Raw genomic sequence first — 264,384 nt, forward strand, 5'->3', positions numbered from 1 at the left:
TGATTGCTGAGGCTTGGACTTCAAATACTATGTTAAATAACAGTGGTGAGAGTGGACACCTCTGTCTTGTTCCTGACTAGAGAGGAAAAGCTCAGTTTTCCCCCATTGAGGATGATATTGGCTGTGGGTTTTTCATATATGGCCTTTATGATGTGGAGGTATTTTCCATCTATCCCTACTTTGTTGAGGGTTTTTATCAAGAATGGATGCTGTAGCGGTGCCTGGGTGGCTCAGTGGGTTAAAGCCTCTGCCTTCAGCTCAGGTCATGATCTCAGGGTCCTGGAATTGAGCCCCGCATCGGGCTCTCTGCTCAGCAGGGAGCCTCCTTCCCCCCTTCTCTCTGCCTGCCTCTCTGCCTACTTGTGATCTCTCTCTCTGTCAAATAAGTAAATAAAATCTTAAAAAAAAAAAAAAAAAGAATGGATGCTGTATTTTGTTAAATGTTTTTTCTGCATCTTCTGATAAGATCTTATGGTTCTTATCTTTTATTAATGGGGTGTATCACATTGATTGATTTGTGGATATTAAACCACCCCTGCAGCCCAGAAATAAATCCCACTTGGTTGTGGTGAATAATTCTTTTAATGTACTGTTGGATTCAGTTTGTTAGTATCTTATTGAGAATTTTTACATCCATGTTCATCAGGAATATTGGACTGTAATTCTCCTTTTTAGTAGGATCTTTGGTTTTGGAATCAAGATAATGCTAGCTTCATAGAATGAGTTTGGAAGTTTTCCTTCCATTTCTGTTCTTTTGGAACAGTTTGAGAAGAATAGGTATCAACTCTCCTTTAAATGTCTGGCTTGAGAAACCCAGGAAACATGGATAGCTGGGTTATCACCTCAGCGTTATAGGAAGTGGTTACTGGAGGCAAATAGGCGAAGGCCGTTTGACCACACAGGAAAACACCCTAGGCAGAATACATTATCCAGTCCAGAGCTGTGTGTGTGTGTGTGTGTGTGTGCGCGCGCGCGCGCGTGCACTGTGCGTGCACACAGTAGTTAAGGCCAATATTCATAGTTACAGGGCTTGAATAAGGCCTAACCAAGATCTATAGGATCACTCCTAAGACTTTTCCAATGACCAAGAATTCTGTGTCATCCTAGGAAGTAGAGGAAGAGCTAGACATTGGACCTAAGATTCTGTTATGGATAGTTTTATAGGCAGGTAGTGGGTAATGTGATTCAGTGGAGTAGGATAGGAAACTCATAGGAGGTAAATGTTAGAAAGCACTCGAGTGCTTCCAGCCCTCCCTTGCTGAATCTGGCAAATGACGACTGATCCAGCACTGTGACAGATTAGCAAAGGACCCACTGTCATTAAGAGATGCCCAGAAGAATGGGATAGGCTGGGTGATGGTTCTCTTGAAGGGATCCAAGTATAGGATAGGATGTACTTCCTCCAAATGTCTCCCATGGTTTTGGATATTCCCTTATTTCTGGCGAGAGGCTTCTTCTGAAAATGTCTATAACATCTGACCCAGCACAATTAACTTAACAGGAACCCAGGAGTAGCTCCATCCCCAAACTCCTTCCTCCATGGTTCCACAGTACTTGCACCACATTTGCTTATACCCAACGGTGAGGACACCTTGCACAGTGCTCACGTGGCAGTTACACAATTGCACAAATGCAGGATAAAGGTATCAGTGTGACTTCAGTTGAATTGGTCACCACTAACCAGCCTCCTGGCTCCAGCTGTGCCTTCAGGTTGGTATCTGCCTGCTCTTGACACAGTGTATTGTTCAGACTTCCCAACTGCCAAAGAGAATCAGGACAGGAGGAAAAATATGGAGGTATGGAAAAGAATACCTGGGTATTCTATGCAGGTCTGCACTACAGTTATACGACTCGAGTTATTTCCCATCCCCTAATTCAAGTGTCCTGAACAGATGGCTGAGAGCAGATAGCCCCTTCCAGGATATGCTGGGCAGAACTCTAAGATGATCCCTGCTATGACCTGAATGTATCCCCCCACTTTAAATTCATATGTTGAAATCCTAGTGCTCAAAGTGATGGTACAAATGGGGGGGTGGTGCTTTGTAGGGTGGAGCCTTCATGAGTGGGATTAGTGCTCTCAGAAAAGAGAGCCCATAGAGCTCCGTAATCCCTTCTGCCATGTGAGGACACAGCAAGAAGTTAACCATCTGCAACCTGGAAGAGGGCCTTCAGCAGGACCTGACCATACTGACACCATGACTTTGGACACCGCAGCCTCTAGAACCGTGGGAAATAAATTTCTTTGTTTATAAGCCACCTAGTCTATGGTGTTTTGTTATAGGAGCCCAAATGGGTTGAGTCCTCCAAGATGCCCAGCCTTTGGTGTACATAACTTCTCCGTTTTCCAATCAAACAGTAATCTAAGTACTGTGGTGAAGGGGTTTTGCAGATGTAATTAAGTTCCCAAATTAGCTGACCTTGAGATAAGTTGATTATCTAAATAAGCCTGACCTAATCGCAGGAGCCCTTCAAAAGCAGTTTCCTCTACCTGGTTGCCAAAGTGAAAGAGAGATGTGCTCTGGCTTAATCTAGAATAAAGCAAAGGTTTGTTTTGTGAATTGCCCATGAGGGCCAGGGGTGGGGGTGGGCAGAAAACTGTTGGCAGCGTCTAATTGCTGAGAGTAGTCCTTGGCTGACAGCTGGAAAGAAAATGAGGACCTCAGTCCTACAACCACAAGGAAATGAATTCTGCCAACAACCAGTAAGCCTGAAAGAGGACTTCAAGACCCTGACCAATACCTTGATTTCAACCTCATGAGACTCTGAGCAGAATATCCACCCATGCCATGCTCAGACATGTGACCTATAGAAACTGCGAGACAATTTGTATTGCATTAAGCCACATTTGTGGTAATTTGTTATGTAGCAATAGAAAACTAACATACAGGATAGATGTGTATAGTACTCAGAGAATTATGTAAGCAGCAATTGTCTATGAGTAGAGAGTTTCAGAGTTCTCTTGCCTCCACACCGGGCAGACAATAAAAGGCATGGGGCATGCTGTGTTAAGCTGGCTGGCCAGGAATAATGTTCCATTATCTGAGTGGATGTCTGGATATCCCAGTAGTAAACAGTCATCCCTATAATGCTTAAACAGAGTGTTGGAATGTTCACAGGACAGGCAATGCTACTTTTTCGATGCCCAACTATCAGACAACTCCAAGATTCTAAGATTCCAGAGGGACAGTCAGCTAAGCATTCCTCAGGCCTCATCAGACTAACCACTGCAATCTAAAGTGAGGAGGTGGGGGCGCCTGGGTGGCTCAGTCGTTAAGCATCTGCCTTCAGCTCAGGTCATAATCCCAGTGTCCTGGGATTGAGCCCCACATCTGGCTCCCGGCTCGGTGGGAAGCCTGCTTCTCCCTCTCCCACTCCCCCTGCTTGTGTTCCTGCTCTGTCTCTCTGTCAAATAAACAAATAAAATCTTTTAAAAAAAAAAATTTAAAATGTGAGGAGGTACAACACTCCTGTTTTCTGATGGGCTGTACCATCATCTGACATTCCTTTGTGTTACATATAAGCAATTGAATTGTCCTTGTCCTTTCAGTAAATGCATGCAAGATCTCCTGTACCTTTGTATTTTTTTTCCCATAAAACAACACTGGGGGTCACCAACCTTTTCACTTTTGTCCCCTTGATCTAAAGGTGGTAACCACATAGCACTGTAAAAGGTGTCAGCTCACTTGGTCCTAGCTGGAGTTATCTCCTTTACCTGGAGGTAGGGATGGAGTGTGTGATGGTTAACTTTCTGTGTCGGTTTCACTGGACCACGGGATGCCCAGTATCTGGTTAAACATTATTTCTGGGTGTGTTTTTGTGTGGGGTGTTTCCAGAGGAGATTAGCATATGAATTGGTGGACAGAGTAAAGCAGATGACCTTGCTTGGGAGGGCATTACCAAATTAATTGGAGGCCTGAATAGAACAAAAAGGTGGAGTGCCTTGCTGGGACATCAATTTTCTCCTGCCCCAGGGTGTTCTGGTTCTCAAACATCAGACTATAATTGGCATCTATACAACCAATGGCTCTCTGGCTCTCAGGCCTTTGAACTGCACCCCCGGCCCTCACCGGCCTCCAACCTGCAGGTGTAGATCACGGAGCTTCTCAGTTTCCATACTCGCCTGAGCCAATACCTTATAATATAAATATAATATATAAGTATAATATATATAGTATATATTATAAAATAAATATAAATATAAATATTTTAAGTCCTTTTCTCTTTGTTTATAATTAAGAGTGTTAAGAAAAAGAATATGCATTGAAGTACACAGTGGTAAAGGGGCATCTTACTGCAGCTTAATCTCAAATCTTTCGGGAAGAAAATATATTTTCTGGTAGTATCTACCTACAACTTAAAGTTTTCTTAAGTCTGAAATTATTTCAAAATGAAACATTAGAAAAGAAAGGTGAAAAGGAAAAGAAGAAAGGCATACTCCAAGTAGAATATTTTCATCTCCTTTTATTGAAGGAAATAAAACTTGTGCTGCAAGAGGCAGTGGTACCTCAGAGCATGACAAGGTAGCCAATGGGACTGACGTGACAAGCCACAATGCTGGCCAGGGGTCCTATCATAGTGGGAGGACCAAAACCACAAAGATAGCAGGAGGTAGCAAACATCCCCAACACCCAGTGCAAGCATTTCCATTTGCAGAGAGCTCGGCCATGCATTGTAAAAACAGGGTCCCCTCACAGCTGGCAGAGTATCTTATCAGGTTGCCAAATCCATTCAAAGCTAACACGTAGTTTCAGAGTTGGGAGATCCTTCCCTCTGACCAGAAGACTCAGGCCATCAGAAGATCTTTCAGCTCCTTACTCCAGATGGAAAAAGAGGCGGAATTCTTGAAACAACACATAGGTACAGCTGGACAGATGCTGATACCCAACTTTGTTCTAAAAGCAGCTAAATTTTTTCCCTGACTTCTCACACTGCTCTCACCCAGCATGTGCCCTAGGAAACCTCTCAAAGTTCTAAACAAAGACAGAATTGGGGCAGCAGCCTAGGGGATGTAGGGAGTCAAAAGCTGCTACATAGCCAAGACCATTTCACAAGAAATAGCATGGGGAACACTACTGGGTGAAGATCCCCCCAGATAGCAGCTAGAAGCACACACGAAGAAAAAACATAGTAGCTTTCTCTCCCATATCGAGATCAGCTGCGCCAAAGCCATGGTCCAGGAAGATGAGCCATTTCATGTCCCTGGTAAGTTATCAACCCTCACAGCACCCCTCACACTGTTCCAATTTTCAAGTACAATAGGAGTTTGGGCAGTTCAGCCTCGGAAAAGCAAGCACTAAAGAAATTTCAACTGATTACAAATCAATAATGTTATAAAGCCAAAAATTTATAGAGTTAAGAACTGACTGGCAGGTGTGAGATTGAGGTGGGGGGAGATTTTGCTGTATAGAAATAGGAGTCCAAGGGTTTATTCATGTAAGCCCTTGATCACAAACCACCCTCACAACCACAAATTGGGAGGAAATTCCTTATTTAGAAATGGCCATCATCTGATTAGTCAGTTGCAGTTCTCATCAATGCTGGACACATGGTTTTTAAGGATCAAAGTTATGAGAGCGCTAGACCAGGAAATGGGAGGAGCAAGGCAAGGAATAGAGGGCATCAGGGGTTGGGATTTCTAAAATGAGCATTTATTTCACAGAAGTCTTGGCACAATGAGGCTGGGGTAAGCGTGGTTTTAGTGATTGTTCTTGGTTGCCTCCTTTGCTGCAGCAATCAGTGGAGTGAGGCTGGAGAGGGGCTTGGCAATCTTCAGGAACTGATGCTAGAAAGGAAGAAAAGAGCAAAGACACGTGACTATTTACCATTCTTCCTCAGTAATCATCATAAGACATTAAGGCATCCATATTTGCACAAGGTGCTGCCTGGAAAGCTTCAGATCATCCCCAAGTTGAAGAATATCTTTAAAAGATAACAAACCAAATAAATAAATAAAATCTTAAAAAAAAAAAAAGATAACAAACCATTTTGGAAAGCTGTTTGGCAGTATCTACCTACAACTTAAACACACTTCTATGCTACATCCCAGCATTTCCACTCATAGGTATATTTCCAAGAGAACTAAGTTTGTGCATCCACCAAAAGACACACACAAGAATGTTCATAGCAGCTTTACTTACAATAGTCATAACTAAAAAGAACCCCAAAAAAAGAGAATGGAAGAATGAATAATGTTCTATTTTATAATACTATACAGAAAATTACACAGCAATTAAAAGAATGAATGATTGATATGGTGACAACAGAATGAATCCCACAGACATTATGCTGAGTCACAGAAGCCAGACACAAGAGATTTCATGTTGTATGATTCCATTTTATATTAGGTAAGACTAAACTATGGTGATAATCAGAATAATAATTATCTCTGGGGTAAAGTATTGACTGATCATGACCCAATGGTATATGGCAATACCGCATTTCAGGAGCACTGATCTAGGAACTTATTTTTCTATCTTTGAATCCAGTAAAACCTTCAATAGCTTGGTCCTTTCCCAAATCACTTTCACTGGGCTGTACTTTGGGTCACACCATAACTATTAAAGAAGACCATTCTGTAGAAAACACTGTAGGAAAACTGCATCTACATTTTCACCAAAACTGTTATGGAAAACAATTCTTTATGTAACTCAGAGCCTTTTCACTAAAAATGATTTTTTTTACATTTAGTAGTAAAAAGGCTTTCTGTCACGAGGATGTGACATTTTTCCATTTGATAAGAAATATAGAAACTATCACATTTCCTTTTCTGTCCTGGCCACCAGAAAACTGAGAACCAGATCTGATGTTTAGACAAAACTAACTCAGATGATTAGCATAGTTGATCCTTCTGCCATCCTTATAAGTCTTTTTATCAATCATATTGTATATTGTACAGGCACATATACATATAGGAATATATATATACACATATTTGTTGCTGGAAGTTGCCTTGTCTTCTTTTTGGACAGATATAGGATATAAAAAGGCACTGAAAACAAGTAGTTACTATGAAAGAAATAAAAGATATTGGTTAAATCATGAAGATACAAATTCCAACATATGTAATTTCATCCATATATGTGTTCTCACAGGAGAAACACATGTGAAGCTTTTGTGATTTAAGATACCAAACAGACATAGGATAAAACTCGGGGTCCACCACATATTAGCTATATAATCATGGAAACATTACTAAACACTTGAAACTTACTCACTCACCTATAAAAATGGTAATACTATAACCTATAAATCACAGGGTTGTTATGAAGAATAGATGAAAAGAACATATAAGTCACTTAGTAACTACAGTGTGGTAAAGATTCAATATAATGCATTTATTATTACTTATAGTATCAGGAAGAAAACTCTAGAGGGCACTAATCTTTCAATAATTATAATTTGGTACCTAATAAACAATATCTTCACCAATCACAGCCTTAAAGTAGAATTTGAACATTTTTCCATGTCTAGGGTTTCCAGAGCAAATCTCATATGAAAGGCAAAGAGATCCTATATGGTACTGCCTGTTACAAGGGGTTTTCAGTCCCAAAGGATCTGACAGACTAATGGGATACATTTGGCAGAGCCCAAATCTCGTATCTAACAGACCAGGGCTCTGTAAATCCATAACCCTGGTTACAAAGAGATACTAAATATGTTCCAGAGGGTAACATTTCAATGAAGGTAAATACTTTAAGCAATTTCATTCAATTCAATAAAGTTTCTGAATACCCTTTCTAAGTCAGGTCCTAGGTATAAGAGGAGACCCAGAAATTAAGAAGATAGATGTTATAAATAATCTAGTGGGAAAGACAGGGTTGCTCATAACTACCTTTAATGCAGTAGGTCTGCCCTGCCTTGCTTGGTTGCTCTCGGTCCTCATAATAAAGAAGTAACTAACTGTGCATGCCTACAGATTATTCACCACCATCAAGTTTAATGTGATACTTAGGTGGTAGCTTGCTAAAAGCAGTTTTTGCAACCATATGAAATAATTATGTAATTTCAGGATTAAGCAGATGGAAGTCTAAAAAGCTTGGCAAACCCCCGACTCCAGGTTTCCCCACAACCTGGCAGAATCTCACTCTAATTCAAGCAAAACAAAAGAAGTACTGATGAAAGGTACAGGCAACGTTCAGCAGGAGCTCAGAAAGAAGATTTTTAAGCTGAGCCTGTGAATGTGTGCAGAGTTTTAATATACTGAGGAAGAGCTTCAGGGAATAACACAAACAAAGGCCCAGAGATGAAGGAGGTTAAGGAACTAGGAATATAAATGGAGTGTGGGAAGTTGTAGGTGAGGAGCCAGTAGTGCCTCACAGACAAAAATGAAGCAAAAAAGGCTGGTTTAGTGATACCTTGAATTTGGAGCTTCCCTGCATAGGGAAAATTACCTGTAGCAGCTCTTTAGCTGAACCTCTCTTCTCCACATCCATCTCGAGACAGCGGTTCAGAAAGTCCCGGAAGAAAGCTGACAGCTTCTCTGGGTTCTGAAGCTCTGGGGTCCCATTGGTGGCAATGAGGTACAAGGCCTGGCAATACAAATGAAGAATCACCTTAGGCTCTCACTACAGTTCTCGCTTAGTGCCCAGATCTGCTCTCTAAAATGTGGTCAGCTGCGTTATGCCTCTAGGACACAAAGAGGCAGCTTTGGTATACTGGGAAGAATATGACCTAAGGATCAGATTTAATATTTGAAGGCCATGTGATCACATGCAAGCCAGTGAACTCCTAAATTCCTCATCTGGAAAATAGGGATGACAACAGTGTCTATCACACATGTCTGTAAAAATAAGACAGTATATTGGGAAGCACTTTATAAACTTATGAAGTGTGTTCCAGACCCATGGGTTTATTATTATTCTTGATTGTAAATCTAAAGGGTTTATTATTCACTTAGCCTGATGATGAGTTAAATATCTATCTGCCCATTTGCTGGAGGAAATTACTCCTGATGCCTTCAACTTAGTTACCTAAGAACTGATTTCTTCTAGCAGGAGAGGAATAGAAAAAGCAAGTGTTTTGTAAAGCAACAATCTGTTTCCTTGTTGCCTCCCCTGGTCCCCTAACATGGACCATCTTATGGGACAGGTTAAAAAAAAAGTCCTTTCAAGCACTCAGCACTTTAATTCACAAAGTATTTACACAAACACCATCTCATTTAATGACCACAATAAATCTGGATAATAGACTAGGCAAGAATCATCATCCCCATTTCATAGATAAAGTCCAGAAACATATGTCTGGGATCAAGCTATTCATGTGAGTTTATGTCCTCTGATTCTAATCCCAGTATTATTTCCATCCACACCCTACTGATCATCATCTTCAAGGCTACTGTAAGACGGGGGAAGATGTGTGGAATGTGGAATGAGGGCAAAGCTGGGATGTCTGGGCAGTTTCAGTTTGGTACACCGAATCACTTTCCAGTAATCAGCTATCCAAGAGGTAACCAGTTAAGATGAGATGACCACCTATCAATAACAACACATACATAATTTCCGCACTGGATGGGAGGTTGAGAAATGAGGAAATAAAAGCAATCACAATAATTATCTTATTTGCCTATGACCAAAATTACCAACCTACTTGCACTTGTATTCATTTACTCTGCTTTCCCTCTCTCATTACAATGGACAAATTGTCCATATTCTAATCTAATACTCTTTCCTTCAATACTTGATCCAACTCCTCTCATCTACTTCAGGACATCACTCCTACAGATGTCACTTCTCTCTTGCTCATGACCACATTCTTTCTTTCTACTATATCATTCCTATCAGCACACAAACATGCTAAAATAATATCATCTTAAAAAAAATAAAAAAACCAAAAAACCTCAAAACCCTCCCTCAATTCCACTTCAGGTTCCTGCTCCATTTTCCTGTTCCCTTAAGAGCAAAACTTCTTAAAGAACAACAATTGCTTTCACATGCCATTTCAACTTCTTCTCCCATTCTGGTAGATTTACTCTTATCATTCATTTCATTACCATCACTCCACTGATATTGATCATCAAGCTCATCACTAACCTCCATATTGGCAAATCTAATGTTTATTTCTCAGTCTTATCTTATATGATCTATTAGTGACATTTGACACAATGGTACATCCTCCTCCAAACATTTTGTTGTCTTGGCCTCCAGGACACACTTCTCTCAGTTCTCCTCCAACTAGGAAGGTCACTCCTTGGTCTACTTTGCTAGTTCCTCCAACCTGTAAGCATGAGAGAACCCAAGGGCTCAGTACCCAAACCTTACTCTCCAGGTGAGTTACCGCATCAATCATCTAGTTCCAATGCTTTAAATAAGCCAACTATATACTACCTCCTCATAAATTTATATTTATAGCCCTGACCTCTCACCCTTGAAATCCAGACTCATATGCCCAACTCTACTCAATATCTCCACTTGGATGTCTAATAAACATTTCAAATCGCCACATTCAAAACCAGCTCTATTATCCCATTTTACCTGCTCTTCAACCTTCTCAGCAAATGGCAAACGAACTCTTTCAGCAATTAGGGCTCAAAATCTTATAGGCATTGTTGATTCCTCTTTCTCTGATATCCATTTCATCGTGTCAGCTATATGTTCAAGGTATTTTCTGAGTCTAACCACTCTTCATTACTACTGCCACCAATATAGTCCACACCACCACTCTTACCCGATTTTAACAGTATTTCAGTCTGTTTTATTTCTTCCAGAAAAACAGTCAAAATGGTCAATTTATTCCGTAAATTAAGTCAAACTACTCCTCAGCTCAAAATCCTCCCATGGCTTCAAATCTCTTACAGAATAAAAGCCAAGTTCTCACAAAGGTCACTAGGTCTTACCTGATTCAGCTCCCTGCTAGTTCTCTGACCTTATCAGCTCATCTGCAAACTGCTCACTCACTTAGGGACACTGGCCTCTTCGGTTTTCTCCAGGATACGAGTATGTTCTCAAATCAAGTCCTTTATATACTTGATACCCGGGAAACTCTTGCATCGGATTAATCTCATGGCTTGCTCCTTTCTTCAGATTTCTGCTCAAATAACTTAAAAGACAGGACTTCCTTCTCTACTCTCAATAAAATAGCACACTTCTCCTTCCTTCTCTGTTACTCTCTTAAGCTCCTTACTCAGCTTTTCCTCACATCACTTACTTCTGTTACTATATATTATTTTTTTCATCACCATTAGAAGTTTCTTTTACATTATCGGAACTCAAAAAATTGTTGAATGAATGAGTGACTATTAATATCTCTTTCCTTTGAGCATTTATACTTTAAACCCAACAGTGCCAAGTTTCATCCAGAAAAGAAAGATCCAGGTTGAAAACTGTAGGGAATAGGCCGAGTCCCATTTCCTGGGACTAAAGACCAACAGCCCAAACATCTTGAAATGGGACTAGTAACACTCACTCTCAGAGGATTTTCATTGAGGTATGGGGGTTCCCCTTCAATCATTTCGATGGCCATGATGCCCAGGGACCAGATGTCAACCTTGGGTCCATAGGCCTTCCGCGTCACAACCTCTGGTGCCATCCAGTATGGAGTTCCCACCATGGTGCTCCGTTTGCTCTGCTCTGGGGTGATCTGGGCACAGAACCCGAAATCGGCTAGAGAAAAAAGAAAAAGAAAAGAAGGAATGGACCTATATTTAGGGTATTCCTTCCCAAGTATTGGCTATGTGCCTATCCCTAGAAGTCAAGCTGTGCCTGGGTCTCAGACACTGCAATACCTTGTCTCTCTAGAGCTGGAATTACATGACTGCTACCTTCAAGACTGGCTCTTACCCTGTCTTCTGTTTAACCTTGAAAAGAAGTAGGAGGAACAAAAACATCTCTGGCCCCTTACTGCTCCTCAAACCAGAAGAACTAGGCATTAAAGTCCAAAGCTTCCCATTTTGGCCTTGATTACTTGTCCCATTTCTGCTTTCTTCTTAAAAACCATTCCCATGCCTCAGAATCTGGCAGTCTAGGTCCTTGCTTTATTTCCTGGGCATGAGTCCCTTACTTAAACTCTAATCACCAATCTTCCCATAGCAGCCTGTCCACCTGTAACATACCTGTTGGTCTGGACTACTGGTCCTTACACTTTTGAACAAAATGTTCTGCTTATAGTTCATTCACATTAAATTGCAATTATATGTTTATTTAAATTATGAGGCCTTTGACAGGAAGGACTATGTCTTCTTACTCATTTTCTTTAATCCCAGGAGGCCCAAGTATAACAGACATTTGATAAAAGTTTGCTGAATGAATGAACCAAGGAAATTACACTAAACTCTATTTTCTAGTTATGTATTTTATGACTCCAGTGCTAGACTGAGAGCTACTTGAGGACTAGCAAAAGTATCTTTGTGTCCATCATAGTACATAGGAGGCATTCAGTAAATTTTTTTTGGTTAAACATATAACTGAATGGACAAAAAAGAAATGACACCCTGTCTAGTGCTGAGTAATATAAAAAGCCTGCATATCCCAAGAAAGACAGAGATACCTACTTTTATTACACTCTGCTTTATTACGCATCACAGATACTATGATTTTTACAAATTGAAGGTTTGTGGCAACTCTGTGATGAGCAAGTCTGTCCGTGCCATTTTTCCAACAGCATTTACTCACTTCATGTCTCTGTGTTACATTTTGGTCATTCTCATAATATTTCTAACTTTTTCATTATTATTAATATATTCATAATGGTGGTCTGTGACCAGTGATCTTTGATGTTACTAATGTTAATTGTTTTGGGACACCATGAACTGTACACATAGAGGATGGCAAACTTAAATTGGTAAATGTGTATGTTCTGACTGCAGACATGGTGAAAACAGCACGAGAACTAGAATTACAAGTGGAGCCTGAAGATGGGACTGAACTGCTGTAATCTCATGATAAAACTTGAACAGATGAGGAATGGCTTCTCATGGATGAGCACGGAAAGTGGTTTCTTGAGAAGGAATCTACTCCTGGTGAAGATGCTGTCAAGACTGTTGAAATGACACAAAGGATTTAAAATATTACATAAACTTAGTTGATAAGGCAGTAGCAGGGTTTGAGAGGACTGACTCCCATTCTGAAAGCAGTTCTCCTGTGGGTAAAGTACAATCCAATAGCATTGCATGCTACAGAGAAATCATTTGTGAAATGGAAGACAGTTGATGCAGCAAACCTCATTACTGTTTTAAGAAATTACCACAGCTGCCCCAGTCTCCAGCAACCACTGCCTGATGAGTCAGCAGCCATCAACACTGAGGCAAGACCCTCCACCAACACAAAGATTATGATTTACTGCAAGCTCAGACAATGGTTAGCATTTTTTAGCGATAAAGTATTTTTTAATTAAGATATGTACTTTTTAGCCATAATGCGATTACACACTTAATCAACTATAGTACAGTGTAAACATAACTTTTATATGCACTGGGAAAAATTAATTTGATTTGCTTTATCACCATGTTCGTTTTACTGCAGTGGCCTGGAACGGAACCTGCAATATCTCCAAGGTGCGACTGTAAGATCCTGTGCTGAGTCTTGTAGCTACTATCATATGATTACCCTCCCCCAGTATACTGGGTCCCATCAGGAAGAGAAGTATCATCACTCCTACTCACTTAGCTTGACAGAGCCATCCATTCCCAACAGGATGTTGTCACTCTTGATGTCTCTGTGAATGACCTGGTTGGAATGCAGAAACTCCAAAGCCTGTAGGCACTATTGAAGTGGATGGGCAAAGAGAGAGAGAAAACACTTATAATATGAAGACTTACAGAATATCAACTAATCCAACCTCCTTATTTTGTGACAAAGAAAGTGAGATCCCAGTGACTGAAAGAACTGGTTCCAAATCTGTGGCGGAGGCAGGTCTACTGCCTAGTCTCCTATCTCCTGGCTAAGCATTCTTCTAACTTGGTCCTGCTTTACGCCTTTCTTATGATATACCTTATTATAATACACCTTACTGTAGTTTTCTTACAGGAGTTCCTCCGCTGTATTTTGGAGTTTTTTGTTTTGTTTTACCAAATATTAGATCCTTAACAAAGAAACTGAGGCCCAAGCAAAACTACTGAGGAAAAATGAAATGATTTTATAAAGATAAAACTGGAGGAAAGTGACAAAAAAAGAGTCATATCTGAGACACATGGAAGTGGTATTAGAAAAAGTAAAGTTAGGAGAAATATTTTTGGTGAGGAGATAATTTGTACTATTTTGGGTATGTTCAATTTTATATACCTATGAAGTACTGGCAGATAAATGTTCAGTAGACAATGGAACATACGAGTCTTAAGTTCTACAGAGATTTGGACTTGAGGTAAGCATTTGAGTCATTTTTCACCAAGTGATTTTCTTTAAGTTAAAGGAATGGTTGGAGCTGGCAAATATAGAAGAGGAGAAAGAAAAGAACCTTGGAAAACATCTATAATTAGCAGGCAGAATGAGTAACAGAGACTGAATAGAACAATGAAGATGTTTGGTTCTTCCACTACCTGACTAACAACATCATTCTAAACAAAGCACTTATGCTTTCTAGGCTACGGTTTTCCCATCTGAAAAATGTGGGGATTAGAAAAGATAATCTCAGGTTTGTTACTAAATCTACTAGTTTAAGTCCATAACCCAAAGTTAAAATTTTAGAAGCTTCTACCAACTGAAAAATACAAAAGATGCAGACCAACTGCAAAACAGTATTTAAATGTTCTCAAATCAATACTTCACTTTTTAAGAACATTCCAATGGCTAAATTAAGAACAAACTAATATTCAGAAGCAGGTTTTCCCTGAAAAAATAAGAGTTGCTTTCCTTAGGAAGCTGGAGAGATCCTGGCCTCTGGATGTCACAAAATATGATTTAAAAAAAAAAAAAAAGATTTTGAGAAATTAGAACCCTCATACATTGTTTGTGTGAATATAAAATTGTACAGCCACTTTGTAAAATAGTTTGGCCATTTCTCAAACAAGCACAGAGTTGCTATATGACTAGAAGTTCTACTCCTAGGTATATACCCAAGAGAAATGAAAACAGATATCCAACTAAAAATTTGTACAAGTACATAGCATTGTTTATAATAACCAAAAAGTAGAAATGACCCAAATGCCCATCAGCTGATGAATGATAAATAAATGCAATCTTATTTGTTAATAAAAAGAATGAAGTACTAATGTACACTATAACATGGATGAACTTTCAAAACATTATTCTAGGGGCGCCTGGGTGGCTCAGTGGATTAAAGCCTCTGCCTTCAGCTCAGGTCATGATCCCAGGGTCCTAGGATCGAGCCCCGCATCGGGCTCTCTGCTCAGCGGGGAGCCTGCTTCCCTCCCCGCCCCCCGCCTGCCTCTCTGCCTCTCTGCCTACTTGTGATCTCTGTCTATCAAATAAATAAATAAAATCTTAAAAAAAAAATTATACTAAGGAAAAGAAGCCAGTCACAAACATGCATATATTGTAGGATTCCATTTATAGGAAATGTCCAGAGCAAGTAAATCTATAGAGACAGAAATAGATTAGTGGTTGCACAGGAATGAGAAGGCTGAAAAGTGAGGTGTGTGGGGCAGTGCTTGCTAATGGGTAAGGAGTTTTTTTGGGAGTGATGAAAATGTTCTAAACTGGATTATGGTGATGGTTGTACAACTCAATATTCCAAAAACCATTAAATTATATACTTTAAATGGGTGAATTACATGGTATATAAATTGTATCTCAATAAAACTATGTTTTTAAGGGGGTGATCTCTTTTAGAATATAGCATGAATTCCTATTTTTAAAGATAAATAAGTTGGGGCAAATTGATTTCCCTAAGTACACATATGCAAGCAACCTCAATCAGTGAAAATCAGATTGTGGAGTGAGTGAAAAATATTTTAGACAGTACTGTGGTTTGTGGCTTTCCAAAGGGTTACAGTACAAAAAGAAAAGAGATATGCAGTATATCTATAGTATTAATACTTCACAGGGGAAATGTGGTCAGGAAAAATGTGTTAAAGGGCTGCTTAGGGGAGAGATAATTTTTTTAAAAAGTTGAGAAACACTGCATTAGCAGTACAGCAAAGAAAAGCACCCATAGCTCCTAAGAGTCCCAGGCCCGGGTTAATTCCATTTAACCTATGTGTGTATGTTCTAGATCCCAGGATTTTTAAAGTAAAGGTGATCATATTTTCTAGGATGAAATTGAGTTCATATTTTCTTTTTTAAAGATTTTATTTATTTATTTGACAGATATCACAAGTAGGCAGAGAGGCAGGCAGAGACAGAGAGAGGGGGAAGCAGGCTCCCTGCCAAGCAGAGAGCCAGATGCGGGGCTCGATCCCAGGACCCTGGGATCATGACCTGAGCCGAAGGCAGAGGCTTCAACCCACTGAGCCACCCAGGTGCCCCATATTTTATTTTTTCTAATATTGATTAAATATACAACTATACTACTTCATCTGAATGTCTCCAAATCTTACATCATCAAACCCCAATCATATTATCAAACTTAACCCCATAATACTCCAAACCAAATCTTCTACTCCTTCCCTAACACCCAAACTTTTCTATTATTGGGCTATTGGAAAGTTCCAGTCTCTTATCAGCATAACACCCAATATCCTCAACTTCTGTGAATATTCCCTTCATCTTCTTGGTCTAATAAAAATATGGCTGGGGTGCCTGGGTGGCTCAGTTGGTTGAGCATCTGACTCTGGATCTCTGCTCAGGTTTTGATCTCAGAATCCTGCTGGGTATGGAACCTACTTTAAAAAAAAAATGGCTATACACAGCAGTCAGATAACAAAAAGAAATAAAAGGCATCCAAATCAGCAAGGAAGAATTCAAATTTTCACTATTTGCAGATGACATGATACTCTATAGAGAAAACCCAAAAGATCCCATCAAAAGTTGCTATAACTCATACAAGGATTCAGTAAAGCTGTTGGATACAAAATCAACATATAAAAATTTGTTGCATATCTATATATCAATAATGAAGAAGCAGAAAGAGAAAATAAGGAATCCCATTTACAACTGCACCAAAATCCCTAAGATACCTAGGAATAAACTTAACCAAGAGGTGAAAGATCTGTACTCTGAAAACTATAATACACTGATGAAAGAAAGTGAAGATGACTCAAAGAAGTAGAAAGATATTCCATGCTCATGGATTGGAATCACAAATACTGATAAAACGCCTGTACTACCCAAAGCAATCTACACATTCAATGCAATCCCTATCAAAACATCAACAGCATTTTTCACAGGGCTAGAACAAACAACCCTAAAATTTATATGGAACCAAAAAAGATTCCAAATAGCCAAAGCAACCTTGAAAAAGAAAAGAAAAGCTGAAGGCATCACAATCCTGGGTTTCAAGTTATATTACAAACCCACAGTAATCAAAACAGTATGGTACTGGCACAAAAACCAGACACACAGATCATGGAACAGAATAGAAAATCCAGAAACGAACCCACAACTATATGGTCAATTAATCATCAATAAAGCAGGAAATAATATTGAATGGAAAAAAGACAGTCTCTTCAAAAAATGGTGTTGGGAAAACTGGACAACATGCAGATGAATGAAACTGGAGAACTTTCTTATACCATACATAATAAATTCAAAATGGATGAAAGACCTAAATGTGACACATGAAGCCATAAAAATCCTAGAGGAGAACACAGGCAGTAACCTCTTTGGTATCAGCCATAGCAACTTCTTACTAGACATGTCTCCTGAGGCAAGGGAAACAAAAACAAAAATAAACTACTGGGTCTTCATCAAAATCAGAAGCTATGCACAGCAAAGGAAACAATCAACAAAACTAAAAGAGAACCTATGAAATGGGAGAAGATATTTGCAAATGACGTATCTGATAGTATCCAAAATATATAAAGAACTTATAAAACACAACAGCCAAAAAACAATCCAATTAAAACATGGACAGAAGACATGAATACACATTTTTCCCAAGAAGATATACAGATGGCCAACAGACACATGAAAAGATGTTCAACATCACTGATCATAAAGGAAATACACATCAAAACTACAATGAGATATCACTCGCCCCTCTCAGAATGGCTAAAATCAACAACACAAGAAACAACAGGTATTGACGAGGATGCAGAGAAAGGGGAACCCTCTTGCACTGTTGGTGAGAATGCAAACTGGTCTGGCTATTCTGGAAAACAGTATGGAGGTTCCTCAAAAAGTTAAAAATAGAACTACCCTATGATCTAGCAATTGCACTACTAGATATTTACCCAAAGAATACAAAAATACTAATTCAAAGGGATACATGCACCCTGATGTTTTTAGCAGCATTATCTACGACAGCCAAATTATGGAAAGAGCCCAAGTGTCCTCCACCACCTAATGGATGGGTAGAGAAGAGGTGATGTGTGTGTGTGTGTGTGTGTGTGTGTGTGTGTGTGTGATGGATATTACTCAGCTATAAAAAAGAATGAAACTTTGCCATTTGTAATGATGTGGATTGAACTAGACAGTATTATGCTAAGTGAAATAAATCAGAGAAAGACAAATACCATATGATTTCACCCATATGTAGAATTTAAGAAATGAAACAATTAAGAGGAAAAAAAAGAGAGAGGCAAACCAAAAAAGAGAGGCAAACCATGAAATAGACTCTTAACTATAGAGAATGAACTGATGGTTCCCAGAGGGGAGGTGGATGGGAGAATGGGTTAAACAGGGGATGTGGATTAAGGAATGCACTTGCTGAGATGAGCACTGGATGACGTATGGAAATACTGAATCACTATATTGAACACCTGAAACTAATATTACACTGTACGTTAACTGAATGAAATTTAATTGAAAACTTTTTAAAAATGTGGCTATCCCCTGAGGACAATGCCTCTCAAAGAGGTTTTGTAAAGAGTTTTTTTTTTTTTTCCCATTACACCAGCATATTACAGACCTTAGACATTCAACAGCAATGTAAAGAAAAGAAAATACCTACTTGTGTTTCATTTTCTATTTCTTTTGCTTGAAAGTATTTTACCCTAGATTTTTCCATGGCTTGCTTTTTTGTATATTCAGATCTTTATTCAAATCTATGGCAAAACCGTCCCTGACTACTCTAAAATAGTACCTCCTCTGTCACTACTTTCTTACTCTGTTTTTATTTCCTTCAGAGCACATGAAGAAAATAGGAAAGTAAGATAAAATTATAATTAAAATATATATCCATATAAAGAGGAAAATATTACAAACCATTTACAGCAGTTACCTTTAAGATTGAAATTGAGTGACTTTACATATACATGTAATATCTGATTTTTCTACAATGGGTATATACTTTTATCATCAGAATAAAGTTATCTTGTTTTTAATTTTATTTTTTTTCAGTGTTCCAAAATTCATTGTTTATGCAACACACCCAGTGCTAGAATAAAGTTATCTTTAAAGAACAGGTCAGAGTGATAGAAATTTCAAAACAGATAAACAGAAGAATAATTTCTCCCACCTCCAGTGCCCAGGCTGAGATCCCATCAGGTGCAGAACTTTGACAGACATTGATATGAAGGCCACTTCGTGCTCAAGGCTGGTTGGCCACTGACCTTACCTCACGGCAGACAGCTGCAATCTGGCCTTCATCCATGCAAGTTTCTGTCACCACATCTGTCAAAGAACCTCCAGCCAAGTATTCCATGACAACCCACAGCTCATCTCCCACGAGGTAACTGTAGGAGTACAGATAAAGCGTAAGAAGGAACAGAGTACATTGAGCCATAGCCCTGGGTTTCAAAGGCTAAGCATATATACAGAGTGAACCTGCATCTCCAACAGCTTTGGAAAGGTCTAGGGTTCTTTATCCTGGGGAGAAGCAATCTGGGGGACAGAAATACTAACTTGATTATCTCTTAAGGATTCTCCTGGAGAAAACAAAGCAGACTGTTCTGTGAAGCCCCAAATGGCAGAACTAAGATCACTAGGTTGAAGATATAATACAATTATATTTCATCACAACACAAAGTAATGTTTCTCAAAATTAGGCACAATTCTCACACCTCTAGAAGCATCAAGGCAGAGAGCACCCAAACATCTGACAAAGATGGGAATCCGTGTTTCCAACATCAGGGAAAGTCCCTAAATGTCCTTGAGAGTTCTACTAAATCTGATCTCCATGAGAGCAAATACTGGGTCTTGTTCAAGACTATCCCCAGAGTCTAACACTATAGATGCCAATATTTACTGAGTAAAGCAATGAGCAAAATAAAAGATAATTGATTGTAAATATTAAATGAAACAAGGGCTGTAAAAGCCATTTAAAAGCTATAAAGTATTATACACAAAGTCATTATGCTGGCAATGATCTCCATTTTGAGCATCTCTGATTCTAGGAATGAAATGAATTCAAGCTGCAGAGCCAAAGCCCCTTCTGGTAAGCCAAGGGCTGCCATTTAGTACTGTCCCCTACAGAGTTTATGGAGACATGAGTTAGAACCACTAGTCTCACTCAGGGACTAGATCACTTAGCACTACTGTGTGAAAAATTTAAAAAAAAAATCACTTAGCCTCTCTAGTCAGTTTCTTTAGTGGCAGGGTAAGACAAATGAAAAGAAGAATAGCCCAGAGCCCTACACACTCTTCTGCTAGCTTCAGACAAAGGAGCTACAATGGACTGGCTTAAACTGTGCGGTATGGCATCTTATTGTCATCCTGATATTGGGACTACTGCTGGGCAGATGGAGAGCTGTTAAAAAAAAAAAAAAATGGCCTCCAGCAAAGGGTAAGATTTGAATCCTATTCTCTTGACTCTGAACCTAGTACTCTTTCTGTAGATTCTATATTCTTTGTAACTAAAAGTCTTGTTTTTTTTTTTTTACTTTCCAGGAAGAATATATATGACAGATTAGGGTGTTCTTTAACAATCTCTTCTGAGAGAGATTATAAGGACTTGGACCAAAAGATAATTTAGGACTGGGTAAAAGGCCCTCCACTGGCATGAGCCTATTTCTTCCCTGACAAAGAATGCCCATTATGTCCTCTTACCCAATTTCTTTAAAGCACATCAAGGAGACATCCGTCAGCTTGGACTGATTGGAGGAAGAAATATGAGGGTCCAAGAGACCTCTGGACACTGACAAAGAAGAGCCTCTTTTTTTTTTTTTTTAAAGATTTTATTTATTTATTTGACAGACAGAGATCACAAGTAGGCAGAGAGGCAGGCAGAGAGAGAGGAGGAAGCAGTCTCCCCGCAGAGCAGAGATCCCGATGCGGGGCTTGATCCCAGCACCCTGGGATCATGACCTGAGCAGAAGGCAGAGGCCTTAACCCACTGAGCCACCCAGATGCCCCCAAAGAAGGGCCTTTTTACCTGGGCCTAACATGTCACTGTCAAAGCTAAGACAATATATAACCAGATTCAGATTGTCCCAAAAACTCTGTGGCTCTACACTGTGCCAAGGTACCTTCAAAAACCATCTCTCAAGGTAAAGCCTCAGAGCATCACATATTTGGAGAAGAACAAATATGGTTGGCATTCTCTTCTGAGACAACTCAAAAAACCAAAGATTTTCCACTGCAATACCTTCACTTAATGCTCAGGGTAAGGATACCCACTTCTGTCCCCCAACAGGAGCTCCTAGGTATTTTCTTTTTCCTCACACCAGACTAGGAGTTATTTGAGGGCATGGATTTACTTTTATTTTCATAGTACACGCCTCTGGAAACACCAACAAAGGCTCAACTGATAAATTTATAAATCTTCTAATCTTATTCCCAGAACACAAATCCTTCAACAACATGGTCATGCATTTTATTGTTTAGAAACCTCCAGAGATAGGAGACTCATTTTTTTTAATGCCCATATCCTTATTAGGAGCTTTCATTTTTCCTTATCCTGAGCCAAAATCTGGTAGCCTTATAGCCTTCAGTAGTTTGTCCAAGCTATATTCTTTATGTAATATGTTTTTCAAAGAGATGGGAGGGTGAATAATAACTTCCAGAGGATTTTTCAGAGTCAGTTGTGATCCCCATCATGGAGAGACAATCGTCCCCCAGAAAGGAAGAAGGCTTTATTCGCTATACTTATCAACATAATGTGTTGGGAAGGTCAAAGTCCAACTCCTTTCCTCTCTAAAGAAACTGAGGCTTACCAATATTTTAGATGCAAAACAAGAAATCTGGCAGAATCTGGCAGAAATGAAATATAGATGGCAATGCAACATAGATAATAAAGGAATTAGACTCCAAGACTTAGTCCAGTATCACCTCCACTGGTGATGTCTCTGAAATAGGCAAGAAGCTCACTTTCTTTTTCATATACAGGAGAAAAGAACATGATATGATGGAAAGGGCATGGATGTTGGTGCTAGGAATATTCAAATCCCAAACCCTCATTTGCTACTTACTGGCTTACTGGCCTTGGACAAGTTATAAACTTCTATGAACCTCAGTTTCTTCGCCAGTAAAATACAGATAATAAACTCCACCTCACATGTGTTCATCAAAGTGTCTGGTGCAAAGTAAAGCATAACAGAAATGTTAGCTGTAACCACTATTATTATGTTGAAGACCAGAATTCTCATGAGCTGGAATAATGGATGGAAATAATCAAAATGGGATTTAATGATGGTTACTAAAGTTCTACATTACCAGTTTAATGCAAAAAAAGGGCAGGGGATCAGAAATTTTAACTGACTGTAAACTCACAATGGGTCAACAATGAAACAAAGCTTCCTAAAAATAAAACAATGAATGAAATCATTAGGTGATGTAGAGTTTAGAACAAAAGAGAGGTCTTACTCTTTCCATACTGGTCAAATCTCAAATGAAACTACTGACTGTCAAATTTTAAGAGCTAAGACAAACTGGAAGTTTTTCAGGAGGGCGAGCAGGATAAGGAAAGATCTAGGATGTAAAATGATTTAAAGACCTACATGTCTGACGCTGGCAGATGTGCTGAAGGGCCTCTCTGAGGCAGAATAGACAGTTCTAGGATCAGGTGTTAGAAGCTACAGGGTGGCAGGGTTCATCTAACCCAGAAGGACTACACAGCAATCAGAAGTGTCCAGCAGGATACAAGGTTGGAGGCAGACAGCCAAGCATCATAGAAGGTTCTCAAATGGAGGCAGTTCAGAGTGCTGGTTGTGCCTCCTCCTCTAGCTCCACCATCCATCAGTTCCAAAGGCCGATCTCTATGACAGGAACTATCAGTCCATACCTGTCCAAGTAGTTCACAATATTTGGGTTCTTGTTTTCCCTCATGACCAGGATCTCATTAATAATCAGCTCTTTCTTCGGCTGCTGCTGAAGGTTCATCTGCTTAATGGCCACCTGAAATCAGAGTACATTCAATGTGCAACCAGTCACTCTTTATTTACTGAGCAACAACTTAGTACAAGACCTTAAACATGAAGGAGACAGAGATGAATAAAATACAGTCTTAGCCCTTGCAGCATTTGCATAAGCCAGTATAGTCAATATGAGGTTTCCAGACCAGCAGCATCAATATCATTTAGCAACTTGCTGGAAATAAAAAAATTTAGGTCCCATTTTAATAAACACTTCACGTGATTCTGATATGCAACAAAGTTTGACAATCAAACTCTCTACTAATACAATATTTGTATGAGAAAAATACTTATAAAAGATCACAATATAAAACAGGTATGCTGGGGGGCACCTGGGTGGCTCAGTCTGTTAAGTGTCTGACTCTGGATTTCGGCTCAGGTCATGATCTCAGGGTTGTGAGATCAAGCCCTGCATCAGGTCCGCACTGAGTGTGGAGCCTGCTTAAGATTCTCTCCCTCTCTCTCTCTGCCCCTCTGCTCCCCTGCTAGTGTTCTCTCTCTTTCTCTCTCTCTCTGAGAAAGAAAGAAAGAAAGGAAAAAAGAAAGAAAGAGAGAGAGAGGGAGTGAGGGAGAAAGAGAAAAAGAAAAAGAAAAAAAAGCAGTATGCTATAACAAAAGTCCATACAAAGCACTATAGAAACACAAAACAGAGCAAGAACTCCTTCTATCTGGCAATGATAGAGAGGCTTCATAAAGGGGGAGAGTAATTTCTGAGCTTGCTGTGGAAAGATGAGTCAGAACTGACATTGAGAGAGAAAAGGGGAATGAGATCACTAATATTTATGTATCACAAAGAACTTCATAGGCTTTTTATCTATAGAAATAAATGAATTCCCAAAGCACTTTTGCATCCATTTCTTCTATGTGTCAAGTACTAGGTAAGGTATTCTCAGGTTTACTTTATTTAATCCTCAGAGATACCCTATGGAATAACTATTACTATGGATTCCTTTTGACAGATAAGGAGATCATGATTCCGAGAGGATATGTGACTTGCATACACAGCTATTTAGTAGCAAAGTCATGATTAGAACCCTTGAGAGTGATGCCAATTTATTGTGTACACATGGCCAGATTAATCTTCCCCACAGTACACATTTGATAACATTCTCCCCTGCTCAAAAATCATAAATGGCTTCTGTTTGCCTGGAAATGCTCCTCAGCCCAACATTCAAAGTTCTCAAGATCTTTCCTCCCACTGCATTCCTTGACATACTCTGTGATCTGATCTTCTCTCCACCTGGAGTACTTGCATGTTTTTCACATGTTCAAAAGCTATTTATCTTCTGTGTCGGGCCAAAAGAAACCTTATTCTCTAAGCCAGATAGGCTTTTTCTCTTCTTTAAAGCCTCATAAGATCATATTTATACCTCTCTAAGGGAACTTACCACATAAACTACCTTCCGGATGATTAGCTGGAGTGTGTATCTCTAGAAGCTATAAGCCAGAGAGCTCATCTGAAAACTTGGTACCAAGCGCAGGACCTGACACACAGTAACTGTTTGTGGAAATGTTTGTGGAAATGAAGACAGAAAGAGAGAATTCAGTGGGTTGATAAGTACTTTGTTTTTAAACCATAAATAGTTCCAGCGATAGGCTACTCTATTCCATAGGAGAACTTACACTATTTGCTAAATGTTTATTCCCTAGAGATATTTTCTGTTTCCTGCTTAACAGAAAAGAACATGAACACCTAAAAGAACAAGTAAATCAGTCTTTCCAGAAGCAGCAAGAAGTGTAAAAAAAAAAAAAAGAATAATACTTATTTTTATGGGGGGAAAAAAAACCCTGCCTCTTATTTCTTAAGCATAAGCTGTCTTCTGCAGAAATCCAGTTCATCAGGAAGAACAGAAATGATTCTTTTAAACACTTTGACTACTTCCATCACTTAGCCCAAGTGAGAAGAATTTGCTTTGGAGTGGAGTCTCCTATCAGGTTAGGCTTCTGGTCTGGCTGTAGCTTTCTAAAATGTTTGATTATTAGCTTTTTCTAATGTCTGAAGAGTAACACATTGATGTAAAGATATATTACATGAACTATAGTGAGCCCTTAAAACATATATTAAGATCTGGAGGCAAAGGAGTGCCTTTAGAGTTCATCTGGTCATCCTAGAGGATTGGAAAGGGCTTATGAACCTCAGAGAGGTCACTGCTGGAAGCAGCAAGAGAGATGACTGGCAGGCAAAGGATAACATAGAGGTGGTGGCAAGATACCAGGGGTCCTTTTCAATATTCACTAACTATGGGCTAGGCTAAATGTCCTTCACCCATTCAGTCCCTTTTAGGCTAGCACAGAGCATTCTTATAACAGAAAAAGAACTGGGTCTGAGTGCTGAGGACCTAAGCTCTGGGTCTATCATTTACTGACCTTGACCAATCACAAGCTCTCTGTGCCTCAGTCTCTCCATCAATACACCGAGGATAATAACACCAATCCTGGTTCCCCTCTTTGCAGGATTGTTTTGACAACTAAATAGGAGATAGCAGCCAGTGTGTTACTCAAATATAAGTAAAAATTTTAAATAATAAAGGAAGACAACAATGCAAATGCAAACTGCAGTAACAACTGCATTTGGGGAATATCTGGTACTGAGCAGCAAGAATGACAACATCAACAGGAACAACAACAAAAACCAGCCACCTTCCCGCCAATACTGTTTATGCAATGCTTACTTATGTGCTAGGGGCTATGTCGGGTACTCTAGTAACGTTACTTCAGCAATAGCTAACAACAACCCTCCAAGTAAAAATCATTATCTGACTTTTCAGGAAAGGGAATGGAAACTGAGGCGTACAAGAAAATTGCCCAACATCATAATCAATGCCCTCAGGTCCATTTGACTCCAAAGTCTCTTCCAGTCTATTCTTTCTATTAAACACACTCCCTCTAAAAATGGGCTTGCAAAATAATTGTGTAACTGGGAGACTTCCTGGCACTAACATGCTAAGCTTCCTAGACGTGACAGACAATACTTCTGCTCTTCCCCGGTGGATAACCCCCAATGAGCACTCACAAAGACTTGAGAGCATCTCGCCAACTTCACTAAAGATTTATACTCCCTGGGGCAGCAAATGAGGCCTTCTTGACCGCACTGCATTAGCCACGCTAATGGACTTGCTTCCATTCATAGTTTTGTAACCACAGGCAGGCATATGGTAAAGTCAAATTTCTGTTTCCTGTGGCCAACTTCTCATACACGCAGGCTCCAGGCCTCCAGCAACTGCCCATCACTGTCTTCCATCAAGAGCTGTAGGGTCCCAGAGGCCAGAAACATGACAAAGGGACCTAGAACCTACTCTCAGTTCTGCTGTGGCTTTGCAGTCCAGAAAGCAAGGTTTAGGCTTTAAAATCAGGATTCTAACCCCATCCTTGCTAACTGCTTGTAGCATAAACCTGCAAAAGTTATTTAAACTCCCTCAGCCTCAAATTTCTAATCAGTAAGAAGGAAATAATATTATCTACCTCACAGGGTTCTTCTTAGGATCAGTATAACCACCTCTTTTCTATCTCTGCCTCCAATTCACCATGTTTAAAACTGGCACAATGATACCATCCTTCCTTACTCATCGTTACTTTAATGCAGGCTCCCATCCTCCAATCTGTTCTCCATACTATAAGACTTCCACACGTATCCAATGGAAAGTGCGGCCTCTAACACTTATATATGATTTTAATGTCTGTGTACCTGCACAGGACTCAATATTCCACATGGTTCTTAGCACAAAGTGTGGCATAAGGCTCATCTTCAGCAATTGCTTTAAGGAACATATAAAAACTAATAAATATGTAATTTTTCTGTATGTGATAAATATGTAACTTTAATACTTAAAGTTTATGATGTATTTTCATATGCACTGCTTTAATGAATTCTTTCAACACTTTTGGAAGGTATATGTTATCATGCACATTTTGTAAATAAATAAAATTCAGGCTTAGGGAAGTCAAATGACCTGCCCAAAATTACATAAGTAACAGTAAACATCTAGGTTGTTGAATTTTCATCTCAACGAACAATGAATAAATCCTTAATCATAATAATTACCTTCAACAGAGCCTCAATATTTGGTCTAGATGCTTATAAATGACTCACAAGAGCACGGTGAAATATGTGCTAATCCTATTAAACTTGCTTTTTACAGTATACCAGGGGGTTTCAATTACCAAACATATACAAACAGATCCTAGTAGCCTCGCTCCAATGAGCCCAACTCTGTGACCAGAACAGGAGGTCTCTCTCACAACCTCTGAGTCCTGGCATTCTATGAACTAAGGACTTCCTTGGGCCGCTCCCACCCACAGCACATCTGCCAACACTCCTGCCCTGCAACCAAAGAGTAGAGTGCAAGAAAACCTCCAGTACTCTATATTCCCTTCATGGTTTCCTTCTGCTACAGCTCTTGGGTCACCAGGTCTTAGCAATAAAGTCAGAGCTCTCCCAACATAATGAAATGAAGGAGACAAAGAGGTGCCTCCAAATGAGGACTTAATGTCCATGGGAATCCTGGGCACAGAGTAAAGGAAGGATTATGAGTCAAGAGACATGTTTAAATCTCTTCCACACCAGGAGCACCTGGTTGGCTCAGTCGATTGAACATCCAACTCTTGATTTCGGCTCAGGTCATGATCTCAGGGTTGTGGGATTGAGCCCTGCACAGGGCTCCATGCTTGGCATGGAGTCTGCTTGGGATTCTCTCTCTTCCTCTCCCTCCACCCCTCCCCACTGTCACTTGCTCACTCTAAACAAATAAATACATAAATAAATCTTTAAAGAAAAAAAAAGTTAAATTTCTTCCACATCAGATTCCTCTACCAAACACCAAACTTATATATACAATAGTCCACTAGGCAATTCCACAAGAGGGTCTCTCAGGCAGTATCCAACTTCTTTAACCATATACCTCTACCTTTTTACTTTCTCCTTGACCAGGATCACTCAGTTGTGAGTCATCCTCACATTCAGTCACTCGCCAAATTCTGTCAAATCCACCTAAGTACCTCTCAAATCCAGCCACTTCCCTCCATTCATACTATGCTACCACCTTAGTCCAAACCATCATCTCTCACCTAGAATTACACAATAACCGCCTGACTCATCTGCTCCAAGCTTATCTCCTCTAATCTGTTCCCCACACTATAGCCGTAGAGACTTTTTCCAAAATCTATAAGTTTCATCATGTTACTACTCTGTTTAGTTCTAGTCTGCCATAGTAAGAAAACAGAAGTATCCCTATTGAGCTAAGAAGGACTAAAAATTAGCCAAAATAATAATAATAATAATAATTAATAATAACAACAACCCAGTAGAACTGAAGGAGCAATAGTTGGTGGTTAATACTCACCTCCTGTCCTGTGGCCACATCCATTGCAGTGTACACAGTGCCTGAAGCACTGAACGACAGGTGAGAGAGAGAGAAAAAAAAAACATAGGGATTAAATGAAGTGACATCTGTCAAATACATCTCTATATACAATCTGGCAATGCAAGTGTTAATAATAATAGCAGCAAAAATAATCCTCCCCAACACCCCTTCCCCCTACTCTATTCTCAAATGTGAGAGACAGTATAAGGTAGAAAGAGAATACAGGCTCTAGTGGCCAAAAGACCTAAGTTTCATTCTGAAGCGTCTACCTAGTAACTGCTAGCTATATGACCTTGAGCAAGTTAATTTCTCTGAGCTTTACTTTCCTCATTGGTAAAGATAAGAGATAAGAGAATTTGAATCAATTAGTTCATAAAGCACTTAGCCAAGTGCCTAGAATTATAAAATAGGTCTTCAATATAGGCTAGTTTCCTGCTCTTACTTCTTCTCCTCTTCTCCATCATCCTTGATGGATGATTGATCCTCTTCTCTCATCATCCTCTCCTTTAACCCCCTTTGGCCTCAAACTCTTCATCTGTATATCTCGGTAAGATGAGATCTATAATTTTCAACCAGGGGTGAGGAGTGAGAAGAAAGTGGCCCAAGGGAAATTTTCAGAATGAAGTTGGAGGATGGCTTATATTTTAAGCAAGAAGGGGTATAGACTTCTGGGGTAACACTAATGATCTGTTTCTTAATGTAGGTACTGGTTACATGGGTGTGTTTGTTTTTTTAAAATTCATTGAGTTGTACACTTACATGTGTATTATTCAATTATAATTCATATTAAAAAAACTATAACAACTAAAAGACTAGAAAAATAATCTCATGGTGCCTTTCCAGCTTTTACATTATGAACTTTTAGAACAGTGTTTTCAATCATTTATCATAGAAAAGGATATGAGTTTTATTTTGCAGTTTATATTGTAAAATAGGTTTTCACTTTTTCAAACATGAAATATTAAATGTTTTTTCAAACGCATATGCTCCTAGAAAATATGATCTAATTCTTACCCCATCTCCAAGGTAAAAATAATCTCACTATACATACACATGCATATAATGTACATACATACACAAACATATACACACTCACACATACAAACAGAAAGAAAGAGAGTAGGAGGAAGGGAGGCAGAGAAATACTATGAATAATGCTAGGAAAGCAATCATGTCCATTCTACATTTCCGAGAACTTCACTTTGTGCCTATAATCATGAGCCCTGTATATTTGTAGATGAGTGATATATAACAATATTCTAACTATACAATCCATACATCAGATTTATTTTTTATGTATTAATAAAATGCATTCCAGGCAAGCCCTGAGATTATACTATCCAGGGAAGTCAGGTCAATTTAGGGAGAAAAGTCAATTCTAAGTATGCCTTGCAGCTAGGAATTATGGTCACCAGCTTCCACACCACCTTTAGTTGGAAGCTTACCTACATGCCAGGAAATTGTGATCCTAAGATATGGGCTATAAGAATTGGATTACTCGTATTGGCAGTTACCTTCCCATTGCCTTATCATTCTATCTTCAGCCATTTTCTGTCATAAAGCTGGTATCTATCATCCTACACCCATCCTCCCCATCCTACCAGAAGCATCATTCTTAAAGGGCAAATATGCCCAGGCCCCAGGGGACTGGACATTCTGGGACTATGTCTCCATGATTACAGAGGTCTAGAAGTCAGGCCCACTGGTTATTTCTACCTGAAAAGACATATGAATTCCAGGTCAAAAAAAAAAAAAAAAAACCTTCAGGTCTTAAAGGGAAAAAACAAGCAAAAAATATAATAGTACCAATCCATCATATTTGTGTAGCCTGTATTTCTTTTGACTTTTTTTAAGTAGGCTCCACGCCCAACATGGGCTTGAACTCATCTCCCTGAGATCAAGACTCGCATGCTCTACTGACTGAGACAGCCAGGCATCCCGGCATTTATATTTTAAAAACATGGAATAGGTGCTTAATAAATATTTCATTCCTCCCCTAGCACTAACAGAACTGTCAAGTAAGCAACAGAAAAAACATTTTGCAGATGTTGCCTATTTATGGGCCTCATACATCTGAATGAAAAAAAGGTCAGAAGTTCTGGAGGTGAAAGACTCTGAGTCCACAATCTCTCCCTTAAATTTATGGACAAAGAAACTGAAGCCCATAAATGGGACCTAACTTGCTCACATTTGTCTGTGTATCTTTCTGCTAAGATATTCTTAATATCTCAATGTAATAACTACAGGAAATGCCATCCCAGATTATTTTGAGGCAAGGAAAATAATTTCTCTTCAAGGTTAACTACCTTCTACCAGTTCAGACTCACAAAAGCATGTCTAGTAGGAAAAGGGCTGGACCAGGAAAAGATAAAATCCAGGGTGATTTCAAGGATTAAATTAAATAACAGATGCAAATAAGAGATGTAAGCTGAAGAATGCTGTACAGATATGTCATTATATAATGCAATATTTTATCTTATTTTCAAATGTTCTTACATGCACAAGAAAGAAAACTGAAACAAAACTTCAAAGACTTCATTAGCAACAATGCTTTCATGAAATCAACACTCTTGAGTTTTCTACAAATCAGATACTTTTTTTTCTAATTTCTTTTTAATTTTAGCTATTTGGGTAGGCCTGTTGAAATCTCATTATTTTGCTTTTTTATACCAAGGTATAAAGTAATCTGCACAAATCTTAAGTGTACAACTTGATGATTTTTCAATATCTAAAAACCCATGTGTTCACCACAAAGATCATCCCCAAAAGCTCCTTATGCTCCTTCCCAATGCACATGCCCTTCCCAGACACAACCATTATTCTGACTTCTATTAGCATAAATTAGTTCTGCCTGTTCTTGAACTTCATGTAAACAAAATCATACAGTTTCTGGTCTTTTATATCTGGCTTCTTTTGCTCAAAACAATGGTAAAACAATTTTAAGACTTATCATAGTATATTATAATTTTGTGTTCGACAGTCTCTTTCCATAAACATGGTCTTTGAAGACAGAGTCTGTGTCTGATTCATAGCTGTATTCATACTGTCTAGCACATAAACAGGAACTCAGGTAAGATCTGCTGAGTTCAGTACACTGAGGGCAGCATGCAAGATGCAGAGAAGAAATCAGAGAGCAGCCATGAATCCTGGCATCCACCTAGAAAAACAGGTCCCTTTACACTAGCAGAGGGGTCTGCAGTTCTGAGCCTCCCATTTCATATTAGTGCTGTTAAGTCTCAGTGCCAGGTAAACCAGGTTAATCTGAAAAAGCAGAGCTGTAATCTGGGAAGCAGGTTTTGTGCTATCAAAGTAAATGGTTTTTGCTTTCTCACTGAATGATTATTTTTAGCAACATGGTCAGCTAATGGCACATCTCTCAAACTAAGCATAATTCTGCCAAACCTGAAGTCAGCCTAACATAACACCTCCAGATGGGTCAGGGACGAGGTAGAGAAAGAACAAGGTTTATGAGAGGCAAAACAAAAGCAAAATCATATATACCAGCATACACAATTTTTAAGTCATTTCTCTAGGGAAAGAAAATGCCCCTACTAACCCTTGTCCAATCTTCTCAAACCGTGTATATTTCTTCTTAGGATCGCCCACACTCACTATGCTCCCTTTGAAAGAAACAGAGACCATGAATCATTTTTTTCCCAGATCAAGATACAAAACGGGCCCCATATTCCCCCAAACCCTGCAGCTGGAAGGATTAAAGAACTACCTCCAATGCCCAAAGCCATACTAAGCAGGTCCTTAGATTTTACCTGTAAGTTCCAACCAAAAGTTTCATCTCCTTACTGTTTTTATTCACAGTATTCGTTCATTTTTAAATTCATTCATTCAATAAACACTTACTCATTTAATATGCTCACTTACTATGTACCAAACCCTATGTTGAATACCAAGAATAAAGGGATAGATAAGGCACAGTTAAAACAGTCCTTCCTCTCAAGAAGCTCAGTCTCATGTAAGCATAAAGTTCCATGAAAATACAATTGTTGCAATACAGAAAGAGGCATAAAATACAGACTGGAAAGGCTTCAGAAAGTAAGTGATATCTGGACTGATTTTTATAGGATAAGCAGGAGTTAGCCAGGGAGAGAAAGTTGGGAGAGGTTACAGCACACAGTAATTCAAGTGCAAAGACAGAAAAGTGTGAGAGAGGTTGGGTTTCAAAACTTGTACTCCAGAGATGGTGAAACTGAGTCCCACAGAAGGGAAGATACTTCCCCCAAGGTCACACAGCAAACTGGTGTCAGAGCTAAGATTAGGAGTTTGGTTTTTGGTCTCCCAGTCCAGTGTGCTCTCCCTAACACCAATTACTAAGATTTGATATTTTCACATATATTATTTCATCTGCTTTACAAATAAGAGAGGTATTAACATCCCTATTTAAAAGATGAGCTAAAGGAGGCCCAGAAGACAATAGGAAATTGCCTAAGACCCAAGTCAGTGGCAGGGCTAGGGCTTCAACCCAAGTGCCCTTAACTCTCAGGCCAGTCTGCTTTTCACAATTCGAAGTTCTAAGTATGACAAATCTGGTTCAGAGAAAAACACTATATATAGGAGTAAACAGATGGTTAGGTAAGTAGCTTTTCTTACTTTATCATTTCATAAGGGCTCTGGGCAAGGGCAACTTTAAAAGAGTGAAATTTTTTAAAAAATCAAACAAGAATCATCAGGAAGAAATTGAGAGCTGCTAAGCTAAAGAACCAGAAACCTAGGCTTTAGAGAGCAGTGCTAGTTTGTGCAGTTGGCCAAAACAGTCACATCAAATCCCCTTTAGAAGTAAGTAGGTACAAAGGATAAATGAAAGGTCTCATAAATGATTTTTCCAAGCCCAAAGGTCAACCTTGTCCCTCTTTCTAATATGAATTGTCTTGTAGTTTACTGAGACACAGAAACAAGCTACTCTAATATACCCCATTTCTGGCTACTAAAGAAAACAAAATGGAAGTTTCCACCTGAGAGCAAGAGGCAGCATGCTCTAATTACAGGAGCACAAGCTGGGCTCTGACCCCAGCTCTGTTACCTTCTGGCTGTGTGACCTTGGACAGAGTATTTAGCATCCCTGAGCATCAAATACCTTAACTGTAAAAAATGAAGATTATAATGTCTGCCCTCCCAGGGTTAATCTGAGCAATAAAGGGACCAAAAAAGTGAAGAAAATACCTTGCTTGTCATTTGGTACACAGTATAGGCTTGCAAAATGTTAGTTTCCCTTCCCTCTTTTCCCACAACCAGGATGGCAGACCAGTCTTTTCCTAAGCCAATGGTAAGCACCAATAATCACAGCAATCTTTCCTACCAGGTATGGGCAAGGCCTCAGTCTTTCTCAACACAACATTCCAGACTATTTACTACATAAAAGCTATTTTTTATAAAAAAATAAAATATATATTTTTATATCAAAATAAAATTTTATTTTATTTTTAAGGTTGAGAGATGCCTAGCCCTTGAAGTGAGCTATCCACTCTCTCCTCAATTCCCATCCTATGTGATATCCAATTGCGGCTGCTGAGACAGAGGAGGTGGGTGCAGGAGTAAGGTGAGAAGTACACTTTATGTGGCTAAGATATCAAGCATAGCCAGGCAGTCACACAGACCAAGCATAGGATTGGGATCCGTTTAGCAATATTTTTCCATCTTTGTGCTCATTCAGTCACATACAGAAGGAAAGTTTAGAAAAGTGCTTACGTAATTTCTCCAAGATCTCCTCATCAGACATTTTAGGCTTCTTCTTCTGCTTCTCAGTATTTCGGGTCAGAGCATCTGGTGGAGTGGTATTATTCTCAGTAGGTGAAATGGGAGATGTAGCCACATCCCGAGTTGGAGTAACAGGAATTGGTTCTATCACAGACCGTGTATATACCTGCGTTGTTGGTATAAGAATTTGCCAAGGCCAGTTTTTGTTAGCACAGGGGACACTTGGGAACCACTTTTACATGTATGTGTTAGAAGATCCACAAAAGAACAAATCCCAATAAACTCATCCCTTTTCCTAGGACAAAATCTATGTTCTTCCTCCTCTGTGTCCAGGCCCATCCTCTGTGGGTGGAATGGCCTTCCTTGTTCTCACTACACACAACAGAAATTAGGAAATAACAATGTCTTTTTAGAAAGGAATGCTTAGGAAGATCAAATTTATTAATTCATTTGTCACTCACTATTTACCACCTTTCTAATACCTGCCAAGAGCTATGCTAAGCACTACCAATTCATTTATGTTTCCTCTATTTTTGAGAATTTCATGGTTTAGTGGGAACATTTTTTAAATGAACAAGCTTGCAAACTGAAAAACACCATATCAATATGAGGTATCTTGACAACTCTCCAATTTTGAAGCTCATTATTGTTCAGGTGATTTGTGACCTATAGAAAGGGTGATTCCATAGATACTGTTTGTAAGTTCTCATCCTAAAAGGTTATCTAAACCCCTTGAATTCGTCCACACCATCTCCCATAGCCAGTCAACCAACTTCTGCTTGAAAACCTCCCTGAATGTTCTACTCCAAAGGCAGCCTTTTTTTGTATTATCAAAGAGTTTAAGCCCCAGATCATTCTTTCATTATAAAGCTCTCATCATATAAAAAGTCCAAACAAAGAAACATTAATAGAGTATCATCTGATGACAGGTCAGTGCTCAGTGATACTAAATCAAGTAAAAGGCATGGGAACCAGATTGTGCAAAGTGAGGGCAGAGGGACTGTGGCTATTCTGAGATGCAAAAACCTCAGAGGAAGTTAAATAAAAATCATTGCCAATATCCGGCATCAAAATGCACTCCTGATGTCCAGCATATTAATAGCACTAATGTATTTATAAATTCCTTTGGGTCTTTCAGTATCATCAATGATGTTCTAAGAGGTAGAATGCTACACATTTAGCAGGGAAGAAAAGATCTGCAGCAGGCTAATTTGTTGCTTCCCAGGAGACTAGAATAATTTATGTTAGCCCTGCACTAAGTAACATTAATTCTGTGTATCTTCCTGTCTTTGGAGGACAGGCTAAGTAAACTAGGGCTGAGTTAGCATAAACACCAATTATCTAGGACACTTCAGGACTATCTGTAAACCAGTAACAAATAAATATACCATTTCTTGTCTTTAATCATACAGAAAGTACTTTTCAGTCAAGGTGGTTCTGTGATTTCACCAGCTCCAAAATCCAAGAACCCCTACCAGAGTATTAAACCTCTAGGCCTCAGCACCAACCCATCCCACCCCTGCAAGCTCTAATAAATCTGAAAGCTGTTCACATCCCCACAGACTCACAGATTTTGTGTGCTCTGGGCGTGGAGCAATCACTGGAGGTGGGGTAGCATCATCATCATCATCTTCGTCTTCTGAAACTGGTGGCACTGCAGGGGTCTCAGACACCGTCTTCACATTCTGGACAGCAGAAAAAAGCCACTTTCATCAGGTCCAGTTTGACATGACGCTTAAGCTACCAGGATCACCAATCCCCAGAAGAAATCTCATTCTGACACCCCTTCTCAAACCCACAGCAGCCTCCACACTCTCCACCTTTGTGTAGCCAGTCCCAGGAACTCAGTCAGCTTCCCTCTCTTCTTTTAGCCATTACTCTCCTCTCAGTCCCTTGGGAGTTCCTTCTCCTACCCAAAGCCTAGTTGTAGATTGGGAAGCCAGCTTACAGATTCTCTATTTGCCTTCCCTAGTCCAAATTCTAAAGACAAGCTCACAGTTCTTTTTCCATGAATTTCACTCTCCACGCTGAACAGGTAATAAAATACAAAACGTGGGAAAGGGATCAAAAGCCTGAATTTTTATGACGTTTATCATTATAATTCCTTATTTCTTTCTGATATGGTAAATGGGAGTCCAGACAGACTTTTGCCTCTCCTTTTCCTTTCCTTACTAAAACCTACTAGACACATTATCGCATCAGGTACCCTTGCCTCAACCTGAAGATACAGAGTATCAGGAGCCCCTTGCCTCAAGAGCACTGTGAGCTCCTCCCCAGACTGGATGCTATCCATTTCACTAATCTTTTGCCCTATCCAAGAATGAACCTTACCAGCACTGCTAATTGAATCTGCTATAATCTCAGCAACTTGATTTTTCCATGCAAACTATAACAAACCTGGGCCAAGAGCAGCAGGTTTTAGGGCAGGTCCAGGCAAAAAATACCATACCATTTCTGTTTATTCAAGAGAGAGAGTAGCTCCAAAACATGAGTTTTCTGATAGAGATTAAATGATGACAGCATAGGACCAGAGAGGCAATAGGGATCTTTTAATATATATTGGCCTAACTCAACTGTTTGAGATATTTTCAGAGCACCCATTCTGTACTCAGTAAAATAGCATGATGGATACTGTTGACACAGAGGTACAAAGATGGAAAAGACGGTCCATGTCCTAAAGCAGCTCATAGTCTGGTATGGGAGACAGGGAGAGGGTGAACCCCCCTCCTGCCTGCCATTTGGGGCCTCTGGAAAGAGGAACGCCAGGGGTTGGAATGACAGGAGCTAAATGAAGGAACTTACCTAGTGGAATACTAGACAAGAACTCCTATGTGGAAGACTGGTATTTACCACATTTGACACACTAAGAAAAGGAAAACTGGCAATCTCATCGATCCTAACAGGACCACTGGTGCAGGGCATAACTTAAAAATTGACAGCCCAGCTGTATGTAAGCAGCTAGTTTTGGTGACCACAGTGAAAGAATTTATCCTCTTGGTCTCAAGTTTCATCATTTGAGGAATGTGGAGGGAAAGGAGTGATATAATTTGAGGGGTGACCTTAAGTCACTTCCAGTTCTAAAATCCAATAGAGATCTTTCCCTAAGTACATATTTTGGTATTTTTCTGCTCTAATTTCTTTTCTCCCCACTATTCTACCCAACAAAATTTAAGTAGAAACCCAAAATGGGAACAAAGTTACTCAGCAGCCTCTTCATCAGGTGGCCCCAATGTATACTATAAACACAGTTTAACAGGTGTGTTTGCTTCCTAAAACTCTGCAGAAAAGGGGATCTCATCACTTTCCCTTGCAATACCTTTTATTTCCACAGGTAATGGCTTTGAGTGGTAATGTTAACAATACTAGAATCAAGAGATACAGGATTTTATCCCAGATTTTTACTTCTTCTCCCTGTGTCCTTAGGCAAAGCTGTGCCACCCTAAGTCACAAGTTTCTTATCTATAAGATAGGGATAATGACACTTCAAAGGGCCATTGGAGGATGAAATGAAGTGATGTGGGCATAAAAACACTTTGTAAATAAGTGCTAAGGAGCTAGAAAGATGCAAGGAATCAATTAAGTTATCATTATGTCTAATAACCACAAACCTCTTTTTAAAACGCCAATGACTTCAACTCATGTATTCATTCACTGTGTACCAGGCTCTATTCTAGGTTCTGAGGCTATGAAAGGACAAAATAGATACAGTCCCTGGTCCTGTGCTTGCATTGTAGAAGAAAATATAGTTGAAATAAATTACCAAAGTGCCAGGCAGTAATAAGATTTACACATGAGAGTAGTAATTGGTTAGGTGTGGGGAAGTATTACTTTAAACAGAGTAGTCATGGAAAAGGGCTCTCTAATGAGAAGTCAAATAAGCAGTGGCCTGAATGAATTGAGACAGCAAGCCATGGACTCTCTGGGAGAAGAATATTCATGGCAGGTGGAAGAAGTACAAAGATCCGGAGATGCAAACATGCGTGGTATGTCCCAATACTTCTGCGAGGCCTATTTATGTTGCTAAGAAACACTCACGATATAAAAACTGCTGAACTCCAGATAAAAGCAGTAAGAACCTCTGATGTTCTGGCTCAGAGCTGCTTCCATCCATCCCACCCCAGCTCTGTTAGAGTGGGGGTTTTTCCAGGATGAGGCAGGCTATAATGACATCACCCAAGCGGACTCACTTTCATCTGGAGCAGTGGACAATGCCCAGGTCTAGTGGTGCTGTTAATGGACGTGACTTCCCAGAGGGGTTAGCAAAAGAGGCCAACTGCTCAGATCTGCTAGCCTGAGATTGTAGTCCTGCATAGGGCAAACAAATTTCTAGCTGGGGCTGCTCAAAGGCATAGCAGACACAAGAGAGGCCTCACACTAGCCTTACAAGCTTAGCTGTGAGCATATAATTAAAAATTCAAAAGAGCCAAGCAGAAAGTAAAAGCTGAAACAGACCTCAAAGAGATCTCAATAATTAAGAGAACAAGAATAAATATTAGCCAAATTATTGGGGCCCCTGGGTGGCTCAATGGGTTAAAGCCTCTGCCTTCCGCTCAGGTCATGATCCCAGGATCCTGGGATCGAGCCCCGCATCGGGCTCTCTGCTCAGCAGGGAGCCTGCTTCCACCTCTCTCTCTCTCTCTCTGCCCACCTCTCTGCCTACTTGTGATCTCTTCCTGTCAAATAAATAAATAAAATCTTTTAAAAAAGATTAAAAATTAACCAAGTTATAGAAAACTTGAATAATACTATCAATCAATTCAATCTAACTGACATATACAGGACATTCTACCCAAGATCTGCAGAAGACACATTCTTTTTTTTTTTTTTTAAAGATTTTATTTATTTATTTGACAGAGAGAGATAGATCACAAGTAGGCAGAGAGGCAGGCAGAGGGAGAGGAGGAAGCAGGCTTCCCGCTGAGCAGAGAGCCCAATGTGGGGCTCGATCCCAGGACCCTGGGATCATGACCTGAGCCGAAAGCAGAGGATTTAACCCACTGAGCCACCCAGGCGCCCCGAAGACACATTCTTTTTAACCACATATAGGTCATTCTTCAGGACAGACCATATGCAAGGCCACAAAACACATCACTAAATTTAAAAGGATTAAAAACACATAATATGTATTCTTTGACACCATGGAATTAAATTAGAGATCAACAACAGGAAAGACATTTCTCCAAAGAGATAAACAAATGGCCAATAAACACATGAAAAGATGCTCAACATCATTACCCACTGAGAAATGTAAATCAAAACCCAGTGAGATACCATTTCACGCCCATTAAGATGGCTATAATAAAAAACCAGAATAACAGATGTGGGGGAAGATATAGAGAAATTGGAACCCTCCAAACTGCTTGTAGGAGTGTAAAATGGTGCAGCCACTGTGGAAAACAGCCTGGCAGTTCCTCAAAAGGTTAAATGCAGAGTTATCATATGACTTAGCAATCCCACTCCTGGGTATATACCCAAGAGAAGTGAAAATATACAGCCACACAAAATTCATACATGAATGAGCATTACTGATAGCCAAAAAGTAGAAACAACCCAAATGCCCATCAACTGATGAATGGATTAAAAACGTAGTATATCAGGGGTGCCTGGGTGACTCAGATGGTTAAGCATCTGACTTCGGCTCAGGTCATGACCCTGGGGTCCTGGGACTGAGCCCCATGCTAGGCTCTCTGCTTAGCAGGGAGTCTGCTTCTCCCTCTCCCTCTAACTACACCCACCCCACTCATGTTCTTGCTTTCTCTCTCTCTCTCTCAAATGAATAAATTAAAACTCTTTTTAAAAAACGTAGTATATCAATACAATAGAACATTATTAGGACATAAAAAGGAATGAAGTACTGATACATGTTACAACATGGATGAACCCTGTAAACCTTATGCTAAGCAAAAAACTAGACACATGTTGCATGAACAAAAAACCAGGACAGAGGGGCATATGCAACCAAGTGTTTATAGCAGCACTGTCCACAATAGCCAAACTATGGAAAGAACCTAGATGTCCATCAACAGATGAATGGATAAAAAGATGTGGTGTATATATACAACGGAATACTATGCAGCCATCAAAGAAATGAAATCTTGCCATTTGCAACAAGGTGGATGGAACTAGAGGGTATTATGCTGAGCGAAATAAGTCAATCAGAGAAAGACAACTATCATATGATCTCTCTGATATGAGGAATTTGAGAGGCAGGGCAGGGATGTTGTGGGGGGTAGAGAAGGGAAAAATGAAACAAGATGGGATTGGGAGGGAGATAAACCATAAGAGACTCTCAATCTCACAAAACAAACTGAGGGTGTCTGGGGGGTAGGGGGTCGGGATAGGGTGGCTGGGTTATGGACATTGGGGAGGGTATGTGCTATGGTGAGTGCTGTGAAATGTCTAAGCCTCATGATTTACAGACCTGTACCCCTGGGACAAATAATACATTATATGTTAATTTAAAAAATCAGGACAAAAATCAAGGCAAGAGAAATAGAGAAAATATAATTAAAATGGGGAAGTCTGTCCAGGAGGTCCAAAATCTAAACAGGAGAGTTCCAGAAAGAAGAAACAAAGAAACCAGAAGAGATCATCAAAGAATTAAGTCAAGCAAATTTCCTAGAACTGAAGGCATGAATTTCCAAGGTTTAAAGAGTCCACAAAGCCCCTTGCAAAATAAATAGATGAATATAAGGATATAAATATGAAATTTCAAACCAATGTTGACAAAGAAGATGCCACAAGCTTTTCAAGGGAAAAAAAAAAAAAATAGGCCAGACACGAAGAAGCAGGAATAAAATGACTTCAGACTTCATTCAATAGCCAATGCTGGATGCTATGTGACAAAAGTGCAATATTTTCCAAATATTGATGGAAAATTATTCTCAATCTAGAACTCCAGACTCAGCCAAAGTATCAATCAAATCTGGGGGCAGAATAGGCATGCTCCATTTCAAGACTTGGAAGGCACTAAAATATTTACTTCCCATTTACTTTCTCAAAGCAACTGGAAGATGAGCTCTACTAAACTGCAAAAGTAAACCAAAAATGAAGAAGGAACAACACAAAGAAAACAGCAAAGGGATTTCCAGGACAATGGTTACAAGAGATCCCAGAAAAACAACTACTAATTACAAAGATTCTAATCCTATTTGACGTTTTCATCTAATACTTGGGTAAAAATAATTTTTTTTGGTAAAAATTTTTAAGGAAATATTCTTAATCATCATCAACTGAGCTAACAGATAATTACTGCTATTATCTGTTAGCCTGTCAGATTATCTGTGGGTGGTTAAACTATATCTTCATGTCTTTATTTTGACCTCATGCATACTTTTTTTTTTTTAAGATTTTATTTATTTATTTATTTATTCATTTACATATTATCTCTGCTTAGCAGACAGCCCAATGTGGGCTCGATCCCAGGACCCTGAAACCATGACCTGAGCTGAAGGCAGAGGCTTAGCCCACTGAGCCACCCAGGCGCCCCTGACCTCATGCATTCTTAAATGCTAGTTTGATTAGGTACAGAATTCTTGGTTCTAAGTAATTTTTTTCATACCTCTGAAGATACTGCTCCTCTGCCCCCTATTGCTAATGAGGAACATCAGGTGTATATTCTCTTTGAAATGTCTGAAGCTCTTTCTCTTTATCCTTGGGTCTCTGCAGTTACATGATCTGATAACTGGTTTGCCCTTTCATCTGAAGGGTTGTGCTTTTCTTTAACTGAGGGAGTTTCTTCTATTATTCCTTTGATTATTTTTTCCATGTTAGTGCCCCAGTTCTCTAATTCTTCTTGAATCTCCGTAAGTAAATCCCTGGTGTCCCTGATTCCCCCAATTTTCCACTGTTTTTATATTTTGTGTCGTGTTATTCATTCTTACATGCATTTTTTAATCCTTCTGAATTTATTCCCTTAATCACATTTTTCATTTTTAAGAACTCTTTTTTATCCTCTGGTCTAATAGCAGTATGTTTTTTTGGCTGCAACATCTATAAAGTCTCTGTATAATATGTTATATAATATATGTAATTATATATATAACATGTTCATATTATATATATTTTTTAAATTCTTTGAATTATCTATTTCCTCTGGGTCCAATTTTACTTTCTTTATCTGATCCTTCTCTTTAATGCTTTCCTTCCTTCCAGTATCTAGAGATCCTGGGCTATCCATTCATACTTCTAAGTGAAGAACTAGGTTGATTAGTGCATGTAAGCAGCATGGGTTTCTTCCGCAGTTGTGTCTGTTTCTCCACTGTCTCCTGAATGGGAGGTCTGATGTAATCTACATGTGAGTTAGAGAGTCTGCATGTGGTTGTTGGCAGGCATCACTTTAGAGTATGTTGGCATAGAAGAACATGTAGGGTTGAGATTCCTCTCCTTCCAATTATCCAAAATATGAAAAATTTACTCTTGGGATGGAGAATTTAATGTATTTTCTTCCACTGCAGACCTATTCTTCCTTTTCCCCTTCTTCATACCTGTTGCAGAGATCTGTAGTTAACTCAGGTTCTGCTCTGCTTCTCTCTCAAGCACCTATACCTACAGCACAAGTTCTCTTCAAGTAGGCAGTTTCTTTTCTTTAGAAAATTATCTGGCTTGGGGCGCCTGGGAGGCTCAGTTGTTAAACGTCTGCCTTCAGCTCAGGTCATGACCCCAGAGAGTCCTGGGATCCAGCATCAGGCTCCCTGCTTGGCAGGAAGCCTGCTTCTCCCTCTCTCCCTCCCCTTGCTTGTGTTCTCTCTCTCACTGTGTCTCTCTGTGTCAAATAAATAAATAAATTCTTAAAAAAAAAAAAAAAAAGAAAGAAAGAAAGAAATTACCTGGCTTAAGCTTAGAGTCAAAATTCTGCTACCTTTCGCTCTCTGTAAGATGAAGACTGCCCTTGCTGTTTCAAATGCAGAATTTTAAATAATTTACCCTTGAAGATGATCCAGGACTCCTTCCTGCTTCTTCTTGTATTGTATACTCTTATCAGCTACTCTTGTCTTCCCAGGAGTTTTCTCTTCCACATACTTTAAGTTATGGCTTCTTCTATTTTCATCAATCTGATCTTTGCTTTCTATCCTCTGTGAATTTCTGACAATGGCTTATTTATGTTCTATTTTTATTTTGGAGCACTGCTTTGTTTTTTTTTTTTAATAGATCTTTTCTGAAATTAAGAAATTTGGCATAGCAAGAGAGACAGATATATGAATTCATTCTAATACCATGAGCCAATTTCCAGAGGAATCTTTCTAAAATGTGAGTTTAGACTAAAATGTGTGAATCTGTTTCTCCACTGTCCCCTCTCCTTCTCCTAAGCTGTAGCAATCTCCTATATAGAAGATCTCCTTAGCTCCAGCACACAGTTCTAGGTCTTTGGCTTGAAAGGATAGATCCTTAACTTGGCTTTTGTTCATGCTACCTCACACCAGAAAGAATTTCCCTTTTATCTGCCTGGTATCATTACCTGTGTTTACCTGACAAGGTATTATGAATCCCTGTTTACATGTTCTGATTCCTCACTAAATTGTGAAATCAAGAGCAAAGACCTTACCAGTCCTTGACTCCCCAATACCCAAAGAACCTATCACATAACAGCTGTTTGTTTTATAAATGAAAATTCAGGAATTAAAATGCTATAGAATCTGAGAGCCAGACCTCAAACCAATAAGCCACAAGTAACAGAATTTTCGTGCTAGAAGGAATCTTAAAGATCATGGTTTTTAAATGAACAAATCATTAGGCCCAACAACTCTGAAAACTTCCCTGCACTACCAGGCAGAATAAATCAGTTTATCAAATGTGATCCCCATCACACATTACTCATACCTATCTTGCAGCCCTCATCCCTCTCATGTGCTGTTAAATTTTCCCTCAAGGACTAAGATAGTGCATACTCATTTTTGTGTCACCAACACCTGGACACAAAGAAGGTGCTAACTAAATATTTATAGTATGAATGAATAAATGAATGCTCAGGAAAATGGAATTTTGTACTGGTTTCTCCTACTAATTTATTCAAGGGTAGAGAGCAAGTCACTTAATCTCTGAATCTCAATTTCTTAACCTGTGTTATAGGAATAACAATCCCATCCAATTATTTCACAAATCAAGTGGAATGATCTGTATGAAACCAATATGGAAAATAATGATACGCTATCACAATGCAAACCATAATCCCTCAGGTAAAACTAGTAAGGAAATATAGAATACTGAACCACAGGGAAAAAATGTTAAGAATTGGGGGATAAAATGTCCTTGACAACCTGAGTGGTTTTAATTGTAGATACTAAACAAGGTTTTTACCAAGCAGGTGTTATTCTCTCTGCCATATGGCATGAGCCCCAGGGCTCCTCCTCCTCATGAAAGGACAACATAGCTATGGCTTTACTGTAGTCTCCTTTATAAGACCTCTCTGACATCATTCTCAGTCCTCTGCCACAGTGAAAAGTATCCTGGACTGGGACTCACCCTAGTTCTAATCTGGTTCTACACCACCACTAATTATGAGTCTTCAAGCAAGTCTGTTTTCCACCTGTGAAATGGGGATGGGTAATGCCTTCTTCACAAGGTATCTGTGAAGACTAACCATACCAACCATAAATAGTTATTAGCATGGTGCCTGGCACACATTGGCCCCTCAATAAATGATAGTTGTCACTCTTGTAAAAGCATAAACACATCTGAACCACAAAGCACAGCTCAGCTTTGTTTAGACCCCTTCTTCAATAATTTACTGTTCAATAATAGGGAGAAACTCCCAAATATCTTAACACTTACAAATTCTTTCCCTTTCTTTAATTACATCTCTTCCATTTGATGAAAGAATGAACCAGGGGAAAGCAATGCAGACTGGAATCAGATACCTGTTGCCGTTAAACCTTCCCAATTTCAGTGTTAGCTTCTATAAAACAAGGATAATAACCCACCTAATTAAACTCCGGGGAGGATTAAAAGACATAGTGAATAAGAAAGGAACCAGTATGTTACAAAGGTCCTGGACATGTGAACATTTTTATGATTGATAGGAATGTAAATGACTCAAAGTAAACCAGTCCCTAATGCTAGAAGCATGGATTAAAGTATTTTGATGGTGACTCAGTATTGTGTTAGAATTTACCATTCCCCTGCTTAAAATTCTTTAATAGCTTCTCATTACCTTCAAGATAAAGATAAAACTTCTACATGATCTGACCTGCCACCATTCCTCCTCATCACCAGCCTCTCGTCCATTCACACTTCACATTCCAATCATAACAAGTCACTTGCAGTTCCCTATAAAAGCATACCTTGTGAACCTCCTTGTCTTTGACATGCTATTTATTTTCCCTTTGTCTGGAATATCCTGATGTCTCCTTAATTCTTGCCCTAGATAATGAACTCCTCAACTCAGACTCTACCATCAAGAAGTTTTCTCTTACACATCCAACCTTTTATTCAGTAAGTGGTTACTTGCCAGATGCCATGGATACAGCAATAACAAGCCAGACATAGCCCCTGGCTTCATGAGGTTTTAGCATGCTGTACTGTAACTGCTTGTGCCTTCATGCTGCTCATAAGACTGGGAGATTCTTAGGTGTTAGGACAATGTCTGATTCATTTCCATATTGTCATTTCTCCATACAGGACCTGGCATATAGTGGGGGTTCTATAAATATTTAATAAATCAATATGACAAAACCACCTTTATACAAGTGAAAGCATCAGGTGTGAGGAATTACAGTATTCTCTTATACATATCAGAGCCTACTATTTATAAGACCCTTTCAAACAACAGCCCACTTTATCCGCTCTGAAAAATGGAATTTGTAAGTTGAGAGAGGCAGAAACCTTTGTGGTCATCTAGGCTTTTTTTTTTTCTTTTTTTTTTTAAATTCCAGTTTAGGTAACATGCAGTGTTCTATTAGCTCTAGGTGTACAATATAGTGATGGAGCAACTCCATGCATCACACAGTGCTATCATAACAAGTGCCCTTCTTAATCTCCATTACCTACTTCATCCATCCCTGAGCCACCTCCCCTCTGGTAAACATCTATTTGTTCTCTATAGTTAAAAGTCTTGGTTTCTCTCTTTTTTTTCCTTTGTTCATTTGGTTTTTTTCTTAAATTCCACATGTAAGTGAAATCATATGGTATTCGTCTTTGTAGGACTTATTTCACTTAGTATGATACTCTCTAGCACCACCCATGTTGTGGCAAGTGGCAAGATTTTATTCTTTTTTTGGCTGAATAATATTCCATTATATATAAAAATATATAAATAGATAGATAGATAGATAGATACACACACAGAGATACACACACACCCACACACAAACACACACCATTTCTCCTTTATCTATTCACCTATCAATGGACACTTGGGCAGCCTCCATAACTTAGCTATTGTAAATAATGCTGCTATAAACACAGGGGTACATACATCCTTCTGAATTCCTGTTCTGGTATTCTTTGGGTAAATACCCAGTAGTAGAATTACAGGATCGCAGAGTAGTTCTATTTTTAAAGTTTTGAGGATGAGGTCACCTAGCTTTACTTTCCAGCCAATTCATCAGTGATTCCTATAATACACCTTCAAGGGACAGGGCTTCACTATACAGTGTCAGAGAACAGAATGGATGACCTTAAATGAACGGAATCTGCTCCCTCCAAAAACTAGTCCTAATCCGGTTTTGTAGACCCTACCAACAAAAAAGAAGGAATTCTCTTCTAAATTCAGGTATTTGAAGACATGTCCAGGTAAAGGAAAGTGTATCATCTTCATTTTATTGATGAAAAAACTGAAGTTCAGAAAGGCAAATTGGCTTTCCTAAGGTTTCAAACTACAAATGAAAAATTGAGTCTAGATATCAGTTCTGGCTAAGATTTCTGGAACACTAAAAAATAAAATCTAGAAGAGATACCTACTGTTTATTCAGTCCAATTCCTTTATTGTATAGATAAGAACTATGAGGGCTGGCAAGTGGGGGACAGGAAGTGACCAAGATGAGTGTCTCCCAGTCCAGGCTCTGCATCTACCACATTATCTTGATCCCTAACCACCAGGCCTGCCCATATCAGAATAAAGAAAATAAAAACTTACCAATGTGTTAGAAGAATTATAATCCTCAGCTGATTTATCTGCAAAAGGAAAAAGACAAGGGACCCAGTCAGTAAATAATCACAATTAATCCATTCTTGAGAGCTAAGGAAGACTATCCAATCAAGCACTTGCCAGACTCGGAGAATAATAATAATAATATTATGGTACTATGGGCCTGACACCATACTAAAGCACATTATACACATTACTTCCTTTAATCCTCACTACAGCTCTGAGTACAATTATTATGCCTACTTTTATAGATTTGGAAACTGAGATTCAGAGAAGTTAAGTAATTTGCCCAGGGTACACACAGGTTAAACAGGAGTCAACATTTGTATCCTGGTCTAATTCTAAATACTATGATAGAACTATATCCACATCACCAACTCTAACATCATCAGGTCTCAAAGGTCAAGGAAATTTCCTGCACTCTAGAAAGAGAAAGAATTCATGTCCTGAGCTACCCATTACAAATCATGACCAGCTTATGGCTTCAGCTTTTAAAAAGGATTTTTCTACATCCATGTCTATTTCCTACAGGGAAAGAAAAATTAAAGTTTAGAAAAAGAGAAGCATTAATCATGTCAAGTCTAACTTAAGGCAGGGTCTTACTTCTAAGAATAGATTCAAGCTTCCTCAATGAGGCAATTATCACATTTCATTGATTTTGAAATGTAAATGTTTTACACTAACATCTCTGAAAGAGAGATGTGCCCTACAATCAAAGGCATTTCACGGTTTAATTGGCAACTTTTTCTTCTTTAGTGGTATATAAAATAATGGTGCGGCTTACAATTAATGATATTTTATATTTAATAAAACATGAAACACAGACTCAATGGAGATCTTAGCAAGAAATTAAGTTTAAAAGCCAAATATCATGTTTGGTTTTATACTTTAATTCTTACAGACCTAAGAAGAAACTGACTTAGCCAGTTCAACACCAATGGAATTAAGGAGGAGAAATATTCTACCAAATCCAACATATTCCTCACCAAGAACCAAGTCCAGAGAATGTCCAAGATCCCAATTCCATCATATAAGAAAGTGTCAGGTACAGCTTCTTTGATCCTACGACAAATCATGAACCCACAAGCTGTGACAATATATTCTTCAAAAAACCCTGGGAATAGCCAGGTGTACCCTGGAGAAATTAATTCAGGATATACTTTAAACATAATTCCCTAACATATCAGTTGATTCACCCTGAGTAAGTCACTCAGTTTCTCTAAGCCTAATTAATTTCTCCAAGTCTGTGAAATGGGGATAATAGTCCTTGCCATACCAACCCCTCAAGGCCGTCATGAGGATCAATGAAATTAATTTATGTGCAAGCATACAAACTGAGGTAGTATTCTCAGAATCAACAGGATGAGAAGAAGGGAAATAGGAAGAGGAGAGAGATGGCATTAAAAATAAACTGTGCCAGGGGTGCTTGGGTGGCTCAGTTGGTTAAGCAATCTGCCTTCAGTTCAGGTCATGATACCAGGGTCCTGGGCAAGAGCCCCACATCAGAAGACTCCCTGCCATGGCAGGGCGGGGGGGTGGGGGGGGGTGGGGGGGGTAGTCTGCTTCTTGCTATCCCTCTGCCTCCCTCTCCCTCTGCCTGCAGCTCCTCCTGCTTGTGACACACTTTCTCTGTCCAATAACATCTTTTTAAAAAATAAATTAAATAAAAATAAAATGTTGCTAAATATACAATTTTGCCCAGAACTGGCCCTGGACTTCAACCTCTAAAAAACAAAAATTCTGTACTTGCGTATGCGCGTGCACACACACACACACACACACACATGTGAACAAATTTATACACATGGAAGGAGTTGTATGAACACATATCTGTACATTCTAGACATATACAGTGTTATTCATATGTGCATGCACAGGTGATCATATATACACATTTATCTTAATGTGTGTATCTATACACAGGTTAATTCACAAATACTTAAATGGACTTTAATTCCAAAGATATGAAAACCCACAGAGCTATGCTTCCATACACATATCTGGTCCTTGTACACAGCTACACACACGTACACATAAACAGAGATTCTTCCAAAGACTTCGCTGCTGAGGCTTTCAAAGTCGGCTTCTAATCTGACGTTCATGACAAATGCCTTAAAACACAAGCTCTAACATCCTGACTAGAAAACTCTCCCACCCAGCACCCCTCAACCCCAATTCCTCCTTGGAATGACTCAGTCCCTCAATGGGAAAAGTGAGACAGAGCCAGCGGGGCCAGACGTGAGGAAGGAAATACTGCTGGGAACATGCATGACCCTCTCCTGGGTACCATCATGGCAGCATGAGCTAAGCTGCAGTTTGTCCTCCTCACCATCTGTGCCCTTTGATACAGGCCAGATACTTGCTGGGGAAAGCATCCTTCAAAATTAGCTCGTTCATCCTGGTTCTCACTTTCTCCAACAATACTGCTCTTTGAAAGAGACAGCATGAACACTGGAAATAACACCAGACTTGGAGTTAAGAGATCAGTTCTGCCACCAATTTAGCCACATTAGAAAGGACTTTTTTGGCCTTAATGTCTGCAAAACAAGGGGGAACTGGGAGCAGTATATACTGAGGATACGTCTTGCTCTAACATTCTAAGATGACATTATAAAAGGCAAGTTTCTAGAAACGTAGACCTTCTGGTTACTTATCTTGGAAAAGAAAAATCTCTCTGCTATGGAAAGCGGTGTTCCAAATAGAATTACTAGAGGCAAGTAGCAAACTCAAAAGATGCTAGTCTTAGAATTAGAAGACCTGGATTCTAATCCAAATTCTGTCATTAAAAGCACTCTGAAAAACACAGTCGATTACAGAGAGGCTACATCTAAAGTACATTTATTATTAGTGGCCTGTTTTACATTTGACCGATAACAATTAATTCCTTGAGGAAGAAATTGGGCTTACCTACTTAAAAAATACACGTCACATGTGTTATTAAATGACTTAATGATATTAAATTTAATAATGTTAATGACAGCTACACCTCCATGGTGCTGTTTTACAACCTAAAAAGAAATTTCATATCAACGAGCTCATTTATTCTTCACTACAATCTCTTGAGACAAGAATTATTATTCCCATTTTGAAGCTAAATATGTATGTGTCATGTTACTTTTTAAAAATGTGCAGTCTCAGAGCAAAGACCCATCACTTTGGCTCTCAAATTCCAAAATCCCACCTTAGAGTACCATCCCCACTCTTTCCAATACTTTCTTCCCTTACCCCACACCGAAAGGCATGTGGAACTTTTCCACCCAGATGAAAACCCTTTTTTTTTCCTAGACTACTCTGGATTCAAGCCCCATACCTGTAAAGCTCATGTACTTCTGGCTGTTGGAAGTCTTCTTTGAGTTATAAAATTCCAATACATCCAGAACAGCCTGCGGGTTTTTCTTCTGCTCTGACTTGGTGATATTTGATGTCTGAAGGAGGCGAGCCCATTGCTCTGGCATCCCCTACAAGAGAGACATACAACATTATCAGGAAGGCATAGTCAAAGGAGCACCTGAAGGAGAAACTCTGATACCTGCTGGCAGTTAAAGACAGGTTTAGCCATTCTTTCTATACCCTTAGAGAGTGAGACAAGCCTTTTTTATAGTACCCATCTCATTGTATTAGTCGTTTCTTGAGGTGTTTGCTCTTTCACTAGGCTATTCCACCTTCAGAACAGGAACCATGTATGATTTGTCTTTATATTATCAGTGCCCCATGCAAAGCCTGCTGCCAAGAACCCACTTAACAGAGGGCTAGTTAAGGAATGGAGATACAAAGCCTTCTCAGGTACAGTTCTGGAGGTGAAGAAAATGTCCCTCTTACAAATGTAAGAAGATAGTAATGAGGGTCTCAGGCAAAGACAGAGGCATCAGAAATACTAAGGGGAAAAAGAAATGAATCTAACAGTGCATAGTCAGAACTCTCAAAGACCAAAGGCCTTTCTGTGACCCAGGACTTACTGTAAACTCCCCTGTGACAGCATCAAAACCAACGTGAATTGTGTGCTCAAAATCTGAAGGAAGAGAAATCTCCGGCCGTTCCTTCTCCTTCTTTTTATTTGCTGCAAGAGAAACAGGGGAAAGGAAATAAAAAACAAGGATATTACATTTTTGGGCTTATTTAACTCTTTGTTGAGTTGTGGGCTCCTTTGAAGGCTAAGGGCTGTCTACTTTACACAAGTACTGACAGAGCCAGATGCCAGACTTAGATTAGAAGAGGTATTCAAAGCATGATTAAAGAACTTAATTTTTTGTGGAACTAAAGTAAGGGAGGGAAAGAAAGGCTATTTTTCAGAGTCTAAAGTCCTGGCTCTACCACTAATGAGCCATTTGCACTTGATCTTAGCGTAAAGGCCGAGAAGTGATTAGTAATGAGCCATTTGATTTGGGGCAAGTCACTTCCTTTTTCTGAACCCTGGTTTCTCCATCTGTCAAAAAGAGAAGGCTCACCAAAGATCCTTCCAGCTCTGACATCCTACATTATATGAGCTCCTATGGCCTGCATCCTACTGGTTTGGTATTTGATTATGGACTGCTTTAAGGTTCTCTCAATTTAGAGAATTTAAATCTGAATGTTATTTTCATAATATAAATCACTAATATTTTATCAGATGCTTACCAGACAATGGTTCTAGTTCTTCACATGTATGAATTCACTTTAGCCTCATGGCAGCCCTGTCAGGTTAGATACTGTCTTCCTTATTTTGCAGGTAAGGAAACGGAAGCACAGAGATTAAGTTACTTGCTTAAGATCACATGGTTAGTAATTGGCAGCATCCAGATACAAACCCAGGCAGTCTGGCCCAGAGCTTAAACTCAAAACCACTATGGTACACTGCCTCCCCAAGCTAGGACCTTAAAGGATTATTGAGACCAAATATTTGTAGTCATCCCTCTCCCATCAAGGGTCATAAGTAAAATAGATGTTCACTAAGGTCCTGCTGACCTGGTAGAAAAGGCTTCAACATTTAAGGAATTTTAGTGCTGAAGTAAAGTACCCTTGTCAGGGGTTCAATTATGTCCCACAAAATTCATATGTTCTAACTCCAACTAGCTCAGAATGTCACCTTATTTGGAAATAGGTCCAAATGTAATTAGTTAAGTTATGTTTAGGTCATACTGGATCAGGGTGGACCCCTAATCCAGTTAAGACTGGTATTCTTATAAAAATAAGAAATTTGGAGACAGATGCACGTAAGAATACCATATGAAGATGAAGAAAGATGTCAGAGTGATGCTTCTTCAAGTCTAGAAACACACAAACCACCAGAAGCTAAGGAAGAGGCATGGAACAGATTTTTCTTCACAGCCTTTGAAAGGAAATAACCTGGGTGCCTGGGTGACTCAATTGGTTAAGCGACTGCCTTCGGCTCAGGTCATGATCCTGGAGTCCTGGGATTGAGTCCCGCATCAAGCTCTCTGCTCAGCAGGGAGTCTGCTTCTACCTCTGACCCTCCCCTTCTCGTGCTCTCTCTCTCAAATAAATAAACAAAATCTTTTTTTTTTAAAAAAGGAAACAACCCTGCAGACAACTTGATCTTGGAATTCTAGCCTCCAGAACTGAAACAATAAGTTTCTATTGTTTAAGCCCCTAGTTTATGGTACTTAGTTACAGAAGTTCTATAAACAACCCTCTTCCAGCTAAAAGGAGTTTCAAGGTCTTGGTATCAAGCTAGACCTCAGCTGGCATCTGCAAATGCAATCCCACTGAAACAGGCTTAAATACCTTCCAAGTCTCAGCCAGATAATCTTTCTTCCTAAATGGGGACCTACAGAGCCCAGATTTTATTTTATTTTATTTTATTTTTTTAAATACAGAGCCCAGATTTTAAATATCTGCAGAAACCCTCCTTATTTCTCCAGCCAAGGCTCCTCCTCCTTCAATTGTTCTAGGGAGGAGGCCATCTGGTCTAAACTCCCATGGAACTCCTACATATACCTGGGGGAACTGGGTTCAGAGGCTAACTGCAAAAGCTACTATTTACTGAGCTCTTACCATGTGCCAAGCATGTGTTAAGAATTTTATATGCACCATGTCACCAAATACTCATACAGCACTATAAAATAGATATTAACATCTGCACTTTATAGGTAAGGAAATATAAGTGCTTCTTTTTAATAATTTGCTTGATCATTGCTGAGTTTCAGTGACAAGTCTATCCTAAAAATATTAGACACTGGCCATTTAAGCTCACAGGCCTGAGAGGCAAAACCAGAATATCCCCTCTTTATTTATTTATTTTTATTGTGTTATGTTAGTCACCATACAATACATCATTAGTTTTTGATGCAGTGTTCCAAGATTCATTGTTTATGCACCACACCCAGTGCTGCATGCAATATGTGCCCTCCTTAATACCCATCACCAGGCTCACCCAACCCCCCACCCCTTCCCTTCCAAAACCCTCAGATTGTTTCTTCCCCCTCTGATTTGCCCCAATTCATTTTTCCTTTCCTTCTCCTAATGTCCTCCATGTTATTCCTTATGCTCCATGAGTGAAACAATATAATTGACTCTCTGCTTGACTTATTTCACTCAGCATAATCTCCTCCAGTCTGATCCATGTTGCAGAATAACCCCTCTGTAAGGCAAATTAGCAATGAAAGCCCAGGACCCCTAAGTCTCTGGTCTTCCCCACTACCAATCTCTTGATGAAACTACCAGTTTTCTCCTTATGGAAGTCATGTTCCACATTGTCAAGTCAAGGCCCCAAATCCTTGGCTCCACGACAAGACATTTTCCCTCCCAGAAATGCCCAGGATCATATACCAGCAAGACTCCGAAAAAACCCTGTAAGCCCATAATTCACATCTAAGAGAAATCACCACAGGGGAACCTGGGTGGCTCAGTCAGTTAAGTGTCCAGCTCTTGGTTTTGGCTCAGGTCATGATCTTAGGATCCTGAGATAAAGCCCTGTGTTGGACTCCGTGCTCAGCACAGAGTCTGCTTCTCTCCCTTTCTCTCTCCCTCTGACCCTCATCCTGCTCATGTGCTCACTAGCATGCTCTCTCCCTCTCCCTCTTAAATGAATAACTAAGTAAAATCTTTAAAAAACTAAAAATGAAATAAAAGAATTCACTGTAGTACCTAAGAACTTGGCTGGGGTAAGACAAGGCTGAATGCCAGGCTTCTCTGAGCCTATCCTTAGAGATCAGATTAAAAGTATAGGCTGAGACAAACCATAAAAGACTCAATCTCAAAAAACAGACTGAGGGTTGCTGGGGGGAGGGGGGACGGGAGAGGGTGGTGGGGAAATGGACATTGGGGAGGGTATGTGCTATGATGAGTGCTGTGAAATGTGTAAACCTGGCGATTCACATACCTGTATCCCTGGGGATAAAAATACATTATATGTTTATTAAAATTAAAAAAATTAAAAAATATAAAAATAAAAAAAATAAAAGTATAGGCTGAATTGTATTAATCAAAACAGTAAGGTAGTGGCACGAAAACAGACACATAGGTTAATAGAACAGAACAGAGAGCCTGGAAATAAACGCATACGTACATAGTCAATTAATCGATGACAAAGGAGGCAAGAATAAAGAATGGGGAAAAGACAGTCTCTTTAATAAATGGTGCTGGGAAGACCGGACAGCTACATTCTTTCATAAAAGAATGAAACTGCACCACTTCTAACACCATACATAAAAATCCTAGAAGAGAGCACAGGCAGCAATTTCTCTGACACTGGCCATAGCAACATTTTTCTAACATTTTCCCTTGTCTCCTAAGGCAAGGGAAACAAAAGCAAAAATAAACTATTAGGATTACATCAAAATAAAAAGCTTTTGTGTGCAAAGAAAACCATCAACAAAAAGGTAACCTACTGAATAGGAGAAGATATTTACAAATGATATATCCAATAAGGGGTTTAAATCTAAAACATACAAGAACTTACACAACTCAATTCCAAAAAATGCCAATCTGATTTAAAAAATGGGCAGAGGATGCAAATAGGCATTTTTCCAAAGAAGACATCCAGATGGCTAAAAGACATGAAAAAATGCTCAACATCACTAATCATCAGGGAAATGCAAGTCAAAACCACAATGGGATATTACCTCACACCTATCAGAATGGCTAAAATCAAAAACACAAGAAATAACAAGTGTTGCTAGAGATCTGGAGGAGAAGGAATATTGTACACAGTTGGTAGGAATGTAAATTGGTACAATTTACAACTGTGGATTGTACAAACAGCAATGTGGAAAACAGTAAAGAGGTTCCTTAAAAAGTTAAAAATAGAATTATCATATCATCTAATAATCCCACTACTGGGTATTTACCCAAAGAAAACAAAAACACTAATCTGCATAGATACATGCACCCCTATACTTATTAGCATTATTACAATAGCCAAGTTATGGAAGTAACCTAAGTGTCCACTGATAGACAAATAGATAAGAAAGATAGAAACACACACACATACAAACACACACAAGGAATACTTCACAGCCATAAAAATGGGATGAGATAGTACCATTTGTGGTAACACGGATGGATTGGAGGATAGTATGCTAAGTAAAATAAGCCAGTCTGGGAAAGACAGATACCATATGATTCCACTAATATGTCAAATCTAAAAAAATGAATACACAAACAAACAAAAAGCAGAACGAAACCTATAATTACAAAGAACAAACTGATGGTTGCCTGGTGGCGGGGTGGGGAACAGGCAAGATGGGTGAAGGGGAGTGGGAGACACAGGCTTCTGGTTATGGAATGAATAAGTCACAGCATAAGGAATATAGTCAATGGTATCGTAATAGCACCATATGGTGACAGATGATAGCTATACTTGTGGTGAACACAGCATAACGTATAAACTTGTTGAATCACTGTGTCATACACCTAAAACTAAAGTAATTTGTGTCAACTATGCTCAAATAAAAAAATAAAATTTTTTTCAAATACAGCTGTGGACTAAAATAGACCCCTAAATCCATAGTTAAGGCCCCAGTGCTCAAGAAGAGCTGGACTGCAAATATATGATCCACTTGTATTGTCTTTCCCAGTCGACTTGTCTGAGCCTCACTACCAGACTGCATATCCCTATAGGGCAAAGAAAGTATCAATATAGCTTACAGTACTTTAAAACAGATTTACATTTCATAATAATCACCTTCATTTGAGTCATATTCTAATGCTTACAAAGCACTCTCACATATATTACTTCACTTGAGCCTCAAAACAACCGTGAGATGAGCAGGGCAGTGGTTATGGTGCCTGTTTGAGAGATGAAGAAACAGGGGTTCCAAGAAGTTAAGTAACTTGCACGAGGTCACGAGCAAGTTAGAAGCAGATCTGCAATCAGAACTGAAGTCTCCAGGCTCCCAGTCCCAAGGCCATCCTATTCTGTTGCACTGCCTCTTAATGGACTACTGCTGCTCATGATTACGTGCTCTTTTCTCTCTCTCCCCATTGCTCTTCCATTCAGTCCCCAGGTTACTAATTTCCTGTTCTATATAGTGATCAAATTTATCCACTTCTCCATTTTCACTGCCACTACCCTATTTCAGGCATTGTTATCTATGGCCTTGGATCATTCTAACAATAACCAGTCACCTGCATTCCAGTCCCCTTCAATCAGACAGCAGCCAGGGTGATCTATAACCTTGCTATTCAAACCAGTATCAGTAAAACTTGGGAGACCATTAGAAATGTAGGATCTCAAGCTCCAGCCCAGACCTACTGAATTAGAATCTGAATTTTAATGAGATCCCAAATGATAAACGTGCATACAAAAGTTTGAGAATCAAGAGAATGAGAAGACAAACCACAAGTAAAAAGAAAATATTTGCAAAAGATATATCTGATAAAGGATTATTATCCAAAACATATGAAGAACTCTCAAAACTCAACAATAAGAGATAAACAATCTGATTAATAAAATGCACCACCATGGTATATGATGTTAATAGTGGCAAAGTTGTACATATGTGGGGGCAGGAGGTATACAGTTATACAAGGTATACTGGGTACCTTCCCCTCAATTTTGCTGTGAACCTAAAACTGCTCTATTTTTTTTTAAGTTTCTGAAGCTCTGTCCTACAAACCTGTACCTCTTCTTACCTCCCGCTTATTTACGTTTCATATGCTCTATACCAGCTACACTGAACCAGTTATGTCACCAAACGTAATGAGCTCTTTCAAACCTCTTCCCATTTTTTCAAGCTACACCCTTTGCTTACAAATCCTGCCTTGCCTTTCCCTTCACTTGTTACCTCAGCCTTTAATTCACCCTTTTCGGGTGTCAGCTTAAAGGTCATCTCTTCTCTGAAGTCCTCCCTGATCTCAAGGTTGGGCAGTCCTTCACCCTCTCTTCTGTTTACACAGCACCATTATAGTAACTGCCTATTTTATAGGTTTACCTTCCAACCGGACTGAGTCCCAAGTGCAGCAGTCATGTCCAATTCATCATGGATCCCCAAAAGCTAGCATACATCTGGCACAAAACAGCAAACGAAGAAAGGAACAAATGACCAAATACCTAACTTGACCTGGCAAGAGTCTTAAGGAATCTTGTTGAAGACAGGCAAATTCCCTCCAGGACAGGAATAAATGTCTCATTTTTACAAGGTCTGACCTGACTTTTCACAATCCTTGTTACCCAGCTACCTCAGTCCTGTCTGAAAACCCTGCTCTGTAGGAGCTCAGCACACTGGCCAAAAGAAATTCTGAAGTCCCAATGCCTCCAAAGACCCACAATAATCCTGATGAAAGGCAGCAAAATGGGTGTGGGGTGTGGGAGAGGATGAGGGGAGGAACGAGAAGGTCTAGAGTCCAGGCCAGTTTTGCCCCCTACACACCACATAGTCCAGGTTCTCAGCTTTCTCATCTGAAAACGGAGAGAATGGACTAGATGATTATAAGGACCCTTTCAGCTCCTACATTCCATGAGTCTATGAAAACAGAAAGATGAATACTCTCAAAGCTCTGTAGCTAGATTCTTCCTGACATGGCACCTCACAGTTTTTAATAGGTACTCCAATCACATCATCTCATATAAACACCACAATCCTGAGAGACAAGTTTTATTTGTAGATAAGGAAATTAAAGCACAGACTTGCCTACAGTTATTGGAGTGACTGAAATTCAGAAGGTGTGGCTTCAAAGCCAAGGCCCTTTACATTCTACTATTTTACCTCCCATAAAGAATTTCAAATTGAATTAAGAAAACATATTTTGGTAAAATAAGGAAAGAAAACAACACTGATTAAGAACTTACCATATATAAGATACCATAACACACATTATTTTCCTTAATTCTTAAAATCCTATGAGATAGATTATTACTACTATCATTTTACAGATAAGGAAACTAAGTAATAATAATAATAATAATTTGCTCAAGCTCACATTGCTAGTAAGAACTGAGATTTGAACTCAAGTCTGATTACAAAGTTTCTTTCCTCAGCGTCTTACTGAGAACTATTTGCCTACATGCCAACTGCTAGGGTTTAAGCTATTTATGCACTTGGCAATTTCCCTTCCAGAAGCAGCTGCTTTTAGAAAGGGAAGGCCAAGAGTTTACCAGGGCCCAAATTAAGCAGTCATTTATGACATAAGTCCATCTGTCTTATTCATAGCTAGAATGCATGGGACATGGTACATGACTTTGGATTGCTTACTGTTCCTAAATTTCCTCTGATCTAGTCCCTTAAAAGATTGTGTGATGGAGAGGAGAAGTGAGTTGGGGGAAATTGGAGTGGGAGACAAACCATGAGAGACTGTGGACTCTGAGAAACAAATTGAGGGTTTTAGAGGGGAGAGGGTGGGGGGTTGGGTGAGCCTGGTGGTAGGTATTAAGGAGGGCACGTATTGCATGGAGCACTGGTTGTGCTACATAAACAATGAATTTTGGAACACTGAAAAAAAATAAAATGAAAAAAAATTGTACGGAAGAACAATTATGTTATTTTTATGTTTTATTTAGATTTTTATTTTACACTTACATATCTTCTATTTTTATATATTATTTCTAATTTATATTATTAATATACTATAAAATATACCATCATAGGCATGGGATGTCAATACAAAAGAAACTCCAGTAATGGAGACACAGAAAGAGAATCGCTCAGAGGATGAGTAGTCTATAGAAAAGAGCCCCAAGGAAATGAAATCAATTAACACATGAAAAAACAGGGTAATGCTGAAGCTGGCTTCCACAGGATACTTTTTGCCCCATAACCTTTGCATATACCTGCCATATTCCCACCTCCAAGTTTTTGCTCACTTTTTGTTCTCCTTGCTTTAGAATGCTCTTCCTCCCAATCTCCCTGTCAAATTCTCAGTCATCTTTTAAAGACTGGTTTAAGTCCTACTTCTCTTCCTGACCTTTCCTCCTTCTGTTAATTCCCAAGACAATAAATCTTGCCACACCACCATGCATTTAGTCCTTTCCTATCTTGTATGGTTCCTTGCTATTTTAAAGACTTACCCCTTTCCTTAAAATGTAAGCTTCTTAAGAAGCATCATCATGGCTTGTAATTATGATTGTTCAACTTCCGAATCTTCCACTGAGGATCCAACACAGAATAAGTTGTTCCAGAACACACCAAAAGTGTTAGGAAGTAACCTTAGAGACCGTCATTCTACTCCCTGAAAAAAGAGCCTTGAGAAGTAAACTGACTCGATCTAAAGAGCTGCTTTAGAGAGCAGCACATGGAGGTAAGACTCAGTTCACCTAATCAAATCTTCTACCTTTGTGATACCCCTGATCCCTACTGACTGATTTGACTGGAAGCAACTACTGAATGAAGTAACAGTTTAACATAGAGCAGAACTGGACTATAAGAAGAGGAAGGGCTTGGCTGAAGTGAGAGAAGAGGGAAGTACAGGGGTGAAAAACAAAACAAAACAAAAAACACTAGCGGCAGGATTTGTCCCGAGTGCTGTGCAATTTAGGCTGAGTATTCACTGGCTGGGGACCACCAGCAGAAAACAGGATACCTGAGGCAGGAAAGCAGGATGGAACTGGAGAAGTCATGTAGTCACAGAGCCAGCTGGCACTCAGCAAACCCCTTCCTGGAAGTAACAATCACCTCCCTCACATGTGTACAGCCCTTCACGTTCACTGCCTCACTGGCTCCTTACAAAAACTCCAAGAACCAGACAGCATGGATTATCCCCATTTCGTTGCTGAGAAGATTGAAGTCAGGGAATTTAAAAAAATCTGTTTTGGACTAGGAGTCAGAGGAAGATGGATCCAGTCTTCTCTTTGCCATTAACTAACTTTATGGCCCCGGAAAAGTCTCTTTCTTCTTCTGAGGTCAAGTCTTCAATCTGTAAATAGGTCACTGATCCATGTTCAGGTACTGAGAAAGGTGGGTAAAGAAAATCACCTTTCTGGAGAAGGTAATACCAAAAAGATCTCATGAAGGATAAGCAGGAGTTGGTCAGGCAGAGATGGGGAAGGACATTCCAGAGGGAAACAGAATAAACAAAGGCTCAGAAAACAGTGATCTTTGTCCCAGCTTTCCACCTGCCCAGCAAGTCAACCAAATTTAATAACTCTCATTAGAGATGTACAACAAGCTTGGGACTGCAGAGAGAGACCATGGAGAAAATAAAGCAAACTTGGGATTCTGGTAGGCCAATATCTCAAGGCCACAAACTCCAGGCTGTCTGGGACGACTGCTGCTGCTAGCACATTTTTTTACGGTGGCCAGCAAATATGAGTCTAGAGGAATCTGATGAAGACCTATGACTGCACAAGAACTTGTAAGTGAATGTTCATAGCAACATTATTCAAAATAGTCAAAAAGCAAAGTCCCTCAACCGACGAACAGATGAATAAAAGAAATAAAAATATGGTATATCCATACAACAAAATGTTTTCAGCTATAAAAAGAAATGAAGTCCTGATCCAAGCTACAGTATGGATGAACTTTAAAAACATTATGCTGAATGAAAGAAGCCAGTCCCATGGGGTGCCTGGGTGGCTCAGGTCATGATCCCAGGGTCCTGGGATCAAGCCCCACATCGGGCTCTCTGCTCAGCAGGGAGGCTGCTTCCCTCTCTCTATGCCTGCCTCTCTGCCTACTTGTGATCCTTCTCTCTCTCTCTCTGTCAAATAAATAAATAAATAAATCTTTTAAAAAAGAAAGAAAGAAGCCAGTCCCAAAAGGTCACATATTATGTGACTCCATTTATATAAAATATCCAGAAAAGTCAAATCCATAGACAGAAAGTAGATCAGTGGTTGCCAGGGGCTCAGGGAAGAAGGAAATATGGTAAAGTACAGGGTTTCTTTTTAGAGCTATGAAAATGTACTGGAATTAGAGCAGTGTGATAATTATACAATCTTGTGACTATAGTAAAGACCACTGAACTGTACACTTTGGATGGTGAACTGTATGTGAATTATATCTCAATTTTTTAACCAAGTAAATGTAATTTACCATATTAAAATAAAGGAGAAAATGTATAGAATTCAATTAATGCAGAAAAAGCATTTGCTAAAATTTTATATCCAATTGTGATTAAAACCTCCTAGCAAACTAGGATTACAAGGGAATTTCCTTAATCCAATAAAAGCTAATTACCAAAAAACACTAGAGCCAACATCATACTTAATGGTGAAATGTTGAGAGGTTTTCCTCTGAGATTACAAGTAAGATAAAGATGTCACTTCTATTTATCATAATCCTGAAGGATTAGCCAGTGAAACTAGGAAAGAAAAAGAAGCACAGGGAGAAGGATTAGAAAGGAAGAAACATAACTACCACAATTTACAGATAATATGATCGTGTATACAAACACAGAAAAATTCTAATAGGAGAAAAATCTTCATAACTTAGAACAGGTGAAGAGTCCAAAAACAGAACAGAAAGCATTAGAAAGGAAATAATAAATCTGACTATATTAAATTCTATCAAAAATACCATTAAGTGCATAAATGAAGATATCTGCAATATATATAACTGGCAAAAGGCTTGCATCTAAATAAGAACTCCTACAAATCAATATTTTTTTTTTCTTAAATGGGCAAAAGGCTTGACCAGGCACTTCACAAAAAAGTATACCCAAATGGCCAATTAATAGAAAAGCTGCTTAACCTCATTAAAGACTGATAATACTAAGTGGTGACAAAAAAAGTAAAGCAAGTGCAACTCTTATGCACCACTGGTGGGAATATATATTGAACAACTATGTGTTTGAACTTTGAATTTTTGGTATTTATCAAGCAAAGTTTAACACAAGTAGCTGCGTGATTCAGCAATTTCACTATGTACACGCACCCAATAGAAATGTGTGAACATATGTATAAAGACATGCACTAGAATGGTCAGAAAACATTCCTAACAGTCTATTGCTGAAACGGCTTATGTTCATCAACAGTACAATGGAAAATATTCCTATAAGAGAATATTATACAGCAATGAAAATGAGCTAACCCACATATAAAAATTCAGATAAATCTTATTTAAAAATGTTAAACAAAGGCAAATATATGCTGTATGATTCTATATACAGCAAGTTAAAAAACAGACAGACTCATTTAAGAGTTAATCTTTGGGAAGGAGAGATATGTTAGTGCCTGAAAGGGAGAACATACGGAGCTTCTAGGTGGCTAGCTATATCCTTTATTTTTTTGGTCATGTTAGTGGCCACATAGGTGCAGTCAATGTATCACTGACTTGCACACTTCAGAAATGTGCATTTTTCTATATAAAGATGTAAAAGTGCAATGGTGGAATCTACAAGAACCATGGCTCATCAAAAGGTAAGACTTCAACAAACACTAAATACTAAGTTATATTCAAATAATTCTTTATAACATTTGAAAAAAACTTTAAACAAGTCCCAAAAAGTTCATGCAGTAGCACCAGTAAATGCCTAGCAATCAATTCCATAGCTCTTCGTTGCAAAGTTACTTTTTGTCTTGATGATACAAATATACAGGAGTGATCTATCATATCAATTCTACATTTTAGGACTTATTATGAAAACCACTTTTGGACTAATTAAAAGAGTCATCCCCTTTTCACAATTAACAGTTAACTTTTAATGAATTTACAATTGTGTCTACCTATTTCTTTAAAAAAAATTACTTTTTTGCATTGTTATGTTAGTACATCATTAGTTTTTGATGTAGTATTCCAAGATTCATTGTTTATGTACCACACCCAGTGCTCCATGCAATATATGCCCTCCTTAATACCCACCATCAGGCTCACCCATCCTCCCAACCCCCTCCCCTCTAAAACCCTCAGTTTGTTTCTCAGAGACCTTTATATAAATAAAATAAGTATATGTGTTTATTGCGTGCCTTCATTTATTAAACCCTAATTATTTTAGTTGTTGGTAATCCATATCAAATAATTGTATATTTTGTAGGCAGATCATCAATTTAATACTTTTATTTTAAGGATTAAACCCTTGCTAAGGAGGTATAATATGTACACATTCATTTTAGGTTCAGGGAAGGTTATAGTGGTTAGTTCTCTACTGGGTTTTAGTTGTCAATAGCCAATAAATTTTAAGTTTAAAACTTGTAATTTTTTAAACTTCTGTTGAAACATTTAACTTTCAGGTTAAAAATTTTCTGTTATTTGGAGGCAGCTGGGTTGCTCAGTCATTAGAGCCTTGATCTCAGGTCTTGGTCTCAGGTCTTGATCTCAGGGCTGTGAGTTTAAGCCCCATGTTGGGTGTAGAATCCACTTAAACAAAATTTTTTTTCTGTGAAATGAAAAATTTGTGTTTTAAATTAAAAATTTAGAATTTAATCACACACACACACACACACACACACACACAGAAATCTGGCTCATGAGCCACATATGATTTTACAGAGTATTTAGTCCAATTTTTTCATTTTAAAGATGAGAAAACCCAGAGAAGTTCAGGGAGTTGCTCAAGGCCACATTAACAAATATCTGAGAACACTGCAATAGGAACCAAACCCCAAACAGAATATTTTACAATGTTACTTCCTTAGAAAACCTTGAACACATAGTTGGTTCCCAAGCCCAACTCCTAATATCATATGTGTATCAATGCTTCACTATGTAAGTGAATTAGATAACACAGGGGAAGAGAAGCAGGGAAAAGGGAGAGGATTAGAGTAAGAAAGAAATGAAGAGTATCTAAGAGATCTGGAGTTTTAAGAGGCTTACTTTTTTGGCCTCCGTTTCAAATATATTACTTGTTCCAGAAATCCAGGCCCATATCCAGAGCTTAGAACCCTGCTTCTGACAGATATCACAGAGAACTCTTGGAGACTTCTTGGGAAACCTGCTTAGTCTCAGTGCACAGAATAACTTAATCTGCTCTTCCCATTATCCCTATCTAAACCAACAGGAAATACAAGCCTATACGTAGGAAGAGAAAGGTAGTTTACGCCAGAATCATTCTTTAATTCTACTTTGGAAGAACCCTGTTAAGAGTTGCTATTTTGGGGGCGCCTGCGTGGCTCAGTGGGTTAAAGCCTCTGCCTTCGGCTCAGGTCATGATCTCAGGGTCCTGGGATCGAGCCCCGCATCGAGCCCCGCATCGAGCCCCGCATCGGGCTCTCTGCTCAGCAGGGAGCCTGCTTCCTCCTCTCTCTCTGCCTGCCTCTCTGCCTACTTGTAATCTCTGTCTGTCAAATAAATAAATAAATAATCTTAAAAAAAAAAGTTGCTATTTTGTAAATATCATAACAACTCAACCAAGACTGCAAGTTACAATAGCCACCAAAATTTCTACCAACTCTAAAAAAGGCTGCAGTTTGCATAGCATTTTTCACATCTTTAGTCTTCCAGCAATTCTATGAGATAAGTATTACTGTGTACCCACACTACAGATAAGAGAACTAAAGCCAAGAAAGGTAAAGCAACTTAACCAAAAGTCACAAAGTCAGGGAGGGGCAATGGTGATAATTTTAAGGGCTTGAACTCCAACATGGCTTCTTTTGAATGTACTGTGCCTTCCCCATATTGCAGACTACATGAATATGCCAGTGAGTGATAAAATGGATGTTATTAAATGCAAATCAGTTTTAATGTTAAAAGAAACAACCAAATCAATTATACTAAAGCCATCAGTCTGAACTGATGGGAGCCCTCAAACACTATATGGTGTCTGAGGACTTAGAAGAATGAGAGAGTACAGTCCAGAAGCAAGAGACAATTATTCAAATTCAGGCTCCATGCACTACAACTATGCAGATGTGACCCTGGGCAAGTTGTTGACCTACTAAGCCTGAGTATCAGTGTTGTTCAGTGGAATCAGAGTGTCAGTCCCCTACTCAGCCACTCCCTAACTAGATGACCTTGGGAAAGTTACTTAATCTCCATGAACCTCAGTTTGCTGTCTACTAAGTGAAATATTTATGCACCTGCAAGGGCTGGTATATTTCACAAACATCAAAGCTCTTAATATATTGTGTGGTAATTAATAGGCATTCAACAAATAGTAGCTGGTTATTGCTATTACTATTTTACGGTTATCACTATTATGTAATTACTATTTGTTATTATTACTATTTTTATTATAGTTTTTAATTTGAAGACCATCTAAGGTAAAGAAAAGGTACATGTTTTATAAGCTAAAAGCTTTACAAACATGAGTTATCATTAATATAAGAAAGTTTCAGACTAAGATTTCCGGACCCACTCACTAAGACAGAGAAACTGTGGCTAAGAAGAAAGAAGAAAGAATTATTCTGATGTCATGTAACTAGAGACCACAAGCTTGAAGAAACAAAGTGGAAAAAGAAGGTTAAAACCTCACCCATCCTAATTTTAACCCCATTTTGGCCTACTCCATTTGGCTTTCTGATAGCATGGGAATTGAGGCTGACACTGCCAAATCCTATGGTGCAGTACAGTCATCCGGGTTTCAGCACAAATCATTGGCCTTACTTATTTTTTTAAAAGATTTATTTTTAAAAAGCACCTCTCATTGGTTCAGCTGAGCTAATCTGAGCTCAAGGCAGTAAAATGCTCCAAACTTGGGAGAGATAAACACTGACGTAGTCCAGTTTTAAAATTAACTTTGCTAAACTCTTCCCAAGCCTGGAGAATTCCACTTTGGTTGTGAAAATTCAGCCAGAAGAAGATTCCAAACTAAATACTGCGTGACTTAATAGAATAAACCAAAGGCTCCAGATCCTAACCACAGGTACCAGGCTTTCCCACATAGAATTCTGCAACCCAGCACCACATACTCCAGGCCTTCAGCTACAGCTTCTTTGATTTATTTATGCATTCCCCCAGGCACACACTGAAGCCGTGCTGGAGGTCAGCATTAGGTAATGCCCACAGACATTCTAACCATTGCCAGCTCAAATCTCAGCCACTACCGCAGGCCACAAAGACTCTTCTTTCTTGTTTCCCAAATCTCTTTAGAGACCTAAAACTACCCCTTTGGTAATTTTGGCTCCAAAAGTCTGGGTATGACCTAGGCATCTGTTATTCTTTAAAAGCACCATGAGTGAATCAGATATGTAATCTGGGTTGAGAACAACGAACAGAGATAGTCAGGTATGCTGTAACAGATACTACAGGAAGACTGAGTTCCACACTCATCCCTGCCACTTTCCAGCCGTGATCTCAAGCAATTTAATTTTCTTTAAACCTCAGCCTCCTCAACTGAAAATGACTTGCGGGCATCAGATTAAAACAAGAAGTGAGTTTCCCATTTAAAAAAAAAAAAAAAAAAACCTCATATTTTTAGTGTTTTACACTTTAGAAAATGGTTTTATATTCACTATGTGAAATGGCAAAAGCCTACTAATGGTAAGGGTGACGGGAATTACAATTATTCCTACTTCACAGATGAGATTAAATACTAAGATTAAAATAAATTGGTAAGAGGAAAAGAAATCACAAAATAAATGTCAGAGATAGGACTCAATCTTGGTTCTCTAAGTCGAGTTCTAGACTATTTCTAGGCCAAATACTTTAGTAAGGCCATACCACTTCAAAGACTGCCAACTCTACTTTGAATCATGCTAGGACTAAGTGAGGCACAAAGCAAAGGTCAACAAATGTTTATTGGTTGAAAGATAATATCAACAAGCATAAAATTAAGCTGAACAAAGGCTTCAAACAAAAGGGGGGGGGAACTTCACTTATCTCATTTTGATGCATGCATTAATTACAGCCATCTTTAAAGCAAACGGGTGAAACCTCTGTGCTCAGGGCATGCACAGAAAATCTATAACTAAGGGATGAAAGAGACAACTAGATTATTTCACAAGAACTTTTTAAAACTCTATGCTTTCTGTATCTATACTTTGGATTTACAGAGAAACTGGTTTGAGATCTTGAGCTATGAGATTTATTTTCAGAATAGATTTGGCCTAGGATCACTCAGTGAAGGGTGTTCAAGAAGAAGAATCTCTGGGTCTACACACAGATTTATTATTAATTAAAGTACTTTACAATGGCCCAGCTTCTTTTCACCTACACATGCAACCCAATCCAACTTCATCTTTAAAATCTCATTTATTTAATTATAGGGTTTCAAAACTATGAGAGACCTTATATGTCTACTGGTTTGACTCTAGTTTTTTGGATGAAGGCACTAAAGTCTACAGAGAAATAACTGACCCAAACTGTCAGCCAATTTATGACAGAACTAAGACTACAACCCAGATATTCAGACACCCACCTCCCATTCAGTATGTAAGATCATCCCTTTAGTTCTCAATGATGTCTAAGTGTTATGCTTCCACCTGCTATTTTAGACAGGAATCATCTTTTAAATAAAAAAACAAACACACACACACAAGTTTTACTGAGATATAATTCATCCATATAGTGCACAATTCAGTGACTTTTTATATATTCACAGAGCTGGGCAACCAACCCCATAATCAATTTTAGAACATTTTCTTTTTTTTTTTTTTTAAGTTTTCTTTCTTCTCTTTTTTAATTATGTTCAGTTAGCCAGCATATAGTACATCATTAGTTTTTGATGTAGTGTTCAATGACTCATTAGTTGTGTATAACACCCAGTGCTCATCTCGATACACGTCCGTGTTAATACCCATCACCCTGTTACCCTATCCCCCTGACCCCCCTCCCTTCTGTAACACTCAGTTTGGTTTCCAGAGTCCAGAGTCTCTCATGATTTGTCTCCCTCTCTGATTTCTTCCCATCCAGTTTTCCCTCCCTTCCCCTGTGGTTGTCACATTTTATCACCCCAAAAAGAAACTCCATACCCCCTAGCTCTTCCCACAGCCCTGGGCAATGACTCATCTGCTTTTTGCCTATAGATTTGCCTGGATATTTCATATAAATGGAATCATATAATATGTGGTCCTTTGTGACTCACTTCTTTTACTAACACAATGTTTGCAAAGTTCAACCATGCTGTGGCATGGATCAGAACTTCACTTCTTTTTATTACTAAATAATATTTATTTGTATGGATGTGCCACATTTTACTTATCCATTCATCAGTTGATGGATATCTGGGTAATTTCTACTTTTTGGCTATTATGAATAATGCTGCTATAAACATTCATGTGCAAGTGTTATATGGACACATGTTTCTATTTCTAGGTCATATAGTAACTCTATGCTTAATCTTTTAAGAAACTGCCAGACTTCTCTAAGTGTTTTTAACATTTACTTTCCCACCAGCAGTGTATGAAGATTCCAATTTCTCTAAATCCTTGTCAACATTTGTTATTATCTTTTTATTACAGCCATCCTAGTGGGTGTGAAGTGACATCTCACTGTGCTTTTGATTCGCAGTTCCCTCATAGCTAATCATTTTGAGCATCTCTCCAATGTGCTTATTGGCCATTTGTCTGTCTTCTTTGGAGAAATGTATATTCAGATCTTTTAGCCATTTTTCAATTGAGTTGTTTTTTTATTGTTCTGTTGTATTAGCTCCTTATATATTTATGATACAAGTCCCTTATCAGATATATGATTTAAGAAAATTTTCTCCCATTCTATGGATTATCTTTTTACTTTCCTGGTGGTAAAATTCGAAGCACAAATGTTTTAAATTTTGATGGTATCTACAAAGCAGGAAATCTTTTCTTCCTAGTCAGCAAGAACAATTTCAACTTTTTTTTTAATTTTTTTGTTTTAATAAACATATAATGTATTTTTATCCCCAGGGGTACAGGTCTGTGAATCGCCAGGTTTACACATTTCACAGCACTCATCATAGCACATACCCTCCCCAATGTCCATTTCCCCACCACCCTTTCCCGTTCCCCCTCCCCCCAGCAACCCTCAGTCTGTTTCTTGAGATTGAGTCTTTTATGGTTCAATTTCAACTTTTTAAGAGTCCTCTTTACTACATGTAGAAACTTGGGCTAAACACCTACTTACTTAACAGAGATCAAGAATTATGGTTGATAAAGCACAGTGTTAAAAATAAGCACACACCTGGGGCACCTGGGTGGCTCAGTGGGTTAAGCCTCTGCCTTCTGCTCAGGTCATGATCCCATGGTCCTGAGATCAAGCCCAGCACTGGGCATTCTGCTCAGTGGGGGGTGCCTGCTTCCCCCTCCCCCTCCACCTACTTCTCTGCCTACTTGTGATCTCTCTCAAATAAATATGTGGAATATGTCAAATAAATATGTGGAATCTTTAAAAAAAAAAAAGCATACACACCTAAACTGAGGGATAAACAAGTGGCTATATATATGGGAGAAAATTCTAGGGCATGGTAACACCACCTAGATCATAGCCCTGTACCTAGGAAGTTGGCAGCTGCTATATAAATGAGTTAGCCAAAAAATGAAAACTAAGCAACTTACCCATCTCTCTTCTAACTAGACCCCAAAAGAGCTCACACAAAGATACAAGCCCAAAATAGTAAAAATTCTTAACAGTTCTCATTTCAGTTATTCAACAATTATTTCCTATCTATAATATATATAATAACACTGCCTATTAGACATCTCTATGCCAAGGCATCTCAAATGCAAAGTGTCTAAAATTATCTTTTCACCTCAAATGCAATGTGTTTAAAGGCTTTCCTGTTTTCTCCAACTACCAACCCTCCTGACTTGTTCCTCTTCCTGTGTTCCTTATTTGGTTAATGATACTATCATCTACCATCTTACACTGATCTATAACTATGCAGTTATATTTTTCTGCAACATAGAGTACTTTCTGCAATTCGCCATTGTGCTTCTTATATTTGGCCTATTTCAGAATCCCAATACTGATTTTTATCAAATAGTCTACTAGCTATGCCTCCCAGCTTCAGTAAAGGAGTAAAGAGAACACATCCTAATATGAAGTGCCTTCTGTGTGGAAGGTACTTAATTAGGAAATTCGCATATAATCTTCACACAACAACCCTGTGAATATTATTCCAATTTTAGAGATAGGAAAATCCCAATCTTTCCTACAGAGAGGAAACTAAAGTCAAAGGAGCTAACTGACATATCTAAGGTCAGAGAGCTGGTAAGTGAGTAATCCAGGACTTGAATCAGGTCCATCTAAATCAGAAGCTCATGATAACTACTTATAAACAGAAAGCCAATTTCGTCAACACACCACAAGAAAAGGCCCTGCAAGCATGATGGAGAAATTTACCTCACATCAAGAGCCACTTAAACAAATATTTGGGGAGTCAAACAAAAATCACTTATCAATGTGGACACCCAAACCTCTATTTCACTATCTTGTCCAGACAATTACAGCGACTTTATCAGATATACTGTTAAAATCCTAATTATTCAGGGCATCTGGGTGGCTCAATCAATTAAGTGTCTGCCTTTGGCTCAAGTCATGATCTCAGGATCTTGGGATTGAGCCCCGCATCCAGCTCCCTGCTCAATGGGAGTCTGTCTTTCCCTCTCTCTCTGCCCCTCTCCCCAGCTCATGCTCTCTCTCCCTCTCTCAAATAAATGAATAAAATCTTTAAAATCCTGATTATTCTTCTAGAAGTTTTATCAATAAAAAGAAAATGAGCCCACCTAGTATAACCTATTCTTAGTACTTCATGCTGAGTCCTGCTTCTTTTTCCCAGCAACTACTTGCCTTTCTTACTGATATTTAATCTCCAAATCTAGATGTGAGAGGAGGACATATGAATAAAGAAGAGGCAATCAAGAATCCAGAAAGAAGATATTCCAAAAATGACACTAGTTTGGAAAAAAACATTTCCAAATGAAGACACTCCAGTCTTTCTTATATTTTGTGAGTTCATAAAAGTTTTATAACTTATAAAGTAAATAGATGGCTTCAGATTATCCAAAGTCTGGCAACAGCATAATTATTTTCTTAGAATTTTGCTAGAAATAGTTAATAAAGTATAAAAATAAGTTTATTTCCTATCTGACTTCAGTCACCTTGGGAAAGAAAGACAAGGGAAGGATTTAAGGGCAAAAAAGGTATTAAAGAAAAATTAAGTCAAGGAAAGGACAGCTCTTTAAGCTACCAAAAAAAATTGTCTTAAGCATACAAATAGTTAGAAAGAAATGAAATACTGTACTTTTATCTCCAGGTAAGATGGATCGGTAAAATCGGTCCTTCTTTTTCTTCTCCTCTGGGTTTGGAGGCAGAGGTTTGGAACCATGGTTTAGGGTTCCTGCGTCTTTGCTGCCAGCTCCAATCATAGTGCTGGTGTTTCTCATCGGAGGGGCTGGGGGTTTGTCTTGAATGTCTAGGCCGTTATTTGACATTGTCACCACCACCAGCAGCTACTGGAATCAGAAAGAACAACATAACTCTTTTATTATTTTCATGCAAAAGGAAATACATGTTGAAAATTTCAAAGAATCCAAATGATACAACCCATCCTCAAGGGCCCAGCTCAAACCTTTCCACCACACACCGTAACTACTACCGTCTTACTCACTCAACAATACTCAAAGATGTAATACCTACTCTGTACCAAGCACTGCTGAACATTCACAAGATTCTTCTTTTTTTCTACCTAAGACATTGGAGAGCACAGAAAACCAGCCTGATGTAGTTTGAAAGGCAGAATTTGGCCCAGCTAAATTAATTAGTAATCCCAGTGCCACTTACTAGCTTTAAAGAAATTCCTTAAGTACTTGGGTTCTATTTATTCATTCATTAAATAAAACTAACAGTATTCCACACAGTGACCCTTTGCCAACCTCTAATTTTGTAACCTTAGGAAAATCATGTTCCCTCTCTAGAATGGACTGTATCACTATATCAAGAGTCCGTAAAGCTGCTGGTTTTGTTAATAGTTTTACTAGAACACAACCGTTCATTTACACATTGTCTATGGCATCTTTTATATTCCAATGGCAGAGCTGAGTAGTTGCAACAGAGACTATATGCCCACAAACCTAAAATATTTATCTAGCCCTTTACAGGAAAAGTTTGCTGACCCTTGGCCTATGTCATCTCCCCAGTATTTTCTTCCTCTAAAATTTGACTTTGATCTAAATATATGATAGTCAATGCAGTAACCATCCTGTCATATACGGTGTTGAATTTACTGGCAATCTCCAATGCTTCTGGTAAAGAGAAGGAATAAAATCTTTAAAAAAGGAAAAAATTGATATCACATAGTAATAAGAGTTTTAATGAAGACGGATGTTATTACTTTAAATCAGTAAGTGTCCTTGACAATGGGCAGGCATATACATATACAGAATAAATAAAGTCTCTCATTATTCTTCCAGGTTACAGTGGAAATTATATCTTTGGCCATGACTACTTAGAATATAAGCTCCTTCAAGTAAACACAATGGTCCTTTAGAGGCTAAAGTTTCTGATTAATAAATAAATAAATAAATAAACCAATGTAATAATCACCAAGAGCTTTTTAGAAATATAGATGTTCTGTTCTGACCCCCGTAAATTTTTATTTAGTGTAACTAGGTTATGGACAAAATTCTGTAATGTTAAAAATTACTGAGCCCAGTGCCAGCCAGATTTGAATATTACTGCTTTAGATGTCAATTATCTAAATGCTATGAACAAAATTTATTAACCTTTTTAACATTTTTTAATAAATGTAAGAATAAATGATCCCCTGCATCTATTTCTCCCTTGAATCCTTTCTCTACATGCCATAGGTGATCTAAAACATGGCACTTCTCTATTTTTTTTACATTTTTTATTATGTTCAGCTACTCAACATATTAGTTTTTGATGTAGTGTTCAACGATTCATTAGTTGTATATAACACCCAGTGCTCATCCTAACACGTGCCCTCCTTAATACCCATCACCCAGCTAACCCCATCCCCACAAACCCCTCCCTTCTGTAACCCTCAGTTTCCCAGAGTCCAGAGTCTCTCATGGTTTGTCTCCCTCTCTGATTTCTTCCCATTCAGTCTTCCCTCCCTTTCCCTATGATCCTCTGCACTACTCCTCATGTTCCACCTATGAGCAAAACCATACGATAATTGTCTCTCTGCTTGACTTGTATCACTTAGCATCATTCCCTCCAGTTCCATCCATGTTGATGCAAATGGCAAGTATTCATCCTTTCTGATGGTATATACAAAATAAAAAACACATCTTCTTTATCCATTCATCTGCTGAAGGACATTTCGGCTCCTTCCACAGTTTGACTATTGTGGACATTGCTGCCATGAACACTGGATGCATGTGCCCCTTCTTCCTCTACTTTAAAATCCATCACTGACATCCCAGAACAAAAGCTAAAGTTCCTTACCAACTAAGCCACCATACCTAGACACAGCCTATACTCAAACTATACCTTGGAAATCTCTGTTCTCTTGATTTGCCAAGTCTCTTACCGTTCTTCCAATCCCCCAGTGCTTCTTGTCAAAGATTTCTCCCTCCTCTGACTGATAAAAATCTTACTCATCTTTCAGGCCAGATTCAAACTTCACCCTTTCTGTAATTCATCCTAACCTACCTCTACCAAACCCATCTCTACCTCTATCTGCTCTTTACTTCTCTTTTTGATCAAAACAAATTAAGTAAGCAAGAAGAATTATTAATCTATATTAACTCTCTGGGTGTTGTGTTTTTTATCCATTTCTTCTGGCTTCACTTTGCAGGTCTGCCTTTGCTTTTTCTCCCAGCCCCAACTCAAGTCCCTCAGCTCCCACAAAGGGAATTTCCATGGGCTAAGTCCTCAAGTACACCTTCCTACCCTGGACTGCAGGTTCCAAAATTATACTCCCTACAGCCACCTGACAGACTAAGCAGGCCCTTCCTTGCCTCTTAGGTCCTTCAGCCCAAAGCTTCACTGAATATAGCTCCCCTTCAAGGCCACAGCCCAAGATTATGCCAAGAGAGGTTCACCACCCTTTCTGATACAGGCTTTTCTTCATTTCTCAGATCTTTCAACCATGCCTGGAGAATACTCAGGGGGTAGACCTCCATTTTCAAAATGATTCCAAATGATCAAAACCTAAAATCTGTTATTGGAATACAATGCTTGAATCCTCTGTACCATATTCTACCTAAGGTCATCTAGCCTATGCTTGAAAACTTCTATTTTTAGGAAATCTATGATCTCAAAAGTCAGCCTATTCTATCTTTGGTCACTTCATTTAGAAAGTTCTCACTTACATTAAGTTCTATGTATTTCACACTGCACAGCAATTATTTGTTTATACATTTGCCTCCCCCCACACCCTCTTCTCTCCCAGCTTTAGACTATGAACTCCTCAAGAACAAAATTCACTCTTACTTATTTCTCAATCCCCAACACTAGGTCTGGCACAGAATAATCAATAAAGATTTGTTGAACAAATGAATAAAGAACAAGTAAACAAATAAATGAATAAACAAACAAACACTACTTCTGTTAGTCCTAAATCCTGTCTCACGTCTATTCAGAAAAAAGTCTATTGCTTCTTCCCCAGACTGAACTTTAGGTACTTGAAATCATCTTTCAAAATCCCCCAAGTCTTCTTGTTCTCTCAGTGTTAAACATTGAGCTTGCTCAATGTTTCTCAACTCAAGTTTTCTCAATGTTAAACATTGTCTGTATCTTCAACTATACACCGTACAATTTTGTACCTTCCCGACCCTTCCCTCTGAACTTACTTGGACTTGATGTTTCTATACTACTTTCCAGTTTCCCTGCAGCCCTCCAAACAGTCCCTTCCTGTGGTTTCTCCACAAGTCTTTACTTTCTTTGTACTTCATAGATCCCCTCACTGGTCATTTTGTGATCTACATTCAGCAAAATAATTGGCACATTTTTAAAACTACGCCATTTTAAACTTTGTTTATAGGAAAACAAGTCCAAGGATCAATCCTGAGAGGAGAAAGGAAAAATATACTCAATTCTTAAATAAGGAGACCAAACACATCTTAAATCTTCTCGCAGTCTGTGCCAGTCAAATATTTGGGACAATGACAAGCCAATGCCTTCTGACGGGCTGCAGTATAAAGCGAGGCTCAAAGCCAAAGTTTAGAACGATAGTTCAGATGGCACCCCTCTATCCATCCTAGACAACAAACTGCTGTAATAGAGGGAAAGACACGCTGATCACATTTTACCAATGCTCCAGACGCTCAGGGAGCCTAATAATTTATGAGCAACTAATTATACTGAAGTATTAATTACGAATCAACTGAATGGCTCTGTAATAAACGCAGGATCGTTGTGAGGTTTCAGAAAGGCCATCCGTAAGGCGATATAATAAAAAGATGACTGGATCTAAAATCAAGAGATCTGGATTTATATCCCAGCTCTACTATTTACTAGTTATGACTCTAATAAACGTCCCCCCACCTATGAGCTGCAATTTGGTGTTTCCCACTCTATGGTCACTAGACAGATACTGGTCAAGAGGCAACCAAGGAATGGAAGTGGTTTATGTCCCCTTTTCTATAAAAAGCATAAAAATACAGTGCTAGCGCAGAAAGAAGGGAAAGAAAACGTTTTTCAAGTAGCCATTATGTGTAAGGTACTTTACATACTGAATGAAACGGGACACGGACTGAGGGAAGGACTGTGTACAGCAGCAGCTACTCCTTTCCACTTTATGACATCCAGATGCCACAGCCACTAATATAAAAAGGGCCAAGATAAAGAAATTAAGATACACATAACATCAAAGCCAGAAGCAACTTTTAAAGGTCGCCTAATCTGACCCTCTCATATAACAGGTAGGAATACTGAGGTATTCATTCTGTAAATACAGAATGAAATTGCTTAAACACAGCAGTTTAAAGGTGGGATTAGAACCCATGTCTTCAGACTCTCTGCCAAAGAATTTTCCAAATATACCTGAGGTAATTCTATCCCCTGTGTACCTTTTCTGACCTGAACTCCGCTACTCTTGATTTAGGTAAGTCAAATCCAGCCAGTGGCAAAAAAAAGCACAATATAAACACGTTTGGCTGGACTTGATTGATATTTACTAAATGTCTTTCATGAGGCATAAATAAATTCTCGGTCTTCAAATCAGCCATGTGAAAGTTATGTACACCTTTTAATATCATTGCAGGTTCTTCATTTAAGTACAATCCAAATCAATAAATTTTTACTGAGTAGTTACACTTAAAGTGCCATGGTAGAAACCAGGGACAAAGAGATAAATGAATATGCTCTAACTCTAGACATTCTCATAGTTTAGTAAGCAAGATACATAGGACTAGAAAACCACAGTGCCAGGCCCATTGTGAACAGTGCTACAGAGCAGTACAAGTGGTAAAATGTCAGAAGACGTGAAAAGGAAAGACAGTATTGAATTTAGGTGATCAGTGAGGCTTCATAGAAGAGGTGGTGTTTAAAGCAGGGGCTTAAAGAATAAATAAGTCAGACTAGTGGTCTTTGACTCTGAACTATTAGAATCCCCTAGGGGCGCCTGGGTGGCTCAGTGGTTTAAGCCTCTGCCTTCAGCTCGGGTCATGATCTCAGGGTCCTGGGATGGAGCCTCACATCAGGCTCTCTGCTCAGCAGGGAGCTTTCTTCCCCCACCTCCTCTATCTGCCTCTCTGCCTGTTTATGATCTCTGTCCGTCAATTAAATAAATAAAATCTTTAAAAAAAAAAAAAAAAAGAATCCCCTAGGAGTTTTTTAAAACACCAGCTCAAGTACTTAGGGGGCAGTATACTAATATATACAACTTACTTTGAAATGTGTTTTTAAAAAGTAAGATGGATTATTGGATGAACACGGGTATAATATTCATGTCCATATATAATTTATAGTGGATATGATAAAGCAAATATATGAAAATGTTAATGGTAGAAGAATCTAGGTGGTAGACATACAGGTATTCACTATAAAATTCTTTCAACTTTGATGTACTTTTGAAATTTCTCCTAATAAAAGGGGTAGGGGGCAAATACCAGTGCTGAGCTCTGATTTAACTAGTCTGAAATAGGTACAGGCATTGGTAAAGTACCTGAACCAAAGAAAACAAACAATAAATGAGCAGACTATTTTGATGGAGAATGATAATGGCAAATGCATCCTAGAGCACAGTAATAGCATAAGTGTGAAAGTACAGTGAGGTAGAATGCAACACAAAAATAAAAAAGTAGGACACAGTGATCAGAGAGCCTTTTATGTTCTATAACACCTACAGCACTAGTCAGAAAAATGGTCCCTTCTAAGCAGTTCTAGATCCACGCAATGAATGTCCCATGTTAAAAATAAAAGATGACACTTGATTTAAAAAGGCTGTGGAGAGATGACAATGAGAAAAGAGCTGTTGCCTGGAGGAGGGGACCAGCTGCCATCCGTCTGCACTGAGGGCTCTGTGATGCCTTCAGCTCACACAATGGGACTTGGAGTTTTGGAGAGTCCTATAAACTGCTTAACAGAGTTGCTCAAATTCTAAAAAACAGTTTCCCCACAGACCTCCTGAACTAACTATCTTTACAAATAGGATTTCAGCATTCATTTGCCACTGATAGCTTAATAACCACTAACATTAGAAAACACTTTGGAATTTACAGAAAACTTGGAAATCTACTTGGTTGGTGTCAGTTTTCTCATTCATGAATGCAAATATTTATTCATCACCTACTGTATGCCAGGCTGTGCTAGGTGCTGGGGATAAAACAGTGAGCAAGTCAGAAGAAGCAAAATATCAGAGATACTGCCAGTCACCCAGGGCCAGCAGAGGCACGGATGTGAAATAAAGTCTGTGTGACTCCAGGACCAACTCTTTTTCTACTATATCACGTGTCACTGTTCACTCTAACGGCAAAGGGACTAGATAACCTCTAATAACTCCTCAGGCCATTATTTCAGGTGAAGAAGGGAAAGGAAGAAGAAAAAATAAAACCTAGTCCACATATTAATCACATTTGTCAGTCAACAACTCAAAGCAGCTGAGACTGGCACAACCAACACTCCACCCAGAACTGGGGAGTACTGCATGCCCTTGACACCTGGTTATGAGAATCTGATCTTTAATTAAATTGTGCCAAGAGGTTTTCTTTGGCAGGAGCCAGGAATGCTGCAATCTTGAATTCGCTGAGGGATGTCCTTCTGACACGTCCAAGGCACTCCCGCTATGCAGCCTCCAGCCACTTGCTCTGGTTTAGCAACAAGAAAGCAACTGCTGAGGTAGCAGGAAGGAAAACTGGAGGCTGTTTCTGGGTTGCTGGAAAAGCTACTTTCATTTCTGACACTGCTTCCACAGGTAAAATACAAATAAGACTGTACTTTATAGAGTTACAAGAATTTGTTTTTTAATATTTTATTTGGGAAAGAGAGAAAGAAAAGAGAGAGCGCGCGTATGAGTGGGAGGAGGGAGAAAGAGAGGCAGACTCCCCGCTGAGCAGGGAGACTGGACGTGGGGGTGGATCTAAGGACCCCGGGATCATGCTCTGAGCCAAAGGCAGATGCTTAATCAACTGAATTACTAGAATTTAAAAGCATAGATATATAGATATACATGGAACATATATATGCACCTAGCATGTTGCCTGGCACAAAATAGATGTCCAATAAATATCTGTTCTTATCCCCCACTCATCTTTCCAGTTTTATCTCTACTATTCCTTAAACTTAGTCATTCCAGCTCAATATGCTTTCATACCCCTGCCTTTGCCCACACTGTTCTCCCCGCCTAAGATGTCCCAAGTCGTCTGCCAAGCAAACTCCTACTCATTCTTCAAGACCCACTTTGATTCACTTTCTCTATGAAACCTTCACAGAACCCCCTCTAATTCTATCTTTTCCGCAACATTTTAATTTAATTATATATACTTCTATGCAGCAGTTTCTATATTTCAGGTCAGCCCCACCAGACCACAAATAAGACAAGGGACAAAACTGAGTCTGTCACCAAGTCCACCCAGCACAGACCTGGCACACACTAGGTACCTTGCAAAGGCTCACTGACTAAGGCAGCCTGGTTTACAGAGAAACAAAACAAAACAAAACAACAACAACAAAACACAAAACAACAACAACAAAAAAAAAAAAACAGAAGCTAGAAGGATCCTGAAAAACCAGCCAATCTTAAACCTTTATTTTATAGCTGGTAACCTGAAACCCATAGGGGTATGAAATTTACCTAAGATCACTCAGTGAAATAGTGAGGACATGAAGAGACACTGATTATTCTGATTTTCTTAAAAATACTCTTTCTACACTAATTATAATTTGAGACAAAATGAACAAAGGTCTGTATCTGGAATTAGAGAGCATGGGAGCCAGAGATGTGAAATGGAAAAGGCAGAGATATTTGGGGTCCAAGACTTAAGCTAGCCCTGTACCTTCACCCTCCTCTCCCCGCCTCAATCATACCTACACATCTTCCTTACTTCTACCACCCTTGCAGATAGCCACTAGAGTTACTTGCAGAACCAGTACCAGTACTGAGGTACTGGTATTCTCCCTACCATATTGGGAAATTCCTGACTTGCAGCCCCAATTAAGCTATTCCTAACAGTTAAGGGGAAATTTTAAATCTATTTTACCAAACCATTAGACTTCCCAATGGATGCCCTGAAGTGAGAAAATCATCACTAAAACGTGAGGCCCATACAATCTGAGAGCTGGAAGGAACTTATAAGGCCATCTGGTTCAACCACCCAAGAAACACTGGAATCTACTCAGTTGTCTCCTGAATGTATTGACCTTCTAGTTAATCTCTGCCCGAACATTTCCTGTGATTTCCCACACTGCCTTATCCTTGCTGCCCAGTACCCCATTCCTAGTCACCTCACTCAAAGACTTTAGTTCCTAGATTAGTCGTCTTCTGTACCTCCCCAGTTATCATTCTAGATGGCCTCTACACCCTGCCAACAATGATGACCATTCCAACACACTGGCCATTTCAACTGTTGACCTCTAGTCCAAATTGGCCAATACTCCCATAATCACATCCTGAACCTTATCACCAAAATGTGTATTAACTCCAGTACCTGGAATGAATCCTATATACTCCAACACAACCTTCTATCCATGCAGCTCACTTGCTCAAGAACTTCTACTATAATTCCTAGACTTTATTTTGAGCTCAAACCCATTATCCGTTAGTAACTCCTGTCTTCACCTCTCTTTTTCCTTAACTATAGCCCGTCAAAATCATTCAAACATCACAAGCCATCAATCCTCTAAAACCCAACAACAAAAAACCAAACGACTCAATTCAAAAATGGGCAAAGGACTTGAAGAGATATTTCTTCAGAGAAGAGGTACGAATGGCCAATAAGCACATGAAAAGAAGTTCTAATGTGCTTATAATTATTAATCACATGTGCTTATAATCACTAATCATTAGGGAAATGCAAGTCAAAACTACAATGAGATAACACCCTGCACCATTAGAATGGCAACTATCAAAAAATGAGAAACCAAAAAGTGTTGGTGAGGATGTGGAGAAATCGGAAGCCTGCACATTGCTGGTGGGAATGTAAGTTGGTACAGCCACTGTGGGAAACATTATAGCAGTTTGTCAAAAAATTAAAAATAGAATTACCATAAAATGCAGCAATTCCACTTCTGGATACATATACACAAAAATATTCAAAACAGGGTCTCAAATATATATTTGCACACTGATGCCCATAACAGCATTATTCACAACAGCTAAAATGTGGAAGCGATACAAGTATTCTTTAACAGATGAATAGATCAGCAAAATATAATATACACATACAATCAAATATTATTCAGAAAAAGACAGAAATTTTGTAATATGCTACAACATGAATGAACCCTGAGAACATTATTCTAAGTGAAATAAACCAATCACAAAAAGACAAATACCATATGATTCCACTAATATGAGGTACTTAGAGTAGTCAAAATCATAAAGATAAAAAGTAAAATGGTGGCTGCCAGGGGCTGGTAGGAAGGGAGAATAGGGAGTTATTGTTTAATAGGCACAGAATTTCAGTTTTACAAGATGAAGACTTATAAGATGAATGGTGCTGATGGTTGCATACTAATGTTAATAATGTATTTAATGCCACTAACCCACACACTCAAATAATTAAGATGGTAAGTTTTATGTTATGCATATTTTACCACAATAAAAAAAAAAGTTAGGGGAATTAGAATTTGCTCTCCAATAGATACACTACAATGTGCTGAAAGTTCACAATGCTATCACAGTCATGTTACCACAGGAGCCTGTTAATGCTGGGGTAGAGGCCAATGAACTAAGACTTAAGATATTAATTACAAGCAATGGATAACTGATTCTCAGTAAAATGTGTAAGACAATAAGTTTGTAACAGGCTTTCACTGTACATGTATACTTAAAACAAATTTGATCAATCTAAACAAATCTGATAAATAAAAACAACAACAACAACACACACACACAAACAAAACAATCAACCGCCTTGTCTTCTCTCCCTTTACTAAATGCAATTGGCAAAATCCCAGCTTTGGGATAGTTGAACTCCCACTTTCCCCCAACTGTCTCTGTACTGAAGCAGCTGAATATCCTAAAGAATGTTACCTAATTGACTGCTTTCACTTGAAAATTATGAATACCTTTCTGCAAAAGATTACCTTGCCTCAAATGGGGATTCAATTAGGCTTCCCCCTTCACCTTCACTGATGAACTCACCTTCTATAAGAAAACAGATATCCTTGCAGGAGAACTCCATCTTCCCACTCCCAAATCCATATGCCCCCCTGCTCCTGTACCACCCATTTACAATGAAGGAGGTATTCCTACTCCCATCAAAAGCCATTCCTTCTCCTCCCTCAACTTGCACTTCCTCTCACCTGGAATGATCTCTTTTAGCTATACTAATCAACCAATCTATCAATCAATCTCTCCCACTCCCTCTCCATCTCTCTCTCTTAATTCTATTCAGTCATTCAATATGTATTTATTGAGCACCTACAATGTACCAGTACTAATCTAGCTGAATAAGACAATGTCCCTGTGTTCGTGGATTTTATGGACTAGTAAGAGAAGCAGACAAAGAAGTAAGCAAATATATAATGTCAAGACCATAATGAAAATAAAGAGCAGTGCATGTGACTCTGGGTGGGGGGAGGCCAGGGATGGGTGATATATAAGACAAGATGATCAGGACAGGCTTCGTTGAGGAAAAGACACTTAAGACCTGAATGAAATGAGACAACTAATCAAAGTAACATGTGGAAGCATTTTAAGCAGAGGGAGCAGTAAGTACAAATGTCCAAGATGAGAACATTTTGGGGCATGTAGAGTAGCAATAAGGACAACAAGACCAAAGTTTAGTGAACAAGAAGAAACACGGCAGAAAAATTAAATTAGAGGTGCAGCCAGAGGTCAGACTATATAGGACTTTACAGGCCACAGTAATTTGGATCTTGTATCAAGCATGGGAAGACACTGAAGAATTGTGAGTAGTGATCTGATTTATGTTTTAAATGGACCACTCTGGCTACAGAGAACAGACTGCAGGGGAGCAAAGGAAAAGTGAAGAGACCATGAAGAAACTATTACATTAATTGAGGTGGGAACTGGTGGTAGCTTGACAGGACTGCAGTAGGTATACTGTAGTACAGCAAAGGTAGGTATTTTGAAGGTGGAACCAAATGGCTTATTTAGAGATTGGATGTACAGTGTAAAGGAAAAAAATGAAGATGATCTCTAAATTTTTGGCCTGATCTGTAAATACTGAGTGAATATAAACATGCTATAGTGTTTCCTATTCAAAGACACACATACACATACACCCCTCCCTTGACACCAACATGTTCCTCAAAACACATTTCTTTGTTTCCCTTCATAGCAAAGCTTTTCAGAAGAATTGTCTATTTACACTATCTCCACTTCCTCCCCTTTGGTTCACTAAGTAACACCCTCTATTTCACCAAAAGTAGTCTTGTCAAGACAACCAACCATCTCCATGTTGCCAAATCAAATGGTTACTATTCTGTCCTCACCTTACCTAATCTCTCTGCAGCATTCACCTGGCTTTCCTTTTATCTTTCTGTGTATTCCTATCTCCTTTGCAGACTCTTCCTAGCTATCCTTGACATGTCCAAGGCTAAGAACCTCCTTTCCTCATATGCTACACTCTGGTCTAGATAATTTCATCCTTTCCTATAGCTTTACTTATTACCTATATGTTGACGGTACCCAAGTTTTTACCTTTAACCCAAAAGTTCTTTCAGACTAATAATCATCTGTTAGACAGTTCTGCCTGCATTTCTTCTAAGTACCTAAACCTACAATGAACAAATGAAACTCTTGGTTTTCACAGCATCTATCATGAAATATTTTTGCTTAATTATTATACGTCTCTAGCAATAAACAGTAAGCTTCACAAAGAAGCAACTAAGTTCTTTGTGTTTACCAGTCTATACCTAGCAACAAAAGGGGGCTCAGCAAGAGGACACACCAAGATTTACTAGACCCTGTCTCTAGCCTCAAAAAGTCACATACTAATGGGATAGGTGATCCATAAACCACAATGACGGTATGACACAGTAAGTGCAACTGTGAGTGGTGAGAGGAAGAACATGAGTGTTTCATGAATCCCAAAGAGGGGCCCTTAATAGCCTAGGAGTCAAGGAAGACTTTCTTTAGAAGATAATTTAAGAGTTTATTTTTGCAAAAATAGTTATTAAATGCCTACTAGATAAATTTTTATATAATTATTTTTATGCTTTAAAATAACTCTTCAAAGTAGGTGTAAATATATTCTATTTTATATATGAAGTTTAGAAAGATAAAAAACCAAGGAGCTAGTAGGTTATGGAACCAAACTCTGAACTGAGGTCAGTATGCTTTTAAATCCCTCCCCCTCCTTCCTTTTCTTCTTTTTTCCCCCCCTGTATCACAAGACGCCACCAAAAATAATATCTTTTATACTTGCCACCTACTATTTGTTTGACCTAAAAGAAATCACTGTATCTCTTGAACTCAGTTTTTAACGGGGTTCAATTACCAGTCTCTAAATCATCCTTGTTCTAACTCTCTCCTTTTCCTTCGTTACTAAGGATTGAGGCTCAATTTTAAACCAGTCAGTGAGTAACCCTAGGCATTTCCTTTTTTATTTTTTTTTAAGATTTTTTTATTTTATTTTACTTATTTGAGACAGAGCGAGTGAGCAAAAGCAAGGTGGAGAGGCAGAGGGAGAAGCAGACTTCCCACTGAGCAGGGAGTCCAGTGCAGGGCTTGATCCCAGGACCCTGAGATCATGACCTGAGCAGAAGGCAACCACTTAACCAACTGAACCACCCAGGCACCCCCTAGGCATTTCTTTTACGCTACAGCATCTAAGCATTTTTCATGGCTGAAAATGCATTCAGGAACAACCACAGTAACATCTGTAGAGCACTTCACAGTTTACAAATTAGTTTCACACATTCATTATTTCATTTGATCTTCATCAACCCTATGAGGTGTTAAATTCCTGTTTTACAGAGGCCAGTGGAAGTGAAATGTCTAGCCTAGCTCCATCTGGATTTTAGCCTACCAGAAATCGAATTTAAGAAAATAGAGGGGTGTGGAAAAGGAGGAAGAGAGTAGATGACTTATAGAGGAAACTCACCCAAGTGACCTAGAGCCAGGAGAAATTAACAGGGGCCAAATCAGTTTCCCTTTCAAGGTAATGAGTGTTTGGCTATGGCACAGTGACCTACCACATGGAACTGCTTTTTTTTCATCCTAGTAATACCTTGAGTCCAGCCCCACATGTGGACGAAAAATGTAAGAAAACTCTCTGTATACTATATGCATTCACAGGGTCAGAAGAGACCATGGCATAAGAGAACAGATACCATCTTCAGAGAAGACTTGAATTTAGGTACCAGCTCAGCCACTGACTTGCTGATTAAAATTTCCCCCTGTGTTATCATAGCCCCTTGAGCTTCTATCACATATACATTAACACATGAGGTTACAGATGTCTGTATTCCTTGACTCACAACAGAGTGTAGCAACTGAGTCCAGTTTCCATCTTTGTATCCCCAACACCTGGCACCATAACTAACACAGAACAGGTGATCCAGAGAATGTGTGATGATGACAGATGTCATATTCAAAGCTTTTTGTATACATGTGCATTCCACATTACAGTGTAGACAGTGAGTGCCAGGAAAATAGCAATCTTGTCTAATCTCTGTTTCCCCTCTCATTCTCCCACTTTGAGAACGCTACTCAAGAAAAGTTAGTTGAATAGAAACAAACCAGTCCAAAAAGCCAGCCTTCGGAGGTAAAGAAATTAACCTATATGGTCTTCTTTTCCAGACTGTAGTCTTTCCCACCACACCTACCTCTACCCAAATAACACCTATCTTGCCCAGTCCACCCTCTTCCTCAAAAGATCACTGTTCTCCCCCAGGACTCCACCTTTTCTCCCTCTACCCCAACTCTACTATCCCCTCTTCTTTCATAGGCTCACAAGTCACCTCTTTTCCTCCAGGTAAGCAATGCCTCAAAGCTGCCATAGAGCTTTTGTTCCCAGTCACTTGTCACAAAAGACAGTCTGGGCCTCTGCCCAGCCCCACTGGACACCTTGCTCTTCTCCCACTCTAGTCTTCAAGCTCTCCACTTCTCATCTTGCTTATTGCCTACTGCCTACCGCTGCCTCCTCCCCTCTGCAAAGGAAGAGGGGGTCGAATCCTGGAAGAAAGACTGCTTATTGGCAGGCCCAAAGCAAGACACAGAGGAAGTAAGGAAAGAGACTGGCACTTGGGGAAGACAGAATTTGTAGACGAAAGCTAAATGTAAGGGAGTTAGGGAGGAAACACAGTGTTTGGACCTCACAAACACCACAACAAAGGTCCCTACGAACCTATTAATAATGAGAAAGCTTAACCAACAATTCTATTTCCTATATTTCTTTTTTAAGATTTTATTTGTAAGTAATCTCTACACCTAACACAGGGCTCAAACATGCAACGCCAAGATCACGAGTCCCATGCTCCACCGACTGAGCCAGCCAGGCAACCCTTAACCAACAATTCTAAAAGGAAAAGAGAAGAAAGCCTAACCAAGGAGAGAAGGACCCAAGAGAGGGAAGGAAAAACTAGCTACGGAGGGGAAAGGATAAGAAAGGGAAGTATGAGGAGAGCAGGAAGAAGGAAGAAAGTGGAGGGTGGGAGAAAAGATGGGTAAGGGAGAAGGAAAAATGATCAGGAGTAGGAAGTAGAAAGAAAAATGGTGGGGGGGGGGGAGACAGAGACAGAATCACAGAAAAACTCGGGGAGGAAGGAGATCAAAATAATCAAGGTAGGTTAGTATCAGACCTAACATGTTTCTTGGTCCCAGATGATCAAGGAAAGAATTGTAATAAGATATTACACAGCCCCCAAGGTCTGTCATTAACTAGGCTGAGTAAGGAAGGGGCTCCAATGAAGATAGTCTAGTTTAAAGATTTCATTTATTTATTTGACAGAGATCACAAGTAGGCAGAGAGGCAGGCAGAGAGAGAGGAAGGGAAGCAGGCTCCCCACTGAGCAGAGAGCCTGATGTGGGGCTCGATCCCAGGACCCTGGGATTATGACTTGAGCCGAAGGCAGAGGCTTTAACCTACTGAGCCACCCAGGCACCCCAAGACAGCCTAGTTTAAAACAGTTTTACACCCAGGTATCAAATCACTGGCCAGTTCAGAGAAAAACCATTAATATGCCTTGACCTGTTTCTTTCCAAACCCACCTCCCTACACCCAACGTATATATACTCAACACCAAAACAATCAGCATTTTCAACCTCTGCCTTGTCCATTAAGCGTCTGGATCCTCAGCAGACCAGCAAGATGGCATCCAAAAGGCTGGCTGGAGAGGATACAAAGGTCTTCTTCTCAAATTCCCCTGTCTCTTACATTGTTGAGGGGGACATCTCTGCAGCTCATTCTAGGGCTTTAACCAGCTCACCTTTCCAAAACGCAGTTTACAGAAGGTCAAGCTCCTCACCCCACAGATAAGGAAACTGAGGCACACAGAGGCTGCCTGAACCATACCTACCCTTAGGTATCCAGTGTCCTGGTTTACTCCACCTCTTAACAGGTCACTTATAATATAATGCCCCTCCCCAAAACCCAAGAGAAAACCCCCCATGGTCCCAGCACGCCCGCAGCTAAGCCAGAGTGGAAAGCAGCACAGTAACCACCAAGCACAACGGTGTTAGCAAAGGAGAACGGTTCCTGAGACACAACAGTTCACCCCAAAACCAGCTTCTCCTTCACAACCTTCCCTACCCAGAGCTCTGCTTCCAGGTGCTGGCCTAGTCGTAGGCCGGCTCATCTGAGGGCTCAGCCCTCAGCCCCTTCTCTCGCTTAGGGTCTCTTTAAGGGAAGACCCTAAATCCGCCAGACTGCGAGGCACCACTCCCCGGAAGCCGACAGAGACCCCTCCCCCTCCCCACCAGCGCCCAGCTAGGCGTGCCCCAGGGTGGGCCAGTATTACCTGGTGGGGGGAGCTGGCCCCGGCATCTCTGGCGACTGTTTTTGTCGCAGAGCCGCACCTCTCCCGCCCAGCTAGCCGCACAACGCGCTGGCTCCACCCGCGCCGCTCTACACGGCTGGAGCCGGGCTCCCAGCAGCTCAGCCGCCCTAGCTCCCGCTCCCGGTGCAGCACGCTCCCGCCCTCGCAGGGCGCAGCAAAGGCGCAGCTTGGGGTTGGCGAAGCTGAAGGGGCGGAGGAAGAAGGGAGGGAAGGAGGTGGGAGGAAACCGCGCTTCTCCTTTCCCAGAAGCTCTGAGGGCGGGGAGACTACTACCTTCCCACCCTCTCAGCTATCCTCCCCCCCTAGGTTCCTGCAGAAGGTAATTTCTCAAGGGGCCAGACTTTTCCAGGGCCTGTCAGAGTCCTGGGTGAGCCCCAGAGTCAAGGAAGAGAACCAGACCCCCTCTGTGCCTTAGTTTCTGCAGCTGTGTCTGGACTCCAGGGCAACTCTGGTCAAATCCAGGATTTGATCAGATTAGCCTTCTGGTAAAGAGATGTACGCACCCCTCTACCCCACCAACGAAAGTGTCTGATGTCCTAGGGAAGACTCTAGGTGAGACGTTACATTGCTTCTAAGCAAAGAAAGCTCAGCAGCAGCTACCATTTACTAAGTGCTATTGTGTACCAGGTGCTTTACGAAATGTTACCTCTATCTCACCACAACCTTATGAAGTAGGCTCTCTACCAAATCACATGTTAAAACTGAGGTCCAGGAAGAATGTGGTTTCATACAATAAGTATTTCTTAAGCACATACTGTGAGAATTAGGCATTGTAATGAGTCCAGAGCTGAACAACACATTACAGGACATTCACTAACCCTGGCCCAAACCCCCTAAATCCCACTAGTGCTCCCTCAACAATTTAACCCAAAAAACATATCCAAATGCTCCCTAAGAAATAATACTGCCCCATCAACTTCCCCTCTACACCCTGCTATTGAGACATATGACAGGAGTCAGATTATGCAAGGTAACTTCCAGGTCAGAGCTAGGAGTTGGGGTTTTGTTTTAGGTTTTAACAATCGGAAGGCCTTGGAAGATTTTAAGCATAATGACAAGACCTAATTTACATCTTTAACAGGATCGCTGACTGCTGAATGGAGAATAAAGGGGAGAATGGTGGAAAACAAGAAAACAAATTAGTAGATTCTTACGGAACTCCAAGCAAAAGATAATGATTTAGACTAATTATTAGAAGATGAGCTAAAACAAAACAAGCATATTCTAAAGATACAGCTCAGAAGCAGCAGCAGCAAGAACTTGGTGAAAGACAGAATGTAATCTGTGAAGGAGGACAGTGACTTTCCCAAGACCACACAGCTGGAAAATGGCCACGTTGTCCCAACTTTGATCTGACTCCTAAATCTATGCTTTATTTCTCTCTGCCATGTTAGTCATCTTTATATAAAACTGCCATACCCTGTCCCAGCTGCTAGAGAGAAATTTTTTGGCTTTTATCCATTTCCCCTGCCAGATATCTACATCTCCATTCTGTGTGCCCAAATCATTTAACTGCAGAAGTGTGTAGGGGAAGAACTCCAATGAGGACAGAAAGAACTCTTCTGTTAAGTATCTTTTGCCTTTTCCAGACCCTGAGTACCCATGCTAGTCCAATTATAAGAAGTTCCAAATTTAGTGGAGGAAGGAGAAAATTTCTCAAAGACATCCATATTCTAGAGAGACACGGTCAATAACACAGAGTGTGGGACCAGCTGCACTATGAGAATTCAGCTTCAAAGTAGTTTTAGGATGCTCTTTTGACCCCACACCCTTCTCTCAACTTACACAGCGTGGATGAAAGGCAGAAACAGTCCTCTGCCTTGGACATTGTTTTTCAAAGTAATCATCAATAATCATAGCGTCTGATCTTAACCAACTTTCCACCCCATGCAGCATTCCCCACCCCTTAGAGATGGTTTTCCACATTCTGCTGAAATACACATAAGGACAGAGAGCTCACTTGGAAATAACACTGTTGGGCAATGCTTCCTAAGATTCAGCCAGCCTCTCTGTAAACTTCCATCTGCCTCCTGGAGTGATCAGAAAACGTCCTTCAAGACAAATATTAAAGGCTTTAAGATATATGTTATGGTAATCTATCAAGCACCTGAACTTTTTCCTCTTCTCCACGATAGATACTCCCAGTTCTATTAGTCACCTGGTCATTCACTAACTACTGAAGCATCTTGTATAAGCTACCAGGGACAGACACATCAGTGAACAAGACCACACCTAAAAGGAGTTTACAGTGTCAGTATGATGATTTTCAACTCTCCCTTTGTATCAAAATTACCTGGGAAACTTTAAAAATATATACTGAAGTTCTAGCACAGATTTTGATTCAGTTGGTCTGAAATATGTCATAGGCAAAATATCTTTATGGATGTAACTAAAGCTACATAGATATCCATCTATATAGAAGACTAATATTACCTGACTTCAAGACCTATTATAAAGCTACAGTTAGCAAGGCAGTATGGTATTGGCAAAAGAAAAGACAAATAGGTCATTGAAACAGAATAGAGAGTCTGAAATAGACCTACACAAATACAGTCAACTGATCTTTTTTTTTTTAAGATTTTATTTATTTATTTGACAGACAGAGATCACAAGTAGGCAGAGAGGCAAGCAGAGAGACGGTGGGGGAAGCAGGCTCCCCGCTGAGCAGAGAGCCCGACTTGGGGCTCGATCCCAGGACCCTGGGATCATGACCTGAGCCGAAGGCAGAGGGTTTAACCCACTGAGCCACCCAGGTGCCCCCAGTCAACTGATCTTTGACAAAGAGCAAAGTAAATTCAATGAAGAAAGAAGAGTCTTTTCAATAAATGGTGCCAGAATAACTAGAAATGCAAAAAAAAAAAAAAAAAAAAAAGGTCTGGACACAGACTTTTCACTTTTCACAAAAATTAACTGAAGATGTATCACGGACATAAATGTAAACTGAGAAACTGTAAAATGTATAGAAGATAACATGGGAGATCTAGATGACCTTAGTTTGGTTATGACTTTTCAGATACAATAGCAAAATCATGACCCATTAAAGAACAAGTTGGTAAATTGAACTTTATTAAAATGTATAACTTCTGTTCTGCAAAAGATACCATTAAGAGAATGAAAAGACAAGTCATAGACTTGAGAAAATATTGGCAAAACACATATCTGATAAAGAACTTGTACCCAAACAACAGATGTTGGCAAGGATGCAGAAAAAGGAGAACCCTCTTACACTGCTGGTAGGAATGCAAACTGGTGCAGCCAGTCTGGAAAATAGTAGGGAAGTTCCTCAAAAAGTTAAAAATAGAATTACCCTCTGTCCCAGCAATTGTACTACTAGGTTTTTAACCCAAAGGATTCAAAAATACAGATTTGAAGGGACACATTCACCCCGATAATAGCAGCATTATCAACAACAGCCAAACTATGGTAAGAGCCCAAATGTCTATCAACTAATGAATGGATTAAGAAGATGTGGTTTGTATATCTCTGTGTGTACGTGTGTGTGCATGATGGACTATTCTTCAGCCATCAAAAAGAATGAAATCTTGCCTTTAGCAATGATGTGGGTGGAGCTAGAGTATGTTATGCTTAGCAAATTAAGTCAGAAAGACATATACCATATGATTCCATTCGTATGTGGAACTTAAGAAACAAAACAAAGGAACATATGAGAAGGGAAAAAAAAGAGAGAGAGAGAGGGAAGCAAAACACAAAAGACTCTTAACTATAGAGAACAACCTGAGGGTTGATAGAGGGAGATGGGTAGAGGATGGGCTAAATGGGTGACAGGTTTTAAAGAGGGCACTTGTTATGATGAGCACTGGGTGTTATCTGTAAGAGATGAATCACTAAATTCTACTCCTGAAACCAGTTTACACTACGTGTTAACTAACCAGAATTTAAATAAGAATTTGAAGCAAACAAACAAAAAAAGAACTTGTATCTAAAATGTACAAAGAACTCTTAAATCTCAACAGCAAGAAAACAAACAACCCAATCAAAAAATAGATAAGAGATCTGAACAGACACTTCACCAAATAAGATATAGAGAATATGAAGAGATAATCAATATCATATGTCATTAGGGACAATTATGAAGTACAACTACATACCTATTAACATGGCTAAAATCCAAAACACTGATAACACCAAATGTGAGTGAGTATATGCAGCAACAAGAATTCTCATTCACTGCTGATGGGAATGCAAAACGATACAGCCACTTTGGGAGACAGTTTGGCAATTTCTTATAAAGTCAAATATAGGCTTACCATACAATCCAGCAATTGCATTCCTAGGTATTTATCCAAGCGCACTGAAAATTTATGTCCATGCAAAATCCTACCCATAAATATTTATTACAGCCTTATTTATAATTGCCAAAATATATAAACAACCAAGATATCCTTCAATAGATAAATGAGTAAACAAATATCCATACAATGGTCAGTTATTCAGCAATAAAAAGAAAAGAACTACCAAACCACAAAAAGACACAGAAAAACCCTAAATGGAAAAATACCAAGTAAAAAGCTAGTTTGAAAAGTATGATATTCTGGAAAATGCAAAACTATAGAAGCAGCAAAAATATCTGTGGTTGCAACAGGTTCAGAAGTGGGGTGGGGTAGGGGCGCCTGGGTGGCTCAGCGGGTTAAGCCTCTGCCTTCGGCTCAGGTCGTGATCTCAAGGTCCTGGGATCGAGCCCCACATCGGGCTCTCTGCTGGGCAGGGAGCCTGCTTCCCTCCTCTCTCTCTGCCTGCCTCTCTGCCTACTTGTGATCTCGCTCTGTCAAATAAATAAATAAAATCTTTAAAAAAAAAAGTGGGGTGGGGTAATGAAGAGGTGGAACACGGCATTTTTAAGGCATTTAAAGGCAATGAACTTATTCCATGTAATACTATAATGGTGGATATATAACATTGAGTATTTGTCAAAACCCGCAGAACTGTACAACACAAAGAGTGAATCCTAATACAAACTATGGACTTCAGTTAGTAATAATGTTTCAATATTGGTTCATCAATAGTACCACACTAATGCAAGATGTTCATAATTGACAAAATGCAAAGGGAGGAGGAGAGAGAGTGGGAGCTCTGTACTCTCTGGTCAATTTTTCTCTAAGCCTAAAACTGCTCTAAAAATAAAATGTATTAAAATAAAACAAAAAATAAAAGTATCAAGCAAAATAAAGGACATACAAGATAAGGTTCATTTTCTTTTTTACTAGATTCATTAGACACAAAATTACTCTGTCAAATTGCTATAAAAGTTTCTAAACACTCTCAATTTTTATGTTTACCTCATCGTAGATTAAGAACAATTCACACTCGGGGCACCTGGATGGCTCAGTGGTTTAAACCACTGCCTTCAGCTCAGGTCATGATCTCAGGGTCCTGGGATCGAGCCCCGCATCGGGCTCTCTGCTCAGCAGGAGAGCCTGCTTCCCCCTCCCCTCTCTCTGTCTGCCTCTCTGCCTACTTGTGATCTCTGTCTGTCAAACAAATAAATAAATAAAATTTAAAAAAAAAAAAAAAAAGAACAATTCACACTCTACTTTGCATAGTGGTGACCTGGGGTACCTTTCACTAAACAAGGTCATGTTTGCCATGACCCTCTTACTACCTGGTACCGTATGGGGAACATGACACTCCAAGTGCAGTCTGTCCCCCTCAGAACATAGTTGGACTATCGCCTTCTCTAACTCTGCTTACTTCCAGTAATTCAGTCTGAAGTTGCATTAGTTTCTAGCCACTGCAGTGTCTTTGGCTGGCACTGAGCTTAGGCAGCCCAAATCACCATTTTTGTAAGAATAGCATTATGCGAGGTCTCCTCCAGCCTGTTCATACGTTGCCATTTCTTTGAAACGTAAAATGTAGAACTTCTCTGTCATCCTCCTTAAATTTCATCTTGTTGGCTTCAACCCATCTTTGCAAGCTCTCCTGCTCACTCTCTCTCTGCCATCTAGTATAGTTTTCCCTCCCAATCTGTATCGCTATCCAATAAGTATGCTATCTCTTTAAACAATTATCAAACATCTACCATGTACCTTTGCCCACATTAGGCTTCAGGGATTAAAGACAACCTAGAAATGGTCTGTCTCCACTAATCACCACTAACAATGGAGGCTAGCATATATAAAACTAAAAGTCCCACAGTAGAAAATTAAATAAAAATAAATAAGTTAGAAGAAACAATAAAACATTAACATACAATATAAGGCAGGACCACTGGCATCTTCAATAGGAAAGATCAAGTTCAGGCATTGTCTATTCTCGATTTCAGTTTTCTCAAAACCAGATGCTGATTTCGTTATAGAAAGCTGACTAGCTGCCTCAGTCCTAGAGAGCCCCTATCAATGGTGGGTGCTACTACAGGAAGCCTGGCTAACCTTGGCTCCTTCTGATAAAACACAAGACTCATGAAAATGAGGCATACTGGTGAGAAGCCAGCATTCTATTTATTACTAAGGGCTAAAAATCAAGGAAGATTTATTACTGAGGGCTAATAACCAATCCAACTTATAATCAAAGAAGAAACTATTAGCTAAAGAAATGAAAAAGCAAAATCAAATAAGGGAGAAGGGACTTCAGAGAAAAAACCATATATTCAGGGGTGCCTGGGTGGCTCAGTCAGTTAAGTGTCTGCCTTCGGCTCAGGTCATGATTCCAGGTCCTGGGATCAAGCCCCACATCAAGCTCCCTGCTCAGCAGGGAGCCTGCTTCTCCCTCTGCCTGCTGCTCTGCCTACTTGTGCTTTGTCTCTCTCTCTCTCTAAAATAAATAAATAAAATCTTTTTAAAAAAAACTTGTCTATTCAAAGAAAGAAATTAAATCTTAGAGATATCAAGTAACTTGCCCAACTTTACACAAGTTAGCAGTTAGCTTGTTTTAAGTACGATTACTCCTTGCATTTATATAGTCCTTTGGTTTACAAAGTAAATAATTCACAAATTATCCTTCTAAGCCATGGACCCTGACCAGTGATGTTTTGTCTGTGTAGTCACCTTAGACCTGACCAGGCCCTCTTAGATTACTCACCTGGCTTATACAGGCATAAGAGTTTGCAATCCCTGGTAACACTATACAAAGGCTAAGAATCGGTGATAAGTACCAGATTTTGTTTAGACATTCTAGCTTTCAACTTAATGGCTTACGTATAGTAATTACAGTGCCCATAGGATTTGAAAAAGATTGTTTTTATTTGATTATTTTGCAACTGCAAATAATTTTTTTTTAAAGATTTTATTTATTTATTTGACAGACAGAGATCACAAGTAGGCAGGACCCTGGGATCATGACCTGAGCTGAAGGCAGAGGCTTTAACCCACTGAGCCACCCAGGCGCCCATCTGCAAATAATTTTTAAGAATAATACATTTTATGAGAATTACAATTTTCCCCTATCACCACCAGTTAAATGTAAGAAGAAGTCAGTCAATAATGATGACTTTGCATATAAAGTAGTCATCTAACACACCACTCTTTCTTGTAATCAGATGGCGGGGCCAGTTGCCTATAATGACTATGAAATGAGGTGAAGTATAAAATAAATAAATAACAATAGTAGCTTAAAAAAGTACTGCAAGAAACGACATAAGCAATAGAGGGATGGAAATGGAGAAGGGGGCAAAACCTATTTAGCAGCAGTTGCAAAGTAAATAAATCAAAATGTACTTGAAGTTCAAACAAGGCCAAAAAAAAAAAAAAAGTACAGAGAAGGGAGACATTAATCACATCTGTAGAGATGGGGGAAGTTTTGTAGAGGAGGCAGTATTTGGGCTGGGTATTGAAGAAGTAGAATTTTTATACACAGAGGTATTGAGACTGAGGATAAGAGTAGAGAATTCCCTTAAGAGAATCACAAAAGCAAAGACTCAAAGGAGGAAAAAGGATGCACTCTGTTTAGCAAAGAGTAAATAACCTAGTCATTCAAGGAAACAGCAAATAATCTCATCATTCCTTCACTATTTACTGAATATGTTCTACATGCCAGACACAGTGCTAGTCAAGAGGGATGCAAACATGAAGAAACTTACTTCTTACTTTCAAGAAGCAAAGCATTTTTTAAAAAAGAAGAGGAAGCAGCAGCAGCAGCAGCAGCAGCAACGCATTTTTAAATCCAACAGAAAACACTTTACAGACACTGACAAACTTCACAGGTCCAAAATTTGTTCCTTCTTCAGTTGCCCCCCTCTCAGTAAATGGCAATTCGACTCTTTCAGTTACTTAGCCAAAAATTTGAATCATCTTTGACTCTACTTTTTCTATCACCTCTACATTGAATCCAACACAAAGCACAACACACAGATGACCCAGTTCAATGAGGAAATGATTGCCATTACTTCTGATCATTAGACGCTAGAATGGGTATCACCGCCACTTCCGACAGGGCAAGAATTCAACCTCAGTCTGAGAGCCACGAGCATCAGTACCACTTTAGGGCCAGATACTCAAACAAGCAGGCTGCCTCTGCTACTGCCTCTGCCGCCAAAAGCAGAGAGGTAGCTCCCCATTACTTTCTCTCTCATGTCACTAGCTAAGTCCTAAATCCAAGTGTGGTGTTGGTGAACACTACGTCACTGCCTGTGTTCCAGAATCAGGGCAGTATGAGAAACAACTATCTAAGATACATTTTTGTCTCCTTTAGGGGATAACATCTTTGCCCCCCAAAAGACTTATAAATTGGAGAACACAAAATGTTTTATAGTAAAAACAAATGAAACCTATTCATTTCAGCTATCTGTTGTTTATACTTTTTTTCCCATATATAAATTATTTTTTAAAAATACAGCCTATTATCACCAATCATGAGGGAAATGCAAATCAAAATCACAATGAGATATCACCTCACAACTGTTAGAATGACTGTTATCAGAAAGACAAAAAAAAAATAACAAGTGTTGCTGGGGATATAGAAAAAAGGGAACCCTTGTGTACTGTTGGTAGGCATGGAAATTGGTATAGCCACTATGGAAAACAGTATGACTGTTCTTTAAAAAACTGAATATAGAACTACTATATCATCGAGCAATTCCACTTCTGGTATTTATCTGAAGAAAGTAAAAACATTCATTTGAAAAGATATATGCCCCCCTATCTTCAGTGCAGCATTATTTACAATAGTCTAAGATATGGAAACAATCTAAGCGCCCACTGATAAATGAATGGGTAAAGAAAATGTGATGTATACATACAACAGAATACTATTTAGCCATAAAAAAGTATGAAACCTTGCCATTTGCAACAACACAGATGGACGTCAAGGTCACTATGCTAAGTGAAATGTCAGACAGAGAAAAACAAATTCTATGATCTCATTTATATGTGGAATCTTAAAAAAAAAAGAGAGAGAAGAAGAAAAAGAAGCAGCTCATAGATACATAGAACAGATTGGTGGTTGCCAGTTTGGGGATGGGTGGGAATTGGTGAAACAGATAAAGGGAGTCAAAAGGCACAAACTTCCATCTATAAAATAAATCAGTCCTGGGGATATAATGTACAATATGCTGGTTATAGTTAATAGTAGTATATTGCATATCTGAAAGTTGCCAAGAGAGTAAATCTTAAAAGTCCTCATGGCAAGAAAAAAAAGAAAAAAAAATGTTTTAAGTATCTATGGTGACAGATGTTAAACTAGACTCACAGTGGTGAACATTTTACAACATATATAAATATGGACTCATTATGTTGTACACCTGAAACTAATTTAAAGTTCTGTGTCATTATACCCTAATTTTTAAAAAATGGTAGAGCAAAAATATAAATTAAAAAAATACTCCAGCCTTACATATTGTCACTAATCCTAACAAACAAAATACTCTTACCATCTCTCCCAGTAAAGGACAACACAAATCATCAGTTCTAACAAACCAGCTTTGAATTCTAAGGAATTTATCTCATTTGTTGATTGCTGTAGGTACCACGTACTACTCTAAGCCTCCATGCCTTTGTTCATGCTGCTACCCCTGATTGGAACAGTCTTACCTCTCATGATCCCCCTTTGTTTCCTGGTAAACTTTTAATCTTCAGGTATTATCTCTAATGTGCCATCTCTGCTGTGGTCCTGCCCAAAGGCTTGAGTAGGTCCTCCTCCTTTAGGATCTTAGAGCACCTCATGAAAATTTACCACAGAAATCTTTTATCTCCAGCCAGAAGTCCCTTTGGTTAGAGAATGTTTCATTCATTTCTGTTTCCTCAGTACCCAGTCAAAGCCTCCCATGTAGACAGTTCTTAACAATTATATCCACTGAATCAAAACAAATCTAAAAAATAAAAGCATATGTATCTTTCGGTCCAGCCACACAAGTGCTCTCTGTCTTACTCTGATCCCATTTATACCCCAGGATACGTGCTTGTTAAATATAGCTCTTAAATATTTAAAACTACAGCCACACAAGTGGCTTTTTAAAAAAGATTATTATAAATAAATTCTTTATAAACCCAAAAGCACTTTGAAGGTCCATTGTGTTAACAAAGCAGAAGACATTTTAATAAGCATATCCCCATTTTAAGAACTCGTAGACTCAAAACACTTTAGACACAGCTTATTTTTTTATGAGCTCTCAATCTTTCTTGCCACTAAAATCTTCCTTCTCACATTAATTAAGCTGTGGTGTTGCACTAGGTCAGTAAGGTATTAGAAAAGAAGCATCTCCTATAAAATATGAGTCTCTAACATTTATGCAGTTCATTATAATCAACAAAGCACCGTCATACCCATTGTCCAGTTAATTCTTACATAAAATCCTATGAGACTTCTCCTCCTTCACAAGCAAAGCCCAGTCCCAAGCCATCTCTCCTGGACCACTACACCATCAGAGCCACCCCACCACCCATCTCTCTCTCTCTCTCTCTCTCTCTCTCACACACACACACACACACATACACACTTGCTATGGCTCTTCTCACTTATACAGATGATCTATTCTCCATAGTGAAGTGGCGCCAGCTTGAGAGAAGGCACCAGGCCCAGCACAGTGTACAGCATTAGTAAATGCTTGGGAACTACTGAATAAATGAATCAAAGTGAGTTAGGCAGAATAGTTAGCATATTTGTTTTAAAACAGAAACTGAGAGAATTTTCCCAAATTCTCTTAGCAAAGACTATGATCAGGATATTCCTGACCTTCAGTTCAGGACAATTTTTACCGTATTGTCCTCTCCTAGGACTGGACAGAATACAAAGAGAGTCCTGAACTAAGACTTAAATCCTGATCCTTGAACAAGCCACTTCTCTAAGCAACAGTACCCTCATTTTTCAAGGGAGAACAAGCTACTGTCTTTCCCTCTCTGAACATACTGTGAAGATTACATAAGATGATGTCAAAGTGGCTTGAGATGTGTGAAATGATATACTGAGCCAGAGACAACATTTAGGGTGATGACTCCCACTGTTAGTAACAAAGTCAAAGTCAGAATCTGCCCTATAAGAATAATGTTTATCTTAATAGCTCTTAAAAAAAAGAGGCTTTATTATCCTTTTACATATGAGAAAAATGAGGCACAGAGAACTTAAATTGCCAAAGACTGCAAATCTAGTAAATATTATAGCTGGAATTAGAAGTCAGTTCTGTCACATCCTAAAGAACTACCCACGATGCTTCTCCAATATTATAAAACTAAACTCTTATTCTCCTTTAATTTCAGTTACCACTAGGCAGATGGAACAGTGCTAATCTAGAGTTAAGAGCATTCCATTGTCTCTCAGGCCAAATCAAACTAAGAGTTAGCCTTGTAGGTAAGCTTGGCTGCAATCCCTGTGTCCTGCCAGTAGGATGAACTAAAAATTGAACATGTATGTTAGAAAATGTTTCAAACTCAATTTTGAAATTATTTTAACTAGCCTAAAAATCTGACAGGAAAGGCAAAAGTGAACAATCTTTTTTTTTTTTTTTTAACCATTCATTGTTATGATTGTAAAACATGGCAAAGAGTCTAGGCTTTGAAATCAGTTCAAACTTAGAAAGAAAAGCCTGGACAAAGGCCTAGAGGAGGGAATAAGTAGAACAAGAGAGGACTGGGGCACCTGGGTGGCTCAGTCAGTTAAGCGGCTGCCTTCAGTTCAGGTCAGGATCCAAAAGCCCTGGGGACTGAGTCCTGAGTCCCGCTCCCTGCTCAGGGGGGAGTCTGTCTCTCCCTCTGCCCCTCCCCCTGCTCCTGTTCATTCTCTCTCACTCTCTCTCTCTCAAATAAATAAAATCTTGGGGAAAAAAAAAAAGAACAAGAAAGGACCAATATGTGATGAAAGCTGGAGTAAGTGGGCTTGACAGTGAAACCTATGAAAATACAGTCCCCTATCCTTTTCTTCCTGCCTCACCACTATCCCGCAAGGAACCTAACTTGTGATACTTCTTTTCTCCCTTCCACCACCTGAACAATATAGATTAGTAAGTCACTGAGAAAGTTTAAAACCTTCCTTTTCTGACACTTCAGACTAAATGCCTTTCCAAAGACAGACTGAGTGGTAGACAGGCTGTCAGGAGACACATGTTGTCATTACACTGTCCTTCATAGAGTCTGGGGAAGGTTTTTTATTTTGGTAGAGTCATGTAGCTGCCATTACTTGCAGTCTCAAATACTTACATACATGTAGCCAGCAATTCTTTTATCTGGGATTAGAGTGTAGAAAAATTTTTATAAAGGATATATTTGGAATTCACCAAAAAAGGAGAGTAGTGTGAATATTTAGTTTTCTCAGAAAGAACTCTGGCATAGAGCAGGCATCTGACCCAGCAGTACCACAGCCCAAATGCTTTCATCAATCAGAGCCTCTTCGACCTCAGCAGGGCCTGTAAAAAGACTTCAGATGAAAACAACATACCCTCAACAAGTTCTATCGGCCTTTCCTGAGAACCTACAAGATGCAATGCCATGTGTTGGGGCATTCAAGGAACAGCCAAAGAATCAGGGGCAACAGATAAGAGTTAATCATGAAAACAGGAAGAATGAAGTAAGACTTGATCAGAAGTAGAAAAAAAAAGGATTAATTTTGACTATGGAGGTCAGTGGGGATTCACCAGGTGACCTCCTCCCTTTATGGATGTCCTCTTCACTGTACTGTAATCAGACTCTGATAACCCACACCAGACATAAAAACACACCAAGGAATTTTATCACAGAGCAAAGAAATGAGCTGGCTAAGCCAGGTAGAGGAGAAGGCAAAGGCAAAGACTTAGAAGAGTACATGCACAGGGGCACATCTAAGGAATGGCCATTGACCATGGTTTGAGTGCAGGGTACAGAGAAGAACTGATAAGAAACAAGGCAGGAAAGGCACATTTGGGTCAGATTCTAGAGGGTCTTGAATGCCAGTCTAAGGAACCTGAAATGTATTCGACAAGCAAGGGAAACTATTATAATTTTTTAAGCAGAACAGTGGTATGATTTGACCTATATTTTATTTCCCGCCAAGCAGGGAGACCAATGCGGGGCTCGATCCCAGGACCCTGGAATCATGGCCCGAGCCGAAGGCAGATGCTTAACAACTGAACCATCCAGGCGCCCCTGACCTATATTTTAGAAAGATCACTCCAGCAGAAGCGTGAAAGGCAGGGAAAATTAGAAGCAGTAAGACTGTTAGGAAGATAATATGTTATAATAGCCCAGTTAAACGATGATAAGGGTAGCACAACATAATGATCAGAGCCCAAGCAGGGTGAGGAGGGTCTACAGTGGGGAGAGGGGTGGAGAAGTAGGCTGGTAAGGAGAATCAGAGTCCAAGTAAGGCGAGAAGGGCATCCATGCATTGGTGAAATGGCTTCTTCCAGGGCTGGGGCAGAGAGAGCACAAGATGAACCTAGAATATCTTTCTGGGCCAGAAAGCAAAGGAGTGGTCAAAGAATGGCCAGGACATGTAAAAAGTATATGGAAGCCAACTTGAATGGGGCTCCTACTGGCCAAATCAGGGAGAACTGGAGAATCAAAATAAATAATAATAGCAATAGCATATTACCTAACTGAATAAAATAGGAAGGCATGAGTCCATGCAGACACAAATAATTAAATATGTTGAAAGTCTGGCACAGAAAAGGGTATTTACAGTTTCATAGTACCTCTCTACAAAATGCTTATTAACTATGAAGGAGAAAAGTGTAACTTCTCAATGGAGAAGTCTTAAAGATACCATCTTATCAACTCACCAAACTGAACACCAACAGTAATGATACAACAGCAGCAAAATATAATAGAATATGGACTCTGGAATTAGATCTAGTTTTGATTCCTGACTCTGCCACCTTGACCTGGTTATTTAACCTTTTTGAACTGGAATTTCCTCAGCTAACAAATAGGGATAAAGTTTTTATTATAAAACGTTGGAGAAATAAGATTTAAAGCACCTATCAAAAGTGCCATCAAAAGCAGGCATTTAAAATGTACCTATCTTTTAGCTACATTTTCTATATTATTTGTAACATTTTACCATTATTTGCATTATTATTTATATTTGCATTATTACTTATATCTGCATTATTTGCTACATTGTTTACATTCCTTTTTTATTTACATTATTTTTGCTATATTATTTGCAAGTCTACCTTTTGCAAATAACTAATGTGTATACACAGTTTTATATGCATCTACAATATCATTTATGTCCCATAACAGCCCTCAGAGATTATGTAATAATAGTGGTATTCTTTTTTCAATTTGACAGATGAGGCAACTAAAACAAGAATAGAATGAGTTCATGTGCCCAATTTTAACAGTGAGTTAAATGTACAGCTGAGCCTGAAACACATAGGCCCAACTCCCTCTCCAGTGGTCTTTCCTCCTCATGGAGTTCGTGCTGCTAAAGGAAATGGCCCTTCTTACAGATTATTCCCTTTCACCAGAATGTGGAATAATATGAAAAGAAATAATCTCTCTGAAATGGGAGTATGATTAAGGCCAACCAAAAAAAAAAAAAAAAAAAAAGGAAAGCATCTATCTTTCTTCCACTCAGAACCAAAACAGAAAAAGTCACCCAATACCTAGACTCAGAACTTATCAAAACAGCAAACTCTTCAGAAGGACCTAAGTGAAGGAAGCCCCACAAAAGGCAAGTAATTTTACAACATACTATAACTACAGGGACTCTTATATTATCACTAAGTTCAACTTTCCCATATACATATGGTGAATCTGAGACCTGGAGAAGGGAAAGGACATCTCTGAAGACAAAAAGAATACTAATATGTCAACCCTACAATTACTGAGTGGCCTGAAAATAAGGTCATTGTACAGTTCATTTGGTAACTATTTCTCACACATCAACACAAGATGCTGTCTTTATCATATTCCTGTGTTTTCAACTTTAAACCTGTGTGTTTTTTGTCTCTCAATTACAGTGAATGGTCCCAATATCTTAGTCATGCATGTACTCCCACAGGCTTGGTAAGCAACTGGTGCCCAAAAAATACTTCTCATGAAACACAGTAAGATCCATGGTGCAGAAGGTTGGTTTAATGTCCAAAAAAAAAAAAAAAAAAAAAAATCAATCAGTACACCATATTAACGGAGTAAAGAACAAAAGTCATAAGATCATCTCTACTGACACACAAAAAACATTTTACAAACACTAACAACACATTTTCATAACAAGGCAGTCAAGAAACCAATAATAGAAGAACACTTCTTCAACGTGATAAAGGGCATCTACCAAAAAAAAAAAAAAAAAACCACCTAGTATCATACTTAAATTGGTAAGTATTGAATGCTTTCCCCCCCAAATCAGGAACATTGACAAGGATATCTGCTTTTGCCACCTTGATTTAACATTGTACTGAAGGTTGTAGCCAGAACAATTAAGCAAGGAAAAATAAACAAATAAAAGCAACCAGATTAGGAAAGAAGTACAACTATTTCTATTTGAGATGACATGATCTTGTATAGAGAAAATCCTGAGGAATCCATACATACACAGACATAAGCACACATAACTATTAGAATTAATAAATGAGTTCAACCAGATTGCAGGATACAAGTAATATAAAAATCAATTATGTTTCTGTACATGAGCAATGAACAATCCAAAAGCTGAAATTTTGTTTTAAATTACATTTACAATAGCATCAAAAAGAATAAAAGAAGTGCAAGATTTGTGCAACCTTGAAAAAGAAGAACAAAGTTGAAAGACTCACACTTCCCAATTTCAAAAATTACTACCAAGCTACAGCAATGAACACAGTGTGATACTAGCATAAAAACAGAGATATAGATCAATGAAGCAGAACCGGAAGTCCACAATAGAGATATAACTCTTATATCTATGGCCAAATGATTCTGACAGAGTGCCAAGACAATTCAATGAGAAAAGAACAGTCTATTCATAAGTGGCACTGGAATAGCTGGACATTAAACTGAACCACCTGAAAAAGTACGAAGTTGGACTACTACCTCATATCATATGTAAAAAGTAATTCAAAATGGTACCTACATCTAAATATAAGAGCTGAACTACAAAACACTTACAAGAAAATATAAGTGTAGATATTCATGACCCGGGACTAGGCAATTATTTGTCAGATATGACACCAAAAGCCCAAACGCCAAAAGAAAAACCAAATAAATTGGACTACATCAAAATTAAAAACATTTCTGCTACAAGGAATAGCATCAAGAAAGTGAAAAGAAAATCCACAGAACAGGAGAAAATACTTTAAATGATATATCTGATAAGGAACTGTAAGAATATATAAAGAACTCTTCCAATACAGGCATACCTCATTTCATTGCACCTCACAGACCTTGTGTTTTTTACAAATTGAAGATCTGTGGCAATGCTGCAATGAACAAGTCTTTTTCCAACAGCATTTGCTCACTTTGTGTCTCTGTGTCACATTTTGATAATTCTCACAATATCTCAAATTTTTTCATTATATTCTATTTATTCTGATGATCTATGATCAGTGATCTTTGATGTTACTATTGTCATTGTCTTGAGGTACCACAAACCATGCCCATACAAGATGGTGAACTTAATCGATAAGTGCTATATGTGCTATGACTGCTCCACCAACTAGCTGTTTTTTGTTTTTTTTTTTTTCATTTGACTTCCTCTCCTTGGGCCTCCCTATTCCTAAAGACACAACAATGTTGAAATTAGGTCAACTAATAACCCTACAATGGCCTTTAAGAGCACAAATGGAAGGAAAAGTTCCATGTCTCTCACTCTTAATCAAAAGCTACACATGACTAAGCTTAGTGAGGAAGGCATGTTGAAAGCCAAGATGGGCTGAAAGCTAAGCCTCTTGTGCCAAAGAGTTAGCCAAGGTGTGAATGCAAAAGAAAAGTCCTTGAAGGAAATCAAAAGTGCTACTCCAGAACATGCAAATGGTAAGAAAGTGAAACAGCCTTATTGCTGATATGGAGAAAATTCGAGTGGTCTGGATAGAAGATTAAACCAGCCATAGCTATGCTTTAAGCAAAAGCTTAACCTAGAGAAAAGCCCTAACTCTCTTCAATTCTGTGAAGACAGAGAGAGTAAGGAAGCTACAGAAGGAAAGTGTGAAGCTAGCAGATGTTGGTTAATGAGATTTAAGGAGAAAAACTGCCTCCATAACATAAAAGTACAAGGCGAAGCAGCAAGTGCTGACATATAAGCTGTAGCAAGTTATTCAGGAGATCTAGCTAAGATCATTCATGATGGTGGCTACACTCAGCAAAAGATGTTCAATATAGACATCCAGGGGCACTTGGATGGCTGAGTCAGTTAAGCGTCTGCCTTAGGCTCAGGTCATCATCCCAGAGTCCTGGGATGGAACCCTGCGTTGGGCTCCGCTCAGCAAAGAAGTCTGCCTGTGCCTTTCCCCCTGCCCCTGCTCTCCAATCATGTTTGTTCTCTCTCTCAAATAAATACAATCTTTAAAATAACTGCTCATTGACAATGCACATCGTCACCCACAAACTCTGATGAAAATGTACAATGAGATGAATGTTTCACGCTCACCAATACAATATCCATTCTGTAGCACGTAAATCAAGGAGTCATTTTGACTTTCAAGTCTTATTATTTAAGAAATACATCTGATAAGGCTGCCATAGATAGTGATTCTTCTGATAAATTTGGACAAAGAAACCTGAAAAGCTGCTGGAAAGGATTCACCATTCTAAATGCCATTAAGAACATTCATGATTCATGGAAAGATGTCAAAATATCAATATTAACAGGAGTTTGGAAGAAGCTGATTCTAATCCTAATAGACTGTGAGGGGTTCAAGACTTCAGTGGAGGGAGTAACTGCAGATGGGAAAATAGCAAAAGAACTTGAATGACAAGTGGAGCCTGAAGACATGACTGAATTGCTGCAACCTCATGATAAAACTTGAATGGATGAGCAAAGAAGGTGTTTCTTGAGATAGAATCTACTCCTGGGGAAGATGCTGTGAAGACTGTTGAAATGATGCAAAGGATTTAGAATGTTACATAAACTTAGTTGATAAAGCAGAAGCGGGGTTTGAGAGGATTGATTCCAATTTTGAAAGCAGTTCTGCTGAGGATAAAATGTTGTCAAACAGTATTGCATCCTGCAGAGAAATCATTTGTGAAAAAAGAATCAATCAATGCAGTAAAATTCATTGTCTTATTTTGATAAACTGCCATGGCTACCCCAGCCTTCAGAAACCACCACCCCAATGAGTCAGCAGCCATCAACACTGAGAGAAGACCCTCCGCCAGTACAAAGATTACAACTCCCTAAAAGCTCAGATGATAGTTAGCATTTTTCGTGATGTTTATTTTAAGTAGGCTCCATGCCCAGGACAGAGCCCCATGTGGTACTTGAACTCATGACCATAAGAACAAGACCTGAACAGATCCTGGGTGGCTCAGTTGGTTAAGCATCTGCCTTTGGCTCAGGTCATGATCCAAGTGTCCCGGGATCAAGCCCCATGTCAGGTTCCCTGCTGAGCAGGGAATCTGCTTCTCTCTCTCCTTTTGCCCCTTCCCTTCTCCTGCTTTCTCTTTCTATCTCCAATTAAAAAAATAAAAAAGATCAAGACCTGAGTTGAGATCAAGAGTCAGATACTCAACCAACTGAGCCATCCAGGTGCCCTATAATTTTTTTTTACATTTTTTAATTTTTTTAAGTAATCTCTATACCCAGTGTGGGGCTCAAACTCAAAACCTCAAGATTAAGAGTCACATACTCTTCTGACTGAGCCAGCCAGGTGCCTCTGCAATAAAGTATTTTTTAATTAAGTTATGTACATTGCTTTTTTAGATCTAATGCTATTACACACTTAATAGAATACAGTATAGTGTAAACATAACTTTTATATGCACTGGAAAACCAAAAGATTTATTTGACTCACTTTACTGAAAATTTTCTTTATTATAGTGGTCTGGGACCAAACCCACAGTATCTTCAAGGTATACCTATAATAGTGTCAGTCATACAGTAGTAAACATAGCTGCCTTCCAAGATATATCTACAATAGTAAAAAGACAACCCAATTTAAAAATGGACAAAGTATCTGAATAAACATTTGTCCAAAGATATCCAAATGGCCAATAAGCACATGAAAAGTTGTTCTACATCATTAGTCATTAGGGAAATTCAAATCAAAATCACAGATACCTTTTCACACCCATTAGGATGCCTGTAAAAAAAAAAGACAGATAATGACAAGTTTTGTTGAGGATGTAGAGAAATTGGAAGGATCATACAATGCTGTAGGAATGTAAAATGGTGATGTTCTTTTGGAAAAACATCTGGCATTTCCTCAAAGGTACCATATGATCCAACAATTCCACTCCTAGATATGTATTTAAAATAAATGAAAATATACATCCACATAGAAATTGTACATAAATATTCATAGCAACATTACTCATAACAGCAAAAAGGTAGAAACAACCCAAATGTCCATCAAAAGTGAAAGAATCTGTAAAATGTGGTATATCCATACAATGGAATGTTATTTGGTGAAAAAAATCACCAAACATTGTTTAGCAATAAAAAGCAATGATACCACACACACACACACACACACACACACACAAAAGCAATGATACCTATCACAACATGGATAAACCTTAAAAACAAACTGAGTGAAAGAAACAAGATACAAAAGACCACATATTATATGATTCCATTTACATGAAATGTCCGAAATAGGCAAATCAAATCTATAGAGACAGAAAAATAGATTAGGAGTTTCCTAGGGCAAGGGTGATGAGGCTAGAGATGAATGGTACGTAACTGCTAATGGCCACAGGGTTTCTTTTAGGAAGGTAAAATGTTCTAAAACTGCATTGGGGTGATGACAATACAACCATGTGAATATACTAAAAAACACTGAAATATATACTTTAGGTAGGTGAATTTATGGTATATTAATTATATCTCAATAAAGTTGTTACACACACACACACACACACACACACACACACACACTTGATAAAATGGCAAGAGCACCCACTGGTCTTAAGAGTTAGACCTAAGTTCAAATCCTGGTTCTACTACTCATTACCTGAATGACCCTGACTTCTCACTGCATCCATTTTTTTATTTATAAGATTAAGATAATAATAATAATTACTACCTTTGCAACTTGGCTGGGAAATGAAGTAAGAAAACAGACACAAAAGGGCTTTTGCATACAGCTGATTTCCTAAGATACTTATTTTCTCTTGGTAAACATCTCTTGTCACTAGACCAAAATAATCTTACTGATCAAAATATTTGAAACAAGGAGAGAAGGACATTTTTCTCATTTAATTTTAGTAGCTCTGTGGCTTTTCCCCACAAGCTAAAAGGAAAATGAACAGACCCCAAAATTTACAATGAGGTGTAAAAAAGCAGGTCCTGAATAAAGAAGGGGTCTAAGTACATAACCCAACTGCCTTCTTCCCCTGCAATTCAAACCTACTTTCTGTTTTACTCAGTATACTCCTACTACCATATCACCACTGAAAAAGAAAGTAGCTGTTCAGGAGAAATAACGATTCCTAGTTCTGGGTTGGCAAGGACAATGAGGCTTCCCAGATTTTTAGTAGATACTTACCCTATAGTTGGAGACCACACCAGGACATCAATGGTGGCAACAAAGATTGAAAGGAGAAAAGAACGGTTGTTTAATACCTTTGTTTATAGAAGGGAAAACTGAAGGACTTGCCTATGGCCACACAGCAAGATCAGATCCTCCCAGTCATATGGTAGGTATATCGCAAGAAACGTTTTACAAAGCATGCTAGGCCTGAGGCTAGGAAAAATTGAATCTAGTTCCAAAATTGCTAACAAATTGCTGAATTGTCTGAATAAATCAATCTGACTCTCAGTTCCCTTCCTACATGCCTACTGATTCAGAAATTTCACAAATAAAAGTAACTACCGCGTGAAAGGCATTGTGCTGAGATATTATGGTGAACAAAGCAGTCTGTTTACACGTAAGTCGACATTTCTGGAGCTTACAGAACAGAACTCCACAGAAGTCAGATACTAAAAAAATAAACAAGTCAATCATAACCTAATTACAACTTGTGATATACAGCTAATGTCAATCAGGAAGTAAGAAGTGGGTAGAAGAGCACACATGCCGAAGACCACCTCACCAACTTTAGATTACAAATCAGAAGGAGCTCGTCTCAGCTCTCTCCATCACAAACAGGGGCTCACTATTCTTTGCACATGTCACCTGACTGCCTGCTACTTTCTGTGGCTGGAAGCATCAGGGTCAACCACAAAAAACATAAAGCATACATATAACAAAGGCCAGCCAGATCCACCAGTTTCTGCACCTTTCTGTCCCTGAGTCTCAGTATCTTCAGCTTTAAAATATGGAGATAATATTATCTACTTCACAGTATTGTTCAGGAGATAAAATAGGAAAAAGTTTTCTGGAAGCTAATCTACTCAAGTATGCCCACGGTGCTCAGCACAGAGTTAGGCACATTCACTATAGCTTCCACATCTGTAAAATTGTGGTAACATCTGAACCCACCTCACAGAATGATTGGGAGAATTAAATGAGATAACATATACGTAAGGTACTTAGAGTTCCTGACATATAGCAACTCATAAAAACATTAGCTGCTATTAATGCCCTTAACATTTTCCCCTCAGTTCCCTCATTTGTAAAACAGGAATAACATTAGTACCAAATTTTTAGGTTTGACTATGGAAATTAAATGAGCTAATATATTTGAAGACTTATAATAATGCCTGGCATATAGTAAGTGCTATATAAGAATACAAGAGGCACCTGGGTGGCTCAGTCGGTTGAGCATCCAACTCTTGGTTTCCGTGCATGTTGTGATCTCAGAGTTGTGAGATTGAAAGCCCTGTGTTGCGCTCTGCACACAGTGGGGAATCTGCTTAAGTTTCTTTCTCCCTCTTGCCCTCTGTCCCCTCTAAAATAAATAAATAAATCTTTTTTTAAAAAGATTTTATTATTATTATTAATTTTATCTTTGAGCTTTCTCTACAATTTGCATGTATATACACCACTGGTTCTCAATCAGGATTGATTTTGTCTCTCAGGGGACATTTGGCAATGTCTAGAGAGACACTGTTGTTTGTCACAACTGGAGGGAGGGGTAGATGCTACTGGCATCTAGTGGGTAAAGGACAAGAATACTGCTGAATACCTTACAATGCATAGAACAATTCCCCACTCCCAAACATAGATTTCTACGATCCAAAATATCAAGTGTCAAGGTAGAGAAACTCTGACATAGACTAAACGAATCACACAGCTCTCTCTTCCTCCTCCTCTGAAATGCTAGAGTACTTTTTTACTCGGATCTCTCTTCTAGAATTTATTAAACAGTTATAAGCATTTTAGACTGAAACAGGTTTTAGAGAGCCCCTTTCTTTACCAAGGTCAAAAATGAGCAAGTATTTTACAAAAGAACAGAGTTTCAGTAGGAAATCCTGAACTGGAACCCAGGTATCCTGACTCCCAGACTAGTGCTCCTTCCATGGGGCGAACTTAGATAACCCTGTGAGCGCTTTCTCTTTCCCTTCCCTAATCCTTCTACACTTCTCCCTCTTCCTCTCCCTATCCCTCCTTTCCAGGTTTAGATCTGTTTCTTTTCTAGTACCATAAGTGAGAGACAGGAACGACCTTTCTCCCCACCCTCCCAGTTGCCTACCTTTAGAAGGACTTGCCCTTGAGCTGCAGTATGGGCTTTGGACCAGAAGCCAAGAACTCTTATTAGTCTTTTTTTTTTTCAGGGGCCAAGCTGAGCTGCTCTAGCCACCTCTTTCTGCGCTCTCCCAAGGTTAGGCAGGCATCCTGCCTGAAAGCATAACTTGGGTCAGACAACCTGGAGTAATTTCCTTTTCCCTGTCTATGGGAATGAACTAGCCTTAGGGAGGGGCCACAGGCAACTTGTAACAGCTTATGTTGGACTTTCTTCCCAGGAAGTGGTTTTGAAGACAAAAAAGACTATGGGTATCTTGGTGAAAGAAAACATGGAAAAAGAATTAGAGAAAAAAAAAAACTATCGATGGCTTTAAAAGAGTATTCAGCTGCATACAGGACACGTTTCAAACATTCTCTCATCTAATTCCTACCAGTACTTCAAGGACAAATGCCTGTCTCCTCAAAAATAGCCTTCCGTGACCACTTCAGCCCAAGAAAATATTAAGCAAGTACTCATTTCGTGTCGGCCACTATGGTAACTTTATCTCATTTAATCTTCACAACCTGAGGTCATTATTATCCCCATTTTGGAGATGAAGAAAATGATGAGAGGTTAAGTAACTTGCCTTATTGCCTTAACCACTAAGTAGCAGAGCAGCAATTTATCCCCAGACCTTTCAGACATCAAAACTAAGCTCTCAACTAATTTACTAAACTATTTCTCAAGACAATTTCCCCCTTCTTTGAGCCTATATTGAATTTACTGTCTATATCACATATTAAGCAATTAATTTCAGGCTGTCTTAACTACATGTGCATTAGATTTGTTCCAGACCTTGTGCTAGCTCCCGTGAATAAAAGATATAAATAGCAGGCAATCTCTTCTCTAAGGCAAGACTTCTCAAACTGTTTTGACTCCAACCTACAGTAAGAATATGGTTTATATGGACACACAGTATACATGCACACACACACAATCTATAAATATAAAACTAAAACAAGTGTTTCACAAAACAGTCCTTGCTCTTTCTGTATACAGGTATTCTGATTTTTTTTTCTGGCATATTCTGTTTGACTTTTTAAAAATGCTGGTCCAATGTACTATGTTAAATCAACAATCTGTGGGTTATGATTTACATAGCTGGAAAAAAAAACACTGCCCTTGAGAGCTCCTGGATTAAAACGGGAAATAAGACATTAGTAACAATAAAAATAATTACAGTAACAGTAGCCAACATTTCAGGAACTCTTATTGTGTGTCTAGCACTATAATAAGCACTTTACATGAATTATTTGGCTCCAAAATTCAACTCAGTTCTGCCTGTCCAATGTCCATATTCTTTTGACCACACCACAGTGCCTATGCAGCATGAGAACCATAATGAAGAACATTTCCATGAGGAAATGGGGGTAGGGGAAGGGAACAGTCAGGAAACTTCACAAAAATGAAGATTTCTGAGTGTGTCTTAGAGTATAAATTTTAAAGAATTTGGCAGAAGAACTCCTATAGGTGCTTTATAAATATCTGTGGATAGAACCTTTTACTTTGTCCTGTGATACTGAAAAACAGCATGTTATTTTTAGACAGAAAACTATGAAATTTTTAACTGAAGCTGTCTCTCCTAATAGAAATCTCAAGGTACACCTGCCATATGGTACTTAAAAAAAAAAAAAAAAAAGTTTTGTTTGGTAACAGTTTCTCTAGAAGAACTGTTTTTGGAATGACACCCAGTACTGGCTACCAGGAGACCAGGGTCTTAAATTTATGTGTGACTTTACCTCTCCGGGACTCAGTTATTAATCTATAAGATGAAAGAAATAGGCCATATGATCACTAAGGTTCTTTCTAGTTCTAATAAACTCTAATAATAAATTCTAGTGATTCTAGTACTAATAAATCTGGCAAGTCCATGAAAAAAAATAAATAATTTTAATAAAATCCACTTACCCACAAAGACCTGAGGATGAATGTGAAACTCTAGAACTGAGCTCCTGAATCTCTGTCTTGTCTGATCCCCTTAGCTAGATGTGGAATGAAAGATTCACACCCAAAGATTTGACATGCGCTATCTCATCCACCAGAACCTAAGTTTCTTCATGTGAGAGGCTGTACTAGAAGCTGCTTAGGAGTAGATTTTAGTTTTAAGGGCAAAATGCCAAACCATGAAAATGACTGTCTCTAGGAAGAGAGAGCTCTCCATCATGGAAGTACACCAGCGGATACTGAAAATATATTTGGTAGGAACTTTGCAGAAGAAATTCAAACATGGGGTAGAAGCTGTGTTAGATGTCCTTATAAGGAACTTTCAGTCCTAAAATTCTACAATTCTCTCTCCACACAACAACAGAAAGAATAGCCTTTAGCACACATTGGAGGGGAAAAATACACAAGAAGTTTCCTGCACTTTTCCATTCTCCTTCCCTCCTACTTTTTATATTTTGAATCCGGTACACTAGGTCATTCACAGCCAGAGATATCATGGCTATACTTGTCTGCTCTTTCAGAATTTGTTTGTTTTGTTTTGTTTTTTTTTTTTCAGAATTTGTTTTTAATTTATGAGGAGGAAAGGATGGGTTTAATCATCAAGGAAAGAACCACTAAGTATATTTTCAGGGCCCTGGTCCACACCAGCAAATACCTCTCAGAAGAACGGGATGTTATGAGACTGGTTCTACCCAGCAGTATCCAAACTCAAGTGGCCACTGGTTTCTCAGGGCACACAGATTAATGGCCCTCAAAGCATAAAATGAGGAACCTACTGTGGATACCTATGCCAGCCCCAGCCACCCAGACTAGCTGAAGACACTCCTATAACTGGAGAATGAGGTATTATAAACTGAGTCCCTGCTGCCTCTACTGGGTGATCTTGAGCATTCATTGGTTCACTCTGAGCCTGAATAATTCCAATTACAAAATGTACCAATTGTAAAATTAATAAATAAGATGATCCATAAGACTTTTCCGGTACTGATATTGTTACTCTAATATAAAACTGAATTCTTTTTTTTTTTTTTGACAGGAAGATCACAAGCAGGCAGAGAGGCAGGCAGAGAGAGGGGAGGAAGCAGGCTCCCTGCTGAGCAGAGAGCCCGATGGGGCTCCATCCCAGAACCCTGAGATCATGACCTGAGCCGAAGGCAGAGGCTTAACCCACTGAGCCACCCAGGCGCCCCAAAACTGAATTCTTATCATTTAATTAGCATCTATCTTAAATTCTCAAAAACATAAGTACAAAAATAATAGTAAATACTTAATACCTAATGAGCGTGTATTATGGCAGATGCAGTACTTGGAATGTTTCCTTCCTTTCATCTTCACAGCAATCCTATTTTATATATGAGGAAATAAACTGAGAAAGATAAAGAAACTTGCCCAAGGGGTGCCTGGGTGGCCAGTGGGTTAAAGCCTCTGCCTTGGGCTCAGGTCATGATCTCAGGGTCCTGGGATCGAGCCCTGCATCAGGCTCTCTGCTCAGCAGAAAGCCTGCTTCCCCCTCTCTTTCTCTCTCTCTCCGTCTGCCCCTCTCTGCCTACTTGTGATCTCTGTCAAATAAATAAATAAAATCTTTTTAAAAAAGAAAGAAACTTGCTCAAGTTCACAAAGGTGAGTACGAGAGCCAGAGTTTCGCCTACACCTACGGATTCTAAGTCCAGTCCTCTTTCCACTAAATTCATGTCCAGGCTTCTACTCCAAAAAGCATATTACCTGGAGAAGTAAGAGAACAGAGAGTAAAGAGGGCTAAAGATTAACTTCAACCAAGTGGCAATGATCTGCTGTCTACAGCCAATAGAGAAATAAGCCACCAAAAGCCAAGAACCCTCCTAAGCTGCTAGAAGCAAGATTCACTTGAAATTCCTCCCACCTCTACCTTCTCCATTAGTCTCCAAAAGATAGATGGGCCTGGGGACCAATAATAGGCCAAGAGAGTATGTTTCCTTCTAAGCAATCCAAATGAGACAGAGGCCAACTTATATGACCAGTCCTTCTCAACTGCTACTGATTTATGCAGTTGCCTCCTCTCCCAGGAAGTCTGTTGCATGACCTCGGCCTCTCCAAGAAAGGCCTTCATTCATTCCTCCAGATCTGGATCCTAATTCCAGAAGAAGCTATGCCACCTTAAGGATAGGAGACATAGCCATCAGCTATGAATGCCCACCTTTCCCTCTGCTGGCTTAAAAGAAAAATCTAAGGAGGAAAGCATGAGAAAAACATCTAGGCTTAGGAGACATCTCGGTCCGCTGCTCTGCTGTTCTATCTGTAGAAATGTAGAAAGGATATTACGCCAGCTATGGCTTGCCCAAAGACATTAGAAAAACCAACCCCTTTCTTTCCATGGAGAAGTCCTTTGATATCACTCAATCCAGTGGTTTCCAAGCTTTTTAAAAAGTCTCTCAAACTCTTTTTGTCCCATCAAATCTTACAGAAACACCAATATTTAAACAGATAAATGTAGTGCTGCTCTGGCTGAAAAGGAGGTGGGAAAGCTCCACTTCCTCAGCCTCTTCCCACTTCCCAGTCTCACCACAACAGACTGTGAAGTTGCACTTCAAAACCCTGAGACTCTATTTAACATCTCCTTATTTTACTTAAGGAAACTGGTGTCCAGAGGGAGAACATGACTTTGTCAAGATCACGCAGTTCGTGCCAAAGCTGGAACACAAATTCAGATGTACTGATTTAAATGGCAGTCAATTTCCCATCTCATCACACTATTCCTTTGAGATGATCACATGAAAATGAATGTGAAAGGGGTTTTAAAAGCTCTAAGTGTCAGAGGCTTGTATAGTTCCTTTAGCTAATTTTCTCTATAGGTAAAAGAATCAACATGCTCAGATTTCAAGGTTAATTTCACCAGGTAGCACTCAAGAGCAAAGAAATCCTCTCATATTCTCCAACTCCTCAATAAAGTGTCTATTTATAAGAACAGGCATGATTATGCTACCAATGTAGAAAGACTGATAGCAAATAGATAACTCAGGAAGCTTCTGCAGGACTCCCTGCTCCCTGTGTCCTGAGAAACCATCTCTTAAAGACATATAGGAATTTTTCTGATATCCACCATGCCTGGAACATGGAATAGAATCTAAACCTGTGTATTACATGAAGTTAACTTCTTAGGGGCGCCTGGATGGCACAGGTGGTTGAGCGTCTGACTCTTAGTTTCAGCTCAGGTCGTGATCTCAGAGTCCAGAGATCCAGCCCTGTGTCAGGCTTTGTGTTCAGCACAGAGACTGCCTGGGGTTCTTTCCCTCTGCCCCTCCCACTTGTGCTTTCTCTCTCTCTCAAAAATTAATTAATTAAAAATTTTTTAAATACAGTTAACTCCTTCATAAATGATGTGAACAGTCTGGGCCTCAAAGTTTCTCGAAAACTGTAGTAGCCAGCCTCCAAGACAATATCCAACGGTCCCTGCCTCCTGGTATTTGCACCTTTGTGCATCCTTTCCCACCTAGTAGAAGGGTTGGTCTGTGTAACCAAAAGAACACAGAAGTGGTGGTATGTCATTTCTGTAATTAGATTATAAAAGACACTACAGCTTCTGTTTGGGTTGCTCTTTTCTCTCTCAGATCACTCATTGTGGGGAAGCCAGTGGAGAGGCCATGTGGCAAGGAACTGAAGTCATCAGCCTGCCAACAGCCAGCAAAAAACTGAAGCTGGCCAATAACCAGATGAGCGGGTGTGGAAGGGGATCCATCAGGCCCAGTTGAGCCTCCAGATGATTTTAGCCCTGGGCAACAGCTGCCCTGTAATCTCAGCTGAGACACTCAGCCAGAATCACCCAGCTTGGCCACTCTAAAATTCCTCACCCTCAGAAACTGTGTAAGATAATAAATGTTCATTTTTTAAGCTGCTAAATTTTGCAGGCAATTTATTTAAGCAAAAGTACATAACTAATACAACCATGAAACTAAGGCTTCTGGGTTTACATCCGAAAGCCCATTATGAAACGAAAACTCCAGCTGAAACAAAACCTAAGGCATCTAGGGTTGGGGCTTCCCCTTAAACAGTTAACTGTCTCCACTGTTTACTCATAAGGTAACCAGCTGAAAGTCACTTCATCTCTCTTAGCTGTGGTTTCCTTATTGAATACATAGGGATAGTTCCCTTGCAGATTATGGTGAGGATTAAATGAGAACAGCTTGTAAAAGCACCTTTAAAACAGTATAAAACTATACAAATTAAAGTTGTTATAATAAAGACTTTGGAAGGTATCCCACCAAGCACATTCCCAACAGCCATCAAAAAGAAGATGACTCTGTTGGGTGAAGTCAAATGGAATGGTTTCTTTTTTACATTTATCCAACTGTATTAAAGGTATTTCCCTCTATCACTGCTTCTCATAATAACAAAAAGCAACAATAACCAATGCTTGTTATTACATACGAAATATAGTGCTAAGCGCTTTCACATTATTTTCTCATTTAATACTCCATTTAACATGTAAGGAAACAGAAACTGAGAGAGGTTAAAGTGATTTGGTTAGTAATGAAGACAGAACTGAAATGCACATCCATGCAGCTCCAAAGATCATGTTCTTTCCACTAAACTAATATGCTGCTTATTATATCTAGGAGCCTGAAAGTATCCAATACAAAAGACATTCAGCTACAACTTAAAAGAACTGAAAAATAAAAGACAAAGAAAGAAAGATCACCTTTCAAGTTAATGGGGAAATAAAAAGATTCAGGAGATATGGATTTTGGTCTTGTCTATGGCACCAAGCAGTTGTAACACCTTGGGCAAGTTACCTATCAGTGAAAATTTTTAAAAACCCTCATATTTGCATAGTACTTTGGAATCTACAAAGCATTCTGAAGTATCTGCAAATATTTGATTGTCACAGCAAACCTTGAAGGTAGTTCTCTCCATTCTCTCCATTCTACATTCTCTCCATTCTACAAATGAGAAAGTTGAAACTCAAAAAATTATTTTGAGTTATTAAACAGCTGTTACATGCCAGAAATAATACATCTAGATTTCTTTATTCTCAGAGGTACCTGAGACACAGTAGTTTTAGAGAATGTTCAAATGTCACAGCAAGGACAAGAATCCAGGTTCCTTCTTACTCCCTTAACCCAGTGCCACAACCAGGTATACAAACCTGGAGCACTTTTTAAAAACACTGATACCCACACCCCATACCTACCTTTACCCCCCAAATTTAATTTATTTGGTCCTGCCTGGGTGGAATCTAAATATCAACATAATTTTAAGCTTTCTAGGAATGGTCACACTTGAGAATTACGCCCTAATCCCAAGAGTCACAGATTAAGAAATGTTATGATTCACCCTCATTTTCTAATGTCGAATTCCTTGAGGGAAGCCATCTTTTTTTTTTTTTTTTGGCAAATTCATCACATTTACAAAGAAAAAGATCTTCTATTATTACAAATGACTGTGTAAGTTAAAATAATTTTATTTTTGTTACCTAAGAATAAATTTTTATACAATATGCAATCAACATCTTACCGGTCAAGACTGGATATGTGGCATTAATAAAATTGCTTATGGAAAAAAAAAAAGTTGCCCATAATAGTATACTGTGAACAAAAATGACTAAGAAGAAAATTGAAGTAATCTTGTTTCTCTAAATATCCCTGCTTGGGGATCTCAGAACTCCTTGGTTCTACCAAGATGAATTTACCCAGAGTGTCCTCTTAAGAGGGTTTGGATATTATACAGACTTGTCTCATAATATCTCCACTTCTCTTTAATTCAACTCTTATCTGACCAAGTTCTTTCCTTCACCCTCAAGCCTATGGTTATGGGTTTGCACTGTGTCTTCCAAAATAAGATATGTCAAAGTCCTAAATCTTAGTATCCTGGAATGCAGTTTTATTTGAAAAAAAGTCTTTAGAAAGGTAATCAAGTTAAAATGAAGTTATTAGGGTGGGCCTTAATGCAATATGACCTGGGTCCTTATAATAAAGAGAAATTTGGAAACAAATTTCCAAATTCCAGCGAGGCTGTTTCAGCCTGTGCTTACTAAGAAGTTCAGACACACACACACACACACACACACACACACACTCACAAGACTGTGAAAAGACACAGGGAGAAGATGTCCATCTATAAGCCAAGGAACACCTGAGGCTACTGGAAGCTAGGAGTAGGGCGTGGAACAGATCCTTCCCTCACACCTTCAAAGGGAGCATGGCCCTGCTAATACCTTGATTTTGGACTTGTGGCCTCCAGAACTGTAAGAATATAATTTTCTGTTGTTCTAAATCAACTAGTTTGTGGTACTTTGTTACAGGAGGTCTAGGAAACTAATCATCTGCCTTTCTCTAAACCTTAAAGTTTGCACCCAATTTATTTGGTAGAACTATTCAATTTTTTAGCATATACATCCTACTGTCCTAATGAAATCAAAGCGTCTCGAGGGCAGGAACACCATTTTATACTTCTTCTTTGTCATCTACTACTCTTAGGGAGAGACTGATCTCAGAAAAAGCATTCAGGAAACATCTGCTCACTTGATCACTACCTGGAAAATGCTCAACAACCACTACTCTTGTTTTAGAATTTAACACCCAGAAAATCAACCACTTTTCCAAATTCCATAATTCTGTTACACTGAATGTAGCTATTTTTTTAAAGATTTTATTTATTTATTTGATAGTGAGAGTGAAAGCACAAGCAGAGGAAATGGGTAGAGGTAGAGGGAGAGTCAGACTTCTCACTGAGCAATGAGCCCAACACGGGGCTTGATCCCAGAAGCCTGGGATCATGACCTGAGCGGAAGTCACAGACTTAACCGACTAAAGCCACCCAGGTGCCCCTGGAATTGGCTATTTTTAAATCAACATTCTTCTCCATGAGTTTTTGGTATATATAATACCACTTACTCTCTGGTACCTGTAAGTGAAAAACTCACAGCATCATAGAATCTTACACTGTTTGGGACTGGGAGAAAGTTTACAGAACATCTAATGCAATCCTAACATGGTATTTTCCTCAAATGCATACATACTATTTCTCCTTTGCTTTTTTTTTTAATTTTGTTTAAGATTTTATTTTTAAGTAATCTCTCCAGCCAATGTGGGGATCAAACACACAACCCTGAGATCAAGAGTCACATGCTCCACCAACTGAGACAGCCAGGCGCCCCACTCTCTCTTCTTTGATAAATGCCACATTCTCCCTTGTCCATTGTATTAGTTACTGGCTTACAGGGCTCCTTCTCACCATGCCACCTCCCATTAGGCTATACACACATCAGGGGCTGAGAGTCTGTCATTCATTCCTATTGCTTATCATGGTTCATAGTACATTACATGCTCAATCAGTATTTCCTAAAGTATTGTTTTCTCTTTCTTTGCTACTAGTCCATGATCTCCAAGAGAGGAACTGGATCTTACTTACCTTTATATATCTAGAGTTTAGCACAGCAAGTAGCATAAAATAAATACAATAATATTTGTTGCTCATGTAATAAAAATGTTTCACTCACTCTTTCTGTGCTAGGCTGTTCTAGCCTATGAATTTACTAAGAAGTTTAGATGCCCAACAATCAACAAGCAAAAAGTAGCGAGTCAAAATAGAGCCAACTTTTAATCCAAAAGGAAAAATATATTGGCAAGATATTTTAAGAGGTTAAATGTTGAGGTATCTTATGTTAGATCCCAAAGACCCCACAATTGCCTGGGAAGACAGAAAGTAGAGATTGCAAACAGTTATATCTCAGAAATCCACTCAGGTAGCTCTCAAAAGAGCAGGCATAATTTTCTGCTTAGCTGACATACATCCAATAACAGTACCCAAACCTCAAACAGACTAAGAACAACGGCCTGGCCAAGCACCTTGTCTCCACTGGTGTAAAGAGAGGTCCAAGCCAGCATCAGAAAAACACTCATTCAGACTTCCAAAAAACTTTTCAGTTCAAAAATAGGCTCTAGTGACTTCCTAAAGGAATCCTCTAGTTTGTGCTGAAGCCCAGAGAAAGGGAAAAGCAACCCCAAAAAGACCTCAACACCTTTTCAAATTGGTGAAGCTCAGTGGAAGCTCAACAGAAGCTCATTCTTGCGATGTGAATGTCACCTCCTCTCCAGAGCCTTCATTGCCTCTTCTCCCTTCCCACTCCTTGCATAGACAATACTTGGTACATCCCTCTATTATACATTCATCACTGAATGTTATAATAACTTTAATGTTTTTCTCTCCCACTAGAGCAGACACACAATAATCACAGCTCCAAAAAGCAAAGAGCTGTTCTTTCCCATGCTAAGACCTCAGGTACCCTGGCCAGTCTTAATCCCAGGAGAAAAAGGAAAAAAGGGTGAAATGTTTTTAAATGGCTGCCTGTTTACCATGTACTGTCTAAGAGCCATGGATTTATATACTGTGATTCCTCTTCTTTTAAAATTTAAACTCAATTTGCCAACATATAGTACTCATTAGTTTCAGATGTAGTGTTCTATAATTTGTCAGTTGCATATAACACCCATTTACCCCATTCCTCCACTAACCTGCCCTCCAGCAACCCTCAGTTAGTTTCCTATAGTTAAGAGTCTCTCATGGATTTTCTCCCTCTCTGATGACTTCCCCTTCAGTCTTCCCTCCCTTTCCCTGTGATCCTCTGCGCTGTTTCTTATATTCCACATATAAGTGAAACCATATAATTGTCTCTCTCTGACTTATTTTGCTCAACATTACACCCTCCAGTTCCATCCACGTCAATGTAAATGGTAAGTACTCTTTTTTAAAGTATCATGATCTGGTCAGTAGGGTAGACAGATACACACAGACTTCAGAACACCCAGCCCTATTTGTTTGAATCCTAGGCCCTCTTCAGAAATCAGGAAAATTTCATACTCCTTAGAATAGTAAGGAACTTAGAGGTCACCATGGCCAAGTTCCTCATTTTACAGAGGGAAACTGAGACTCAAAAAGGGGAAAGGATTTAGTCAAGGTCCCATAGTCTTCCAGAAGTAAACTCTTGTTTTGATTACTAGTTCAGAGCAATTTCTGATGTATCTCCTCTCTTAAAAAAAAAAAAGAAAAAAATTCCAGGTGTACCTGGGTAGCTCAGTCACTAAGCATCTACCTTTGGCTCAGGTCATAATCCCAGAGTCCTGGGATGCAGTTCCGCATCGGGCTCCCTGCTCAGTGGCAAGCCTGCTTCTCCCTTTCCCACTCCCCTTGCTTATGTTCCCTCTCTCGCTGCACTCTCTCTGTCAAATAAATAAATAAAATATTTTTAATTAATTAATTAAGTAATTAACCCATCCATTCATTCATTCCAGGGGCACCTGGATGGTACAGTCGGTTAAGTGTCAAACTCTTGGTTTCAGCTCAGATCATGATCTCGGGATTTTGAGATCCAGCCCCCATCAGGCTCCACACTCAGCAGAGGGTCTGCTTGAGCATCTCTCTCCCTCTCCCTTCCCTCTTGTTCACTCTCTCTCTCTCTCCCTAAAAATAAACAAATGTTTTTTTAAAATTCCAATCTCAAAAATGAGGATTTAGGGAGGTAATTTGTCCAAGGTCCTATACCTAGTAGATGATGAAGTCAAACCTAAACCTAGGGGCACCTGGGTGGCTCAGTGGGTTAAGCCTCTGCCTTTGGCTTGGGTCATGATCTCAGGGTCCTGGGATCAAGCCCCTCGTCAGGGTCTCTGCTCAGTGGAGAGCCTGCTTCCCCCTCTCTCTGCCTGCTTCTGCCTACTTGTAATCTCTCCCTCTATCAAATAAATAAATAAAATAAAATTTTAAAAACCTAAACCTAGGACATCTCCTGGGAAGGCCTAGCCTCTAACTTCCACTTACTTCCATCGTGAAGTTTTGGAACTCCAGATATAAATGCAACTTCATTTTCTTTATCTCTAACTTCCTTTGAAGTTTGCTTCTAGTTAAATTTGGCAGAGTAAAAACACATTTACCTATGTTCCTACCTAAAATCACAATGATAATAAAGGTAAAAACCTCAACAAGGAAGAGAACGGGTAGCAGACATCAAAAGATGACAGATCTCAACAAATTTTTAGAGTATACATAGTGAATGGAGGATTTGTCACCTAAAAAAAAGAAAAGCAAAAGAAGCTATAATTTACAGCATAGCAAGGTCCCTGGACAGCAGAAATGTGTGGTACTTGGACTGCACGATCGCATCCCCTAGAAAGAATCACTGGAATAAAACACCTAAAAGAATAGGCCTAGGAAGTATAAATCATTTGCCCCAAATCACATAAGGCTAACAAGAGCTTGAATCCAGGTCTTCTCATTTTTGTTACCTTTCTGTAATGGATTTGCTATTAGTCAACTTAAGAAAATACAGAATAACTCAATAGCCCATGTCACAAAACAAGGAGACAGAAATGTTTCCCAAGGCTACCATTTGACCTCCTTTATCAACTCCATAAAAGTCCTTTGTGTTCAGGTTCTCCCTGGTGAGAACTTAGGCTATTCAAACAGTTAGAGTAAGAACCCCATATTCCAATTCATATTCCAATTGTCTGATTCTGCAGTTCTGAAAAAGTAGGTTAACAGCACCTGACAAAATATGACAAAGCTTGGAAGCCAAAGATTTCAGAAACACTGTTTCAGGTCAAAGCTGAGCTCATCCACATTACCCATGATAGTGCGAGAGCAGCAGCTTTTTATCCCTTTTTAGAACAGAACATGCCCTAAGGTAGGTGTTGTTACATCTGCTAACCAGCTAAAACAGATCCATTTGTAAGTGCCAAATTATAGGGCTGCCTACAGTACCGATTAAGGCATTAACAACTCCAGACCATTTCTTAATATGCAGCAATTACGTGACTGCCACCGCTATTTGCACCTTACTCTCATTTGAACTATCATCCATCACTGCATTAAACACACACTCACTTCATGTTTTTCTGATATGCACAGAAAAAATACTGAATGAGGAGTCAGAAGAATAGTTCTAAACACAGCTCAAGCTTTGAAGTCAACAAACAGGTTTGAAACACAGTCCTTTGAGTTACCAACTCTGAGATCATAAATAGATCACTAATCTCCGGGCCTCAATTACCTCACCTGTAAAATGGGCTTAATACTACATGAGAGACCTGTTGTGAGGAGTAAGTGAGAATATATGGCAACTTGCACAGCAGTAGGGCACTGAGCAAACGTTAGTTGTCTCTTTTGTTGACCACCTTGTATATGACGGGTACTTTAAACACTATAAGGGCTGACTGTTTGAGGAACTGTTTAGGGAGAGGAAGGATAGATGAACAAGTAAAATTACAATATAATACAGTACAAACAAGTGCAATACAATAAATGTTGCCATAGCTATTGGAACAAAGTATCACATAAACAGTGGAAAAAAGGGTGTTCTGTCTAGAACAGAAGGAGAGTGTCAGGGAAGGTATCAGAGACAGATATTTTAACTGGGCCTCGAAGGTTGTTGAGCAGAAGTACAACAAGCAAAGAAAAACATATTACACACACACACAAAAAAACTCTGAGAAACAAGTCAGGGATACATGAAAGAGGTATATATGGCTTATCTAAGCAACAGTGAAAAAACTTGAGAGAAGTGAATGAGTTACACAGAACAAGAAAATTAGCATAAAGAGCCTACCCATAGGAATTTTTTGTGGAAAGTGCTATGAGAGGCAAGGAGAGGTAGTCATCTTAGAAACTCATGAAGAAAATATTTACTAAAAAAGAAAAGAAATAAAATCACCACTGACATTATAAAGGATGATAAAATGGAGAAGAGCTTGAATTTACTTTGTATGACCCAAGGGTCAGTCTTATGAAGGTAGGTGGAAATTAAAGAGTGACATAAAAATGGCCCACAGATATTAATCACATACAGAGTGGAGTGTTTAGAATTTAAAAGGAAATATCCCTTCTTTAAGTGGTAAAATTAGCCCAGAGAACTCAAAGAAGACAACTCATATCTACTGGTGAAGGAACCCAGGTTTTCTCTTCCTCTTTGGGGGCAGGACTTGACTTGATGGGGCTTTGATGCAACCAGGTTTGAGGAAGGTAGTTCGCATTTCCTGAGGCTTTACACAATTCAATCAACCTCAAAAGGGAACGCTTGCCCACACAAAAACGGCCTAATAAAGAAAACTAAACTAAAGCAGGCAACTGACTTTAGAGGAAACTAGGGAGGGGGCTTAAAATGAGAGGGATCATAGGGCTGCAGAACAACACAGGCATCAATTATGTGTTACTTCATTAATGGAGGGGTGCACCTGCTGTGATGGGCACCAGGTGATGTCCGGAAGTGCTGTATCACTATACTGCACACTAATATCACACTGTATGTTAACTGAAATTTAAAAAATAAAAACAAAAAAAAAACACAAAAAAACTTCAAAAAAATGTAAAAAAAATTATTCCATTTGTTCCTTTGCAATAGGAATACACAGATTTGAATCAGACAAGACCTCCACCTTCAAGGAGTTCCCATTCTAGTAATTAGACAGATATGGCAATCAGTGATTATCTTTGAGTCATAAAGACCTGGGTTCAAATCCTACATTTACCTTTTACTAGCTAAGGCAAGTAATTTCCTTTATCTAAACTCTATATTCCTTATCTGTGAAATTGAGGGCATCAGCCTAACTCAAAGGGTTACTAAGCATTTGGTGAAATAATGTATTCAAAGCACCCAGGAGACTATCTGATCTATACTATACATGATTAGTATATAGTTACTGAATTAATGGCTTACATGAGAGTATTCTTTTGGGGAAGGGAGAAGGAGGGAACGTATTAGCATTTCCCATAGCTTTCCCATAATTCTGGAACTTCTATGGAAATGCTGTTTGCCTGATCATGCAGATTTTATGTTCTCTAGCTCTAGTGCATTAGAACCACCAATCCCATCCCAGGATTAAACACCAGAAAGAGGAACCCAGCAGGTGCCACACAATGACTAGGAATGGAGGAAATAGTTTTCTGGCCTAACCAAGGTAGTAAAAGGAAGTTGGTGGTAGAGCAAAGCTTAAAAAAACCCAAGACCTGAAATCTCACAAATCTATCAGGGTAAAGACTATAAAAGCCTGATTTATGATAAATATCTCAGCAAATTAGAGCTTGGATAAGAAATTAGGGACCACCACGTATTTATGGACCCCTACATGCCACAGTACTTCTCCATTTGAGGTCGTCATTCTTTCAATAAAAATATATCACATATTTACTGTAGGTCAAGTATTTGGGCCAATAGAGGACTTAGACATACTCCCAACACTTTGGGACATTTATGTCAGAGACTGAGATCACTATGAGAAAAGGTTTTTCACCACAAACGTTCTGACATACAGATACTCAGTGGCCTGCAGGCAGTGGTGATGAAAAGTAGCATTACTTTTCCCATTTCCATTCTCCCTTCTGAGTTTCCCAGCCACCAAATTTCCTCTACCTCTTCTTCAATCAATTCACCACATTCAATGTCTACCATCTCTACAGGGCCTTTCCTGGACAGAAGAAAGAGCCTAACCACGGGCCACTAGAGTTTAGAACAGAAACCTGACTAACCGCAAAGTTCATACCTTACCCATCCCACCTACAGCCTCTGAATCAAACTTTACAAAATAGTCTTAAACCTCAGAAGAATAAGTTCTGCTATATCTACTTTAACTCTCCAGAGGAACAGTTCTGAGAAGATAGAACTAAGTCTTCTGAGAAGATCTCACATACTGAATACCTATTACGCATGAGGCACCATTATGAATGCTTTACATACACTAATGTCCTCAAAACAGCTCTTTGCAAGGGAGTTAATATTGTCCCAATTTTACAAAGGAAAAGCTGTGTTCACAGCAACTGAGTGACTTGCCCAAAAATCACACAGTCAATAGGTGATAAAGCTGAAATCCATAGACATATTGGCCATGTTCACTTTAATCTTTTTTCCACTGCATCTCACATTTTATCCTAATGATAACCCTGTAAGGCAGGTAAAAGAAAGATCAGTATTATTCCATTTTACAAATGAGGAAACTCATACTTGAGGAGGTGGTACTACTTTCTCAGGAACAAGTCAGTAAGTGGTAAAGCTGTGGTTCATACCCAGATCTTTTCCACTACTCAACATTTCCTCCTACACTGTGTTCTGCAGAGGGGTGTGGTGGAAATGTACTTAACAGAGAGTCCGAAGTGCCGAGATGTGTTCCTGACTCTGTAACTAGCTTATTGTATAACACTGGGTGAGTTGCTTTCCTTTCCAGTCCCAGACCCGTACATAGCAGCTGCTGAGATGTTCATGATGAAGAAGAACCCTACTGTCATTTATGAACTCCTTTTCAAGGACGGAGTGATGGTGGCCAAAAAGGATGTCTACATGCCTAACATCCTGAGCTGGCAGACAAGAATGTACCCAGTCTTCACATTGTCAAGACCATGCCGTCTCTCAGATCATGAGGCTACATAAAGGAATACATTGCCTAGAGACATTTCTACTGGCAACTTACCAACAAGGTTATCCTTGTTGGTATCCAGTATCTCTGGGATTACCTCCACCTGCCCGCTGAGATTGTGCCTGCCACTCTGCACCACAGCAGTCTTGAGACTGAAAGGCCACAGTCTAAAGGTCTGAGGGGAGAGCCACCTGCAAGACCCAAACAGGGGAAGCTAACAGAGACACCTACAGACAAAGTGCTGTGTCCCTTGGTGCTGACAAGAAAGCTGAGGCTGGGGCAGAGGCAGCAACTGAATTCCAGTTTAGAGGTGAATTTGGTCCTGGACATGGTCAGCCACCTCAGTAAAGCTGGAGGAGACTGTTTTGTGTTGAATATATATATAGCCAGAAAAAAAAAAGTTTTTTAAAATATTGACTAAGTTATTTTTCTTCTGTTGGCTCCATTTTCTCATCCATAAAATAAAGGTGTGGAGTTGGATAACCCTTACATAGGTTGCCCTTCAGCTGCTAATCTAGGTTTTAATTAGTACCAACAAGTGTATGAAAATTTTCTTTGATCTCCTTGCCACCCAGTAGTAACTTTCTAAAAGAAACAAACATTAGGGCACCTGGGTGGCTCAGTTGGTTGGGCGACTGCCTTTGGCTCGGGTCATGATCCCGCAGTCCCAGGATCAAGTCCCGCATCGGGCTCCCAGCTCTGTGAGGAGCCTGCTTCTCCCTCTGACCTTCTCCCCTCTCATGCTCTCTCACTCTCTCTCTCAAATAAATAAATAAAATCTTTAAAAAAAGAAAAGAAAAGAAACAAACAAACATTAGCTGTTATTTGTAGAATAGATAAGGTGAGAAGTGCTCAGCATAAGAGTAAAAATTGTTCATTCAATTTCCTTCCTTCCTCAAACATCCTAGATGTAAACACAGAAAAGACCACAAGCCACCTAACGATGCAACATTGGTACACCCAATAACTAGCACATCAAATAGAATACCAATTATGTCTAGAAGGGAAGAGTAATGTCCATGGTTGGCCCTTCTTTCCACTGCTGGATCCACAGCACTTCTACTCACTAGGTAATCCTTCTTCCTAGGTTGGGACATCAGCTCTGTTCCGCTTTCAACAGACCAGGCTTATGACTTTAACTAAATCCCATTTGATATAAACAATTGACAAGAGATTTTAGACTAATATGTAGGGGGAAAAATGAAATTTAACCCCATATATAAATTCTAACATGCCAAAAAATAGGAAGAGGGCAAGAAGCAGGGCACAGGACTGGACAAATTACTTCCCTTAGTTTCTTATACAAAGTAAAGGAAAGAGTCCAAACCAATCCTAAACACATTTTCCACTGTAACCTAACAGAAATTTATAAAAATTCTATATTTAATAAATGTGAAATGTATAAAAAACAAAAAAGTGGGAGGACGAGGCCATAGTGTTACAAATTAAAATGACCTCACAAAAGAAAATAAAAAGGAATCAGTTATTCTGCCAAAGCAGAACATAAAATATATATGGTCACATCACCCTGAGTACATATTAGTTATAAGAGCAAAAAAGAAATCTCTCTATCCCTATGACAGCTGAAGTAAATATTTCACATAATTCCCCAAGAAAAGAGTGCAGAGGCAAAAACCATTGCTCATGAAATTAAATCAGAGCTTAACGGGGCACCTAGGTGGCTCAGTCAGTTAAGTGGCTGCCTTCGGCTTGGGTCATGATCTTGGGGTCCTGGGATCGAGCCCCGCATCAGGCTTCCTGCTCAGCGGGAAGCCTGCTTCTCCCTCTTCCTCTGCCTGCTGCTCTGCCTACTTGTACTCTCTATCTCTGTGTCAAATAAATAAAACTTAAAAAAAATAAAATAAAATAAAAAATAAATAAATAAATCAGAGCTTATCTAAATATGATCAAGGACCTGAGACCTGAAACAATTACTAAGAACCAGGGAACTGTCCTAGGAAGAAAGACAGTCCCAAGGGAGCACACTTCCCCTTGTCCTCAGAATAAAGTTCATATTACTTTGACCAAGCATTTTCAGTAAATATTTACTTATTCATATGCTAAATAATGAACCTCCACATACATCCCTTCATTTAATCCTTCCAACACTTTAGTAATTATACTTCCTATTTTACAGAAGAGGAGTTTGCCGCTCAAAGAAGTACAGAGACCAGCATAAGAACCCAATCTCTGACTCCAAGTTCAATGTGCTTTCTAACTCATCCCTATTATAATCTATCTCCTTCACTTGCACAGGACATTCATACATATATGATCTGTTTTATATCTAAACCTTTTGAGGTAGACATTCAAGATTCCTCATTTACAGACCCCTATCCACCTTTACAATTTTGAAATGGACGCTACTGGCTGCCTATCCAGCATTCATTCTCTTCTTCCTCCCTTCTAATAGAGCCCTGATTTTTATCCAGTATTCATCCCTCAGCAGCTTAGGTTTCTAAGGCATTTCTCAAATTTTAGCATGTTGTCAGAGTCATGATTACCTGGAGTGCTTGTATAAAAACAGATTCCTGGGCCCCATGTCTAGAGTTTTTGATTCAGTGGGTCTGGTATGTGCCCAGGGAATCTGCATTTTCAACAAGTTCCCTAGTGACTACACTTTGGAAACCACTGTCCTAAGATAATGCTGACCCCAAACCTAGCTCCAGAGGTAGGTACTTTTTTTTTTTTTTTTTTTTAAGATTTTATGTATTCATTTGTCAGAGGAAGAGAAAGAGCACAAGCAGGGGGAACAGCAGGCAGAGGGAGAAGGAAGCTCCCCGCTGAGCAAGGAGCCTGATGTGGGGCTCCTTCCCAGAACCCAGGGATCATGACCTGGGCCAAAGGCAGACACTTAACTGACTGAGCCACCCAGGCATCCCAGCCAGAGGTAGGTCTTGATTCTATATTTATTTTTTTTAAAGATTTTATTTATTTATTTGACAGAGACACAGCAAGAGAGGGAACACAAGCAGGGGGAGTGGGAGAGGGAGAAGCATGCCTCCCACCAAGCAGGGAGCCCAAAGCAGCCCAATCCCAGGATCCTAGGATCATGACCTGAGCCAAATGCAGCCGCCCAACAAATGAGCCATCCAGGTGCCCCTCGATTCTACATTTAAACCATAGTATTCAAACCATTCTCTTTGACAGTCATTAGTTCAAGACTCAGGCTTAACCAATTAGTTTCTGGTAGTCTCTGAAACTCTCATAGTTCAGGGATGGGCAAGTGACCTAAGGTGATCCAACAGGACTAAAGAATTTTTTTTCCCATTTTAAGAAATGAAGTCAGTGTCCATCTCTTTTTTCTACCTCTCCCTATCTCTCTCCCTCCCTCCCCTTCCCCTTCCTCTCTGTCTCTATCTATATACCACTCTTATCCATTAGTTAACAAAAAAAAACTTACCTCCTCAACTATTCCTATCAGCCAATTTATCATCAGGATGAAAGCCAGCTTGGGGAATATACACACACGCATTTCCCAGACTCCCTTCTAATTGTGATTTAGGTTTTGCTAATCAGATGTTCTCACACTAGATATTGACTTGGAATGAAATTAGATGAGTGAAGAGACTGGACACAAAACATCCCTCTTGTTGGAGCAAACTGCGCAGAGACAGCACGATTCTAGATCTAGCCGCTGTGGCAACAGCTTCCGGTCTGCAGCTTTGAGACTATGGAAAAGAAAGTGTCTTTGACAGCTCGGTTCTGCAGTGCAGTTTGAGGATTTTGTTCCTGGAAGCACAGCCTGGGTCCTTTTCTTCTACTCTCCCAAAGGCTCTTTAATCTCTTGGCACCCTCTAATAAAGCATTTTTCCTTGAACCTGCTAGAGTGGATTCTGTTACTTGCCCCTGTTAATAAGAAACCTGACCAATAAACTGCCCTACACTAAAGATAACATTTATTATTTACCATCATGTTCTCATAACAGCTGACCCTTTCCTTCCTTGTCTTTGCAGCAACTCTTTCTGCAGTCTGCAATGTCCTCCCTCAAAATCATTCCATTTGCAAAAGCTATCCACTTCTTCCATAAAGAGATTTACATACAAAGGAGTTAATCACAAAAGAAAAGAAGTAAATAGACAGTGACAGAGGAGACTAAGCCCTAAAGAAAGAGCAGTATGGCATCTGGCAGAGACAGGGCAAGGAAGGAAAGGGGTATTTCATGTGTAAAGAACAACATTCACGGGGCGCCTGGGTGGCTCAGTGGGATAAAGCCTCTGCCTTCGGCTCAGGTCATGATCCCAGGGTCCTGGGATGGAGACCCGCATCCGGCTCTCTGCTCAGCTGGGATCCTGCTTCCCTTCCTCTCTCTCTGCCTGCTTCTCTGCCTACTTGTGATCTCTCTCAGTCAAATAAATAAATAAAATCTTTAAACTAGGCTATCTTCATTGGTAGTGGGGGAAATAGATTTAGAGTTTAGATATGGCAAGATTGTAGAAGGCCTTGAATGCCAAGATAAAAGATTTACTCTAGTAAATAGGTTTTAAGAAAGGGACGTAAGTTGGGCGCCTGGGTGACTCAGTGGGTTAAGCCTCTGCCTTCGGCTCGGGCCCTGATCTCAGGGTCCTGGGATCCAGGCGCCCCCCCCCCATAGGGCTCTCTGCTCAGCAGGGAACCTGCTTCCCCCTCTCTCTGCCTGTTCCTCTGCCTACTTGTGATCTCTGTCCCCAAATAAATAAAATCTTTAAAAAAACAACAACAACAACACTCACAAGGGCATTTAAGTGCCTCTTGCCACCAAGGACTGACCCTATAAATTCACAACTTCTTATAGTTGGAATTGGTGCCACAGCATATACTGGTGTTTACTCAATAAATTAGTACTGAATACGAGTGATTTTTAGAGTCAGTAGTCAGGAATTCTAATCCTTAATAACTGTATTAAAAAAAAAAAAAAGCTGTACTAGGAGCCACAAGGAAATACCCATAGTGAGATCACAGTTTCCTACCCACGAAGATTTATAATGTAGAGAGAAACAGATAACTGAAAAGATCAAGAACACAATACAAACACTATAAAGACAAATGCAAATTCATACAAACAATTATAAAGAAAAAAACATACAAGTCTTTGGAGTATCCAAAAGTAGGTGTTTTGGGGCGCCTAGGTGGCTCAGTCGGTTAAGCATCTGCCTTCGGCTCAGGTCATGATCCTAGGGTTCTGGGATTGAGCCCCATATGGCATTGGCCCCCTTCTCAGTGGGGAGTCTGCTTCTCCCTCCCTCATTCCCACCCCCCGTTTGTTCACATTCAATCTCTCTCTCTAATTCTGTGTCAAATAAATAAAATCTTTAAATTAAAAAATAAATAAAGTAGGTATTTTTCAAAGATTTTCTCTAAGAGAAGTCATTAATTCACTAAATATTTACTAAGCAACTGCTATGTGCTAAAAATTACTCTAGGTACTGAGAATACATGGAAGCAAGCAGACAAAATCCTTACTTTCACAAAGTCCAGATCCTTCAAGGAAAAATAGGAACAAAGTTTTCAAGAACAGAGCTGTAAATTAAAGCACTGGTCATTAGGCTCATTTTAGCTTCCTTATGCTGTAATAATAATAATAGCCAACAGTTGCTGAACACTTGTTATATGCCAGAATCTGCTAAGTGCTTTACGATTATTGCCTTGTGTAATCCCAGTAACAAACCTGTGAAGCAGGTACTATTATTAGTACCATTTTAAGGATAAGGAAACTGAAACTATGGAGGTTAAGCAACTCTCCCCAGATCACAGTCAGGAAGGGGCAGGGCCACAAGATTCAAAGTCAGGTCAGTGGCAGAGGTTTTAAATGCTGCATAAAATGCAGAAGGGACAAAATTACATTTACAGGAGATAGATCTTTGTTAAAATGGGAGGTAAGGAACTATTAATTTGGCATGAGCTTTATCATCTCTGAGGTTGTTTTTCCCCCTTATCCCATAAAATGAGGGATTACATTCTCTAAACACTTTCAGCTTGTTTCCATAGTTTCAAAAACAATGCAAAAAGGTATTCAGGTGGGGCGCCTGGGTGGCTCAGTGGGTTAAGCCACTGCCTTCGGCTCGGGTCATGAGCCCAGGGTCCTAGGATCGAGCCCCACGTCGGGCTTTCTGTTCAGCAGGGAGCCTGCTTTCCTTCCTCTCTCTGCCTGCCTCTCTGCCTACATGTGATCTCTGTCTGTCAAATAAATAAATAAAATCTTTAAAAAAAAAAAAAGGTATTCAGGTGCCTAGTCCAATTGTTGTTAGAAAAGGTACTTTGAAGGTTGACCCTATCTGGTTTTTAGTCACCAGCTGGGACCATGTGTTTCTAATGCTTTCATTAAGGGTCACATTAGCATTATATTAATCGGTATAAACAGCTGTAGCACCTCCAGCAGATAGGAGACTGGAGACACAGAGAACAAAGGGAGAGGCAGTAAAGCAATGATTGGCTGACCTGGATCCGTCTAGGTCAGGCATGGCATTTAGTCCCTCTGCATTTCTAAATTCTCATGAATGTGGATACCGAGGCAGCAGCCCAAAGCCCTCCTCATTTCCATCTCAATCTCCAGGAAGAATTACAATGAGAACAAGAGCTATTGAGGCAGAGAACAGACTGTGAATATTAAAGTACACACTAGGCAGGAGCTGGCAAAAGAAAGAATAAAAGAGGTTTTCATTTTGGATCTAACAAAGTGTAAGAATCAAATCCTATTCACTCACCTGCCATACACACTCTGCACCAAACAGTACCTTTCCAAGGAGCTTTTCCAAATCCTTCAATTATTATTTACTTCTTCCTATCCCCTATGCATTTATTAGATATCTCTTAAGTACCAGAGTCTGAGCTAGGCACATAGTAATATAATGAGTAAAGCACAATTCCAACCTTGGGAAGCTAAATCTAATGGAGAAACAAGTACATACAGCAGGATTCTTACTGAGTATAACTAATACCCAAAAAAAGTTAACTGATGAGAGATCAAAATTTCCTAGTAAATTTTTTCAAAACAATTGATTGAGGCTTAATTTATCAAGATAAAGGTAAAACAAAATTTTCTAATTCTTAATATTTAACAAAATTTTAAGTTGTAATTGCCTATAAGGTAATTCTTAAACCAAAGAACATCTGTCACGTCACATTTGGCTTTCAAAACACGTTGATAAGTGGATCAATTTTGTAAAAATATTCAAGAGCTTCACCAATCTTTCCCAAGGGTCTATTTTAATCCTTTGTTACTCAAATCATTGTCCTCTGAATCTCATATTATGTCATTACTCACGCTTATTTCCCCTTCAATTTTAAACTGGTCTAACAGTACCTAATCTTCATTTGTCAATGATTTTTGCGTGTGTGATTCAAGCCATTCTCTAATACTGCTTTATTTCGAATTCATAAAAGTCTTCATGTTTTACGGAATTGTGTTTTCTTTTTCTTTCTTTTTTTTTTTTTTGGTCAATGTCCATTTTAGAATCTATTTGCATTGTATTCTTAGGTGTTAATTATCCTACCATTAGAAAGGCACTTACTAAGAAAGAGGGTGAAGAGGACAAAGTCCAATGGAGAGCAGGGAGGGATGCTTGAGTGGGGATTAACTTTATAAGTGATCAGTTCCTATGGATAACAAATGAACTTCTAATTATAGGGCAAAGGATGGAAAGAATGCTATGGCCATTCCAAAAAGCTTAATAAACAGTTGAGTAGATAAGTAAACTGCAATTCAGTCATCCAACAAGGATCTGTTGACAGTCTACTACATGACACATACTGCTCAAGATGCTAAGTATATAGTAAGGAATGAAAAAAAGTACTACCTGTTTTAATTCATTCAGGGTGCTGTAACAGAATACTATAGACTGGGTGGCATACAAAAAAAAGAAATTTGTTTCTTACAGTTCTGGAGGCTAGGCAGTTCAAGATCAAAACACCAGAAGATTCAGTGTCTGGTGAGAACTCTCTTCCTAGCTCACAGATGTGGTCTTCTCACTGTGCCCTTGCATAGCAAAAGGGGCAAGGGAACTCTCTAGGGTCTCTTTTATGAGAACACTAACCCATTCATAAGGGTTCCATCCTCATGACTTAATCACCTCCTAGAGATGCCACCTCCCCAGTCATCATATTGGGCATTGAGATTTAACATATAAATTTGGGAAAGACATAAACGTTCAGTGTGTAGCACACTCTCAAGAATTCGTAATCATGCATAGGTAGATGAGGCCTGGAAGACAACATGGAAGACATGGCATCCAAGTTGGACTTATGAATGAAGAGTTGTTTTTTGGGGTTTTTGTTGTTGTTGTTGTTAAGATTTTATTTGTCAGAGAGAGAGAGAGAGCATGCACGCACAAACAGAGTGGCAGGCAGAGGAGGAGAAAGAAGCAGGCTCCCCGCTGAGCAAGGAGCCCAATGCAGGACTGGATCCCAAGACCCTGGGATCATGACCTGAGCCAAAGGCAGTGGCTTAACCAACTGAGCCACCCAGGCATCCCGTTGTTGTTGTTTTTTAAAGATTTTATTTATTTATTTGACAGACAGATATCACAAGTAGGCAGAGAGGCAGGCAGAGAGATGGGGGTGGGAGGGGAGCAGGCTCCCTGACGAGCAGACAGCCCAATATGGGGGTTGGATCCCAGGATGCTGGGATCATGACCTGAGCCAAAGGCAGAGGCTTTAACCCACTGAGCCACCCAGGCGCCCCATGAATGAAGAGTTTTAATAGCAGAGAGGGAAAAGATATTCTAGGCTGAGGGAACAGAATGATAGGATATATGAAAGTGAATGAAAGGGAAAGTCTTTTTAGAGAGCTGGAGTAGGGTCAGGAGAAATAAGGCTAAAAAAGCAGGTCGGGTCAAATTATAAAGTTTCCTGAAAAACAACTCAGGTTACACATTATCTTACAAGTAATGGGGACATAACAAAACAATGGAATTGTTTTGGGACAGAACAGTAACAGGATCAGAATTATTCCAGGCAGAATAATGAATGAATGAATAAAAGGGCAGAAACTGGTGGCCAGGACACAAGTAATGAAGTAGTTAAAAGCCTAGAGAAAAGATGATTATCGTCAAAACCAAGCAGAGGAGATAGAAAAATAAAAACACATTTGAAAAAATTGCAGGGATAAAACTGCCAAGACTTACTAATCCTTGATAGTGTGAACTCATTCATTCAACAAATATTGACAACACTTACTATATTCCACACACTGTACTAGGTGTTGAGGTATGGTGGTAGACAAAAGAGATTTTTAATCTTTGATTCCATGAAGTTGGAAGTCTAGACATACAATAAACAGGTAAGTACAGAATTACAGATCATTATGAATGCCATTACTGAAAATAACAAAGTACCAGGAGAGGATAATGGGGGGGGGGGGTCCTTCTTTAGATTAGACAGGTCCTGGCTCACACTTGTTTTCTAAAATAAGAAAAAGTGGGGAGAGAGAAACCAGACTTGTTAAGAAGCCAGAATTGGGGAAAAACATACTAGGGGAGAACAGGTATGAAGGCCCTGAGGCAAGAAAGATTTTCTCAAACTTTGCAAAACAAGGAAAAAAAAAAATGCCAAATACTCTGAAGCAACAGCCAGTGCAGTAGACAGTGGCACCAGATGAAGTTAGACAAACAAAAACAAGGACCCTCTCAGAAACTTACAAATCACATTTAAGATTTTATATTTTTTCCTAAATAAAACAAAGAGCATTTACAGGTTTTAAGCAGAGTTCAGTTACAAGATTACTGTAGTAGTCTGGGGTAGAGATAGTGGGAGTGCGAATTAGAGAGGTGACAACAGACATGGAGAGAGGTAGATGGATTCAAGAAATACATAGGAAATAAAATTGATAAGATTGGGGGTGGAGTAGGAATGAAGGATAGGAGATAAGGAGGTGTCAGGAGTGAATTTTAACTTTGTGATTTGAGCAACCAGGGAAACAAAGATGCCACTAAGACAGGGAGGACTGAGTTTGTGGGGAAAGATCAAGAATGCAGTTATAGAGCATATTAAGTAGGAAATGTAAGACCCCAAAGTGGAAATATCAATTGGGTAAGTGGATATATGAATCTAGAGCTAAGGAGAGAGATTTAGGCTAGAGACATATGGGAAAATGTGGGAGTTGTCAGCATATACATGGTATTCAGAGGCAGGACAGTGAATGAAATGAAGTAGAGTCTGGTATAAGAAGAGGAGAGGATCTCACCCTTGAGGAATCCCAACATCAAAAATAAACTAAATAAAATCAAGATAGAAAAAGGCAGGGTGCCGGGGTGGCTCAGTCAGTTGGGCTGCTGCCTTCGGATCAGGTCATGATCCCAGGGTCCTGGGATTGAGCCCCGCATCAGGCTCCCTGCTAAGCAGAGAGCCTGCTTCTCCCTCTCCCTCTATCTACCACTCTGCCTACTTGTACTCTCTCACTGCCAAGTAAATAAATAAAATCTTTTAAAAAAAAGAAAAAGGCAACAAAATAAACTGAGGAATGATCAGACAGAGGAGGCAAATGAAGAAAATGTTATCACAGAAGGCAAAAGAATATTTTAAAGGAAGTAACCAAAAAGGCAAATAGAGAGGTCCAGTAAGATGAGAATGAAATCCCATGGCTGCTAACATCACAAAAAGAAAGACATCCAAACGTTAAGAGTCCCCTGATGAAAGAACATACTAATACCTAGAAAGTGGTCATGCAAAACAAACAAAAAAACAAACAAAAGAAAAACCTGAATCTGAATTAGCCTTTAGATACTAACTTACATGTACATACAGGACCAAGGAACTTGTCAAACAAAAATGGGAAATGCAAAATCCAGGCAGTGGAAAATTCTACAGAACAATGTGGTTTCTTCAACAACAACAAAAAACTGAAAGGGGGGAGAAAGAGATTGAGAGGAATTTTAGAGATTAAAAGAAACAAGAAAGACCTATCAACCAATCTCTCTGTGTAGTCCTTATCTGGATTCTGCTTCAGACTGTTAAAGAAGAGAAAAAGTATGACATTTGAATCGCAACTGAGTATTTTTGTGACCTTAAGGGATTACTGAGTATGTATGTGCCCCTATGGTTTATGGTTGCTTTTGGGTTTTGTTTGTTTGTTTGTTTTATATAGATTTGGCACCATGGAGGTCATTATGGGCCTTAGTAAGAGTGGTTGTGATGAGGTGGTGAGGGTAGAAGTAGACTGGAGTAAGCTTTCAGGTAAACAGGAGGTAAGAAACTGGAACCAGAGTTGTAAACACTATTTAAAGAAGACTGGCTTTGAAGGAGAGCAAAGATAGGATTTAGCTGGAGGCTCACATGAGATCTCAGGAGAGCTTTTATTTGGTAGGGAAGTGAAAAATTGTTTTTATTTAAATAGAACATTTGAATGCTGCTTATGATAACTCAGTAGAAAGTAAAATCTAAAGATGCAGTGAAATGAGGTTTCTGAGTAGGGACCATGGGAAGGAATCTAAAAGCATGTGAAGGAGTGGGCCTTCCTTTGAAAGAGAAACAGGCAAAGACAAAAACAGGTGCAAATCCAAGTAGATTCTTAGATTCAGTAGTAGGAATATGAAGTTTCTATTTTATCTGTGATATGGAAAGAAAAGTACAGTAGGGCAATTAGGGGTTGGGGGAAGAAGAAATCCAGGGGAAAGCATGACAGGTGGAGATGGAAGAGAGAATTGAGATAACCCTGAAAAAAAATTTTTTTTAAAGCAGCTATTTCCAGAGCCAAAAAACATGGTGGCGGTGGGGGGAGGGGAGGGACAGGTTTTTGGAAATAGAAAATTAGTCAATTGAATAGATTAACTCCTAAAGAAATCACTGCAAGGAAGACTGTAGTGTATTTTCAGTTTGCAAATATTAAATCCTGTCAAGAGCACATTTGGTCTTTATATTCCTTGACAGAGTAATCCTACCTATGGGAATTTATTCTTTTTTTTTTTTTAAAGATTTTATTTATTTATTTGTCAGAGAGAGAGCGAACGAGCACAGGCAGGCAGAGTGGCAGGCAGAGGCAGAGGGAGAAGTAGGCTCACTGCTGAGCAGAGAGCCCGATGCGGGACTCGATCCCAGGATGCTGGGATCATGACCTGAGCCGAAGGCAGCTGCTTAACCAACTGAGCCACCCAGGCGTCCCTGGGAATTTATTCTTTAAAAAAAAAAAAAAAAAAAATCTTTTGGGACACCTGGGTGGCTCAGTTGGTTGAGCGGCTGCCTTCGGCTTGGGTCGTGATCCCAGGGTACTGGGATCGAGTCCCACATCGGGCTCCTTGCTCAGCAGGGAGCCTGCTTCCTCCTCTCTCTCTGCCTGCCTCTCCGCCTACTTGTGATCTCTGCCTGTCAAATAAATAAATAAAATCTTTAAAAAAAAAAAATCTTTTAAGGGAGAAAGCTGTATGTAGTGTTACAGATAAAACTACAGTGTGATTTATAACAGGGAAAGAAAACCTAAATGATTGTGATGGTTAGTTTTATGTGTCAACTTGGCTAGGCTACAGCACCCAGTTACCTAATTAAATCTAGGTACTAATCTAGGTTCTGCTGGGAAGGTATTTTGTAGATGTATTTAACATCTACAAGTCAGTTGATATTAAATAAAGGGGATTATTCTTCCTTATCTAATAGTAGGTTTCATCCAATCAGTTGAATGGCCTCAAGAGCAAAATGAGGTTTCTCCACAAAGAAAGAATTCTATTTCTGTTTCTCTGCTAGAACACTGACTGATTGATGCAATGGCTTTAGGCAAATTATGAAATATCATCTAAAATTTTATTAGGAGCACTAAGAAATAATATGGGGAAATGTTTATACATCAAGAAAAAAAGGCAAACAACCAATTTAGATCTACATTGTGATTACAACTATATAAACATGTATGTTTATACATAAGAAAACAAGAAACAATAAAGTGTTTATTCATTAGAGTAATGGAATCCTGGCTGACTTTAAAATTTATGAATAGTGTTACAAAATAGTTTGTGAAACAGAGCCCTGTTATTTTTAACAGAAGTTAGTAACATTATTGTTAAGCCTTATTAAAATTAGGTAGCACTTTAAAGAAACTCTGAATAATCTAAAAGGAAACTATGAATTTTGAAATGTTGCGTTGGATATTACCAAAAAGAATGGACCCTCTGGAAGATAAATATGCCTACAAAGACCTCAATCTAATGCCATTTTTCAGTAATATAGAATTCTTCAACTCAAATGAAATGAAGAAAGACCCAGAATGGCAAAGTAGCCAGTGATCAACTTGTTCAGCTTAAGAATTTCCCACATCCTTAGCTAGCATCAGGGCATGCATCTAACTTTGACCCAGATCAGGTACTTGTACTGGGAAGCTGAATATTAGAACATTAAGGTTTCTTCTCTCCTTCCCTCTCCCAACATCAGCCAATGGAAGGATTCTTGTATATTTATTGAACTTGAGAAAAACCAAACAAATGCTCTCAGTAAAGAAGTCAGTTCAGTTTGATGCTGGCTCCACATTCATTTTTGCAAACAAAAAATATTTATTGAGTGACTACTATATGTTAGGAACTGTGAATACAATTATGAGCAGAAAAGGGTAATTTTTATTTTAAGGAAAAGGGTACTATATTAAAACTCATCCTCTTTAGGATCCATGTCTTAAAGAGAAATAATTCTCTAGAGCTTAGGGTCTGGTAGGGCAGATAGACATTAATCCAATAATCCCATAGTGTAATGGGTAAGAGTATGGTTCTACGTAAATAATGATAACAAATGCTTAAGTGTTTTAGAGTGAAGTGCACTGGTGCCTGCAACTTATCTGGAATGGCTTCAAAACAAGATGGATTAATGAATGGATTAAGGGATAGATAGATATTCAAATACAGCAAAACATTACAGAATCTAAATAGTGAGTATATGGGTGCTCTCTGCACATACTTCCCTCCTAATACTTTATTATAATTTTTAAATATACGAAAAAGTTGAAATAAGTGTACCATGAAACATTTTCAAGAGGAGTCAATCTACAGGAAGGATTTTGTGTGTGTGTGATGAAAATTTCAATCTTTGACCAAGAGTTCTACTTAGATATTATAGATACCAAGATACCATTGATATTATAGATATAATCAGTTTGCCCATCAATATTGGTTTACTTGTTTGTCAGCTGACAGTGATAGAGAACATTCTACACTCAAGATACTAAGCTAAAAGTGTGGCACTATACAGGTGGGGAGGGCCCTCAGGCACTAATTGTCTCTGTCTATAAAATCGATTTAATAATCCCTTCTCAGTCTCTCAGAATTAAACAGGATATTGCATAGGGTAACATTTTAAAAAGTCTCTTCCTACCACCCCAACTTTATCAAGTACCATTCACTCTTGTTCCATGTACATGAGCCATAATCACTTTCTTTTTTAGTTCCTATGTTGAGCTAAACCAGAGCTATTTAACAGAAATATAATATGAGCCATTAACACGAGCCACATATGTAATCTTAAATTTTCTAGTAGCTATATTTTTAAAAGCTAAAAAAAAAAAGCGGGTGAAATTAATTTGAAAATCTGTTTTAACCCAATTTATCCAAAATGTTAACATTTCGATATATACTAAACATAAAAATTAGTTGTATTAAATTTTTTTCAGTACTAAACCTTCAAAACCTAGTATATATTTTATACTTACAGCTCCTCTATATTTGAACCAGCCACATTTCAAGTGTTCAGTAGTTTGTCTAGTATTGTCTAGGAGTTACTATCTTGAGTATCATAGCTCTAAACTTTTACCTACTTTCAGGGTCTTTGTGCATTTAAAATGTTCGCTCTGCATGACAGGCTCTACACCCTATTCTCTGAATGACCAATACCTATTCATCTTGCATTTATTAGTTTAAAAGCATCATCTCCTCAATGAGGCCTTCCCTTTCATCATTCCAAAATTCTCTGTATTAGTCCTTTATCTCCCTTGTAGGACTTAAAACCTGCAACTACTTTTTTGTACATTCAATGCTTTTTTTGGTATTCCCCTCTGGAATGTAAGCTTTAGACAAGCAAGGAAAAGGATCATTTCTATATTGTTTATGATTGTACCCTGAGTATTAATCACAATGCTTGGCACATAGGAAGCATCCAATAAATATTTGTAGACTAATTAAGAAATTGATAAACAGATGCACTGTAGAGATGTACTGAGTTTGTATGCAAATGAAAGTATGTGTATTTTGCCATTCCCATCTAGCCTGGGACCTTTACAAAACAGTCAACTTCAGAGAATGCTCTGGCAAGCAGCAATAGTTAGAAACATGATTATGGGGGTGCCTGCATGACTCAGTCAGTGAAGCATCTGACTCTTGATTTTGGCTCAGGTCATGATCTCAGGGTCATGATATCGATTCCCGAATCCCAAGTAGATCTGGGCACTGAGTGTGCAGCCTGAGTGCGCAGCACTGAGTGAGCACACTGAGTGTGCTTAAGATTCTCTCTCTCCGGGGTCGCCTGGGTGGTTCAGTGGGTTAAGCTTCTGCCTTATCGAGCCCTGCATTGGGCTCTCTGCTCAGCGGGGAGCCTGCTTCCCCCTCCCACTCTGCCTGCCTCTCTGCCTACTTGTGATCTCTGTCAAGTAAATAAATAAAATCTTTAAAATAAAAAAAGATTTTCTCTCTCCCTACCCCCACCCCCACCCTATCCCCCCACCCCTTTGCCCATGCACAGGCATGCATTTTCTCTCTCTCTAAAGAACAAAAACAAAAACAAAGCAAAGCAAAAAAAGCCATGATTTTTGGAAAGAGAACAAGCTGTAAATAGCTTTTGCCATGCCCCAAGGAACCAGGAATTTTTTAGAAGTCAAGGAAAATGAAGGAAGTGCCACTGGTCAAAGCAACATCTAAATGATCAGGAGCCAACTAGATTTGGAGACAGAGGATATGGATTAAAGATGCATTTCCAAACTCGTGGCCTTGTTATTACAGACAAGCTCTTAACATGTTTCCATCTATAAAAATATGATGCCTTAAGGATAGAATTAAATTAAATGAGATTATATATGAAAGTGTTTTGAAAATAGTAAAGCCTAAATATATATTAACTGTCTCTAGGCTGCTCAGGAAATTGGACTTTCCAAATACTATCATCATGAATTTTTCCCTTTGCTCACCTGGTTTCTTGTTTTAAGTTACTTTGCAGATTATATATAGATAACTTCTTAAACTAATCAAGGAAAATCTACCCTGGTATCAAATAAAAATCTCAGACACAGGACTGATCAGATAAGTCCAGATAGGAAAATAATCTTAAATGGAAGAAATGTTATAAATATAGTAATTTTCCAACAGGTGAAAGGGGACTAAGAGTCCCTCCACTGTTATCAGGTCCCACTGTACTCATTCCCCAACCTCTTGCCCACTGAGAGCTGTTTCCACACTAAAACAGTTACTGATGCACTATGTCCTAGTGTATTACAGAACAAGGGTGAAGGCAGAGAGGAGGAATATGAAGGTTAAAAAATCACTGTGATAAAATATTTGAGCTGGGGAAGTTAGCATTAGATGTAATGCATCTATAAAACAGCTAAGGAAAACTGAGGCTCAGAGTGGTTAAGTGATTTGCCATGGTCACACAGTAATAATCATAAAAATGTCTTCAGGGGCGCCTGGGTGGCTCAGTGGGTTAAAGCCTTTGCCTTCGGCTCAGGTCATGATCCCAGGGTCCTGGGATCGAGCCCCGCATCGGGCTCTCTGCTCAGCAGGGAGCCTGCTTCCCACCCCCCTCTCTGCCTGCCTCTCTGCCTACTTGTAATCTGTCAAATAAATAAATAAAATCTTTAAAAAAAAAAAAAAAGTCTTCAAATCCCAGCTTGATCTTCCTGGTCCTAAATTTCCTCATCTATAGGGTCGCCTGGGTGGATCAGTGGGTTGGGCCTTTGCCTTTGGCTCGGATCATGATCTCAGGGTCCTGGGATCAAGCCCTGCGATGGAGTCTGCTTCCCCCTCTCTGCATGCTTCTCTGCCTACTTGTGATTTCTCTCTCTCTCTCTCTCTAATAAATAAATAAATCTTTAAAAAAAATTTCCTCATCTATAAAATGAGTATAAAACGGAATACCTCTTATAGGATTATGTTGAGGAGGGAAAAATCAAAGTACTTCGTACCATGAAAGTCCTTGGTGAAAGGTCAGTTGTGATGAGGCTGATGATGCTGATACGTTCCTGATCTCATTTATCCCCAATGAACAATGATGTTGGGGAAAGCGGGTGGCTGGGAAACAAGATCACCAACCCAAACTCATTTTTTAAGAACATTAAAAAATAGATGAAATGATACTATTGGTTACATTTCCACAATTAAACTAGCAGGTTTGGGGTTTTTTTTTCCCTTTATTCTTCTGTATTCTCAAAAGTCTAAAGGACCTACTACAAATCATAGCTGTGCTGCTATATAGCCTCAGGCAATTCAATTAACCTGTTTCCTATTCTATAATATGGAGATAAAACAATATCTGTCCTAACTAAGCCACAGAGTTGTTGAAAGAATAAAGCGAGATAATATTAGTGAAAATACTTTGTACACTAGAGACCCTTCACCATCTAGGCCTCGTCTTCCTCTCTGCTCTTACCCCTCCCCATTTTGTGTCCTATCCTCTAAGTGTACTAAAATACCCAGAGTTCCCCAAACATGCTCTAAAGTCATACAGTCCTCACCCTGCTCTCTTTCAGGAAGGTTCTTCCACTCTCCTCTCTTCCCACCCCTCCCCAACTGTGCTTGGTTAAACCGTGCTCCCCTTTCAGAACACAACTTAGCTGTCACTTGCCTTAAGAAAGCTTGCCAGACAACCCCCATTTCAGGTGAAGTAGATGCCTTTCCTCTCTTTACACAGCATGAGCCTGTATCTCCACGTGTCATTTTTGTCTCAATATAATTGTCTATGGACATGTCTGTTTCTCAACTATGAGCCTAAGGGCAGGGACCAGGTATGATTCATCTATTTCTTCAGAGCCCCTGACAATGCCCCATGTTTAATATGTGTTTAGCAAATGAAACTTAAATGACAATTAAAACATTTCATATGCGGGGCACCTAGGTGGCTCAGTGGGTTAAGGCCTCTGCCTTCCGCTCAGGTCATGATCTCAGGGTTTTGGGATCGAGCCCCGCATTGGGCTCTCTTCTCAGTGGGGAGTCTGCTTCCTTCTCTCTCTCTGCCTGCCTCTCTGCCTACTTGTAATCTCTGTCTGTCAAATAAATAAATAAAATCTTTTAAAAAAAAAGATTGTTAAAACATTTCATATGCTAGGTACCTAAGACTTCGATGCAAAATATTATAATGCAAAGCAATACTGCTCAATCTTGGCTGTATACCAGAATCACCTATAAACCTTCAAAAATAGAAATTCCAAGAGATTTTGATTTAGTAGACTTTAGAGCCCAGGCAACAGTATTTTTTTTTTAATATCTTCACAAGTTCAAATGCATAGCCAAAATTCAAGATCACTGCTAAAAACAATTGAAGTCATTAAGTTATAACAATTCTACCTAATATCTATATAACTCAACATCTACAATTCTTTTTCATGTATATTATTTTTTTAATCCAGTATCGTCAACACACAGTGTTATATTGGTTTCAGGCATACAATATTCATTTTCACACATATTATTAATTGAATCTTCACAACTCTGTAAGTTAGGTGTTATTTCTATTTTCAAACTAAGAAATAGATATTTAAATAAGTGTCCAAATAGGTCTTTGCCTAACTTCAAATTTAATGGTCTCCCTTCTACATCTGTCTCCTTCCCTAGAAAGTGACAGGCAATATTGCAGCAACATAGAAAGTACGTGGGGACAAGGGTTCAAATGAGAAAGACATGAATCCCAGCTTTGTGGGAATCAGGGAGAGAATAAGGAAAGCAAGGCCTTGAAGATACAGGCTGGCAGAGGAGGGTGGAAGCCACACATATTGTGTCATCATCAGAATATGAGGAGATGGCTGGAAGTGGAAAAGTGAAGTAAGAAAGTCCCATACACAAGAGTGAACTTCCCAATGCTGCATGCAAATTACCTCACCCCAACTCCATGAATAAGAGCCAGACATAATGGACTTGTCAGAACTAAGACTTAGATCAACTTTAGAGAATTAATACCAAGCAAAATCATATTAATGAGGGATCAGTGAATTCTGGTTCTTTCTAGACTTATCACACTATTCTTAGAGAGGGGATAATCTGGAGGATCCTAGCACATAGATCACTTCCCCCATCTCAAAGACTGAAATGATAGAATGGTGGAGGAAGTTACTTATGAAAGATAAAGCTTAACACAATAGTAGAAAAATATATGACATAACGATAATAAATTTATGATGGCAAAGGGAAATGAATATTCAGGCAGTGGTGACTCAGAACACTGGATAAATAAAGTCTGATCTTTCAGCTTCAGTGGTAAAGTGTTATCTTGTGAGTCTATAATATGACCATCTGATAGTGTTTTACCAGCAATTATTTTTTTGTAGTTCGAGCTCTGGACTTCAGTCAAGATTTTCTTAGGGGGAAAAGGCCAAAGGGATTAGAAAGCAATCTAAAAGGACACTTCTAGGGCTCCAAAGTTTAGTTTGAAGGTTTAAAAGGCAATATGATACAGTGGCAAAAGTGAAGTACTACACTGAGATTCAAAAAATGTAGTTTTAAACCAATATTTAGTCATTTGCTAATGATGTGCCTTTGAGAAAACCAAGACTTCTATAATCCAGTCTCCTAACTCGTAAAATGGAAATACCTATCTCATACGGCTGTTGTGAAGACTAAACAAAAAACACCAGGGAAAGATGTTATTCTTTTCCTGTATGAATGATAAATGTACATGCATGTAAAACCGTCCTCACCAATCTTTCTGTGCACAAAGAAAGAGAGCAGGCTAAACGAAGAAAAAATTTATTTTAACTCTCAGAGCAATATACTTGCAAAACATTCCTATACCCTCGGTACAGAAAAATTAAAGCAGCCTGGGTAATGAACATAACTCATAATTGCTGGTATCAGCTGAATATGAACTGGAATGGGGGTCTACCACTTACTTTCAGCAAAACCTTGAACAAGTTCCCATTGTCAGTGTGAGCTTCAACCTCCTTATCCATTAAACAGAGATACTAGTAATCATCTTACATGCTTATTTTGAAGACTGGGGAAAACAACTCATATAACATCTGGTACATAACAGATGTTCAATAAAGTTTACCACCACCTAACAACTGCAAACAAATTATACTTTCCAAAGTTTTCTTTATATTCAATATTTTATTTAGTTGCTTCAGAAACTTGTAAGCCAATCATAGCAACTGTTACTATCCCCATCTTATAGTTGGACAAAAAGCACAGAGATAAAATTACTTCCATAAGATCATACAGTAAAAAGAGACTAAATTAAGTTTCCCTGACCATTCCTCCCACCCCAAATTATATTAGTCCTTAAGAATTATGGGGCGCCTGGGTGGCTCAGTGGTTTAAGCCGCTGCCTTCGGCTCAGGTCAAGATCTCAGGGTCCTGGGATCGAGTCCCACATCGGGCTCTCTGCTCGGCGGGGAGCCTGCTTCCCTCTCACTGTCTCTGCCTGCCTCTGCCTACTTGTGATCTCTCTCTCTGTCAAATAAATAAATAAAATAAAAAAAAAAGAATTAAAATGACATCTATGAAATGATATATGCTTTTGAAAACCTTAAGCTTCTCTCTTTCAAAAAAAAAAAAAAAGTTTTTTTCCCTACTTTCTAATTACCGTTTAGAAAGATAAAAAAGAGGGAAAGAAAAATTCATTAAAAGCAGCAACAACAGGGCCACCTGGGTGGCTCGGTGGGTTAAAGCCTCTGCCTTCAGCCCAGGTCATGATCCCAGGGTCCTGGGATTGAGGCCCGCATCATCGCATCATCGGGCTCTCTGCTCAGTGGGGAGCCTGCTTCCTCCTCTCTCTCTCTCTGCCTGCCTCTCCGCCTACTTGTGATCTCTCTCTCTGTCAAATAAATAAATAAAGTCTTAAAAAAAAACCACAGCAACAACATAATTGAGAATTGTCTCAAATTAACAATTATTGATTCCACCTTGATTTTTCTTTTCATTTTCCCCATCAAAGCTACTGATCTCCTAAATAAAATTTTTAAAGGTCTGCTTATTAAAATGATACTTATTTGATAAACTATTCCTAAACTGAAAAAAAAAATTAGAAAGACAAATTTCTCCCATCTTGATGAGTATATGTCACTTTTGTACCCCTCTATTTTATCCTTTCATCTCAGCACTTATCATAACATGCTGTAATATCTTCAACACCGTGAGGACTTGAACTGCATCCAATGCATACCTGAACATCCTGTCCCAGCATAGGGCCTTGCACATGGTAGAGAAAGACTCAAGAAGCATTTAAAAATAAATGAACAAATGAAGCCAATCTCTCCGAGGGTAGGAAAGGAAAAAACTGGATATGAAATCTTAGGGCTAATAGGAAAGTGAAAGAAACAAAATATTTTAAGAGCTTCATAAGGAAGAGAAACCTTTGTGTGGAGTCAAACAGGCCCTTGTATGGCTTTAAGTATCACTAGAGAAAGACAAAAACCACAGAAGATCCGGAAGAGACAGTTTCAAGTCAAGACTCAAACATTAGGGCACTTATTTAGATTTGCAAAACCAGGTTACAAATTCCCAAGAAACAATCCTCGTCTAAGATATTTCAACAGCAGTTTTCAGGTTTTGACTCAAAGAACTCTAGCTGAAAAATACTGCAGGTTTTGGTGGAGCAGGACAGATGTAAAATGGAAGAAAACTCAGTCTAAAACAAATCCCCAAAAAAGTTAGAATCCACTTGGATTTGCATATTGGAGTGTGGGTCCTCTTCATTCTAAGAACTATTCTTAAATAAAACCCCACTATAAACAGCTGGCTGCAAATAGGACTAAATCCTCTTACACTTTTCATTCAACAAATATTTGAGACCCTGCTATATGCTACTGCTCTAGACACTGGGAATATGGTAACAAATAAAATAGACACAATGCTCTCAGGCAGCTTTCAATCTACTGGCAAAAGATACATGACAGATAGATGGGATGGACTGACAGGCAGTAAGTGCTAAGGAAGAAAAAGAAGGGAAGGAGAGAGAAAGAAAACACAGAAGGAAAGAGTGGGAGGGACCTGGCAAGGAGCAGCTCTTACCAAAAACAGATCTTTTAACCCTGTGGTTTTCAAACTTTAGCAAGTGTCAGAATCACCTGGAGGGCTTGTTAAAGCAGAGGTTTGGGGGCCCCAACCCCATAGTTTTTCATCTATAGGTCTGGGATGGGAAAAGTAATTTGCAATTCTATCAAATTCCCAGATTATATTGATGCTGTTGGTGTAGGGACTGCACTTGGAGCTAACTGTTCTAACCCAACAGAACCTGCCCTCAAGAAATTTCACAGGTTAATGGGGGGGGGGACCCACATAATTGCAATAGAGTACTATAGAGAGCTTTGAGACTAGTATGTACCTAAGCCAGAGGATAGAAGAGCAACCAGTTCTATGGAAGTAATAGGAGTGACTTAGGGACAGCTTCCCAGAGGTCCAACAAGCACTTCTCCACAAGCAGCTTGGGGGCGGGGGGGGGGGGGGGGGGGATGGGGGCAGCATTTCAACAGGGAAGAACAGCACCAGGCAAAAGCAGAGATGAGAAAGTGTATGGCAGAGGAGTTATATAAAGTGAGGCTGCAAAGGTAAGCAGTAATCTGATCTCCGAGAGCTTCTTATTCACGTTAAAAAGTTTATTTTTTTAAGATTTTATTTACTTATTTGACAGATAGAAACAGTGAGAGAGGAATACAAGCAGGCAAAGTGGGAGAAAAGCAGGCTCCCAGCTGAGCAGGGAGCCCGATGCAGGGTTCAATCCCAGGCCCCTGAGATCATGACCCAAACCGAAGGCAGATGCTTAACGACTGAGCCACCCAGTGCCCCCAAAAGTTTAAAAATTTATCTTTAGCCAATGACTAGTTGGGAAGTAAGGAGAAATGATGTGATTGGGTATAATTTTACAAAGATCTCTCTGGATACATAGGGCCCTTCTTTCACAAAGCGCTGGTTTCTCCAAGCCTACAGGGCCTCATAAAGTGTGCTTAGTAAATATATATTTAATTGAACTGAACAAGCTTTCTGTCAAGTGCTATCTTATGGATGAGAGGTAGGTCACCACCTTCCCCACAAGACTCACTTTGGCCTGGACGAGACTTGTAGAACAGGTCCAGCAGCCTCAATTACTGCACACTACTCCTTGTACAACTGGAGTCCCCCCAGAGATTAGGGCAGGCCTTCATTGTTTACATGTCTACCTCACCCACTAGACTTTGAGCTCTTTGAAAACAGAGAATGTCTTAATAGACTCTGAATCCCCATAGCGCTAGCAGGAGACCCAAAACAGTAGCTCTCCACACTGTGGTAATATTGGGTAAATGAATGACTGAGTAAGCAAATTTACCAATAAACGCATAATCTCATATAGGTAAGGATACAGATAAGCTTCAGGGTCCATGTTCCCAAAACCCTTTTGAGAAGTAGAGTTTCCAGTTGAGGTGAGGTGGATTTCATATGCACCTGATAAAGGATTTCCCAAATAGGAACAAAAATGTTACAAGTGCCATAAAAATCCTGCTAGACTTCTGGGAGCCCCATTGAGAAGTAAGTTTTGCCTGAAAGGAGTTTGAAGGTAGATGCCAGCAAAGACCTTGTTGGGGTGGAGGTGGGAGGGATATGAGGCGTGTGGCGGGATTACTCAATGGACTCTTTAAAAGCTGAGTACGTGCTGGATACCTGCTGATTTCTAGGACTTAAAAAGTGCTAGAATTTTAAGGCTGGAAGTGTCCTGCTCAAGGTCACAAAGTAAGTAGGTGAAGTCACAAGGTAAGACCAATAGGCATCTATATACTGTTGATTCCTGTTTTCTCCCGACAAAGACACAGTAGACAAAATGAAAGGTTATTCTCAGGAACAAGTTTTAAAATACGGGCTAGACTAATGAATTTGAATTTTTATTGGTAACCATAGCACTAACCCTTTTCTTCACCTTTCAGTTCTGGGGGAAAATTTTAAGACAGTTACCCAAGCAGTTTAACAAGAAGCACTTTGCTCCCAACACACACAAATACCAAAACTTCTAAAGCATTCTTCCAAAATACCCGCAGCAATGTTTGCTGCTGAAACATTCAAGACAGTAAGGGCCATAATAATCATGTTTTTCGAAATGGAGTATTGAACATAAAGTAACTGTCACTCTCCTTTCCTTGTCTGTTGCTAACTCCACAAGTTAGGGTATTCCCGGGGTGGGGGAGGGGCTGCATAAGTCAAGCTCCCTCCCCTCGTATTTTTCCAGGAGGTGAACTCTAGAGGTGCTCACCCCCCGCCTGGGCAGGAGGGGTTTTTTTCCAGGCTGAATGAATCGGACTCCGCTTTGCTAGGCTTCCCGATGGCCCGCCAAGGTTAGCGCCGGAGGACCGCAAAGTTCGCGAGGGAGGCGGCTCCCAGCCCCAGACCTGTCGGGTCTCCCGGCCCCTCCCCCGCTCCGGCCCTCCCCCGGGTTCCCCCCGGGTCCCCAGCTTCTGAGAACGCCGGCCTCTCCGGCCAGTGCACAGGGGGCCTTTGTTGGTCCGCCGAGAGCGGCCGGCCGCGCCGGGCTGCGCCCCGCCTCACCTTACCTGGTGCTCCCTCTCTCCCACCCTGCCCGGCAGCTGGGAATGAATGGGCCCAAGCCCCCACCCCCGCGCCGCCCCCACCCCCGCGCCCCAGCCCCGCAGCTTGCGACGCCAAGGGGGCCGCGCGGGAGCCGGCTCTCACCTTCCGCGCTCGCTCGGCTCGACTCCGCTCCTCCTCCTCCTCCACCCCGGTGGCGGCGGTCGAGCCGGGGAGTGAGCGCGCGAGTGTGCGCGAGGGGCCGCTTCACTTTCTCCCTCCCGCCGCCGCCGCCGCGCACTCGGCGCCTCCCCCACCCTGCTAGTGCCGGGGAGTCCCCTTAAGACGGGGGTCAGCGACGGCAAGGGGGTCGTAGGCAATTAGGCGACGCGGGAGAAAGGGGTGCTGTGAGGGGCGAGAATGTGAGGGGGCCTCAGGAGGCCTCTGGAGAACGAGGAGCGGAGACAGAATTCTTTGAGGAGATCTTTAGAGCGCGGGGCCCCGTGAAAGAGGGGTAGGCGTCTGAGGCGAAAGCGTTTGGGAAGTCCGACCGCAAAGCCGGTGAGGGGGACGGCGGGAAGGCGCGAGGGACGAGCACAGCGGGAGGGAGCGTTGTGGAGGAAGCCGTGAGGGGGTGTCTACTGTGCCGCCGGCACCTAGGGCTCCAGCTGCAGCCGCGGCCCGGCCGCCTCCCCCGCCCGCCCTCAGCCGAGCTATTGTACGCTGCCGGACCAGGCCCGACAGCCTCTCCCACCGGCTCCCGTCCCCTCCCCCGCGAGGCAGCGGCGCCGGCAGAGCCCGGCCCGCCCCGCCTCCCGCAGGTGGGAGGGGGTGGGGAGGGCTGCCCGACCCACGTGAGGAGGCCAACCCAGGCGTGGGGGAGGGCGAGCGCCTAGGATGACGTCATCGGCGCATGACGCCAGAGGCTGGGGAATCACCCCGCTGCCTCATGATGTCACTGCGCCCGCGTCTCTCCTCCCCCTGCACCCTCTTCGGCTGCAGACACCTTTGCGCGGCATTTCTCCGGGGAAGGTTTTGGGACGATTTCTGGGGGACGTTAGTCATGTGTGTAGTCTAGGGTCCAAAAAGACCGCTAACCCATTGGACTTGGGGTCCTCTTCAGGTTAGAAAGCACCACCGCATCTGCTAGCTCTCATTGCCAAGAGCTAAATTTGAAAACTACCCCATTTCGTGTGACCTCAAAGCCAGACAATTATTATACTCTTTGATTTTTTTGTGGAGAGAGGCACAAGGCGGGAGACCCAGAAATGATAATGGATGTTTGAACTATTGTGAACTGATAGAATCGGTTTCCTTTCGCATTTTTCTCCTACCACGAAGACTACCGAGACTACGTTCAACCCAAACCTTTCCCCTGAGCTCAGACTATTTTCTAATTCCTCCTGGACAGCATCACTTGCATACCCCACTCTGTACCTCAAATTCCATATGTCCAGAACTGAAACAACATTAGTGACGAAGGGTCTGGAATCAGATTGCTTTGCTTCAATCCCCAGGTGCCCTAACTTTAGTGATAGGATCTTAACATTTCTAAGCCACAATTTCTGCATAATCCGTAGTATCTGTGTATCCTTAACTCCATCTCTCTATGCCTGTTTTACCATAATATAAACTACAACCTATTACCATTTCCCCCAAATTTACTACTCATGTTACTTCCTGGTCTCAGTGAATGCCCCCCCCAATCACCCAATCCGCTATGCCGGAAACCGGAACATAGCCCCCATTCTTGCTCCCCCAACACCCTTATCAAGTCGAGCACCAACTTTGGGAGATTGTATAGAGTTTCCTAATTATTTCTCAAGCCCTTGCCCTACTGCTCACTTACCGTCACCTGCACGATTGGAGCAGCTTTTAGTCTCCAAACTCAATCCATTCTTGCTGGTAATCAGAGAAGCCTTTTAAAACCACAAATCTGATGATGCTTTCCCCTGTTTAAACACTCTGAAGGGCGTTTGTTGCTTTCAGGATGAAGTCCAAACTCGTTAACTTGGCACTGTACAACCTTGGTGCTTACATCGGCCTTTCTAACTTCCTCTCATGCAGAATATCTTTTCTTCCAGCCACACTGAAATGCTACTTAATGTTCTTTGAAAGCACATTTCTTCATGTCTCTGAGCCCTTATATCTTTATCTCATTGGCCAACACCATCCCATTCATTCTGCAAAGCCCAGCTCAGATGTCATGTTCGTTTATTCATTCAATTAATATTTCTTAAGTTTCCTTGAGCTTTCACAATGTTGTAATCCTACGATGCTTTTATGCCTTTTGTGGCATGTAGAACAGTCTAGTAATTTTGTTTATCTAACTTCCTGAGCTCCTTGAGAGCAAGTCACATTCCTATCCATACTATCCTTATTCCTAGTATCTAGAACAGTGCCTGATACATAGTAAGAATAAATATTATGAAGATGTATTTAATAAATGCTTACATGTGCTTACTGTGTGCCAGACACTGTTCTAAGCACTGCCTCCTTTAAACCTCCAATAACCTTGTGAGATAGACTACTGGTATCGGCCCCTATTTTATTGATGAGGAAACTGAGGTGGTTAATTTAACCCAAGGTCATAATCTAGCAAATTAATTCTAATTTAAACTGTTTTTCTTAGTCTCTGGTGGGTGAAATAATGGCTCCCTAAGGATGTTCATACTCTAATCCCAAGAACTTATAAATATATTACCTTCCATGACAAAAGAGATTTTTATGGTTAAAGGTCTTGAGATGAGGTTATTCTGGACTATCTGGGGGAAATTCAGTGTAATCACAAGGATACTTAAAAGTGAAAGGGGGAAGGGATGTGGAAAAAGGAGACAGAAGACGGAGGAAGAGGTAGATTCAACTATAGAAGAGGTCAGATGTGAGATGTGATTCAGTGTGAGAAGCACTCTACTCACCCCTTGAATACAGAGGAAGAGAGCTACCAGCTAAAGAATAAAACTCCACAAGTGGGACAAGGCAAGAAAATAGATTGTTCCTCAGAGCCTCCAGAAAGGAACAGAGCCCTGCTGACACCTTGATTTTAGTCCAGTGACATCTATTTCAGACTTCTGAACCACAGAACTGTAAAATAATGAGTGTGTATTGTTTTAAAGCACAACATTTGTGATAGTTTGTTATAGCAGCAATAAGAAACACACAGTGTCAAATCAAGGGTGACTGGGGGTGCCTGGGTGGCTGGCTCAGTCAGTTAAGCATCTGACTTATTCTCTCAAGTAAATAAATAAAATTTAAAAAATAAATAAAAATAAATAACATAAAAATCTTCCATGGAGGTCTTCTGGAGTTCATACCATGTCATGAATTGATAGGTGGATGACCTGACCCTGAAATTCCTTCTTCAAGGCTTTTTTCCCCCTTGGTTTTATGTATGTATGTATTTATTTACTTATTTATTTATTTAAGTAGGGGAGGGACAGAAAAAGAGGGAGAGAGAATCTTAACCTAGTCACACACCCAGCACAGAGCCCAATGTGGGGCTTGATCTCACAACCCTGAGATCATGACCTGAGCCAAAATCAAGAGTTGGACACTTAACCAACTGAGCCACCCAGACATTCCAAGGCTTTTTTTTTAAATGAACTTTTTTTTTTTTTTTTAAGTAAACTATGCCCAACATGGTGCTTGAACTCACAACCCTGAGATTAAGAGTTGCATGCTCTCCCAACTGAGCAACTCTGGTGCCCCTTTCTTTAAGACTTTTAAGATAGTTAATAAAATCCAGCCAACTCCTAGAAATTAAAATTAGCATTACCCCATACCATTCAAGAACTGGAGCATATATTCTCAATCAGGGCCAATATCTCCCCCAAAGAAGTGAAAATTTGCTGGTTTTTTTTTTTTAAGCTTTTACTTAAATTTCCAGTTAGTTAACATACAGTATAGTATTAGTTTCAGATGTACAATCTAATAATTCAATGTGAAAATTTGTTCAAAGTTAGGGAAAAAATATCTTAGATACTACAATGGTTTATGGCCTCCAAAGATCAATCCTGTTTGACAAAATCTTATTCCTTAGTATTTAATTTCTCTGGCTAGGTATACTTTATTTTTATTGAGATATAGTTGACATATAACATATTAGTTGTAGGTATGCAACATAATGATTTGATACATGTATATATTGTGAAGTAATTGCTACCATGTAAGTTTAGTTAATATCCATTACCACATATTGTTACAAGTTTTTTTTTCTTGTAATGAGAACTTTTAAGATCTACTCTCTTAGCAACTTTCAGAGGTACAAAACAGTATTGTTAACAATGGTCACCATGCTATACATTATATCCTCAGGACTTGATCTTGTAACTCTAAGTCTGTATCTTCTGAGCACCTTAACCCTTTTTGCACACTCTCCCACCCAGGATTCTTTTCACTTAATTTTTCTCCTTAAGAGGGTGATTTTTTTTTTTTTTTTTAATGTTGAGAATCCCTGTGCTAGAGATACTACAAGGTACTTCTTTCAATCCACCACAAGGGAAGAGCCCGGTTGTGACAGCACAGAATATCAGGAGCTATCACCAGCCATTGAGTCCTAGTTGCCCTCTGATCAGCGGGTAATTCTGTTCCATAATTCTATCCTGAGAGTGCTCATTTTGGGGTCACTCCCGGTACCATCCACCCAAGTTTAGATTTCCCAAAAACCAGAGCCTGAGATAAATACTTGGGTGTAGGTAGTTTATTTGGGAGGTGACCCTAGGAAATAGGAATGAAATAAGGGAAAGCAAAAGCCAATGTAGAGTGTGTTACTGAGGGTCTCACTTCTGCCAGAACCTCAGAGAAGCATTCAGAATGCCTCCCAGAATAAACCACCTGAAAGACGGTTCCATCTCTTTTGGTTGATGGTTGTCCCCAGGGCTGCTGACTGCCCTGGACTCTGTGGCTGTGCTTGCAAGTCTAGCAAGTATAGATACTGGAGAAGATTCTGAGGCAGAATAAGGAAAGATGTGAGGTATACACCTGAGGTGACATGCGAGCAGCAAGAGGAGAGTTGAAACCATCCACCACAATTGTGGCTGGAATCAGAGGTGAGCTAAGGAAATGAGACAAGTCCCAGAGACGTCTACTGACAAGCTAAGCAGGTTTCATCTATAGGTTCACATTATCAAATCAACTTTAGAAGACAATGCCAAACCTATTTTCCAAAATGATTGAATCAATTTACATTCCCACCAGCAGTGCATGAGTGTTCCAATTATCCTGCATCCCCACCAATACTTGATGCTATCAATCTTTGTTATTTCAGTCATTCGAATGGGTGTGTAGTGATGTTGCAGTGTTATTTTATTTTATTTTTTTTTAGATTTATTTATTTATTTATTTGACAGAGAGAGATCACAGTAGACAGAGGCAGGCAGAGAGAGAGAGAGGGAAGCAGGCTCCCTGCTGAGCAGAGAGCCCGATGCGGGACTCGATCCCAGGACCCTGAGATCATGACCTGAGCCGAAGGCAGCGGCTTAACCCACTGAGCCACCCAGGCGCCCCGTGTTGCAGTGTTATTTTAATTTGCATTCTTTTGATTACTAATGAGGATGAAACCTGTTGATAAGTTTATTGGTCATTTGGGTATCTTTTTTTTGTGAAGTAACAGTTCAGATCTTTTGCTTATTTTTTTAAGTTTATTTATTTATTTTTTAGTAATCTAAACCACTGCGGGGCTCAAACTCACCACTCCAAGATCAAGAGTGACACGTTCTTCCCGCTGAGTAAGCCAGGCACCCCATTTTGCTCAATTTTTTAAAAATTTTTATTTATTTTTTGGCTCCTGGGTGACTCAGTCAATTAATCATCTGCCTTTGGCTCAGGTCATGATCCTGGAGTCCTGGGATCAAGCCCCATATGGGGCTCCCTGGGTGGAGGGGGGTGCTTGCTTTTCCCTCTCCCTCTGCCTGCCACTCCCCCTGCTTGTGCTCTCCCTCTCTGTCAAATAAATAAATAAAATCTTGGAAAATAAATAAATAAAACCTTGGAAAATAAAGATTTTATTTGTTTTGAGAGAGAGAAAGACAAAGAGCACACAAGTGGAGAAAGAGGTAGATGGAGAGCAAGAGAATCCCAAGCCGACTCCCTGCTGAGAGCAGAGCCTGATAGGACCATAGGATTCAATCTCACAGCCCCAAGATCATGACCTGAGCTGATATGTGAGTCAGATACTTAACTGACTGAGTCACCCAGGCATCCCCCCTATTTTGCTCAATTTTTAAATCAACTTTATCGAGGTATAACTTACATGTAATAAAAATACACTTATTTTCAGTGTTTACCTTGATGAGTTATGACAAGTGTATATCCCTTATTACCACCACCACACCCTTTCTGACCCAGGAAATTTCCTTGTGCCCCATTTTAGTCAATCCCTACACTCATGATAATCAATCTTCTGCTTACTATTACTATAAATTAATTTTTGCTTATTCTAGAATTTCATATAAATGGAATTATACAGTATGTACTTTTTGTGGTTTTTAATTCAGCATAATGTTTTTGAGATCATCCATATTGTTTCATGTGTCAGCCAGTATTTTCTTTTTATTGCTGAGTATGGCTATACTATGATCTGTTTATCCATTCAACTGTTGATGGACATTTCAAGTTTGGGGCTATTATAAATAAAGCTACTAGGATCATTCATATACAAATCTTTGTGTGGATATGTGTTTTCATTTCTCTCGGGTATGAAATGGATGGGTTGCAGGGTAAGCATATATTTAACTCTATAAGACTTACTAAACAGTTGCATGCTTGGCTGGCTCAGTCCGAAGAACATTCAACTCTTGATCTTGAGGTCATGAGTTTAAGCCTGAAGTTGGGTGTAGAGATTACTTAGATGTAAACAAATGAATTGCTTGACTGTTCTCCAAAACAGTTGTACCATTCAGTGTCCATTTGACATGTCCCCAACATTCTCTGAGCACTTCTTTGCTTTCTGGTCCAAGATGGTCTAGGTTCTTCTTGTACTGTATTTGACCCCAAACCTTCAAATCAGGCTTTTCTCCAAAGAGTTCTGGTTCCTTTCATTGAAAAATTGAATTTAGAAACCAAGATCTAAGCACTAGATGAGGTCATTACCATGGACTGTCACTGTTCCTTGATGCTCTCAGTGTATATAAGACACCAAGCAGGGGTGCCTGGCTGGCTCCACCAGTAGAGCATGCAACTGTTGATCCTAGGGTTTTGAGTTCAAGCCCCATGTTAGGTGTAGTAATTACCTAAAAATAAAATGTTTTTTTTAAAAAAAGACTCCAAGGATACTCACTCTCACTCTCCTTCTGGCCTTTAAAAAGCATACCACATGTGTTCTGCAGTAAAAGGAAAGGAATTCTGCCAACACCTTGAGGGGACTTGGAAGCCTCTGATAATAAGGGAACCCACCAACACAATGTGAGGCCCTGAGCAAAGGAACTATCTAAGTCATTTTCAGTCACTGTGTGAGAGGTGGCAGCTCCACCCGCAAGTCCGTTTGGCAGTGTTGTTCTGGTAGTGATTCCAGCCTACAACTCAATTCTCCTAACTTTGCAACAACCTCATGTCTCTTTAAATCTTCTTCTACTTAGAATAGCTAGAGTTCATTTCTGTTTCGTTCACCTAAAGCTTAACAGATATACCTGCCTTTGCTTGAGCTAGCTTAAAAGGCTTCTTCTTTCTTGTGGCACAGTGATTCTGGTCTAAGATAACAATGGAGACGTGAAAAGTTGACTGTTACCACAAAGGGCGGGAAACTGAGGAGTCCAGTGAGGCAGAATGAGGGCCAATTAATTCAACCAACATATTCTTCTCATCCTCTGCCCTGCATCAGGCCCTAGAAATAGAGATAGGTCATGAACACCCTTGCCCTCAAAGAGCTCCAAAGCTAGTTGGGAAGACAAATATATTTATGAGCAAATCACAATACAACATTTTATGACCCGTAAAAGGATTTAATTAAATATAGTGGGAGCCCAGAGAAGACAGCGATAATTCTGCCTCCCCAGGGGTATTAGGAGATTACATTTGAGATGGGTCTTCTAGGATGAGTTAGCTTAAAAAGAAAGAAGAGAAAAGGATCCATTACCCACAAGTCTTGTTGGACTCAGAGTGAGTCAGTCACTTTGAAGGCATCGTTCCATCTAACCCTCAGGACATCGCCAGAGCTAGGTATGTTATCTCCTTTTTTCAAATCAGGAAGCTGGGCTCAGTGAGGTTAATAATTTGACAATCTCCAACAATCAGATGTAAAGGAAACAGGCTCATAGGATCCATTCTAGATGGTATAAGCATAAAAACACTTAACCTCAGGGTGTGAAAATGCTTGAGGAATCATTGGGAGCTCTCAAAGTAAAGACTCCATGCTGGGCTTTCAGGAGTGACTCCCCAAGTCCTACTGGTGGGAACAGCAGGGCAGCTGTGGCCCGAGCACACTAGGAAAGCCTCTCTTGAGGCTGCTGGCTCCAAAACGCTGCCCTCTCAGCAGCAGTTCATACCAGCATAAACGGGTATCCTCTCCCCGCTTAACTCAGTTCCAAACTCAGGTCCTGCAAGGGTACATCTGATTTGTGGACACTAGCTGGAAACAAGTCTGGAATAAGGGATTTGTTTTTCCCACCTCCAGTATGGGGAGACATACCAGAACGCAGCTGGACTGGCTACTGAGTGAGCCAATTCACCATTTCTGCCACATTCAGTTTGATGGGCTTATGAATATTCACTCAACAAACACTAAAATGATGGATTAAGCCTATCATGTGTGGAAATGGACACTCTCATACACTACTGGTGGAAGAGTAAGGTGCTTTGGCAGCATCTAAAAATACTAAAAGCATGTATCCACTCAGAGCCAGCAATACTACTTTTTTTTAAATTTTTTTTTTTTTAATTTACTTATTTGACAGACAGATCACAAGTAGGCAGAGAGGCAGGCAGAGAGAGAGGAGGAAGCAGGCTCCCCGCTGAGCGGAGAGCCGGATGTGGGGCTCAATCCCAGGCAGAGGCTTAAACCACTGAGCCACCCAGGCGCCCCAGCAATACTACTTTTAAGAATCCTACCAAGAGGGGCACCTGGGTGGCTCAGTGGGTTAAAGCCTTTGCCTTCAGCTCAGGTCGTGGTCCTGGGGTCCTGGGATCCAGCCCCACATCCGGCTCTCTGCTCAGCGGGGAGCCCGCTTCCTCCTCTCTCTGCCTGCCTCTCTGCTTGTGATCTCTGTGTGTCAAATAAATAAATAAATAATCTTAAAAAACAAAAAAAGAATCCTACCAAGAAAAAAATAGCACAAATACATGAAGTTCAAGAATGTGCAATATACATGTGGCTACATCAATCTGGAAGCAACCTAAATATCCATCAATATTTGACTAATTAAATAAGTAAATGATACATCCACACAACAGACTACCATGCAGGTATTAAAAGGAATTAAATGGATCTCTTTATACATTGGCCTGAAAAGATGTCCTTCATATGTTGTTGAGTGCAAAATGACCAAAAAAAAAAAAAAAAAAAAAAAAGTAACTTGTAACTACGGTAGTTTATATAACATAATCTCATTTTTTGTTTTTAAAAATGGAGGTAGCAGATATGTCAGTACAAGCATAGGAAAAATTGTTGCTAGTGTTTACTCTAAGGGATTGGAAGGGTAAAGGTAGGGAACTTTCATATTCTTTACATAACTTTTTAAAGCCAGGTATTATGGGTAAGATTTTCTTTTCTTGGTTGTAATTTTCAGTATTTTTAGAAAAAATATATATATTTATGGTGTGTGTGTGTGTGTCTTTCAAACCATTTTTAAGGATAACCTAATATACATTTTTAAACCAGAAATTAAGATAAAAAGTGAATCGAGTGGTTTAAACCCAGAATGAGTCTCAGTGGCCACTGAGCAGGCTCTCCGATAGGCAGAGTAGAAATGTTCATGCTCAAACCCAGCTCAGACCCAGCACAGACCTTGCTCTTCCATCCCCAGGACAGAGTCAAGCAGGGTCAAATTGAGCCTGCTTGACTCTGTCCTGGGGATGGAAGAGCAAACCATGGAGTGGGAACTGTGTGAATATCTGCAAGTCCAGGGAGGGGAAGGTTTGCCCAGGCTCTTATCTCTTCATACAGTCGAGTCTTCTTTGAGGGCCTACTGTGGGCCAGGCACAGTGTTAGGCACTAGAATTATGAAAGTAAATTATATAAGCATTGTTCTCAAAATGTTTATTGTCCAATGAACAATAATATCAATGAAAATTCATATCTGCAATCATAACTTTTTTGTAGTTCTAGGTAGCCCTGGAAAATTGAAACACTTCTCTTCCCACTTGATTCTCTCAACAACTCTGTGAGGGAGCCAGGGCACAAACCATGTCCCCATTTTACAGAAGAGGAAACCGAGGTTCAAAGGGAAAGTGACTCAGTCCAAGTGCATATGCCAACAGCATTTTACCAATTATTTTCATGACCATTAATTCATTCACTGGGGGCACAGCTGGGCCTAGGGGAGGGGCTGGGGGGGGAGCCGTGGTAGGCTCAGGTCCTGCGTGTGCTGCGTTCTATCCTGTGATACATTCAATTCAGCTGCTTAATTCAAGAATTCCATCCAACTCAGCAACATGTCGGGGCCAGTACTGTTCTGTTCCAAAGGATGAGGTTGTTCAGTACATCAGTATGGGGAGAACAAAAGGATCTCTACCTTGCTCTGTCCTCTGAGTCTTACATCTACTGTCCTGTGTTATTTTGCATCATCTGATTTTGCTCTAGAGTTCACAATCTTGTATGCAAATGTTTTTTTCACTAGAATATTAATTTCCATAATGGCAAGAATGCATAATTCTTAGATATCTTCTAAGAGTATGTCTCTACTATTTTTTAACTGCTACCTTTAATGAGGAATACAACTAACATATTAATAGAAACAAGTTTCATGCAACAGTATATATCCTTAGCCTGTGCAATGTACCCGATATTTTCCATTATATTGTATATAATTTCACTTTTTACTAGTCTCTTAAATGCAAGATAGTATCCTGGATTGGATTCTGGATTAGAAAAAGCACGTGAGTAGAAAAACAGGTGCAATCTAAATAAAAGCTGTAGTTTAGTTAATATTGTACCAACGTTAATCTCTTAGTTTTGGCTCATGTACAATGGCTACGTGTAATGTGAACATTATGGGAAGTTTGAATGAAAAATATGCAGGAACTTCCCAAAGTATTTTTGCAGTTTATCTGTAAATCTGAAATTATTCAAAAGAAAAAGTTTACTAAAAAAAAAAAAAAACCCAAATACAGGGGGAATAAGGTGGCAAAATGGATGAAGGGGGTCAAAGGTAGAAACTTCCAGTTATAAAATAAAGAAGTAAGAGGGATGTAATATGCAGTATAATGATTATACTGTTATACTATATAATAACTATATTATATAATTAATAATACTATATTATATATTTGAAAGTTGCTAAGAGAGTAAATCTTAGAAGTCCTCATCACATGAAAAAAAGAAATTTTTGTAACTATGTATGGTGATGGGTGTTGACTAGACTTATTGTGGTGATCATTGTACCATATACACAAATATTGAATCATTATGTGATCACTATACCTCAATGAAAAATAAATAAATAAAACTTCATAAATGTGGAGGGGAAAAGCCCCAAATCTTCTAGTCTTAACCACTGAAACTGATTTTATGACCTGCTAATGGGTTGTAATTCATATTTTGAGTGTTGTAGGTGTTTGCTGTCTTTTTGAATAATGGGGATAAGAGTGGCTGTGGGGATCCATGAAAGCCCCTTATCCCTCCCTCTCTGACTCCCACCTCCCCAGAAGGGCTGCAGCTAACCTCTCTCCCTGCCCTTGGCCTTCTCTGCCTTGTCTTATTCTCCTCTTTGTCTATATGGCCTATGTTTAAAGGGATCTCCTTACCTGAATCATCTGTGGGCCTTAAAAGAGATACATGGTACATTACTTGTTAAATGGATGTCTCAAGGAATAGCTGTGTTTCAGAACCCTTGCTCCTGAATTTTTCTGCCTGTTCAAATTGTAGGAGATATTTGTTTATGTATAGAAATCTAATAGAAAGTCTTTTCTGAAAGCCTTATGTGAAATAAAGTTTCCCAAAGCTGGCAGAAAGTCTTTCTTAACAAAAACCTTCATTACCAGCTTGGAGACTTCCAAGTCACAAAGGAAGAACAGCTTCTATGAAAAAGGTTTAAAAATTTTATACCCATTCACTACTTAAAAAAAAAAAAAAAGGTGGGGCGCCTGGGTGGCTCAGGGGGTTAAGCCTCTGCCTTTGGCTCAGGTCATGATCTCAGGGTCTTGGGATCAAGCATCCGGGCTTGCTGCTCAGCAGGGAGCCTGCTTCCCCCCACCCCACCTGCCTCTCTGGCTACTTGTGATCTCTGTCTGCCAAATAAATAAATAAAATCTTTAAAAAAAAGAAAGAAAGAAAAAGATAATAAAAATGGAGGAAAATAAAAAATGAAATTCTAAAAGATCACTTCTAAACCCACCATAAGTAACCACTGTACATTGTAATACACAACCCCTTTTACAGCTATACACATGTAAGTACACATAATGTTTTTTAAATAAGTGGTCATATTATTCATAGCATTTTAGAGCTATCTTTCCGCAGGCTGTTCCCTCATGCTGGCATGCATTTCCTCCTTTTTTTTCTCCCCCTCAATATTTCCTGCTCATCTGTCTAGATTCAACACATAATCCCACCACTGGAAAGCATTTTCTGCCCTCTTGGCCTTCCTCCACCCTAGATGGATTAGGTTTTAGTTATCTCTTTACTACAGTTTGTATCTGAATGAGCTTTTTACATGTCTATCTGTCCTAACAATCAGGGAGCTCCTTGATGTCAGGGATCATTCCCAAAGCAAGTTTTGCTGAATGGCTGTGAGGAGGGATGGAGGAATGGACCGCAAAATGACTGATGCAGGGAAAGAGACAGTCTCCTGACTTAGAGAGCGTCCTTGGCCTTTTGGCCCTGCAGCTTCAGCCTCAACTATGTTGCCATGGAAGAGTCACTGGTAGAGAGCATATGGATGATGTCAGGCACCCATCACTGGGGCTACAAAGAATTCAAATGCCTGTTATCTCCATGGGGAAACACCCTAAATCCCATGGATATTTGTGCATAGTCCTGGATTCTGGCCCCTTGTTCACTGGAGAGGCAGCATATCTGCTCAGGCATCTTGAAAACCCAGATCATAGTCTCAGTTCTGCATCAGGAGACCCAGATTTCAATCTCAGTCCTGTGACACACTTGCTATGCATGGCCTGGGACAAGCTATTCCCCTGCCGCGGGTCTCGGTTTTCTCATTGTGCAACATAGGGATTCCATTAGATGGTTTCTAATTCTCCTTTCAGCACTCATCCTTTTTTTTTTTTTTAAGATTTTATTTATTTATTTGACAGAGAGAGATCACAAGTAGCAGAGAGGCAGGCAGAGAGAGAGAGGGAAGCAGGCTCCCTGCTGAGCAGAGAGCCCGATGTGGGACTCGATCCCAGAACCCTGAGATCATGACCTGAGCCAAAGGCAGCAGCTTAACCCACTGAGCCACCCAGGCGCCCTCAGCACTCATCCTTGATGGCCTCATGATGTACTTACTGTTCATCTCACTCAGAGAAGAGGCAGGATAGTGGCAGTGAACATTGCCCACCTTTCCTAAACTGTGCTCACTGCTATTAACTCACCAAGTGCCCTTGGGCAAATCTGTTTACTTCCCAGGACCTCAGAGTCCTCGTCTGGAGAGTGAAGATTGGGCCAGCTCTTACATGCTATGAATTTATGTCCACAATGCACCCTTTGGAAGCCATCTAATCCAAAGAGAGTATTTTGCTTAAAGGTGAGTATTTGAAATATCTGAGAATACAGTAAGATTGCATTAGCTGATGTGCTCTGTGTTCTCAGAGACCACCATCTTACACTGAAGTAGATGTTTCAGCTTTTACCCAAATCACTGTGATTTGAGGCATAGCCGTTCCCAAACTCACTGCAAAGTTTACCACCACATCACACTGATTTACAGAGCTGCCAAAAAATAAGGAAATGGCAAACATCAATGTTGCAATTCTAAATTCTCAGATGCTTGAGAGCTTTTCACCTTTTATTCACAAAATGACACAATTTAGAGTTCTCTAAAGGCTGTAACTCACTGTCAGTATTACTCTAACACCAAGTCTGAAGCTTTTTTTCCATTAGAAAAACCATAGTCATTACACTAAGTGCAATGGATATTATTAGCCACTTATAGGAAATTTCAATAAAGAGCAAGAATTTGGGAAAGCATTTTTTTCTCATATAGCAAAGGGGAGATTATATCTATATCTATCTATATCTATATCTATATCTATATCTATATCTATATCTATATATACATGTCTCTCTCAGGAAAGAGGCAAGAATGAAACACACTAAAATGTTCACAGTACATGAAAATATGTTAACTATCTTTAGCCATATAGAAATGCAAGTTAAAACCATGATGAAATATATTATATACTTTTTAGAATGTAAAATACTAAAAAGACTGAACATACCAAGTGTTGACAAGAATTTTGAAGAGATGGGACTTACACACTAACGAATGGTAATGTAAAATGTATGCTATATTGGAAAACAGTTTCTTGTAAAACAGTTTGTAAGTGTCTTTAAAAGTTGAATATATACAAGGTATCTTGGTGGCTCAGTCAGTTAAGCATCTGCCTTCGGCTCAGGTCATGATCTCAGGGTGCTGGGATCAAGCCCTGCATCAGGCTCCCTGCTCAGGGAGCAGTCTGCTCCTCTCTCTGCCCCTCCCCTCACTCATGCGCTCACTCTCTCTCTCTCTCTCTCACATAAATAATCTTTGAAAAAAAAGTTAAATATATAAACCTACCTACCATATGAGCTTATCATTCTAACCGTAGGCACTTACTAGAGAGAAAGCATATGAAAGCATATATCCATAGAAAGTCTTCTACATAAATATTCATAGCAGCTTTACTTGTAATAGTCAAAAACTGGAGGCAAATTTTGGGGACTGAAAGGTATCTTATTTAGGGCAATGACTCCACAGCTGTAGACATATGTCAAAACTTATCAAATTGTTCATCAACAAGTTAATGGATAGACAAATTGAGGTATATCCAACCAATGGAATACTACTCAGCAATAAAAAATGAATGAACAATTAATGATTCTTAGCATAATTACACTGACTGAAAGAAGTCAGACAAAAAAGAATACACAGTATATGATTCCATTGATAGAAAATTCTAGAAAATGAGAACTAATCTATAATGGCAGAAAGGTGGTTGCCTGAGATGGGAAAAAGAATGGGAAGGAGCAATTACAAAGGGCATGGAAAACTTAGGGGGTGATGGATATGTGTTTATGATCCTGATTGTGACAATGGCTATATATAGCCGTTATGTATATATATACACATACATGAAGTCTACAACCTGCAGAAAAAGGGAAATAATAAAGATTAGGGCAGAAATAAATGATACAGAAACTAAAAACAAAAAACCCAATAGAACAGATTAATGAATCTAGGAGTTGGTTTTTTGAAAAAAATTGATAAAATCAATAAACCCCTAGCCAGACGTATCAAAAAGAAAAAAGAAAGCACCCAAATAAATAAAATCGCAAATGTGAGAGGAGAAATAATCACTAACACCACAGAAATACAAAGTTATAAGAATATATTATGAAAAATTATATGCCAAAAAATTAGACAAACTGGAAGAAATGAATAAAATCCTAAAAACATATAAACTACCAAAACCAAAACAGAAAGAAATAGAAAACTTGAGCAGACTGATAACCAGCAAAGAAATGGAATCAGTAATCAAAAATCTCCCAACAAACAAAAGTCCAGGGCCAGATGGCTTCCCAGGAGAATTTTACCAAACATTTAAAGAAGAGTTAATACCTATTCTTTTTTTGTCTTCCAAGATTGTATTTAAATTCAAGTTAGCTAACATATACTGTAGTATTGGTTTCAGGAGTAGAATTCAGTGATTCATCACTTGTATACAACACCCAGTACTCTTCATAAGTGCCCTCCCTAATGCCCATCCCCCATTTATCACATCCCCCCATCCACTTCCTCTCCTATTCTTCTTAAACTATTCCAAATAATAGAAATGAAAGGAAAACTTCCAAATTAATTCTGAGAGGCCAACATTACCCCGATATCAAAACCAGAAGAAGACTCCACTAAAAAAGAACAATGGTGCCTGGGTGGCTCAGTTGGTTAACAGTCTGCCTTTGGCTCAGGTCATGATCTCAGGGTCCTGGGATCCTGAGTCCAGGATCGGGCTCAGCAGGGAGTCTGCCTCTCCCTCTCCCTGTGCCCCTCCCCTGCTCCTGTTCTCTCTCTCGCTTGCTCTCGCTCTCAAATAAATAAAATATTTTTAAACAAGAGAGTTGATCACAGCTTTATAATAAAGCTTGAAATCAGGCATTGTGATGCCCCCAGCTTTGGTTTTCTTTTTCAACATTCCCCTGGTGATTCGGAGTCTTTTCTGGTTCCATACAAATTTTAGAATTGTTTGTTCCAGCTCTGCAAAAAATGTTGATGGTATTTTGATAAGGATTGCATTGAATGTGTAGATTGCTTTCACTCATAGTGGAACATAAGGAATAGTGCAGAGGACAATAGGGGTCAGCAGTCGGGGGGGAGGGTGGGGGAGAACTGAATGGGAAGAAATCAGAGAGGGAGACAAACCATATGAGACTCTTAACTCCGGGAAGCAAACTGAGGGTTGTGGAAACAGAGGTGGTAGGGGGATGGGGTAACTAAGTGATGGGTATCAAGGAGGGCATGTGATGTGATGAGCACTAGGTGTTATACTGAACTGATGAATCATTGAACATTATATCAAAAGCCAATGATGTACTATATCTGGACTAATTGAATTTAAATAAAGTACAAAATAAATAAAATAAAAAATAAAAATAAAAAGGAGAGAGAATGACAAGCCAATATCGCTGATGAACATGGATGCAAAAAATCTCAATAAAATACTAGCAAATCGAATCCAACACCACATGAAAAAAATCATTCACCACGATCAAGTGGGATTTATTCCTGGGCTGTAAACAAAGTACAACATCCATTCATGACAAAAATCCTCAACAAAGTAGGGTTAGAGGGAACGTATCTCAACATAATAAAAGATAGATACAAAAAAACCTACAGCTAATGTCATCCTCAATGTGGACAAACTGAGAACTTTTCCTCTAAAGTCAAAAATAAGACTGGGATGTCCATTCTCACCACTGTTATTTAACATAGTTTTGGAATTCCTAGCTTCAGCATTCAGACAACAAAAAGAAAGAAAAGGCATCTAAATTGGCAAGGAAGAAGTCAAACTTTTGTTATTTGTAGATGACATGATAGAAAACCCAAAAGATTTGACCAAAACATAGCTAGAACTGAAACACATTTCAGTAAAGTTGCAGGGTACAAAATCAATGTACATTTCTATTGCATTTCTATACACCAATAATGAAACAGCAGGAGGAGAAATCAAGGAATCAGTCCCATTTACAACTGCACCAAAATTCATAAGATACCTAAGAATAATCTAAACAAAGAGGTAAAAGGTCTGTGCTTTGAAAACTACAGAACACTTCTGAAAGAAACTGAAGAAGACACAAAGAAATGGAAAAACATTCCATGCTCATAGATTGGAAGAACAAATGCTTTTAAAATGTCTACATTACCTAAAGCAATCTACATATTTAATGCAATCCTTATTAAAATACTACCAGCATTTTTCACAGAACTAGAACAAACAATCTTAAAATTTGTATGGAACCACTAAAGTCTCTGAAGAGCCAAAGCAATCCTGAAAAAGAAAACCAAACCTGGAGGCACCACAGCTCTAGACTTCAAGTTGTATTACAAGCAGTAGTGACCAAGACAGTGCAATACTGGCACAAAAACAGACATACAGATCAAAGGAACAGAATAGAATACCCCAAAATGGACCCACAACTATATGGTAAACTAATCTTTTTAAAAGATTTTTAAGATTCATTTACTTATTTTAGAAAGAGAGAAAGAGAGCATGAGTGGGGGAGGAGGGGCAAAAGGAGGGAGAGAGAGAGAATCTCAAGCAGACTCTCCACAGAGCATAGAGCCCAAATCAGGGCTCAATCCCAAGACTCTGAGATCATGACCTGAGCCAAAATCAAAAGCCAGCCACTTAACTGACTGAACCACACAGGTGCCCCCAAGTTAACTAATCTTTGACAAAGCAGGAAAGAATATCCAATGGAAAAAAGACAATCTCTTCAACAAATGTTGGGAAAACTGAACAAAAACATGCAGAAGAATGAAACTGGACCGCTTCCTTACACCAAACACAAAAACAAATTCAAAATGGATTAAAGAATTGAAAAATGTGGGGCACCTGGGTGGCACAGTTAGGTTTTGGCTCAAGTCATAATCTCAAGGTCCTGGGATCGAGACCACATTGGGCTCCACACTTTCTCCCTCTCTCTCTGCCCCCACCTCCTCTCTCTCTCTCTCTCTCAAATAAATAAATCTTTTGTTAAAAAAAAAAAAAAAGAAGGAAGGAAGGATGAATTTAAAATGTTGGACCTGAAATCATAAAAACCTTAGAGGAGAACACAGGCAGTAACCTATTTGACATCAGCCACAGAAAACTTACTAGACATGTCTCCTGAGGCAAGGGAAACAAAAACAAAAATAAACTATTGGACCTCATCAAAATAAAAAATGTCCTCACAGTGAAGGAAACAATCAACAAAACTAAAAACTTACAGAATGGGAGAAGACATTTGCAAATGACATATCTGACAAAGGATTAATATCCAAAATAAATAAAGAGTTTAAAAAACTGAACACCCCCAAAATGAATAATCCAAGAAAACAATGGGCAGAAGACATGAATAGACATTTTTCCAAAGAAGACATACAGATGGCCAAAAGACAGATGAAAAGATGCCCAGTATCATTGATCATTAGGGAAATACAAATCAAAACTACAATGAGGTATCACCTCACACCAGTCAGAATGGGAAAAATTAACAACATAGGAAACAACAGATATTGGCAAGGATGTGGAGAAAGGGGAACCCTCTTACACTGTTGGTGGGAATGCAAACTGGTGCAGTCACTCTAGGAAACAGTATGGAGGTTCCTCAAAAAGTTAAAAGTAGAGCTACCCTATGGATCTACCAATTGCATTACTAGGTATTTACCCAAAGCATACAAAACTACAGATTTGAAAGGATACATGCACCCCATATTTATTTTTTTAATATTTTATTTATTTATTTGACAGAGAGATCATAAGTAGGCAGAGAGAGAGAGAGAGAGAGGAGGAAGCAGTCTCCCCGCTGAGCAGAGAGCCTGATGTGGGGGCTCGATCCCAGGACCCTAAGATCAGGGCCCAAGCCGAAGACAGAGGCTTAACCCACTCAGCCACCCAGACACCCCACACCCCACATTTATAGCAACATTATCTATAATGGCCAAACTATGGAAACAGCCTAAAAGTTCATTGACTGATAAATGGATAAAGAAGAGGTGATATATGGATATGGATAAAGAAGAGGTGATATATAGATATGCAGAGATAGCACTATAAAGGAATATTACTCAGCCATCAAAAAGGGTGAAATCTTGCCATATCCAAGGACATGGATGGAACTCGAGGGTATTATGCTAAGTGAAATAAGTCAGTCAAAGAAAGGCAAATACCATATGATTTCACTCACATGTGGAATTTAAGAAACAAAACAAATGAATGAGGTGGGGGTGGGAGGTGGGAAGAGAGGTAAACCAGGAAACAGACTCTTAACTATAGAGAACTGAGGGTTCCTGGAGGGAAGGTGGGCAGGGGGATGGGCTAGATAGGTGATGTGAGTTAAGAAGGGCAGTTGTTATGATAAGCACTGAGTGGTGTATATAAGTGTTAAATCACTGATTTCTACTCCTGAAACTAACATTGCACTGTATGTTAACTAGCTGGACTTTAAATAAAAACTTGGGGAGGGAAATAAGTAAGTTCACTTCAAATAATAAACTATAAATAAAATTATAAACTATTAAATATAATTGTTAATATAATGTACATATATTTTGTTTATTATTATATATTTATACTGCAGAAATATCAAGATCAATAAATATATAAATAAAACATGATACACATAATAAATACTAAGTTTAAAGTAAACTGAGTTTATTTTATTATTAACTTTGATTTTAAAACAAAAAAGACGAAATAAAAACTCAACCATTTTCAGTGCTAATCAGTGAGGAAAACACAATAGTTTATTTTATATATTTTTGTGGAGGGGCCACTCTACAGGGCAACTAGTCCTGGGTCCATACTCCTTCCTAAAACATTGAGTTGATATGTGCCACCAACAACACACACACACACACACACACACACACACACACACGGCACTGGACCTTCTGGCATTTTTGGATTCTACAGAAAGAATGGTCGCATCCTAGTTCGTCTTGCCGTCTTGACTTTCTCTTGCACTCACCTGGCAAAGCCACCATCCCGCATCAGCCAACATATCCAGCCTCTGCTTCTACATCTGGCTCTGGGAGTGTCTGGAAGGACTCTGGACACGTCTGTGAAAGAGAGCAAGCTCTGCCCTGAATGAGGGAAAGAAGTTTGCTCCCTTGGAAAAACTAGTTGTAACCACTTCATGAAATTGAAAACCTTTGAACACAGGTTTCTGTAATAAAGGTGAATATATGTAACTCAGTTTCAGCTCAGGACCCTCCTTCTCCAAAGGACTGAGATAAAATTGACTTGGACTCCTCGTCTCCAATTCCGTATCTTATAGAAATCCAAAGCCCTCCTCAAGATGTCAGTTCATTTCCAAAGATGTTCTGTTTCCATAGCCACCTGGCCTCCAGACTGCTGGCTTCATACTCCTTCCTCTGTTCGGTACTGTATGGATTCGGATGCAAACCTCTTCCATTTCAACCCCAACTGTCTGGCATCATCTGGTATACTGCAACTCAGTTCTAACCAGAAGCACCCAGATCATTGGTGGACCCCACAGGTTTAAGGACACAATCTCCACCAAGACTGTAGCAAGTGTGGTCCCAGGTCACCTATGCTTTTGGCCAACCAGCTACAAATCCAGAGGGTTCTCACAAACCCCTTCAGGTTCTATAATTCACGAGAATGACTCACAGAACTGAGGGTAACACTATTCTTACAATTATAGTTTTGTTTTGTTTTATAATTATAGTTTTATTATAGGGTAACAAATCAGACCAGCCAAATAAAGAGATACACAAGGTGAGGTCTGGGAGGGTCCTGAACACACAGCTTCTGTACCTTCTCCCCATGAAATGAAAGCACCTCATCTTCCCAAACAAATGTGTTCACCAACAAGGAACCTCTGCTGAGTTTTGGTGTCCAGAATTGTAATGGAGTTTCATTGTTTAGGCATGACTGGTTAAATCAGAACCATGTGACTGAACTCAGTCTCCAACCCCTCTCCCTTCCCTGGAGGCTGGTCTGGCTCAAAGTCCCAACCTTCTAATCAGAGGATGGTCTGGCTGGTGACCAGTCTTCATCCTCCATCCAGCGTCCCACCATAAGTCCCTTTGCTAGCATAAACTCAGGAGTGATCCAAGGGACTCATGAATAATAAAGACACTTTTATCACTCAGGAAATTCCAAGAGTTTTAGAAGCTTTGCCAGGAACCTGGAAATTACTTTTCAGAACTTCCAAATGACACGAGCAGGGGGGACCCCACCCTATTCCAGTGATTCAAGCAAGTGACCAAGCCGAGATAATCCGCACATTCCATCTCCCTGGCCAGACAGCCATTCAGCAACAGACTTATGGGAATTCTTGGTGAGTGAAGGACTCTTGCCCTTCGGGATCACTGAGTAGGTAGAAAGAGAGGTCAGCCTAGCAATCACGGTGCCCACCTTGGCCACCACATGAGCCTGCTTGAGAATGAATCACAACGAAAGAAAACAAAATCAAGAGATGGAGAAAGAGTTCAAATATAGATGACAAAGTTTGAGCCCCTGAATCCAACTGTGTCTAAATAGATACCTGGGTTTTTTCTTAAGCCATACAGAGTTAAATTTCTCAGTTGAGTCAATTTGCAATTGCAAGTGTGCTGAGCAATACCTTGTTTCTTCCTCTCCCTTTTCACAAACAATAAAATAAATTTCTCTCTTTGCTTCATGTAAAGCAGTTTCCCCTCTCGGAGCCGGGCATCTGCTGCTATCTGTGCCTGCTGGGCCCCTCCAGGTGTTTCCACAAAGACAGTTTCCTCCATATGAGATATATTGGTGCTAACCATTAAGATAAACATTTCTTTCACTTTGTTACAAAAATACTTATGTAATCACAACTGTACCATATGTACAGTGTTTTATTATGCTTTTTAAAATTTTCAATCATCAGATAATTATTTTAAAAGTATATGCTAGTCATAGACTAGGTACCTAACATTCTTGAGATTTTTCCTGTGTTATTAAAAAAAGACTTTGGGGCACCGGGGTGGCTCAGTGGGTTAAGCCTCTGCCTTCAGCTCAGGTCATGACCTCAGGGTCCTGGGATCAAGCCCTGCATCAGGCTCTCTGCTCAGCAGGGAGCCTGCTTCCCCCTCTCTCTCTGCCTTCTGCTCTGCCTACTTGTGATCTCTCTCTCTGTGTCAAATAAATAAAATAAAATAAAATAAAAAGACTTTGCAAGTGTTATTTATTTTTAACCAGCACAGAATATACAGTCATACAGATAGGGATTTTTTTTTAAGACTTCTTTTTTTTCTTCTTAGCAGTTTTAGCTTCACAGCAAGATTGAGGGAAAGATACAGAGGTTTCCCATGCGCTCCCAGCCCCCTTAGAGATAGTTTTAAAACTAAGCCTTTATTGTAAAACATTTACCTTGTTTCCAAATTTTATGAATAACGGTAGACATATAATGCCACCTAAATCTGTCATCATTTCCTTAGGATAGATTCTCAGAAGTAGCATTTCCAGAAGAACTTCATATTTAATGACCCCCACCCCCCAAAAAAACCAGAAAAGAATTTACCAGTCCCTGCTGTAGTACTCTGTCCCTCCTGATCCCACATAGCCTGGAGAGATGTGGTCTAAAATGTATCCAGATACCAAAAGAATCACCCTCCTTCGGGTGGGCGGGGGGGGGGGGGAGTTGCTTCCTGCTCCCTCTGAGTGTCCCTCCTCAGCTGTCCTTCCGGGCCACTCACTGACCAGCAGCTGCCGCGTCCAAGGCAAGCAGCCTGTCAACCTCAGAGATCTCTGGAGGCGCAATACACATATTGTTTGCAGGGATTGCTTGAAAAAGAATGGCCTCGAAGGCAAGCCTGAAAGAGAGATACCAACACAAGACAACCCTAACCCAATTTTCATTTCTTAAGGCTTTTTTTCCCCCTACTTTTCGAAGTTTTCTTTAATGAGCATGTGTGATTTATAATGGAAAATGAATTAATTTATTGAGAAAAACAGCAACAAAGAGAGTTTCTCCAATTTGGTGTGAGGCTGGAGATAATCTTCTGGTTCCTGGAAAAGCAGCTGTAGTTATCTGGTTTGGCAACGCCTCCCACAAATCCCTTGTCTGACTCAGAAAAACACATATTCGAGTTAGTCACCCAAAGGACGGGCTGATTCCTGTGGGGGCCACCACAAAGGGCAGTTGGTGACTGTCTTCAGACCTGGAAGAGGATTCTACACTGTGACGTGTGAAACTACGGGGTGGGTCTAAAGCCGGTCTGTGCAAGTCTCCAAAACACGGATTTTTGACTCACTGCCAGAACTCTCTAGCTGTCAGAGTTGTCCCAAGATAAAACCAGTTGTCCAAGAGGTGGTGACCTCTCCATCCCATGAAGTGTTAGAGCACACGCTAGAAGCCAGCTGTCCTAGGTGGGATGGCGCAGAGTCAAGTGCAAGGCCGGACAGTGGTCCTCAAACTTTTTGGTCCTTTACACTCTTAAAAATTATTGAGAACCCTAAAGAACAGTGTCTATACAGATTCTATCTATCAATATTTACCATATTAGAAATTAAAACTGAGAAGTTTAAAAATATTAATTTATTTTAAAATAATCTTTGTTCATTATCCTCAAGAGCATATTTTTATTAAAAAATATTTTCTTAGAAACATTTAGTGAAAAGAACAGCATCACTTATACTTTTATTATCTCTTTACTCTCTAGAGTAATAGAACACAGACTCCTATCTGCTTCTATATTTTAACCTGTTGCAGTATGTTCTGGCTGAAGAATAAATGAAGAAAACCCACCCTCCTCTATGTAGTTGAGAAAGGGAGGAGTATTTTAATTGCTTTTTTCAGATAAATGGATATTTTTCTTTGATACTACACCAAAACTTGACTAGTGGGAGTTTCTTAAAGGTTAGTCGCAGGTTAGAAACCACATCAATGAACTTTTCATACTCCCTACACTCATGTGAAGATGATACTGATAGAGGTAAATAAAACCTTAGTGTTATTATGAAACTAGTTTTGACTTCACAGACACCCTGCTGGGTCTTGGGAGCCACCACAGCTCGCAGGTCACACTTGAGAATTGCTGAAGAAGGGGCTTGAAGTAGGAGACCGTTGCCGTTCATTCAAGTCACACACATGTCCTGGGCACCTGGGCTACAATTGTGACAGAGACACAGGCCCTACACCCAAAGAGATCACAGTTAAATAATAATAAGAGAAAACACTTACCGAGTGCTTACCCTTATCCAGGTTCTGCATCAAGTAGTCTATGTACATTACTTCCAACAACTTTATGAAGGGAAAATATCTATTTCTACAGATGTAGAAACCGAAGCTCAAAGAAGTTACTTACTTTACACCGGCTCATACAGCCTGGTGAAGCCAGGATTTACAGCCAAATTTAGAACAGCAAGGCTAACTTACTTCTCTATCCATTAAATTTTTTTTTTATCATGGTAGAAGATACAGAACATAGACTGTACCGTTTTAAACATTTTTAAGTGTACAATTCAGGCATTAAGTACATTCGTGATGTTGTGCAAACATCACTGCTCTCCATCTCCAGGACTTTATCATCATCTCAAAAAGAAACTCCAAATCCACTCTCCCCATCCTCGGCTCCTGCAACCTGTATTTGACTTTGTGTCACTATGAATTTGTCTACTCCAGGTACTTTATAGAATCACAATATTTGTCCTCTTTTGTCTGTCTTATCTTACTCAGCATAATGTTTTCAAGGTTCATCCATGATGCAGCATATATCTGCCCTTCATTACTTTTTTTTTTTTTTTTAGATTTCATCTATTTATTTGAGAGCGAGAGCATGAGCCGGGGGAGAGGCAGAAGGAGAAGGAGAAGCAGACTTCCCGCTGAGCAGGGAGCCAGATGTGTGGCTCCATCCCAGGGTCCTGGGATCATGACCTATTCTGAAGGCAGACATTTAACCGACTCAGCCAGCCAGGTGCCCCTGTCCTTCATTCCTTTTTAAGGCTGTATAATATTCCATTGTATGTATAGACCACATTTTGCTTATCCATTCACCTGTTGATGGATGCTTCTCAGTACATTTTAAATAAACAATTACAATGAGCTGTGATAGAAGTATACACAGGTCCTAAGAGGGAGAAGCAGAGGAGGAGGAACCAACCTAGCTCTGGTAGGGTGGCCAGTGCAAAGGTATGAAGGATTGATGGAAGACGGCCAGCAAAAAGATAGGCAGGGAGGAATTCCCGTACCAAGGCCCAGAGGTGTGGGAGAGATATAACCTGCAGGACTGAGGCAGGTTTGTGTAAGGAGGGGCAAGAGGCCAGGCTAGAGATAGCCCAGCAATGACATTACAAGCATTTAAGACAGATGGGTGCTGTGCAGAGCCTCTTAGCTGTTTTAATTTATTTAAACATACAGCAACCCTATGAGAAAACCAGCTCTTCTTGAGTATATATTGAGGGTCAGATGCTGTTCTCACTGCTTTGTATGCAATAACAGATTTAATCCCCTCAGCAATGGTGAGACTCGCACTGTTACCATTCCCATTTTATAGAAAGGAAAGTAAGGCATGGGGAAGATTAAAAAAAAATTGCCCAATGTCATGCTAGGAAGCTGGAATTTTTTTTTAGATTATTTATTTATTTATTTGACAGACAGAGATTATAAGTAGGCAGAGAGGCAGGCAGAGAGAGAGAGGAGGAAGCAGGCTCCCTGCTGCGCAGAGAGCCCGATGCGGGGCTTGATTCCAGGACCCTGGGATCATGACCAGAGCCAAAGGCAGAGGCTTTAACCCACTGAGCCACCCAGGCGCCCCAGGAAGCTGGAATTTTAACCCAGATTTTAGCAGGCTTGCTCATCACCTGACAGCTGAGGACATGAGGACAAGGTAAGGAATTTAGACTTTCACCTGTCAGGGCCACTGGGCAGGTTTAGGCAGAAAGCAACTGGTTCTGATATGCATTTTATAATCATTCTAGCTGCTCTCTGGAAAACGGTAAGCAGGAATAAGCTTGGAGGCAATGAGACCATTAGGAAGCCAGATGAGGAAGGACGAGAAAAAGGCAGGGCAGTGGAATTACAGACAAATGGGAGATTTCAAGAGATATTCAGGACACAGAGTAGTCAGCCAAGGGTGATTTATGGAGAGGGGTCAGGGATTTCCTGCCATGTTCCTGAGAGGATGACAGTGGAGTCATGAAGATGGGGAAAACATGCAAGGAACAGGTTTAGGGATGGAGATAATCAGGGGGTGAAGATAATGAGATAATCTGGGACAGATTGAGTATCAGGTGCATCTGGGGAGATGTCTAGCCATGTAAGCTCCATGAAAGCACAGATCTTTGTTCCATTTACTGATGTGTCCCAGTGCCAAGAAAGTACCTGGCACAAGAAGACAGCAGTACCTAGTTGTTGAGTGAAAGGGTATGTGTCTAGAAGAGGAAAGAACTGTGGTCTTGAGAGGTCAGGAAATCATGATGGGAGCTGGAGCTACAGAGATGGTCAGCAGCCTATAGAGCAGGGAGAGTTATAAGGACAAACTCTAGGGACACTAACACTTAAAAGATGGGCAAAGAAAAGGCAACTGATCCCTAGAAGGACTGAGGAGTGGCCAGATAGGGGGAGAAACTAGGAAAAGAGGGGTATGTCAACCGCCACCTCAGACTTTGCAGCTCGGCATTCTTTAAGCTTGGTGGATAATGAGACAACCAACATTGGAACGGTGCTCTCCAGTTTATAAAATAGACTTTCTCAAATTTTTCTTTACCTTTTTAATTACACTCCAACATACCTTTTACTAAATTTTTATTGAGGTCAGAAGTACTTTGCTATAAGGTTGTGATCATCTTAAGTGTATTTCAGGATGAATGTTGGCATCTGTGTAACCTCTGTCTGGATCACAAGAGAGAAATGCTCCAACACTCACTCAAACATCTCCTTCACACAGCTTCTCACCACTCCCCTCCCCACGGAGACAAGCATTTTGGTTTCTATAACCTTACATCAGTTCATGCACTCCTTTCAGTTTTTAAATTTCATATAAATGAATAACACAATATGCATTATTTTGTGTCTGGCTTCTTTCACTCAATGTAATACCTGTAAGATTTGTCCATATTTTTGAGTTTCAGTATTTTGTTCTTACATGTTTCCAAAAATGTAATTATCCTTGAGGATAATAATTTCTCTCTCTAAGGGCTACTATGGAAATTAAACATGATTGTGTCTAATAGCCTCCCTACAAAATGAATATCTACTGATCACCTGGCTTTGGTTCAACACCAAAACAATTTGATTGCCATAGAGGAATCATTGTTTCCTTTTCACACAATTTGGTCACATTTTGGAGGGGAGTAAAGAAACAGTGGTGTGCTGGTAAACCAGTTTTCTGGCAGGGGAGGTTCCGGGGGGAGAAATCCCTGATTTGTAGCCTTTGCCAATTTTTATGGTATAATACTCCCACTGTGGCTGATATCAAGCTACCCATGGTTTAACAACTGGCTGGCAACATTCCTGGACATTTCATATTCAGCTTTCCAACACTGCCATGACCAATGAATGATTCACAGACGCTGAAGCTCAGACCAGCTCAGAATCCTGTTCAAGTTCTCATACCTGGAATATGGGGATTTAAGACCAGCCTTTTCTGGCTCTGTCTATGCTTTCTACCTCCTGTGTAAGGTATTCTTTAAAAATGAGCTGACATCAACCGATGGGCCTCAAGCTGACCCCAAAATTCATAATTTTGTAAACTTTAATTTTCATTAGTAATCTACTAGGTGAATCATCCAATACTAAAATGTGATATTCATAAACTAAACTTGGGCTGTTACTAGGGTTTATTAAAGACCCTAAATTCAGGGTGCCTGGGTTGCTCAGTTGGTTATGTGCCTTCAGCTCAGATTATGATCCCAAGGTCTTGGGATCGAGCCCACATCAGGGTCCCTGCTCAGTGGGGAGCCTGCTTCTCCCTCTCCCTCTGCCTGCTGCTCTCCCTGCTTGTGCTCTCTCTCTCTCTCTCTCTGTGTCAAATAAATGAGTAAAACCATTTTTTAAAAAAATGACTCTAAATTCAGTATTCCACAAAGAAGTCTAGCTGCCAGGCCAATCTTTGCAACCCTGATTACCTCCTGCTGCTCATTCCCTCACCCAGATGGCTGGAATGCTCTTAATTTGGGTAATGGACTTCTGTTATCAGAGTATCCAATCTTTATAGTGTTGTCTTGAATTTGTTGTGATTTCCAGTGGCCAATATTCTTCCTCTTTAAAGTTACTGTTATTTCCTTCTCCTTTTTTGTTTGTCAAGGTTAAGTGTTGTAGAACATGTAGTAACACGTATTTGCCCCAGCAGCATTTTTGTCCTAACATTTTCTAACAACTAGACTGTAAGACATGTGTACATCATGATTTAATCATGACTCATCCTTACTCTCATTGCCAAATCTGTTGTAAGTATCATCTCTCTAAATGTTGTGTTTGCACTGATGCTTCTGTGGGGTGGCTGGCTGCCTGCGAAGTGGCGCTGTTTGAACAATTTGCAACACATTCTCATATAAATGCAATTAAATCACTGAATTATTGTCAATATTACAAGGCATTGTTTATAATACAAAATTATATGAACATACATGTTCTGACATATGGAAATGATAAATGCAAATCCAGTTATACGTACACCTGTGTTCTTCTATGTGGCAACAGGTGAGAACAAAAGAAACGGAGAAGTTTATCGAGGCTTTGGAACAAGTTCCACACACCACACCAGGAGGTAATATGCTAGAGCTGAAGGCACAGATTTTGGAATCAAAATGATTCAAATACACCCTAGCTGTGTGGTATTGTGCAAGATACTTCTATCTCAGTTTTCTTGTGTCTAAATGAAGCAAATGGCAACTACTACAAAAGATATTTTAAATATTAAATATATAAAAACAGACACATCGACCAATGGAATAAGATCAAGAGTCCCAAAACAAAAAAAAACTCATGCCTATACAGTCAACTAGTATTTGACAAGAAAAGCCCAGAATACTCAATAGAGAAAGGGTAGTCTTTTTAATAAATGGAGTTGAGAAAACTGGATATTCACTTATAAAACAATGAGACTGGACCCCTATCTTTGCATCACTCACAAAAAATCAACTTGAAATGGACTTAAAGACTTAAATGTTAAGATCTAAAACCATAAAACTCCTAGAGAAAAACATGTGGAGGCTACCTCTTGGACTAGTGTTGGCAACAGTTTGCAGATATGATATTAAAAGCACAAGCAACACAAGGAAGAACAAAGTGAAGCTACATCAAAGTTAAGAAGTTTCTGCAGCAAAAGAAATGATCAATAAAATGAGAAAGCAACCTATGGGATAGGAGAAAATATTTGCAAGCCATATGTTGGATAAGGGTTTAATATCTAAAATATATAAGGAACTCAAACCATTCAATAGCAAAAAAGGCTAAAAATCCAATTTAAAAATGGGCAGAGAACCTGGACAGACAAGGTTTTTTTTTTTTTTAAGATTTTATTTATTTATTTGACAGAGAGAGAGATTACAAGTAGGCAGAGAAGCAGGCGGAGAGAGAGGAGGAAGAGGAAGCAGGTTCCCCGCTGAGCAGAGAGCCTGATGCAGGGTTCGATCCCAGGATCCTGAGATCATGACCTGAGCCGAAGGCAGAGGCTTAACCCACTGAGCCACCCAGGTGCCCCATGGACAGACATGTTTTTAAAGAAGACGTACAAATGCCCAACAGGTACATGAAAAGATGCTCAACATCAGGGAAATGCAAATCAAAACCACAATGAGATCTCGTCTTACATCTATTAAATTGGTCTTTTATCAAAAACACAAGAGATAACCAGTGTCATCAAAGATGTGGAGAGGGGTGCCTATGTGACTCAGTCGGTTAAGCGTCCGACTCTTGATTTCGGTTCAGGTCATGATCTCAGGATCATGAAATTGATCCCTATGTGGGGCTCTGCACCCAGGGCAGAGTCCACTTGAGATTCTCTCTCTTCCTCTCCCTTTGCCCTTCTCCCTGCTCACACTCTTTCTAAATAAATAAATAAAATATTTATTTAAAAAAAAAGATGTGGAGAAAAGGGAACCCTTGTGCACTCTTGATGGGAATATAAATTTGTACAGCTACAATAGAAAACAGAATGGAGTTTCCTCAAAAAATTAAAAATAGAACTATCATATGATCCAACAAGCCTACTTTTTTTTTTTTTTAATTTTTTTATTTTAATAAACATATAATGTATTTTTATCCCCAGGGGTACAGGTCTGTGAATCGTCTGGTTTACACATTTCACAGCACTCATCATAGCACATACCCTCCCCAATGTCCATTTCCCCACCACCCTCTCCCATCCCCCTTCCCCCCCGCAACCCTCAGTCTGTTTCTTGAGATTGAGTCTTTTATGGTTTGTCTCCCTCCCAATCCCATCTTTTCATTTTTTCTTTTCCTACCCCTCCCCAAACCCCCCCACCTTGCATCTCCACTTCCTCATATCAAAGAGATCATATGATAGTTATATTTCTCCGATTGACTTATTTCGCTAAGCATGATACCCTCTAGTTCCATCCACGTCGTCGCAAATGGCAAGATTTCATGTCTTTTGATGGCTGCATAGTATTCCATTGTGTATATATACCACATCTTCTTTATCCATTCATCTGTTGATGGACATCTAGGCGCTTTCCACAGTTTGGCTATTGTGGACATTGCTGCTATAAACATTCGGGTGCACGTGCCCCTTCGGAGCACCACGTTTGTATCTTTAGGATATATACCCAGGAGTGCAATTGCTGGGTCGTAGGGTAGCTCTATTTTCAGTTTTTTGAGGAACCTCCACACTGTTTTCCAGAGTGGTTGCACCAGCTTGCATTCCCACCAACAGTGTAGGAGGGTTCCCCTCTCTCCGCATCCTCGCCAGCATCTGTCATTTCTTGACTTGTTAATTTTAGCCATTCTGACTGGTGTGAGGTGGTATCTCATTGTGGTTTTGATTTGTATTTCCCTGATGCCGAGTGATGTGGAGCATTTTTTCATGTGTCTGTTGGCCATCTGGATGTCTTCCTTGCAGAAATGTCTGTTCATGTCCTCTGCCCATTTCTTGACTGGATTATTTGTTCTTTGGGTATTGAGTTTGATAAGCTCTTTATAGATTTTGGATACGAGCCCTTTATCTGATATGTCGTTTGCAAATATCTTCTCCCATTCTGTCAGTTGTCTTTTGGTTTTGTTAACTGTTTCCTTTGCTGTGCAAAAGCTTTTGATCTTGATGAAATCCCAATAGTTCATTTTTGCCCTTGCTTCTGTTGCCTTTGACGATGTTCCTAGGAAGAAGTCGCTGCGGTGGAGGTCAAAGAGGTTGCTGCCTGCATTCTCCTCAAGGATTTTGATAGATTCCTTTCGCACATTGAGGTCCTTCATCCACTTTGAGTCTATTTTCGTGTGTGGTGTAAGGAAATAGTCCAATTTCATTTTTCTGCATGTGGCTGTCCAATTTTCCCAGCACCATTTGTTGAAGAGGCTGTCTTTTTTCCATTGGATATTCTTTCCTGCTTTGTCGAAGATTAGTTGACCATAGAGTTGAGGGTCTATTTCTGGGCTCTCTATTCTGTTCCATTGGTCTATATGTCTGTTTTTGTGCCAGTACCATACTGTCTTGATGATGACAGCTTTGTAATAGAGCTTGAAGTCTGGAATTGTGATGCCACCGACTTTGGCTTTCTTTTTCAATATTCCTTTGGCTATTCGAGGTCTTTTCTGGTTCCATATAAATTTTAGGATTATTTGTTCTATTTCTTTAAAAAAAATGGATGGGATTTTGATAGGGATTGCATTAAATGTGTAGATTGCTTTAGGTAAAATAGACATTTTCACAATATTTGTTCTTCCAATCCATGAGCATGGAATATTTTTCCATTTCTTTGTGTCTTCCTCAATTTCTTTCATGAGTACTTTATAGTTTTCTGAGTATAGATTCTTTGCCTCTTTGGTTAGATTTATTCCTAGGTATCTTATGGTTTTGGGTACGATTGTAAATGGGACTGACTCCTCAATTTCTCTTTCTTCTGTCTTGTTGTTAGTGTAAAGAAATGCGACTGATTTCTGTGCATTGACTTTATATCCTGACACTTTACTGAATTCCTGTATAAGTTCTAGCAGTTTTGGAGTGGAGCCTTTTGGGTTTTCCACATATAGTATCATATCATCTGCAAAGAGTGATAGTTTGACTTCTTCTTTGCCGATTTGGATGCCTTTAATTTCTTTTTGTTGTCTGATTGCTGAGGCTAGGACTTCTAGTACTATGTTGAACAGCAGTGGTGATAACGGACATCCCTGCCGTGTTCCTGACCTTAGCGGAAAAGCTTTCAGTTTTTCTCCATTGAGAATGATATTTGCGGTGGGTTTTTCATAGATGGCTTTGATAATATTGAGGTATGTGCCTTCTATCCCTACACTTTGAAGAGTTTTAATCAGGAAGGGATGCTGCACTTTGTCAAATGCTTTTTCAGCATCTATTGAGAGTATCATATGGTTCTTACTCTTTCTTTTATTAATGTATTGTATCACATTGATGGATTTGCGGATGTTGAACCAACCTTGCAGCCCTGGAATAAATCCCACTTGGTCGTGGTGAATAATCCTTTTAATGTACTGTTGGATCCTATTGGCCAGTATTTTGGTGAGAATTTTCGCATCTGTGTTCATCAAGGATATTGGTCTGTAATTCTCTTTTTTGGTGGGATCCTTGTCTGGTTTTGGGATCAAGGTGATGCTGGCCTCATAGAATGAGTTTGGAAGTTTTCCTTCCATTTCTATTTTTTGGAACAGTTTCAGGAGAATAGGAATTAATTCTTCTTTAAATGTTTGGTAGAATTCCCCTGGGAAGCCGTCTGGTCCTGGACTTTTGTTTGTTTGGAGATTTTTGATGACTGTTTCAATCTCCTTACTGGTTATGGGTCTGTTCAGGTTATCTATTTCTTCCTGGTTCAGTTGTGGTAGTTTATACATCTCTAGAAATGTATCCATTTCTTCCAGGTTGTCAAATTTGTTGCCATAGAGTTGCTCGTAGTATGTTCTTATAATTGTTTGTATTTCTTTGGTGTTGGTTGTGATCTCTCCTCTTTCATTCATGATTTTATTTATTTGCGTCCTTTCTCTTTTCTTTTTGATAAGTCTGGCCAGGGGCTTATCAATCTTATTAATTCTTTCAAAGAACCAGCTCCTAGTTTTGTTGATTTGTTCTATTGTTTTTTTAGTTTCTATTTCATTGATTTCTGCTCTGATCTTTATGATTTCTCTTCTCCTGCTGGGTTTAGGCTTTCTTTGTTGTTCTCTCTCCAGCTCCTTTAGGTGTAGGGTTAGGTTGTGTATTTGAGACCTTTCTTGTTTCTTGAGAAAGGCTTGCACTGCTATATATTTTCCTCTCAGGACTGCCTTTGTTGTGTCCCACAGATTTTGAACTGTTGTGTTTTCATTATCATTTGTTTCCATGAATTTTTTCAATTCTTCTTTAATTTCCTGGTTGACCCATTCATTTTTTAGAAGGATGCTGTTTAGTCTCCATGTATTTGCGTTCTTTCCAAATTTCCTCTTGTGATTGAGTTCGAGCTTCAGAGCATTGTGGTCTGAAAATATGCAGGGAATGATCTCGATCTTTTGGTACCGATTGAGACCTGATTTATGACCCAGGATGTGGTCTATTCTGGAGAATGTTCCATGTGCACTAGAGAAGAATGTATATTCTGTTGCTTTGGGATGGAATGTTCTGAATATATCTGTGATGTCCATCTGGTCCAGTGTGTCATTTAAGGCCTTTATTTCCTTGTTGATCTTTTGCTTAGATGATCTGTCCATTTCAGTGAGGGGAGTGTTAAAGTCCCCTGCTATTATTGTATTACTGTCGATGTATTTCTTTGATTTTGTTATTAATTGGTTTATATAGTTGGCTGCTCCCATGTTAGGGGCATAGATATTTAAGATTGTTAGATCTTCTTGTTGGACAGACCCTTTGAGTATGATATAGTGTCCTTCCTCATCTCTTATTATAGTCTTTGGCTTAAAATCTAATTGATCTGATATAAGGATTGCCACCCCAGCTTTCTTCTGATGTCCATTAGCATGGTACATTGTTTTCCACCCCCTCACTTTAAATCTGGAGGTGTCTTCAGGTCTAAAATGAGTTTCTTGTAGGCAGCATATGGATGGGTTTTGTTTTTTTATCCATTCTGATACCCTGTGTCTTTTGATTGGGGCATTGAGCCCATTAACATTCAGGGTAACTATTGAGAGATCCAACAAGCCTACTTTTGATGAAGGGAATAAAATCACTGTCTTAAAGAGATATCCTCACCCTAATGTTCATTGTAGCATTATTCACAATAGCCAAGATATAGAAATAACCTAAGTGTCTGTCAATAGATGAATAGAAAAAGAAAACATGGTACATATATAAAGTATATGATTTATTTTATATATATATACACACACACACATACACACACATAATTCAGCTGTTAAAAGGAAGAAATCCTGCATTTGCAACATGGATGGACCTTGAGGGTACTATGCTAAGTGAAAAAAATCAGACAGAGAAAGAAATACTGCACGATCTCACTTACGTGTGGAATTTAATAAAAGCTGAACTCAGAAACAGAGGGTTAAATGATGGCTGCCAGGGGCTTAGGCTGAGGGAAATGGGGGAAATATTGATCAAAGGGTAAAAAAATTTTTTAATTAAATGAGATAATGCTATGCCTGGAACAAAGTAAATAGTATGTATTATTATTTCTTCCTATGTGGTCTCCTCTCAAGGACTTCCCTTTCCTATTACTTCTCCAATATTTCACCAGATACACAAATACTGTTTGGCAGATTGACTATACAATCTGTCATGCAACCAAGATATACCTTTTCTAGAAAACCTGAGGAGAATTTATTCTACTTTAATAACTGGACACTCTTGTGGACTTTGTTATTTCCTCATCCAAATCCAAAACTTAAAGTTCCTTCCTACTCTTTTTTAGTGTGCAGATGCACTATACACTAGAAATAGTTGATATATGGTTAACTCTCCAAATAAGCATGTTTTAAAAGAAAGGTGTAGCTTCAAGAAAGAAAAAAAGTGGGTAGTATTGGATCTGAGAAATGATATTGAATGAGAAGGGAGTAACTTTGCTGAGTTCCATAGAGGCTCTGTAATAGAGGGATTAAGAATGGGGGTCATGCAGGGTATAGTGGTGGTTACCAGGAGTTGGGGGATGGGGGAAAGAGGGAAGATATCGCTCAAAGGGTACAAACTCTTTGTATACATACTATATCATATACTTGAATGTTACTAAGAGAGTAGATCTCCAATGTTTTCACCACAAAAAAGAAAGAGTAACTATGTGACTGGAAGGCTGAAGGTGGTAGCTAATACTATGTTGATGATCATTTTACAATTTTTAGATGTATACCTTAAGCTTACACAATGTGATATGTCCCTTATATCTCAATAAAGCTGGGGGAAACTTAAAAAAAAAAAAAAAGAGTGAAGGTCACAGAGCAAAGTATATGGGTTGGAGTCTAGATCTGTAAAGTCAACCCTTCACCATGTAAAACCCATTGAAGTGCCCCGGATATAATAAGAACCTAGTTAGTGAATGCTAGTTATTACTAGGTCTGTTCTCGGTGCTAGGTCACAGTGAGGAATAAGATAAACAAGATTCTTGCATTAAAGAGCATAACTTGGGGTGGCTGGGTAGCTTGGTTGGTCAAACATTTGCCTTTGGCTCAGGTCATGATCCTGGGGTCCTGGGATGGAGCCTGGCGTCAAGCTCCTTGCTCAGTGGAGAGCCTACTTCTCCCTCTGCTTCTGCCCCTGCTCAAGCTCATGCTTTCTCTCTCTCTCTTTCCCTCTCTCCCTTAAATAAATAAAAATCTTCTTTAAAAAGTTCGGGGGAAAAAAAAAAAAAGAGCGTAACTTCTAGGTAAGGGGTATACCAGATTTCTTGCTTCCTCTCCAGATCCACTCCCCGCACTTCTCCACCCTGGTCTGCATCTACGGAGGTGAGTGCATGATTACATCAGTAGATTCCCTTTCTGGTTGCTGGTTCTCTCCCTGGCAGGTGTTATCTATATTCCTCTGGCAAAGGCCACAACTTCTGTCAGGAGCCCACCCCAGGTTCAGACAATGGATTTCTCTCTCTCCTTTTCAAGCTTGTTACTGGTCGTGATCTCACAGTTGTGGGATCGAGCCCTGCATTGGGCTCCAAGCTCAGCGTGGAGTCTGCTTCAGATTCTCTCTCCCTCTTACTCTCTGTCCTTCCCCCTGCTTGCACTCTCTCTCTCTCTCTCTCTCAAATAAATAAAATATTTTTTAAAAATACTGAATTGCATATTTAGGAATTGCTAAAAGAGTAGTCTTAAAAGTCATTACAAGAAAAAAAATGATTTTTGTAACAATGGAAGGTGACAGATGTTAACTAGACTTGTTTGTGGCAATCATTTCACAACATTTACAAATATCAAATCATTGTTGTACACCTGAAACTAATAAAATGGTATATGTCAATTACACCCCAACAACAACAAAAAAGGTAGTAAAGGATAAATAAGAGACATTATTATCAGTTTCTTAAAGATCCTTCAGAGGTAGACCAGGCCAAGACGCATATTTTCAGTTTTGGAGTCATTAGCATGTAGGCAGTATTCAAAACCACGAGACTGACTTACCACACTCCCCCCACCCCCACCAAGAAGACAGAGTGAATGAAGTGCTCACTCTGTGAGGCACTCTTCTGAGTGCCTTACAAATATTACCTCATGCCCTCCTTACAATAGCCCCCATGACATCATTATTATCTTAACCCCCATTTTCCAGTACCTTACCTCACATCCCCCAGGCATTGAGTGCTGGAGCTGTGCTTGGAACCAGAGCAATCTGACTCTAACGCCTGCATTTTCTTTCCCGTAACACTCCCGGAGCTGAAGCTCACTGGCCCTTCACTTGCACGGGCCTCTTCCGAGCCTGGGAGAGCTGTGGCTGTGTGGTTGCTTCACCCTAAGTTTTTGAAATTTTGCAAAGGCAAAATCATTTCACCACAAGCAATTAAGACCACTTTTTCTTTCCACTGCAACTACTCCTCATGGCGGGTGGTGGGTGGTGATGGAATGGCCACAGACATTTTTCAGACCCTGGAAAAGGCAAGGTGAGTTGGGGATAACTTTAGTTTTGGTTTAGTCGGATGCATTTATTCAACTAATTGGTTCCCAATCACTTTCACATATAGGTATCATTACTCGTTGTGGTGTAGGAACAGCTTCCAGGAGTATTCTTACTGCCTGCTCTAGCAGCATACCAGCATTATGACAATAGTGCAGAGACAGCAGTATCCACATTCAATATGAACGCATCCCGTGGTGCCCGGCACATGCACGTGGGCAGTGGAGGAGAAACAACAATGGATCCTGCAGTTAGTCTGTGGACAATTCTTCCCATTATCAGATGTGTGTGATTATAAAGGGGTGGATATGGTTCTCACTGACAGCTAATCAAAATAGAAGTTCTCTCTTCTCAGAAGTATACTCAGTATGTATTTCCTTTTTTTTTTTTATGGATGTTACATAAAATAGAATTTATTTTATTTATTTTGAAAGATTTTATTTATTTGAGCAAGAGCACAATCAGGGGGAGAGGCAGAGGGAGAAGCAGATGCCCCACTGAGCAGGGAGCCCAGCTTAGGGATCAATCCCAGGACCTGAGACCATGACCAGAGCCAAAGGCAGATGCTTAACCAACTGAGCCACTCAGGCATGTTCACCAACTCAGAAGTTCTCTGAGTCTTGTAGTTCAAGGGCTTTTATAACCCAATCTCCAGTCCCCCTCATTTTGCTGGAAGTCAGAAGGTGGGGATGAATGTTCCCAACTTCTACTCTTCTATTCGGTCTTTTTGGTGATGCCCCCACTCTGAAGCTATTAAGGGGCCTCATTCTGAGTCATCTCATTAGCATAAACCAAGTGTGGTTGAAAGGGGCTCAGAGAGAAAAACAAGAGACATTCCTCTCACTCAGGAAATTCCAACAGTTTTAGGAGCTCTGTACTGGGAACTAGTGACAAAGACCAAACATATGTTATAACACTGTTTGTATGAAGTTGCATACACATCCAAATCAGGACTCTAATTTCTCAGTTATTTTACCAAAATCTTTAGAAACATCTTCCCAAATTTCAGTTGAAAATTATGTATTAGAGTTTTTTGTTTTTGTTTTTGTTTTTAAGATTTTATTTATTTGACAGACACAGATCACAAGTAGGCAGAGAGGCAGGCAGAGAGAGAGGAGGAAGCAGGCTCCCCACTGAGCAGAGAGCCTGATGCAGGCCTTGATCTCAGGACCCTGGGATCATGACCTGAACCAAAGGCAGAGGCTTTAATCCACTGAGCCACCCAGGTGCCACTGTATTAGAGTTTTATCAAGATTTGAATAAACTTTTTCTACTTGGTTTGTGTTCAGGCTTCTCTTCCAAGTCTTAGAAAATAAATTTTAGAATCCTGAAATGTTTTTGTATCTCTATTGCAAGATTTGGACAACTTTATGATAGGTAGACTCTCTCATTACATTTTGACTCTTTACAGAAAAATCCACAATGGGGGTACCTAGATGGCTCAGACTCTTAAGCAACCGACTCCTGATTTCAGTTCAGGTCATAATCTCAGGGTTGTGAGACTGAGCCCCACTTGGGGCTCCTCGCTCAGTGCCTGGGGTCTGCCTGGGGATTCTCTCTCTCAAATCTTTAAGAAAAAGAAAAATCCACATTGGCATATGTGTTTAAACTACTCCAACCACAAACAACACAAAAATGAAACAACTGTTATAATTAAAACCATTTTATTAATATCTTCATAGATGACAGAACATCTACAAAATAAAACAGGATGTTATGAAGGAGTAAAAAGAAAATCTTAGAAGTTAAAAATATAATTGCCAAAAATTCAATGAAGGGTTATAAGATGGTAAAAGAAATCTTCCATAAAATGGGGGGGGGGGGAACCTGCATAACATGTGAGACAAAAATAGGACGTCTACCATCTGACTAACATGAGATCCAGAAAAAGAACAGAAATGGCAAGAATAAAATTGACGGAGGACTAATAGACTTGAAGTACTTGGAGCTGAAGGACAGGAGTCCTCAGGTTGGAAAGTTCACAAAAGCCTAACATGATGAGGGTCAAGGTCTGTAAGCAGACAGGTCGTTGTGAAGTAGTAGGATCACAGGGATAAAGAGAGGAAAAGCAGGTCACCTGCAAAGGATGCCACCTGAACGACAAAATTTGTGATGACAAACACTAGACTCCGGAAGACTGTTGACAGTCCCTCCAAATTCGGAGGGAATCTGACTTTACAACTGTGCATTTTGAATAGAAATGAGAAAATCACTGAAAATAATGTCACATCCATGTATCCATCGCTCAGATACAGTAACATTTTTTCATTTGTCCTTTAGAAAATCAGTAAGAAATAGAGCACCCTATACCCCAAGGCCAGTATCCTCACAAATCAGATGTGTATCTTCCAGTGTATGTTTTCACTCTTTTACTACTGGTATGTGCAGCTATAAACATTAAATAGTGTGACTCATGTGTTTGAAAGTTACCTGAATTGAATTTTTATAGCATATATCCTTCTGTGGTTTGCTGCCTTCAGGGTTCTATCCACAAGAATGTAGCTCACCACCAGGGGCACATGCAGGTTTTGTGGGGCCTGAAAAGAGAATATGGTACTTATGTTGGCAACACATACACTAAGAAAAAGGACATTAAGTCATGAATGCAAAATTATACATAACAGTAAATTTTTATTTAGAGTGGGAAAAGAAACTACAACTTTTAAAAAGCAGGAAGTTCCTCAAAAAGTTAAAAATAGAACTATCCTACAAGCCAGCAATTGCACTACTAGCTATTTACCCAAAGGATACAAAAATACAGGTTCAAAGGGGTACATGCACCCCGATGTTTATAGCAATGTTACCAACAATAGCCAAACTATGGAGAGAACCCAAGTGTCCAACAGCTGATGAATGGATAAAGAAGACGTAGTATAGATAGATAGATAGATAGATAGATCGATAGATAGATAATAGAATATTACTCAGCCATCAAAATGAATGAAATCTTGCCATTTGCAAAGACATAGATGGAGCTAGGGGTATTATGCTAAGTGAAATAAGTCAGGGAAAGACAAATACCATATGATTTCACTCATATGTGGAATTTAAGAAAGAAAACAGATAACATATGGGAAGGGGGCAAAGGAAAAAAGGAGAGAGAGAAACAAGCCATAAGTGAATCTTAGTGATTAGAGAACAAAGTGAGGGTTGTTGGAGGGAGGTGAGAGGGGGATGGGCTAGATGGCGATAGGTATTGAGAAGAGCACCTGTTGTGATGAGCACTGGGTGTTGTATGTAAATCATGAATCACTGAAATCTACTCCAGAAACCAATATCACACTGTATGTTAACTAACAAAGTTTAAATTAAAAAAATAAAAGCTGACAGGTAGAGAAATGCAAAACTTTTATTAATTCACTGAGTGACACACCTTTATATACCTTTTTCCTATGACTTTAGTTGCTTATTTTTTGATAGCCTCTTCATAGGATAATGATTTTGTAATATCATCTGCAAAAGAGAGAAGAGAGAGATAACTCAGTTCCCATGATTGATCAGAACTTGTTCTTTATAGCTGATAATTTAGAAAAGTTCCTTTTTGCTTCACAGATAATTTTAGGTGATGTCATATAAACTACTAGGATTTTTGTCAACTTTAGGAGCGCCTCTATTTTGCACTCTGAGTTTTTCTTTTTCATAGCAACCTGTTCTCATTTTGTGGATGCAACATATTTTATGAGCATACTAATTAGATGGTCCTTTTAAATGTGTTTATTCAGCTTTTTGGTTTGTTTTCCCCTTAAGTTATCTCAGCTTCCTCTCATGTTATTACTTTTTTCTGTTAGTTTATCTTGTCCTTTATGTTTTACTTCAATGTTTGGCCATTTCTTTTTTTCATTTAAATTCAATTTAGTTGACATATAGTGTACTATTAGTTTCAAGGGTAAAACTTACTGATTCTTCAGCTGCATATATCATCCAATGCTCATTACATCAACTGCCCTCCTTAATGCCCATCACCCAGTTACCCCATCCTCCCACCCACCTCCTCTGTCTAGCCATCTTTAATGGTGTACACATGCCCAAGAATGAGAGGACAGGAGAGCTGCCTGAGACTCCTGTGTAAGAAGGCTGAGAACTGTGCTTTATAACAAGCAGGGGAGAAAGAGCCATTCTGTTTGGAAATCCTAAAGACCAGACACAGAGGATAGTCCTCATACATTCCATTTCTCAGTGGTGAAGGAAAAGAGGGAGAGGGAGAAGCAGACTCCCCGCTGAGCAGGGAGCCAGACACAGAGCTCGATCTCAGGACCCTGGGATTACAACCTGAGACAAAGGCAGACACTTAACCAAGCCACCCACGGATCCCTAAACCACCAACTGTCTTGCACAGCTTTGGGGAGGATCCTAGCATCCAGGCCCTTTGCACACAGGGATGGGATGGGAGGGTTGAGTGAAGATTCAGCTCAGTAGCTCACTGCTATCATGAGGGTAGTGGTGGCAAAAACATTGAGAACACCAGCGTAAACAACTCCGTGATTATTTTGGTTCTTATGGCTTTCACGGTTACCCTCCGGAGAAGACTATTTTGCCAAGAAATCTTCCTTTCAGCAAGGAAAGGTAAACCTCAGCAAGAGCTATATCTCTGGAATTTTGCTTTAGGGCTGGTCAATGTCCTAAGGCACAAGGCCCTTTCTCTTCCAGAAACTCGCAGCTCAGAAAACACTTCTCAATGCTCATCTTAAGAATGTGAGCAAGGGGGGATGGGGGGGAAGGAATGTGAGCAAGGCGCAAAGATGTGATGAATACCAATGCCACATTTTTAATTTTTGAAAACTGGGTCAGTCACAGATCTGAATAGCACTGAAACACAGCTGCTTTCAATTTTTTTTTTTTCTGAACAGCACGGTCTAATTATAAACCACAAGAACAAGTAAATCAGAAGTGTGTGCTTGATTACAATACAAGCAGGTGAATTTTGTGTTAACTGCATGGTTCCAGTTCAGAGTGGAGGTTGTCTCCAGTTTGACTTAGAAACACAGAGCCCTAAATCCCTAGTTTGCGATTTGCAATCTGCATAACATGATGGGGTGTTGCGCCACCATCCCAGCATGGAGGCAAGGCCAGACTGGGTCTGCTTGTCTCACTGACAAGGGGACAACGGTTTCCCTCCAGGATGCCACATCCCTTCAGCCCATTTTCTGGGGCTTACAGCAGTCAATGCTGCCAACATGTGAAGGGGCAGATGGGGAAAGAGATCTTGCCAAGGCCTCCAAAGAAAAGGCACTCACTCCAAACCAGATGCTCAGGGGCCACCCCAATTCTGCAGGTGGTGGCTAGTGTACTCCAGGCAGCAGCACGAAGGACAGCTGGTCCCCGCATCAGCTCCCACCTCATGGTTCCTCCTCCTTCCAGTTCTCCCCAGCCATTTCCCCCCATCTCCCCCCATCTTCCCCATATCTTCCTCTTCTGTGGTTACAGTGAGTGCCGCCCCCGCCCTCTTCTCCTCCGACTTCAGCCTGTGGCCATGGATGTGGTCTCCGTGAGCAGGAAAACCTGCAAGGCTGCAGACCAAACTTTCTGTCTGGAGCAGTGTTTATAGCATTGGGAGGTGGGTGACTCATGTCGACCATAAAGCCCAGGAGTGGGGATGGGAGCTACCATGAGGGATGATACGAACAGGTTTGACGATCTTAGTGGTACCATAGGGCATGGGGAGGGATTTTGCTTTGAGAATTTCCGCCTGAGTCAACTTTCTGGATCAATTGGACCACTTCTAGCTCAGAAAGAGGGACTCCTGCTATGTCCGCTATTGCTAGCTGCATTTCCTTGGGCACCTGTGAGTGTCCACACTGCCCCAAGTGCATGTCTTTAGTTCTGTTCCTTTCATCACTGCTGCAAGGTAGGCACTTGTATCTGCATGCTATAGAGAAAGAAACTGAGGCTCCCAGAGGCTGATTACCTCTCTCAAGACAGCCCTGAAAGCTAAGTAATAGAATAAGAATTCGATTATTAGTCGTGTCTACTGGTAAACTAGGAAGAGACCACGAGCAAGGTCAGACCAATAGGCTGTCTGGACTAGAGTCTTTGTGACAATGGCACAAAGAAAGTATTAAAGAACACCTGCTTGCACTTCCTTAGCTCATATGTTAGATGTGTGCCCACTACGTTCCTACCTACTTACACTTATCTACTAGGAAACTAACATGAATTAGGTTTTGACTATATGCCAAGCACTCTGTGGGACACCTGACACTTCATCTCATTTGCTTCTTACTGCCCTCTTATGAAATAAGAAATGTTACTCCCACTCTTCTTATGATGAAGAAATTGACACTCAGAGTCATCACGTAACTGTTCTGAGGTCTGGCAAATGGTAGAGCCATGACTTGAACTCATCGTAACAAAAATTCCAGAGCCTGCTCCATGTGGCTTCTGGGAATTGAAATGCATTTCTCTGGAAGCTATTCCAATGGCCCTTTTAGGGATCAGGACGAATCATTTTGTGACAAAGTATAAGAAAGTTCCATCTGGAAAGGTTCTGTGCAGATGCCCACTGGGCCTTCAGGATGACCTATTCAAATGCAAACTGAGAACTTGGATGACATAATGGTGTCAGGGTCTAAAAACATCTAGAAAAGTTTCCATTTACATTTGTGAAAACCTGCGTCAGCTCATTACAGGGCAAGTGAAGCCAAAAGCAGGCAGACAGTCCAGTTTCTTGTGGTGGGGCTCTCTCACCCACCTTCTGTAGCCCCAGCATAGGACCAAGCACATCACAATTATTTCCATTTGTTGAGTACCTGTTAGGGCCAGGTAACATTACAAACTTCATCCCACTTAATCTCCACGACAGACCTGCAAAGTTGGATAATCATTTCACCGATGCAGTCTCTTAAGGCTCAGAGAAGTTAAGCAACTTGCCACTAACAAGTAGCCCACTGATACAATTAGGCTACCAGAGAAGGCTTCTTAGTAGGTCATCCTGGAGGATGCACTGGAAGGAGGGAAAGACGAGAAAGACCTAATTAGCAGCAATAGGCAGTCATAGAGAGAGGAAAGAGCATGGTCTTGCTCACACCTAATTCAACAGCAATTTGGTGGGGGGTGGGGAGAGAGAAAGGGTTCTCAAGTCTTTCCAAAGCATTTGAGTTAGTTTCCACAGAAATAGTAGTTCAACTTTTTACACTCTTATTTCACAGGCTTATACTTCATTTTATTAAATTATACCATGTGTGCCTAGAAAAATTGAGTTTGTTAACAAACATCATTGATTCCTGATCAACAGATCTAACTCTGTTGATGCAGTTAGCTTCCTCATGCCATATTTCTCTTGCTTGTAAATGGTGTTGTTTTAAGCATTTAATTAGTTGATCTATCTAAAAGCTTGGTAAGCACTCAAATGTTTGAGTGCAGAAGTACACAGGTGTGCCTTAGTTGACAACTTTTCCAGAAGTTAATCCTCTGAGTTGGTTCTATGAAAGTACATGAGAACTTCTCCTGTACTGGGGTGGGGAGGTTTACTAGACAAAGACGCCTGCTACGGATCATAGTAAATCTCCCAGCTGAGTACAGCCTTCTATTGCCTGGTCTTCCAATTAAAGGGGCCCTTGATCCTGGGGTACCTGACACATACCTTATCCAAGAGCCTTATTCACATGTTTGGCCTGAGGGCAGGAAGCCAAACAAAAGCAAGTTCCTCCTCATTCAACATTTGAATGGCTGCCACAAAAACAAATAAATAACATCCTTTTTATTCTCCCAAAAGAACACTTACCATGAGCTTCTTAATCTCTCCCCCACCACCACAGATACATTCTCAGGAGTGTCAGGTTGCAAGGTATACACAAATTGCAGGAGTATTGCTGGGAGCAAAATGGCATGCTCTCTGATGTTAGAGGACTCCCAGCATTGATTTCCTTTCCCAGTCACTGACAGCCAGTCACAAGCCTCCTACATACTCTCCACCTCTAGTGGAAAAGCTGGAAGGTAAGGTCCTCGAGAGAAATATGACAGAAAGAGCAAAGTCTTTGGAGGTAGAGATGAATGGACCAAATTCACACTTTGCCACTTAGCTGTGTGATCTGGGCAAGTCACTTAACTTCTCTGAGCCTCAGTTCCTCAACTATACAATAAATAATCTTTGCCGCATCAAATCCTTCAAAAGACTTCATATGTTAAGGCCAAAATGCACCTAGCACGTGACTGGGCACATAGGAAGCATTTAATGAATGGTAGTCATAAGTACTGACTATTCTCAAAATAGCTCCCGCACTGACCCTTAGGGATAATGAGGCTCTAGAATGTAGCGGCTAAAAGCTAGGCTACCATGGTTTAAATCCCAGATCTTCTGTTCCTGAACTGGATAAACTTGGGCAATTTCCTTAACTCTTCCGTGCCTCATTTTCCCTATTTCAAAAATGAAAAAAGTAACAGGACCTATCTCAAAGAGCTGTTGTAAGAATTAAATAAGTTGGTATACGCAACATGTTTAAAACAGTGCTAGGTCACCTACTACATTATTATTGTATCATAACTGTCTCTTTAACTACAAACACCTTGAAACAAAGGTTGTCTTTCCTTTCTGTAACTCCAGGGTGTCAGAATGACTGCAACAGCTTAATACATGTTAATGGAATGAACTGAAGCATCTCATATGCCATGCTAATCAAGACTTTCCCTGGAAATGACATTAAAACCATCCAAAACAAGGGGCAGGGATGGGGGGTGGGAGGAAGGCTATTTACTATGGCTCATATTTACTTACTTCTTAAGATTCTATTTTTAAGTAACAGCTACACCCAACATGGGGCTTGAACTTACAACCCCAAGATCAAGAGTTGCATACTCTACTGACTGAGCCAGCCAGGCACCCCTGTTGCTCATATTTAAGTTCTCCAAGACTGAATCTTGCTTCAGGCACAATTAAAACCAAATGTAGAAGGGAAAGCAGACCTACCCAAATGTAGATTTCTCCAAAGGAAAGAATTTTCTATTACAAGGAGGAGGGGAAAGAGATGCTGGGCAGGCAAAAATGCTAGATGCCCTGACATGGGCCAAAAATGGTTGTCAACAACACTAGTTCTTGACCATTCCAGACAATAAGAATCAGTCCAGTTTTAATAGATCTTTTAGGGGAATTATCATAATCTTTCTAAGTAGCATAATTGTTCCAGATTTCAACTTCCTCACATGAGGTTCTTCCTTGAATCTAATCTAATCCAAATTCCTTGAGCTTCTTATTCAAGATGTTTTTCTTCTTGTTCTACTGTAGAAATTAAAAAGCAGCGAGGCAAATGTTTTACTCTACAATTCAGTCTGAAGACATTTTGAGTAAGAATGACTTCATCGATATGGTGCTACTGGAGTGGTGTGGCAAGAAGCCGAGTCCAGTGGGAAACAAAACTGATCCATTGATACTTTCTGCCAGCCCCAGGTTCTGGAATGGAGAGTGGTCACAGACTTGGCTGTGATTGCATCCCTAATTCTTATAATCCTTCATCCAAAAAAAAGGAAATTTCTTCTTTCCTCACCTAGCACATTTACTCAAACAGGACAGGCACAGAGGAAGTGTCAGAAGAGGGGGGGTGAGGGGCAAACTGTACAGAATCAACAACTTGTTAAGTTCTTCCAAATTCCATTTCAATCTTGAGATGTACTTACGGGACCAAAAATTATTCCTCAGTGAATCAGCAAAGATATCAAGTGTGATTCACTTTTTTTTTTTTTGAATGCAAAAGAACATTGCAAACTGCTCTGTACTCTGCTCAGCTTTGCTGAGGTGCCACCTCAGGTGTTCACAAAAAGGAGATGTGAGAAAGAACTGTCACACCCACCAGCAGCCCTTCCTTCCACCGAGGTCACATCATGCAAGGTGTGATCGCTGATGTCAGATGTGCCGGCGCTGCCCAGTGCACAATGACAAGTACAGCAAGTCAGTCTGTTTTGCAATAACTTTTTCCTCGTCTTTCCATCTACAAGAACGGGGCTGGATTGATTTCTATTTTGCCTATCTCTATTGATTCTTTTTACTCTGGAAGATTTCCAAAAACACAAAAAACAAAATTAGAAAGAGTAGTATAAAAAATACCCATTTCCAGATTCAGCAGCATTAGGATTTGACCACACCACCTTCATCTATCCGTCTCCTTCTCCTGCGCAGTACTGTAAAGCAAATACCAGACCTCGTGTTATTTTGTCTCTAGGTATTTCATTTTGCATCTCTTAAGATATACAAATATTTTCTTACATAACCATGCTGCCAGGAACATACTTAGCTACAGTAAATGCTCCTTGAATTACCTAATTCTCAAACCATTTTATTTTTTTATTTTTATTTTTTTTCAAAACCTGTAATGTAGATACCTGAATTGTTCAAGATTTCCCTATCCCTCTCTTCCTGTCATCCCTTTTCTTTTTTCTTTTTTTTTTTTTTAAGATTTTATCTATTTATTTGACAGACAAAGATCACAAGTAGGCAGAGAGGCAGGCAGATAGAGAGGAGGAAGCAGGTTCCCCGCTGAGCAGAGAGCCCGATGCGGGGCTCGACCCCAGGACCCCGGGATCATGACCTGAGCTGAAGGCAGAGGCTTTAACCCATTGAGCCACCCAGGCGCCCCTCTCAGACCATTTTAAAAAGATTTTCTTTATTTATTTGATAGAGAGAGACACAGCAAAAGAGGGAACACGAGCAGGGGGAGTGGGAGAGGGAGAAGTCTTCCCACTGAGCAGGGAGCCTGATGAGGGGCTCTATCCCAGAACTCTGGGGTCATGATCTGAGCAGAAGGCAGACGCTTCACGACTGAGCCACCCAGGCACTCCTAATTCTTAGACCATTTTCATAGTTCCCTGATACCTAAGAAATCTTTTCGTTATCATTGGTTTGTTAGAATCAGGATCCAGATGAGATCCATGCATTGCATTTGACAGTTATGTCTTTTGAGTGTTTTAAAATTTAGAACAGTCTCCTCACTTCACCCAACCTCTTACTTCTTCAAGCCATAGACTTGTTGATTATGCTAGTTCAGTGGTGCTAGAGAATATCTCATATTCTGGATTTATCCATTTACGTCCTGGTGGTCTCACTTAAACCTGAGCCTCTACCTCCTTTATTTCATGTGAAGTGAAGGTTAGTTCTAAAAGCTTTATTGGCTTCAGGTTCTTCTTTTCCTACAGGAGCACCTCAAGAAGCACATGTTATCTGTCTCACTCTTACTGAATACCGATCTGTGGATTCAGGTGATGTCAGCCAGATCTCTCCACTGCAACTGTAAGCTTTTTTCATCCAATGTTTTCATCTGTTACTGGTTTCTGCCTAATCAGTTAGATCATCAGGATGGTAAAATGGTGATTTTTCTAATTCTGTCATTCCCTCCACTGTTACTAGCTGGGAAATCTCTGTGAAGAACTCTTCCTCATCAATAGCCCCAGGAGAGTCATTTGGTCACCCTGAAATGCAGATTGAATCGGAAGGGCAGCATAATGTTTACTCATTTAATTAAAATTGGCATTTTTCAGAGTAAGATTGCGACCTAGTTACCACTAATGACATCCAATGAGTTTGTTAATTTGTTTTGGCACTCCTCCTCCTCCGCCCCTCCCCCTCCCCCTCCTCCTCCTCTTCCTCCTCCTCCTCCTCCTCTTCCTTCTCCTCCTCCTTGGTAGGCTTTTATATATTCTATGTATTTCAATCAATAAATTATCCCATCCTTGGTCAGTTGGAGCCCCATCATTGGGCTCTTGAGTCCTATGATGCAACCCACCTGTCTTGGATCACATCATAGTTTTTGGCTCAGCAGGATGTTCCAGCCTCATCTTGTACAGATACTGTCCCAGACTTGGACTCAGCTGTCCAAGAAATCCTGGTCCCTTCAAATGGGAAATGTCATTTAAGGACCACAATCTAGGCACTAGTGGTTGCTCATTGCCCATGGGTTTTAATACTTCTAGGCCCTTCTGAAAGGTAAAGAAACAGGAGATATTTTAGAAAAAAATAAAAACTGTATTTCTAATATCAAATTCTAATATTTCTAATATTATTTCTAATATTATATTTATGATTCAAATTTCATGTTAATATTTACATTAATGCCTTTGATTTCACATTTCTTCTCTCTTACACTGAAAATCTTGGCTTCTAACATTAACATAATTACTTATTACTATATGCAACACTGTATAAAAAATAGTTTCAAAATACTAACACAAAGACTTCTACTAGCAATGTAACTATTGAATAAAGTGTTAGATTTCTTTGCCCTTAAAATACTTACCACAATGTACATGGGACAAATATATTTTAATATCACTTAAAATCACTTGAAATAATTGTCTTCTCTGTGGAGCTACATCATTAATTTGATATACAGTTAGGTTCATTGTTTTCGGTTTGCTTTAAAATTGTAGGAATTGTCATTTTAAATTAATTTAATGTTTTTGTTTTGTTTTGTTTTGTTTAAAGATTTTATTTATTTATTTGAGAGAGAGAAAGTGAGAGAGAGTAGGAGCGGGGAGAAGGTCAGAGGGAGAAGCAGGCTCTCCGTGGAGCTGGGAGCCCGATGTGGGACTCGATTCCGGGACTCTGGGATCATTACCTGAGCCGAAGGCGGTTGATTAACCAACTGAGCCACCTAGGCACCCTAAATTTAATGTTTTAAATGTGTAAAACACATTTACATGATTCCAGTGTAAAAAATACAAAACAATTGTATTTGCAGAATCTCTTTTCCAACCTTGTATCCTCCACTCTGTATTATGTTGAATTATATGAAATTGCCAATAATTAACCATTTACCAGCAAAAATGGTAATACACATACATATATATATGTGTATATATATACACATATATATATGTAATGGAGCCATATATATGTATATATACATATGTATATATGGTTCCATTTACATATGGCTCTTCATAGAAATTACCATTTCTATGGTGTATATATATATATATATATATCCCCAACCTTTCTTACAGAAAAGGTAACTACTATATGTATTAACTGCTATATATATTATTCTCCACTTTGTTTTTTCACTTACTTATATTCTAGAGATCATTCCTCCACCTTCATTTTCAGTTGCATTATTTTCCATGTATGTGGGGACATACCATGAGTTTTATTCAATCAAACTTCTATTACTGGACACCTGAATAGTTCTAATCTTTTGTTATTAAAAATAATGCCTCCATGAATAACTTTGTATTTTTAATATTTAATATTTAATATTTTAATCCAGTCCATATTTTTTCATAATTAGATTTTATTTTTTAAATTTGTACAAATACGGTGCAAGTTTTCTTTTTTTAGGGGGGGAGGCACAGAGGGAGAAGGAGAGAGGGAATCTTAGGCAGGCTCCACACACAGCACAAAGCTCGACCTGGGGCTCTATCTCACAACCCTGAGATCATGACCTGAGTGGAAATCAGGGAGTCAGACATTTAACTGACTGACCCACCCAGGAGCCCCCTACCCAGTTCATATTTTAATCAGTAGGTATAAGACCACCCTATCTCAAAGAGACTACCCCCGTCCTACCTAGCCTAAGTCATTCATTCTGGTAGACATTTGTCCTGGTCTTTGGTCCCCAGCACCTTTGGAATATCCTCTTGATGTCAGCAGGATTTCCCCCTTTGTGTTCCGCCAAGTCAAAAGGAAGAATCATCATTCTCCTCCCATTCCTCAACAAGGATATAGGTATGTGCTTTGTGCTCCTCCAGTCAGATGCACTGGTGTGGGACTCCTGTGAAGAAAGGGGTGGGAGGGGGAGAAGACTGAAGAGTGCACTCCTCTTGCTGGCGTGGGTGACAGCAGACTCATGTGCTTGGGGGACCTGCTGGTTTTTAAGGTTGAGGTCCTGGTGGAGAAAAGGCTTGATGCCTTTGGCAGTGGTGGTGGCAGTCACACTGAGCTCCTGGCTGCTGGTGGTTGCTGACTGGTGATGGGCCAGCGGCTGCAGTTTCCTAGTTAGGCCAGGTATGCTGCATAGTTCTGGATGATTTTCTTGGAAGCGTAACCCCAAGATCGTTTCCTCCAGTCTTCACTACAATTCTACAAGCTACCCAATATTCTTGATAAGCCCTTCTCTGCTTGATCTGTCAGATCAACTTCTGCCACTTGTAGCCAGGAAATAATTCATGCAGCAGATGCTGGGAGTCAGTGTGTCAGTTATAGGTACCACAGGGGCCTGACCATCCTCTGACTTGCCCTTCTACTTCTCTGCCTTCATCCTCAGAGTGCTTGTAAATTCTGGGAGACAAGGGACTGTGGCATAATCAAAAGAACTAGGTTGGTAGGGGCTCAGGAGCTCTTCCGCAGGAATCCCTTTGAAAATCATCAGTCATAAGTAGAGGGTGTTTTCCTAATCGATGGAGAAGAAGTGGTAGGGATGAGTTCGGTAGAGATGCAGCATAGCTCCAGGGGTCCACAGGGCAGAAGGACGTTGAGACCAACAGATAGAACAGAGGGTCTGAATGTAAAAATCTCACCCTCACCCTTAATGCTTCTCAAGTGAGTAATTGCAGCAGGAGCTCCTGAGGAAAAAAACATAACTTTCAGATAATCTAGAAGATGGGATCTAGAGAATCAGAACTTCGGGTAATCTTATGAGTGGACCCATCTGGACCCAGTGGCAGGCTAGACCAGGTCACATGTATTAAGGCTACAAACTTGTTATCCCTCATATATGGCAACTATCCCCCATCCCCGGCCCCCCCTTATCTTTCTATGTTGTGTCTGTTGACCAAAAAATTCTAACTTAGCACATATTTAATTCTATTGATGTTTTTCTTGGTGATATCCTCCACAGTTTTTCTGTTTAGATAACATTTTCCCTGGGGCACCGGGGTGGCTCAGTTGGTTGAGCAACTGCCTTCTGCTCAGGTCATGATCCTGGAGTTCAGGGATTGAGCCCTGGCATCCGGCTCCCTGCTCAGCAGGGGGTCTGCTTCTCCCTCTGCTCTTCCCCCTCTCATGCTCTCTCTCTCTCTCTCTCTCTCTCTCATTCTCTCTCTCAAGTAAATAAAATCTTTTAAAAAAAAAAGATAACATTTTCCCTTTCCAAAAATACATTTAACATTATATTTTCTTGAATTCAGTTGGGTGTAAGATCACCTGCATTCAATGCTTGGATAAAGCTGGCAGGCTAAAAACAACTAAGCAATATTAGACATATTTCACAAATTCAAAGAATGTTTTGTGATAATAGGATACAACTCTTTACCTCAAAAATTATCAGGGCTAGAAGAAAAAACAATGAAGGTGAACATGAAGCATGGCACCTTTAAAGTATTGTTTTCCAACTTTCCATTCTGTTAAGAGCCTAAAGTTAAATAAATAACAAACAAGGTGAAAGAAAGAGAAAGAGAGAGGAAGGAAGGAAGGAAGGAAAGAAGGAAGGAAGAGAAAGGAAGGGAGGGAGGGAGGAAGAAAGGAAAAGAAGAACCTGTTGATTGAGAGAGACTTAGGAAACACCACTGATTACAAGGACCTTGTGGACCTTATGCAGATGATGATTCCAATAAGCCAACTTAAAAAAAAGAGAGACGAGGGGCACCTGGGTGGCTCAGTGGGTTAAGCCTCTGCCTTCAGCTCGGGTCATGATCCCAGGGTCCTGGGATCGAGCCCTGCATCGGGCTCTCTGCTCAGCAGGGAGCCTGCTTCCCCCTCTCTCTCTGCTTGCTGCTCTGCCTACTTCTGATTTCTCTCTGTCAAATAAATAAATAAAATCTTTAAAAAAAAAGAGAGAGACGATTAGAATTTGAACACTGTAAATTTGATGATAATAAATAATTATCTGGGGGGGGCACCTGGGTGGCTTAGTCATTTAAGTGTCTGACTCTTGATTTCAGCTCAAGTAATGATCTCAGAGTTGTGGGATGGAGCCCGGAGGGCTCTGTGCTCAGCATGCAGTCTGCCTGAGACTCTCTTCCTCTCCCTCTGCCCCTCCTATGCCCCCAAATAAATATTTTTTTAAAAAAGAATAATTATTTTGTTAGTTGTAATAATTGTGGATATGTTTTTAAACAAGTTCTTAACTTTTAGAGACACATGAAATGATATGATGTTTGGGATTTACTTCAAAACAATGCAATGGTGTGGGAGAGACAAGTATAAATGAGACAATTATGAGTTGTTAATTGTTGACATTGGGTGATGGGTACAGGAGGATGTATTATACTATCCTTTCTACTCTTCCATAATTAATATTTGAATTTTCCCATGGTAAAAAATTTTAAAAGAAGATTAAAAAACATATATAGTGGCAATGACATGACAGTAGGAATTGGTAAATATTCCCAGATGGGTGGTGAAGCTCCAGTCTCCTAAGGTGGCACACTGGGGACAGATCATGGCGTCCCCTAAGTTGGCTGCACCCTGCCTGCATGCCTGGGATTTCACAGCAGCAAATCTTAACAGAGACTTCTGTGTGTCAAACCCAATGAGAGAGGAAGGTTCTTCTGCTGGGATGCAGAAAGAGATGTGCAGGGTACCAGTTACAGAAATAGTATAATGAAATCGTCACTCACAGAAGAAGTCCCTAAAGATTCATCTAATATAAACATTTCTCATTTCTGTAGTTTTAAAGAATACACTTTTATTAAGAAAAGAATGGGGACGCCTGAGTGGCTCAGTTGGTTAAGCGGCTGCCTTCGGCTCAGGTCATGATCCCAGGGTCCTGGGATCGAGTCCCACATCGGGCTCCTTGCTCAGCAGGGAACCTGCTTCTCCCTCTGCCTCTGCCTGCCTCTCTGTCTGCCTGTGCTCACTCTTTCTGACAAATAAATAAATAAAATCTTTAAAAAAAAAAAAAAAAGAAGATCTACTAAAAAAAAAAAAGAAAAGAAAAGAAAAGAATGAAACAGTCTGACCATGTCACATTGCTGTTTAAAATGATCCACAAATTTTTTTTTTTTTAAAGATTTTGTCAGAGAGAGAGAAAGCACAAGGAGGGGGAGCGGCAGACAGGGGGACAGGCTCCCCACTGAACAGGGAGCCCGATGCAGGGCTCGATCCCGGGACCCCAGGATCACCACCTGAGCCAAAGGCATACACTCAACTGAGTCACCCTGCATCCCAATCCACGAATTTTTGAATTGTCATCAGGACAAATCTCCTTAGCCAGCCTACCTCACATCCAGACCCTGCCTCCTTCCCCAAGCCTCATCTCCTGCCCCTCAAGCCCACACATGCTCAACTCCAGCCACAGGAAAGGACTTACAGTTCCCAGAACATGCTTCTCAGAGTTGATGTTCTCTTGGGCGAGTTTCAGTTATTCACTCAACAGCATTCATTGATCTATTCATCTGTCTCATCACTACCTGAACTGTCTTTTCCCCTCATGAGTTCATTCTTCCAGCCTCCTCTTACTTGTCGTGTTCTCTGAGAAATCATCTTCAAACCACTCAAACTGAAAGGGGTGCCCCTATTCTATATTCTTTGTATATGGGGAGCAGCAGGGGAAGCATAGGAACACGTCTTGTTTCTCCCACTGTGCCCTGAGGGCAGAGATGGAATCCTTTTTAAGCACAGTATGTGGCTTAAGGCTTGAGTCGTATTAGAAAATCAATCAACACTTGTTGATAAATGAGCAAATGAACGACTGAAGCTTGCCCACTAGATGTAAACCCACAAGGGCAAGAATTTTTGTTATTTTGTTCTGTTTTGTTCTACTTTATCCTTAGCACCCAGGACAGTACCTGGCACATTAAATACTTGTTGAAATAATTAAAGGTGTTTGTCAAAGAAAAATCAAGGTGATGCCAATGTTAAAACTCATGTACAAAGTGGCTATTTGCCGTGGTCAGCCTGTCTGTGATGGGCAGCAGACTCTGACCCAGGGCTAAAAAAGAAATTAAATAAAAAAGTACTTTGGAGACTAAATACAAATCCATATTTTTTAAATTAATAACATGGATCTTAAAACTCTCTCTAAGCCCAAGAGAGACCAGGACATTTATTTATTTGTTTTTACATGCACTGTTTTAGAAATCACTATACTAAATGTTGATTTGACTTCACCTAAAAAAAAAAAAAGTTACGATTTTTGGAACTGAAGTAGATTCCCATCTGACACAGGTTTGCCAGTGTTGCCTGTGGGTCTAGAGAAACATATGCAGCAGTGGGGCAGCACATGATTTCCTACACCAGGAACAGCCAGAACGCTAGGAAATCATGAATGACATCACCCTTATTGATCTAATTTCTAAAAGACAATGGAATAATTTCTTCTTGCCCAAACCTTACTACAGCGGTTTGGACCAGCAATTCCATAGTGGGGTGAGGGGAGGGCTGCTCAGACAAAGGACAATTGTTGACCTCCCCAGAGCAGCAGGATGGTTGACAAAGTGATCTTTCTTAGGAGTTCTGCCTGGGACTATTGTACACATGACAGGTGCTCTTACATAAGTAAGGCTGAGTTGGATTCCATTTGGATTTCTTTTCTTCTTAAAACTATCTTTCTCTAGACTTGTCCTCTCTAAGTCACTAGAACAACAGGAGGGAAAAGTGAGAACTTGAACTTCCTGGGGAATTGAGCAGGATTTCCTTCCTCTTTCTTTACCCATCCACCTTTTCATGGCTGCCATCCACTGGGACCTCTTTTGAGAGGAGCTTTTATTCCCTGCTTTCTTTCAGGCTCCTGCCTCACATAATCTTCACTGGCTTTTCACAAAGAAAACTAGGACTCCCATTTATTTTATCCAATCCACCGCTACATTCAGCCTTGAAAACAGCATGCAGTGCATTATCCTCTCACAGAAACAAATAGCAGAATGGAGCCCGACTATTTTCCATGAGGCTGGTTTTTGCTAATCAAACACATTTATTCTCTGAAACATTTTCTGTGCCTGTTGAGAAATAAGTGTCACCAGAAAGGACAGTATCTCTCAGCATACAACTTAGAAATATATAGATAATAGGTCCTAATGTGAAAATAAGTCAATAACTTGTGGAGGGACAATAGGGCCATTTTGTGTATGATCAAGATGGATACACTAGTGATACCCTTGACCTAACGGTTCTGCTATAGGAGTCTAACTCACAGGAATGCTCATGCTTGGGAGCAAAAGCATATGAATGGCATTACTTATTGAATCCCATGTATATACAGAACCATATGAACTGACAAAAAGAGACACACTGTATATTGAAATGTGGAAAAAGTTCATTGTGGAACAATATGTAATATGTGATTCCACTTTTATTTAAATAATCCACACCATATGTATATGGATGTATGTTCTTTTACATATTTACAGATAAAAAGGAAAAGCGTGGAAAGATAACCAAGAACAAACTGTTAATGGTGGTCCTTCCTCTGGAGAGTGAAATTGGGGAGTTCATTTTTTACTTCCTCAGTTTTGGTATTATTCTTATAAAGTGCTTATTCCGAGCTGGGCAAGTGCTGGACACTTTATATGTCATCTTACTTATTCCTCCAACTTTGCAAAGTAGGTAATATTATGCCTGTTTACAGAAAACAGATTCTGAGAAGTGAGCAACTCACCCTAGGTAACAGGGCTACTAAGTAGCAGAGCTGGGATTCAAACCCAGGGCTTTCTGACTTCAAGACCCCAAATATTCTCATTGGTCCAACAATGCCATTTTGTGTGATATAGTCCTGGTTCAGAAGATGGGCTTATTAACAACTGCCACATGGCTGCTGAATGTTAAGTTTTTTCTTTAAAACATGAAAGGTGAAGGAATAGTAAAGAATCCATGTGCTCATTATCATCCAGAGGCACAAATTACTAATATTGTGTCATTGTTTCATCTATTCCCAACATATACTTTTTACTTTTTAGGAAGCCTTTTAATGCCAATTCAAGACATCATATCATTTCCCCATAAATACTTCAATCTCTAAAAATAAGAACAAAAAAACCCCACAATGATGTGATACCATTTTCACACAAAAAGGTAACAATCGGGTGCCTGGGTGGCTCAGTGGGTTAAGCCTCTGCCTTCAGCTCAGGTCATAATCTCAGGGTCCTGGGATCGAGTCCCGCATCGGGCTCTCCGCTTGGTGGGGAGCCTGCTTCCTCCTCTCTCTGCCTGCCTCTCTGCCTACTTGTGATCTCTGTCAAATAAATAAATGAAATCTTAAAAAAAAAAAAAAAAGGTAACAATCATTCCTTAATATTATTAAAACCTAATCCATGTAAATTTTCCCAGATTGTCTCAGATGCATCTTTTTGTGGTTATGCAAATTCATGTCTCTTAAATCTTTGTCTCCTTGAATCTATAATTTCTCCCTTCCTTTTTCTTCATATGACTGGTATATTGCAGAAATGGAATAATTTGTCTTGTATAGTTTCCTATCTTCTTGATTTGATTTCTTACATTTTTATGGTGTCATTTAACATGCTTCTCTATCCTTTATATTTCTCACAAACTGGTGATTAGAGATATTAAATTCAGGTTCAATTCTTTTGGCAAGAATTTTTCTTTTTCTTTCTTTTTTGGCAAGAATTTTTCTTAAGTGGTGATGTGTACTTCCTACTGCACTTTATCAGGAGGTAATTAGTGTCTGGCTGGCCCATTTTTCATAACGCTAAGGATAAACAATGAGTTCCAGGGTGCCAGCTTCATACATACATTATTAAATCTCTCATTGACCTTCCACCTAATAGTGTTAGCAGCCATCAGTGGTTTTTGCCTAGATCCATTATTTCATTAGGGGCTTAGGGTCACTTAAAATTCTGTAAGACTGGGGCGCCTGGGTGGCTCAGTGGGTTAAAGCCTCTGCTTTCAGATCAGGTCATGATCCCGGGGGCCTGGGATGGAGCCCCCTCTGCTTTCAACTCAGGTCATGATCCCGGGGTCCTGGGATCGAGCCCCGCATCGGGCTCTCTGCTCAGCAGGGAGCCTGCTTCCCTTCCTCTCTCTCTGCCTGCCTCTCTGCCTACTTGTGATCTCTGCCTGTCAAATAAACAAATAGAGTCTTAAAAAAAAAAATTCTGTAAGACTTAGGGATTTTTTTCTAAAATTTATTTTAAATAAAATAAATAAAGCTTATTTAGTTATTTTAGAGAGAGAGAGCATGAGTGGGAGGGGTAGAGGAAGAGGACGAGGAACAAAGAATCTCAAGCCAACTCCACGCTCAGTGTGGAGCCAACATGGAGTTTGATCTCATGACCCTAAGATCGTGACCTGAGTGGAAACCAAGAGTCAGACGCTTAACCAGCTGTGCCACCCAGGTGCCCCTAAGACCTAGGTATTTTTTTTAACAAAAATCCTGAGATAGCAATCCTATGTCTTAGTTTTGGGGCAAGATATTTTTAAAAAGTCTTCTTTTATCCACTACCCATCATGGATTTTTTTTTGGTTTTGTTTCTACAAAAGTAATTGAGTTTTTACTGTGTTTTATTTGAGATTTTATGAGTAACTGAGTTTTGTTTTCCTGAGATTTCTGAAAACTACTAAGCCTCATGTGGGACCATTTTGCTACTTAGATTGACATTTTTATTAACCTGTTATTTGGGATTTTTATCTATGCTTCAATTCCTAGATAATTCATAAAAAGTAAAAAGAAAAAGATCTCCCATTCCTCTGTAACAAATATCACATTAAGCCAGCTAACCACCTCTGAGTCATTTCCAGTTTCATGCCCAGGATAAAGGTGGTTTCTGTCAGTGATCCCAAGTCCATTTTTATTCATTTCACATTTATTGTAGCTTCTGTCCTGTACCAGGTTCTGAGGCTAAAGAGAGGAAAGGATCAGGCCCTCTCCTCGAAGAGTCCACAATCTCCTAAACCAATAAAATAGAGAAATGTCCCAAAGGTTCTTGGGGTACAGGGAAGAGGCACCCCCAACTATGGAATCAGGGAAAGCTTCTTAAAGGAGATGCTGAGATTTAGAGGATGAGTGGAAAGTACTAGGGGAAGGACATTCCAGGGAAAGAAAACCCACACAAAGGCATGGAAGCAGGAAAGAATAGGCCCTTTCAGAGTGCTGCACATGGTTTTGTATGGCTGGAGAGTGAGGTTTATAGGGAGGGGAGGCTGTGGTGGGACAAGGGCAGGGCATGAAGTGGTTCGTCTGCCCTATGAAAAAAGTTAGGATGTCCCTGAAGGATTTTAAGCAGAAGAGTGACAGGATCTAATTTATGTTGTATATTTTTTCCTCAAAATATTTTTTTGGGGGGTGTCTGAGTGGCTCAGTTGGTTAAGTGACTGCCTTCAGCTTAGGTTATGATCCTGGAGTCCCAGGATTGAGTCCTGCATGGGGCTCCCTGCTTAGCAGGCAGTTTGCTTCTTCCTCCGATCCTGCCCCCTCTCATGTTCTCTCTCTCCCTTTCTCATTCTGTCTCTCAAATAAATAAAATCTTTAAAAAAAAAATGAAAAAATTGTGGAAGTCAAATTCACATAATATTAATCATTTTAAAGTGAACAATGCGGTGGCATTTGGCACATTCACGTTATACAACCATTACTTTTGTCTAGCTCTAAAACATTTTCATTGCCTCAAAAAGGAAACCCATACCCATTAAGTGGACACTCCTGATTTCCCCCTCTCCTCAGCCCTGGCAACCACCAGTCAGCTTTCTATTTCTGTGGATTTACCTATCCCCTCAGTACATTTTTCTTTTTTTTTAAATTTTTTTATTTTAATAAACATATAATGTATTTTTATCCCCAGGGGTACAGGTCTGTGAATCGTCAGGTTTACACATTTCACAGCACTCATCATAGCCCATACCCTCCCCAATGTCCATTTCCCCACCACCCTCTCCCGTCCCCCCTCCCCCCAGCAACCCTCAGTCTGTTTCTTGAGATTGAGTCTTTTATGGTTTGTCTCCCTCCCAATCCCATCTTTTCATTTTTTCTTTTCCTACCTCCCCCCAAACCCCCCCGCCTTGCATCTCCACTTCCTCATATCAAAGAGATCATATGATAGTTGTCTTTCTCCAATTGACTTATTTCGCTAAGCATGATACCCTCTAGTTCCATCCACGTCGTCGCAAATGGCAGGACTTCATGTCTTTTGATGGCTGCATAGTATTCCATTGTGTGTATATATACCACATCTTCTTTATCCATTCATCTGTTGATGGACATCTAGGCTCTTTCCACAGTTTGGCTATCGTGGACATTGCTGCTATAAACATTCGGGTGCACGTGCCCCTTTGGAGCACCACGTTTGTATCTTTAGGATATATACCCAGGAGTGCAATTGCTGGGTCATAGGGTAGCTCTATTTTCAGTTTTTTGAGGAACCTCCACACTGTTTTCCAGAGTGGTTGCACCAGCTTGCATTCCCACCAGCAGTGTAGGAGGGTTCCCCTCTCTCCACATCCTCGCCAGCATCTGTCATTTCCTGACTTGTTAATTTTAGCCATTCTGACTGGTGTGAGGTGGTATCTCATTGTGGTTTTGGTTTGTATTTCCCTGATGCCGAGTGATGTGGAACATTTTTTCATGTGTCTGTTGGCCATCTGGATGTCTTCTTTGCAGAAATGTCTGTTCATGTCCTCTGCCCATTTCTTGACTGGATTATTTGTTCTTTGGGTATTGAGTTTGATAAGCTCTTTATAGATTCTGGATACTAGCCCTTTATCTGATATGTCGTTTGCAAATATCTTCTCCCATTCTGTCAGTTGTCTTTTGGTTTTGTTAACTGTTTCCTTTGCTGTGCAAAAGCTTTTGATCTTGTTGAAATCCCAATAGTTCATTTTTGCCCTTGCTTCTGTTGCCTTTGGCGATGTTCCTAGGAAGAAGTTGCTGCGGTTGAAGTACATTTTTATTTCTAAAAATTACACAAGTAATATGGTTTCATTACAGAAGAATCAGAATGTGGATGAGCAAAAGAGGAAAATAAATATCGCTCTTAATCTTAGCATAGTTAACTTTTGTATGCTGTGACCCTTCTAAGAAGTTTTTTTTTTTCCTGCGTTTCCACACTCCTATCCTCCCCGTCCTCTACAGGGTCCTCCAACCTTCTGGAATAGCCCCAACTCTTGAGATATAAAAGAATTCTGCTCAAACCCCTATCTTATGAATGGCACGAAACCCAAGTCCCTACCAACATCCCTGGGGGTTCTGGGGGGTTTTGGCGACGGAGGCAGGGGTGTCCTCCCTTTAGCCACCCCTAGCTCTAATTTTCTGCCTTGATCCCTACCCTTCATTTCACCTCCTGGGCACATTGTCTCTTCTACACTTCCCCAACTCCCTGTCTCCCCAAAATGTGGCCTAAACAAGGTGGTATGTTAGCAAATACTTAAAAGAAGATTTGGTGGCAACAGAGGATGGCTTACATTGAAGCACAACTCAGAGAACAACTTGAAACTGAGTTTCAGAGCGTTCTGAGTCCATTAGCCATTCTCCTCATTGGCCATCTCTTCACCTGGAGCTACAACAGCATTTGTTGCAGGCTTCCCTCCCTCCCTATCTTTTTCACTTTTCACATTCAATCTCCTCTAACTCATTTCCAATTCCTTTTGCCTTTTACACAAGGCAATCCAAGGCTCCTTCGCATTGCTCCGAACTGCAAAGCGATCCTAAGCTATTCTGCTAAATCAAAATTGTCCCTGCCTATCAGAACTCTAGTGGCAGGTTGTCCAACTCATAACTTTCCCCCTACTGTCTGCATTTCCATTATTCTTTCTTATTTTCAACATCTTTCCTTAAATTATTTTTTGCTTCCATTCTTCTACATCTTTTTTTTTAAAGATTTATCTATTTATTTGTGTGAGAGAGTGTGCACAAGCAGGGGGAGGGGCAGAGGGAGAGAGAGAGGGAGAGAAGCAGACTCTGAAGTCAGAATCAGGGGTCAATCACACGACCCTGAAAACATGACCTGAGATTGCAACCTGAGCTGAATTCAAGAGTCCAACACTTAACTGACTGAGCCACCCAGGCCTCCTTCTACATCTTTTGAATTGGCGGCACACATCCCCTATTTTTGGACACTTAGGTTGTTTCCAATGCTTTATTATTATAGACAGTTCCATGTTATATAGTGAAGATTATTAAGGGAATATATATCCTTATTATACATATGGATTTATGTCCTCAATTACTTCTTTGCTGTACATTCCCAGTAGTAGCATTGCTAAACTAAAGAGTAATTCATATCTAGTGGCTTTTATATACCCTCTAGAAGAACTCTGAAAGTTGATATACCCAGTAATGTTTGAAAGTGCCTGAATCTATTAACCCTTGTAAATAGCACATATTTGTGTGCTATTTACAAGGGTTTATTTTTTCTTTGTGGTTTTAATTCACATTTCTTTGACTCATAGTGGAGTCGAACTTTTTTATGTTTATTAGCCATTTAAGTGTGTGTGTGTGTGTGTGTGTAAAATACCTTTTCTGGTCAACTGTATAGTTTCATTTTTCACTTATTGATTTGGATGGTCTTTGAATGTTAAGAATATGTGCCTTTGCTTAAGGATATTTCCCACAATATCATTTGCCTTTTAACTTAGTTTATGATGAATTTTGCAGTATAAAAGATTCACCTTTTTATACAAACACATCTACTATCCTTTATGAGCTCCGTTCTTAGTTTCATGTTTAGAAAGTCATTTCTTACTCCAAAGTTTTGTTGATATTCAGCTGTATTTTCTTCTTCTTACTTTACAATTCTTAATCCTTCTGGAATTTATCTTTGTGCACTATGTGAGTTTGGGTTTGTTTTTCATGGTGATACACTTAACACTTCCCACTGATAGGAAGCAAAGGCTTTTTTATGTATTCAATTTTTCTATGTCCTTAAGATATATTTCTGAACTGTGCTTTTTACCCAGTAATGTTTTAATTATTCTATCTTGCTGGTTTGTCTTGATATCTGGTAGGAAAAGGCTTTTGGGGTAATATTCTTCCTAAAAATGTGCTTGACTTTCTTACTTTTTTCTTGTTTTCTGTTGTTTTTGGTTTGCCTTTTAAAAGATTTTATTTCTTTGACAGACAGAGATCACAAGTAGGCAGAGAGACAGGCGGGGGGGTTGGGGGAGGGAAGCAGCCTCCCCGCCGAGCAGAGAGCCCAACACGGGGCTCGATCCCAGGACCCCGAGACCATGACCTGAGCCGAAGGCAGAGGCCCAACCCACTGAGCCACCCAGACGCCCCCTCTTCTTTTGTTTTTGTTCAAAACATTTACTTAGCATCTTACACAAGACACCCTGAAGTTTGCATCATGACTTGAGAGTTACCCCTTGGATCTACAGCCAGTATGTCCATCTCAACAGCGTGATTCTGGAAGTTGGGGAGTCATGCAAACACAGGCAGGACATTTTGAGGGAGAAAGGATGCACAGCAGGGGTGTAGGTCAATCCTTTTTTAAGGAAAAGGCAGAGCATTTTGAGTCACTGAAAACTGGTGCAAAAGTTTTGCAAACTAAACTTAGTCACATTCTTTAAAAAAAAAAAATTCCAAGTATTTTTATTGGGGTTTTGTTACATTTGTAGGCTTGGCTTGAGGAAAATTAATATCTTTATGATATTAAATCTTCCAACACAGTAATGTAGAATGTCTCACCTTTTATCCAAATATCCTAATAGATTCTGTGGTAAGGTTTGTAGATATGCATATTTATCATTATATTTATTACTAGGCACTTTGATTTTTTTTATTACTTTTCTATATGGGTTCTTCATTTCTATTTTCTTTCTTAGCTAATTATTGCTGATATATATTAATTTTTAAATATTTTTGTCATAACTGTCAAACTTTCTGAATGCTCTTATTAGTTCTAACAGTTTTTCAAGCAACCATACATTCTTCAGATAATAATTTTGTCTATTCCTATCAAATATTTATACCTCCCTCATCTCTTTTTCTCATTATTGCATTGATTGGCATTTCCAGAACAAACTGAAATTAATCTAATGATAGTCAAATTATTAACTTTAATGGAAATGCTTCTAATGTTTTACTGGTAAGTATAATATTAGCAGTTGGTTTGAGAGCAATATTCCTTAACATATTAACATGTTAAGATTTTCTTTAATCAAAAATGTATGTTGATTTTTATAAATTTTTTAACATTCTGTTAAGATGATCATATGCTTTTTCTCCTTGACACAACTGATCAATACATATATTCTACACTGATGCCATAAATTATGTAAATAGGTACTTTTACCATTGAATTTTTCTTTTACCATTGAACTTTCTAAGTCCTTTTTGGTCATGGTGATTTGCCTGTTAAAATTATAAGTGCAGGTTTAGTCTGGAAAATGGATTGGAAGGAGGCCAGGATAAAGGTAGAGGGAACATTTAGGATTCAATTACAATTCTGAAAAACAACAACAACAACAACAACAAAATACCAGCAGTGGAAAGAGAGAAGAGGTCTGGGTCTGAGAGATGTTTAGGAGGAAAGATCAATAGCAGCTCCCTAGATATGAAATCTGAAGGGAAGAAAGGAATCTTTCCTTCCAGGAACTGCTAGGTCCTTGGTTTGGTGGCATTTACCAAGACAGGGCTATAGGAAGAAAAGCAAGTTTGGTGTGTTGTGTGGGGCGGGGGGGAGGTTGTTGGAGGAGAGGATAAAGGATGAACTCAATTTTAGGACTGTTGAGTTTGATGTCGTGAGTGGAACACCCAGGTAGAGACAGGTAAGTCATCATCTACATGGATCTGGAGTAGAAAGACATGGGCTGCAAATATCAACTTGGTAATTATCAGTGCATAGAAGACAGTTAAGTGTAGAGCATGAGAATACAAGAAGGCTGAAAATGGAAGCACAAAGAATGACTCATTTTAAGAGATGGGAGGAGGAAGAAGTGGGCTGTGTCTGGCACACAACATTATTCCCCTTGACTACTTCCTTCTTTCTGGAGGCACCATTCACCTGCTGGGCTGCTGCCTCTGCTGAGTCCCCTGGAGTCTGAGGAAGCCCCAGACCTGCATGACCTGCACACCCTCACATCTATACTGGTTTCTCCTCACTCTCAGCTAAGACTAAATGCCATACCACAGGACATGAAATCTTGCTTCTGCAGATGGTGTCAATGGGCCAGGTAATGAACCACAGAAGTCACACAGCAGGGGCACCTGGGTGGCTCAGTCTGCTGAATGTCTGACTTTGGCTCAGGTCATGATCTCAGGGTACTGGAATCAGGTCCTGTGTCAGGCTCCCTACTCAGCAGAGAGTCTTCTTCTCCTTCTCCCTCTGTGATTTCTCTCTCTCTTTCAAATGAATAAATAAAAATCTTAAAAAAAAAAAAAAAGAAGAAGAAGAAGAAGTCACACAGAAGGACAGGAGAGTTAGCTTCCTGTGGGTCTTGACAAATGGGAAATGAGAGATGGAAGTGAGGTAGACAGATACATTTTTCTCATTTTCCCCCTCTACAGACTATTTCAAGGGTGGAATTCTTCCCTATGGCCATAACAGAGAACCTCTGTGGCTCAAGGAATCTACCTAAGTCACCTGCTATTTCTCATCATGGCTTGTTGAGAGTAGTGCCACTGTGTTAATACATCATACTGCACTGCTTGGCTTTTTTCACTGTTACATTCCTGAGCTTGTACCTATCCCCCTCACACACACACAAAAGAGTCAGCACTTTAATACTGACCCCAAGTGCTACAATCTAGAGAATTTGCACTAAGACACAGATGCTAAATTGGTAAACTGAATAGAAGAAAGACTATTTAAATCAACCCTTCATTTGGACTTGGATCTTTAGAGTATGTGTTCTATTTTTCTGAGATTTCAACATGATGTAATGAGAAAGGGAATAAAAAGGAGGGCACTGTAAAGGCATGAATTGTGATTAAATTTGAGAAAGGTAGAGCAGAACCAGGTAGAGAACTGTCAAATTAGAAGATGAAAAGGATATTAAACATTAATATTAGAGCAGCTGTTGAGTTCACATATTACCCTAGGTTAGGTAGTGAAAGAACACAGCAATCTGGTTTAATTTATTAAGTCACTATCAAAAGTACTAGCAACATCTAGCAAAAACTGTCATCTGCAAGTTTGCTTTGCTACAACAGAAAGGTTACAACAAATAGCCTTTTTCTATTGGCCTTTGTCATGAGGAGGGCAATGTCCTGGGCTTTATGGAAGTGGGGCAGTTGCTGGGGGAAGGTTTCTCAGACTAGTAAGACTTAGATGTGCCCTGAAGATGATATGGTCTCAGAGGTGTAAGTACAATGAAGTACACAGATCATTATTATAAAAGGTCATATAACATTTAAGAGTACAAATAAAATTCTAAGAAGATCAAAGGAGGGAGAGATTATGCTAGTGGAAAATAATCAGGAAACACTTCATCGAGAGAGGCAGTGCATTTGTTAGACCTAATTTTAATAGTTACCCACGGAGGAAGGACAGGCAGACTATAAGAGTAAAAAACCAGACAGAGAGGTAGGAAATAACACTATAATTATAGAATGATGGACCTTGACAGATTTGAGTGATATATCTAAAAACTTTGAGAATCCCCAAATAGTCATAAACCACTGTATCATACATCTTCCCCCACAAAATGCATACATAATACTGAATACGTAGATACAAAGCCAACATGTGATGTGGAAGATGGACTATCAGCTAGGCCTGCATACCAACTAAATGATTGCTTCTTCATGTCCATATCCAAGTGCACAGGATGCAAATTTGGATCTCGGCAAAATGACACATGAGTGCCTTTTACCCAGGGACAATCAACCTTGAATGTTAAATCCATAAATATCAACAGCCTACTGAAGTTCCATCTGGCTGGAGTGTTCAGCATGAATCAACCCAGAAAAGAATTCTGCATTTCATCATTTTATCATTTGTTTGCAATTTCTTAATATTTTTTATATTTTGATGAAGCTCATTTCATGAGCATTATCTTGTGTTTTATCTTCTTCTATCCAAACTCTTACCTAACATCAGGAGAAAACTGATCCTCAAGAAGCATAACTAGAGTGGTCCAACCCCTCAGCAGTACTTGTAGACCACTGGGGACCATCAGAAGAGTGGCCCATGGTAGCTCCTCTGTCCATCCTGGGTCTGGGAACACAGTCAAATAGAAACCTTAGCGGTAATCAGGGCCCTACAGTATAGGTTGGAAAAAACTCTACCTTCGATCACATCCCAGTGTCCCTCTTCTGACAACCTTTAAGCCGAAGAAGAGAAAAGAGATTGCAGGAAGATACAATTAAGATCACACTTGTGCACATGCACACACACGCATACACTCACACACAAACCAAAACCAAATGAACAAATAATGGTCTCCATCATTTGGCTTGTTGCCAGAAATAGCAGGCACGGAAAGAACAAGAAGCAGTTTCCGAGAACAACCTGTTCCACAAAGCAAAGTCCTGAAGAGTTAACTGACTCATGGAAGCTTACATAGGCTTTCAGAACCTTCAAATGAGGGCTCCAGTCAGCAGGGGCATGGATCGGGACATGAAGAACTTGAGAAGAAACAAACACCAATTAAACTTATGGCCATTATCCTGTGATACCAATATTGCAAATCTGATTTTGACCAAAAACGTCTAAAACCAAGAAGAAAATGTCCTACTGACTACAAAAATATTTCCCTGTCCCCTGTTATAACACATTGAATGGATACAACAAAAAAAGCTAAAGCCATGCTTCAGTAGATTGCTTAAATAATGAATTAAAGGGAGAAAGAGCATTTCTTGTCAGTAATCCCTGAACTTCATTTCTAAAGGCCTTAATATATAATGAAATTTGATAGACCATTAGACAGCAATTAAATGGGACCATTAGGAAAGCTTCATAGAAACATGCATGAATGATCCTTAAATAAGGTTGAGTGAAAAAAAAAATCAAAATATAAAACATCTGAAATTACAATCATAGCCTACATTTATTAAGGATTTACAACTGAAATACACATATACATATGGATATGAATTAGAATGGAAGTAGTTGTATTAGGATATGAGATTTGGGGTAATCTTTATTTTCTTGAAAATTTTCTTTGATATTATCACAACAATTTATCAATTAAAATAAGTATAATCAAAGAACTAATTCTAGAGGAAAAACTGATGAATACCCAAATTACTGCTATTGATTTTCAATATGCTTTGTCATGCATCCAAGTTTATAATGGAAAAGTATTGACAGGAAATTTGACTTCTATAGGAAACAACAATAAAGCAGTCACTTTGCAAACTTAAATTTTAAAAATACAACAGAGAATATGAGGGGTTTAGGTTTGAAAGCTTAAAAAGAAAACTTAATTTAAAACAGTGTTCAGGGGGCAGCTGGGTGGCTCAGTCAGTTAAGTGTCTAACTCTTGATTTCAGCTCGGGTTATGATCTTAGGGTTGTGAGATTGAGCCCGGGGTTGGGTGTGCTCAGTCATTCTGCTTGAGATTCTCTCTCTCCCTCTCCTTCTGTCCCAACCCCCTGCTTGTATATGATTTCTCCTCTTTCATTAAATAAATAAATAAATAAATAAATAAATAAATAAAATCTTAAAAAATAAAAACATAAAACAGTATTCAGGGGCACTTGGCTGGCTCCATTCCTAGAGCATGTGACTCTTGATCTCGGGGCCGTGAGTTTGAACCCCACATTGGGCATAGAGAGTACCTAAAAAATAAAAAAATAAAACAGTGTTCATTTCAGACCCGCAACATGAAGGGACCATGATGTTGCTTCAGCTGTCCTAGGGATTCCCATGTGGGCCACAGTGTGGCAGTTTTGTTGTTGGGGGCTCTGTATCCATACTCCAGGTCCACCACTTACTAGTTGTAGTTGTTTAGTAAAGTTACTTAAGCTATATAAGCCTTAGCTTCCTCCTTTTTAAAATGGAAATGTGGGTAACCCATCTCAAAAGATAGTGGTAAGTCTTCAACAATATAAAGCGTGTAAAGCAAGCACCTAATACCTCGCAGTTCATATTCAGTAAATGCTAGCTCCCTTATCTCTCCATTCTCTTTTCAAAAATCCTCCATATAAAAGTGGATTTAGGGGCGCCTGGGTGGCTCAGTGGGTTAAAGCCTCTGCCTTCGGCTCAGGTCATGATCCCAGGGTCCTGGGATTGAGCCCCGCATCGGGCTCTCCGCTCCGCGGGGAGCCTGCTTCCTCCTCTCTCTCTCTGCCTGCCTCTCTGCCTACTTGTGATCTCTCTCTCTCTCTCTCTCTGTCAAATAAAATAAAATCTTTAAAAAAAAAAAAGTGGATTTACCTGTGACTGAGTTATCATCAGGTTATTAATAACACCATTTGCCACTTATTAACTGCCTAATAGGAGGCTCATTACCTGGCACACAGTAGGCTTTCAGTAAATATATGCTTAATAAATGGCTGGCTGGCGAGCTGGCTGATTGATGGAGGGCTTAGTCTCTGTCTTTAGATCCCTAGAGGAAGACACACTGGGTTTGTTCTATATATTTCTAAAGAATACAGCTGGGACCAGAAGGTATAGCGGTAACCTCTATTTTCTGAGGAGTGGGTTTGACTAAGCAAAGACCAGGCTATTGGAGACCTAGGGAAGAACAGAGTGAAAAGGGGATTTTCTGACTCCCCAGGTCTTTGGACTCTGCTGGAGTCACCCTCTCCATCTCTGGGTCTGAGAGGACAGCACCCTTCCAGAGGTGCTCTCTTGCTCACTTGCCTCCTTCCCTGATGCTCTGAGGTTGGACCTTTGTGGAAGACCTGCCTCGGCTATAACAGGCCTTCCACATGCCCAGGCCCAGGTGCAACACATGGGCTGTTGCCATTTAATCTCCTTGGACAGTAGGTAGAAGCTACCAGGAGGCAGAGTTTCACATAAAACCAATAAGCCAGCATTCCAATAAAGCTGTCCAAACATGGAAGAGGCTTCTTCATCACCGACCCCTGGGCTGAGAGGAATGTTGCTACAGTGTTGTTACGTTGGAGAGGGAATTCTAGCTTTAGCTTGATGGTTAGAGAGAGAAAAACTCCTTATAGCCTGAGATTTTTATTTCATTCTACTTTCACACTCTTAAAACTTGGCTTTCTACTGACACCTATAGACTTACTTGTAAATGTTTCTACAAATTCAAGCCTGAGGAAATCTCCATATTTAGTTCAAATTTTCAACTCCTCTTGGGCCTATGGGTGTTCCACTTCTGCAGATACTCCCAGTGGAGTCTCACAAAAGACTAAATATTAATGATATCACAATCACTGTGTCTTTTTTAAGATTTTAAGTAATCTCTTCACCAAACTCACAACCCCAAAATCCAGAGTTGCATGCTCTACCGACTGAGTCAGCCAGGCACCCTGCAATCACTGTATCTTGACACAGCTACAGGACCAGCGCAGAAACACAGGTAGATCCCACTCCGGCTCAGCCTCATGGAGAAGGAAACAGGTCATACACATGACACAATAAATTTAAATTACCATGTGAGGTAGACCCTGCCAAATAGCTAATGTGGGTGATTAGCGTATCGGGAAAGTTAAATCAATAAAAATAACTCTGTGGCCTGGGGTGGAAGAGCTTTTGCAGAGGGAGTGAAACTAGAGCTGGTTCTTGATGGACAAATTACCCAGGAAGATAAGGTGGGGTGGGAACAGGTGGCAGTGAGTGTAGTGAAAGAGATCTGTTGGCATCCAGTAGACCTTTATCAAATCCTGGCTTCTCTTCACTAGTCACAACTTCAACTAGTTTCTTCAAGTCTCTGAACGTCAGCCTCCTCCTCTTCCAATGAGGACACTCATGCCTTCCTTGAAAGCTTGCTATATGGATTAGAGATAACATATAATTTGGCTTGCTCGGTGTTTGGCACATAATAAGCAGTCCAATGGCAGCTTGTACTGCTGTGGATTTAACACAGGGGTGGACCTGGTGTGTTCAGGGAATATGACATGAGACAATTTGCAGTAGTGTTCGTCTGGAAGCACAGGAAGTGAGTCTGAGGTGGTGTTATGTGCTAGAGAGAACCCAAGTTGAAGTCTGGAGAACTTGATTGGAGTTCTTCATCTCATTTTACCAGATAAGTCACTTCCTTCCTCAGGGCCTCTCTTTCCCATCTGTACAGTGACGATGTTGGTCTAGGTAAGTATTTCTTTACCCTGGCTGCATATTGGAATCATTTAGAGAGTTTTTTAAACTTCTAATGACCATGCCTCACTCCAGACCACCTAAATCAGAATTTCTGGGATTGAGGCTCGAGAGAGCAGAAAAAAAATTTTTTTTATTGAGATGTAATTACATATTTAGTGCATACAATTTGATGAGTTTGGACATAAGTATACAATGAAGACATTATCACCACAATCAAGGTAATAAACATATCCATCACCTCTAAAAGTTGGTGTCCCATTTCTGTGTGTTAACATGAGATCTATCCTCTACATTTTTAAATGCACAATACTGTGCTATTAACTATATGCACTATGTTGTACAAAAGATCTCTAGAATTTATTCATTTAGCATAATTGAAATTTGACACCCACTGAACAGCAATTCCTTATTTCCCTCTCCCCCAGCCCCTAGCAACCGACATTCTGTTCTCTGCTTCCAATCATTTGACTAGTTTAGATACCTCATAAAAGGGGAATCAGAGTATTTGTCCTTCTGAGACTGGCTTATTTCACTTATAATGCCCTCCAAGTTCATCCATGTTGTCACAAATAATAGGATTTCCTTTTTTTTTTTTAAAGATTTTTTAAAAATTTATTTGACAGACAGAGATCACAGGTAGGCAGACAGGCAGGCAGAGAGAGAGAGAAGAGGAAGCAGGCTCCCTGCAGAGCAGAGAGCCCAGATGTTGGGCTCGATCCCAGGACCTTGGGATCATGACCTGAGCCCAAGGCAGAGGCTTTAACCCACTGAGCCACCCAGGCGCCCCGATTTCCTTCTTTTTTAAGGCTGAATACTATTCCATCGTATGTATATGCCACATTTTCTTTATCCATTCATCTGCTAATGGACATTTGGCTATTGTGAAGAATTCTGCAATGAGCATGGGAGTGCAAATATCTTTTTGAGATCTTGATTTCAATTCCTTTGGATATATACCAAAAGTGGAATTGCTGGATCATATGGTAGTTCAATTTTTAATTTTTTGAGGAAACTCCATACTGTTTTCCAATTACATTCCCACCAACAGTGTACAAGGCTTCCAATTTTTCATCATCCTCATCAATACTTACCTTTTGTTTGTTTTTGTAACAGCCATCTTAACAGGTGTTGAGATTTTAACTCATTATGGTTTTGATTTGCATTTTCCTGAAATGTAATGATTAGTGATGTTAAGTACTTTTTCATATACCTGGTGGTCGTATGTATGTCTTCTTTGAAGAACTGTCTTTTCAAGTCCTTTGACCACTTTTTAATTGTGCTATTTGTTTTTCTTGGTATAAAGTTGGAGGAGTTTCTTATGTATTTTAGACATTAACCCCTTATAAGATGAATGGTTTGCAAATATTTTCTCCTGTTCCATTCTGTGCCTTTCACTTTCGATTGCTTCCTTTACTGTGCACAAGCCCCCTTTAATTTGATGTGAACTCACTCATCTATGTTCGCCTTTGTTGCCTCTGTTTTTGGTGTCATATCCCAGAAATCATTGTCAAGGTCAATGTCAAGGTAATTGGGTGACTCAGTCAGTTAAACAACCCACTTGCAGGGTCCTGAGATTGAGCCCCACATCCAGTTCTGCGTTCGGGAAGAAATCTACTCGAGATTCTCTCTCCCTCACCCTCCTCCAGTGATCCCTTCCATTCATGCTCTCTCTTCCTCTGCCTCTTTCTCTAAACTAAATAAAATCTTGGGGCACCTGGGTGGCTCAGTGGGTTAAACCTCTGCCTTCGGCTCATGTCATGATCTCAGGGTCCTAGGATCAAGCCCTGGATCAGGCTCTCTGCTCAGCTCTGTCAAACAGAGCTTATCTCTGTCAAATAAATAAATAAAATCTTTTTAAAATAAATAAATAAATAAAATCTTTTTTTTTTTTTTAAGATCTTATTTATTTATTTATTTATTTATTTATTTGATATCTATAGAAAGAGAGCCCAAGCAGTGGGGAGTGGGGGGTAGGGTACAGAGGGAGAAGCAGGCTCTCTGCTGAGCACAGAGCCCGATAGGGGGCTGGATCCCAGGACCCTAGGATCATGGCCTGAGCTGAAGGCAGAATGCTTAACCAACTGAGCCACCCAGGTACCCCTAAATAAAATCTTTTTTTTAAAAAATCAATGTCAAGAAGCTTTTCCCCCATGTTTTCTTCTAGGAGCTTCACAGTTTCAGATCTTAACAGTTTAAGTCTTTAATCCATTTTGAGTTGGTTGTTGTGTATGGTACAAGATAAGGATTTAGTTTCATTCTTTTCATGTGGATATCCAGTTTTCCAGTAACATTTGTTAAAGAGACTAGACTGGATATCCAGTTTTCCAGTAACATTTGCTAAAGACTAGACTGTCCTTTCCACATTGTATATTCTCAGCACCCTTGCTGACAGTAAAGAAAGGCAAGGCAAGGCAGGATATCTTGGTCATATACCAGCACCCATTTTCCTCTCTAGAGTGTGATGGGAAAGTGGGTGGGGGGACACTAGCATCCCTCCTACAGGGCCTTTACAGCGGGTGGTAATCATAGAGATTTTGTTCAAGGAACGTCTCCAGTTGCTTTGATACCAGGAACCTCTGACATATCCTGCAAGGGTCACCACCCAGGAGTTGGAGAGGAATTTTGGTAATGGACCTTCTCTACTTCTCTAGGAACGTGGCATCTTCTTCTTCAGTCCCCAAGGACTATCCCTTGTGATGCCTTTTAACCCACTGAAATTAATTCAGACCACAAGATCTAAGAAAGAAAAAATGTACCTTTGTAAAACTTCCTGGCCTCAGTACTCCATAGGAGATGAGGAAAAATGGCCCACTGATGGTTAACTAAGCTTTAATACAATCTACAGTTAGTTCTCTGCAAGGAACAGGGCAAATGGACAGAGGTACCCTATGTCCAGGCCTTCAGGATCCAGACCTGAGGATCTCTTGCAGAAGGTATCTTACCACCAGTCAAGCTAATAAACTCCCTCTGGATACACTGAATGATGATTGTCTAAATAGGTCCATTCATCCTAACAAACCTGAACCACCAGAGGAATCACTGGCTGATCCAAACAAAAAGGACACTGGCTCTGTTACTATCCTTCCTCCTCATAAGCCCAAAGACCGCTCCACTCTTAGCTCAGCTGGATTTACCAGGAGTGGAACTCCCTATCTCTTAGAACCTCCACCTAAATTTAGACTGCATCCTTTTAGGGAGGTTGCTAATAGAGAAATGGGCACAATTAGGGTCCATATCCTGTTCTCCATGGCAGACCTGGTGGTTCAGATAAAATGACAATTAGGACAATATTCCAAAAACCTTTCTCAATTTATTGAGGCCTTTCAAAAATTATCTCTTATGTTCGACTTGGCCTGGCAAGATATATGCATCATATTAACTCATTGTTGCACCTCTGAGGAAAAGAGTCATACCTGGGCAGGGGCTCAAGAGTTTGCTCACAAACTGGCAATGAGAGATTTGGAACGTTATCTTATAGGAAGACTGGTGTCAAAAACACCAAGCCACATGGCGTTACAAGACGGTAGACAGGGAAGGGAAAGACAACACCATATGATAACTTGTTTAATAGATGGAATGAAAAATGGATTCTCTACACCTGTAAACTTTGATAAAATTCAGGAAGTTACTCAAGAAGCTGATGAGAATCCAACTTCAGATTCTGAGAATCCATTTCAGGGTCGTTTAACAGAAGCCATCCGTAAATATACAAATCTGAACCCAATCTTACCTGAGAGAACAACTATACCAAACATGCATTTTCTTTTTTTTTCCTTTTTTTAAAAAAATCAACATATAATGTATTATTTGTTTCAGGGGAACAGGTCTGTGATTCATCAGTCTTACACAATTCACTGAACACGCATTTTATTAAGTCAGTAGGCACTGGACATCTGCCAAAAACTGACTAAAATGGCCTTAGGTCCTCAAGCTCCCAGCCAGTGCCTACTAGAGGTAGAAGCTCCTGGAGTCTTTAATACTAGAGATGTGGGCTTAGAGCAAGAAAAGGACTAGAGAGCTAAACTGCAGGATAGGATATAGGCTTAAATACTAGCTGCCACTATTATAGATCCCCCAAAACACCAGGTTAACCAGGAGTCAAAGAAAAAAAAAATGGAATCAGACAAAGAATCAGGTAAGTCCTCATGCTACAGTACGGCCAAACCAGACATTGGAGCAAAGAATGTCCGAATAAAGGTTCTCCCCCAGGGCCATGTCCTGTCTGTAGGGAAAAAAAAAAAAAGGTGAGGGGGACATTGATAGAGAGACTGTTCTCATCTCCAAAGAAAGAAGAAGGCAGGAACTCACTCCCCCCACCCCCACCCCCACCCCACCTGAGAGTAGAAACCAAAGGATCTGGCATGACAGGGCCCTGAGGCTGATCTGGCTCCATTTGACATCAAGATGACTGTACCCCACCCAGATGTCTATTGACAGATGAATGGATAAAGATGTGAGATATATATACACACACACACACACACACACACACACACACACACACACACAATGGAATACTATTCAGCCAGCAAAATGAAGTCTTGCCATTCAGAATGATGTGAACGGAACCAGAGGGTATTATGCTAAGCGAAATAAGTCAGAGAAAGACAATTATCATATGATCTCATTCATATGATAACTTAAGAGTATAAGAAACAAAACTGAGGATCATAGGGGAGGGAAGGGAAAAATAAAACAAGACGAAATCAGAGAGGGAGACAAACCATAAGAGACTCCTTTTTTTTTTTTTAAGATTTTATTTATTTATTTGACAGAAAGAGATGACAAGTAGGCAGAGAGGCAGGTGGAGGTGGGGGCAGTCTCCCTGCTGAGCAGACAGCCTGATATGGGACTCGATCCCAGGACCCTGAGATCATGACCTGAGCCAAAGGCAGAGGTTTAACCCACTGAGCCATCCAGGCTCCCCTTAAGAGACTCTTAATCATAGGAAATAAACTGAGGGTTGCTAGAGGGGAGGTGGGCAGGGGGATGGACATTAAGGAGGGCACGTGATGTAATGAGCACTGGGTATTATATAAGACTGATGAATCCCTAAACTCTACCTCTGAAACTAATAATATACTATACGTTAATTAACTGAATTTAAATTAAAAAAAAAAAAAAGATGGCTGCACCCTGGGTTACCCTGGATGTGGAAGGTAAGTTTATTAATTTTCTTACTGATACTGGAGACATTTACTCTGTTCTTAGTCAGCATGCCAGTCCTACTTGTCTTTCTAGCATACAATTGTTGGCATAGAAGAAGAAACAAAATGTGCCATCAGACAACACCTTTAACTTGTAAATATAAAAGTAAATTGGTTACTCAAGTTTTCTAGTCCTTCCATCCTGTCCTACTCCATTGCCTGGATGAGACTTAATGTATAAACTAGGAAGCATGTTTGTTCTTACTAAAGAGGACAGCTTGTTCTCTTTAACATCTTAGGAATTAAAACCTTACCCTCATATCTTCTAATATCTGGAAGAAAGTAAATTCACAGGTCTAGGATTGTGATGTCCCAGGTCAGGTTCTTAAAGCCCAGCCAGTTAAAGTAACCTTAAAGAACATGGGAACATGGACACTATACCTCATAAAAGACAATACTTAAAACCTGAGGCAGGGGTGCCTGGGTGGCTCAGTGGGTTAAGCATCTGCCTTCAGCTCAGGTCATGATCCCAGGGTCCTGGGATCAAGCCCCACATCAGAGAGCCTGCTTCTCCCTCTTCCTCTGCCTGCCACTCCCTCTGTTTGTGCTCTCTGTCAAATAAATAAATAAAATTAAAAAACAAAACAAAACAAAACAAAAAAAAAACAACCTGAGGCAAAGGCTGGGTCACAAACACTTACTGACAACTTTCTCAAACACGGTATTTTATTTTATTTGTTTTTTTTTAAGATTTTATTTATTGATTTGAGACAACATGAGCAGGAGGGAATAGTAGAGGGAGCCTGACACAGGGCTCGATCCCAGGACCCTGAGAACATGACCTGAGCTAAAGGCAGACCTTTAACCAACTGAGCCACCCAGACACCCCAACATGGTATTTTAAAGCCTTGTCAATAACCTTATAATACTCCAATTTTACCACTAAAAAAGCCAAATGGAGAATATCAGATGGTACAAGATTTAAGAGCTACAAATGAGGCAGTGGTGCTTACTCATCCCATAGTGCCAAATCCATACACTATTCTCACTCAGGCCCCTGGTGATGCCACCTGGTTTACAGTACTTGATTTCAAGGATGCCTTCTTCTGCTTCCCTCCAAGTGAGGAAACACAGCCACTATTTGCTTTTGAATGGGTCTCACCTTCAAGCCCACAGGCTCCTCCAATAACCTGGACAGTCTTGTCGCAGGGACTTAGAGACTGTCCTTACTTGTTTGGGGCTTAACTTAGCAAAGACCTCTGTGATATATCTTTGCCTCAAGGGACTATAATTTGATATGCGGATGACATTTTAATCTGCAGTCCCACAAAAGAAATGTCTGATAGTAATTCTACAACTTTACTTAATTTCTTGGCAGACAGAAGGTATCCTATGTCTCCTAAAAAAGCACAAGTATCTAGACAACAACTACAATATTTGGGATAGGAGCTAACACCAGGACACCATAGGCTATCTACTGACAGGAAAAAGGTATATTAGATCTTGGGCCTCCAGCTACAAAGAAACAACTTCATACTTCCCTAAGTATGGCAGGCTTTTGCCGCCTATGGATTCCTGGATTTGGGCTCTCAGCCACGTCATTATATGTCTCAATCAAAAGCCCTTATGAAGAACCTTTGCTCTGGACTAAAGCCCAGCAGACAGGCTTTCAAACATTAAAAACTAAACTTTCAATCAGCCGTGGCTTTGGCTTTACCAAATTTAGAAAAAACCTTTCACTTTATATGTAGTAGAAAAACAGGGACAAGCTTTGGGAATTCTTACCCAAAAGTTAGGAAATGAAACAAGGCCAGTGGGCTGTTTTTCAAAGTCACTTGATAATGTAACTCAAGGATGGCTGGCTTGTCTTCAAGCAGTGGCTGCCATAGCCTTCCTGGTAGAAGAGGCTTCAAAACTTACTATGGGGCAATCCTTAACAGTAATGACTCCACATCAAGTTCAAACTGCCTTAGAGACTAAAGACCACCAATGGATGATGGGAGGCTGACTTACTAGATACCAGGCTATACTTTTAGATACACTTGAAATAATACTTAAACCTGTCAAACTTCAAACCCAGCTACCCTTATGCCTGGACTTGACTATGATACAACTATGTTAAAACATAACTGCACTACTGGGTATTTACCCAAAAGATACAGATGTAGTGAAAAGAAGGGCCATCTGTACCCTAATGTTTATAGCAGCAATGGCCACGGTCACCAAACTGTGGAAAGAACCAAGATGCCCTTCAACGGACGAATGGATAAGGAAGATGTAGTCCATATACACTATGGAGTATTATGCCTCCATCAGAAAGGATGAATACCCAACTTTTGTATCAACATGGTCGGGACTGGAAGAGATTATGCTGAGTGAAGTAAGTCAAGCAGAGAGAGTCAATTATCATATGGATTTGTGGAGCATAACGAATAACATGGAAGACATAGGGAGATAGAGAGGAGAAGGGAGTTGAGGGAAATTGGAAGGGGAGATGAACCATGACAGACTATGGACTCTGAAAAACAATCTGAGGGTTTTGAAGGGGCGGGGGAATGGGAGGTTGGGGGAGCCAGGTGGTGGGTATTATGGAGGGCACGTATTGCGTGGAGCACTGGGTGTGGTGCATAAACAATGAATTCTGTTACGCTGAAAAGAAATAAAAAAAAAAAACCATAACTGTTCAGAAATTATTGACCTTGTTTATTCTAGCAGACCAGATTTAAAAGATTCCCCTATTAGGGCACCTGGGTGGCTCTGTCACTTAAGTGTCTAACTCTTGATTTTGGCTCAGGTCATGATCTCAGGGCTGTGAGATCAAGCCCCAAGTTGGGCTGGGTATGGAGACTGCTTAAGATTTTCCCTCTCCCTTTACCCTCCACCTTCTCTCCCCTTCTCTAAATAAATAAATAAATAAATAAATAAAATAAAATATTCCCCTATTGAAAACACAAATGACAACTGGTTTACTGATGGCAGCAGCTTCATGGATAAGGGAAAAAGAAAAGCCAGATATGCTATAGTTAATTTCCTTAAGACCACTGAGGCAAAAGCCCTTCCAATAAATACTTCTGCTCAAAAGGCTGAATTAATAGCATTGACCTGTGCTCTTCAATTGGTAAAAGTCTCAAAAATTAATATCTATACTGACTCCAAATATGCTTTCCTGGTACTATATGCCCACAGGGCAATTTGGAAAGAAAAGGGATTATAATCAAGCCACAATTCCCTAATCAAATATTGTCCTGAAATAATTACTCTCCTTGAGTACACCTACCTAAGGAGGTGGCTATAATCCATCTCAGAGGACATCAAAAGGACATGACTTTAGAATCTAAAGGAAATAATCTGGCAGACTGTGCAGCCAAGCAGGAAGCACAGAATAAACAAATATTAAGTCTTACAGCAGTCTTAATTCCAATAAAGTCCATAACTCCACTCTATTCAGACCAAGAAATTCATACAGCCTAGGAATGAGGATATTTTAAAAATAAACAGGACTAGCTTGTTAATGACAAGAGAAAAATCTTTATACTCCAAATTAACCAATGGACGGTAATACAGGGTTTACGCCAGGCTACTCATTTGGGCAAAAATGCTTTAGAACATTTAATTAAAATATTTACTTATATATATTTAATTTAATACACTTGATGGAGTAAATTCAACAGCTACAAAAAAATAGATCTGCCGATCCTGTAGTTTGTGCATAAGTAAATCCGGAAGGTGCAGTCTGCCCTCCTCCACTTCTAAAACGAGTCCTAAGGTGTGGAACATATACAGAAGAGGACTGGCAGCTTGATTTCACACAGATGCCTCCTTGCAAAGTCTATAAATTCCTACTAGTGTTGGTTGATACTTTCACTGGATGAATCGAGGCCTTTCCTTGTAAAATGGAAAAAGCCATGGAAGTAACCGAAGTTCTGTCATGAGAAATTATTCCTAGGTTTGACCTTCCACAATCCCTTCAAAGTGACAATGGCTCTTCTTTAACTGTACAAATAATTCAACAAATAGCATAGGTTTAAAATTAAATATTTTCTATGTTCAGCCTGGCATTCACAATCCTCTGGAAAGGCATAGAAAGCTGATCATATCTTAAAATGATACCTTATTAAACTTAGTCTAGAGACCCAGGTAATTGGGTTACTTTCTCACCAAAAGGACTTCTCAGAATGAGAACTGCTCCAAAACAACCTCTAAGATCCAGCCCTTTTCCGTTATTAGACAGAAAGCCATTTCTTACACTGGATCTATTATTAGATGAAGATATAATGCTCTATTAAATTATTCACTTGAGGCTGATTTAATTCATAAGTAACTTAATAAATACACTGACCACATGCTCCCCAAACCTGACTCAACTATAACTGAGAGTCTACCCCATGTAAGTCCTGGAAACATGGTTTATTTAAAAAAAAAAATGGAAATCAAATACAGTGGGGAACTTAAATCCAAAATGGAAAGGTCCATATCAGGTAGTATTATGTATTCCCACTGCAGTAAAACTAGAAGGGCATTCTTCCTGGACTCATATATCTAGAATAAAACCTGTACCTCCTTCACAGGAAACCCATGACCAAACCAAAGTGCCTTCTTACTCCTATGAACCTGTAGAAGATCTAAACTCCTCTTCAAATGACAATGAAGGCTGTATATTTTCTTTTTGTTCTTTGTTCACCTATCTTAACTGACAATTCCTTCTTACAATGGGCACATTAAGCTGATCTTCAAAATCAAACAGCTTGCTTGATATGTGGAATTTTGCCCATATTAAGTACATCTGGGTTACCCTGGTGGGTTTCCCCTTTACAAGGTACTGATTGGTGCTCTATATACTTATATTTCAGAAATAATATATATTACATCCTGTTTTTGTGCTAAATCTATCACTAACCAGAATGTTTCTCCTTGGCCCATGAGCAATATGACATGGATTTACCAGGACATAATCAGACTTTTTCATATCCTCAAACTATTAAACTATTAATTGACTTTATAAACCCATAAATTGATGCCCAATAATGAGTGCCTAAGTTCTGAAACGCTACTTACCATTATAATGAGGAGGGTATATATCACATTTGGGATATACATTTATGGCTCACACCCACCCCTGGATAGATCAGTCAAAAGGCACTTTTACGCTGGGAACAAAGAAATCATACACATGATACCCAGGCAAATAGCACACGACCTCTAGGATGGCTATCAGGAGAAACAGGTTCTCAAACCCCTATACTCAAGGCTACTAACTGGTTTGCTACTGATTGCATAGGGCAACCTAAAATCAGATGGCTACCTCCAACAGAACCACTGATTATATGGAACTAACCTATGGCCCTGGCTTCTTCCAGGGTGGACAGGTCATTGAGACTTAGGTTTTGCCTAGATTCATGGGTGCACTACTATCACTACCCCAGCTAATCTTCCTAATTTAAAACAAAGATGGGCACCATCTCTCTTTCATTGGTATGATCATTTAGCATCCATTTTTGTTCTGTCTGTAGGGTTAGAAAGCGTCATTTGGCATGTGGAAGCCCTTAATAAATACACCATAAAGGCACTCAATGATTCACAAACCAGCATCTCTTTACTCAATACTGAAGTCACACAAATGCACAAAGCAGTTCTATAAAAGAGAATGGTTTCAGATGTTCTAACAGCAGTACAAGGAGGTACATGTGCCATTATCAAAACAGAATGCTGGGTCTACATCCCAGGTTATCATAAAAATGTCACAGGGCTACTAAAAGACATGAATACTCAAATTAGGTTTTTATAATGATATGGCTGGTTAGATTCCTGGCTTGGGAGAGGACTATGGTCAACTATTAAGGGTCTCTTTCATTCTTGCAGCCGTTTTAATTCCAATATGCTGTGCTCTTCAATGATTTTTTTGCTTGGTGCCAAGACTCCACCACTACAATAACTGCACATTGACAGATGATCCTTTCTACTCAAGGAGATTCACAGATGTTGTCTACCTTAGATTTGCCTACCTCTGCCTTTTGTAACTCTTACATCTCTAACTGACCAATGTTGACTCATAGGTAGGGACAACTCTATTTAGGAGGAAGAAGTTACAGAAGATAAAACTTTCCATCCTCAGCAACCTTAAAAATTTAAGGATCAAATGTTTCAGCAGGGGGAAATGATGAGGAGAACAAAGGCAAGAAAAATGTAGTTTAAAAAATCTCCTTACAGCATGCAGCCCACTGATACCTGAGACATGAAGAATGTGACATTTCTCAAGGAGTTCATGGCTGCCTTAATGCCTTAATGTTTATATTTCATTAAAGCCTAAAAGTAACCTTACCTTGACAATAGCTACAATTTTCAAGGTCCTGTAAGACCCTGCTTTCGGCTTACAAAAATTCCTTAGAAACCTATATCATCTCCACCTCTCCTCTCTCCACAAAACTTAAAATATAGGGGCACCTGGATGGCTCAATGGGTTAAAGTCTCTTCCTTTAGCTCAGGTTGTGATCTCAGGGTCTTGGGACCAAGACCAGCATAGGGCTCTTTGCTCAGCGGGGAGCCTGCTTTCTCCTCTCTGTCTGCCTCTCTGCCTACTTGTGATCTCTGTCTGTCAAATAAATAAATAAAATCTTTAAACAAACAAAAAAAAACTTAAAATATATAATCAGGGGCGCCTGGGTGGTTCAGTGGGTTAAGCCTCTGCCTTCAGCTCGGGTCATGATCTCAGGGTCCTGGGATCAAGTCCCGCATCGGGCTCTCTGCTTGGCAGGGAGCCTGCTTCCTCCTCTCTCTCTCTCTGCCTGCCTCTCTGCCTACTTGTGATCTCTGTCAAATAAATGAATAAAATCTTAAAAAAAAAAACCAACCTTAAAATATATAATCAGTCACCCCTCACACTTACACTTACAGCTCTTTCTGCCCACAGGTCCTATCCCTGTGCTATAATAAAACCACCTTTTTGCACCAAAAATGTCTCAAGAATTCTTTCTTAGCCATTTGCTCAAGAGCCCAACTTCAAGTCACATCAATTTCATCAATGGATACTATGTATTAAGTGGTAAATGTCAAGCATTCACCAAGAGCTTTTTGTGAGCTATTTAATATTTACAATAAACCTAAGGGGTAGAAATTTTACAGATGAAGAAATAAGTTCAGGAGCACCTGGGTGGCTCAGTGGGTTAAAGCCTCTGCCTTCGGCTCAGGTCATGATCCCAGGGTCCTGGGATTGAGCCCCGAGTCAGGCTCTCTGCTCAGTGGGGAGCCTGCTTCCTCCTCTCTCTGTCTACCTCTCCACCTATTTGAGATCTCTGTCTGTCAAATAAATAAAACCTTTAAAAAAGAAAGAAAGAAAGTTCAGAAAGATTTTTATTTGCCCAATACCATGTAGCTAAGTCAAAGCTAGAATTTTAACACATCTCTCTGATGTCCCAAATGGAAACTTGGCCACTACATTCTACTATTGCCCATAACTCCCACACAGCATTGGAAATCATTTCTTTTATCCAGGCTTACCTAGAGGCAAATGTAAGATCCTAATGCTTATGAAGAGATGTATTTCCGTGAACTTAGGGGCTTTTACTCTATTTCTTGACAAGTATTTCTGGGCAAGATGGGTCAGTTTCTTAATATGGGTTATAACTGATATATTACATTTTATTCAATATTTTTATACTGAAACAGTTGTCTATGGAACATAAGTGGTCCCCAAACCAACAAGATGCTGCCATCTTGTGGCATTTTTCTGTAAGGCCAGGTTTGTAATCCAAGAGTGAAGAGAACTCGATAAACAAAATTCTAACCCTGCCTGCCACTTTGCACTTCTGTTGTCTTCCTAACTGTAACATCAATTTGTTTCTCCAAATATAATATTAGGAGTTAATCAATACAGCAACATAAGAAAATAGGTAAAACTGAAGATAGAATAATAAAGTTGCCCCTCTTACTATTTACTAGCAGTATAACACCTTGTCAACTAAATTTCTGGGCCTGAAATTTTCTTATCTATAAGATGGGAACAATGACATCCATCTCATATTGTTGCTCTAAAACCAAGTTAAAATATGTATGTAAAGACCCTGGCAAATTGTGGGCATTTGATAAGTATTGGCTCCGTATTCCCTTCCCTTCTTTCCTGATCCTTTTCCTCTATTTCTGGCCTCTTCTCACTAAAGATATCCTAGCCTTCTGTTTTCCACCCACTTCCCTGCGTATTTTCCCCATTGTTCTTTCTGGTTCCCGACTTCACCCTCTCCCCACCCCCTCACACACACAGAAAGGGGGTGTCCACATTTACACACCCAGACACTTACCTTGGTAAGGAAAGCCCTGGTAAGCCTCTCTACATTATCCTATATGGCTAACTACTCCTTTATTTCGGCATTTATGCTGTTGTGGGTATAGCAGTGCAAAACATCTCCTATTGGGTTTCACTGAGCAGTTTTCCCATTACTAACAGCATTCATTCTATGATCCGGTCAGAGTCTGGTCCCCTCACATTCTGCTTATCCCTCATGCCTGATCCTTTTACACCTACCCTGAGGACCTGACACACATAGTGCAACTCTGTCTCTGACCCCATTCCCTCCCTTCCCCCTCCATTCTCCGGCCTTACTCACTCTGCCCTGCCCTCTGGTCTTCTTCCTTTTGCTGCTCCTTTTGTCTGAAAGGCTCTCCCAGAGAGAGTTTGCTCCCCTACTTCTACAAGTTTCTCAAGTATCACTTTTTAGAAAAGGCTTCCTTGACATTCTTTATAACATTCTTTATAACTATATAAAATAGCACAAACACACAAAACCCCAGGGATGAACCCCTGTTCATCCCCTTTACCCTGCTTAGTTTTAATTTGTAAAGCCTCTTCCCACCCATCATGTTGTACTAGAGCAAAGGTGAAGGAGTTGGTAGTCTCTCAAAGTGTTCTTGTGTAGAAGGGCAAGGTTCACTTGGTTGGGCACTGGGTCCTCCACAGTGGACTGTTCCAGGAAACATTAAGTATGTTAGCTAGAGATAACACATTAACATAAAGCTGTGGAAACTTATTTTTCATTCTTGCTGCTCTTACTCCTCAGCACTTAGTCTATCTTCACCTTCATATACCTTAGGATTTCTGCTTCTTCTGGTTTCATCTAATTTTGGTGTTTATCATTTAGGATAGGAATTCTAAACCCAGAGTTCATGGAAAGTCTTCAAATGGCCCAGGAATAACTTGAAATTATTGGCAAGATTTGGGGGGTATGTTTGTTTTCTGGGGCAAGGGTCTATGATATCGATCAAATGCAAGGAGTCTATGACTTCCCCACCTAAAAGATTAAAAACCACAGTTTTGGGGATGACAGCTCATATTCCCCTATCTTAATATGCATAATGTTTAAACATTTTTTATATCATCCTGTCTTTCTCAACAGCTTAAGCACCAAGAGTAAATGGATAATATTTATTCATTGCTATGTTACAGTGCCTAGTGTACCAGCTGGCACTTAACTAATTCTCAATGAATACTTGTTGAAGGAATGGAGACTCCATGGTGATAAAAGCCTATTAGTCATTCTGTCTATAATCTTCATTGAATAAGTCTTGTTCTGGGGTTAAGGTCTGTCTTGATTGATTCAGTTGGGTTTTGTTCATATCCAGAAATAAAGGATGAATTATCTTACTAAAAAAATGCAAATCTCACTTTTTTTTTAAACATATAAGAGCCAGTCATAATACACACTGCAAGAGAAGCTGAGTAAAGATGAAAGAGCCAGTTGAGCCCCAAAAGGGGAACAGTAAATAGGAAGTTAGGTGGAGTAAAATTCAGAAAGGGGTACTACATAACTAGAACTCAAAGAGTTGATAATCCTGATAATAATCAGTTTTGTCCAGTTAAATTCAAAAGCAGAAATTTAGGCATATGTTCAAACCACCAGTCCCATCATTAAAGACAAAAGGAAGCTGAAAAACCAGTTGGTTGAGGTTTATATTTCTAACAGATTAGGTATAATGAAAGGGATTTCTGGCACCAGTGTACTAACTCAGTTTTAACCTTTATATTTAAAAAAATACACTCTTTGACTCAGGTCATTAAATTACACTTGGGGTGATTATGTGTGTGCATATTTTATGTATTTTTATATTTTACATTTTATATTTAACAGATTTTAAAGAGGTTCATAGATACCTTAGCAATAAATCCTCTTGCGCTGTAGACCTCCTGATTTTTAGGCAACAGCATCCTTCATACTAAAAGACTGCAATAATATGCAAAAACTAATTTTTTGGCTCTGCTTCCATTCATTCTGCAGGAAAGCCAAACTTCCTTATTTTTTCTCAAATGGTTTTGTGAACCCCCAAGTATACTTGCAAAATAGTTGTCTTCACCACCATTTTCTTCCTGCCTGCTCCAGCTCTACCTCTCAGTAGAAACCCCTCTGTTCTGTTGGGGCTTAAAGGGCAGATAAGCTTCTTCTTTTTTAATTATGTTCCATTAGCCAACATACAGTACATCATAAGTTTTTGATGTAGTGTTCAACGATTCATTAGTTGCATATAACACCCACTGCTCATCACAACACATGCCCTCCTTAATACCCATCACCCTGTTACTCCATCCTCCCACCTCTCTCCCTTCTGTAACCCTGTTTGTTTCCCCAGAGTCCAGAATCTCTCATGGTTTGTCTCCCTCTCTGATTTCTTCCCATTCAGTTTTCTCTCCCTTCCCCTATGGTTCTCTGCACTATTCCTTATATTCCACATAGAAAGGCTTCTGATAGCTGCCCAAAGCACTCAGCAGTTGCTGGTGCCCACAGGTGCCTACCCCACTGCTACAGAGGTCCTGTGCTGATGGTTTTCTTCCTAAATGGTTGTGATTTTCACCAGTTCCTGTTGATGTGGGAAACAAAGGCAGAAGAAAAATTATTAAATTTCCTTACTACCTACAGCCCATTGACAAGTCCTTGAAACAGGCAGAGTGACATTCCTCTAGGGAGTCAAATGCCTCAATGTTAATAGTTTGTTAAGGGCAAAAGATAATCCTAGCCTAACCCTCCCCCACCACCCCCCGCCCAGGATCCTGTAAATCTACTTTAACATATAAAAATTCCTTTAGAAATTTCCTTTCTCTCTAACTCACCCCCACAAAGATAAGTGTTGGTAATCGTCCCGCAAGCATACGGCCCACTGATATACATCTGAAGGGTCTCATGACTAATGTTTTATTAGACGGTCATAAATGACCTTTTCCCAACAATAGCTAGCCCCTCAAGGTTCTGGAAACCTTGCTTCCAAAATTCCTTAGAGACTTACACTATCCTTAACCCCCTTCCAACTTGAAAGTATATATATAATGGGCTACTCCTCATGACCCCGGTGCTACTCTTTCTGTCCATGGGTCCTGTCCCCATGCTTTAATAAAATCACCGTTTTGCACCAAAGACGTCTCAAGAATTCTTTCTTAGCCCTTGGCTTCGAACCCTAACGTCTTTCCTACATCATCGTCATTGCTAGAATCACCAGTGCCAACTCAGGCTTTACTGAAATCTGGTGTTTACTGTGTTTCAATTTAAGTAAAAAAAAAAAAATTAAATTAAAAAATAACAGCAACTCCTATCCTATGTATGTGATATTATTTTTAGTAAACTTTTTGTTTTACTTATAGATTAATATCCAAATATAGGAGGATCTGGCAGGCTCAGTCAATTAAGCGTCTGCCTTTGGCTCAGGTCATGATCCCAGGGTCCTGGGATGGAGCCCTGCACTGGGCTTTCTGCTCAGTAGGAAGTCTGCTTCTTCCTCTGCCTCTGTCCCTCCCCACTACTCTCATGCTCTCTCTCTCTCAAACAAACAAATAAAATCTTTTTTTTAAAGTTATAGATTTACTGAAAAGTTGCAAACATAGTTCAGAGAGTTCCTACATGACCCACAGTTTTCCCTATTAACAATTTACATTACTATGAAACATGTCATAATTAATGAACCAATATTAGTATGTTACTATTTTATTCAGATTTCCCTAATTTTTATCTATGGTCCTCTAGCTGTCCAAAGATCCCATCCAAGACACTACATTTATTATTTTTTAAGTGCACTTATTTAAGTAATCTCTTAACTTACAACCCCTAGATCAAGAGTCACATGCTTCTCCAACTGAGCCAACTGTACCACAAGACATTACATTACATTTAGTCATCATATCTCCTTAGGCTCCTCTTGGCTATAAGTGTCTCAGACTTCTCTTTTATGACTTTGGCAATTTTGAGGAGTATCAGTAACAACATTTTGTAGAATGTCCTTAAGTTGAGATTTCTCTGATGTTTTTCTCATGATTATATTGGGGCTGTGTGTTTTGGAAAGGAAAAACCACAGAAGTGCCATTAACATTACATCCTATTGAGGGTATACAACCTGTCAACATGACATCACTGTTGTTATTAACTTTGATCATCTAGCTAAGGTAGTGTTTGTCAGGATTCTCCACCGCAAAATTTCTCTTTCTCATCTTCCCACTACCACACTCTTTCTTTGAAAGAGATCAATATGCATAGTCCACACGTAACAAAGAGCTGTGCTCAGCCTCCTTATTCGATTATTTATGTATAGAAGTATGGCTTCGAGGATATTTACTTTATATTTTGAGTTATAATCCAATGCTACTCTATTTTGTTGTTCAAATTGTCTGGTTTTGGCCAGCTTTCAGTTGTCTCCTGTGTCCCTTTGACATACCTCCATCTTTTATTATTCTCATTTTTTAAATTTTAGGACTTTACTTCCTGGCATTGCAAGATGTTCCAGGCTCATTCTCTGTTTCCTGCCCTAGTCCTTGAATCAGCCTTTTCTCCAAGGAGCCCTGGTTCCCTTTATTAAAGAATGTAATTAGAAACCAAGATATTAAAGGTGCTAGGAAAATTGGACAGCTTTGTATAGAAGAATGAAACTTGACCATTCTCTTACACCATACACAAAGATAAACTCAAAATGGATAAAAGACCTCCATGTGAGGCAGGAATCTATCAAAATCCTAGAGAGAACATAGGCAGTAACCTCTTCGACATCAGCCACAGCAACTTCTTTCAAGACATGTCTCCAAAGGCAAAGGAAACAAAAGTAAAAATGAACTTTTGGGACTTCATCAAGATAAAAAGCTTCTGCACAGCAAAGGTAACAGTCAACAAAACAAAGAGGTAACCCACAGAATGGGAGAAGATATTCGCAAATGACACTACAAAGGGTTGATATCCAAGATCTATAAAGAACTCCTCAAATTCAATACCCAAAAAACAGATAATCATTTCAAAAAAATGGGCAGAAGACATGAGCAGACACTTGTCCAAAGAAGACACACAAATGGCTAACAGACACATGAAAAAATGTTCATCATCATTAGCCATCAGGGAAATGCAAATCAAAACCACATTGAGATACCACCTTACACCAGTTAGAATGGCCAAAATCAACAAGACAGTAAACAACATGTGTTGGAGAGAATGTGGAGAAAGGGGAACCCTCTTATACTTTTGGTGGGAATGCAATTTGGTGCAGCCACTTTGGAAAACAGTGTGGAGATTCCTTAAGAAATTAAAAACAGAGCTACCCTATGAACCTGCAATTGTACTACTGGGTATTTACCCCAAAGACACAGATGTAGTGAAAAGAAGGGCCATCTGTACCCCGATGTTCATAGCAGCAATGGCCACAATCACCAAACTGTGGAAAGAGCCAAGATGCCCTTCAACAGATGAATGGATAAAGAAGATATGGTCCATATATACAATGGAGTATTATGCCTCCATTAGAAAGGATGAATACCCAACTTTCATATCAACATGGACGGGACTGGAGGAGCATATGCTGAGTGAAATAAATCAAGCAGAGAAAGTCAATTGTCATACGGTTTCACTTACTTCTGGAGCATAAGGAATAACATGGAGGACATTAGAAGGAAAGGAAAAGTGAATTGGGGGAAATCGGAGGGGGAGACGAAGCATGAGAGGCTATGGACTCTGAAAAACAAACTAAGGGTTTTGGAAGGGAGAGGAGTGGGGGTTTGGTGAGCCTGGTGGTAGATATTAAGCAGGGCAACTATTGCATGGAGTACTGGGTGTGGTGCATAAACAATGAATCTTGGAACACTGAAAAAATTGAATTAAATTAAAAACAAACAAAAAAGAAGCCAAGATCTGGACATTAGGTTTGCTCATTGCTACTGAGTGTCCTACATTCTAGGCCCTCCTAGCTGACAGAGTCATTGATTTGTAGGGAAAGCCAAGTCATTTGTTCTGTAGAATGTCCCACATTCTGAATTTGGCTGGTTGCTTTTATATGGTGTCATTTAACTTGTTCCTCTATTCCCTGCATTTCCTATAAACTAATAGTTACATTTAAATGTTTGATTAGAGGGGTACTTGGGTGGCTTATTTGCTTTAGCATCTGCCTTTGGCACAGGTCATGATCCCAGATTCCTGGGATCCAACCCCATGTATGACTCCCTGCTCAGTGGGGCGTCTGATTCTCCCTCTGCCCCTCCCCCACTCGTGCTCTCTCTCAAATAAAATCTTTTTTTAAAAAAATAAATGATTAGATTTAGCTTCTTTTTTTTCCTTAGGCAAAATACTGCGTGAGTGTTGCTCTGTACTTGAGGCATATAATGTACAGCTGCTCCACTCTGGGTGATGTTAAAATTGGTCGATCAGTAGGCTTATAAATTTCCCATTGGTCTTCCACATTTTTATATCCATTAATTATTTATTAAAATTTATTAGGGGTTGCAAATTAGTGATTTTCTAAATCCATCATTCTTCTGCCTTTATCAACTGAATTTCCTCTGTAAAGAAGAATTTTCCCTTAGTAATTATTTGGTCACTCTAAAATAAGTTTGTTTTTTTTCCTGGCCAGAATACCTCTGTAATGCCTAGAAGCAAAGTGGTTAAAATTGGACCAAAGTTGCAGGGGAAGCCAGACTCTTATCTTCTCAACCTGTGTAAGAGTCTTTCTTTCTCATGAAGACACTGGTCTTGAGAACTGGAATTTTGAGATCTGGGTTTGCAAAATGCAGCTCTGTCACCCATATCAACAAACATTTTTGCTGAAGGAATTAGGAGATTAATTAGTGATTTCTTGTTTCTGAAAATAGAGATTGATTTATGTGATGTGATGTATTAATTAAAAATAATTAACTGGATATATTCTGCTCTTGTTCCCTAATGGGAAAAATGTCCAAAGTCTTTTTAATGACAATATATATTAAAATCTCTAATCATACTCTAAAAAAAGTAAAATAAAATAAAATTTCTAATCAAAGTCCAAAAGACTGTTTTCTATATAGCTCTTGTTAGTTAAGGTGAATTATCAGCAGAGCAGTAAATGAAATATATTCACATTAATTCTCAAGTGACTTTTAGCAAAGGGGAAAAATTTAAGGGTTACACTCACAGGATTAACTTAAAGCAACCTCTTTAGACAGCAGTGACTAAAATGTAGTTTTAATTTACTCTAAATTTCTGGTCAGGCACTAATACAGGAAAGAGGAAAGGGCTTCATTTTACATAGTTTGTGAGTTTTGTACAAGTATTTATTTTTTAATTCAGAGAATGTCTATTGGCACCACAAAAAATGTGGAGTTATAAAGAGAACTTTCATTAGTTATAAAAGGACAATTAAGATTGGGGAGGAAAGCTGAAGAGACTCAACAAGAACACCTGCCAAATGCTCTATCGCTTGAAGCTTGGGCTAATGATTCCCCTCATTTTTGTTCTCTCTCCCTTCTCGCCAGCCCTAAGAAATGTGAACTCTTGGTCAACACAGTCTGGTGGAGGCAAAACAGAGGTGGAAGAGGACTGAGGCATTTGAGCCCTCCCCACACCCCAACACTAAACCCCGACATCTTTGGCATTAGCACAAAAGCAGGCTGGCTTGGCTGCAAGGTCTGAGGAATCCCTGACATTCTCTCCCAGCCCCTCCACAGTGGGCAGTCCGATAGGCGAGCTGCTGGCAAAAGCCTTGGACTCTGGCATCATCATCACTTACTGAACGGTTTTTACAAGAGTGGCTCTCTGTGCTAGTGTTTTCATGCTTTTTAAAACAAATCGATGAGGTGGGGCGTACGACCCACAAGTGTATGAGGCAGGTGAAGAAAACTAAGCACAAGGAAACTCAGTTGCATGCCCTTGTTCACACAAGTCAAACCCTGGTTCGTTCAACTCCAAAGTCTACCCACGGCTTCGTCTGACTCCAAAGTCTACTCCCTTTCACCACCCCTGGCCTCTGCGACCCACCTCCCTCACCTCCCATCTTCTCAGTCTCCCCATTAAGAAAAACGAGGCGGTTGCACGAGATTATCTCTAGGAGTGTTTCCAGCCGGACAGTTTTACCGTTTAAGGAGCAGGGAAGAAAAACCTCAAGGTCTTCCCTTCAAAGCAAGTATCAGGTTGCAGCGTACGCGAAGCCTACGCGAACCTTTCCGTTAGGCGCCGGGGCCGGTGTCCTGGGAGCCCTGGTCGAGCCGCTCGCAAGGGCTCACGGATCCCCGCGCGCATGCGCAATGGCCTCGGCGCGCGGCGTCCCTCGGCGCCCTCTCAGACCGACGCCGGCTTCCAGTCCCTCAGGAAGGTGGCGGGGGCGTGTGCGTGTCGGACTGACGGCTGGCCCTTTAGCCGGTGCCCTAACAGAGCTTCCTTTGCCGCCCTTTCCCTCCTCTCTTCCCCGGCTCCCAACACCCTAGCTTCGAGCCGGGGAGGGGAGGAGGGCGGGGAGGCGTCCTCCCGCGTGATGCCCAGGGGCTTCCAGCTCGACCTGAGTCGGTCCGCCCCCGGGGCGTGAGGAGGGGGCGGGGCTGCAGACTTAGGACTTGGGACTCCTGCCCCGACGCTGCCTCTGCTAGAGCCAAGCAGGCAGTCTAGTCTGATCAGGAGCGAGCCATGACGGCGCTGCGGGACCTCTGGCCGGAGGTGCAGGACACCTGCACCTCACTGGGGCTGATGCTGTTGCTCGTGCTGTTCATGGGGCTGGCCCGCGTGGTCACCCGACTGCAGCTGCACAGGTTCATGATGGCCCACACCTTCGTCTTGGAGTTTCTGGCCACCTTCCAGCTCTGCTGCTGCACCCATGAGCTGCAACTGCTGAGCGAGCAGGAACCCACGCACCCCACCTGGCCGCTGACGCTAATCTACTTCTTCTCGTTGGTGCATGGCCTGACTCTGGTGGGCACCTCCAGCAACCCGTGCGGCGTGATGATGCAGATGTTGCAGGGGGGAATGTCCCCTGAGACGGGTGCGATTAGGCTGTTGGCTCAGCTGATTGGTGCCCTGTGCAGCAGGTACTGCATAAGCGCCTTGTGGAGCCTGGGGCTGACCAAGTATCACCTCAACGAGAGGACCTTCATTTGCAGGAATCCTATTCAAGTCGACCTACCCAAAGCGGTCATCACAGAGGCCATCTGCTCCTTTATCTTCCACAGCGCTTTGCTGCACTTCCAGGAGATCAGAACCAAGCTTCGTATCCACTTGCTGGCAGCACTCATCACCTTTTTGGTCTACGCAGGTTTGTTATTCCCACAAAACACTTGGCACCTCCGGAGCCTCTATGACCTGAGGCGCGAAGTTCTTTACCAATATACATTTGAAATCCCTACACCTCTGCGATGCCAATATTGGTATCCCCATTATTCTAAACATTTTGCAGCCTGTTCTTTACCAGTAGTGCAGACATATAGATCCTCCATTCAGTGCTTTTTTGATCCCCCAGCAACAGGAGCCATTTCTGTGCTGAAACTGAGATCTTGTGAAATACTGCCAAGAGTTCAAATATCCTACAAAGGGATTGTTTTAATGGTAGAAAGGAAAGCTAACTTATCAACTACCTCTTTCTTCATGCCAACCTGACACTCAGACTGAAAAATGATCATGGGTTTAAAAGGTGCCTTTCAATTTAAAGCACAGGCAACATGATTGGTTAACAATAAGAGTGAGGAGTAGAAATCCTATAGTTCTGTTTCTTAGTTCTTTTTCTACAAAATTAAAACTTGCTTGAAATTAAAGATAATTAAAAAAATACTTGAGAAATCTGATGATTTCTTGCAAACCATTGGTTTACTTTGACAGATCTCAGATGCAGTGGATACCTTGGATATCCTAAAGGGGACAAGGAAACCCAAAAAAACCACAAAAGTTTAATGATGAAATGTGTCATTTTAAATGATTGCAATGAAGTAGCTTCATTGGGACTATATAAAATGTTTTAGAGGCAGGAATCTAATAAAAGGAAATTAATAGTAAAGGTCTATCTTCTGCCCACTGAAAGTGAAACTACAAGTAGAAGCAAACCTCAAAAGAAAGGCTTCTAAAGGGGTGCCTGGGTGGCTCAGTGGGTTAAAGCCTCTGCATTGGGCTCAGATCATGGTCTCAGGGTCCTGGGATCGAGGCCCGTGTCGGGCTCTCTGCTCATCGGGGAGCCTGCTTCTCCCTCTCTCTTTCTTTCTGTTAAATAAATAAATAAAATCTTTATTTAAAAAAAGCACAGCATAGGCAAATTCATAGAGTCAGAAAGTATAATAGAGGTTACCAGGGACTAGGGGGCAGAGAGGAGCAGGGACTTATTCTTTAATGGGTAGAGAGTACAGAGTTTCTGTTTGGGGTGATGGTAAAGTTTTAGAAATTGTGGTGATAGTTGAACATAGCGAATATAATTAATGACACTGAATATACCCTTAAAAATGGTTAAAATGGCATGTTTTATGTCATATACCTTACCGTAATTTAAAAAATTTTAAGTTGCAGGGTGCCTGGGTGGCTCAGCGGCTTCAGCCTCTGCCTTCCGCTCAGGTCATGATCTCAGAGTCCTGGGATCGAGCCCCACATCGGGATCTCTGCTCAGCGGGGAGCCTGCTTCCCCCCTCTCTCTCTCTGCTTGCCTCTCTGCCTACTTGTGATCTCTGTCTGTCAAATAAATAAATAAAATCTTAAAAAAAAATTTAAGTTGCTAAAGGATTCTTTTGCCGAGTAAATGTGGCAAACACTGGATTAAACAGATTTTTTTTTAAAGATTTTATTTACTTTTATGACAGAGAGAGAGATCACAAGTAGGCAGAGCAGCAGGCAGAGAGAGAGGGGGAAGCAGGCTCCCTGCTGAGCAGAGAGCCCAATGTGGGGCTCGATCCCAAGACCCTAAGGTCATGACCTGAGCCAAAGGCAGAGGCTTAACCCCCTGAGCCACCCAGGCACCCCTAAACAGATTTTCTAATGTTAAGACTTTAACAGAGGCTTTTCTATGCTGTTATATATTGTGAAACCCCAAAAGGAGGATATGGAACAGTTTTTCAAACTTATGGAATCCTTTTGTCTAGGACTATGTAGCAGAAGAGAACACACTTTGGGTAATGCTACACTAAGCCATAACTCCAAGTTACCTTCTGTGGATACATCATAACTTTAGACCAGAATTGATCCAGACAGAATGAACTGTCTCGGGACTGGTCAAGTTTCTGTCATATCAGAGACAGGTAAAGCTTTTGTAGGTAGGATTTAAGAATGGATAGGGGAGGAAAGACAGGAGAAGGGTCAGCTAAGTCAAGTCTCATTACAAATTACTTTGATATGTCTTCTTTTTAACTTCTAAGGTACTGCTGGTGGTGGTTTGACATGGTTGTGTGCTAGGATGTGATATATTAACATGTTAGAGCTATAAAACTATTAATGCAGATTTTAAGTAAATCTCCTTAATTTTGATTTTGGAGAATTTGGTTCAATGCACAAAGTGAAAGAGAACAGCATTCATTTTTTCTAAGATTAATTTATTTATTTTAGAGAGAGTTGGGAGGGGCAGAGGGAGAGAGAGAAAATCTTTAGCAAATTCTGCTCTGAGCATGGAGCCAATGAGGGGCTCGATCTCAGGACCCTGAGTTCACAACCTGAACAGAAACCAAGAGTCAGATGATCAACCAACTGCACCACCCAGGGGCCCCTGCATTCATTTTTAATTAGAGCTGACCCTTGAACAATGCAGGGGTTAGGGGCACTAAGCCCTTGCACAGTCAAAAATCCATATATAACTTTTGATTCCCCCAAAACTTAACTAATAGCCTATTGTTGACTGGAAGTCTTACCGTTAACAGTTGATTAACACATATTTTGTATGTTGTATATATTATATACTGTATTCTTCCAATAAAGTAAGTTAGGGGGAAAATGTTAAGAAAATCATGAGAAAATACATTTACAGTACTGTATGATATTTATCAAAAAAATCTGCATATAAGTGAACCCATGCATCTCAAACCCATGTTGTTAAAGGGTTAATAGTAAGCATTGAAAAAAATGTTATTTTATACATCTAAGTAAGTTGTCTTTATTACTGCACCTGTTCATTACCGTTATAGAATTTTAAATTATACATTGTTTTCTGATGTCTTCTTCCAACAGACAGTAAGCTTTATCAATACAGAAACTAAATTATTTTATTCATTATAACATATAACCAGGTCTTAGCATTGTGTCACCTGTTACAAATCAAATACTCCTATTCACTTTAAAAAATCATGTAGAAAAAAATAATAAATATCTGGATGTTTTATATTTCAAGTCTAAGGGCTTTCAAAATAAGCCTAATACATTGTCTGAAGAAATTGTAGTATTTTTACTTCATTTCACTATTCCATTCAGGAATTTTTGGTATCTTTCTGAATCATGAAGAATATAGGTAAGATTTTTTGTCAAAGAAGGGATTTAAGTCCTTTAAATGTTTGCTTTTAATATAAGAACTATATGAAGTAGATACTCATTTGCAAATGAAAAATCGCTTCAAAGGTCCAGAACGTTTATTTATTAATGTAGTTGCTAAGTGCACAGGTTTGGAGTTCTGCTGTACCCTTAGAAGAGATACTTAATTTAGGCCTCATTTCCTCATCTTTAAAATGGAGAATAATAACTATCTCTTAAGACTATTATGACGAATAGAATAACATATTTCAAGTTCTTATCCTAGTACCTGGCACAAATATTCTAGTTACTGGAAAGGGCTAGCCTCCACTCTAAATTAGTTAATTAACATTCTGGCTTATACATGAGTCTTATGGTTTTAACTAGTGTCATTCTGTCCCAGTGAATTTGATTCCCTTTAGGAGTCTTGAGTAACATCAGCATCTAGAATTGCCAGATTTGAAACCTGGACTTTGACACAGTCTAACTGTGGTAACTTCACCAAGTTCCTGCTATCCTGTAAGACTCTTGACAATCAGCCAGCTCGGTCTTCCCATTGATATCTCCTCTTGGACATATATTATTATGTCTTCTCCCCTTCAGATGTCAATAAACAATATTTTTCAAAGACAGTTTGTTAGTCCTGTACCTGACTGATGATTCTTATTAAATATTTCACTTTTAATTACACAATGCATGAACATATTTTGTTAAAAATTAAAAGAGTAACAATGAGACCAAAAGTGCCTTTTGACTGCCATCCTCTATGCCTGTCCTCTCTCCTTCTCTGCCTAATCTTCCCACCAGGGTAGTCCTCTGCACATGCATGTGTGTTGATGTGTTTGTGTGTGTCCTTCCAAACTCTTTATGTGATTTATTATATAGATAAGACCCTATAGAAACTGTTATTTAGGTATGTTCACATTAACATAAAAGGTATCATACCTTACTTTTGCAGTTTGTTTTTCTTGATAAGTAGTAGTTGTTCAGTGGTATCTTGGAGACCTACCAATATTAATCAGTAAAGAGATTTCTCTCATTATTTCAAAATACTGCACGTTATTCCAAATTCATGAGCTTGTTTATTTAGTTATCTTCTTATGGACAGTCAGGTTTTTCCCAGTTCTTTGCTACTATAAACAACTTTGATATGTCTACTTGTATACAAGTATCAACAGTTCTGTACAACAGTGGGTTTTTTTTTTTAAGATTTTATTTATTTATTTGACACAGAGAGATGACAAGTAGGCAGAGGGAGGCAGAGAGGGGGAGGGGAAGCAGGCTCCCCGCTGAGCAGACAGCCGGATGTAGGGCTTGATCCCAGGACCCTGAGATCATGACCTGAGCCGAAGGCAGAGGCTTAACCCACTGAGCCACCAAAATGCCCCAACAGTGGTTTTCAATAAGAACCCCACCCCTACCTCATTGCAGGGAACATTCAGAAATGTGTGGAGACATTTGTGGTTGTTAGAGTGTTGGGGAAGATGGATGTGCTGGAATCTAGTGGGTAAGGACCAAGGAAGCTACTAAATATCCACAATGCACAGGCCAGCCCCCAACAAAGAGCTATCTATATAATCTAAAATGTCAAAGCAAAAGCCACATGTTTGGGGCTTTTTTTTTTTTCTAAGATTTATTTATTTGAGAGAGAGAGAGAGAGCACGCACATGAACAGGAGGGGTAGGAGAGGGAGACAGAATCCCAAGCAGGCTCCACACTGAGTGCAGAGCCTGACATGGGGCTTGATCTCAAGACCCTGAGATCAAGATCTGAGCCAAAACCAAGAGTCTGATGCTTAACCGACTATGCCACTCAGGAACCCCTTGGACTTTTGTTGACACAGAACCCACTCCTGATATAAACTTCTGTATCAGCTATTTTTTTTCCAAAGACTTTATTTGAGCAAAAGAGAAAGCACGAGCAGGAAGAGGGGTAGAGGGAGAAGTAGACTCCCTGTTGAGCCGGAAGCCCAACACAGGGCCTGATCCCAGGACCTTGGCTGGGATCATGACCTGAGCTGAAGGCAGACACTTAACCAATTGAGCCACCCACATGCCCCGTATACCAGCTATAGCTTAAAATCATAGTTTTTCATGATTCTGTGGGTCAGATTGGAAATTCCTCTGAGACCATCTAGCTGGACAGTTGGTGAGACTGGAAAAGCTTCACTTATGTGTCCAGCAGTCAGTGGCAACTGTCAGTTCTCCTCTGTGTTGCCTCTTATCTTCCATCAGCCTAGACCAGCTTACTTATGTGGTCAGGGCACTGTTCCAAGAGAGCAAAAAGTGGAAGCTGATGGTTTTTTTTGAGACCTGAACCTAGAATTCAGTCACTTGTCATGTTCAGAATTGGCATAGCATCACTTCTGCTGCGTTCTCTTTGTCGATGCAAGTTGCAAAGCCAGTCCATATTCAAGAGGCGAAGGTGGGGGGAGCAGCTTCCACAACATCACACTCAGCAGAATTGGTGATGCGAGGACTAGAAGATAGGGCAAGTGAAGTAGTTTGAATTTTAGGATGGTCTAAGACTGTAGTGTTCTTAGACCTAATGGAAATAGCAAAGGCCTAATGGGAACACCAAAATAAACTAATTATGAGAGCAGTGGGTCAGTCTATTTTTACTTATGCATGTCTCAAAAAAGCACAGGTCACTTGTATTATCATAGCACATATTACACTATAACGTAAAGACCTGTATAAGTCCTTATCTTTTGCCCATGATGTCTACCATATAGGAACTCAACAATTTTTTTATTGAACTGAAATGACCACCTACCAACCAAACAATTCTGTTGATCCTTGGCAGTTGCAGGTTTAACATTCTAGGATTGACTATTCAAGAGTGATTCTGAACATGGTATCTTTTATAACTGCTGGGACATGAGTATGAATCATGCTGTGAGGCCTGTGTTCTAGAAAAAACTCTTAGCCATGGAGTGAACTTAGTTCACTGCTCAACACCTTCATTTTGACACAGCTTCAATATTTGCAGCCTATCAAGTATAATATCTCATTAGTGAAATCTTATGAAAGGGTTGCTTAATTTCCAATTTTACTGCATTTTATGAAGACAGTATGCTATAGTGGCCTATGTCAAGGTAAAATTTATGAAGATATCAGGATATATCTCTGTGGCTGAATCTGAGGCCAATGGGTATGCCCAAGCTTCTACAAAGAAGTAAGAGAAATGTTACTATCTCAGGAATATTCTTAGGGTATGTTCTGAAAAGCTGAGCCACAGATCTCGTCCATTCAAAGGAAGTCTAGCCTCCTCGGCTTTTCCTTACTTGCTTGTGTGGCCAGAACTAAACTGCTAGGCTCCATGTCAGAGAGAGAACCTGGGTACAGAGCTGGACCATGAATCCTGAAAAGTAATCAACAGAATTTGTGCTTACCTTTCACAACTATACACGATCACTTTTTTTATTTAAAAAATTTTGTAGCCACTTTATTGACATAATTCACATGCCATTCACAGTCCCTTCTTCAGGGCTCTCTCTGTTGACAAGTAAAAATGGAGCCAATGATAATACTTTGGTCCATTTTTTGTTTTCGACACAAAGGTATACTTATGCCCAAGAGGATCCTAAGGTATTGTATCCATTTTAAATGTATTTTCATTATTTATTATTTTTTCACTTACATTGAGGAATGTTAAAAGATTGGCAGCCAAATCTCCTATTTCATAAACTTGTAGGAGCAATAATAGAACAGATTAACTTTCAATATGCATTCTGTAATATATAGGAAAAGCACTGGATTAAAACGCAATGTCCTAGCACATCATAATGTATAATCTATTTTTATTTTCTATAATATGTCAGGTGATTCTGCAAAAGATAAGAACACTTAAACACCTAAAATAAAGTAGTTACAAGAAAATGCAAAATATATGGTTTGGTATCACTCTGCTTAAAATGTATTACAGGAGGAAGTCTAACAGGAGCTGTATTTAATCCAGCTTTGGCACTTTCACTGCATTTCAAGTGTTTTGATGAAGCATTCCTTCGGTTTTTTATAGTATATTGGCTCGCTCCTTCTTTAGGTAAGCATATTTTTATTAATATGATTACAAAATTAGGGTATCTTAAAATGATATGCAATGTCACTTTAACATGTCAATTTCCAAACCCAGAATAGGGACAAAAAGGAAAATGAAAAAGATAGTTAACATACCTGAAATAATACTTTATTTGTGCAGTATCCTTTAAAACTTTTCTTCAAAGAAATAAAGTTATCTAGTTAAGGGTAGTCATTTTCAGGTATGATACCACTTTAAGAAACTCTCAGATATATAGACCAAAAAACTGAGGAGTTATTCCTTCCATTAAAAAAAATATTTCTTACTAAAGGGAATTTCTTTTTTCAAATTTGTGAGTTCCAGATAAAATACTGTTTAGCTTATTTGACTCATTTTGCAAAAGAGCATCTCATGAAACAATGGATAACTATAATAAGTACAGTTTAAAAATTATCCGCAATTGCATTGTTATTTCTATTGGATCAGATACATAAAACTTCTCTTACTTATAATATGCATTTCTTTTTATAAGTTATCAGCATTTCTTGATTTTGTTTAGTCACCTCTTAGAAGCCTGATTATAAATCATAACTATAAAAATTTTTTTTAAAAATTAGGGTACATGTAGAAGGGAACACTGGCACAATATGTTTGAACACCCAGCACATTTAACTCCTCACATTCACCTTCCATGCCTTTATTTCACACTTAAGACCTATTTTGCTCAGTAATAATATATGTGGACCTAAACATGAAAAATATCAGAAAAAGTTTATATTTTAAAATGCTAACAATTTATATAGATAAAAGACAATGGCAGCTATTTTTCAGTTCTAAAGATTGCTATTGTTTTCTAATAACTGTTTAAAATTTTCTCTTGATTTTTAAAAAATATTTATTTGTTTGTTTGTCAGAGAGAGTGAGAGAGAGCACACAAGCCAGGGGGAGCAGCAGGCAGAGGGAGAAGCAGGCTCCCCGCTGAGCAAGGAGCCCAATGTGGGTCAGAGGAGTGAGCAACTCTTGATATGGGGGTTCATGAGTCTGAGCCCCATGTTGGGTATAGAGATTACTTAAAAAAAAAAAACCTTTAAAAAAAGAATTATATCATCCATTACTTAAAATAACACTAAAACGTAGTTTTAGTGTTTGTTTTAGAGAGAGAGCACGTTAGCAAGTGGGGTAAGGGGGCAGAGGGAGAGAGAATCCTAAGCAGGCTCCATGCCCAGTGGAGAGCCTGATACAGGGCTTAATCTCATGACCCCAAGATCACGACCTGAGCTGAAATCAAGAGTCTGATGCTTAACTGACTGAGCCACCCAGGAGCGCTTCCAAAAGAATTATTAAAAGGAAAAAAAATCAGACTGACACTTCCTTTTTTTTAAAGTAATCTCTATACCCAACATGGGGCTCAAACTCACAACCCTAAGATTAAGAGTCACATGCTGTATGGACCAAGCCAGCCAGGCACCCCCAGGAAACACAGCTTAAAGCAAAAAGTCATGCAGGTGTCTGGCTGTCTCAGTGGAACATGTGACTCTTGATTTCAGGGTTTTAAGTTCGAACCCCATGGTGGGTGGAGAGATTATTATTATTATTTTTAAAGATTTTATTTATTTATTTGACAGAGAGAGAGATCACAAGGCAGAAAAGCAGGCAGAGGGGGGGTGGGGAAGCAGGCTCCCTGCTGAACAGAGAGCCCGATGCAGGGCTTGATCTCAGGACCCTGAGATCATGACCTGAGCCAAAGGAGAGGTTTAACCCACTGAGCTACCCAGGCGCCCCTTGTAGAGATTACTTTTTTAAAATCTTTAAAAAAATGTTTTCTAGCCCAAATCATTTAATAAATTCTTCCTGGAAGAACATACTGGAAAAAAGTCTCATGATAGAAAAAAGAGGAGAAATCACTTCTGCTCCTTTTAAAAGTGTACAGACCAGAGAGTAGTAGGGTGGGGAAAGAGACTACATTCTGTTCATGTTAGTATAGTCCAGATAGGAAGGTAACATTACTTGTAGCTATTACTGAAACATTTTATGGAACCACTTACCCCCCAAAAATCCAAACACCCAAGAAAAAAGTATATATTTATTTTGTTTCTTCATATTCAAGGAATCTTTTAACCAATGGCATTGGGTTAAACTTTTTAGCAATTATCTCTGGCCCTAATTGACTTGTTGAAAATATATAAAAATTCTTTCTTGGCCTAAGGATTTCCCAGCTTTTTCCAAATAGACTTAACTAAAACTTCTTATAGCTTTTGGTTTAAAGAGGTTTGTTCCTACACTTGTTTAAGAGGTTTAGGAATGAAAAGCAATACAAGAACCCTTAAATAGATATAGATAAAAGACATATGTGAATAAATAGCACTTTTTAGAATACTGAATTCCAGTTTGACATTAGATTTTGTCATTCATTGAAGTTACGTTTCCATTGGCCAAAAAAAAAAAAAAGGCATCAAATGAAGTTAACGCTAAACTATAGGAAGGATGGGAAAAATAAGAAATTATAGTTTTAGGGGCACCTGGCTGGCTCAGTAGTGCATTCAACTCTTGATTGATCTTACGGTTGAGTTCAAGCCCCATGCTGGGTGTAGAGATTACTTAGAAATAAAATCTTATGGAGCACCTGGGTGGCTCAGTCAGTTAAGTGTCCAACTCTTGATCTCAGCTCAGGTCTTGATCTTAGGGTCCTGAGTTCAGGTCCTACATTGTACTCCACACTGGGCATGGAGCCTACTTAATAAAGAAAATAAAATCTTAAAGAAATTGTATTTTTACAAGAGTCCTTCAAACAGCCAAATAAAAGAGCGTCAAATAAACAAAACCCTGTTGAAGCTACATTAGGTGATGCCACTGAGTGAGACAGAGTCATCATCCCAAGATATCTTTCCCTTCTTGACCAAGCAGGGAGCAAACTACTCTTAGAAGCCATATTTTCTTGTTTCTCTTCATAGCAGAGATAATTATAATTTTTCTAATGGCTCTTGCCATCTCTCCAAAATTAACTTAAAATAGTAGAAATGTGACTATAATAATGCATATAGAATTAAGTCTGTAGGGGTGCCTTAGTGGCTTAGTAAGTTAAGCACCTGCCTTTGACTCAGGTCATGATCCTGGGGTCCTGGGACTGAGCCCTGCATTGGGCTCCCTGCTCAGTGGGGAGTCTGCTGCTCCCCCTGCTTGCGCTCTATCTCAAATAAAAAATTTTTAAAAATTAATTCTCTCATTTACATATTTCATATAATGAAAAATTTTTTGGAAAACATTTTCAATGTATTATCTTATGCTCTAGCTCTGACTTTATAAAGAAAATGTCAAATTTTGTGGGTCAGTTAACATATAGGTTGTTTCTTTTTTTTTTTTTTTTTTTTTCATTTAAAGCCTTTGGTTGCAAAACAGACTCATCTTTAAGTGTTAAGCTATCCAAATCCTAGTCAAATGAGGAGTAAAAAAATATCACATCTGCATGTAACAAAAACTCATTCTTAATCTGAGTTTAAACTAATTTAGAGCTTTAAGCCTAAATATGTTAAGATAAAAATATTAATTATTGCAGACATCCTTTTTTTTAAACATTTTATTTATTTATTTGACAGAGATCACAAGTAGTCAGAGAGGCAGGCAGAGAGAGAGAGAGAGAGAGAGAAAGGAGGAAGCAGGCTCTCCATCAAGCAGAGAGCCCAATGTGGGACTCGATCCCAAGACCCTGAGATCATGATCTGAGCCAAAGGCAGAGGCTTAACCCACTGAGCCACCCAGGTGCCCCCAGATATCCCTTTCAAGGCAGTGATTTGAACCCTACAGCTATCTCCTCCAGCCCTATTTCCCCACCAAAAAATTAACCAATAGCCACATGCTAGATTTATCTGGTGTGACCTCAAAAATGAATATTTACTAATATATGACACTTTACTTTTTACATATTTTCTTTTTTTTAGAAAAAAAGATTTTATGTATTCATTTGAGAGAAAGAAAGAGGGACAGAGTGGGGGAAGGGGCAAAGGGAGAAGGGGAGAGAGGCTCTCAAGCAGACCCCGTGCCAAGCATGGAGCCCAACATGGGGCTCGATCCCACGACCATGTGATTTTGACCTGAACTGAAATCAAGAGTCAGATGCTCAACTGACTGAGACAGTTAGGTGCCCCACATATTTTCTATTTAAGATATAAAAGTTCAGCAATGAAATTTTGTTTTAGACATTTTGCTTGGAATAGCTCTAAAAGCTATTAATACTGTGACTGATGAGGAAAAAAAGAGAAGGAAGAAAGAAGTGTTTGAGCATTCCAAATGAAAACTCAAAAGTGCTTTCATTTGCCTTATTTTCCCAGTATATACATCTCTGAGGCATGGAAGGACACAGTGTTGCTATTTTAGAGAAGAGCAAATGGACCTAAATCCAGGGTTTCTCACTCGGGAAGTCAGTAATGGAGCCAGAACTAGAACTCCAGATCTATTTATCCTTTCAATTCACTGTTTAGGTCCTTCTGGTTATACCAGGTACACACTGTTTTTAAGGACTCATGGTTGAGGAAAAATGTGAGAATGTTACATTAAAAAATACCCATGTGTTTCATGTAGAATTGATGCAGCTAATTCTTTTAAACATAGACTTCCAAATCTCTAGGTATATAGTCTTAAATTATAGACACTGAGTGATTATGAACTTCCTTAGATTGTTTTTATTTTACTCTATTTTGTCTTTCAGGTATATTGTTGATGATTTTGATGTTCAGCTTTTTCCTCCCATGGCTGTATAACAACCATACAATTAATAAAAAGGAATAACTATTCCAAAAGACTCAAACTAAGTTACAGGACAGCCAAGCTGGATGTGATAAAGATTTTATCACTTCATATTCAACATACTGGCTGCATTGGACTCATCAATGTTTAGCTTCCTCTGAGGAAGTGCCTTGTAGTTGTCATCACTGGATCTTAAAAAACCCAATTACTGTAAAAAGGAGATACCCTGTGTTTCTCAGTTAAGACTTGTTCTTTTGACTGTGTATTAAATGCTGCTAGAAAAAACATTAGTGTACCTGGGTGCCTCAGTTGGTTGAGTGTCCGACTCTTGGTTTTGGCTCAGGTCATGATCTCAGGGTCATGAGATCAAGCCCTGTGTTGGGCTCCACGCTCAGCGACGAGTCTGCTTGGGATTCTCTCTCTCCCTCTCCCTGTACCCTCCCCCAGCTCTCTGTCTCTCTCTAAGTAAAAAAATAAATCCTTTTTTTAAAAATGACTCATTACGTTAAATATACATCTCAAGTGATAATTATTAATTTTGACAAAAAAAGGAGCACAGGATGAGAAGGGAAGGGAGGTGATAATAGGACCAAAGAAAGAGTGTGTATCAAATCTGACCTGAATGAACAGGATTATTAGCCAAAGTAGGACCAGTCATGCTTACAGACCTAGAGAGGGTAGATTTCAGCCACTATGTCACACAATGATACCATCAGCAGTGTCATCTATCAATAGGAAAGTTCCTTTTGGAAATAGATTATATATCCACTCATACTCGAGTGGTTTCTTAAATTTTAAATATACTCTAAAATATTTTTTCTAAATAGACAATCTCACTAGCTTTAGGCAAGTTGTTATCCCTTAACAGAATAAAACAAAGTGCCCTTACAAAGTCAAGAGGTAAGCTTTTCACATTCTCATTTGATCCTAACAGCTGCCTTATGTAGCAGGTAGGGCATGTATTTTTAATCTCCATTTTACAGATAAGGAAACTAAGTCCAGAGGGTTTTGCTGCCCCGAGGTCAAAAAGAGCCAAATACCATCCTTAGACTTCTATTTCAATACAAAAAAACTTCTCAGTTATCATTATGATTAAAGTAAAATTGAAGGTTTTTAAGCAACATTAAAGATTTTATAATGTTAAAATTTATTTAGGAATTAACTAGTTTTTTGTTTTGTTTTGTTGGGCTTAAAGAGCCTCTAAGTTTTCTTTTATTAGAAGCTTCCTTTTATCATATGAGGTCTACTTTTCATTAAAAATTCTGGCTATAAAGTTAAGTGTGTTTCTCTTCCAAGGAAATTCCATTATGAGGGTTAGAATTGAAAGTAAAAAAAATATGGGGTGAAATCAGATATGTTTGAGTAATAATCAAACAACTGACAAACTGTCAGGTAATTTAAGTGCTGTTTGGTGATCAGCTGGTCAAAGTCACTCCCTTTACACCTGCAGATTGGACTGAACAGTAGCAGGTGACCCAGCAAGGCAGCCAGGTTGAGGATCATGGACTTTGACTCATGAACTTACAAATACTAGTCTTTATTTTAAAAAGCACAGTTCATAAAATTGTGATGACTAAATACAGTTTATTTGGCCTACACAATATTTTAAAATAAGTAAATAAAAAGCTAGTGTTGTAGTCTTTTTCACACAAAAATCCAGTTCTGGATTCTCAAAAAAAATCCCAAAGATCTGGCAATACTAGGCCTGAATCCTGTCACGGCAACATAAAAGGTTGTTCCCCTTAAAATGATCCCGCTGCCACTCCCTATGTCTTCCAAACATGGAGCTGTGTTTCAACTACTATTTCATGAGACTCTGTGGTTTAAGAAAAATGAGTATTAAATTGTGAAAACACCCAGCCCTCTATACATGTCAGAATTTGAGACTATAGATGACAGTGCTTCCCCAGCAGCCCTCTGAAATGGTAGCTCTTTTCTCCACACCACCTCTGATACCACTGGGCCTGGAGGTGGCACAGGTTCCTCTCTCCTCATGGCTGCTTGCCTCTGTTCCCTCCATTAAAAACCTGTCATCAGACCATGCCCATCACCACCTGGATACTTCTTACTGCCATTTTCTACCCTCTTTTGCCCTCAGTTCCCCCAGGTCCTGTAAGAACTTCGTTCCTATTTCACTCTCAGCCTCTACACCACCATTCCAGTTACAGTTCTTGAGGATTCCAATACCCACAAAGATGATTCTTCCAGTGTTTTGGCTTCCCAATTCATTGGCTGAACTTGAAAGGCTTTTCAATATTTTTCTTCTGTTCTGCCTCAGCTACAACTTTTGGTCATAACCTTAAGCTTGTTATTACAGTAACTCAGACTCTTCTATAATCTCAAACCTCTAACCACTAACCTCTCCTAGCTCACTCACTCTAGTACCTCATCTCCAATAATACTTCAACTTCCACGGAGAACTTCTGTCTACCGATGATATATCACCACCTCTCATATCTCTCACCCTCTCAAGTACGTCCTTCTCTGTAAGCAGCTTAAATTACATACTTGCAGAGAATCTTAAATCCCTTGTTCTTTTTATCTCATATTCACATGGCTTAACCACAGTTTGATTAAACCCAACTGTGTGCTTATTCCTTGTCTGCACCTGAACATGAAGTAGAAAAAGAACGAGACATAGCAGTAGAACAGTTCTTTCAGAGTTTGGCTTGTAAAGGGATGAAAATGTGACCTGTTGCTGAAGGTGGAAATTCGGCCAAGAAAATCTTTTTTTTCAGATGGGAAAAGATCCTGTCACGTTAATACATTGAGGGGAATGATATAGCAGAGAGAAAACAGGTGATGATGCAGGAGAGGGTGGGGAGATTTCCCAGGTCTGCATTTTATACTAGGTTAATGAAGACAGAATCAAGTGCACAGGGGTTGGCCTAAGCTAGAGGCAAAGCTAGATCGTTCATAGAAAAGGTAAGAACTTATGGGCACAAGAAGAGTTAGGCAGATGTGCTGGGAGTTTGAAGTTATATTTTCCTTTTCCTGTTTCTTCTTTTTTTAAAGTATTATTTCTTTAGAGAGAGAGGAGAGGGAGAAAAAGAGAGAGAGAGAGAGAGTCTTAAGCAGGCTCTACACCCAGCATGGAGTCTGACATGGGGCTTGATATCGCAACACTAAGATCATGATCTGAGCCAAAATCAAGAGTCTGACACTTAACCAACTGAGCCCACCAGGCACCTCTTCCTGTTCCTTCTTGAGGCATTCTAATCAGGGCTTCCACTCCACCACTCCACTCAAAATTCTTGCCAAGGCCATCAATGACTTTGATGTTGTTAAAGCAAGTTCTCATCCTTATCATCTATCAGCAGCATTTGATACAACTGATTGTATTCTCCTCCTGGAAATACTTAATTTCCACAAAATCCCTACGTTCTCAGTTTCTTTTGTTAGCTCTTCCTCCTTTCCCCAAACTAAATAATAGTTTCCCAGGACTTTGTCCTCTGAGCTCTTTTCTATTTATACTCTGTTGGTAATTTTATCCAGTCTTGTAGCTTTATAGCAACTATATCCTAATGACTGCCAAATTTGTATCTTCAGCTTGTACAACTATCCTGAACTCCATATCCATCTGTATATTTGACATCTACTTGGTTGTCTGATAACTCAAATTGATACATGCAGCTTTAGTTAATTCAAACTACACAGTTTAGTCTATTGATAGGTAGTTTTAGTTATTCACTATTAAAGCAATGCTTCTTGTGTACATGTGTTTCTCTAGGGTAAGTAGGCTTTCATACTTTGCATTATAGCCTACTAGCACAGTTTAGTCCAAGCCTCCATTTATTTACTTTTGCCCAGATTACTGCAGTAACTTCCTGTTTCTAATGCTTGAGTGATCCTATTAAAACAATCCTACCACAGCTTCCTATTTTATTTTTTTTAAGGTTTTATTTATTTATTTGACAGAGATCACAAGTAGGCAGAGAGGCAGGCAGAGAGAGAGAGAAGCAGGCCCCCTGGCAAGCAGAGAGCCGGATGTGGTGCTCCATCACAGGACTCTGGGATCATGACCCAAGCTAAAGGCAGAGGCCCAACCCACTGAGCCCACCCAAGCGCCCCTACAGCTTCCTGTTTTAGATCTTAAGGCATGTCACCCTCTATTACAAAATTATAGGTAACTGGGGATGCAAAATATTAATGTTTTAGGAAAAATTACATATGAACCAATGTGACTTCTAAGCTATACTAACATCACTGCCCCATTTAGCAATTATCTGTGAACTAGTTCATGTTATTGAAAAATACATTTTAGCAAAAATGTACTAGAATGCTAGAACTGGAATGTATTTCTTACTGTAGGCATCATGAAAAGAAAGGTACTGTGACAGAGGCATGCACAGATGTGCATAAAACATGCATAAGAATATCTGCTGCAGCATGCCTTACTAATGAGTAACTGGAAACTTAAATACCCATCAAGAGAATGGATGAACTATGCTATAAAGCTGCCTGTATCAACTTGGATAAAACTTTTAAAGTGCTAAGTAGGAAAAGCAACTGAAGAATTCACATAATGAATGTGTTTTGCTTTGTTTTCAAATAATCAATGTTTAAAAACGTGCAACCTTGGGGCTCCTGGCTGGCTAGGTCAGCAGAGCATGAGATACCTGATCTCAGGATCATGAGTTCAAGTCCCACACTGAGTGTAGAGCTTACATTAAAAAAATAAAATTTAAAATCAAGTAAAAAAAAAAACCCCAAATATACAGCCCAATACCACAGAGTATTTAGAAAATACATATGGAGCAAAAATACAAACAGGAAATGGACACCTCAGTCTCCCTCCTATCCTAATCCCCCATTTATTCCAGAAGCAGCTACTACCATTTTCTTATGATATTCCAAGGATATTTTATGTATACATAAGTACATGATACATATAATCCCCACAGTAACCTCCAGCCCTTCTTCTTCTATATTACCTTAATTTTTTTCATTTAATGTATCTTGGAGCTTATTCAGCATTGGTACATAAGTATCTACCTAATTCTTTTTGAGGAACAGTTTTCTGTTATACAAATATGCTACAAACAATTGACCCAGCCCTAATTATAGACACTGAGGTTGTTCTCAGTCTTTTGCTTTTACAAGGAAAGTTGCAATTAATATCCTTACATATATGACTCTTCCTAATGTGCAAATTTATTTATAGAATAAATTCCTTTAAGTGGAGTTTGTATGTTACACAATATTTGTATTTTTAGTTTTGACAAATAATGTGTCCTTCAGTTTTTATTAAAAATCTTAACTTTTATGATATCCAATTTCAATTTATTATTATTATTTTTTTAAGATTTGGGGTTGTAGTAGACAGCATGAATTTTTTGCAAGGCAGCAGCCAAAGCATCCTTTCTATTTGGGGTAATCTGCTGCTGTAAGGATCTGGGTAAAGGAAGTGTCCTCCCACTATAGAAGCTGAAGGGGCCAAATACTCTTGTTTTTTGTCCCTGGCAACATACAGAATGCCAACCAGGACTTTGTGGTGACTCAAAGACATGGGGTCAACTAAGAAATCGATCTAAAAGCAACAGAAGAATCATAGCTTCTTATGTAGACCACCCCTATCCTTTTTATGAACCTGGTTTATTTCTGCTTTCCTGACCATTTTTTTAGCTGCCAGTTAGCATTCTAACAAATTTTTCTGCTTAAACTAGCCAGAATTTTATTTACTTACAACCAGAGTTTGGACTAATAATTTTAGTCACACTTTTGTGAAGATAAATTGCTGCACCATCCTCATATTTGCACTACGCACTATAAAGGCTCAGACTGCTATATTTTTGGGTAACCAATATTTGCTTTTCTTCATAATCCTGTCAACTATTTGCTGCTGCTATTGATATGCCCGATGCAACCACCCCTTTCTCCTTTTCTAACCTGTTGCATGCCTAAAAACTAGATATTCAAGTATACTGGACCTGTCTGTAAAGTAGGAATAGACTTGAAGGGAAGGCCAAAAGGTCCTATGAGGAAAATGCATAAATTTCATCACATCTATTTTAATTGCTCAGCAGATTTTTAAATTTCAGATTTCTCAGATATATTCTAAGTGTCAGTTAACACTTATCTGCAGCTTCTTCTTTCTGTTAAGAATTATTGCTGTAGGGGCACCTGGG

At 39.7% G+C, this 264,384-nt stretch overlaps 2 protein-coding genes and 1 pseudogene across 5 annotated transcripts; 2 read left to right on the forward strand and 1 right to left on the reverse strand.

The window, feature by feature from the left end:
* Positions 1-4,442: 4,442 nt before the first annotated feature.
* On the reverse strand, positions 4,443-152,923 carry PAK1 (p21 (RAC1) activated kinase 1). 3 transcript variants are annotated; one of them, XM_080814910.1, is made up of 15 exons: positions 152,279-152,923; positions 71,837-72,047; positions 51,388-51,488; positions 50,742-50,889; positions 47,420-47,457; positions 35,916-36,032; positions 34,339-34,513; positions 32,195-32,258; positions 28,618-28,666; positions 23,149-23,261; positions 19,546-19,663; positions 13,595-13,694; positions 11,401-11,597; positions 8,391-8,528; positions 4,443-5,782 (listed from the first exon to the last, which is right to left on the reverse strand). In XM_080814910.1, exons 2-15 carry the CDS (start codon positions 72,024-72,026, stop codon positions 5,696-5,698), a joined length of 1,635 nt encoding a protein of 544 aa, XP_080671036.1. In that variant the 5' UTR covers positions 72,027-72,047; positions 152,279-152,923; the 3' UTR covers positions 4,443-5,695. The 3 variants fall into 3 exon arrangements, with proteins under 3 accessions (XP_080671036.1, XP_080671037.1, XP_080671035.1); XM_080814911.1 differs by having other exon boundaries at positions 71,837-72,044; positions 152,279-152,884; XM_080814909.1 differs by lacking the exon at positions 152,279-152,923 and adding an exon at positions 88,093-88,288.
* Positions 127,384-127,891, forward strand: LOC308351740 (small ribosomal subunit protein eS10-like; annotated as a pseudogene). The gene has a single exon. The product of its transcript is annotated as a small ribosomal subunit protein eS10-like (transcript).
* A 92,459-nt stretch (positions 152,924-245,382) lies between the features above and the next one.
* Positions 245,383-258,762, forward strand: AQP11 (aquaporin 11). Its single transcript, XM_080816893.1, has 3 exons — positions 245,383-246,344; positions 253,424-253,540; positions 258,219-258,762. The coding sequence occupies exons 1-3, from the start codon at positions 245,723-245,725 to the stop codon at positions 258,296-258,298; spliced, it is 819 nt and encodes a 272-aa protein (XP_080673019.1). The 5' UTR covers positions 245,383-245,722; the 3' UTR covers positions 258,299-258,762.
* The last annotated feature ends 5,622 nt before the right edge of the window (positions 258,763-264,384 follow it).

Source organism: Martes martes (assembly GCF_963455335.1).
Source record: "Martes martes genome assembly, chromosome: 10".
Classification (NCBI taxonomy): Eukaryota; Metazoa; Chordata; class Mammalia; order Carnivora; family Mustelidae; genus Martes; species Martes martes.

Bases quoted from the DNA above. Each gene is read 5' to 3' on its own strand.
- PAK1 (XM_080814910.1), bottom strand. From the start codon at position 72,026: ATGTCAAATAACGGCCTAGACATTCAAGACAAACCCCCAGCCCCTCCG. The intron at 19,664-23,148 runs GTATGGACTGAT...GTACTCCTACAG, and splicing joins ATTGTGAACTACTTGGACAG to TTACCTCGTGGGAGATGAGC. The intron at 8,529-11,400 runs GTGAGTGTTACT...TTGTATTGCCAG, and splicing joins TCAATGAAAATCCTCTGAGA to GCCTTGTACCTCATTGCCAC.
- AQP11 (XM_080816893.1), top strand. From the start codon at position 245,723: ATGACGGCGCTGCGGGACCTCTGGCCGGAGGTGCAGGACACCTGCACC. The intron at 246,345-253,423 runs GTTTGTTATTCC...AATGTATTACAG, and splicing joins CACCTTTTTGGTCTACGCAG to GAGGAAGTCTAACAGGAGCT. The intron at 253,541-258,218 runs GTAAGCATATTT...TTTGTCTTTCAG, and splicing joins TTGGCTCGCTCCTTCTTTAG to GTATATTGTTGATGATTTTG.